General features: G+C 37.4%; 2 protein-coding genes across 6 annotated transcripts in view; one reads left to right on the top strand and one right to left on the bottom strand.

The window, feature by feature from the left end:
* LOC150085175 (ketosamine-3-kinase-like) overlaps positions 1-100,000 on the bottom strand; it is a 143,619-nt gene extending 43,619 nt beyond the window's left edge. The window contains exons 1-8 of one of the 5 annotated variants that reach the window (XM_090373064.1): positions 99,844-100,000; positions 87,941-88,081; positions 60,491-60,574; positions 44,827-44,927; positions 38,858-39,026; positions 27,587-27,782; positions 13,784-13,958; positions 6,265-6,575 (exon numbers count right to left, since the gene is read on the bottom strand). In XM_090373064.1, coding sequence (XP_090229190.1) covers positions 6,509-6,575; positions 13,784-13,958; positions 27,587-27,782; positions 38,858-39,026; positions 44,827-44,927; positions 60,491-60,574; positions 87,941-88,081 — 933 coding nt within the window. In that variant the 5' untranslated portion in view covers positions 99,844-100,000 and the 3' untranslated portion in view covers positions 6,265-6,508. Of the gene's footprint in view, positions 1-6,264; positions 6,576-13,783; positions 13,959-27,586; positions 27,783-38,857; positions 39,027-44,826; positions 44,928-60,490; positions 60,575-87,940; positions 88,082-99,491; positions 99,715-99,843 lie in introns of those variants that run through there. The other 4 variants (XM_090373066.1, XM_090373067.1, XM_090373065.1 and 1 more) reach the window with 4 other exon arrangements.
* An 18,141-nt stretch (positions 100,001-118,141) lies between these two features.
* On the top strand, positions 118,142-287,268 carry LOC150085174 (pre-rRNA 2'-O-ribose RNA methyltransferase FTSJ3). Its single transcript, XM_090373859.1, has 19 exons — positions 118,142-118,240; positions 123,854-123,940; positions 130,018-130,170; positions 130,261-130,340; positions 145,328-145,427; positions 146,524-146,654; positions 157,339-157,629; positions 170,221-170,321; positions 172,535-172,600; positions 176,619-176,862; positions 177,251-177,468; positions 194,357-194,580; positions 207,092-207,163; positions 220,310-220,396; positions 236,900-237,005; positions 250,125-250,209; positions 253,579-253,671; positions 281,398-281,492; positions 287,064-287,268. Exons 2-19 carry the CDS (start codon positions 123,874-123,876, stop codon positions 287,266-287,268), a joined length of 2,418 nt encoding a protein of 805 aa, XP_090229985.1. The 5' UTR covers positions 118,142-118,240; positions 123,854-123,873.
* Positions 287,269-288,358: the final 1,090 nt, after the last annotated feature.

The following is a 288,358-nucleotide window of genomic DNA, read 5'->3' as shown; positions in this document are numbered from 1 at the left end:
ATATTAAGGATAAGTACAGCGAACCCCAACCCAAGTTCGTGGCAGGCAATGAGTGGTTTAATAGGTTCAAGCATCGCACTGGTTTCCACAACGTTCAAGTACGCAGTGAAGTCGCCAGTGACGATTCTACAGCTGCAGGGAAATTTTGTGATGTGTTGGAAAAAATTACTGATGAAGGCGTCTATTCAACGCAGCAAATTTTTAATGTTGACGGGACTGCTCTGTATTGTAAAAAAATGTTGGATCGAACATACATTGCCAAAGAGGAAAACACGCCAGGTTTCAAGGCGTCAAAAGATAGGACCATGCTCTTGTTTGTGGCTAATGCAGCGGGAGATTACAGATTAAAACCTTACCCTTGTGTACCATTCTGGAAATCCTCATGCATTTAAGGGCATCAATAAAGCCACCCTACCTGTGCATTTCCGATCGAACCAGGGAGCATGGATAACAATATCTCTCTTTGAGGATTGGTTTAAATGCTGCTTCATTCCCGAGGTTGAAAAATATTGTAAAGACGACGTTCCTTTCACGATTTTGCTTCTATTAGATAATGTTCCTGGACATCCTACACATCTAGATGATTTCAATTCGAACGTGAGAATCATTTCTACCGCCAAACACGACTTTACTCATCCAATCTATGGATCAGGGTGCTATTTCAAATTTAAAAGCATACTATTACCCCGAGGGCTCACATCTGGTGGGTATGGGCTTGGCACACCCAGGGTCCTTAGCTGGAAATCATCATTCTTCTCTTTCTTGAATCCCTTTTACTTCTAATTCTTGTTTTTCTCTCTCTCTCTCTCTCTCTCTCTCTCTCACACACACACACACACACACACACACACACACACACACACACACACACACACACACACACACACACACACACACACACAGGGTAACTCAGAATTTTTTTTTTTCGCTGGTGCAGCAAAAGCCTCAGGCTTCCTTGCACCATACAGCTAATTATAATAATAATAATAATATTTATCCACATTTGCTCAAGCATTGTCTGCAGTAGATGATGAGAAAAATTTTAAGTTGAGAGACTTTTGAAAACCTTACAATATTTACCACGCCATCTTAAACATTAATAAGGCCTGGAAGGAAATTACTAAACGTTTGGCACGTGGAAGAAAATATGCCCACAGCACGTAAAAGGTTATGAAGGATTTGAAAAACACGAATCATATGAAGAGGTTACAGATAAGATTGTAAAGGTTGCAGAGCTACTTCAGTTGGAGGTTGATGCCAAAGACGTGGAGGAGTTAATAGAGGAAGAAGAGAAGGAATCATCTAACGAATAACATATTGACTTGCAGGCAGCAATAATGAAAAAATAAAATGCTGACGAAGCCCAAGATGAACCAAATGAGCAGCTGAGATGCTTCATCACCAGAGAGAGGCAAAGGCGAGGTTTGAGAAGATGGATCCTGACAGCGAGCGATTCTTAAAAGTTAACAGAGGAGTGAATGATATGCTTGCTACAAAGAAATCTACGATGAAAAGAAAAAAGCTACCATCCAGTTATCCAAAAATTAACCTTAGGGGCTCACATCTGGTTAGTATGGGCTTGGCAAACCTAGGGTCCTGAGCTGGATATCATCATTCTTCTCTTCTTGCTTTCTTGGTGATTCCCTTCTACTTCTGACTCTTTTTCTCTCTCTCTCCATAATGCCGGAATTTTTTTTTTTTTTTTTGGTTGGTGCAGCATAAGCCTCAGGCTTCCTTGCACCATATGGCTTATAATAATAATACATTCCTTCGTAAGGTTGAGCGGCCAACACCTAAATCTCCACAGCCCTCAATCTCCGCAGCAGCATAGTTATCAGCTGAAGACGTCGATTCTATCAACAATGCTCGAGAGATAAAACTTACTGATGTTATGCCTGTCTCTATTTTTTTGTAATTTTATAATTTTGAATGTTTTTTAAATTGCACGCTTTTGTAAATTTTCGTGCGCAAAAGATAAAAAATTGAATAAATATAATAAATAATTCTATTTACATGTTCGTCGAACATTTCTTTTCTAATTCAATCAATTCAGCGAGCACAGTTGCGAGTGCTGCACAAGCATGGGGGAAATTCCCCAACTTGTGTAGCAATCCGTGGAACGCAACTCTTACTAAGTTGGGGAGTTCCTGTATTTAAAAATTTACAGTACTTTCAAAATAAAACTGACAAGTTTGCTGCTGCTTATATTTGTAAGGGCCCTCCCTGTATGCCTTGGGGTGCTGGAAAAGTAGGCACAGCTGTTTAGTAAAATGGATATCATCTATAAAGAATCATCACTCCAAGTAACAACGACATCTGTTTGTGGCATTCTAACATGAACAGATGCATTTGAATGAGATTCAGAATCCACATCTGTAGAATAGAATTCTATTTCAGTATCAGATGACCTATTACAAAGAGCTAATGCGATGTCATCAGCTTTGACCGACTGCCCATTTCTGTTCCTTTTCAGTCCTGATGTCCAAGGATGTAGATCCATAATAATGGATCCACATCCCTTTAGGGTCAAATTTTATAGGAAAACTTTTTACACAATTTCAATGTGTATACCAGTGTCTGGGTACTTAACTGCAGCCACATGAATTCTTAAAACTTTGTGGAACAGGAATAATGGCACTAACCTCCACACGTTTATTGTATTTATTACTCTAACGCGTATATACCTAGAAGAAACTTTGTCAGGGGATACACATCATTGATGTGGGAGATACTTTAAAGATGTAACCACTATTGAGGGTAAAGAGAAGTGGTTGTGGCTGTGTAAAGGTGACTAGAATGGTCTTAGACGGTTCAATTTTTTTTTTTAGTGGGACCAATTGAAGAAACTTTGATGTGGGAGACATTTTAAAGATGTAACCACTATTGAGGGTAAAGAGAAGTGGTTGTGGCTTTGTAAAGGTGACTAGAATGGTCTTAGACGGTTTAATTTTTTTTTTTAGTGGGACCAACTAAATTCTAAATGAGTTACCAACTGTAAATTCTAAATGAGAAGCATTCAAGGAAGTAATCATAGAAGCTATTAGGCGTTTTATACCAACTAAGATAGTGTTCAAAGTATTTATTTATTTACAAACTTCTCACCCACAAGGCACACACCCTTGACAATAGTGAGAAAGCTGAGCATTACAGCGTACTGGCACCTTTATTAACAGTGACGTGCGACATTTGGATGCTGTACACTTCAAAATTTGTAATATTCTGTAAATTTTTTTCACGTTTACCTGCTATTCAAATAAGCTTAAAGTTTTTTACTAAATTTGCGTTTTGCACTGTCTATTGTTAAGATATTTTCTATATAAAACTTTATAACTATTTTTAGAATTCTAAATTACTCAGTCGGACCTCTGTTTAACGAACTCCTTTTATAGCAATTTTTTTTGAATTCCCCTTGGAAGTTACATTTAAAATATGGTAGTTTCCACTGAGCGAAGAAAATTTTCATATAATGAACAGATTAGGCCAGACTTAACTCGGAACGCACTGTTCACATTTCTGACCTTCAGGCAATTAGTGCGGCTGCATGAATTAAGAGAGCTAAAGGGATTACCATTCTACAACTTAGTGGTACTCGTAAAACCTATCCGACCACCTGCCCCACATATGGAGAAGCCACGCTGGTCAACAGTGAGCAGATCAAGGGATATTCCCGATGCTGACAATGGGCTTTGGTCAACCTTCTAGTGCAGTGGAGTCCAACCTTTTCCCGTACAGGGGCCATATTCAAAAAAATTCAAAGTTAGATTTCTTTTGTGGGCCACACTGAGTGATTCAAGAAAAATTAAGTATTCCTTTTTCCATATCTTGTTACATGTAAAATTGAAAATATTCAAAAATTTTATTAAGTACGATACACAAGTATGTTTACTGAACAAAATTTAATGAGAATTTTTTTGATAATTAATAAAATTTAAAATGCTTTTTTAGTTCACTTTCCACGTGGGCCGTAGGTTGACACCACTGTGAATCAACTGGAGTGATTTTCTTTTACCCCGACAAATAATCAACAAATATTGATATTTGTTGATTATTTGACATTTGTTGATAAATAATCAACAAATGTGGATAACTTGCCTTTATCCACATTTTTTCTGTATATTTTCTCTTTTTCTCTATTTCTGTTTACATGGGCACAGTACCTGAATATCCGAATGACACAGACATTTTCGACATTTAAAAAAAAAAAAAAAAGAGAGAAAACTTAAATTTAACAACTAGTTAGCATCAGCATTAGTAGAGGCATATATGTTGCAAGAAAGCAAGCTTATGCAGCATCAGCCAAATAAAAAAAAAAAAAAAAACATGCTCCCATTTGATCCCTCCGTTCGTTCCAAATACCTGTCCAGCTCAGCCTTAAATTTATTTAGACTATCAACTTCCACAACAAGGGATGGAAGTCTGTTCCACCAACCAAGTACCCGCTGGCTAAAGGCAAACTTCCGCACATCTATCCTACAACTGTCTTTCCTCAATTTGAATTTATGCCCTCTCAGGTGATTATTCTGAGCAAGAGGAAGAACCCCATCAGCATTAAGCATGCTCAAACCATTCAAGGCTTTATACACCCCAATCAGATCATCTCGCAGGTGCCTGGTCTCCAGACACTGTAATTTGCAAAACTTAAGCCCTTCTTCACTTATGAAGAAGGGCTTAAGTAAATTCCATTTACTAATCCCTTCTTCATAAGTGAAGAAGGGATTAGTAAATGGAACAAAGGGTTGCTCTTAAGCAACCCTTTGTTCCATTTACTAATCTTGTTGCCCTTCTCTGTACTCGTTCCAACAGCTCTACATCTTCTTAAAATGAGGCCTCCAGACCTGTATACAGTACTCAAGGTGTGGCCTGACCATTGCTTTATACAAGGGGATAATCACCTCTTCATCCCTGCTAGAAACATTCCTGTATTAGGAAAAATTCCTGTATCCACTAGTTCAAAGAACTAGTGACAATATTGATGACAAGAGAAGGAAAATGAAGATAACGAAGGTATTAAACATTCTAAACATGAAATGCTGGCATTTGGTGAAATGTAGTTAGAAAATTGTCAATCAGGTTACAGTTGCAGAAAGAGATGCAATTTGTTGATTTTGGAGATACCTAATTGATAAGAAGAATTTGATGAACAGAGTATGCTCTGAGTACGATACCAATTTCATCAAGTGAAAGTGAACGAGGATTTTCTCAAATGAATCTGACATCAACCCAACCAGAACTTCATTGATGACAAAAACAATTTCTTCACTAATATTTCTTAAAATTGTAGGCCCACCTGTGACATGCTTCGATTCAGCAAAATATGTTGATTCGTAGCTGCTTCAAAAACGTCATTCAGCAACAGACACAAACAGTAAGGAAGGTAGTCAGGATGAGAACTTAATAAAAAATTGAAATATTATACAAAAACTTTATTATGAAATTATTTTTACTTATCATTTTTTACTTATTACTTATTTTACTCACATTTTACTTATTTTTTTTATATACTTGAATAATAAATTTATGCTTAATAAACTTGTATTAAATACTTAATTTTCTGTTCTTATTCCAAAAACATCACTACTAAAGTAATAATATCAGGAAAAAAAAATTTTAGAGTACTTTTCATATCCTTTTAATTTTAAATTTTTACTGATAGCAAAGAATGAGTACCAGCAGCTATTTTTTTTTTTTTTTTACAAAAAGTGCACTGGTTTCCACTATAATAGTCAATATAAACAGAGGGGCAAACCTTACAATTTGAGTGAAAGCAACATAATTTACATTTTAATGAGTTTAGAAACAAGTTATTTTTGTTGAGGCAGAGTGAGAAGGAATCAGGATAGTACTGGAGTTTGTTGCTGTCAGTTGTAGGATAAATAACTTTGTAAAGATTAATATTATCTGCATAGAGTTGCCACTCAACATTAACCAACTGAAATAAACTTGACATATCATTAATGTAAATAATAAAGAAAATCAAACCAAAGGATGAAAACCAAAGAAAATCAAACCAAAGAGCCTTAGATCTAAATGGATGTCAGATGAAATGATGGGACTCTTGGCAGTAAAGAAAAATGCATAGAATAATTATAAATTATCTGGGTACAAATATATTCTTATTGAAACTAGACTTCAATTTCTGTATATTGAAATTATAAGAATTTATCAGTGAAACAGTAAATGAAGTTAATCTTAAACATTCTCAAACCAAATCAAAACAACATGATGCTATAGTGCAGTCTTTATTATAGTTTACATATTTTATTTATAAAATATTTAACAAACATGCAGTCTCTCTCTCTGAAAGTTTATGTACATGGTTATTGAACCTGTCACGTCATTCTCAGATTATTAGATTTTCAAGTGCTTTGTGATTACAAGTTTCTTTAATAAATTCGGCATTTCTAATTTTAATTTACATAAATCATTGCATTATTTATTTTCTCAATACTTTAGGATTAAAGAGAATTGCATTATTATTTACTCAAAATTTATTATTTACAAATTTCTTTTAGTCTTTTAAAAGTTGCTTCATTACAGAAAATGAAGAGCCTCGGTATCCTCCACCAAAATGGTTCCTAAAGCAAGCACAAAAATGGTTTAGTTAACATATATCATTGCATATACAAAGGCTATTTGAAAAGTAAGGCAACAGATGTTTTTGGGGAAAAGACATTTAAGTCTTTTCCCCAAAGTCTTACAGAGAATTGAAACAATAAATTATGGCACATTAGTGCATTACTTTTTGATAGTCATTCATTACATTCACAGTTGTACTATTGCAAAATGGAAGAAATTTACCAGGTTTCAACTTACCACTTACTTTTATTGTCATCGGTACTCTGCCTGATTTTTTTTTTTCAAAACCCAAACATATGAAAGTCAAGCAAGGTTGTGGTTGGGCAAGCTCTAGAACACTAATATCATGTGCAGATGGCCCTTGTTTTATTTCAACTTGTCTGAAAATCTTCCTTTAGTCAAAGAGTGATTGACTGTTGGAATCGACTGTGACTTTTGGTGGAAGTGAGAAGTTTATCTAAATTTAAAGATGCATTGTATAAACAGGTGAAAGAAACACATAAATGAAGTGAGGGAAGATGATATTGGTCAATATCAAAAACAAAAGTTATGAAAGTTGGGAACGGACAAGAAAAATCGATCGTAGACTAAATAACCAAAAATTGGAAAATCATACAAAAGACAGAATTAGCCGTTTATAACACAGTTTTAAAGCCCATTTTAACGTACAGAGATGAGAGTTAGGTAACAAATAAAGGAATTGATCAAAAATAAAACAAATGGCACTAATTGAATATATAATGTGAAAAAGGCATGATGCTTGTTACATAGGAGAAGAAATAGTCAGAGAGAAAACAAAATGCTGGGCTCCCCTCAGTAATTCCATTATCTTAGGACAGGGGAGCACACAGTTTCTATAACTGAGGCCTTCACCCAAAACTAAATTAAGCAACAAAATGTTAGGCAACCCCAACCCCCCCAAGATCTTTTGTAACATTCCCCAATAAAAGATTTGTTCTAATGAAGTTCTACAATGCATTGTTTTTTTTCTCTAGATAAATGGAACTAAACAGATGGAAGCAGTGGCAAGACCATATTATAAATGAGGAAATAAGAGAACCTTGGTAATTTTTTTTTTTTTTATTGTTGTACACGTTGGCACTAATGATATTAACAGTAGGAGACCGGCGGAATTTCTTAACAAGTACAGGTCACTATTGAAAAAAAAGCCATGAATTAGGGTTGAATTTGGAAGTGTCTGCAATTCTGCCCAGACACAATAGGAGGGAGTATATGATGACAGCCTTGTCGATCAATTCAGCCTTGGAAAGATTATGCAAGGCTCAAGGAGTAGAATTTTTTTCAGCCTGGTCTGTGCTTGTTAATAGGAGAGACTGCTTCTACAGGGATGGGATACACTTAAATAGAAAGGGTGCAAGAATGTTTGCTGATGCTATCGAGCAGTGTTAGGTGAGTCGGAAAACTGCTAGCTTGGGGGATACAAGGGCTAATAGATTAACAGTAGCCACTGGCAGAGGTGAAAGTTATTCTTGCACTGCTTCTATTGGAATGAGCAGCAGCCTGGAAAACAAGATGCAGGGTATTTCAGAGACTGCTGGGAGTCATTACGGTACAAGTAAACACATGGGTTGTGTTAGGGCAACTAAGAATAGAAACAGGTGCATGTATACTTGCATGTACACCAATGCTAGGAGTTTGGTAAATAAATTTGATGAATTTGAGGTATTGCTCAAAACACCAAAAGGAGATATTGTTGGAATATCAGAGATATGTGGTGTCACAAAGATATAAGGAAGTCAGAACTGGAATTTGGGGAGTACAATGTGTACAGAAAGGATAGACAGGATAGGAAGGGAGGAGGGGTTATGCTATTAGTTAAGAAACACAAAATCCAAGGAAGTGAAGCCAGTCGACATCGCCGGACAGTGCAGTGTCGAGTCAGTTTGGTGTGACATAAGCTTGGGAGATCAAAATTGAGAGTAGGAGTGTGCTATAGGCCTAATGGCTCTGATGAGTATAATAAGAAACTGTACAGGGAAATAGAGTGGGCCAGTAAATCGGAGAGTCTTATAATGGGTGATTTTAATTTCCCAGATATTGACTGGAATTTGTGGGTTGGTCACCCACACACTAGCAAGGTTTTTGTGGATTTTCTGGATGATTGTTTTCTACATCAGCATGTTCGGGAGGCAACCAGAGGGAGTAATACTCTTGATCTGATTATCAGTAGTGATTCTTCTTGCATTAGGAATCTGCAGATAAATGAACCACTAGGTGGCAGTGATCAGTGTGCTGAAGTGGGATTTACTCAAAGAGGTAACTACCATCAGGGGTAAAGGGAAGGGTTTTTGCTTTCGTAAAGGCAACTACGATGGTCTGAGACAGTATTTAAATTTTATACAGTGAAACCAACTGATGATGTTACCAACAGCAAATTCAAAATGGGAAGTATTCAAAGAATTTATCTTGGAAGCTACTAGGCTTTACATACCAATTAAGAAATATTGTTCAAGGTTTAGGCCTAAATGGATATCAAATGAACTAATGAGACATGTGTCAGAGAAGAAAAATGCATGGGATACATATAAATTAATGGGTGACATGGAAACCTATGATAGATATAAACTGGTCTGTAACCAAGTCACAAAGGAGATTAGACAGGCAAAGGCAGATTATGAGAAATCCTTGGCAAAGGATGCAAAGAAAAACAGAAAAGAGTTCTTTACCTATGTAAACTCCAGAAGGAAGGGGATGAATCAGATTGGTCCACTGGATATTCATTGTTCAACTGTTGATGCTCCTGCTCAAGTGGCTAACAAACTAAATGAGTATTTTGCATCTACATTCACCCATGAGGAGTTATTCAGGGAGGAGAATGCCAGAAATGAGTTAAACTCTGGCAGTGAGCTAGATGATTTTGTAATAACTGGGAGGAATGTGGAAGAGAAATTGTTGAGGATAAACATAAAAAAGGGACCCAGGGTGCAGGGGATCTATCCAGTTATATTAAAGGAGGCAGCAAAGGAAGTAAGCAAACGCTTAGCCATAATTATGAGAGCTTCTTTGGACTCAGGGGAGGTACCCATAGACTGGAGATGTGCAAATGTAACCCCAATTCACAAAGGAGGATCAAAGGCTGACAAAAGTAATTATAGACCTGTTAGTTTAACTTCGGTTCCAGGAAAATTAATGGAGGCACTGGTTAAAGAAGCATTGCAGGATCATCTAGACAAGACTTCAGTTATGGCTCGGACACAGCATCGTTTTGTTAAGGGAAAGTCTTGCCTGCCCAACTTGATTGGATACTATGATGCAGTCACAAAAGAACTGGATGTGGGGAATAACTTTGATATTATATATTTGGATCTTAGAAAGGCTTTTGATACTGTTGCACATGGAAGACTGCTGCACAAATTGGAGCAGTGTGGCATTGGAGGCATGTTGCTGCTATGGATAGAGGGATGGTTGAAGGGGAGAACACAGAGAGTGGTAATCAATGGACACTGCTCTTCGTGGACTAATGTTATTAGTGGAGTCCCTCAGGGTTCAGTGTTGGGTCCATTGTTGTTTTCTGTATTTATAAATAATATTGATGATGGTATATCAAGCTTAATGTCCAAGTTTGCAGACAATACAAAGGTTGGCAGGGTTGTTAAGGATGCTACTGACACTATGCTGCTGCAACAGGATCTGGAAAGGTTGAGCAGATGGGCTGAGAAGTGGCAAATGAAGTTTAACATTGACAAATGTAAGGTACTACATATGGGGAAACAGCAACCCCAGAGCAACGTATCAACTCTGTGGTACTACACTGACAGTGGTAGAGAATGAAAAGGACCTGGGGGTAATTGTGCAGGCAGATATGAAGTTCTCTGAGGAGTGCAGACGGGCTGCAAGAGTAGCTCATGGTGTCTTATCAATGATATACAGGAATTTTTCTAGCAGGGATAGGGAGGTGATTATTCCCTTGTATAAGGCAATTGTCAGGCCGCACCTTGAGTACTGTATACAGGTCTGGAGGCCTCATTTCAAGAAGGATGTAGAGCTGCTGGAACAAGTACAGAGAAGGGCAACAAGGTTAGTGAACGGAATGAAGGGTTGCTCTTACGAAGAAAAGCTTAAGTTTTGCAAATTACAGTGTCTGGAGACTAGGCACCAGCGAGGTGATCTGATAGTGGTGTACAAAGCCTTGAATGGTTTGAGCATGCTCAATGCTGATGGGATACTGCCTCTTGCTTAGAGTAATCACCTGAGAGGGCATAAATTCAAATTGAGGAAAGACAGATGTAGGATAGATGTGCGGAAATTTGCCAGCGGGTAGTTGGTTGGTGGAACAGACTTCCATCGCTTGTTGTGGAAGTTAATAGCCTAAATAAAATTAAGGCTCAGCTGGACAGGTATTTTGAACGAATGGAAGGATGAAGTGGAAGGGTTATAAGCTTGCTTTCTTGAATCATATGCCTCTACTAATGCTAATGCTAAAAATGCTAATGTTCCAGGTCCTGGTGGTATTTCTCCACTTGTTTACAAAACCTGTGCTCCTGAACTTTCTCCTGTTCTTTGCCACTTTTTTCACTTTTTTATTCCAAAGGTGTTTTTCCTTCTGCTTGGAAATGTGCTGATATCCAGCCAGTTCCTAAAAAGGGTGACAAATCCCTCCCATCCAATTATCGTACCACTGCAATTACTTCAACTCTTTCTAAAGTAATGTAGAAATCAATTAACTGCCAACTCTTAAACTACCTAAAACCTTCAGTCTGATCAATGATCGCCAGTATGGATTCTGTCAATGTCGATCCACTGGTGATATTCTGGCCTATGTTACCCATTTATGGACCAATTCAATGGAAAGGTTCGGTGAAACACAAGTAGTTGCTCTTGACATCTCAAAGGCTTTCGATCGTGTTTGGCATAAAGGTCTTCTAAACAAGCTTCCATCTTATGGTTTGCCAACTGTTTTTAGTAATTGGTTATCCAGTTTTCTCTCTGATTGCTCACTGAGGGTGATGGTAGATGGCTCTCTGTCTTCTAAACTTCTCCACTAATTCCCCAATGTTCAGTTCTTTTCCCTACTCTTTTCCTCTTGTATATTAATGACCTTCTTCCATTGACTGGAAATCTTGTCCATAGTTTTGGCAATGATAGCACATTACATTCCACTTTCCATTTTGAAAAACCTTGCCCTGCTCAATCAGCTGCAACTTCTCGAATATCCGCTAACAATTCCTTAAATGCCGATCTCCAGGTAATTCTCCAGTGGGGCAAAGACAACTTAGTTGATTTCAACCCTTCTAAAACTCAGGTCTTTTCTTATATCTCGCAAAAAAGGCTTCTTCTGCTCCTATGCTTATCTTTGGTGGCACTCTGATTTCTAGGCAAAATGATATATCTCTTTTGGGGATTACCCTGACTTCTAATCTCTCTTGGCACAAGCACATTACAAATACTGCTTCCTCTGCATCTAAAAAACTGGTTTTATCTTTTGCTCTCAGTGTTACTTTTCTTCCAGAAAGCTGTTTTCACTCTGTGCAAATCGCAAATCCGCCCTACCTAGGAATATTGTTTCTACATCTGGGGGGGGGGCACCCAAATTCCATTCAGAAGAGGGCAGCTCTCCACTTGCTGTCTCATAGACATACTGTTTCTGCTGCATGCCTTTTCTACAGATACTTCCATGGGCAATGTGCTTTTGAATTGGCTTCTGTAATTCCCGCTCTCTCTTTCAAAGCCGTGCCACCACCAGCCAACATCCATTTACTGTCCAACTTGAAACTCACAGAACAAACTTTTCATCTTCCTCGTTTATTCATTCAACTGCCGTTTTCTGGACGAACCTTCATAGATATTTCCAGAAAATTACAGTCTACAGACATTCAAGTCTAATGTCAATAAATATCTTCTTTTATCTTCTCAACCTCCAACCCAAGCATGGTACTTGGGGTTTTCATAAAAAAAAAAAAAAAAAAAAAAAAGAAAGAAACATTTGAATTGAACAGTTCTAGCATCGTAATCAAGCAGTCTCCATGAATAATCTTTTCCACAAATAGCAAATTATTTAGGGACACAAAAAAAAAAACAAAAAAAACACAGATTTAATTCCATGCAGCCAAAGTAAAATTTCACAACCATAATCAAATACATTTTATCAGCTGTACTCAAAAAGGTTTATCTAAAAAACTGAGATTTCTCTTTTGCTCTTGGAAGTACTTCCTCACTCTGTACAAATCCCAAATCTGCCATACGATGGAATATTGTTCCCACATCTAGGACGGTGCCCTCGTTACCTCTTTCCTATTTCATTCAAAAGAGGGCAGTTAGGTGAATCAATGAACCATCTCTTACAAAGTCTTCCCACTCTGTCTCACAGACATTCTGTTTTTGTTGCATGCCTCTCTATAGATACTTCCATGGGCACTGTTCGTTTGAATCGGCTTCTATAATTCCCACTTTCTCTTCCAAACCACTCCGAACACATGCTGCAATCAGTCGGCATCCTTTTACTGTCCAACTTCAAACTCACAGAACCAACTTTTATTCTTTAATATTTATTTCCTCAAACTTCAGTTTTCTGGAACAACCTCCCTTCATATGTATTTCCTCAAAATTGCAATCTACAGAAATTCAAATCTAATGTCAACTAGTCTTTCATCTTCTTAAACTTCAATACACACATGATAGTAAGTACTACTGGTTTTAATACCTTTTATGTTTGGAGGTTCCAGAAAAAAAATCAGACACAGAAAATTTTCTGTCTACCATTCTCTGCTGTTCTAAAGTGACATCAAGTGGTTTGCTGGCTCATATAATGTAATTAGCAAGAGTACTTTTCACTTTGTTATAAAGTTTATAGAAAGTAATAATACAAAAAAAAAAAAAAAAAAGCAATGTTACCTTTTTTCGCATGGATTACAAGTATTAAACAGCAAATAATATGCCAAACACAGATCCTCTCTCACTTTCTCTAGTTGGTATGAACAAACAACACTGCATATAAAAAAAAAAAAAAAATATGCTTTCTACTGAAATATTGAAAAATAGCCCCTAAAAGGGGTGTATGCATTTTAGAATATGTTCCCTCATAAGAGGAGTTTTCTGCATAAGCAAGGTTCTTTTATATCAGAGGCACTGAGACTTATATTACAAAATCTAATATTGATCCAAAAATAATAAAAAGCAATCTGCAAAATTTACATTTACTATTTTGAATAGTTTATATATATTCATACATGCACACATATATACATACCAGTGGTTCAGATAATGAAATAAGTTATAGACGAGCTGCCTTTTCTCAAATCCTGGACTTTTAGGAATAAGTGCATGATATGCATTATAAAATAAATGAGGAAATCCTCCAAATAATCCTGCTATTGACAAATCAAACTCAGAATGCCCATAAAATGTTGCTGGATCAAATATCACTGTAAAACAAAAACAGTAAAAAGAAATGTGGATATTTTACTCAAAGATAAACCGATTTGTAATTATATGACAACTTTGAAAATTATTTAATGTATTACTATCTAAGCACCCTGATTATAACTACAGGCAACCCCCCCCCCATAACATGGTACTTCTACAACACAGTTTCGCTCTAACATAATTGATAAATTGCAGCAATCCTCGCAGAACATGGTACATATATAACCTAGTTTCGCTCTAACATGTTTAGAGAATTGTGGCAAACCTCACATAACATGGTATTTTTGAGCTGAAACCATGCTATTATGTTAGATGTAATTTTTCGACATTTCCATTCTTTTTTATGAATCCACACTTTAACTTGCTAGTCGTTATACAAAAAAATATTTTGTTGGGAAATCCCCATGTTAGGTTCTGTGGAAGCTACTAGACGTTTCATACCTATTAAGAAATATTGTTCAAGGTTTAGGCCTGACAATTTATGTGCATGGGATACATATAAATTGTCAGGTGACACAGAAGCCTATGGTAGATACAAGCTAGTCTGTAATCAAGTCACAAAAGAGATTAGGCAAGCGAAAGAAGATTACGAGAAATCTTTGGCAAAGGATACTAAGAAAAACAGCAAGGATCTCTTTACTTATATAAACTTTAAAAGGAAGGGAATGAATCAGATTGGTCCACTTGATATCGATGGTTTGACTGTTGATGATCCTGCTCAGATAGCAAACAAACTGAATGAGTATTTTGCATCTACATTCACACGAGGAGTTATTAAGGAAGGAAAATGCCAGAAGGTTATCAAATTGTAGCAGGGTGCTTAATGATTTTGTAATAACTCAGAGTAAAGTGGAGGAGAAACTGTTTAAGTTAAACATAAGACAGGCACCTGAATGAGATCTATCCAGTTATATTAAAGGAATCAGCAAAGGAACTAAGCCAAACACTTAGCCATAATTATGAGAGCATTCTTGGACTTAGGGGAGGTCCCCATGGACTGGAGATGTGCAAATGGATCCCCAATTCACAAAGGGGATCAAAGGGTGACACGAGTAATTACAGACCAATTAGTTTAACTTCTGTTCCGGGTAAAATAATGGAATCACTGGTTAAAGATGCATTGCAGGATCAGCTAGACAAGACTGCAGCAATAATTCAGACACAGCATGGGTTTTTTTTAAGGGAAAGTCTTGTCTGACAAATTTTATTGGATACTATGATGTAGTTGCAAAGGAACTGGTTGCAAAAAATAATTTTTATATCATATACTTGGATTTCAGGAAAGCTTTTGACACTGTTGCGCATGGAAGACTACTGTACAAATTGGAGCAGTGTGGTATTAAGGGTAAGTTGCTACAATGGAATAAAGGGTGGTAATCAATAGATGCTGCTCCTTGTGGACTAATGTTAGAGTGTCAGAGTGGAGTTCCACAGAGTTCGGTATTGGGCCCACTGTTGTTTTGTATATTTATCAATGATATTGATGAAGGTATATCAAACTTAGTGTCGAAGTTTGCAGATGATACAAAGGTTGGCAGGGATGATACAAAGGTTGTCAGGATCATAGCTTTATTGCTCAAAGAAGTAAAACCATCAACAGTAAATGAGTGTTGGAAAAATGCATGGCCAGAGTCAGTTCATTCAGGAAATATGGTTGAACTGGCAGAAAACGGAATCGGTGTGATAGTAGAACTTGCTAAGTTGATATGACTACTGAAGACATTTAAGAATTACTGATAGAAAAAGAGGCTGGCAAACAGATTTGGTGGAAATGGCATCAGAGGTAAACCAAATGAATTCAGAGGATGATAGCGCAGATGAAAATTCTGGTTCAAAATTTTACACTAAAAAGCATACACTTAGCTGAGCAATTAGAATCTTATTTTTTCGATGTAAATCCTTGACTAAAAGAACATGAAATTCAAAAGGGAGCTTCAAAACTGCTTAGCTCCATACCATACAATTTAAAAAGATATATCAAACAAAAGCAAACGATCCCAGATTACTGATTTTTTTAAAGAGATCAGAAGATGCGCAAAATCTAGATACTGCAGAAGAAAGTTCAAAAGGTGAAGATATTCTGCAACAGAGAAAACCTTCATTTGATTGTGCTCAGCGAAGAGGAAGAAAATTAAATGAACATACATTATCTGACTTATATCTATCACAGTTTGTAAGACATTTGTTCAGTTATTACTCTTTTTAATAAAAATTAAGTTTCCAATAGTTATAAAAAAAAAAGGTGAATTTTTGTTAGCTTTTGGAACGTAACCCCCCTTTTTGTACTGGTTCTTAGTCCTGTATGGCAAGATTTCATAGGAACGTAACTACGATATTATACAAGGGTTACCTGTATTTGACAGGTATTAAGTATAAATCTCAATACCTTTCAAATCACAGGATTCAAAAAATAATTTTGATATCATATACTTGGATTTTAAGAAAGCTTTAGATACTATTGCACATTATTATTATTATTATTAACTGTATGGTGCAAGGAAGCCTATGGCTTATGCTGCACCAGCCAAAAAAAAAAAAAAAAAAAAAAATTCTGAATTATCCAGAGAGAGAGAGAGCGAGCGAGAGAGAGAGAGAGAGAGAGAGAGAGAGAGAGAGAGAGAGAGAGAGAGAGAGAGAGAGAGAGAAGAAGGGAATCACCAAGAAAGGGAAGAATGATGACATCCAGCTCAGGACCCTAGGTGTGCCAAGCCCATACTCACCAGATGTGAGCCCTGCACATGGAAGACAACTGTACAAGTTGGAGCAGTATGACATTAAGAGTGAGGCTTGAAGTGGTGAAACCCAGGTTTAGTCACCAGAGCAAAGTTTCCAGCATCCCCTCCCTCTCCATCAACCCATGCATGGTACTAAGCATTACAGGTTTTGATACCTTTCATGTTTGGAGTTTTCATAAAAAAAAAAAAAAAGTTGCTACAATGGATAAAAGGAGGATTGAGTGGGAGAAAACACTCAATGGATCACTGCTCTTCATGGACTACTGTTGTTAGTGGAGTTCCCCAGGGGTCCATGTTGGGCCTATTGTTGTTTTCTGTATTTATTAATGATATTGATGAAGGTATATCAGGCTTAATGTCCAAGTTTGCAGACGATACGAAGGTTGGTAGGGTTGTTAACGGCAGTAAGGACAGTACACTACTGCAACAGGATCTAGAAAAGTTGAGCCGATGGGCTGAGGAACTGAAGTTTAACATTGACAAATGTTAAACTTCAGTTGTCACCATCCTACAATGCTATAATGGATACTGCATATGGGTAGCAGTAACCCCAGAGTAACATACCAACTGTGCAGTACTACACTCAGGGTAGTGGAGAATGAAAAAGATCTAGGGATAATAGTGCAGTCAGATGTGAAGTTTTCTGAGCAGTCCAGACAGGCAGCTTCTTGAAAGTGAGATCAGCAAAAGGGCAACTGTACAAGGAAAAATATTCTAATTTGTGGGTTACAGAGCTTAGCAACCAGGCACCTCAGAGGTGACCTGATTGAGATTTATAAGGCCCTGGGAGAGATTATTAAAATGAATGAAGGTGAAATTTTCACTGTTATAAAGAATTCCAGAACTAGAGAACATAAATTCAAATTACAAGGGAAGAGGTTTAGACTAGACTGTAGGAAGTTTTCTTTTAGCCAGCGAATCGTAGTTGAGGCTGACAGTTTGAATAAATTCACCGGTCAACTGGATGAGGAGAAAAGCAGATAATTTATATTTTCTTATCTACTTTTTTTTCTTTTTTTTTTGGCCATTGCAGCAAAAGCCTGTGGCTTCTTTGCACTATATGTCAAATACTATTAGTATGTATTTTCCTGTATTTAAAGGCAAAAAAAAAATGTAACTACATTACATATATATATATTTTTTTAAATCCTATGTTTTACTCTCTGGGAAAGTACCTCACTTTCTCTGCTCTGGTTACAGCTATGATAGATGCCATGCATTGTCTGTTGAGAGGTCAGTGCTTCTTGAGATTGCTATGGTTTCAAAGTTTTAGACAAATAGCAGATTTTTTTTTTAGTGATGGTATTGGCTTAAGAGATATTAGTAATTCTTGTTGTGTAACTGATAACAGTGCCATCTGTAATATGCCAAAGCCATGATAGCCAAAAGAAGGCTTATGTCAAAAAGAGTCTGATATTTCCATGTACCATTTTTCACTTTAGCAACACTCAGATTTCTAAACAAGATCACATATCCTTATGAGCAGAATAACCCTGAATTCTAATCTTTCTTGGCACATGCATGTCACAAATGCTGATTCCTCTGCACTAAAAACAGTAAATTTCCTCTTTTGCTCACAGTTTCTTCTAAACAGCAATTGAAAATATATAAATCACAGATCTACCCTATGGTGGAATATTGTGGGGTCCTGAAAATTGCTCTTAAACTTTTAGGAACTTTCCAAAAGAGAGAAGTCAGATTAATTAATGATTCCTCATTTACAAACTTACCCCATTCCCTACATTCCCACACAGACTTTCAGTTTCTGCTGTGTGTCTTTTCTACAGATATTTAAATGTTTTTCTGAATCAGCATCTGCAATTCCTTCTCTTTCTTCTAAACCAGTCCAACCACATGCATTAACTAATTAATATCCATTCACAGATCAACTTCTAACTCATTGAACTAACTTTTCCTCTTCTTCATTATCCCTTCTATTTCTTGGAACAACCTTTCTTCATATGTATTTCCTGAAAATACAATCTACAGAAATCCTAAATGAGATAAATTCTTTACAAAGATAACATATCTCTGGTTTATTAAATTCCACATGGAATGTTGAAACAAGGAAAAGAAAGGGAAACTGAGAAGTAGGAAAGAGTGAAAAAAGCATGACCTCCATGAAGTGCATATCAAAGGAGGTGTACCCACAGTCATTTCAAAAAATGAGGGGATGTGGGAAAACTTAAAATAAAAGTGGTGAGAAAAACACATCTCTTTTCAAAGTCATCATTGTCAATCATTGAATAAGGATGCTTGAAGAAAGAACACAGACTTTTAAAGGCTTGGTTACTGCTATAGTTTCCAAGTTTAGACAAATAACAGATTTATTTATTTTTTTAATTGATGAATTTAATTTTGTCTAAGCACCAGATTCAAGAAAATCGACAGGGGAGGGAGGAGGGTGTCTTTCAGCATGTGCGGATACTCTGATATGTATTGGGCAATGGCCAGTGCTTCCATTGTCCATAATTTATAGTCATTATTTAGTTTAACAAAAATTTTGGCATCATCCAATTGGGGCTTATGTGCATGGAGTTGGGCATACAATGAAATCTCTGTGGGAGCAGTTCTGCTATGAATGGCATAAGTGTGGAATTAATTAAGTGCACATATTAGAAACATCATTGCAGCCATACCTAACTCAGGTTGAGCCAACATATTTTGCTGGGGAGGCTGGCTGGCAATTAATAAGATAAACTATATTGTTTAGGTTGCTGATATTGTAAGAGGGTTTACTGGGATTGTTGAACATGATGCCAAAGTGAAGAAGAATAAAAAACTACTTTTATGTCAATATGCCACCCCTTTTCTATAAATGACAACTATAAATAAATGTACACTCTCCTTTGATGTGTTCTTTACAGAGTTCACACTTTTCTACCACTCAGTTTTACTTTCTTTTCTTAGTTTCAACTTTCCATATAGATTTTAAGTAATCAGGTTGGCGAGGTGAGTTTTCTTTGTAAAGAAGTTTTTATCTGTGATTGTTATTCAGATAACTAAATCTTTCAAGCTATAATTCTCTGAGTAAAATCTACACAGCGTCAAGTTCAACTTAAAGTATCTTTTGTTTTCTCACCCTTTTTAACTCACATAACAGTACTATAGGGTTACAAACAATTTGTGTTTGGGGTCAGCATAAAAAAATATAATCATAAATAAACAAATAAATATATTTTCTCACTGTGTCAACAGAGTCTGATCAAATTTCATCATAAAATAAACTGAGATGCTGCAATAAGGAACTGTTCTATAGGTGTACCAGGCTTTCTGACTGACAGACTAGAGAAGTGATACACTGGGTACACCAAGTAACCAAGAGATCGTGACATCTGTGAGTATTTTTGAGGATGTTAGCATGAACAGGTAGGCTCCTACTGGGTGAAGTAGGTCATCCACTGCTGTGCTGGGAGATGAGCCAGATCTGAATCTCTGGACTGATATTGGATGGGCTGCATGTAAGGACTTCTGAAAAAGATTGAGTGGATTGGAGGATGCTTATTGTATTGAAGACACTGTCTGCTATTTGACTGCATCTTAGATCATTAGATCTCAGAGATTTGCATCCAGATCATATCTAGTCTGCATCTACATCTTAAATTATGCATCAAATGGCTGCTCATTTAGACTCAATACATTATTCACAGCTAATATACATTCATTAATAGAGGCCATGCATTATCTGATAAGAAACCAGTGTCTTGAAACAGCTGCCAATGATGTCCTAGTTTCAGACAAATAGCATATATCCCTACCAGTTTCTAACTAACCCACTAAGTGGAAGGCACTGAATCTGGGATTGGGTAGGGGTTGAGATTTGATTTCCCCATGCAACTGCAGGATAACGTTGACTGAATCTGGGATTGGGTAGGTGGTTGAGATTTGATTTTCCCCATGCAATTGCAGGATAATGTTGACTGTGTAAACTGAAGGCTACAGCTGCCTGATGGAAGCCTAATTCAGGGAGGGAGAAGGAGATGGTGACTAAGTTAATGGAAGTCTGGGCAATCCAAGCGTCATCTATTTATGTTGTGCACTACTAGAAGATGAGACACTGAGATGTTGCACATTTCCTGAAATACAGTGACATACCACACTTTTACTGGCTGGGTCCATTTCCTAGTGGTAAGAAAGTCAGGATGCTATGCCTGTGATTTGGCCAAATATTGCATAAAACCATCTTATCAAACTGACAGCCAGAAATGAGGAACAAAAGATAACAGTAACAGTAATGGGTCCCATCACTGTATTTTAGAAACCTATGTGGCAGCACTACAACTGCTTCCTTATCTGAAGGGTTTTCGAAGGATTTGAAATTAAAGGGTTTGTGAAGACTTAAGATATTCACTTGATCCTCTCCAATAATTTCAATGAGAAAAGTGTCACCATACCCAACTCCTATTATAAACAAGCAATTGGAAGATTTTCAGCCAGACAGCAAAGAAATCAGGCAGCAGTGGCCTACCTTCAACACAGAGGAGTCCCATCTCAGTCAGCTAAAGCTATGGTTAGAAACATACAACAGTCATAATTTAAGAAATAATGATTCAGAGATATGCATTCAACTCATCTTCAGCTAACATAAAAAACATTTAAACAGGTATAGAACTTGCATACCACCAGTGCTGTAAATGATAAAAAAGAGTTTCTAGTTAAAGTCCTCAAGAAAAAGGGAAATAATCCCTTTCTCCCTTTGTCTTGAGAACATTGACTAGAAAACTCTTCTCCATTTCTTTATTATTCACAGCATTAGCAGTGCATGAGAACTAGTGCTGTTTAAACTTAAGTTTTTTAATATTAGCCACTGATGAGGAAGCCATTTGGAATACAGTCTGTCCTCGTATAGCACGATAGTTGCGTTCCTAGAAACCCTCGTGCAATGTAAAATCGTGCAATATAAACAACAGGCCCTATGGGAAAAGTAGGGTTAGGTGCCGACCAACCAAGATTGAACACACATTTGGAACCAAAACATTACCAAACACAATAAATAATCGGGTAATTTTAATCGTTATAAAATACTTACGTATTTTATAACGATTAAAATACGTAATAAAAATAATATTATATTATAATAAAGTATTTTTTACGGATAAAATACGTATTTTATTCGTAAAAAATTTATTATATTAAATAAAATAGTCGTAATAAAATACTTACGTATTTTATAATACAGTAAACCCCCGCTATTCGCGGGGGTTACGTTCCTGAGAAATGTCGCGAATACTGAGTTATGGCTCCCATAGTAATAAAGGGGTTCCGTTCCAAAGTATGAAATATATAAGAAAAACTAGTCAAAAATTTTGTCTATGTATGTATTATATGTACCTTCATAATATGACTATGTACATAGACAGTACATAGTGAAATGCAAGCATATGGCATCGAAATGAAAATAAGAAACAATTTAATATTAAATGTAATATTTATTAGAAATTTCAAACCAGCGCCTTTGCTAGCAAAAAAAAACGTCCCGCCAGTGCTATCACCAGTTTCGCTAAAGAGTTTTGCCTTTTCGCGAATGATGAGTGAACTTAACGGAATTTTATTTCGAGTTCGGTCTTCTATCCACAGATTTAAAGCCTTTTCCATTTTTTCTAATTTAACATCACAAGTTACAGAGCAAATTTTTGAAGCAATTAGCGCGTTTTCACGGACACTACGGCGGATTTTTTCTTCCGATTTCTTGATTGATCGTACCGTTGACTCATTGATTTTATAATGTTTTTCCACTGAGGAGACACTTTCACCATTAGAAATTTTGTCTAATAACTCAATTTTATTCGCTAATGTTATCACCTTCTTTGATATTTTCACATTTCTCTTTTTATTCGTAGCCATATTTTTGTAGGGGTTAGAAAGAATTTGTCCACAATAAAGTCACTTTCTTCCGTTAACACACTCGAAAAACTCTGTTTTAACACTGCAAAACGGTAGATTTATCACTTTTGGAAGCATATCAATTTATAAATTGATAAATTTATTGTTTATAAGCATATAAATTAAAAGTAAACGACGAAACCTTCCATGACTAACACATACTGAACAAGGATTACCGAGAAACATCCACGCTCGCGATTTTTTCACCGCTCTCCCCCACCCACTGAGCCTGTTTTGACCGGGAAAGATAATTTTAGCCGCGCCCATGTTTTTTATGGCGGAAAATATTCACGGCGCTTTAAAATTCACATTTTTTTAGGTTTCATTTTATATTAAATCGGCGATCGCGAATACGCGAAACCGCGAATACAGATACCGCGAATAGCGGGGGTTTGCTGTACGTAAGTATAAATTATAATACGTAAGTCGTAATAAAATATTGCTAATGCTTTTGCTTCTATCGTAAGCAAACTTGCTTTTTGTTTGATTTTCTATCCAAAGAGATGACAGCCGTTCCATCTCTTCCAATTCCTTTGTGTATTAATCTAATGGATTTTAATTACACTTTGAGTTGTTCCCGCTATGAAAGTTGTTTTTATTTTCTCTGCATTCTTTGTAATTCTCCGCGTTGCCTCATTTAGGTCTGTAGCACGTGCAATATCACATGGTCTTTCATTTCGCTCAAAGCATTTCACAATTTCATATTTTTTCTCTATCGACAGAAGCGGACTGGCCATAAGCCTTACGGGAGAAACCACGGTGGGCCGGAGGCCGGTGTGATTTTGGCCATAAACCGTAGTATGAGGCCACTATAAATTTTCCCGGGTAAGAATTTTTGACCCAGTCCGCCTCTGTTTATCGTTATTGCTTTTTTTTTTCTCTCTCTGAATCTGCAGTGTCTTCGCCAGGACGCTTCCTTTTCACACCTTTTAAGTATTTTACTAAGTTTTATGGAATAAAGCGCAATTACAAACGAGGTGGCACGCTTGATACACAGAGACAAAGCTGCGCGCATGTAGCAACTGAATAAACAACACCGTAAAGGCCGAGATACACTATTAACACCTCACATTTTACTAAAGCACATTTCTGGGGGTTACTACCATAAAACAATAAAAACAATTTCCAGTTGCGTTTCTGCTAGTGGAATCTGTTATAAACTGGTAGTAAACTCCATCTAATTGCATTTGCGATTATATCGATAGCTGGAATTGTTGGTTTTTACGTTATTATGGCGAAATGTGTTTCCCCTTCACTGATATAAAACACATAAATACATTTTCAGAATCTTCTTCGTTCCTATCGTGTTGCGTTCAGTTGGGGTGATTCCGCATTCGACTGCCATTTCTTGTAAACACAAAGGCGAATCGTGTATAAGCGAATTCGGTTCGTGTTATATAAGATAACGTTCCCCTATTTATAAATCGTGTATGATCGAATTCGTGTAATGCAAACACGTGTTATACGAGGACCGACTGTATTACATATTTTTATTTATTAAACTATTCTAAATTTTAATGTTGCACTCAGTGCAGCATGGTCTCTTTTAACATTTTGTTATGTGATAATGAGTTATAATACTAATACAGAAAAGTAGCAATAAGGGTACAATGAAAGATGACACCATAACACTTGCTAATGAAATATAGCAAGTGTTATTGAGAGACAAAGACCAATAGATTGACAGTAGCCACTGGCAGAGGTGAAAGAGATTCTTGCACTGCTTCTATTAGAATGAGCAGAAGCCTGAAAAACAAAATGCATGGTATTTCAGAGACTGCTGGGAGCCATTGCGGTACAAGTAAACACATGGGTTGTGTTAGGGTAGCTAAGAATAGAAACAGGTGCAAGTATACTTGCGTGTACACCAATGCTAGGAGTTTAGTAAATAAATTTGATGAATTTGAGGTATTGCTCAAAACATCAAAGGCAGATATTGTTAGGATATCAGAGACGTGGTGTCACACAGATATAAGGGATGCAGAACTGCAATTTGGGGAGTACAACTTCTACAGAAAGGATAGACAGGATAGGAAGGGGGGAGGGGTTATGCTATTAGTTAAGAAACACATAAAAACCAAGGAAGTGAAGCCAGTCGACATCGCCGGACAGTGCAGTGTTGAGTCAGTTTGGTGTGACATAAGCATTGGGAGATCAAAATTGAGAGTAGGAGTGTGCTATAGGCCTAATGACTCTGATGAGTATAATAAGGAACTGTACAGGGAAATAGAGTGGGACAGTAAATCAGAGAGTCTTATAATGGGAGATTTTAATTTCCCAGATATTGACTGGAATTTGGGGGCTGGTTACTCACACACTAGCAGGGCTTTTGTGGATTTATTGGATGATTGTTTTCTACATCAGCATGTTCGGGAGGCAACTAGAGGGAGTAATACTCTTGATTTGATTATCAGCAGTGATTCTTCATGCATTAAGAATCTGCAGATAAATGAACCACTAGGTGGCAGTGATCACAGTGTGCTGAAGTGGGATTTACTCAAAGAGGTAACTACCATTAGGGGTAAAGGGAAGGGTTATTGCTTCCGTAAAGGCGACTACGATGGACTGAGACAGTATTTAAATTCTATACAGTGGGACCAACTGATGATGTTACCAACAGCAAATTCAAAATGGGAAGCATTCAAAGAACTTATCTTGGAAGCTACTAGGCTTTACATACCAACTAAGAAATATTGTTCAAGGTTTAGGCCAAAATGGATGTCAGATGAACTAATGAGGCATATGGCAGAGAAGAAAAATGCATGGGATACTTACAAATTAACACATGACACAGAAGCCTATGATAGATACAAGTTGATATGCAACCAAGTTACAAAGGAGGTTAGGTAGGCGAAGGCAGATTACGAGAAATCCTTGGCAAGGGATGCAAAGAAAAACAGGAAAGAGTTCTTTACTTATGTAAACTCTAGAAGGAAGGGGATGAATCAGATTGGTCCACTTGATATTGATGGGTCAACTGTTGATGATCCTGCTCAGGTAGCTAACAAACTAAATGAATATTTTGCATCGACATTCACACATGAGGAGTTATTCAGCAAGGGGAATGCCAGAGGTGTATTCAACTGCATCGACATTCACACATGAGGAGTTATTCAGCAAGGGGAATGCCAGAGGTGTATTCAACTCTAGCAGTAAGCTACAGAATCTTGAAATAACTGGGAGTAAAGTGGAGGAGAAACTGTTGAAGATAAACACAAGAAAGGCACCCGGGGTGGATGGGATCTATCCAGTTATATTAAAGGAGGCAGCAAAGGAAGTAAGCAAACCCTTAGCCATAATTATGAGAGCTTCCTTGGACTCAGGGGAGGTACCCATAGACTGGAAATGTGCAAATGTGACCCCAATTCACAAAGGAGGATCAAAGGCTGACACAAGTAATTATAGACTTGTGAGCTTAACTTCTGTTCCAGGAAAATTAATGGAGGCACTGGTTAAAGAAGCACTGCAGGATCATTTAGACAAGACTTCAGTTATAGCTCAGACACAGCATGGTTTTGTTAAGGGGAAGTCTTGCCTGACCAACTTGATTGGATACTATGATGCAGTCACAAAAGAACTGGATGCAGGGAATAACTTTGATATTATATACTTGGATCTTAGAAAGGCTTTTGATAATGTTGCACATGGAAGACTGCTACACAAATTGGAGCAGTGTGACATTGGAGGCAAATTGCTGCTATGGATAAAGGGGTGGTTGAGGGGGAGAAGACAGAGAGTGGTAATCAATGGACCCTGCTCATCGTGGACTAATGTTATTAGTGGAGTCCCTCAGGGCTCAGTGTTGGGTCCATTATTGTTTTCTGTATTTATAAATGATACTGATGATGGTATATCAAGCTTAATGTCCAAGTTTGCAGATGATACAAAGGTTGGCAGGGTTGTCAAGGACTCTACTGACACTATGCTGCTGCAACAGGATCTGGAAAGGTTGAGCAGATGGGCTGAGAGGTGGCAAATGAAGTTTAACATTGACAAATGTAAAGTACTACACATGGGAAACAGCAACCCCAGAGCAACGTATCAACTCTGTGGTACTACACTGACAGTGGTAGAGAATGAAAGGGACTTGGGGGTGGTTGTGCAGGCAGATATGAAGTTCTCTGAGCAGTGCAGACGGGCTGCAAGAGTAGCTCATGGAGTATTGTCAATGATATACAGGAATTTTTCCAGCAGGGATAAGGAGGTGATTATTCCATTGTATAAGGCAATGGTCAGGCCACACCTAGAGTACTGTATACAGGTCTGGAGGCCTCATTTCAAGAAGGATGTAGAGCTGCTGGAACGAGTACAGAGAAGGGCAACAAGATTAGTGAATGGAACAAATGGGTGCTCTTACGAAGAAAGGCTAAGTTTTGCAAATTACAGTGTCTGGAGACTAGGCACCAGCGAGGTGTATAAAGCCTTGAATGGTTTAAGCATGCTCAATGCTGATGGGATTCTTCCTCTAGCTCAGAAAAATCACCTGAGAGGGCATAAATTCAAATTGAGGAAAGACAGATGTAGGATAGACGTGCGGAAATTTGCCTTTAGTCAGCGGGTGGTTGGTTGGTGGAACAGACTTCCATCCCTTGTGGTGGAGGTTGATAGCCTAAATAAGTTTAAGGCTCAGCTGGACAGGTATTTTGAACGAACAGAGGGGTGAAGTGGAAGTGGATTTTTTTTTTTTTTTTTGGCTGATGCTGCATAAGCTTGCTTTCTTGCATCAAATGCCTCTACTAATGCTAATGCTAATATAAATAACATTACTGGCATCATCAAAATCAACACACTAAAAAAGTATCAAAGTAATGAGAAATTAGTGAGTTCTGTGGATAGCACAGCGACTAAGTTCACGTTGAAATCTGATGTCAATATGTCATTAATGACAAGGTGTTAAAAAAATGAAGCAATAGCGGGAACCTCAAAAATACACTTACTTTACATTAACAGCTGGAAATTAATTAATGTTATCAGTTAAAAAACACAATCAAAAATCACAATGGAACTACCTGGTTCATCTTTAAGTTCTGCTACATTTCCACTCCACAGGTCTCCATGCAATAATGATGGCTTTATTTCAACATTTCTGAAAAAACCTGATAGCTTCAGCTGTAGTTCAGACCATAGCTGAACAGCTTGTCTGTCACCATATTTCTCCTCTGCTAGCTGAATCTGATGTTGAAGACGTTGGCGCGAAAAAAATGTCTGTACAAGGAAAGGTTTATTAAAATACAATATTATTACTAAAAGCCAAAGATGAAACATTTATTTATTATTGATTTTAGAGTTGATATTCAAGTAAATTAAAAGGAATTTACTACTTCTGTATTAGAAAAGAGCAGCAGAAATTTAAATAAATAATGGCTTTTTTTTTAATAATTCTGAGATATAGATAACATTAGAAAAAATTTCGGTATAACAAAATGTTTCTTGTTCCCTAGAAGAGTTTGTTATAATTGAATATTACTGTATTTGCTTTTGTTCTGTTAATTCTCCTGGGTAACTCTTACATTATTCTCTTGACATGACTGGAAGCATTTCTGAAACTTTTATTGATATCAATTTTAGTACCCTCTAATTACACAGCTGTAATTTCTCTAAACATCCAAAATATCTCTTTTTCAGTGAGGTTTTGAAACTTGGGAATAGAAAGAAATCAGGAGGGCATTGAGAATATTCTATCTGAAGAATCAGTTTTTCTGTTACAACCTGCTTCAAATACAGTGTGAGTTCACATTCACATAATACAGCTCACCTTACTAACAATTTAGTATTAGTAGTGATAAATGAGTAAGACAGCTAGTTTATCAGCATCAGCCAAAAAAATAAAATAAAATAACAACACTTTTCATCCCCTCTGAGAGTCTGCCTTGAATTTATTCATTCAGAGTATCCATTTTCACTCCACCAGATGGAAGCCTGTTCCAACAATCAACTGAGAAAGTCTGAGCAAGAGGAAAAATTCCATCAGTATCCTTCCTCTTGTTCAGACTGCTGTCATAAGATGCCAGATTAAGAACTGGATCTTGACCTGGCATCTCTTTAAACTTGTCTTTTCAAGACACTACTCATGCCTTACAAAGGAAAACAAATCATTCACAATGAGATATAACATTGTTACAGTACTTTTGCATGGGGTAACTTGAATAGAACACATTTTGTTAGATTACAGAACAAACAATATTGACTAGAACTGGCTTAATAAGAACATCAGAAGCAAGGAAACATCACCAATAAACTTGAATCAAATTTTAGAATAATAAAATAATGCCAATTATATTACTTCCTGCAGAGTTCTTATTCAATGTCCAATCCAATTGGAATTGAATTATTCAATTCAATCCAAGGTATTTATCACCATATTATAGGTGATGAATTTAGAATTCGTGACCAGTGCTATGCAACATGTTATATGTGAAATTGAATGCTTTGAAAGCAAAACTCAATGAATTAGCATACAGGTAAATAGCTACAAGAATCCATCCCATATCATTGCTTTAATCTCCACAGTTTTAATGCAAATTTACCTAGAAAAAAAGAGTAATATCTTTTAAGTTTAGCAATGATAACTTTATAGCTTTAACTGAAACAAACCTGTCTGAAATTTCTTAGAGAAACATCTTTGTATACACAGTGAATATAAATTCTTCCCTCCATTCCAAATGAGTTACAGAAGAAAGGCAGATAAAGAATTGGCACTTCTTTAGGCTACCATCATAGATACAACTCCACATTTCTCCATATTAGTTGCCAAAAAAAGAAGAAACACTTCTTCATGGCCAGCACCATATATGCTGACCAGTATAAATCCCTATACACTTCTTATAACAATTTGTAACTTTTGGTGAAAGTTTTCTCAATTTAAAAAGGAATTTCAGGTTGATACACTGTTCAATAAACTTCTCGCTAAACACGCCTACATTTCTAAAACAAAAATCTAGAGATTATGGAAAGAAGAATAGCAAAATTCACATTAAGATGCCAGAATATTACGTAATACATTATTTAAATCACATAATTTACATCAGTTTATAATTTCTTACATAAATGTTAGAGAAAAACAACATATGCACTAGCAGTGTTGCTTTATAACTTAATTAGTGTTATGGCAACCTCAATGTCATTATAATAGCTTTGGAAATCATTTGGAAAGTTCTGATGGCTTTTTTTTTAGTTTAAGTTAAAAAGTGCGGATTTTACTAGAAGTTTTCCTCTCTGCAAACAGGCAATCCTGCCCTTAACACACACAGTTACTGATATATAAACACATACTGAAGGCATTGGAGGAAATGGAAAACCACTGCATTTAATCTCTATAAATTCTCAGGATTAAAAACTTGCCTTCGGGCATAATCTCACAATCATCAATGCTATGAGTGCTCCTGAAAAAAAAAAACATATATATCCACTATCGTTATCAATGCACAGACATAATATGGGACAGAAGTCATCTCATACCATATAAATAGGTGCATTATGATCAAAGTAGTTAATGCACAAAGGAATCTCCAACTGACCAACTATCCTAATGATTTCATCAAGTTGTTGTTTGATTTTTAGGAGCATTAGCAACTAAGGCCATATTGCTCCGGGGATATGCAGTGGTCATTCCCTGACCTTTCTGTATACTCCGTATTTGGTGGTCACGGGCTCGAACCCCGGTCTAATCAAGAAGCATGTGCTACGCACTGCTGCTCCTGCCCACCTGGCTACGGAGGCACCATTTCATCAAGTGAGAGAAGTGGGTGGAGATACAAACATATATGGATTAAAGTTGGTCCATTTATGGGATTTCTTCTTCCAGACATTTAAATCCAGTTTTGAGTGGATTTAAATGTGTGGATATTATAGTGTGTGTGTGTGTGTGTAGAGCAGTGTTTCCCAAACTTTTTTAGTCAAGGAACACTTTTCATCTCACAACATATTAGCATTTTAGCATTAGCATTAGTAGAGGCATTTGATGCAAGAAAGCAAGCTTATGCAGCATCAGCCAAAAAAAAAAAAAAAAAACCACTTCCACTTCACCCCTCTGTTCGTTCAAAATACCTGTCCAGCTGAGCCTTAAACTTATTTAGGCTATCAACTTCCACGACAAGGGATGGAAGTCTGTTCCACCAACCAACCACCCGCTGGCTAAAGGCAAATTTCCGTACGTCTATCCTACATCTGTCTTTCCTCAATTTGAATTTATGCCCTCTCAGGTGTTTATTCTGAGAGAGAGGAAGAATCCCATCAGCATTGAGCATGCTCAAACCATTCAAGGCTTTATACACCTCTATCAGATCACCTCGCTGGTGCCTAGTCTCCAGACACTGTAATTTGCAAAACTTAAGCCTTTCTTCGTAAGAGCACCCCTTTGTTCCATTCACTAATCTTGTTGCCCTTCTCTGTACTCGTTCCAGCAGCTCTACATCCTTCTTGAAATGAGGCCTCCAGACCTGTATACAGTACTCTAGGTGTGGCCTGACCATTGCCTTATACAAGGGAATAATCACCTTCTTATCCCTGCTAGAAAAATTCCTATATATCATTGACAATACACCATGAGCTACTCTTGCAGCCCGTCTGCACTGCTCAGAGAACTTCATATCTTCCTGCACAACCACCCCCAGGTCCCTTTCATTCTCTACCACTGTCAGTGTAGTACCACAGAGTTGATACGTTGCTCTGGGGTTGCTGTTTCCCATGTGTAGTACTTTACATTTGTCAATGTTAAACTTCATTTGCCACCTCTCAGCCCATCTGCTCAACCTTTCCAGATCCTGTTGCAGCAACATAGTGCCAGTAGTGTCAGTAGTATATTCACGGAACACTTACGAAACACAAGTTTAGCGGGAGCCAAAGAACTGTTTGCTAATATTTTATTACATATGACGCACTGTGCATCAGGAGCATCTTTATTTCCAACACATGTAAAGCCAAAATTCAAATAACTGTCATTATACAGGCTGGCCACGATTAACCCGATTAATTCATCCAGGAAACGCATTGCGCAAAACGGAAACGTGTTAATCGAATATAATTTTTAAAAATACCTTTTAAATAACTTTTTAACTCTATACAATGTAAATATAATGAAAATAATTATGGAATTAAATGTTTATTGCATAAAACAGCGGTTCCCAAACTGTGCACTGCGGAATATTTTAAATTTTCGATCGATGGAAGCACAGAAATACTCGACATCTGTTGGACTACTAGCTCAAGGTAGTTCACAGTTTCAACATTTCTTATTAAGTTGTTTGGACCTAACTACTAAATGGAACTGTTAGGTATTTCTTTTGGTCTAAGTGCGCCGTGAAAAAATTACTGAGCCACTAAGGGCGCCGTGAACCGAGAAAGTTTGGGAACCTCTGACATAAAATACACAATGAAGAAATGACTGTTGTGGAAATATTTGAACAGTGTTGACTTTCTCTTTTCATCAATCAATTTCCGATAGCCGACAATCTTCTCTGGGTCCTGGCGAAATAAATATCGCCGAGAACCTCACACCTTTTGTTTGAGGTTCTCTGCGATACGAAAGATTTCATCTAGTTCTTTTACTGTTATCTCCTTCGCAGTAACATTTTCATCTGGCTCATTTAAAAATTAGAATTTTAAATGAAAGTGTGCATTGACTTTATTAGCGGATGGAACACACCGAGGCGGGCAGCAGGCAAACGTGTGTTTATTGCCCATCCGACACGCGGTAAGCTTAATGCGCGATTCAAATCTTTTTCAACTATCACAAAAAAAAAAGATTGCGTTAACTGGATATTTGTGAAATGAATTGAGAAGTGTTTGGGAGGTTTAGATCTTTTCGCAGATAAGCTTACTGTATGAGTTTGACAATTCGTGATGTATTCATTAGTAAGGAAAAGGTGGGGGGGAGCATGCTGTATGAAGTAATGAAATTTTTGGATATGGCATACACGTGGTAAGAATATACCCAGATCCTTGACATAACATGGCCTCGACAATGCTCCCCGCATACACACTACTCGGACTCCCTCCAGTCACTATCTGGCAGAGTAGAGGTAGCAAGATTATACACTAGCTGATCCAGAAGCCTCCTAGAGAGTTACCAATAGGTTCAGTCCGGTGTACTAACTAGTGGCCGGCCTGCGAATACCGTTTTAGAGCTGTACCCTGGAAATGTAAGGAATATTGGATCTCACCACAACGTTCATCATAACCTCAAAAGTCATCAATCATACTGCATGATGGAAGAGATAGGGAAGGGTTGACCGGAACTTAGCTCTAGAGACTAAACATGGGTTCCGCCACTTCAAGCTTCTAATAAGCAAAGTGGTGGTGACCACACCCGGCATCATCAGATGTTCCATTGTAACGTTTTTGTATATTAATGTCAGCTGATGGAGGGACCCATTATCCCGATATAGTTTGTATATTTGTAAATAGTTTAGTATTTTGTAAATATTTTAGATATTTGTATAATCTGTAAATATTCTAAATATTTATATAGTTTGTAATTATTTTAGTCCTGCTCTTTCAGATGCAACAATATTCCTCATGCATTATGGAACCCGAAGCAAAAGGACCTATGTAAATGCAGGTAAATAATTACATAGTGATATTTATTCGACCTTGAGAATACCACGTGGTGGGGTAGCCAATGGAAGAAGAGGAATGCGGGTTACATGGTACAAGTGGACAGGGAAATTATGTCACTACAAATGCACAGGTAAATAATTGCATAGGTCATTTCCTGATTAGATATCAATCAGTGCATTTCGACAGGTTTGTCTTTTATGTAGAAGAGATTTGACTTACTCTGTCATAACTCTACATTTTATGCAGAAAAGCCAATGGGATTAAAGCGAGCAAAATGAGCAGGGGGCAAAGCCCCCTAGTTTTTTATTACTTTTATTTATTTATTTTTGCTGATGCAAAAAAGTATGCATCCTTGCATCATTTGGCCTTACTAATACTAACTTGTTAAAATAAAAAATATTTCAACCAATGAAACAGGGTGATTCCATGTCAAGTGGCCTAATTTTGAAGATGGTCCCTGCTTGACCATCTTCAATTTTGTTGAAACTTGGTGGAGATGTTTAAACAGGTTTCCAAAGAAGCAGTGCAAAAATTCAGTTCAAAATATAGTATGTTTGAGGCACCAGCACCTTTTATGAGGAGGTCACTTGTGTTACACAGAGCAAATTACAAAAAAATTTCAAAGTTTTAAGTGTTAGGTTGCTTTTGGCAAAGAATGCAAAAATTTTGGTGTCCAGGCTCAAAAACCTTCACATTTTTTACAATGTGGTCTAAAACTGGCACCAAAAATTTGTCGCAACAAATTTAAGCAAGTCTTTTGAAAGTCATACTTTGAAATAAAAACCTTTGGTACCTTCTTCTTTGAGCATTCCATTTAACATTTGCATGAATTCAGCCTAACTAAATATAAGCTCTTATACTTGTCTGCTGGCTGAGATATTTTCCTTCAAAGATAGACTCAAAATTGATAGTCAATTTTGACCTACCTTAGGGGCAAATATCTTAAATCTTCAATCATATAAAAAACAAATTTTCATAAACTTCTCATTATTCCTATTTACTTATTACAATGGTGAAGGGAAAGCGACCAATGTAAAGTGCAAGTGGTGGTAGTGCCAGAAAACGAAACAAAACTGATTTAGAAATGAAGATGAAAATGTATAAGAAGTATGAAGCAGGACAAAGTTTGTCATCTATTGCATGGAAATTAGATCTCGCTGCTTCAACAGTAAATACTATTTTAAAGGTATAAAAGAACATGTCAAAGGATCAATGCACTTAAGATCAACAGCGATCACAAAACAGCGTTCAGGTGCTATATCGAAGATGGAACAGCTGTCAATAATATGGATGGAAAATCAGATTCAGAAATTAGTGCCCCTGAGTCTAATGACCATTCAAGCAAAAGCAACAAGCATTTATATACATAAGTACGGTGAACTCCAACCCAAGTTCATGGCAAGCAACAGGTGGTTTAATAGGTTCAAGCATTGTGCTGGTTTCCACAATGTTAAAGTATGTGGTGAAGTTGTCAGTGCCGATTCTGCAGTTGCAGAGAAATTTTGTGATGTGTTGGAAAAAATTATTGATTAAGGTGGCTATTCAACGGAGCAAATTTTTAACATTGACGAGACTGCTTGTATTAGAAAAAAATGCCGAATCGAACATACTTTGCCAAAGAGAAAAAGACAATGCCAGGTTTCAAAGCTCCTAAAGATAGGGCCATATTCTTACTTGGGGCTAACGCAGCGGGAGATTATAGATTAAAACCACTGCTTGTGTGCCATTTTGGAAATCTCATGCATTTAAGGGCATCAATAAAGCCACCCTACCCGTGCATTTCTGATCGAACCAGAGAACATGGATAACACTATCTCTCTTTGAGGATTGGTTTAAATGCTGCTTCATTCCCAAGGTTGAAAATTAATGTAAAGACAATGATGTTCCTTTCAAAATTTTGCTTCTGGGTGATTCCATGTCAAGTGGCCTAATTTTGAAGATGGTCCCTACTCTACCATCTTCAATTTTGTTGAAACTTGGTGTAGATGTTTAAAAAGGTTTCCAAATAATCTGTGCACAAATTCAGTTCAAAATATAGTACACTTGAGGCACCAGCACCTTTTTTGTGGAGGTCACTTGTGTTACGTGGAGCAAATCACAAAAAATTTTCAAAGTTTTAAGTGTTACTGTTGCACAACATTGAGAGGTAGTGCTCTGAAACTTGGTATACCTAATTAACTTTTGGCAGAGAATGCAAAACGTTTGGTGTCCAGACTCAAAAACCTTCACATTTTTTATAATGCGATCTAAAAGTGACACCAAATATTTGTTGCAACAAATTTAAGTAAGACTTTTGAAAGTCTCAACTTTGAAATAAAAACCTTGATACCTTCTTCTTTGGGCATTCCACTTACCAACTACACAAAATCAGCCTAACTAAATATCAGCTCTTATACTTGTTTTCTGGCTGAGATATTTTCCTTCAAAGATTGACTCAAAATTCAAATTTGACCTATCTTAAGGGGCAAATATCTCAATTCTCTTGTTTTTGCCACCACTGGAAAGAGCAGAGTTTCAGCTACAAGGATCATGGTTCATCTGTTTTGTGACTTTGCACTTAAGGCCTTAAAATTAAGCCTAAACAACAAGTAGTTTTATGTGCCATATTGTTATTTTGTGAGATCTTTTTTGTTGCAGAACACTTCCTTAATCCTGCCTAATGTTTAGAATAATCTAGAAATAGGGTATATTCAAGAATTCTGGAATATTCTAGAAGAATACCCAAGAATTATAGAATATTCTAGAATTATGGAATCGTATACTTGGATTTCAGGAAAGATTTTGACACTGTTGCGCATGGAAGACTACTGTACAAATTGGAGCAGAATGGTATTAAGGGTAAGTTGCTACAATGGATAAAAGGATGGTTAAGTGGGAGAAGACAGAGGGTGGTAATCAATGGGTGCTGCTCTTCGTGGACTAATGTTATTAGTGGAGTCCCACAGGGTTCGGTGTTGGGTCCACTGTTGTTTTGTGTATTTATCAATGATATTGATGAAGGTATATCAGGCTTAATGTCGAAGTTTGCAGATGACACAAAGGTTGGCAGGGTTGTTAATGACAGTAATGGCAGTGTGCTACTGCAACAGGATCTAGATAATTTGGGCAGATGGGCTAAGAAGTGGCAAATGAAGTTCAACCTTGACAAATGCAAAGTACTGCATATGGGTAGAAGTAACCCCAGAGAAACTTATCAACTGTGTGGTACTACACTTAAGGTGGTAGAAAATGAAAAAGACCTGGGAGTAATTGTGCAGTCAGATATGAAGTTTTCTGAGTAGTGCAGACAGGCTGCTAGGGCGGGTCATGGGGTTTTGTCAATGATATATAGGAATTTTGCTAGCAGGGAAAAGGAGGTGATTGTCCCTCTGTATAAGGCAATGGTCAGGCCACGCCTTGAGTATTGCGTACAGGTCTGGAGGTCTCATTTTAGGAAGGATGTAGATTTGCTTGAGCGTGTACAGAGAAGAGCAACACGATTGGTGAGGGGAATGAAGGGATTCTCTTACCAAGAGAGGCTTAAGTTCTGCAAATTGCAGTGGCTGGAGACTAGGCACCTGCGCGGTGATCTGATTGAGGTCTATAAGGCCTTGAACGGGTTGAGCACGCTGAATTCTGATGGGATCCTTCCACTTGTTCAGATTACGAACCTACGGGGACATAAGTTCAAATTAAGATAGGACAGATGTAGAATAGATGTGCGGAAATTTGCCTTTAGCCAGCGGGTGGTTAATTGCTGGAACAAACTTCCATCTGTCGTTGTGGAAGTTGATAGGTTAAATAAATTTAAGGAGGAACTGGACAGGCATTTGGAGGGAATGGTGTGATTTTTTTTTTTTTTTTTTTTTTTTTGGCTGATGCTGCATAAGCTCCTACACTTGCTTTCTTGCATCATGTGCCACTACTACTACTACTACTACTACTATTCTAGAATTCTAGATCATTCTAGAACTCTGGAATATTCTAGAATCATACAAAAAAAGTATAAATAGCTGATATTTGAACCATGCTGTTATTAATGTATTTTATCTTCATGATGAACAGTTTGTTTATTTTGTTCCTCTATTTTTTATTGTTTTATTGTAATAAAGTTAATTAGGTTTTCATTTCTTGCAGAAATGTCCACTTATTAGTCAGCATGAAAGTCATGGAATCAGAAGATTTTGCTAGAGATAAGCAGGACTCGTGCACCATCAGCCATATGGATAATTCTAAATGTCATGTGATATTCTATACAGCAAAACTGGGTTAAAATTATTTAAAATTACAATTGTTGCGAGCTTTGGTGTAGGCAGAAAATGAAACTGAGAATTGGAAACAAGCCAATTATGATATGTAACGTTCTTCTCTTGAACAGCCTTAGCACATTTATTGGAAAACCAAGGTTTAGATAAAGGAAGAGATTTTAAAGTGGAATGTAAAGGATTCCATTACTACAAGAATAATTTCACTGACACGATCTGAGCAAACGTTGATATCAGAAGTTTTGAAACAGTAATCCGACCAAGGAAAAGAAGAAAAGAAATCTCGCAGGTCATCCCATTTTGCATTCTTGTAATGCCAAAAAATGAGGTTGGGAATAGCCATTAGATAAAGGCTCCATTGGAGAAGAGACAATCACTAAGTTGTGATCTTAAGGTGCCTAAAGAACCACTCACTTTGACTGTGTACTTAGAAGCATTGTTTGTGAGAAAAAGATCAAGAGTGTTGGCTGTATGGTTAGGATTGTCTGGTATTCTTGTAGGTAAATGAACAATCTGTGCGAGGTCATTAGTAATTGCAAAATTACTAATGGACTGGAGAAGGTCAAGTTGCAAAGAGAGGAAGTCGAAGAGCTCCATGTGATTAGTGGAGTTGGGAGAATGGTAGAGACAACAGATGAATTTGACAGAATGAGGTAGAGAGATTTTAAGCCAGAGAAGATCAAAAAGAGGAGATTCCAAATTACCAAGTCTCTGACAGGGAATATCAGAATGGACATATGCACAAGTGCCACCTTTGAGGCAAAAGGAATCATACAAGGAATAATTTGGGAAACTGAGATGAGCAGTAGTTGAATCAACTGATAACTGAGATTCTGTCAGAAAACGTATGTGGGGTTTGGCAGACTGCAAGTGGAAATAGACATTACTGAGATTAGAATTGAGACCATGTATATTTGTGAAATGAACTAGGAAGTGTTTACAGAATACTGAAGTTTACAGATTACAGAATTTGAAAAAGATGATGAAAGAAAAACAATTGTGGGCAATAGATATTTGATAATAGCAAAAACCTGAAATAACAGCTACTTTAGAGATGACAAATAGCAGGTTGACAGTGCAGAGACAGTCACAGTAAGAACTATATGAAATATTTTCAGAACTTAAGAAATAACAGATTAATGTACAGAACCACTCTGAGGCCTTCAGATATTAACATTCTGAAAACTGATTCTAATCCAAAATAATAAGCTGGTTAGTGTTCGCAATAAGAAGAATGAGTAATAATGCACTATTCAACTTGGGGAAATAATACAAAATTATTTAACTCAATATTTATCAAAATTCTCTTCCTCTCAATCTTTATACAACATATGAGTGAAGAAATAGCTGGTGATACTTTTGTTGATAAGAATTAAAAGAAAAATCAGATAAACATCAGTTATACTGAGAAAAAAAAAAGCAAACAGTCAAAATCATTAAAAATATTAATGGGAAAATATGTTATTTATTTTTATTTACTGGCCAGTCATCATGCCAAGTGTTATCTAAAGGAATGTAACCACAGCAGGTTGTTGTACTGAATCCAAACTGCTTAACAGCTTCCAGTTTATGTTCACTGCTTGCAGCTATTGTATGAATAGAACTTGAGTCCTCTCCTTTTAGAAGTATTTCATTGTGAAGATGCAATCTGGAAGAAAGGATCATTTATTAAAAGAAAGAAATGCAATCTAAAAAGAATTTTTATATAATTTAAAAATTTTAAACATTACAGAATCATCATTTTGAAAACTAAACACTGCATAATATATGAAAATACATCTGAACTTCAATTGTATATATTTTTTGATTATTTACTTATTCATTACTGATAATATAGAAAAACGATTTTCTTCTTTAGGTAACATGTAAGTGATTCAGTATGTTTTGTAACACAAGTAACAAAAATAAAATTACCATATGCAGTGAAATCTTTGGCCTATGTTCATTCTATATGCTCTTATTTTATATGCTGGAACCCTTAACAGCCATTTTATTGCTTCTTGATCTACTAGACTTGTCACTATACTTAATTACTTGTATGAAATATGTATTATTATTTCATTTTTAAACTACTCGAGTGTAATTTTCCAAATATCTTCAACCTTTTTGTCTACAGAATTTGGTCATTCTGAATGTGCCTTCTGGCTGTCTATTTGCATTATGTGCCTTCTTGTTAGTATAATTTCCGCTGTCTTCGTTTCACTTGTGTATCTTTACACATATTTTATCAAAAGTGACTATAGAGGTCACTAATTCTATCCTCTTTTTGCAGCTTTCTTTTAAGTCCACTTTTCACTATAAATTATTATGAGTTCCAGACATTCTCTCTAATGTGTTACTGCTTTAGCTTCAGTTATACGAATTGATCCAACTGGAGATTTTCCCGCTGTTTTTTCCTGCCTTAACTATTTACTATGCATTACTTGAAAATTCCAGGTATCTATTTTATACTCTCTATTAGCAACTATTTACTTTTTTGTAATTCTTTTGGTTTTTATTTTTGGCTTCTTGCATTGCAAGCATCTGGTATTAGTCCCTTTCTATTAACTCTCTCTCTTAGTCAGGGCCTTACTAAAATAATGAACTTTATGATCCCAGAGGGCCCCAGTAATATTTAATATCTTTTTCTTAGCTTTTTATCTTTATACTTTCTACTTCTTCTTTCTTGTTTGTAAAGCTATTAGTGAAATATGAGGGTGATATGAACATTCCTACTATCCTTAATCTCTCACTACTTCGCCTTTTTTTATCTACACATTCATTCTCTTTCCTCAATTCACCCCTTGCTTTATACCATTTGCTTGCACTAACTTCATATACATATTCTCCTTAAATTTATTCTAAATCATATCATTCACTTATAACCACCTACCTTGCATCTAGGCGCCTCCGTAGCCAGGTGGGAAGGAGCAGCAGTGCATAGCACACGCTTCTTGATTAGACCGGGGTTCGAGCCCGTCACCACCAAATACGGAGGATGCGGAAAGGTCAGGGAATGACCACTGCATATTCCCAGAGCAATATGGCCTTAGTTGCTAATGCTCCTAAAAACCAAACAACAACAACCTTGCATCTAGGATACACTGTAAGCACTTATTTTAATTTTATTTTTAATTCATTTTAATTTATTTTTTTCTACAACATACACTGTGTTGGGATTACCTCATTCATATTTTTGTAAAAGTTCTACTGCTTTATCCCCCTATTTGCTCTCACTTAGTTTTATTCACTTAGTGCATCCACATGACATAGATGGACAGTGCAATGTTGAGCCAGATTGGTGTGACATAAGCACTGGGAAAGCAAAAATAAGAGTAGGAGTGTGTTATAGGCCTAATGACTCTAATGAGCACAACCAACAGTTGTACAGAGAAACAGAGTGGGCTAATAAATCAGAATGTCTTATAATGGGGGATTTTAACTTTTCAGATATTGACTGGAACTTGTGGGTTGGTCACTCGTACACTCGAAAGACTTTTGTGGATTTACTGGATGATTGTTTTCTATAGCAGCATGTTCGAGAGGCAACCGGAGAGGGTAATACTCTTGATCTGGTTATCAGCAGTGATTATTCATGTATTAAGAATTTGCAGATAAAGGAACCACTAGGTGGCAGTGATCACAGTGTACTGATGTAGGATTTACTTAAAGATAATTACCAGGGAAGGGTTTTTACTTCTGTAAAGGTGACTACAGTGGTCTCAGATAGTTTTTAAATTCTGTACAGTGGGACCAACTAGTGATGTTACAACCAGCAAATTGTAAGTGGGAAGCATTCAAGGAATTAATTGTGGAAGCTACTAGACTTTTCATACCGATTAAGAAATATTGTTCAAGATTTGAGTCTAAATGGTTGTCAAATGAACTAATGAGACTCAGGGCAGAGAAGAAAATGCATGGGATGCATATAAATTATTAGACGACACAGAAGCCTATGGCAGATATAAGCTAGTCTGTAATGAAGTCACAAAGGAGATTAGGCAAGTCGAGACTTTGGCAAAGGCTGCTAAGAAAAACAGCAAGGACTTCTTTACTTATATAAACTCTAAAAGGACGGGGATGAATCAGATGGTTCCACTGTTGATGAATGAGTATTTTGCATCTACATTCACACATGAGGAGTTATTAAGGGAGGAAAATGCCAGAAGGTTATCAAACTTTAACAGGGTGCTTAATGATTTTGTAATAACTGAGAGCAAAGTGGAGGAGAAATTGTTGAAGTTAAACATAAGAAAGGCACCTGGGGTGGATGGGATCTATCCAGTTATATTAAAGGAGGCAGCAAAGGAACTAAGCAAACCCTTAGCCATAATTATGAGAGCTTCCTTGGACTCAGGGGAAGTCCCCACAGACTGCAGATGTGGAAATGAATCCCCAATTCACAAAGGGTGATCGAAGGGTGACACGAGTAATTACAGACCAGTTAGTTTAACTTCTGTTCCAGGTAAAATAATGGAGTCACTGGTTAAAGACGCATTGCAGGATCATCCAGACAAGACTGCAGCAATAATTCAGACACAGAATGGGTTTGTTAAGGGAAAGTTTTGTCTGACAAATTTGATTGGATACTATGATGTGGTTACAAAGGAACTGGATGCAAAATATAATTCTGATATCATATACAGTCGGATCTCTCTTAACGAACTTCCATATAGCAAAATTTTCTATGTAGCAAACCTTTTTGATTTCTCCTTGGTCATTACATTGAAAATGTTTCTGCATAACAACAAAAATTTTCATATAACGAACTGATTTTAAGAGATCTGGGTGCACATTGTTTGCACCTCTGGCTTTTAGGCAATAAAGTTGATGCTGTAGAAAGCACGATTTAAGAGGGATTAAGCATTAATCCCTTTTACAAGGATTAAGCATTAATCCCTTTAGCTTTTAATAGCTAAAAGCTTTAATTCCGTGAATTAAGAGCTAAAACATTTTACAATTTAATGGTGCCTGTAAAACCCTGCAGGAGGAAACTGGCCAACCATGGCGTGGGATATAAAAAGATGGAAGTTTCAGAGAGGCCTTTTCCCAGCAGTGGGTCAGCAATGGCTAAAAAGAAATAAAACCTATACAACTTATACTCTGCTATGTCGAGAAGTCCTGCTGGTCAGCTGTCCACAGCTACTGGCAAAGATTAAGGCATATTCTCAACACAGGCATTGGCTCTGATCAACCTAATTTATACCATAAGCATCCTATTAGACAATAAGAGAGAGTGATTTTCCTTTATCTCAGAAATTCATCTGTTGTTTTGAAGAAATGAGTCATCCACACTTTCACTCAATTTCACCTGTCTCTGTTTACATGGTAGCTACAAGTGGTTCCTAATTTCAGCTTTGTTTTAACTGCTGTGCAAGTAACCTTATAGTCTCTAAGAGGAAATCGTTGAATGTAGTGTGAAAAAGTGGAAGTGCTTAATAGTGCAGCATTAAAAAAAAAAAAAAAATCGCCTTAAAATTTGATGTCCTTGTCAGTGCTGTGTCAACCATTCTGAAAAACCCTGTTTCTTTTCTCAAACTGTGTGAGTAAATGGGACCCAATTGGAAGCGTGCAAAACTTTGCCTTTGGGAAGATGTAGATGAAGCAGTTTTTAAGTGAAAGAAGTGCATTCTGATTGAACCAGAGAGCATGGATAACAATATCTCTCTTTGAGGATTGGTTTAAATGCTGCTTCATTCAGGTGCCTCCGTAGCCAGGTGGGAAGGAGCAGCAGTGCGTAACACACGCTTCTTGATTAGACCGGGGTTCGAGCCCGTCACCACCAAATACGGAGGATGTGGAAAGGTCAGGGAATGACCACCACATATTCCCGGAGCAATATGGCCTTAGTTGCTAATGCTCGTAAAAACCAAATAACAAACAAAAGCTGCTTCATTCCCGAGGTTGAAAAATATTGTAAAGACAACAACATTCCTTTCAAGATTTTGCTTCTATCAGATAATGCTCCTGGACATCCTACACATCCAGATGATTTCAATTCAAACGTGAGAGTCATATTTCTATCGCCAAACACGACTTCACTCATCCAACCTATGGATCAGGGTGTTATTTTGAATTTAAAAGCATACTATTTATGCACAACATTTGCTCAGGCATTGTCTGCAGTAGACAATGAGAAAAACTTTATGTTAAGAGACTTTTGGAAACCTTACAATACTTACCATGCCATCTTAAACATTAATAAGGCCTGGGCAGAAATTACTAAAAGTTGTTTAAATGGTGCATGGAAGAAAATATGCCCACAGCATGTAAAAGGTTTCAAAGGGTTTGAAAAAGAAATCATATGAAGAGGTTACAGATAAGATTGTAAAGGTTGGAGAGCTACTTCAGTTGGAGGTTGTTGCCAAAGATGTGGAGGAGTTAATAGAGGAAGAAGAGAAGGAATTATCTAACAAAGAACTTATGGACTTGCAGGCAGTGATAGTGAAAGAAGAAAATGCTGACGAAGCTCAAAGTGAACCAAATGAGGAGCCGAGACGCTTCATCACTAGAGAGATGGCAATGGCATTTCGTGAAATTGAGGTTTGAGAAGATGGATCCTAACAGCGAACAATTCTTAAAAGTTAACAGAGGAGTGAATGATATGCTTGCATGCTACAAAGAAATCTACGACGAAAAGAAAAAAGCTACCGTTCAGTCATCCATTAATATGTTCTTTCATAAGGCTGAGTGGCCGATCCCTTCCAAATCTCCACAGCCCTCAACCTCCACAGCGGCGTTCTTATCAGCTGAAGACGTTGATTCTGGCAATGATGCTCGAGAGGCAAAACTTATTGATGTTATGCCCATCTCCTCTCTTTTTTTTGTAATTTTATAATTTTGAAATTATAAAATTACAAAAAAAGTAATTTCTCTTGCACATGAGATAAAAAATTGAATAAATACAAAAAATAATCCTATTTACATGTTCGTTGAACATTTCTTTCTGCGCATCTCAACCACGGACCTTACAGAAATTAAAGGATCAGCTGGTTATGTGTTGGTACCAGATACCAAAAGACATAAATAGAAATCTTGTAGCATCCATCCCTCACCAGGTACGAGCTGTTTTGGCTGCACGTGACGGACCAACATCATATTAGGTAGGTGGTCATAATGTTTTGGCTCATCAGTGTGTATATATATATATATATGTGTGTGTGTGTGTGTGGCTTCAGATCCCAAAAACATTTAAAAACTTAGATATTTCCTTGTAAATAAATGATTTCTGCATATTATTTTTACAAGGGAATATTACAAATTCAAATTATATAAGCGATGAAATTTTAATTCTAAAGGCATTTTTGTATTTTTTTTTTTTATAAAGATGCACATATTAACTACTTCATAACTAGGCAACTTGCTTTATTTTACTGCAATAACATTGCAACAGGTTTTTCTAGATTGTAATTCATTATGATATAATGAAATAAATGGCATTAATCCTACCAAAACTAAAGCACACTTACTTTGCCAAAAGTTCTCCTAATTTTGCTGAATGTCCTGACAGAGATTTCATATCTAAATATTCAAGAACAAGGACAGCCCCTCCTTTGGGATTATCCAAAACCTGTTGAAGAAATGTTTTTTAACATAATTACTTCTAATTAACCTTTTAATTGTGCTTAATTTTACTTCACAAGCATACTTCCCTATTTTTACATTTTATATTTTTCTGTCTCATTTCTACAGAGAGTGTGTGTGTGTGTGTGTGTGTGTGTGTGTGTGTGTGTGTGTGTGTGTGTGTGTGTGTGTGTGTGTGTGTGTGTGTGCGCGCGTGTGCGTGTGTGGTAAAACCTCATAGATCCAGCATTCAATTCTGGCACTTTTTGAAAATTTTTCTTAAGAAAAAATATACGTCTAGACTTCCTCTTGTTTCAACTACTGTTAATAATTGTAATAATTATAATTAATGATTAATACATGGTCATATATATTATATACAGCCAAAACAAACTGAAAATTTATTACACTGGTTTGCTTAACTGATTGATAGCTACTATTATTGAAACTATCACATAAACTAAGAAAATATGCAGTTTTCATTATTACTTTAAAATATGCTGCCAGAAATTGTTTCATTACACAATAATTTGTCAGTTGTGATCTTAGCAATTTAACATACCACTCAACTCATGAAACTTTCCTGTAGCTGCTAAAGCAATGGTTACTGGAAAGATCCTCAAGCATCACATTTTGTAACTACACATCCTATAGTTACAAAAAAAGCCTGCAAATTTTAAAAGTTTATATGATGTACAATGGCAGTAGTCATGATTCATAGAAAACAATAAGACTCAAATCACAAGAGTTTTCTCTAATCATGACTTCAAATGAGGAATTCTACTTTGTGAATTATTTCCATTTAGACTTATAGTAGTAGTAGCAGTCGAGGCATGTTATGTGAGAAAGCAAGCTTATGTAGCATCAGCTAAAAAAAAAAACATTTCACATCCATTCCCTCTAAAAGTTTGTCCAGTTCCTCCTTGAATTTAATTAAGTTATTAGCTTCCACAAACACACAATGTAAGTTTGTTCCAGCAATCAACTACCTGCTGGCTGTGCAGAAATCTGCCTTTATGATGGGATTCTTCCTCTTGCCCACATTAATTGCCTGAGGGAGATGTAAATTCAAATTGAGGAAATGACAGTTGTAGAATAGACGTCCTCCCCAGGCGATTAATGTAGGCAAGAGGAAGAATTCCATCAGCACTGAGCCTGCTCAAACCAATTCAAAGCCTTATACACCTTCCAGACTTAAGTTCTGCCTTTCTTACCAAGAAATGCAGAACTTAAGCCTTTCTTGGTAAGAGCAACCCTGTGTTCCACTCACCAATCTTGTAGCCCTTCTCTGTACTAAACTCTACATCCTTCCTAAAATGAGGCTTCCAGATCTGTACGCAGTACTCATGGCATGGCCTGACCATTGCATATATATACATTGCCTTATAATAGCAAATTATCTTATTACACCATTATGATAATTGCTTCTAGTAATTACCATGATTACCAGTAATTACCAGAGTCTGGGTGCGAGATTAGCCTGTGCGGTCATTGCTCCTTAAAGCTCTTCAAACAGAGAAGTTTTTCCTGATTTATTTTCTGCTTTATTAGTTTAAATTGTCATATTAACTTATTTTCTAGAGTAGCTTTATATTCCTAGTTACGATACTTAGTTTAAAGTTTAACTTAGACAGAGATTTCGTAGATATTACTTAGTATCGGTAACGGTATCAAATCCACGTGTCACAAACCAAATTTTTTTTTTAACCAAATTTAGTCGATTTATTAACCAACTGTTATATCAAATTATCATCTATAAGTAGATTATAGACCTAGTCAGGATCCTTAGTTTATTCTAAATTGAGATAGCGAGATTTGGAAGCTAATCAATACTTACGAGTCCGTAGAAATACCGTTCGTGAATTCCCGCCATTTTTACACGATAGCATAAGCTTAGTGTCGTATAGTGCATAATATAATATTGTCAATTAATCAGTAAATCTATTAATCTTGATAAACTTTATTGTCAATTAAATTGTACTTTTAACTCTATATATATATATATATATATATAACGACTTAATCGTAACAAATAATTAATACATAACTATAGTGGTACACGTGATACGGAAGTTGTATAAAGGGAACTCGTAGAAAACACTAGATACCGAAAAAAATATATATATAACATAACTGTTTTGGGATATAACTTAAGGATTTAATTTTTGTTTTGAATTTTATTGAATTAAATCGGAATCATGACTCTGACCAGAGCAGCAAAGCAAAAGGCTCAAGCTAATGGGAGTGCTGTGGTTCAGGGGAGAACTGAGGGGGGCAGTTGCCCTCTGAATCACAGTCTATTAAAATGCACTGTTTGCTTGATGTTTGCGGAGCAGTCGGGTACGGGACATGATACTGCCAAGGGGGATGTCTTTGTGTGTGCACGATGTAAGGAGTGCAAGGAAATCAGGCGGCAACTCAGCGTTGTTATGGGCCTTTATGAGAGCTTGAAGGACAGGGTGGATGCCCTCGAAGGAAATAAATTGAGGGGCCCATCAGGCTCTCAGCTGCCCACATCAACGCCAGAGCTTGCACTTGGTCATCAGGCAACACAGAAGCAGCCCCCTAGGCAGAATGCGCTGGTCCCACAGGAACTAGTAGTTGTTGGTGACTCTATTGTCAGGGAAACGGGGAACATACTTTGTAAAAAGGATAGGTGGAATAGGACCAGGGTATGTCTGCCAGGGGCAAAGGTTGATGACGTTGTAGAGCGGATATCATCTTTTAAGGGCACAAAAGGTGATATAGTTGTACACGTTGGCACTAATGATATTAAGAGTAGGAGACCGGCGGAATTACTTAGCAAGTACAGGTCACTGTTGAAAAAAAGCCGTGAATTAGGGTTGAACTTGAAAGTGTCTGCAATTCTGCCCAGACACGATAGGAGGGAGTATATGATGAGAGCCTTGTCGATCAATTCGGCCCTGGAGGGATTGTGCAAGGCTCAAGGGGTAGAATTTTTTTCAGCCTGGACTGTACTTGTTAACAGGAGAGATTGCTTCTACAGGGATGGGATACACTTAAATAGAAAGGGTGCAAGAATTTTTGCTGATGCTGTCGAGGCAGTGTTAGGTGGGTCGGAAAACTGCTAGTTGGGGGGGATACAAGGACTAATAGATTAACAGTAGCCACTGGCAGAGGTGGAAGTGATTCTTGCACTGCTTCTATTGAAATGAGCAGAAGTCTGAAAAACAAGATGCAGGATATTTCGGAGACTGCTGGTAGTCATTGCGGTACAAGTAAACACATGGGTTGTGTTAGGGTAGCTAAGAATAGAAACAGGTGCATGTATACCTGCGTGTACACCAATGCTAGGAGTTTGGTAAATAAATTTGATGAATTTGAGGTATTGCTCAAAACATCAAAGGCAGATATTGTTGGGATATCAGAGACGTGGTGTCACACAGATATAAGTAATGCGGAACTGGAATTTGGGGAATACAATGTGTATAGAAAGGATAGACAGGACAGGAGGGGAGGAGGAGTTATGCTATTAATTAAGAAACACATAAAGTCCAAGGAAGTGAAGCCAGTCGACATCGATGGACAGGGCAGTGTCGAGTCAGTTTGGTGCGACATAAGCATAGGGAAATCAAAATTGAGAGTAGGAGTGTGCTATAGGCCTAATGACTCTGATGAGTATAATAAGATATTGTACAGGGAAATAGAGTGGGCCAGTAAATCTGAGAGTCTTATAATGGGGGACTTTAATTTCCCAGATATTGACTGGAATTTGTGGGTTGGTCACTCGCACACTAGCAAGGCTTTTGTGGATTTATTGGATGATTGTTTTCTACATCAGCATGTTCGTGAGGCAACAAGAGGGAGCAATACTCTTGATCTGATTATCAGTAGTGATTCTTCATGCATTAAGAACCTGCAGATAAATGAACCACTAGGTGGCAGTGATCACAGTGTGTTGAAGTGGGATTTACTCAAGGAGGTAACTACCATCAGAGGTAAAGGGAAGGGTTTTTGTTTTCGTAAAGGCGACTACGATGGTCTGAGACAGTATTTAAATTCTATACAGTGGGACCAACTGATGATGTTACCAACAGCAAACTCAAAATGGGAAGCATTCAAGGAACTAATCTTGGAGGCTACCAGGCTTTACATACCAACTAAGAAATATTGTTCGAGGTTTAGGCCTAAATGGTTGTCAGATGAACTAATGAGACATGTGGCAGAGAAGAAAAATGCATGGGATACTTACAAATTAATGGGTGACATGGAAGCCTATGATAGATATAAGTTGGTCTGTAACCAAGTCACAAAGGAGATTAGGCAGGCAAAGGCAGACTATGAAAAATCCTTGGCAAAGGATGCAAAGAAAAACAGAAAAGAGTTTTTTACATACTTGAACTCGAAAAGGAAAGGGATGAATCAGATTGGTCCACTGGATATTGATGGTTCAACAGTTGAGGATCCTGCTCAGGTGGCTAACAATCTAAACGAGTATTTTGCATCTACATTCACGCATGAGGAGTTATTCAGGAAAGAGAATGATGTAGGTAAAGTAAACATTGGCAGTGAGCTGGATGATTTTGTAATAACTGAGAGGAAAGTGGAGGAGAGATTGTTGAGGATAAACATAAAAAAGGCACCTGGGGTGGATGGGATCTATCCAGTTATATTAAAGGAGGCAGCAAAGGAAGTATGCAAACCCCTAGCCATAATTATGAGAGCTTCTTTGGACTCAGGGGAGGTGCCCATAGACTGGAGATGTGCAAATGTAACCCCAATTCACAAAGGAGGATCAAAGGCTGACACAAGTAATTATAGACCTGTTAGTTTAACTTCTGTTCCAGGTAAATTAATGGAGGCACTGGTTAAAGAAGCACTGCAGGATCATCTAGACAAGAATTCAGTTATAGCTCAGACGCAGCATGGTTTTGTTAAGGGCAGGTCTTGCCTGACCAATTTGATTGGATACTATGATGTAGTCACAAAAGAACTGGATGCAGGGAATAACTTTGATATTATATATTTGGATCTTAGAAAGGCTTTTGATACTGTTGCACATGGAAGACTGCTGCACAAATTGGAGCAGTGTGGCATTGGAGGCAAATTGCTGCTATGGATAAGGGGATGGTTGAGTGGCAGAAGACAGAGAGTGGTAATCAATGGACACTGCTCAACGTGGACTAATGTTATTAGTGGAGTTCCTCAAGGTTCAGTGTTGGGTCCGTTGTTGTTTTCGGTGTTTATGAATGATATTGATGATGGGATATCAAGTTTAATGTCCAAGTTTGCAGATGATACAAAGGTTGGCAGGGTCGTTAAGGACAATACTGACGCTATGCTGCTGCAACAGGATCTGGAAAGGTTGAACAGATGGGCTGAGAGGTGGCAAATGAGGTTTAACATCGACAAATGTAAAGTGCTGCATATGGGAAACAGTAACCCCAGAGCAACGTATCAACTCTGCGGTACTACACTGACAGTGGTGGAGAATGAAAAGGACCTGGGGGTAATTGTGCAGGCAGATATGAAGTTCTCTGAGCAGTGCAGACGAGCTGCAAGAGTAGCGCATGGTGTCTTGTCAATGATATACAGGAATTTTTCTAGCAGGGATAAGGAGGTGATTATTCCCTTGTATAAGGCAATGGTAAGGCCACATCTTGAGTACTGTATACAGGTCTGGAGGCCTCATTTCAAGAAGGATGTAGAGCTGCTGGAACGGGTACAGAGAAGGGCAACAAGATTAGTAAATGGAACAAAGGGTTGCTCTTACGAAGAAAGGCTTAAGTTTTGCAAATTACAGAGTCTGGAGACTAGGCACCGGCGAGGTGATCTGATAGAGGTGTATAAGGCTTTGAATGGTTTGAGCATGCTCAATGCCAATGGGATTCTTCATCTTTCTCAGAATAATCACCTCAGAGGGCATAAATTCAAATTGAGGAAGGACGGATGTCGGATAGGTGTGCGGAAATTTGCCTTTGGCCAGCGGGTGGTTGGTTGGTGGAACCGACTTCCATCACTTGTTGTTGAAGTTGATAGCCTAAACAAATTTAAAGCTCAACTGGACAGGTATTTCGAACGAACGGAGGGGTGAAATGGGAGTGGTGTGTTTTTTTTTTTTTTTTTTGGCTGATGCTGAATAAGCTTGCTTTCTTGCATCATATGCCTCTGCTAATGCTAATGCTAATGCTAATGATGTAATAAGTGTATTAATTAATAGTAAACTACTGATTTATACACTTACTAACTCACGGTTTCAGAAATTTAAGGAAAAATTTCCTGTGGTCATGTTATTATTAATATGATTAATTGTATTAGTCATATAAATAATAATTAAAATTAGTAATGCATAAAGCCTGAACTCCTCACTGATCTGACCCTAAGAATGAATCATTATATATGGATTATTGGGTGCCAGATGCACTGGTTCATAACAAGGTACTTTTATTGAGAGACTCTTGAGACTGATTCTTGCACTACTTCTATTGGAATGAGCAGCAGCCTGGAAAACAAGATGCAGGGTATTTCAGAGACTGCTGGGAATCATTGCAGTACAAGTAAACACATGGGTTGTGTTAGGGTAGCTAAGAATAGGAATAGGTGCATGTATACTTGCGTATACACCAATGCTAGGAGTTTCGTAAATAAATTTCATGAATTTGAGGTATTGCTCAAAACATCAAAGGCAGATGTTGTTGGGATATCAGAGATGTGGTGTCACACAGATATAAGGAATGCAGAACTGGAATTTGGGGAGAACAATGTGTACAGGAAGGATAGACAGGATAGGAAGGGATGAGGGGTTATGCTATTATTTAAGAAACACATAAAATCCAAGGAAGTGAAGCCAGTCAACATTGCTGGACAGTGCAGTGTCAAGTCAGTTTGGTGTGACACAAGCATTGGGAGATCAAAATTAGGAGTAGGAGTGTGTTATAGGCCTAATGACTCTGATGAGTATAATAAGAAACCGTACAGGTAAATAGAGTGGGCTAGTAAATCAGAGAGTCTTATAATGGGGGATTTTAATTTCCCAGATATTGACTGAAATTTGTGGGTTGGTCACTCACACACTAGCAAGGATCTTGCGGATTTATTGGATGATTGTTTTCTACATCAGCATGTTCGGGAGGCAACTAGAGGGAGTAATAATCTTGATCTGATTATCAGTAGTGATTCTTCATGCATTAAGAATCTGCAGATAAAGGAGCCACTAAGTGGCAGTGATCACAGTGTGCTGAAAGATTTACTCAAAGAGGTAACTACCATCAGGGGTAAAGGGAAGACTTTTTGCTTTCATACAGGTGACTACGGTGGTCTGAGACAGTATTTAAATTCTATACGGTGGGACCAACTGATGATGTTACCAACAGCAAATTCAAAATGGGAAGCATTCAAAGAATTTATCTTGGAAGCTACTAGGCTTTAGATACCAACTAAGAAATATTGTTCAAAGCTTAGGCCTAAATGGATGTCAGATGAACTAATGAGACATATGGCAGAGAAGAAAAATGCATCTACATTCACACATGAGGAGTTATTCAGGCAGGGGAATACCAGAGATGAATTAAACTCTGGCAGTGAGCTAGATGATTTTGTAATAACTGAGAGGAAAGTGGAGGAGAAATTGGTGAAGATAAACATAAAAAAGGGCACCCGGGATGGATGGGATCTATCCAGTTATATTAAAGGAGGCAGCAAAGGAAGTAAGCAAATCATTAGCCATAATCATGAGAGCTTCCTTGGACTCAGGGGAAGTACCCATGGACTGGAGATGTGAAAATGTGACCCCAATTCACAAAGGAGGATCAAAGGGTGACACAAATAATTATAGACCTGTTAGTTTAACTTCTGCTCCACAAAAAGTAATGGAGGCACTGGTTAGAGAAGTACTGCAGCATCATCTAGACAAGACTTCAGTTATAGATAGGACACAGCATGGTTTTGTTAAGGGAAAGTCTTGCCTGAACAATCTGATTGGATACTATGATGTGGTTACAAAGGAACTGGATGCAGGGAATAACTTTGATATCATATATTTGGATCTTAGAAAGGCTTTTGATACTATTGCACATGGAAGACTTCTGAACAGATTGGAGCAGTGTGGCACTGGGGGCAAATTGCTGCTATGGATAAAGGGATGGTTGAGTGGGAGAGGACAGACAGTGGTAATCAATGGACACTGCTCATCGTGGACTAATGTTATTAGTGGAATCCCTCAGGGTTCACTGTTGGGTCCATTGTTGTTTTCTGTATTTATAAATGATATTGATGATGGTATATCAAGCTTAATGTCCAAGTTTGCAGATGATACGAAGGTTGGCAGGGTTGTTAAGGACACTACTGATGCTATGCTGCTGCAACAGGATCTGGAAAGGTTGAGCAGATGGGCTGAGAGGTGGCAAATAAAGTTTTACATTGACAAATGTAAAGTACTACATATGGGAAACAGCAACCCCAGAGCAACGTATCAACTCTGTGGTATTACTCTGACAGTGATAGAGAATGAAAAGGAACTGGGGGTAATTTTGCAGGCAGATATGAAGTTTTCTGAGCAGTGCAAACGGTCTGCAAGAGTAGCTCATGGTGTCTTGTCAATGATATACAGGAATTTTTCTAGCAGGGATAAGGAGGTGAATATCCCCTTGTATAAGGCAATGGTCTGGCCACACCTTGAGTACTGTAAACAGGTCTGGAGGCCTCATTTTAAGAAAGATGTAGAGCTGTTGGAACAAGTACAGAGAAGGGCAACAAGATTAGTGAATGGAACAAAGGGTTGCTGTTATGAAGAAAGGCTTAAATTTTGCAAATACAGTATCTGAAGACTAGGCATCTGCGATGTGATCTGATAGAGGTGTATAAAGCCTTGAATGGTTTGAGCATGCTCAATGCTGGTGGGATTCTTCCTCTTGCAGAATAATCACCGGAGAGGGCATAAATTCAAATTGAGGAAAGACAGATGTGGGATAGATGTTCGGAAGTTTGCCTTTAGCCAGCGGGTAGTTGATTGGTGGAACAGACTTCCATCCTTTGTTATGGAAGTTGATAGCCTAAATAAATTTAAGATTGAGCCGAACATGTATTTGGAATGAATGGAGGGGTGAAATGGGAGCGTTTTTTTTTTTTTTTTTTTTTTTTCGCTGATGCTGCATAAGCTTGCTTTCTTGCATCATATTAGCATTAGCATTAGTAGAGGCATATGATTCAAGAAAGCAAGCTTATGCAGCATCAGCCAAAAAAAAAAAAAAAAAAACCCCACTTTCACTTTCACATCTCTGTTCGTTCGAAACACCTGTCCAGCTGAGCCTTAAATTTATTTAGGCTATCAACTTCCACGACAAGGGATGGAAGTCTGTTCCACCAGCCAACTACACTTCTATCAGATCACCTCACTGGTGCCTAGTCTCCAGACACTGTAATTTGCAAAACGTAAGCCTTTCTTCGTATTGTTCCATTCACTAATCTTGTTGCCCTTCTCTGTACTCGTTCCAGCAGCTCTACATCCTTCTTGAAATGAGGCTTCCCGACCTGTATACAGTACTCAAGGTGTGGCCTGACCATTGCCTTATACAAGGGAATAATCACCTCTTTATCAATGCTAGAAAAATTCCTGTATATCACTGACAAGACACCATGAGCTACTCTTGCATCCCGTCTGCACTGCTCAGAGAACTTCATATCTGCCTGCACAATTACCTACAGGTCCTTTTCATTCTCTACCACTGTCAGTGTAGTACCACAGAGTTGATACGTTGCTCTGGGGTTGCTGTTTCCCATATGTAGTACTTTACATTTGTCAATGTTTAACTTCATTTTCCACCTCTCAGCCCATCTGCTCAACCTTTCCAGATCCTGTTGCAGCAGCATAGTGTCAGTAGTGTCCTTGACAACCCTGCCAACCTTTGTATCGTCTGAAAACTTGGACATTAAGCTTGATATACCATCATCAATATCATTTATAAATACAGAAAACAATAATGGACCCAACACTGAACCCTGAGGGACTCCACTAATAACATTAGTCCACGATGAGCAGTGTCCATTGATAACCACTCTCTGTCTTCTCCCCCTCAACCACCCCTTTATCCATAGCAGCAATTTGCCTCCATTGCCACACTGCTCCAATTTGTGCAGCAGTCTTCCATGTGCAACAGAATCAAAAGCCTTTCTAAGATCCAAGTATATAATATCAAAGTTATTCCCTGCATCCAGTTCTTTTGTGACTGCATCATAGTATCCAATCAAATTGGTCAGGCAAGACTTCCCCTTAACAAAACCATGCTTTCTCTGAGCCATAACTGAAGTCTTTTCTAGATACTCCTGCAGTGCTTCTTTAACCAGTGCCTCCATTAATTTTCCGGGAACAGAAGTTAAACTAACAGGTCTATAATTACTTGTGTCGCCCTTTGATCCTCCTTTGTGAATTGGGGTCACATTTGCACATCTCCAGTCCATGGATACTTCCTCTGAGTCCAAGGAAGCTCTCATAATTATGGCTAAGGGTTTGCTTACTTCCTTTGCTGCCTCCTTTAATATAACTGGATAGATCCCATCCACCCCAGGTGCCTTTCTTGTGTTTATCTTTAACAATTTCTCCTCCATTTTACTCTCAGGTATTATAAGATTCTCTAGCTTACTGCCAGAGTTGAATACACCTCTGGCATTCCCCTCGCTGAATAACTCCTCATATGTGAATGTCGATGCAAAATATTCATTTAGTTTGTTAGCTACCTAAGCAGGATCATCAACACTTGACCCATCGATATCAAGTGGACCAATCTGATTCATCCCCTTCCTTCTAGAGTTTACATAAGTAAAGATCTCTTTGCTGTTTTTCTTTGCATCCCTTGCCAAAGATTTCTCGTAATCTTCCTTTGCCTGCGTAACCTCCTTTGTAACTTGGTTACAGATCAACTTGTATCTATCATAGGCTTCTGTGTCATGTGTTAATTTATATGTATCCCATGCATTTTTCTTCTCTATCATATGTCTCATTAGTTCATCTGACATCCATTTAGGCCTAAACCTTGAACAATATTTCTTAGTTGGTAGGTAAAGCCTAGTAGCTTCCAAGATAAGTTCTTTGAATGCTTCCCATTTTGAATTTGCTGTTGGTAACATCTTCAGTTGGTCCCACTGTATAGAATTTAAATACTGTCTCAGACCATTGTAGTTGCCTTTACGAAAGCAATAACCCCTCCCTTTACCCCTGATGGTAGTTACCTCTTTGAGTAAATCTTTCAGCACACTGTGATCACTGCCACTTAGTGGTTCCTTTATCTGCAAATTCTTAATGCATGCAGAATCACTACTGATAATCAAATCAAGAGTATTACTTCCTCTAGTTGCCTCCCGAATATGCTGATGTAGAAAATAAATCCGCAAAATCCACAATAAAACCACAAAAGCCTTGCTAGTGTGTGAGTGACCAACCCAGAAATTCCAGTCAATATCTGGGAAATTAAAATCCACCATTATAAGACTCTCTGATGTACTGGCCCACTCTATTTCCCTGTACAGTTTCTTATTATACTCATCAGAACCATTAGGCCAATAGCACACTCCTACTCTCAATTTTGATCTCCCAATGCTTATGTCACACCAAACTGACTCGACACTGCACTGTCCAGCGATGTCGACTGGCTTCACTTCCTTGGATTTTATGTGTTTCTTAACTAATAGCATAACCCCTCCTCCTTTTCTATCCTGTCTATCCTTTCTGTAGACGTTGTACTCCCGAAATTCCAGTTCTGCATTCCTTATATCTGTGTGACACCACGTCTCTGATATCCCAACAATATCCGCCTTTGATGCTTTGAGCAATACCTCAACTAGATGGTTATTAACTAGATGGTTGCTCACTGTTACTATGTTCTCAGCAGCTAAACAGGTCAGTATCTCCGCTAGAACTAATGCTTGGTGGTCTTCGGATCTAAATTACAGTTTCAAGTGCAAACAGTGGAAACAGTCTGGTACAGCATATGACAGAACTCAGTACTCCAAAGCTAGAGCACTGTTTAACAGACTGAAATCGCAAGCTATTAAAGAATATACTGACAAGACCTTATCCAAAGGCAAAGTGCCATATACTTGTAACTCTGAACCAGATTCCAATTTCAATCCAGTTGAATGGATCAACTATATAGCCAGATTCCAAGACAACATCATACAACCATATGATTACCAACCAGACCTCATTTCTAGTCCAGATGATGAGCTGTTTTCCATTCAAATCGATCGACAGCAGCTTCGTCAAGCCATCAACTCATTGCGTCCGTCATGCATCGCTGGCATCGATAAAGTCCCGCATTTCATCGTAAAGTGCCTCAGTCCATATATCCTTGATCCTCTGCTCTACTTGTTCAACTCCATCCTCTCTCATAGAGTGTTTCCTGCATCCTGGAGCAAATACAATCTTGCCCCACTACCTAAAGTTCAACTACCAAGCCAGCCGAAGCACTATAGACTGATTTCCACTGCATCCACGCTCCTAAAGCTACTGGAAAAAGTCCTTCTTCCGCATATAACACGCCATCTTCTTCCCCAATCATCAAAACAACTCCATTATGTTCTCCCTAAGTGATCAACTGTCTCCAACCTTCTGGCAGTCCAAACGGAAATTTTAAATGCATTTGAGGCCAAATCAGAAATGGTGGTTGTTTATGCCGATATTGAAGCTGCTTTTGATAGCCTCAACATCTCAGCCCTTCTGAATCTCCTAACCGATTTCTTTCGGATCAAAGGTGACGTTTTCGCTTTTCTGCACTCGCTCCTCTGGAATAGAACAGTGTACCTCACTCATCGTAACCTCTGCTACACCCGATCCATCAATGCTGGTGTGCCGCAAGGTGGCGTTTTATCGGGGTTACTTTTTACCGCCCTCCTTATTCCGTTTGTGTGTAACAGAGATGATGTCATTACCTACGCCAACGATATAAAGTTCCTAACGGAAATACCACCATCAGCCGACAGGGGAGTGATCACATCGGAAATCTGTAATAAGATCACAGCTTTCTCTAGCCATCTCAACCATTTCGGTCTCAAACTGAACCCCCAAAAATCCGTTATTATGGTTTTTTCTCTGAAGAAGTGTCCCACATCCATACAACCCTCACTGCAGGGTGCAGTTATTCCAAGTGTTACTAAACACAAAGATCTCGGTGTAACCTTCGACCCAAACCTTAGGTTCAACTGTCACATTGAATGTGTTCTACGCAAGATCAACCGAATGCGCTGGATTGCCCGTCAACATCTTCTTCATAACACAGACGCAAGAACCACAATCAGATATCTGGAAACCATTGTGTATCTTACCTTTCTGTATGCCTCTGAAATATGGGCATCTGCAGTACCTTCTCTCATGATGCCCATCTTCGCCAGTGAATACTGGATATTGAAGTGGGCAACCCACAAACATCAACTCCCCCCTCAGCAGAGGACCACCAGCATGGCCGACCAACTCGAAATCCCGCGGCTGCCTCAAATAATCAGCACGAGGAGAACTGTGACCACAGTCAAAATGCTGGTTGGCAAAATCAACTCCCCTGACTTCTGGGATATATGCCAGTGGCATGTTCCACTTCCTTCCTTACAAGCCACCCCTCTTCTTCAGCTACAACGGAACAGGCTGAAGATCAGTGACAGATTCCTACCTGGACAAGTACTTCCTACAGTACAAGCCCTGCTAATGATCGGAGTTGACCTGCAGAAATTCGCTTCTGATCGCAATTACAGGCGCTCGTTGGCCGAACTTGTTCCCCTTTTGTTTGGCCCCTGATGTCGACTCATACTGATATCTCCATCTGCTATCTCCTATGAGGCGCATAACGGCACGTCGCAGGCAAATCGATGAACTGTCTCACAACAAAATGCAATACCGAACATCAATTTGGCACTGTGAAATATTCTGACTTGTGTGAATATGCTTAAATATGTGCTTTGTACATATGAACGTGCACATACCTTGGTGTACTGTCTGCCTCACAACTATGTACATACTCATATCTATTGAATGGCTAATGCTACGTTTTTAATTGTTATGTAATCTTTTATACTGCACAAATTTTTATACTGTACATATTTTTATATTACCCTATATCATTGTCAAGCCCCTGGCCTCCTGGCTGTGGCGGGCACATTATTGTATCTGTATCTTTACTGTACAATAAAGATTTTCTCTCTCTCTCTCTCAAATTCATCAAATTTATTTACCAAACTCCTAGCATTGGTGTACACGCAAGTATACATGCACCTGTTTGTATTCTTAGCTACCCTAACACAACCCATGTGTTTACTTGTTCTGCAATGGCTCCCAGCAGTTTCTGAAATACCCTGTATCTTGTTTTCCGGCTGCTGCTCATTCTAATAGAAGCAGTGCAAGAATCACTTTGACCTCTGCAAGTGGCTACTGTTACTCTATTAGTCCTTGTATCCCCCCAAGCTAGCAGTTTTCCGACTCACCTAACACTGCCTCTATAGCATCAGCAAATATTCTTGCACCCTTCTATTTAAGTGTATCCCATCACTGTAGAAGCAGTCTCTCCTGTTAATAAGTACAGTCCAGGCTGAAAAAAATTCTCCTTCTATATGCCTCTGCTAATGCTAATGCTCACCTGTAAGGGCAACTGGGAACGTTTTCTGTAAAAAAACACAGACAGAATAAAACCAGAGTGCCTGATTCTATTCTGCCTGATGCCAAAATTGAGGATGTAAGAAACCAGTTGTCATTTATCAAGGAACTAAAGGCAGTATGATTATACAAGCAGGTACTAATGATTTAAAGCATAAATGAACTGTGGATATAGCCCAACAGTAAGAGGTCATGCAGGCCAGATAAAAATGTTCTTGTAGCTGCATTTCAAATCCAGACATGACAGGTGGGATCTTTTTCAATTAGAGTTTGGTCAATTAATTCCAAACATAAGGGACTCTACGAGGCTTATGAGTGTTGAGAAATTTCTCAACTTGGCTTGCCCTCTTTTGAAAATGAATTTGTTTAATGAAGATGGTATTTATTTGAAAAGAAGAGGTTGTGCAGGAGAAGGGAAACTGCTAACTGCGATGAGGATAGAAGATCCATTGGAAACTTAGTGGCAAGAGAAAGTTAATGGTACCTGCACCCTCCTTGAGAATATTTGTGAGCAATCCCAATACAACACATGTTTGGTAAGGGACATATCAACCAATAAAAGCTACTTAAATAGTTATAATGGAAGAATAAGGGTAGTAAAAAGTAAAAATAAAATTAATTTTTTTATATAGGAGTGCCAGGAGTCTCATAAACAAAATTAATTTAGCTATTGGTCAAGGCTTCCACAAGGCTGATGTTTTAGGATAACTAAGACATGTGAAAGAGATGAATAACAAAGATGAAATGTTTGGTTAATATGTCCTATTAAGTGCATCTGTGTTATTAAGTTCTGAAATTTAATTGACCATTAATGTTCAAGATTACCATAGGAAAGGATGAAAATATATTTTATGAAAAAAATCATAAATAAAACTTATAGGAAATTTACAAAAATTATTTTTTGAATTTATATGATAAAATGATATAATACACTTTGCCAGTCATGATAAATAATAGTACCAGGTGTAAATAATACTTACTACGTATGGCTTAGGAACCCTAATAGTCTGTGTGGCCAGCAGTGCCCTTAAACTAGCCAATTCTCCATCAAACATAAGTCTAGCCTAAGAAAAAAAAAAAACAAATACTTCTTAAGGAGAGACTAAGATGTTAATAGTACCATCCAAGAAAAGTTCTACAACATGAGTTACAATATTCAGATAAGAGTATATTTACTCCTATCTCACAACACAGACACAAAACAAACAAGAAATAATATACTGAAAAATATAAAGATATATATATTTACAGTTTTAGAGGAAAATTCTAGTGCTAGAGGAAAGAGGATGATTTTCATCCTTGTACCCATAGAACTACAGACAAAATTTAGCACCCATTTAAAGAATAAAATTCATATTCAATTAACTTGACTGCACTCAATAATTATAACAAAAAATGCTTACATTGCATCAAACAGGTATTCAACTTTTGATTTCATTTCTGAAAAAATATTTTTCTTTTGTGTGAATTTTATTTGTATTGCACCAGTGCTCTACCTTTTACTAATGTAATATTTCATATTTTTTAATGTTTTAAAATTTGAAAAATTAAAAATGTTTTTAACACATTATTTTGCTGAAAAAAAAATGCCTTAAACATTAAACTATCAGTCTCTTTCATTAAAAGCTTATAAAATTGTTAAGTGTGTTAAATTTCAAAATTGTGCATGCACACACATTTCTATTTATTAAGTATATACATATACATATTTATTTAAAAATGGGGAGAAAAAAAAAATATATATATATATGTTACTATTAGTCAATTAAATTTTCAGGTTTATAAAACAATTACAAACTTTCATTAAAAGGTAGTAAATGTTGCAAAAAAATTAATTTTATTGAATGATAAAATTAATGTTCACATTGTTAACATTTTTCAATATAATTTCCATGTGCAACAATGCACACACTTATTCCATCATGCCTGCCACTGATCAGAAAAGTTTTGGGCATCCTTTTGTGAATGTTTTTAAGCCATCCACACTCTATACATTAGTAATAAATGTAATATGATTAGTTTTAAATTCAAATCAATAATATTACCATTAATATTATTGATTTATTATTATTATTGACCCTACGGGGACATAAGTTCAAATTAAGAAAGGACAGATGTAGAATAGATGTGCGGAAATTTGCCTTTAGCCAGCGGGTGGTTAATTGCTGGAACAAACTTCCATCTGTCGTTGTGGAAGTTGATAGGTTAAATAAATTTAAGGAGGAACTGGACAGGCATTTGGAGGGAATGGTGTGATTTTTTTTGGCTGATGCTGCATAAGCTCCTACACTTGCTTTCTTGCATCATGTGCCACTACTACTACTACTACTACTACTACTATTAATATCTTAATGTATGCAATATACAAAGTAAAAAATTAAATGCAGACAATTTTGTATATATGATAACTACTTAAGTTATACAGTAATTTTGGATTTCCCAAAAGGAAGACCTTTATAAAAATGAAAATTAAAAATAAAAAAATATATTCTTTTGATCTGTATTATTAAGAAGTTTGGCCATAAAAAAAATAAAAGAAAATACTTTTTAAGGGTTTTTAAGCCTCTACTTGCAATTACAGTCAAGCACTCTAAATCACGAATTTAAGATTAGCAACTTTTTTTTTTTTGTCTTCAATCATTGAGTGTGCTGGCTTCACGTTTGATGTGAGCATCTTTCAATGCTGACACTTAGCTTGCATCAGATGTTTATGTTTATCACCATTATACTGAAATGTGTGGGGTTTTTTTCTGATTCTTGTTTATTTCAACTTTCGATTGCGAACAGTAAAGATAATCCCCACATGTGAGCATTATGGATGCAAAAGGATGCAATGAAAAACAACAAAGACTTCTTTACTTATGTAAACTTTAGAAGGAAGGGGATGAATCAGATTAGTCTACTTGATGCTGATGGTTCGACTGTTGATGATTTGCTCAGATTGCTGACAAATGATGAGTATTATGTATCTACATTAACACATGAGGAATTCTGTAAGGAAGGGAAGCACAAATGTTTACTAAACTCTAACAGGGAGTTAAATGATTTTGTACTGACGAAGAGCAAAGTGGAGGAGAAATTGTTGAAGTTAAACATAAAAAACGGCACCTGGGGCAGATGGAATCTATCCAGTTATATTGAAGGAGGCAGAAAGGGAGTTAGCAAACCCTTAGCCACAATTATGAGAGCATCCTTAGATTCAGAGGAGGTCCCCATGGACTGGAGATGTGCAAATATATCCCCAATTTACAAAGGAGGTTCAAAGGGTGACACAAATAATTATAGATCTGTTAGTTTAACTTCTGTTCCAGAGAAAATAATGGAGTCACTGGTTAAAGAAGTGATGCAAGATCACCTAGGCTGCAGTAATAGTTCAGACAGAGCATGTGCTTGTTAAGGGGAAGTGTTGTCTGACCAATTTGACTGGATACTACAATGTGGTCACAAAGCAACTAGATGCAAAAAATAATATTGATATCATATACTTGGATTTCAGGAAAGCTTTTGATACTGTTGCACACGGAAGACTGCATTAAAAATTGGAACAGTATGGCATTAAAGGCAAGTTGCTGCAATGGATAATGGGATGGTTGAGTGGGAGTTGGCAGAGAGTGGTAATAAATGGACACTGCTCTACATGGACTAATTTATTATTGGAATCCCCCAGTGTTCGGTGTTGGGCCCATTGTTGTTTTCTGTATTTATTAATGATATTGATGTAGGTATATCAGGCTTAATGTCCAAGTTTGCAGATGATACAAAGGTTGGCAAAGTTGTTAATGACAGTAAAGCAGTATTCTCCCCAGGACCTCTCAAATGGGCACACCGCCTGGGGAATTGAACTGAATGCCCTGCTAAAATTTAACAGATTCTTGTGGTACCGTACAGTGCTGCTCACTGATCTCGATCAATATTAATTCGACGTACTATGCGAAGTATTACACTTCCCCGCCCGGCTACTTCATGATGCCACCTGGCTGGAAAAATTTTTGAGGAGAATACTGTAAAGATCCTGTTGCAGTATGTTCCTGCAACAGGATCTAGAAAAGTTAGGCAGATAGGCTGAAAAGTGACAACTGAAGTTTAACATTGACAAATGCAAAGCACTTCATATGGGTAGAAGTCCGGTGTCCTTCTCCCTCATTGATGCAACCACCACCATCTTTACCTGACCTTTCAAACTTTGTAGTCTTTAATTCTTCCTTCCATCTGTAGGAGAATTTAAAAAAAAATTAACATTGATAAAACTAAATATGAAAATAAATAAATTATCTTAACATTTTTAAAATCCCAGAGAAATGTACCAACTGTGTGGTACTACACTTAGGGTGGTAGAAAATGAAAAAGACTTGAATATATGAAGTTCTCTGAGCAGTGGAGACAGACTGCCAGAGAAAATTATGGAGTTTTGTCAATGATATATAGGAATTTTGGTAGCAGAGACAAGGAGGTTATTATCCCCTTGTATGCGAAGGCAGATTATGAGAAATCCTCAGAAAAGGATGCAAATAAAAATAGCAAAGAGTTCTTTACTTATGTAAAGAAAGAAGGAAGGGGATGAATCAGATTGGTCCATTTAACATAGGTTCTATTATTGATGATCCTGCTCAAGTGGCTGATAAACTGAATGAGTATTTTGCATCTACATTCACACACGAGGAGTTATTCGAGGAGGGGAATGCCAGACGTTTATCAAACTCTGACAGGGAGCTACATGATTTTGTAATAACTGAGAGCAAAGTGGAGGAGAAATTGTTGAAGTTAAACATAAAAAAGGCACATGGGGCAGATGGAATTTATCCAGTTATATTGAAGGAGGCAGCGAGGGAAGTAAGCAAGCCTTAGCCATAATTATGAGAGCATCCTTAGAGTCAGGGGAGGTCCCCATGGACTGGAGATGCGCAATTGTATCCCTAATGCACAAAGAGGGTTCAAAGGGTGATGCAAATAATTATAGACCTGTTAGTTTAACTTCTATTCCGGGGAAAATAATAGAATCACTGGTTGGAGAAACACTGCAGGATCATCTAGACAAGACTACAGTTATAGTTCAGACACAGCATGGGTTTGTTAAGGAGAAGTCTTGTCTGACCAATTTTATCAGATACTACAAGGTGGTAACAAAAGAACTGGATGCAAAAATAATTTTGATATCATATACTTGGATTTCAGGAAAGTTTTTTATACTGTTGCACATGGAAGACTGCTGTACAAATTGGAGCAGTATGGCATTAAAGGCAAGTTGCTGCAATGGATAAAGGGATGGTTGAGTGAGAGATGGCAGAGAGTGGTAATAAATGGACACTGCTCTACATGGACTGATGTTATTAGTGGAGTCCCCCAAGGTTCGGTGCTGGGCCATTGTTGTTTTGTATATTTATTGATATTGATGATGATATATCAGGCTTAATGTCCAAATTTGTAGTGATACAAAGGTTGGCTGGGTTGTTAAGGCAGTATGCTACTGCAATAGGATCTAGAAAAGTTAGGTAGATGGGCTGAGATGTGGCAACTGAAGTTTAACATTGACAAATGCAAAGTACTCCATATGGGTAGCAGCATCCGAAAGGAAATGTACCAACTGTGTAGTACTCCACTCAGGAGGTGGATAACGAAAAAGACCTGGGAGTAACTGTGCAGTCATATGTTGTTGTTGTTTGTTGGATTTATTGGTGCAAGGGCTACTAAGGCCATAATGCACCTATTTCAATCTTATTTGATACATGATTGTTATATTAAATAAAAGGATTCAGATCAGGTGATATTTGTTTATCAATTTGAGGAAGGTAAAAACATCATTAATATCTTGTCGGTCTCCGAGAATCTGTTGTAAGGTAAGTTTATTAGAAGAATATAGATGTGAAGAGAAAGCTGTTTTTCGTTCTCTCAGATATAATGGGCATTCAATGATCAAGTGGTTTACTGTGAGTTGAGTTTGACAGTTGCTGCATAGTGGAGGGTCATCCTGAGTGAGTAAATAACTATGTGTTAGGTGAGTATGTCCTATTCGAATTCTAGCAAGTACTACTTCTTCCTTTCTATTGCCTCTTAGGCTTGATAGCCACTTCTTGTGATCGTTTTTAATCTGAAAAAGCTTATTGCTTTTTTCTCCCTGCCAAATGGATAGCCATTTTTTTCTGACATTGGTATGTATCATTATTATTATTATTAGCCATATGGTGCAAGGAAGCCTGAGGCTTATACTGCACCAGCCAAAAAAAAAAAAATCTGAATTACCCAGAGAGAGAGAGAGAGAGAGAGAGAGAGAGAGAGAGAGAGAGAAGGGAATCACCAAGAAAGAGAAGAATGATGATATCCAGCTCAGGACCCTGGGTGTGCCAAGCCCATACTCACCAGATATGAGCCCCCCCCCTATGATTTCTATTGGGGTGGGGAACTGGCACTGAATTTGAATCAATCCTAAAACTTTTCAAAGGACTTAAAAGGGCATATTATTATTATTATTATTATTAGCCATATGGTGCAAGGAAGCCTGAGGCTTATACTGCACCAGCCAAAAAAAAAAAAAAATCTTTGATGCGTTTTAAATCTGTGTAAGGTATCTGCATGTCTGATTTTATGTGACTGGCGTTCTTGGCTGCAAGATCCGCTTGTTCGTTTCCTCTGATTCCAGAGTGCCCAGGTATCCAACAGAAAATTAATTTTTGCCTGTTTGCTAGAAGCTGCACTAACTTGGTTTGAATTTGTTGTATAAACGGATGACTGGAAGGAAATTTACACTGAAGAGCAGATACAGCACTTAAGGAATCGGTGTAGATAATAGTTTGAGGATATAATGACTGTTTTACATTGTCTAGAGCCATCAGGATAGCATACAGTTCTGCGGTGTAAATACTGTACTCCAAAGGGAGCTGCTGGGATATTGTATTGTTTGGTAGAACTGCAGCTGCTCCAACTTTACTATCTGTCTTGGAACCATCAGTGTAAATTTGGGAAAAACTAGAGAACTGAAAAGAGTGAGTTGCATGGATCTGCTGAATACTGAAATTTGGAAGTGCATTCTTTCCCCATTGTTGGAAATGTTGGTCAACATTGGCCAAGGGTATTTGCCATGGTGGCATAGCCGTGCTAATATTTAGAATTATGTCATTCATATTTAGTTCCCTGTACGTAGTTATGCTTTGTAATCTAATGCCACATGGTTTATTCTGCAAAGGTTTATTTTGGTACAAATTATGCCATTTTGGGGTGAATAAATACTGTTTTATAGGATGATGTGGGAAACTTCTGATTTTTGCTGCATAACTTAATAGCAGAGCTTGCCGACGAAGAAATAGGGGTGGTTCATGTGCTTCCGTATAGAGACTCTGAACTGGCGATGTACGAAAAGCTCCCAGTGCAATTCGGAGGGCATTGTGATGTACTGGGTCGAGCCATTTTAATACAAAACACTTTCTCTAGCTGAGGCATATGCAGGTGACCCATAGTCTAGTTTCGATCTTATGAGCGACCGGTATAAGTGCAGCAGCATGTACTGATCTGCACCCCATGACATAGCGGAAATTGTCCTGAGGAGATTCAGCTTCTTTAGACAGGTTGTATGAATGTGTTTAATATGCTCTAAGAAACTAAGTTTTCTATCCAGAATTAGTCCAAGAAAGCTAATACTCTGTTGAAAAGAAATTGGATGAGAATCAAGATGTGAATCGGGATCTGGATGTAAATTCCGTTTACGACAAAAATGAATTGCTGTTGTTTTTGTTTTGAAAGTCTGTATCCATTATTTTTGGCCCACTGAACAAGCTTGTTAATTGTACCTTGAAGCTGCCTTTCAATGAAACGCATGTTTTGTGAGTGGCTTGAGATTGCCAGATCGTCGGCATACAGATAAGTTTCAACTGTGTCGGGAATACATTTTGTAATGGTTTGTTATTGTTATTTTGGTTTTTAGGAGCATTAGCAACTAAGGCCATATTGCTCCGGGATATGCGGTGGTCATTCCCTGACCTTTCCGCATCCTCCGTATTTGGTGGTGACGGGCTCGAACCCCGGTCTAATCAAGAAGCGTGTTCTACGCACTGCCGCTCCTTCCCACCTGGCTACGGAGGCGCCATTTTGTAATGGAATTAAACCTGAGAGAGAAGAGCGTGGCACTAAGCACAGAACCCTGAGGGACCCCCTCTTCTTGCACAAATGTTTGGGAGAGAGCAGAGTGAAATCGTACCTGAAAGGTCCTATTGCTCAAAAAGTTCTGGATAAATTTTGGAAGATGACCACGAATACCGGATTCATAGAGATCGTGAAGAATTCCATACCGCCAGGTTGTATCAAAAGCTTTTTCGATGTCAAGACATATCATCACTAGGTGTTCGTTCCTGAGAAATGCATTTCGGATGTTTCCTTCAGCTTTGACCATAAGGTCAAGTCTTGATCTAGTTCTTCGAAATCCATATTGATTTTGACTTAGAATGCATTCAGTCTCTAGGAACCATATCAATCTGGCATTAATTATTTTTTCTAATGCTTTTCCTATACAACTAGTTAACGCTATCGGTTGGTAATTTGCTGGATCTGAATGGTCCTTTCCTGGTTTTGGGAAAGCTAATACAATAGAATGACGCCAACTGGCAGGGTAGTAGTCTTTGCCAAAGATTCTATTATACAGTTTTAGCAGAGCAGAAAGGGATTCTTCACTCAAGTGATATATCATGGCATAGTACACTCCATCAGAGCCAGCAGCACTATTTTTGGATCTTGCAAGTGCGCTACGTAACTCTGCCATGGTAAGGGGTACATTATATGGACGCTGTCGTGAAGTACTGAAATTGAGATTATATTTTTCTGCTTGTATTTTATGTGCCTGGAAACTTGGCTCAAATGCGGTTACAGCGGAGATTTTTTCAAAGGTTTCACCTAATGTATTAGAAATATCGACAGGATTGCAGATTTCTTTGCCTTTTAGATATATTATCGGAGTGGTTATAGGTGGATATTTTCCATTAATTCTTCGAACTTTAGTCCAAACAGTTCTGATATTTGTGGTCCTGTTTATAGAGGAGGTATATTTAGACCATGTCTCTTTTTTGCTTATTCGTTGTATGTGACGAGATTTAGCTCTAGCTTTCTTGAACTGTATGAGATTAGCTGTGGTTGGGGATTTACGAAATAAGTTCCAGTATCTATTCTGCTCTTTTTTCGCATTGCTACAGGCTTCATTCCACCATATTTTTGGGTGGGAGCGAGTTTTCATGGATGATCTGGGTATACTGGTTTCTGCAGCTGCTATCATTTGCTGAGTTATGTAAGTTACGGCAGAGTCACGGCAGAGTCAATGGTGAGAGTCTCAATAGTCTGAATATCTAGATGTGCCAGCTCTTGATATTTCTTCCAGTTAGCTTTGTCAAATTTCCAAACAGTTTTTATCTCAGTTTGAGGAGGAGAGTTAGCCGATAGTGTGTATATTACTGGAAAGTGGTCACTATTTGGCAGGTTATCAGTGACCGTCCAATCAATAAGAGGAAGGAGGTTTGGCGAACATATTGAAAGATCAATTGCAGAAGTTGACCTTGAGGAAAGATGCACGTACGTGTGAGTCCCATTGTTTAATAATGTTAAGTTGTGCCTTTCAAGAAATTTTTCAATTAACTGACCTCTCTTATCAAGGTGCGAGGAACTCCATAGGGGGTGATGCCCATTCCAGTCACCCAAGATACAGAAAGGTGGTGGCAGCTGAGTAACTAAATCATTCAAATCTGCTAGAGAGTATGAATAGTTTGGCGAAAGGTATATGGAAACAACTGTTACTGCTATCTTAACCATAACTCTAGCAGCAATTGCTTCTAAAGTTGTTTGCAGTGGGACTGGTCTGAAAGGAGTTCTGGAGTTTACTAGCAATGCTACACCTCCATGTGCTATATTAGAGTCGTTCCTATCCTTTCTAAGCATTATATGATGTTTTATGCTCATAGTTATTTTAGGGGTCAGGTTTGTTTCCTGTAGACAAAGAACAGCAGGCTTATATTCGGTAATTAAGTCATAAACATCGTCTGAGTTAGCTCGGAATCTGCGACAGTTCCATTGAATGATTCTATGCATTATCGGGTGTGTCTGCTTGCTTACGGGATGTGGTCTGTTTGCGCCTGTCTAGTCTTTTTTCCCTTTTTGGGAAATTTGGTCTAGTGACGTCCATGTCCTCCTCTTCTGCATGAAGTTCAAGAAGTGGGTCATCTCGGTGTGAATTTCTATCTATGTCCATGGTATGAGTACTGGTTTTTTGATTATTTCTTTCAGAGCTTGTTTGATTAACTGGCTGTTGTACAGAAATTTTATCTGGCGGTATTGTCAATGGTGTGTTTACCGAATGAGTTGATTGCTGTTGGGTAGGCTGTTCTTTTAGTGCAGAGAGGACTGACCTGGCCCAATCAGAAATTGAGATGCTTGGCGGAACTGAACAATCTGTTTGTACTGTTATGGATCGTTGCTTTTTTACAACTGAAGAATAGGATGGCAATTTATTTGAAATTAAACAATGTCTTTTTGCTTCTTGGTATGGCACCTTGTGTTCCACTTTGTACTTTTGTATATTCTTTTCAGTCTGCCACTGGATGCACTCCTTTGAAAATGCTGAATGATTGCCCTTACAGTTTGGGCAGCTTTGTATTTCAGTGGAGCAGTCTGTGCGAACATGCTCTTTTGAACCACAGGAGGCACAGGTGGTTACACCCCTGCAGACTGCTTGTGAGTGTCCAAATTTTTGGCATTTAAAACACTGGACTGGGTTTGGAATATAAGGTCGAATTTTGCACCTTAAATATCCAGCTTTAACAGTTGTTGGTAAAACTGGTGTTTTAAATGTAAGAATGACCGTTCGGGTAGGAGTAAGAACCCCATCTTTCTTAATGACTATCCTTTTGGCATTTATTACATTTTGATCGCCTAATTCCTGAACAATTTCCTCCTCAGATACGTTAAGGAGATCCCACTTGGCTATTACCCCTTTAGAGGAGTTTAAGGTGGCATGCGGGGTAACCTTTGTGGGAATTCCACCAAAAGTCGATATTTTTAATAGCTTTTCCGAGTGTTTATTCTCGTTCATCTCCACTAGAAGGTCTCCGGATTTTAATCTTCGAACCATTTTTGGTGGGCCCGCCACATTCTCAAGACATTTCTGTATTAAGAATGGGGAGAGCTTACTCAAAGGATTGTCAGTCAAAGAATGCAGTATCAAAAAAAGAGGAGCAGGGGTTTCTGTTCCTTCTTTTTTCTGCCATTTTGCATTTCCTGCATTTAACTCTTCTCTGTTTGAGAGATCTGGATCATGAGATCCATAAGTGGCATGTCTATTTATGTCCATCTTTGCTCCTTTTTGCCCCGGGAGAGTGTTTTTCTTCTCCCAGGTTTACAGCCCCGCCACGTGGAGGCAGGAGCGGTGCCACCAGTGACCAAGCGGTTTAGAGGTTTAGTTAGGTTAGTATGGATTATATATATATATACACAAGGAAAGAAAGGTGTATTTCCTTTCTGGATTCTACTTCAAAGCTTTTAAGTAAAGAATCACTTAAGAAAAACAAGAAGAATAGTGACACTGGAAAATAAATATAACTAATCCGCTGAGAAAGAACGCTATGTATCGCACAAAATATCGCTTGGGCACTATCGCTTGGCACTCGGGGCCGTGCAGTCATATATGAAGTTATCTGAGCAGTGCAGATGGGCTGCCAGAGCAGGTCATGGAGTTTTGTCAATGATATATATAGGAATTTTGCTAGCAGAGACAAGGAGGCGATTATCCCTTAGTATAAGGCAGTGGTTTTCAACCGGGGTGCTGCAACAACATTCTTGGGGTGCCGTGTAATTTGGGTTTAAGTTACTTAAAGTTATTATTATTATTATTATTTATTTTTTTTTTTAATTTATACAATTATTTCATTATAAAAAGGGTACAATATAAGGGTATGGTACAATATCCATTGTACTATATCTTTTTAATTTTGTGGTGATCTATAATTGATCTTTATTTAGTACCTCTATATAAAGAATAAAATTATTATATAGATATATATTAAAAGGTCGAAAACCACTGTGTTAGATTTTTCTTTTGGCCTAGGGGGTGCCATGAAAAAATTACTGGGATAGTAAGGGTGCCATGAACTGAGAAAGTTTGGGAACCTCTGGTATAAGGCAATGGTCAGGCCACACCTTGAGTACTGCATACTGGTCTGGAGCCCTCGTTTTAGGAAGGATGTAGAGTTGCTAGAATGAGTACAGAGAAGGAAAATAAGAAGGGAACAAAGGGGTGCACTTACGAAGAAAGGCTTAAGTTCTGCAAGTTGCAGCATCTGGATTAGGCACTTGCCAGTGGATGGTTGACTGTTGGAACAAACTTCCAAATGTTGTTGAAGTTGACAGCTTAAATAAATTCAAGGCTGAACTATACAAACATTTGGATTGACCAGATGTGTGAAATGGGAAGGTTTTTTTTGTTTTTTTTGGCTGATGCTATATAAGCTTGCTTTCTTGCATCATACGCCTCAACTTAAGCTAATACTAATTAATAAACAAATTACAAAAACATGTATAAAGTGCATATGTAAAGCACAACAAAGGGGGTTTTATTTAAAAAAAAAATTTAAATATACATTAAATATGAAAAGAAAGGAGTTTTTACAGCTACAGTTATGTTCATAATAGATTAGATATAGAGTGGCTTAAAAAAGTGAACAGTTCTGAATTATTTCATTCCTTTATGAGCATAATAATGGTGGAAAAAGTCGACCAATGTTTCTGCTGATATCATCCAGTAGAGGGTTAATAATGTCTTGTATTGTGTGTGAGAGAGAGAGGGGAGATTCCTCACTAGTGCTGCTGTCAATGCATTCAATGCCTTCTAATTTCTCTCTCTCTCTCTCTCTCTCTCTCTCTCTCTCTCTCTCTCTCTCTCTCTCTCTGTGTGTGTGTGTGTGTGTGTGTGTGTGTGTGTGTGTGACATATAACAGGATAAAGGCTGAATTCACACTCACATTCTTGGTTTCTATAATAGACATGTGAGAGTGAATTCAACCTACTGCAGTGGTCTCACAAGCTACCAATTTCAATCCAATTGAGCACCTGTGGAATGAGATTAGTATTAGTATTAGTAACGGCCGCATGGTGCAAGAAAGCCTATGGCTTATGCTGCACCAGCCAAAAAAAAAAATAAAAAATAAATAAAAATAAATAAATCCGAACAAAACAATGATAAAAACAAAAAAATAAAAATAAATAACTAAATAATAATAATTAATAAAATAAAAAATAAATAAAAAGGAAATTAAACCTATCATCCTATGTGCTTCCCTTACCCGAAAGTACTATCCAGATGACCTTTGAATTTCCCCAAACTCTCGGCCTCTACCACCCATGAAGGCAACTTATTCCAGTAATTTATAACTCGCTGGCTAAAATAGAACTTCCTGCAATCCAATCTAAACATTTCCCCCCGTAACTTGAATTTATGTCCCCTAGTTCTAGCATCATTTATAATCTTGAAAATTTTGTCCTCATTCATTTTACTGATGCCTCTCAGAGCCTTAAACACCTCAATCAAATCTCCTCTAAGGTGTCTAGTTTCCAAACTCTGCAACCCACATATTCGAAGTCTTTCTTCATAAGGACGCCCTTTTGCCGATCTCACCAGGCGAGTTACCCTTCTTTGCACCCTTTCAAGAAGCTCAATGTCTTTCTTCAGGTGCGGTCTCCATACTTGAACACAGTATTCCAAGTGTGGTCTAACATAAGCCTTATATAATGGGATTATCACGTCCCTATCTCTACTTGCAAAAGTTCGATAGATCATTGATAGGACACCATGGGCCTTCCTTGCAACCTGTTTACAGATCTTCAAGTAGAGATTGCAACCATACAATTTGCAAGAGTTTTGGGAAGCAATTCAGTCAACATGGACCAATATTTCTGTGGCATACTTTTGATGCCACCTTACTGAGTCTATGCCACAATGAATTCAGGCTCATTAGCATTAGTAGAGGCATATGATGCAAGAAAGCAAGCTTATTCAGCATCAGCCAAAAAAAAAAAAAAAAAAAAAAAAGCACAACCACTACTCCCATTTCACCCCTCCGTTCGTTCGAAATACCTGTCCAGCTGAGCCTTAAATTTGTTTAGGCTATCAACTTCAACAACAAGTGATGGAAGTCTATTCCACAAACCAACTGCCCGCTGGCTAAAGGCAAATTTCCGCACATCAATCCGACATCCGTCCTTCCTCAATTTGAATTTATGCCCTCTCAGGTGATTATTCTGAGCAAGAGGAAGAATCCCATCGGCACTGAGCATGCTCAAGCCATTCAAAGCCTTATACACCTCTATCAGATCACCTCGCCGATGCCTAGTCTCCAGACTCTGTAATTTGCAAAACTTAAGCCTTTCTTCGTAAGAGCAACCCTTTGTTCCATTCACTAATCTTGTTGCCCTTCTCTGTACTCGTTCCAGCAGCTCTACATCCTTCTTTAAATGAGGTCTCCAGACCTGTATACAGTACTCAAGGTGTGGCCTGACCAATGCCTTATACAAGGGAATAATCACATCCCTATCCCTGCTAGAAAAATTCCTGTATATCATTGACAAGACACTATGAGCTACTCTTGCAGCTTGTCTGCACTGCTCAGAGAACTTCATATCTGCCTACACAATTACCCCCAGGTCCTTTTCATTCTCTACCACTGTCAGCGTAGTACCACAGAGTTGATACGTTGATCTGGGGTTACTGTTTCCCATATGTAGTACTTTACATTTGTCAATGTTAAACTTCATTTGCCACCTCTCAGCCCATCTGCTCAACCTTTCCAGATGCTATTGCAGCAGAATACTGTCAGTAGTGTCCTTAACAACCCTGCCAACCTTTGTATCGTCTGCAAACTTGGACATTAAGCTTGATATACCATCATTTATATCATTTATAAATACAGAAAACAACAATGGACCCAACACCAAACCCTGAGAAACTCCACTAATAACATTAGTCCACGTTGAGCAGTGTCCATTGATTACCACTCTCTGTCTTCCGCCACTCAACCATCCCTTTATCCATAGCAGCATTTTGCCTCCAATGCCACACTGCTCCAATTTGTGAATTTGTGCAGCAGTCTTCCATGCACAACAGTATCAAAAGCCTATCTAAGATCCAAATATATAATATCAAATTATTCCCTGCATCCAGTTCTTTTCTGACTACATCATAGTATCCAATCAAATTGGTCAGACAAAACCTACCCTTAACAAAACCATGCTGTGTCTGAGCTATAACTGAATTCTTGTCCAGATGATCCTGCAGTGCTTCTTTAACCAGTGCCTCCATTAATTTTCCTGGAACCGAAGTTAAACTAACAGGTCTATAATTACTTTTGTCAGCCTTTGATCCTCCTTTGTGAATTGGGGTTACATTTGCACATCTCCAGTCTATGGGTACCTCCCCTGAGTCCAAAGAAGCTCTCATAATTATGGCTAGGGGTTTGCTTACTTCCTTTGCTGCCTCCTTTAATATAACTGGATAGATCCCATCCACCCTGGGTGCCTTTTTTATGTTTATCCTCAACAATTTCTCCTCCACTTTCTTCTCAGTTATTAGAAAATCATCTAGCTCACTGCCAATGTTTACTTCACCTACGACATTCCCCTTCCTGAATGGGGAATGTGAATGTAGATGCAAAATACTCGTTTAGATTGTTAGCCACCTGAAGAGGATCCTCAACTGTTGAACCATCAATATCCGGTATACCAATCTGATTCATTCCTTTCCTTCTAGAGTTTACATAGGTAAAGAACTCTTTTCTGTTTTTCTTTGCATCCTTTGCCAAGGATTTCTCATAATCTGCCTTTGCCTGTCTAATCTCCTTTGTCACTTGGTTACAGACCAACTTATATCTATCATAGGCTTCCATGTCACCCATTAATTTGTATGTATCCCATGCATTTTTCTTCTCTGCCATATGTCTCATTAGTTCATCTGACAACCATTTAGGCCTGAACCTTGAACAATATTTCTTGGTTGGTATGTAAAGTTGGTATGATTAGTTCCTAGAATGCTTCCCATTTTGAATTTGCTGTTGGTAACATCATCAGTTGGTCCCACTGTATAGAATTTAAATACTGTCTCAGCCCATCATAGTCGCCTTTACGAAAGCAAAAACCCTTCCCTTTACCTCTGATGGTAGTTACCTCCTTGAGTAAATCCCACTTCAGCACACTGTGATCACTGCCACCTAGTGGTTCCTTTATCTGCAGATTCTTAATGCATGAAGAATCACTGCTGATAATCAAATCAAGAGTATTACTCCCTCTAGTTGCCTCCCGAACATGCTGGTGTAGAAAACAATCATCCAATAAATCCACAAAAGCCTTGCTAGTGTGTGAGTGACCAACCCAGAAATTCCAGTCAATATCTGGGAAATTAAAATCCCCCATTATAAGACTCTCTGATTTACTGGCCCATTCTATTTCCCTGTACAGTATCTTATTATACTCATCAGAGTCATTAGGCCTATAGCACACTCCTACTCTCAATTTTGATTTACCCATGCTTATGTCACACCAAACTGACTCGACACTTCCCTGTCCATCAATGTCGACTGGCTTCACTTCCTTCGATTTTATGTGTTTTTTAACTAATAGCATAACCCCTCCTCCCTTCCTATCCTGTCTATCCTTTCTGTAGCCGTTGTACTCCCCAAATTCCAATTCTGCATTCCTTATATCTTAATTCCTTATTCCTTATATATAAGGAATGCAGAATTGGAATTTGGGGAGTTAAGTGTGACACCATGTCTCTGATATCCCAACAATATCTGCCTTTGATGTTTTGAGCAAAACCTCAAATTCATCAAATTTATTTACTAAACTCCTAGCATTGGTGTACACGCAAGTATACATGCACCTGTTTCTATTCTTAGCTACCCTAACACAACCCATGTGTTTACTTGTACCGCAATGACTTCCAGCAGTCTCTGATATATCCTGCATATTGTTTTTCAGGCTTCTGCTCATTTCAATAGAAGCAGTGCAAGAATCTCTTTCACCTCTGCCAGTGGCTACTGTTAATCTATTTGTCTTTGTCTCCCCCCAAGCTAGCAGTTTTCCGACCCACCTAACACTGCCTCGATAGCATCAGCATATATTCTTGCACCCTTTCTATTTAAGTGTATCCCATCCCTGTAGAAGCAATCTCTCCTGTTAACAAGTACAGACGGGCTGAAAAAAATTCTACCCCTTGAGCCTTGCACAATCTTTCCAGGGCCGAATTGATCGACAAGGCTCTCATCATGTACTCCCTCCTATCATGTCTGGGCAGAATTGCAGACACTTTCAAATTCAACCCTACTTCACGGTTTTTTTTCAACAGTGACCTGTACTTGTTAAGTAATTCCGCTGGTCTCCTACTCTTAATATCATTAGTGCCAACGTGTACAACTATATCACCTTTTGTGCCCTTAAAATATGATATCCGCTCTACAACGTCATCAACCTTTCCCCTGGCAGACATACCCTGGTCCTGTTCCACCTATCCTTTTTACAAAGCATGTTCCCCGTTTCCCTGACAATAGAGTCACCAACAACTACTAGTTCCTGTGGGACCAGCGCATTCTGCCTTGGGGGGCTGCCTCTGTGTTGCAAGATGACCAGATATTCTTAGAGCTCAAGGGGACACAAGCCCTATTCACTATTAGATAGGTGTAATAAAATGGCCGCTCAGAGTAAAAACCCACAATTAGGGAATGCAGGCACAACAAATTTGCCAAGGTAATTTCAGAAAATTCAATTTGGTAACAGTTTCAGCAACTTGGTCATGCTCGTCTCTTTCAATTCAGCTTTTCACAGTTGCATATTTCATCTACAGGAAAGAAAATTAATGAAAATTCACATAAGACAAGAAGGTACTTCAAAGGCCACCTTTTCAAACCTGCACATGTACAAGGACAAAAGTGCTGCTTTGGGGACCTGGTTTATCCGTTTGTATGTCACAGAAAGATACTTTGTTTAGAAGGCACACACATCAGCACTAATGAATAACTCCTCCTCCTCCTCTACCAGCCAAACTTTGCAAAATTTTTTTAACAAAATACTCAGAGCATTCACAGCAAATGCTCTGAGTATTACGCTGTTTGAAATGCTCAAGCAGATCCTCCTTTCTCAGATGGCAAATGTTTTATGTCCAACTGAAACACCTATGGAGCCAAAAGAGGAATCTGTCGTGTATATGATTTGTTTTTCAATGCAGACAGTGGCTTGAGGATGTAAGCACAATTTTTGATACCACTGCATGAAATTCATCATCATCAGCCATTTTCAATCCACTGCAGGATGAAGGCCTCTCCAGCAACTTTCCAGTTCCTTCTGTTTTGAGCACTGGCCATCCATTTACTACTCAAAAACTTATGAATTTCATCTATCCATCTCCGCCTTTGTCTTCCAGGTTTTCTTCTAGCCCCTCTTGGGTACCATTCTGTTATTTTCTTAGTCCATCTGTCATCATGTCTTCGAGCTATGTGTCCTGCCGAAGACCATTTTAGTTCTTTAGTTTTGATAAGAATGTCCTTTACTTGAGTTTGCTGCCTAATCCATGTGTTTCTCTTCTTATCTAACAGTCTGATTCCCAATATAATTCGTTCCATTCTTCGCTGTGTAGTTCTTAGCTTCTCTTCCATTCTTTTGGTGAGTGCCCAAGTTTCACTTCCATAAGTCATGGTGGGGAGTATACATTGATTCATTATTTTACGTTTCAGACAAACTGGGATATTGCTCTTCAGTATGTGGCTATATTTCCTGAATGCTATCCATCCAAAATTTATTCTTCTCTTGACTTCCAGCCATTTATCATTATTACAGCTAATAACTTGTCCCAGATAAGTATATGACTCCATCTTTTCAATCACTGCTCCTTCAATCATTATTTCCCTTTCCGTGGCATACTTGTTCATCATTACTTTTGTTTTAGCCATATTCATCTTTAGTCCAAAATCCTTACTAACTGTGCATAACTGATTAAGATTTTCCTCTAATTCTTTGGGATCGTGGCTTATGACCACAATCTCATCTGCAAATCGTAAATGGTTTAGGTACTCTCCGTTCACATTGACTCCTTTCTGCGACCAGTCTAATCTTCTGAAAGCTTCCTCAAGGGCAGCAGTAAACAGCTTCGGAGATATTGTGTCTCCTTGTCGAACTCCTTTCTCGATTTTAAATTTGCTACTGTCTTTGTCTAGTCTAATAAAGGAGGTAGCACTCTCATATATTTTCTTCAAAATCATAATATATGGGGTATCTATGCCTTGTCTTTCCAGTGCCCGAAACATTGCCTTATGCTGTATGGAGTCAAATGCCTTTTCATAATCCACAAATACCAGGCATAATGGTGTTTTATATTCATTTGCTTTCTCCATTAGCTGTGATATTACATGAAGGTGATCCATAGTTGAGAATCCTGTCCTAAAGCCAGCTTGCTCTTTCGGTTGATTCTCATCAAGTATTCTTTCTAATCTGTTAGTAATGACCCTTGTGAACAACTTGTAGATATGGGATAACAAGCTAATTGGTCTATAATTTCCAATTTCTGATTTATCTCCTTTCTTATGCAGCAAAACTATGATTACATTATTCCACTGCTTAGGCATCACACCTTTTCTAATGCACTTTGTGAAGAGCCTTGCCAGTTTTTGTGTTATGTCTCTTCCTCCCAATTTTAACAACTCTACAGTAACTTCATCTTCCCCCGGGGCTTTCTGATTCTTCATTTCCTTCAATGCATGTTCTACCTCATCAGGAAGAATATCGGGTATGTCGTATGTGCAATCCATGTTCCCCACTGCTGGTATCATTCCCTCGCACCTTGTATAATTCTCTATAGTAGTCTTCTGCTATTTGAATTATGCCTTCTCTGCTGTTTATAAGTACACCATCGCTATTCTTCAGTTTCAGTATCATTTGTCTTTCTGTATTACTGCTCATGGCTGCTGATTTAAATCCTTTGTTTTCCCTTAATGCTTGTTCTACTTTTCTTGTGTTAAATCTTCTTATGTCCTCTCTGAGTCTCTTTCTAATGGCTTTGCATAACTCAGTATACTCAATTTTCTCCCTGTCTGTTTTTATTGCTCTTCATTTGTCGTCTTTGGTTCATCATGACAAGTGTTTCTTGACTAATTTTTTCTTCTTTGGATTTCTGTTTCCCTATAGGTTTCTTGGGCTTTATCACTTTCAGAAAGTTGTAATATTCCTCGTCGATATCTTGGTCCTGAGCAGTCTGCAGAAGCTCAAACTTGTTCTTAAGTTCCAGTACATACTGCTTTTTCTCCTCCTCTGTTATTTCAAAGACCTTTGTATTATTTACTCGAGTCAGTTTTTTCCTTTCCTTTCCTACATCTATATCAAGTGTACATCTTACCATTCTGTGATCACTTCCAACATTTACCTTATTCAGGACGGTAACATCATTCACAAAATATCTTCTGTTAGTGAGGATGAAGTCGATTTCATTAGTTGTTAATCCATTTGGACTCTTCCATGTCCACTTTCTGTTCACCCTTTTCTTGAAAAAAGTGTTCATTACTGACAGTCCTTGAGATTCTGCAAATTCCACAAGTCTTTCACCTCTTTTATTTCTTTCACCAATTCCAAAATTTCCTATAGTTCCTCTTTCTGCGCTGTTTTGCCTTTTTCCAACCTTAGCATTGAAGTCCCCCATAATAATAGTGTAGTGGGTTTTCTGCTCATCTAGAAGACTCTCAATTTCAGTGTACATTTCTTCAACCTCTTCATCATCATGACTCGATGTTGGTGCATAAATCATTATAATCTTTAGCTTGTACCTCTTAGAAATCTTGAGTATTAGTCTTGACACCCTTGGTGATGTACTTTTGAATTCCAAAATGTTGTTTTTTAAATCTTTATGGACCAGAAACCCAACTCCACCTTCACTCCTTTCACTGTTTCCATTGGTGTACAGCAGATTTCCACTTGATAGACTTATAAGTGACTCATTTCTTCTTCTTGTTTCAGCCAAACCGATGATATTCCAATTCACATTTTCTAATTCCTTTTCCAGCTCTAATATCCTGTCTTCACCGATGAGTGATCGTACGTTATAACAGGCCAAGTTCAATTTCCGTGCATGGCAGCCTGGTCGTACCCAGAGATTCTTAGCACCCTCTGCTTCCACTCTGATCCTCTCGCTGCCGTAAGAGGGAGAGTGAAAGCTGCTAGGGACTGAGGGCCATTTGTATTGTTGTGCTCTCATTGCTGGAGGGTTTGGTCTTTTCCTCTTCACGCTGACCAGGCGTCTTGAAGAGAACCACTCTACACGTTCGTTGCCACCTAAGTGACGTAACAGGGCTTACCATCGAGAAGGTGTGCATGAGTGGATTTTAGGGAGGCAGGCCAACCGGACTTCTCCTAAATCTTCTGTAATAGAGAGATATTGGATCCATCAGTGTTTTAGGCTGAGTGTCTGATAACACACAGGATACCTGTTCCCCTCTAAGCCCCTCTAAGCCTCTAAGCATGAAATTATTTACATTCAAAAACTGAAACTGCACCCAACCTGCAACTGCAAAATTAATTCAAGATCAAACCCGTATTACAAGTAACTGACAATGTCGGTCAGGCCTTCAATTGTTTCTGCTGTTCAAAGCACTTCTTGATTGATATAAGATCAATTTACATTCCTCCAGCTCCCCCCTGATATAGACATACTTGATGATATTGCAGGCTGGCTGACCAAACAGCTTCCATTCCGATGTTCCCTGTCAGAGACTTGGTAATTTGGAATCTCCTCTTTTTGATCTTCTCTGGTTTAAAATCTCTCTACCTCATTGTGTCAAATTCATCTATTGTCTCTACCGTTCTCCCAACTCCACTAATCACTTGGAGCTCTTTGACTTCCTCTCTTTGCAACTTGACTTTCTCCAGTCCAACTTTCCGAACAGTGAGGTAATTTTCCTTGGCGATTTTAATGTTCACAACTCCAGCTGGCTTCCATTTTCTAGTCACACCGACCCAGCTGATCGAGATGCTGAGGCTTTTGCAATTACTAATGACCTTGCACAGAATGTTCATTTACTTACAAGAATACTGGACAATCATAACCATACAGCCAACACGTTTGATCTTTTTCTCACAAACAGCCCTTCTAAATACACGGTTGAAGTGAGTGGTCCTTTAGGCACCTCAGATCACAACTTGGTGATAGTCTCTTCTCTAATGGAGCCTTTATCTCATGGCTATTGCCAACCTCGTATTGCTTAGCATTACAAGAATGCAAAATGGGAGACATGCGAGGCTTCTTTTCTTCTTTTTCTTCATTGGTTTACTGTTTCAAAACTTCTGATATCAATGTTTGCTCAGATCGTGTCAGTGAAATTATTCTTGCAGGAATGGAATCCTTTATCCCACACTCCACTTTAAAATCTCGTCCTTTATCTAAACCTTGGTTTTCTAATATATGTGCTAAGGCTCTTCAAGAGAATAACGTTGCATATCGTAATTGGCTTGTTTCTAATTCTTCAGTTTCATTTTCTGCCTACATCAAAGCTCGCAACAATTGTAAAGCAGTTATTAATCAGCCCAAACTAGAGTTTGAACAGGCCAAGAGTAGAAAACTTGCTTCTTGCCTTAATGGTAGCCGAGCATTCTGGTCTCTTGCCAAAGCTACTGGGTGCAACTTTTGCCCATCTCTGCTCCCACCTCTGTCCAAACCAGATGGTTCTGTTGATGCTTCAGCTAACGATAAAGCTGACCTGCTAGCACCCCACTTTTCATCCAACTCATGTATTAATGATCTTGGTAAAACACCTCCCACCATTCCTAACAAGCTCCATTCAATGCCTCCTGTGGTCTTCCATCAAAAGGATGTCAGAAGGATTTTAATGAATCTTGATGCTAAGAAAGCTCCAGGTCCTGATGCTATTTCTCCACTTGTTCTCAAAACCTGTGCTCCTGAACTTACTCCTGTTCTTTGCCGCCTTTTTTCACTTTCTTATTCCAAAGGTGTTTTTCCTTCTGCTTGGAAATTGCTCACATCCAGCCAGTTTCTAAAAAAAGGTGACAAATCCCTTCCATCCAATTATCGTCGCATTGCAATTACTTCTACTCTTTCTAAATTAATGGAGAAATCAATTAACCGCCAACTCTTAAACTACCTAGAAACCTTCCGTCTGATCAACAATCGCCAGTATGGATTCCATCAGTGTCGATCCACTGGTGATATTATGATCACCACTTGAAATTATGATCTCCAACTTTTCGGATGTCCGGGGGCTCACATCTGGTGAGTATGTGCTTGGCAAACCCAGGGTCCTGAGCTGGATATCATCATTCTTCTCTTTCTTGGTGATTCCTTTCTACTTCTCTCTCTCTCTCTCTCTCTCTCTCTCTCTCTCTCTCTCTCTCTCTCTCTCTCTCTCTCTCAGGGTAACTCTGGGAATTTTTTTTTTTTTTTTTTGGCTGGTGCAGCATAAGCCTCAGGCTTCCTTGTACCATATGGCTAATAATAATAATAATAATAATAATATTCTGGCTTATGTTACCCATTTATGGACTAATTCAATGTAAAGGTTCGGTGAAACACAAGTAGTTGCTCTTGACATCTCAAAGGCTTTTGATCGTGTTTGGCATAAAGGTCTTCTAAACAAGCTTCCATCTTATGGTTTGCTGACTGTTTTTTGTAATTGGTTATCCCGCTTTCTCTCTGATCGCTCACTGAGGATGATGGTAGATAGCTCTCTGTCTTCTAACTTCTCCACTAATTCCGGTTTCCCCCAAGGTTCAGTTCTTTCCCCAACTCTTTTCCTCTTGCATATTAATGACCTTCTTCCATTGACTGGAAATCCTGTCCATAGTTTTGCTGATGATAGTACATTGCATTCTACTTTCCATTTTGAGAAACCTTGCCCTACTCAATCAGCTTAACTTCTCGAATATCTGCTACCAATTCCTTAAATGCCGATCTCCAGGTAATTCTCCAGTGGGGCAAAGACAACTTAGTTGATTTCAATCCTTCTAAAACTCAGTCTTCTCATATATCTCGCAAAAAAGGATTCTTCTGCTCCTATGATTATCTTTGGTGACACTCCGATTTCCAGGCAAAATGATATATCTCTTTTGGGGATTACCCTGACTTTTAATCTCTCTTGGCACAAGCACATTACAAATATTGCTTCCTCTGTATCTAAAAAACTTGGTGTTCTCTTTCTCTCTCGGCGTTACTTTTCTTCTAAACAGCTGTTCACTCTGTACAAATCGCAAATTCGCCCTACCATGGAATATTGTTCCCACATCTGGGACGGTGCCCCCAAAACCTCTCTCAGGTTTCTTGATTCCATTCAGAAGAGGGCAGTTAGATTAATTAATGATTCATCTCTAAAAGAGTCTCTCCACTCGCTGTCTCATAGATGTACTGTTTCTGCTGCATGCCTTTTTTCTACAGATACTGCCATGGGTATTGTTCTTTTGAATTGGCTTCTATAATTCCCATTCTCTCTCTTTCAAAACAGTCTGAACACGTACCGTCACCAGCCAACATCCATTTACTGTCCAACTTCAAACTCACAGAACCAACTTTTCATCTTCCTCGTTTATTCATTCAACTGCCGTTTTCTGGAACAACCTTCCTTCATACGTATTTCCTGAAAATTACAGTCTACAGAAGTTCAAGTCTAATGTCAACAAATATCTTCTTTCATATTCTCAACCCCCAACCCAAGCACAGTACTAAGTACTATAGGTTCTAATACTTCTCGTGTTTGGGGTTTTCATAAAAAAAAAAAAAAAAAAAAAACGCGATAAATGAAGGCCCTACCTAATGAGACAAAACTGACTTTGCTTGATTTTGGCCTCTGTGTATTGGATGTCACCCCTGAATAAGCATTTTTTTCCAATCATCATTTTTTCACCTCTTCTAAAAGACAAGAAATGTGATCTCGACTTTTTTTTTTTTTTTTGTTAGTTGTTGGCGCATCAGCTTCTGTGGCCATAATGCACCTCCCAAAGTTTTTCATTTTACTCTGATCCAAGTCAGAGGTGGGATTTGAACCCACCACCTTTGGGTTGACCGGTTGGCTGTGATCTCATTGAAGTTTCTTTCCATCAATAAATTCCATGAGAAGCTATTTAATTCTGTGACTAGGAATGTGAGGTGGACCCAATCATCATGTTTCTGAACTCTGTATCACCTCAAATGGTGGGCAAACAAATAGCAATCTTCCAGAGATCTAGGGCAGGGATTCTTAACCTGGTCTGCTCTTTAAAAAATTAATTTTGCTCTTGACCAATCCTAAAATGGGTGCTCGCAAGCCAGTCACTGGCTTTTCCCAGCCAGCTCGCGAGAGCTGGGAAAAGCCAGCCTTTTCCCAGTCAGTGCTCTCCAAAATTTGGGAGGTGTTTGAAGAAGTAAAAGCTTTTCTAATAGAAAGCAATAAAGAAAACCTTTTTAATGAAATTTTTACTGAAAATATTAAAATTACACTTTCATTCATGGTTGACATCTTCAGCCATTTTAATGAGTTAAATTTGAGGCTACATGGAAAAGATAAATTTGTGGTAGTTTAATACAAGGAGATTATTGTATTTGAGAAAAAACTTCAAGTGTTTCAGAATCAAGTTTTAAAAGGAAATTTTCTTCATTTTACTACTCTTAAAATGTCTGGAGGAAACTGCTGGGGAGTGCCCACTGTTTGTAATGAATGTAATCAATGACCTTGGTGACCAATTCCAAGAAAGATTTGAATATTTGAGAGAGCACCTCCCAAAATGTGAATTAACGATAAATTACAGAAATTTTTAAATTTCATTTTTATTGAAAACTTGGAACAAGTTTTCAATAAAAATGAAGTAGCAGCTGCCAAGTTAGAACTTGTTGATATGCAGTCGTCTTTAGCTCTGAAATGTCTTTTCCAACACAAAACTATTTTAAAATTCTGGGGTTCTTCTGACTGCAAAAAATTTCCTTTATCACAGAGAAAAGCATTCAAAGTACTTTCTATGTTTGGATCAACATGCACATGAAAGTGTTTTTTCATTAATGAACAATATCAAAAACAAAAAAAGGACAAGATTGTTGGCATCACATTTGGAAGAAAATTTGCAATTACCCTTCTTTTCATAATGGAGAAATTAATTTCAAAGGTGTGACGTCATCCCTTCAAAGTCAAGGTTCACACTAATAAGGTAATAAATATTAACACCCAAAAATTTTAATTGAGAAATATAATTCATGTATGTGTAATATGGCTACAAAATTAATTAAAAAAATGAATTTTTAATCTTTAAACAAGAAAATTTATATTTTAATATATGGTGCTTGCATGTATTGTAAGCAGCAAAATCTTACTTAAAGCAAAAGGCTAAGACCCCTGATCTAGGGTATGGTGGACCCCTAAGCTGAATGGCAGCTTCAATAACTCCACAAAAAATGAAAGCAACTTAGTGCAACATAGAAGCCTAGTATTCAAAGGTCCTGAGCAATTTTAAGTAGGCTCAAGTCAAATTCAATAAAATGGCACCATAACACTACCATTGTGAAGGTAAACAACTATACCACATTCAGACAGAAGACCTTCAGAGACACCTAGATCGGATCCTGATGAGTTAAAACAACCAAACAGCTCTTCACAGTACTGCTGATTCCCTCTGTGGGTCTAGAGGTGATATATTTGTATGCATGGATGATCTTAAACTACTGACCCCACCATGCTCTCTTCTGTGCCTATGTGTATGGATCAGTAGCCACATGTGTTCAAGGCTAGTTCAACTGTTTGCAAAAAAGGACAAAATAACACAAGAAATGTAGTGGCTTCAAGCTGCCTTCCGTGCTTGTGTGTATGGATCTGTATCCATGTGTGTTCAAGGTTGGTTTGGCTGTGTGTAGGAAGGAAGGAAGGAATCCTGGAATAACTCAAGGGGGAAAGTTTGAGGTTTAAATCCTGTCCTACGAGACAATACTCAAACTTAAACCTTTCTAAATAGATACTAAGTGACTAAGCCACTACAGTGACATGGAGATCTGATACCTTGATGTATAGCCAATTATTTCATAGCAATGAATTTTATACTCTTCTGGCCTCTTAATCCCTCTCAGTCATCTAAAGAATAAATGGAAATTTCTTTATTTATTCATTCTAATTTGAAAATACAGTGATCTACATTATACTGATCAGAGCTTCTAGTGACCAAAGCTAGATGCTTGGTTATAACATAGCTGTAATATAACAAAGTGTCTCACTTCTGTAAAAGTATAAAATTGGGATACCTGTAAAACAGCAGAAAGATCCTTTTTTTGGTTTTACTGTTTGCCATTTTCATCTTAACTGTATTGTTTTAGTAGTATAAGTTTTATTCACCACAGAAAAACTATGTTCAATAGTCACAGTTCCTGGTAAATATAATACATCCTTCTCTCTCACTTTTAAATTTTCATGATTTAATTTTTTTAAAACTGCAAAAATATGCCCACTCATCTCATATCAAATGAGTTGATTTTGTTTGTTTCATTCTGAAATCTATAATATTTAGAGACAACACTAAAAATATCTAATACAGAATACCTGTATTAGATGTAAACATCACTGAACAACACAGTGTAAACTGTGCAATGATGAAAAAGTGACAAGCAAAAAAGTGATATATAAAAAAATATATAAAAAAAAGAAAATCCATTTATTCTTTAGATGGCCAAAGGCCAGAAGAGTTTACAAATCTGCCATGACACACCCACACGTGCATTGAGTTACAACAGGCAGAATTTCAGTGCCATGGTCACAATGAGCCACGTACTATTTTGTGGCAGCATATAGACCTGTAGCCACACATGCACTAACCATTGGACCATAGCCAAGCCTAAATTATTCATAGGACAGAAAACAGTTTTACCACATAAGAAACAATATAAACAAAGGGTAATGAGTTGAGCTTCTGTAAAAAGTGCCAAATTTCAAATTAAATCTACTTTAATGTCTTCATAATAGGCAGGGTTATTAAGTGCAAAAGTGGGCCAGAATTTAAAAAGGACTTTTCAAATAGTGATTGACCAGTGGATGGGTGGTCGCAGAGACAGTCCCACCAAAAGCAGGGTGAATGACCACTTTATCAAAATGAACTTTCTTTTCTGCAAGGATGGGTTAGATTGGAAGGTGGGTTAAGATTGATCATCCTTACATGAAATGGAAGGAGGGTCTGTCCTAACCGAACAAGCAGCATGTTTAATTTGAAAAGAAGGTGAAGAAGATGAACTTCCTTTTCTTGTTATAATTTGAGTTCTGCAAGATCACAATGCCACCTAGTGAAGTTAATAACATGACCAGATGATTTAACTCTCTGATGCAATTCATACAAGGGAACACTTAAAGTGGGTGGTGGTGCTTGCTTAGAAAAATTTACCTGAAACACATTCTCTGACATATATATATCCCAAATACGTACTTCTCTATAAATACCTTTGATTTGGAATTTCTTTTAACAAAAACTTCTCCAAAATCAGTCCGGTATCCTTCTCCCTCATTGATGCAACCACCACCACCTTTACCTGACCTTTCAAACTTTGTTGTCTTTAATGCTTCCTTTATTATTCCTTCCATCTGTAGGAGAATTTCAAAAAAAAAATTAACATTGATAAAATATGAAAGTAAATATGAAAATAAACAGATTATCTTAACATTGTTAAAAATAACTAATGATAATCAAAAAAGTAAAAATATCCAACTTCATCAATATCATTAATAAGAGAATACAGAGAAGGATAACAAGATTGATGAGGGGGAAAAAAAAGTTTCTCTTACCAAAAAAAGGCTTAATTTCTGAAAATTACAGTGTCTAGAGACTAGGCACCTGCAAGGTGATCTGATTGGGGTGTATAAGGCCTTGAATGGTTTGAGCAAAATAATGCTGATGAGATTCTTCCTCTTGTTCAGATTATGCACCTGAGAGGACATAAATTCAAGTTGAGGAAACACAGTTGTAGAATAGATGTGCAGAAATTTGCCTTTAGTCAGCAGGTGGTTGATTGCTAGAACAACTTCTATCTGTCATTGTGGAAACTGATAGCTTAAATAAATTCACGGAAGAACTGAACAAACTTTTGGAGCAAATGGATGGGTAAAACGGGAACTTTTTTTTTGCTGATGTTGTATAAGCTTGCTTTCTTGCATATGCCTCTACTAATGCTAATATTAATAAATATAACAAACAACGATGAACCCCGAGGAGCTTCATTAATTAACAGCATTACTCCATAAAGAGCACTTCCATTGACAAGCACTATCTTTTCCCAGTCGGCCATCCCTTTATCCATAGCAGTAATTTTCCCATAATTCCCCACTACTCTAAATTGTATAAAAGTTTTTATATGCATTGGTATCAAAAGTTTTCCCAAAAACAAAGTATATAATATCAAAATTACTTTTGATATTATTACTTGCACTACAGTATTATTCCTTGGTGTAGTGTAATAATGTTGGCTCTTGATGGCTCTGAACCCAATGCAGAACTGAACATATTACTTAGCTGCCCCAGGTAGCCCCTAGAGGCTTTATGGGTAGACTAAACTGAGGAGATACAGATTTCAAATCAGTGAAGCAAAAACATAATCCAGTAAAAATTTGCAATTTTCAACAAGCAGGAGCTGTTGCTTCAGGTAAAAGGTATTAGTATTAGTAGTGAAAAATGATAAAGAAAGCAAATTTATAGAGAAAGAAAGCATAAATAAATTATGCTTTATAAAGAAAGCAAATTAAACATCAGCCAAAAAAATTACCTTCCAACGTCACCTGTCCCTTCCCTCCAATAATTTTAGTTTTTCCTTAAATTTATTCAAAATATCCACTTTCACAACAACAGAGGAAGTTTGTTCCAACAATCCACTACCTGCTGGCTGAAGAGAAACTTCTGCACATATATCCTGCAACCATTCTTCCTCAATTTGAATTTATGTCCCCTAATATTTGTAGTCTGAGCAAGAGGCAGAATGCTATCAGCACCGAGCTTGCCGGAATCCATTAAAAGCCTTAAACACCACAATCAAATCACATTTCAAGTGCCTAGTCTCTAGATGCTGCAATTTGTAAAACTGGCATCTTTCTTAGTAAGACCACCCTTTTGTTTCTCTCACCAGACTTGTTACCCTTCTCTGCACAACTGTATCTGCACCCATTCAACCAGATCCACATTGTTCCTAAACAGAGGCAGCCAGAGCTACAGGCAGTATTCAAGATGTAGCCTAACCATTGCCTTATACAATGGAACAATCACCTCCTTATCTCTGCTAGCAAAAAGTCCTGCATATCATTAACAAAACCGCATGAGTTGTCCTGGCAGCCTATCTGCAATATTCAGAGAACTTCATATTTGATTGCACAATTATCCCCAGATCATTTTCATTTTCCACTGCCCTGAGTGTATTAGCATTAGTAGGACATATGATGCAAGAAAGCAAGCTTATATAGCATCAGCCAAAAAAAAAAAAAAAAACACCTTCCCATTTCACCCATCCATTCACACCAAATGTTTGTCTAGTTCTGCCTTGACCTTATTTAAGTTGCTGATCTCCACTACAACTGATGGAAGTTTGTTCCAACTATCAACCACCTGCTGACTAATGGCAAATTTCTATTCTACAACTGTCTTTCCTCAAAATGCATCCACCACTTGCAATATTTTCTTAAAGGTATGTATGTGCTCATGGCTTCTGTGATTTGATTTGCTTTAAAAGTATTCCATAATTCAAATGTATTTGCCATCCACAGCAATCTACCCAGTTCACAAATACTATATAGTGCCTTAAACTGTCAAAGTCTCCTCTTCTGAAGTTAAAACCCATGCCTTTACCTTTAACTACTGCAACATCTTTCTTCATCTTCCAGCTGACGATGGCATGATCGCTTCCTGATGATGGCATGATCGCTTCCTGACAATGGATCCTGCACTTTAAGCCCTGTGATATCATCTGAATCATTAGTAATGATAAGGTCAATAATATTCTCACCCCTAGTACACTGGTGTGCAAAACTTAAGGACCAGTCAGGTTTTCACCTGTAGCTTCTCATAGGAGTGGCCTAGATATGGGAAAAGCATAGCAAAGGAACCTCGTGAGGTATAGAAATGATGAAGGAACAACACCGACACAACAATGGAAACAAAACGGTATAGAGGGACTTTATTCAAAAATGGCAACATAGCACTGGCTGCCACGATACAGACACATCACTGCCAAATATGGAACAAAGAGAAGAGGTGGTCCTCAGTAGGAGATATGGCCACCCCTAATGTCGATGCAGGCTTTGCACCACCTGTCCATACTTAGAACAATACAATATTAAGTCCTTGCGATAACATCGTCCATTCCTCTGTCAGCGCCATCTTCAGCTGGTGAACATTTTCTGGTGGATGTGGACGAGCTCCTAGGCGTCTCCCCAGAGTGTCCCATATGTGTTCGATGGAATTTAGATTGCTGGAACGGGCAGGCCAATCCATACAAACAATATCCTCACTTTCCAAAAGCATATCAACAGCTGCAGTGTGATGGGGTGTGGCATTATCATCCATAAACACGAACTCGGGGCCAATGGTATCTCAAAACAGATGCACATGGGGAAGGATTACCTCAGTACAGTAGTGAGCTCCAGTTGCAGTACCGCCTTCCAGTATCTGGAGTTGTGTACGTCAATCCAAGGTAACGCCTCCCCAGATGAGAACCTTGACCACCATATCGATCCCTTTCAGTGATGTTTGCAGGGTGATACTATGTGCCAACCTCTCGCTAGATTATCTGACATCCAGAATCGCTGCTGAGACTGAATCTACTCTCATCAGTAAAGAGTACCCTACCCCATTGCATTGCTGTCCAGTCCTTGTGTTTGATGCACCCCTGTAAACGGTCTTCGATGGGCAGGTGTTAAAGGGACATGGCGTACTGGCCATCAGGCAAACAATCCACCTTTGTGGAGTCGCCTGGCCACAGTAAAATGCAATATCCTGCTTCCTGTGCAGCTGGTTTGCAATGGTTCCTGCTGTCTGGTATCGGTCCCTCTTGGCCTGTAGGAGTATAGCAGTCATCATTGGGCATTGTGTTTCATGGACGACCACCACTGGTCCTTCAAACAACTGTACCTGTCATTCTGAAGGCCAACCATGCACGTGAGACGATGCTATGGGTGATGCCACACTCCTCGCATTTCGACCTTCCTTGAGTTTCCCAATTATTCGACCCCGGGTAAAATCATCCAGATGTTGTCTGTTATGAAACCAATCGTGCTCACCATTCAGTAATTTGCACATAACTACTGAACTTCTGCTTTTATAGTTTATGTGAGTCCTCTCATCATGATTCAAATTTCTGCATGTGCACCAGCTTTTTATTGAACAACCAGTTATGCAAATCGCCACAGACTGTTTCGTTTGATTTTGAGGTTGTAACCTTTAGAAATAGTGTTGGTCCTTAAGTTTTGCACACCAGTGTACTTTTTCTAACATGCTGGTACAAATAATAATCATCTATTTTATTTAAAAATGTTTTTTCCCCATCACGAGTTTCCATAGAGAAAACAAGAATGAGCCCAGCATTAACCCTGAGGAGCTCCATTAACAGCATTAATCTTTAAAGAGCACTGTCCAATGACAAGCGCTATCGTTTCCCACTCAGCCATTCCTTTATCCATAACAGTAACTTCGCCATAATGCCACACTGCTCCAATTTGTACAGAAGTTTTTATATGCCTCAGTATCAAAAGCTTTCCTGAAAACAAAGTACAGGTAGCCCTCAGTTTACAATGGGGTTCTGTTCCTGAAGGAACTGTTGCAAAAAAACAATTGGCATAAAATGAGCCTAATTAGCAAGTCAATGAGAAGTCAATAAGTTGTGTTCCAGGCCCCTCTCAAAATTGAAATAAGTAATATAATATTATTATATTTAAAGCTCTGAAATGAATGTTATGAATGTACACACAGTATTTTTATGAATATAAATCAATTAAATGCAATACAGTATTGTAAAAATAGCCGAACTAAATTTAAAAGAATAATAAAAATTAAATTTTACACATTTAGTTTGATATGTTCCAAGCCCAGACCAAAAGTTTTTGTAAGCACCACTGTAAGGCCCCTGCATTGATCTTTTTTAACAGTAGCGTAATGCAGAGAATTTACTTCTCTGATGAAGTAACCGATTGAGGATCATCCCTTATTTTTGAAGAAAGAATGCAGTGTTGACTGTCGAGATTTCCTCTTTCTTTCTTTGAGCATCTCAGAATAAGGGCTAATGGATACAATTATTGTCCTTTTCCCTCTTACACATTGTTCCCAGTCATGGTCAATCTCAGAGCTCATCAGTGAGGGTCTCCACGACTGAAAGGTTGTGCTGTAGATCACTTGTATTCGTAGATTTTAGAGGAGGCTCTTCATCTTTTTTCTTTCTCTACCTCTTTCTGTTGGCTTAGTTCTTTGGACAAGCCTTCACTAGAAAGCTGCTGTCCATGGCTATCCAACAGCTCTGTTACATCTTAACCTCGTCCAATCCTGCCTCTTGTGCCAGCCTGCTAACATCTTCAGCAATATTCTCCACTGGCTTTAATCCAGTGAAGTCGCACATAAATTGTGAAAGAAGTTTGTGCCTACTCCATTCAAACAGTTCACTGACACTTCCTCCCAAGCAGCGTTGATGTTATTAATGTCCTTAAAATATGTCAAATGAGTGCCAATAATTCTTGATAGTTTTTCTGACCTGTCCAAAACTCTCACCATTTCCATGAAGGTTTGGCAGAGGTAATAGGCTTTAAAGAAATGTTCTGACTTCAGCAAGGTTTTCAGGGGCACTGTCCAAGAGAAGAAGAGCCTTGGCTAGTAACTCATTCTCTTGACAAAAACAGAGCACAGTACAGCAAAAATAGTTTATATACCAATCCAAGGTTTCTAGTATTACCCAAGCCCACAATGACAATAATTTCTCCATTTTTTCTAAGTTTACTTCTGCCATAACTCACTTGCATCACACTTACTGTCATAGCATGTAGCATTGACTGTTTCATTTCATCAGTATTTTTCATTATGGTACCCACAGTCGATTTCATAACTTCTACACACACACACACATTAGAAAGTGTCTGATCACCTTCCATTCTACAAATTACCTCATCTTTTTTTCCAACATGATAGATTTATGTGACTTTTTAGCATCATTTTCCCATTCTTGGTTTAACTTTTTGAATTACCCTGAGAGAAAGAGAGAGAAAACAAGGGTCAGAAATAGAAGGGAATCACCAAGAAAGAAAAGAATGATGACACCCAGCTCAGGACCCTGGGTGTGCCAAGCCCATACTCACCAGATGTAATCCACTGCACTTCTCTTATTAAACATGGCGGCTCTTATTTTATAAATTTAATCAACAATTTTTAATTAAAACTCACAAACTGACACTGTATAATAGTGGCCCATCAATAATACACCAACAAATGAACTGACTATTCCTCTCCTCTTATCTCCAGCCACCTCATCCCTGATTGGTTTAGATGGTAGCTGGGGAATAGCTCTCATCTCTGATTGAATGTGCTGTTTCTTTACATCATATCCAGGATTTATAGTTGTGCATTTTTGAATTTTTTTTATAGTTTTTTGATATTTTTGGCCTTCTCATTTCAAAACCATCGTTATTTTGAATTGTCACAAAACAAACCATCGTAAACCGAGGGCTACCTGTATATATTATCAAAATTATTTTTTGCATCTAATTCCTTTGTTATTGCATCATAGTAGCCAATCAAACTGGTCAGACAGGATCATCCTTGTACAAATCCATACTGTGACTACAGTATAACTGCACTCCTGTCCAGATGGTTAGGATAGGAGTGCAGTTATACCAGCATCTTGGGATTCCTCTGAATTCAAAGATGCTGTCATAATTATGGCTACGCATTTGCTTACCTCTTTTGCTGCCTCCTTTAAATAACTGAATAAATCCCAATCATCCCAGGTGCCTTTTTTATGTTTACCTTTAACAATTTCACTTCCACTTTCCTCTCAGTTATCACAAATTTATTCAACTCCCTGTTAGGATTTGTAAACTTCTGGCATTCCCTCAAGAATTCCACATGTGGAATTCTTTTGATGTGGTTTGTCAGCAACTTGAGCAGGATCATTAACAGTTAAGCCATTGATATCAAGTGGACCAATACGATTCATACTTCCTTCCCGTGTTTACATAAATAAAGAAGTCTTTACTATTTTTCATTACATCCTTTTTCAAAGATTTCTTAATCATCTGACACCCATTTAGGTCTAAGCATTGAACAGCATTTTTTTGGTTGGTACAAAATGCCTAATATGATTACTTCTTGATTACTTCCTGAATGTTTGTCACTTAGAATTAGAATTAATTCTATAAACAGAATTAATTTCTTTTAAACGGAATTTAAAAACTGTCTGTCACCACTGTGATCACCCTTACAAAAGTAAAAGCCCTTCCCTTTACCCTTGATGGTACTTACATCTTTAAGTAAACCCCACATCAATACACTGTAAACCTTGTCATCTAGCAGTTCTTTCATCTGCAAATTCTTAATGAATGAATAATCACTGCTGATAATCAGAAGAGTACTGCTTTCTCTTCTCACGTCTCTAATATGCTGCTATAGAAAACGGACATCCAATAAATTCAAAAAAGCCTTGTTGGTGTGTGAGTGGCCAATCCACAAGCTTCAGTCAATATCTGGAAAGTTGAAATCCCCCTTATACTTTTTTTTTTTTGATTTGGTAGTTGTTGGCGCATCGGCTTCTGTGGCCATATTGCACCTCCCAAGGTTTTTGCAGTACTTTGATCCAAGCCCGAGGCGAGAATCGAACCCGCGACCTTTGGATTGCCGGGCAGGTACTTTACCCACTCGGCTAGCCCGGTCGGCCCCCTTATACTTATAAGACATTCTGATTTTCTGGCCCACTATTCCTCTGTAGAGCTGTTTGTTATACTCATCACAGTAGCCTATAATACATTTCTACTCTCATTTTTGTTTTCCCACTACTTATATCATACCAAACTGGCTCAACATTGCAATGGCCACCCAAGACAACTGGATGCACTGCCTTAAATTTTATATGCTTCTTAACTAAGAGCATAACCCCTCCCCTCCTGTGCTATCTCTCCTTTCTTGCATTGTTTGTTACTACTAATGTAACTTTCTTTTTTTAGCACTTGTCTCTGGATTGTAGTAAATGTCTACCAAGAATTCATCCACTTTCACAAGGAAGCATACAGATTCCTTTTTGGCACAAAAATAAGATGGCAAGCACAGCCTTACCACAAAGTGCAAATTGGGCATATTGACCACAGAACACACACAATTTATGGTCATATTACACATGAGATAGCTCTCGTGTGGCTCTAATATGACAGTTTTCTTTTTTTCTTCTTTCTTTCAAATGCTCTGGATTTAGTCAGCAAAAGAACTGAGGTTTTCCAATCCTGTTCTTCTTTTTCCTATTCTTCCTCCTCCTCCTCTCTTTCTTATTCTTCATATTTTCCTTCTGTTTTTCTTCTTTACATCCCACTTCCTAGACAGGGAATGAGTTAGATTGATGCAAAGATCAGTATATTGAGCTAGAATAATATGAGAAATACTATGCTAGACCCATAGATCCTTAGCCTCACTTCATGCCAGGAATGGTAAATGGTGGTAGTCTCTGCTGCTGCCAGCTAGGCAAAGTGGCCAGCCACTCAACACCACACTACAATACATCTACACCACTACAATGAATGGCCTTTATCAATATGGTATCAACACACAAGACACTTGTGGAGTTGCCATATAGTTTGTTTGGGCCACTTCCACAATAAATAAATAAAAAAAATCCTTTCTGTGCACATTGTACTGCCCATATTCAGATTCTGCTACCCTTATGTCTGAGTGACATGGCATCACCAATATCTCTATAATGTCCACATTTGATGACAAGTACTTCAAATTCTTCAATTTTATGTATGATGCTCCTAGCATTAGTGTAGGTGCAAGTATACATGCATCTGTTCATACTCTTAGTTACCCTAACACAACCCAGGTATTTGGTTGTTCCTTGAGAACCTTCAGTAGTCCTTGAAATCGCTGACACCTTTCTTTCCACACTGCTGTGCGTTCACATAGAAGCAGTGCAAGAATCATTCATACCACTACCTGCGGTGGCTGTTAATCTATTAGTCTGCATCTCCCCAGGCTAGCATTTTTCTCACCTATCTAATACTAGCTCAAATGCATCAGCAAAATATTCTTGCACTACTTTTATTTGAGTGTATCCTATCCCTGTAAAAACAGTCTTTCCTGCTAATAAGTACATACCACACAAAAAAATTTTACCCTATGAGCTGGCCTTACACAGTCTCTCAACAGTCTAATTGATTGACAAGGCTCTCATCGTGTACTCCCCCATATTGTGTCTGGGCAGAATTGCAGACACTTTCCAATTTAATTTAATGTCATTAAATAATTATAAGAAAGCTGTAAAAAATAATTCAAGTAAGAAATTTGTTACTAGTGCTGCATGGTGGCATATATTTTGTACTGTTCAATATTTATTTCATATATATTTACATATTTTATTACAGAGCTGCTGCATAATACAATATCAAATTCCTAATAAAATGTTCTTATAACAGTTAAATGAATAAGAAAATTTAATTTTACAAACACAAATTGTTTCACTTGCTCAAAAACTGGGTACATTTAACACCAAAGTTTCACCAGTCACCCTACTGCCATCTCTTAGCACTGTTCAGTTTTGGTTTGGTTTTTATGGTGCACAGGCAACTAAGGCCATGATGTGCAAAGTTTTTCAGCAAATACACTACTCTTCTACTGCAAAAATTACACCATTGCATTACATCATCAAATGTAGAACATACGTAGTGGAAATATTAAAAGACATACAGCTAACTGGAATTAACACTAGCAATAAGGACGACCCCTATGTAATACTCAGCAGCTGATATTTAATATTCTTAATCATAAATTTAGCATTACCTTTTCTGAAATAATGAATCACTAATAAGCAGATTTTTCATGGTTGTTGTATTTGAACATATACAGTATTAAATTTTCTGTTTATACTCCAGCACGACAATCAGTACTACTACCAAGTCAGCAGAGTTTACAATAAATCGTCAATACAAATATTTATCATATTTAGTAGTTACAGGATTGAACCCCAGTCCACTCAAGGAGCGCGTGCTATGCACTCTCGCTCCTGACCACTGGGCTACACTGTAGTCATTAATATTTCATGATCTTGTGATTACATTAAGCTATATAGAACATAAAAGTTTGTGTATATATATAGATAAATGTTTATGTTCAGTGTATTGGGTAGGGGTGCTGACCTATCAATTGTAATAACTGTGGAAAAAATTGTGCTGGCATTCTCATTTTTTCCATGATTGTTACAATTTTGACAGGTCAGCACCCCTACCCAATACACTAAAAATAAACATTTGTCTATATTTCTTTATGGTTGCCAGGTATTTCTACTATAACTAGTAGTGCCCCGGTTCCATAACCCCGTTTAACAATTTAATACTTTTTCTTGCTTGCTTAGTTGTTCAGTAATGTGATTAAATCCTATTATTTTTATCAATATTATATATGTATATGTTATATACACACACAAACTCCTTTAAAATACAGGTAACGCTCATATAACATGGTAGTTAAGTTCCTATAAAATCTTGTGTAGTGTGAAACTGTGTTATATGGGATGAAGAACCAGTACAAAAAGGGAGATTACATTCCAAAAGCTAACAATAATACACCATTTTTTTTATAACTATTAGAATTTTTTTTTTTTTTTTACAAAATAGTAATAACTGAACAAACTTCATATAAACTGTGATACCTATATGTCAGATAATATAAGTTCATTTAATTTTTTTCCTCTTCATCGCTGCTAAGCACAATCAAATGAGAACATTTTCTCTGTTGCAGAATATCTTCATCTTCTGCATCATCTAGACTTTGTGTATCTTCTGTTCTCGACAAAATTGGTAATTTGGGCTTGTTTGTATTTGCTTGATAGATATTTGTGAATTTAATGGTATGGAGCTGAGCATTTTTGAAGCTCCCTTTTGAACTTTGTGTTCCTTCCAGTCGAAGGATCTGCATTCAAAAAAAAATATTCTAATTGCTTGGCTAAGTTTGTGCCTTCCCGTATGCATTTTAGTGTAAAATTTGTAACTTCAGAATTTTCATCTGTGTTATCATCCTCTGAATTGATTTGGCTTACCTCTGATGCCATTTACACCAAATCAACTTTGCCAGCCTCTTTTTCTACCAGTAATTCTTGAAAGTCGTCAGTAGTCATATCATCAAAACCTTACCCTCCTGCCGACTTAGCAAGTTCTACTATCATACTGATTCTGTTTTCTGTCAGTTCGACCATATTTCCTGAATGAACTGACTCTGGCCATGCATTTTTCCAACACACAGTTAATGTTGACGGTTGGTTTTACTTCTTTGAGTGATAAAGCTTTGATTCCGATACAGTCGACAAATGAAAAATGTTTCCATGCCTCCATCACTTCAATAGATTCGGAATCAATTTTTTTCCAAAATCCATTGTAAAGATTTTCTGATGTAATGAGTTTTAAAGGTAAAGAAGTTGTATTAAGTGGTAGGAACAACTTCAAGGTTTGGATGACTTAAATCTTTTGGATGGCCTTGCGCGCTATGCAACAGTAATAAAACTTTGAAATCTGGGTTTTTTTCCGCACGTTCAATAGCACAGAGCCTATTTTTTTTTTTTTTTTTTTTTGTGCATAACGAGACCAGGTAGTCAAAAGCGGGGATTAACAAAAAATTACATCCAACGTAATAACAGTTTTCCTTGCACAAAAGCTCAAAAATTGCGTATTATTCGAGGTCTGCCGCAATTCTCTAACTGTGTTATGTGAGGATTGCTGTACATCCGAGTTACAAAAAGGTGTCTTTTTATTATAAACGTTTCAATTGTTTCGCTGTTGTTACCTTATCAAAGTTGATGACGCCTTACGACATAACCGAAGCAATGACGTTACATTACGTAAGGTAATTATAAAAAGAACGTATAGGAAAACGCAAATATACCTCGAACAGAGGAATAAACTGTAGAAAATGTCTAATTTTCTTTTTTCTTTAGCTGATGCTGCATAAGCTCATAACACTTGCTTTCTTGCATCACATGCCACTGCTACTATTACTACTACTAATAATAATAACAAAACAACCAGGTTGGTTTAAAAATCATGCATTTTCATCCCACTTCTCAAACAAATTATAAAATATAAATATCATAGTTGCCAAACTGAAATTTCAGGAAATGTAGTAATAAAATATGTACTATATTTGGAAATAACCTCCGTATCTGCACAACATTTAAAAGTGCCCAATTGTAGACACCAAATCAAATTGTACTACTCGGGGCACCAAACAATTGTCAAAAGTCAGCGTACAACTCCACATTGACAAGTTAAGGCTGTTAAGCAAACTTAGAGGCGCAGCTACGCGCCCAAAGTAGATGCTGATGATATTCATTCCTCTCCTCTGCAAAGAAATTCGATCAAAACTTAAAACAAGCAGGGTGTAATTTTCCATAAGCTATAAAGCAGCAGCCTTGATCATGCCTTCAGCCATCCCTCGACTATCACGAAAGAAAATCCTTGGATTTTGCCTGGGAACGCTACTGATGAGCACAATGCAATGAAATTATCGACTTCATCAATTGTTTCTAAAACAATCAAAGGGATGCAGTCAGTTTTTCAGTGAAGAAAGGCAATGTAAACAATGCAATTAGAGTAAATTCGTGGAAAGAGACTAACAGTGCGATAGTTATAGAACATTATTGTGTACTTATTGGCAACAGCCTCTCTTTTATACGTAAACTACAGCCATCATCAACCCACTGCAAGATGGAAGCCTCCTCAACGATCCATGTTGATTCGTGTTGAGGGAAATGGACCCTAATCTGCTACGCTGGTCCGTGCCGGTTGGCACATCGACCATATTTAGCAGTCAGGGGCTTGAACCCCGGTCGATTCAAATAGCGTGTGTTACTGCACTCGCGCGCTGACAAATCGACTACGAAGGCCGTCCTTTTGTACGTAGCCATAAGTAAACTACAGTATTTGCGACATACGGTATTATTATCATATTACGGAGCAACTTTACTAAGAGTCGCCTCGGTATTACAGTACACACTTTAAATAAAAACACAGCTCAAAGCAAAGGAGTGGATTACTTTTTATTTCAAACGTATATAATTTTTAACCTTTCTTGCCAGTAACCAAGATACAGACCATTTTCTTGCATATTAAGATGGAGCACTCTAGTCAAAAAAGTGAAAAACGGGATATACCTAGGGAACTAGCAATTCAACACGTGAGACTATGTAAAAACTGTCATGTTAGAGCCATCTGAGATCAACGTCATCTATCCATGTGTTGTTGTAGTAGTAGTAGTAGCAGCAGTTGTAGTAAGGTTTTAGGAGCATCAGCGAGTAATGTCATATGGTCCCGTGTACACCGAGGAGCCAAAGCGTTATGACCAGCCAGTCGTTATGCAAATCGAAGCAACTGCAGGTGAACTACGGCGTGTGCCCGGTTCGGGACATGGTATAAAAAATACCTGATACTGAGCTCCGTTAATCAGTGTTACTCTTGTTCTTCAGATGGGAAAGGCAGCAGACTTAAGCGAGTTTTACAAAGACCAAATTGTAAAGGTCAGACGAGTGGGTCAGTGCATATCCGAAACGGCACAGCTGGTGAGATGCTCACGGTCATCCGTAGTTAGTACCTACAGAAAGTGGTCCGAGGAGGGGAAACCCACGAACCGCCGGGGAGGTGTTGGACGACCACGGCTCATCGGTGAGCAAAGGCTCTCCCGGATGGTACATGGCAACAGAAGGGCGACTATGACGCAACTCGCCGGTAATTGAAATGCTAGTTATGGGAGTAATGTGTCACAACACACAGTACATCGAACCCTGCTCAAAATGAGGCTGCGTGACTGAAGGCCGCTCCGAGTGCCCATGCTAACCATGGTTCACCGGCGACAGCGCCTATAATGGGCATGCGAGCATCGAAACTGGACCTTAAGTGATTGGAAGAAGGTCGTCTGGTCCGATGAATCAAATTTCCTGTTGCACCATGTGGACGGCCACCTACCGAACATCATTGCTGACCAGGTACACCCTTTCGTGGCAACGGTTTTTCCCCTCTGGCAGTGCCGTCTTTCAGCAGGATAATGCGCCATGCCACACCGCTCGAATTGTTCGAGACTGGCTCCCGGAACATGAGGAAGTCTTCTAGGTATTGCCCTGGTTTTCAAATTCCCCCGACATCAATCCCATCGAGCATCTGTGGTTTGTGTTGGAACAGTAACTCCGATCTGGGGCGTCTCAACCACAGACTTTACAGGAGTTAAAGGATCTGCTGGTTCCATATTGGTACCAGATATCACATGACACGTTTAGAAATCTTGTAGCGTCCATGCCTCGCCGGGTACGAGCTGTTTTGGCTGCACGTGGAGGATTAATGTCATATTAGGTAGGTGGTCGCAGAGCCGGAACTAGGGTGTGGCGAGCGGAGCGTCAACCCCAGGTATAGCATTTTAAGGGCGCATTCGACCAGTTATATATTTTAATATTACTTCATTTTTGAGTTAATTACAGTCGGATCTGTCTTTAACAAACTACTTTATGGCGAATTTTTTGAATTCCTTTTGGTAATTTCATTTAAAAGTTTCTGTAGAATCAGTAGCGTAGCTACCCTTTTTCGGGCCCAGAGGCAAAGAACATGTTCGGGCCCCTACTTAATTAATGAAAATTGGAAAAAGAGGAGACAGCCAAAGACGCCGGGCCCCTAAAGGGCCCGGGCCAGGAGGAAATTTCCTTGCCTGCCCACATGGTAGCCACGCCACTGTGTAGAATGAAGAAATTTTCCATATAACGGATTACGAGAGCATTAACTTTGTATGCTTTGTTTCCACCTCTGGTTTTAGGCAATTTAAGCAATTAGAAAGCGCTAATTAAGGGTTGAATGGATTACCTTTCCACAATGTAAGTGGAACGTAAAACATATGCAGCCACCTGTCCCACATACCTAGGAGTCATGCTACTCAGCTTCCTTCTGTAGCCAGTCAAACGTTTAAGGCATATTCCCAACACGGATAATAGCTTCTGGTCAACTCGTGTTCTTTGTTTAAAATAAAAATTTTATTAAAAGAAATACTGCATTATCTTTGTACGTGCTACTTATGATTCCAGAAAATTTTGTGATTTTGTGAGAGTGAAAAAAAATGGATTTATAATCACTTGCGGGAAAAAATATCAGGGAGGAACAGTACTTTACAAATTTCAAAAATGACAGAGAAGTTCCAATTACAAACTTCTGTAAAGTATGGCCCGTTTTGTTACGTCACACCTCTCAGGTTTTTGGTTTGTCTTCCAGTGCTAACCACTGACTGGAGGACAAACAAAATTTTTCAAATATCAATAGATATTTGAAAAATTCAACAAGAGAATATCAACACTTTTACCCCAGGCATAGGATTGCCTACTTCCAGCTCTGGGTGGTCATAATGTTTTGGCTCATCGGTTTTTATTGTCTGTAAATTGCGTGTAAATTGGTCGATTTTCTGTTTGCTGAACAAAAAACCCGAGTTTATCTGAGAAAAACCATGCTGGCTCGCCTGAGACCGACTAACTCAGCCACATTGTGACAAAGGCCCACAAAAATTCCTCCCTTCATCTAATTCAGGTCTTTTCCACTCGGTAAGGAGAGAACGGCGATTCTCTCAACTGTTCTAAACACGAGGGCTCTACTCATGTGTACTATATCTATTAGTAAAATAATAAGAGGAGTTTACCTCAATATAGTGCGTAGAACCGTATGGTTCCCTCGTGCCATCATTGCACGTATTAAAGCAAAGCTGCATTCAATTCAACGCAATATCCTACTCACCGTGACTAGAGCTTGCCGCACAGTCAGTAATCCTGCCCTGCAGGTCTTAGCGGGTACTCTTCCTCTGGACCTGGAGGTTATTCGTCACGGCCTTGCATACCGCATAAAGAGATGAATTTCCACCACCATTCTGGATATAACACTCGATCTAGCTAATGATCCAAAAAACGAAATGAAACAGATTTACCCTAAGCTCTTCCAGCATTGGCAAAGATCTTGGGAGCAAACAGCCAAAGGTGAAACAACTAAAAGATTTCTTCCACAAGTTATGATAACTGCACCAAAACCTCCTCCGTGGTACTCACCAGGCCATCACGTCTCGTTCTTCCTCGCTGGTCATGGATCGTTTCGGGTCAAACTGCATGCCCTGGGTCTCACCGATTCTCCTCTCTGCACATGTGGTGACAATGAAGACTGGATTCACCTCATGTATAATTGCCCTCTTTATGATTTACCTAGAAGTCTCCTAATTACTAGAACTGGAAATATACCCAGTGGGCAGAAACATCTCTACATAATTGACGAAACCAACTACAAAGCCTTCACTACTTTTGCCCAGACTGTATTTGAAATGCGTCAAATTCACCTACAGAAATCTGTTCAGCGCACCCCCATCTTATAATGAACCCAAAACTCAATTCACAGAACATATCCTGAATGGAATCAAAGAAAACACCAACAGGATATTGATCTTTATCCTGACCTAACAGGAATCTCTCGACGTTCACAAAGGAAGCTATCTAACAAACCCACCAACCTAAAAAAGGACTTTTCTATAATAGACACAAGAACTCCAAGCAATCCTTGAGCTTCATGAATCCATGTGCCTCCTCTCATCCCCTAAGAGAAGATTATACAAGTCCTCTGCCCAGTGTGGGACACTGCTCATTGCCTACAAGTCACCCTTGGCTGAAGAAGATTAAATTGCTGATGCTGGACTCTTGCCCAATGCGGGACCCACTCACTTGCTGGCACCTCTTCTCTTTGAGGTGTAGGACAATACTGATTTTCCTACCTGTGAAGGAACTCACATAAATACTCCTCTGGGAGTGGAACTGGCATTTGACTTTTCAAATGCAGGGTCGTGCTATTAGGCAACCTGACTTTGTGGGTCACTTGACTTCACAATCTTTTCTCTTCCTCCTGAGGTAGGGTGGGCTCCCCTTTTGTGGGGAGCCCACTCTACCTTGCCCTCTTTCTTCTGCTTACCTTCTTCTCCTCAATCTCTCACCCCTTCTCCTATTTAAAAAAAAAATTATTTATTTATTATTTTTTTATTATTGTTTTTTATATATATATTTATTATTATTATTATTTTATTATTGTTTTTTATATATATATTTATTATTATTATTATTTTATTATTGTTTTTTTATATATATATTTATTATTATTATTATTTTATTATTGTTTTTTTATATATATATTTTTTATTTATTTATTTTTAATTTATTTTTTTATTTTTTCTTTTTTATTTATTTATTTTTAATTTATTTTTTTATTTTTTCTTTTTTATTTATTTATTTTTAATTTATTTTTTTTATTTTTTATTTTTTATTTTTTAAAATTTTTATTTTATTTAATTTTTTTATATTTTTTATTTATTTATTTATTTTTATTTTTTATTTATTTATTATTATTTTTTTATTTATTTATTTATTTATTATTTTTTTTTTTGGCCCTCCCTGGGAAGCTCAGGCTAACCCGGGGTCAGCCAGCCAGAGTTCTCTTCCCACTTACCTGGTCCGGCTCCCAGTGCCAGTGACGGTAACTAGCGGTCTGTGGTGTTCCAAAGACCCTAGGCTAAGCGGCCAGATGAACAACATAACCCGCACTAAGCAAACATGAACATACACTAACATATGCTATCTGGCCTTGACAGTACTGTCTTACTTCACAACAGATTCAAATGCGGAGTTGTACGAAAGCACCGGTGCCGCCTGTCAATAAACACTATGTCACTAGGTCACTATGTGCATTGTACCCATAAAGTGCGTGTGTTCTTTGGTAAATTTGCACGATTTGATTCACGAAAAACTCGAGTTTCCTGTGAGGTCTACCTTGCTGTACCTGCCTGATGCTGACTAACTCAGCAGCTATGGATTTAAAAAGTCCCATAAAAGTTCCTCTGTACTAGCCTGAAAGCACTGGTCTGGTCCATGCGATTGCATAATGCACATATAAATTGCGAAAACGTCACTGTCATGCTGGGCATGTTGGTGGGTTTTAGGTGCATCTGTGACTTAGACCATATTGTACCGCATATAAACTCAATTTGCCTTTGCAACACCTACCTAATAACACCCGGGAGTCACATTTTGCAAGCAATACAGGCGGTACACACGTTGGATTCCAACAACATGTGTACGACTTGTATTACAGGTAATTTTGACATTTTCCAGTACTCGTCAACCATTTGGGTTGGGATTGGGTGAGTTGATTTCCTGCGGTTTGCTGGACGAAAACCAAAGTTTCCGATGAAAAAGCATGCTAAGCTCGCTGAGACTGAATAACTCAGCCACTTTGTGAAAAAGGCCCATACAAATTCCTCATGTCATGGATGGGATTCGAACTTAAGTCTTTTCTACCTGGTTTCAGGAGGCAGTGATTCCATCGAATGTGATATAAACTAGGGTTACTGTCTTGCAAGTGATTTCAATAACGTACACTGCCTATCTCAGATTACTTTGTGTTTTGACTTACCTTGCTGTTGTGCGTTAGGAACTCCCATCTACACCGATGAGTGATATGATTTTGGTCCTCCACGTGCAAATTCAAATTATTATATTAGGGCCACCCGTAAATCTCTTACATATACCCATTTATGTAATATGACTGTAAATTGCGTGTGTTCTCTGGTCGATTTGCCCGTTTTGCTGGACAAAAAAACCCTAGTTTCTGGGCAGAAAAAACCTTGCTATCTACGCCTGACACCAATTAACTCTGCCACGGATTGAAAAAAGCCCACTAAAGTTCCTCGCTTCATCGACGGGATTCGAACATGGGGCTTTTCCACACAGTGTGGGGAGAACGGTGACGATACCACTGTGCTACACGCGCAGATTTCGTAAGGGTTGCTCTTACGAAGAAAGGCTTAAGTTTTGCAGATTACAGTGTCTGGAGACTAGGCACCTGGGAGGTCATCTGATTGAGGTGTATAAAGCCTTGAATGGTTTGAGCATGCTCAATGCTGATGGGATTCTTCCTCTTGCTCAGAATAATAACCTGAGAGGACATAAATTCAAATTGGGGAAAGACAGTTGTAGGATAGATGTGCAGAAGTTTGTCAGTGGGTAGTTGATTGGTGGAACAGACTTCCATCTTTTGTTGTGGAAATTGATAGCCTAAATAAATTTAAGGCTGAGCTGGACAGGTATTTGGAACGAACGGAGCGGTGAAATGGGAGCGTTTTTTTTTTTTTTTTTTTTTTTTCGGCTGATACTGCATAAGCTTGCTTTCTTGCATTGTATGCCTCTACTAATGCTAATGCTAATTACCAGCGAGTTGCGCCACAGTCGCCCTTCTGTTACCACATACCATCCGGGAGAGCTCGGGCCATTACAATTTCGCCTTTGTCAAACTCGCTTAAGTCCGCTGCCTTTCCCATCTGAAGAACAAGAGTAACACTAATTAACGGAGCTCAGTATCAAGTGTTTTTATACCGTGTCCCGAACCGGGCACACGCCGATCACCTGCAATTGCTTCGATTTGCATAACGACTGGCTGGTCATAATATAATGGCTCATCGGTGTATTAAGAACAGATGTAGAATCAGTAAACACTATGTTATTATGATTGTTTTCTTAAATAGTTTTAACGTGAACAGTTGATCAACCCTTTCTAAAACTAAGTTGGTCCCCGCATACACACTACTTGGACTCTCTCCAGTCACTATCTGGCAGAGTACAGGTAGCAAGATTATACACTAGCTGATCCGGAAGCCTCCTAAAGAGTTAACAATAGGTTCGGTCCGGTGTACTAACTAGCGGCCGGCCTGCGAACACCATTTTAGAGCTGTACCCTCGAAATGTAAGGAATATTGGATCTCGCCACGACGTTCATCATAACCTGAAAAGTCATCAATCATACTGCATGATGGAAGAGGTGGGGAAGGGTTGACCGGAACTTAACTCTAGAGACTAAACATGGGTTCCACCACTTCAAGCCTCCAATAAGCAAAGTGGTGGTGTTTCACCGGTTGATGAGAGTCATCTACCACCCACTCCTTACTCGTGCCTGGGGACAGGCACCAGGCAGCAGCTGCCCAGGTATTGGCTGCTCCTTTGCAGTGGTCCCATATACAATACAGATCCACTGTATGGGCTAAGCCTTTGATACCAGGACAACACATGTGTTTTGTACTGTGTTTCCTCAACTGTATTCTGAACAAAAATATATATGCTAGGATAATATATATGAGAATGAAAATGTACATAAAATTGTATATAAATTATTGTATATGTTTCTTGAGATTGTACATAATATGTGAGTGTGTAAATAAATGAAAAAAAAATGAAATGCGGGCACATCATCTCTGCCCATGGAGATTTCTGTCATATCTCTTTACTGTCGACCGGGCGAGGACATTCTCCCGTCAACACAGTACCTGAATCAAGTTCTGGCAGAGCTCCTAGGCTCTAGAGTTTTAATCTCTGCTGATATAAACTGTCGCTCCCCCCCGGCACTGTGCCACCCCAGAGCAGAGACGATCCAGGAACGGACAAAAAATGGAGGAATTCTTGGCAAACAGTGCCATTGTCGTCCTAAACTGTCCAAACAACCTTCCAACCTGTGCTCTACACTCTGGGAGGCAACTCTGGATGTTATCTTATCAACAAGATCACTCGCCCGCTATATAACGGACTGGAAGATCCAGGACGGTTGGATCACATTCGACCACCGTGCCATCACTTTCAACATGCACAAAACAATACATCAAGAACCCATCACCAGCTATAAGCTCCAGAGATGGGCTGTGGAAAAGGCAGAGTGGAATGTGTTTGAGAAAGCGATCATTATAAAACGCACAGAGACTGTCGACTGAACAATCCCAGACCCAAACCCCTGGCCAGCGTGCAGCCACCAACGCAATTGTAGACGCAGCAAATCAGACCATTAAGAGAAAATCCCCACAACCAGGGCCATTCCCTGGTGGTCTAGGGAACTGGATGCCCTGTGCAGAGAACTCAACCAAACGAGACGAGCATTCCAAAGAGCCAGGCGATCCTGGGCCCTGCCCCTCCAGAGGTGGAGGTCCTCAGGCAACAATACCGGGAAACCAGGAATGCCTACACTGCAATGATCAGGCAGCGGAAAAAGCTGTCCTGGGAGCACCTGGTCTCCACTGTGGGAAACTCAGACCCCTGGGGCATAGTCTATAAAATCACAATGAACAAACTGCCCAGAGGTGAGGTGAGACACCCTCTACCAGAAGCATGACGAAAAATTGGAATGAATCGGTCAACAACATCCTAAACTCCCCTGAGCAAGAGCAAATCTTCTGGGAGAATGAAACATATCGCACCATCCTCACAGAGGCACCCTTCACGCAGTCGGACCTAATTCCGCAGTCGGCAAACTAAGAAACAAGAAATCTCCAGGAATGGATGTGATAGAATCTGAAATAGTCAAAAAGGTGGCAGAGCTTGCCCCAAATCTTATCCTGGACCTATACAGCCACTGTCTCCAAAGCGGCCGCATTCCCACAGACTGGAAAACTGCCGACATTAAACCGATTCTGATAAGCCCGACCAAGCCACAACACACGCCTGATTCACACCGCCCAATCGCTCTTCTCTCTCTCTCTCTGTACTAAGCAAAGTCTTTGAGCAGCTCCTACGACAAAGGGTAGAAATCTACTACAACTCAGCACAGCTTCCTCCACAAAACCATTTTGGATTTAGGAGAGACTGATCCACCACTGATGCACTCGAAAGAATCATCACCACAGCTGAAAACTGCCAAAGAAAATACCTCCTCGTCATCTCAGTCAATTTTGCTGGGGTGTTCAACACCCTCTGGTGGCCGAGCGTCTTTGCGCGACTGAGGTACTCAACCCTTCCCATGAACCTGTACAACTGCCTGCAGAGTTATCTCACCGAGAGAAGAGTGGTGATCCAGGCACCTTACTCTAGAGTAGAGAGACAGATCTACAGAGGATGCCCACAGGGCTCTGTGCTTGGACCGCTCCTTTGAAACTATGTATTGGATGAATCCCTCCCCATGGACCTTAGGGGCATCCGGGCGCTGGCTTTTGCGGACGACCTAACCCTGATCTTGGAAGCTGACTCAAGGGCTCAGATAGAAACAACAGCAAATGGAGCCCTATCCATCCTTCAGGAATGGACCAGAAAGCACCACTTGCAAATATATCCAACCAAGACTCAATCCACTCTTTTCAATGGATACCTAACACCCACAAGGCCTGCAAAAATTAAAATTAAAAACAAATTGGACTTGTGGGCTTGTTTAGCTTCGGCTTATGTCCAGTGGTTTATTAATTTATTTAGTTATCGCGAGTGAAACGAGATGGACCACTATCTGCCTCAGCCATCACACGGACCTTGGGGGTAAATAAAATGGGGTAACTTTCGCGATGGTTTTTTTTTAATAGTATTATTATATTGGGGTCTCCCAGGGTAATAGAGCCGCGTTCGCTTCCCCCAATGCGGGATTCGAACCCAGGTCCATCAGGTTGGTAGTCCAGTGTCTTAACCACTGGCCACCGCGCTCCTTTCATTATATTATTTCTCCCTGATTGGGGGTTCTGCCTCGTGACGGGTATTGCTACCAAGTACATAGGGTGGTTGTTGTTATGTCTGGTGTTACCGTTGGTCGAGGAACTCTGACTATCCTACAGGTGTTCAGGATTGCGACTTTCTGGAGTTCCTTGTAGGTGTTCCCTGGGAGACCTATTGCTGCTAGGCTGTTATGTAGAGTTTTTGGCACCATACCTGTGGTTGACACAAGGATCGGGACGGTCGTTAGTTGTTGCATATGCCATATCTCTTTGATCTCGTGTCATAGGTTCGTGTACTTCCTGATTTTTTCCCCATGGGTTTTCTACAGGTTGCCAGTGTTGGGTACCACTATATCAATCAGATAGGTAGTCTTTTCCTTCTTGTCCACAAAGGTTATGTCCGATCTGTTGTGCGGGATGATTGTATCCGTTATTATGGCGCGATCCCAGTACAGCTTGTGGGTTCGGGTCTCTAGTACTGCCTGGGGTTCGTACTTGTAGTATGGTACATTTTCTTTGGTCAACTGGTATTTCCTCGCTGTCTTCTCATGTATTATCCTGGCTACCTGGTCGTGTCTATATGAGTGTACTCAGTCTGGGTGATCACCTTGCACCCCGCGGTGATATGTGTTGGATCGTTTCTGAGGCCAGGTGGCATCACGACACGTGTCATCTAACATTTCGGGTCCCTTTGTGTTGTATTTTCTATAGTTTCTGGTGTTGATTACCTGGTCTTGGATGGCCAGCATGAATCCTTCAGTCTCGGGGAAGAGCGTCCCGCTTGTGAGCCATGCATGTGAAGTAATGGTGTCGATGTGATCTTGATGGAAGTCATTGTAGTGTCTGCCATGGAGTGTCTTCTTTGCCCATCTTTCTAACTTCGTTTCTTGTACTGTCTGGGCGGGAGGGTTTCCTCGCCCAGGGTATACCACTTATCTATGTTCCTTATGGCCTGGTGGAGTGGTGCTGTGTTGTTCTCGAAGTAATCCTTCAAGTTAACTATTGCTGTTTTCTGTTGTTCTATCAGGTCTATCAGGTTCTTTCTTCCCTTTTTCAGAGGTATTGTTATCCTTTCCACTACTGACTTCGGGTGGTGTTGGCGACTCTTGGTCATCATTGTCCTTGTCTTTCGCATGATATTTTCTAGTTCGGTGTTAGTACAATCTATGACCCCGAATGGGTATGTTAGTACTGGAGCTGCATATGTGTTTATGGCTTTAACTGTGTTCCTTCCGTTCAATTTTGCTTTCAACAGGCTTCTGAGTCTCTGATGATATTTTTTGGTTAGGCACTTCTTGATTTCCTTATACTCTAACGGCTCAGCCTGCATTATCCCTAGGTATTTGTAGGTTATTATTATTATTATTATTATTATTATTATTGCTGTTATATTATTTCTCACTGATTGGGGGATTCCACTCCGTAACGGGTACTTCTACCAAGTACACAGGGTGGTTGTAATGTCTGGTGTTACTGTCAGTCGAGGAAATCTGTGACTCTCCTACAGGTGTTCTGGATTGCGACTTTCTGGAGTTCCGTGTAAGTGTTCTCTGGGAAACCCAATGCTGCTAGGCTGCTATGTAGAGTATTCGGTACCATACCGGTTGATACTTCTTGCATAGGTCACACCTTGATCTCATGTCTCAGGTTCGTGTACTTCCTAATTTTTTCCTCATGGGTTTTCTGGACATTGCCAGTGTTCAGTACCGCTATATCAATCACGTAGGTAGTCTTTTCCATCTTGTCCACAAGGATTATGTCTGATCTGTTGTGCAGGATGGTGTTATCCGTTATTATGGCGCGGTGCCAGTACAGCTTGTGGGTTCGGGTCTCTAGTACTGCCTGGGGTTCGTACTTGTAGTATGGTACACTTTCTTTGGTCAACTGGTATTTCCTCGCTAGCTTCTGATGTATTATCCTGGCTACCTGGTCGTGTCTATGAGTGTACTCAGTCTGGGTGATCACCTTGCACCCTGCGGTGATGGGTTGGATGGTTTCTGAGGCCAGGTGGCATCATCGACATGTGTCATCTGACATTCTGGGGTCCTTTGTGATGTACATATTTTCTATAGTAACTGGTGTTGATTACCTGGTCTTGGATGGCCAGCATGAATCCTTCAGTCTCTGGGAAGAGCGGTCCGCTTGTAAGCCATGCATTGGAAGCAATGTTATCAATGTGATCTTGATGGAGGTCTTTGTAGTATCTCTCATGGAGTTTCTACTTTGCCCATCTTTCTAACTTCGTTTCTTGTACCGTCTGGACGGGAAAGGTTTCCTCGCTTAGGTTGAGTGGGGAATACCACTTATCTATCTTCCTTATGGCTGGTGGAGTGGTGCTGTGTTGTTCTCGAAGTAATCCTTCAGGTTAACTATCGCTGTTTCTTGTTGTTCAATCAGGTCTATCAAGCCCCTTCCTCCCTCTTTCCGAGGTATTGTTATTCTCTCCACTGCTGAATTCGGGTGGTATTGGCGATTCTTGGTCATCATTGTCCTTGTCTTTGGCATGATATCTTCTAGCTCGGTGTTAGTACAATCTATGACCCCGAATGTGTATGTTAGTTCTGGAGCTGCATAGGTATCTATGGCTTTAAATGTGTTCCTTCCGTTCAGCTTTGCTTTCAGCAGGCTTCTGAGTCTCTGATGATATTTTTCGGTCAGGCACTTGTTGATTTCCTTGTGTTCTAACTGCTCGGCCTGCATCATTCCTAGGTATTTGTAGGTCTCTCTCCCTCTGTCATAGCTTCGATCTCTTTTCCAGTTAGCAGCTGGTAGTTTCGGCCAACTAATTTTCCCTGGTGCAATGTGTGGGTCTTGCATTTTTCTAGACCAAATTCCATCCTGATGTCCTTACTGATTTCTTCGTTAATCCGGAGTAGTTGCTGGAGTTGCCGCGTAGAGCTTGATGTCATCCATGTACATCAGGTGGGTGAGGGTGTACAGGTTCTTTCTTCCTTCTTTGAGGTTATATCCATACTTGCTGCCATTGAGCATGGCGGATAGCGGATTGAATGCTAGAGAGAACCTTAGTGGGCTCAGAGCATCTCCGTGAAAGATTCCTCTTCTAATGGGGATTGGCCTGGTTGTGTTGTTCTCAATTTTAATGCTGGTACTCCATTTCGCCATTGTTGCTGCTAGGAAGTTTGTCACTATTGGATTGACCTTGTAGATCTTCAGAGTCTCTATTAGCCAGCTATGAGTTACGGAGTCGAAGGCCTTGCTGTAATCGATGTTGGCCATGTATAGGTTTTGGTGCTTCTTGAAGGCTTGCTCCATAACTGCGGCATCTATGGTTAATTGCTCCTTGCATCCTTTGCTCCTCCGCTTGCATCCTTTCTGCTGTTCTGCCATTATGTTCTGACTCTCTAAGTGGTCTGATTTCTTCTTAGTTATGCAGCTGGTCACGATCTTGTATATCGTTGGGAGGCATGTGATTGGCCTGTATTTCGCTGGGTTTCTTGTGACTCCTTTAGTGAGGACCATCGGGATTGTCTCCGGGTGCCTTATCATTTGAGTGAACTGCTCTGCTACGTGTTTGTGTGTGCATGTGAGCTTCTTGTACCAGTAGTTGTGGATGTTATCAATTCCCGGGGTTCGCCAGTTGTGGATGTTCTGATCGACTGTTTAACTTCTTCTTCTCGAATCTCCCACTCTCTCATCTCTTGTATGTCCTTCGTTTTCTTCTTCTTCTAACCAGGGTGCTCTGCTGTTATATCTTACTTCACTGCTCCAGATATTTCCCCAGAACTCTTCGATCGTCTTCTTCTCGGGTGGTCCGTTTCCTGCTTTCTCATGTTCACCCAGTTTCCCACAGAAGGCTCTTTGGTCCTCATCGAAGAGTCGGTTGTTTATTTCCCTCTGGGAATTCTCTTTGTATCGGTGTAGTCTCTTGCTGAGTGCGAGGAGGTTCTGCTTCAGTGTGCCCAAATATTTTCCTATTCACTGATTTCTGGTCTCATGTTTGCTGTGGACGCTATATCTTGAGGATGCTCTTCACCTTTACATTCAATTTCTTACTTCTATTACCCTGTTGGTACTGGGTCAACTGAACTATCTTGACTCTTAATTCTTCTATCTTCTGCTTAAGTCTTCTTTCCCAAGCTGGCGGTTCCTCCTGTTTTCGGTTCTTCTGCTGCTGGTTTCTCGTTTCTTTTCCATTAATCCTTGTGGCTGCTATGGCAGCACAGTATACGGCTGTGTGGTTTTTTTTTTTTTTTTGTGATTTGGTAGTTGTTGGCGCATCGGCTTCTGTGGCCATATTGCACCTCCCAAGGTTTTTGCAGTACTTTGATCCAAGCCCGAGGCGGGAATCGAACCCGCGACCTTTGGGTTGCCGGGCACGGCTGTGTGGACAGCCTCCAGCGTTTCACCATTGTTATCAAGGTAATGTGGCATTATTTGCCGATTGAGGTGGTCTCCACAGGATTTTATTTGGCCTCTGCTTAGGTATCACCTGGGTTCTTGTGGAGTTCATTCCGTTGAATTCTGTTAGGGCCTTCTTCCTCTCGTCTTCTATTCTGGATAGCATGGATTTGTCTCTTTCGACTTCAGCTATTCTGGGTTGTATTTCTTCTTGCTACTCCTCCTCTGGTTCCATATTGACCATATTCTTTGTGCTTTGTAGCAGATCGATGACATCCTGCTTGATTTTTTCCAAGATGGCAGGAGCTATTAGGTTCTTCGTGACGATGGTTCTTCTTTGGTCTGCTAATCGCTGTACAGTAACCTGAATATCCGGGTATCGTTCCCGGTATTATTATTATTAGCTACATCGTGCAAAAAAATTTTTTTTTTGCTATATCAGCAAAAAAAAATTCCCGAGTTACCCTGAGAGAGACAGAGTCAAAAGTAGAAGGGAATCATGAAGAAGAGAAAAATGATGATTTCAGGACCCTCCGTGTGCCAGGCCCATACTCATCAGATGTGAGCCCCTGGGGATAATATCTATGTATCCAGTGGTGTAGCTACCATGTAGCAGGCAAGGCAATTTCCTCCTGGTCCGGGGCCCGGCGTCTTTGGCTGACTCCTCTTTTTGTAATTTTCACTAATTAAGTAGGGCCCTCAAATTCCCCCGGGCCCGAAAAAGGGTAGCTACGCTACCGTATATATCACTGTTGTGTATATGTGCGTATATATGTATGTTCTTATATGTGTATGTGTACATAAGTTTTTTTTTTTTTAGGTCCTAGCCGCCGAAATCTCAGGAAATTACGCGGCAGGACCTGCCAGAGTAACTTAAGTCTACTGGGTTACTCGTGTGCCTTCACGGGGCGAATTGGGGCAACGCTGGGCTCCAGCATCTAAATGACCAGATGAACAACGGTACATGACATTACACAGCTACAATACCCACACACTTTTAAACCTCTACCATTCTCAGCAAACTGATACACCCACAAAGAAAGCAATGCGTAGATGGAGGAAAACCCTTGTGCCGCATGACAACAATATACCTTACACCTTACACCTTAAGGGTACTCCTTCCTTGTGGACTTTTGGCAGTCCGCAAAACTGCGGAATCTGGCAGCCTGAGGCATGTAGACCCCAGCGTACGGATTCTGCGGCTTTCCCTGACCGAAATCAACCGTTGACGAGGCTGGATAAATTTTTCCCTCAAGATGATCAGTTAACAGACCTTCCCACTCAATCCATAACATGAATTCTCAAATCTTCAATTCTCCTTCACTGTAGATACGGACCTGTTTGCTCAACAAGAGCTTCAAACAGCTTTAAATAAAATCAATTTATAAAAATGTCCTGTACCTGATTTGCTGGAGAATACTGTCATTAAGAAGTTCAGAGAAACTTATCCTAACATCTTGTTAAATCTCTTCAACAAATGGCTTCTCTGTGACACTTTTCCCCATCTTTGTAAAAATGCACTAGTCAAACTACAAAGAAAATTCAACTGTCCCCCAGAGCCTTCCGCCTCATTACTCTCCTACCGAATTTGGGGAAACTCTACGACGACTACTCGCCGCAAGAATCTATAATCTCTTGCAAGCTCAAGACATCTTTTCCCCTCACCAGTATGGATTCGTTAAGGGCAAGTTTTCACTATTGGACATGTCTATGTGTGTATGTGTTTTGCTCAAGCTTAGTTTTTCAACCCAATTAACGGTTGTTGTTGTTGTAGTGGGGTTTTAGTAGCATCAGCGCCTAAAGCCATATCGCTCCGTGTATTCTGTCTGTAAATTGCGTGTGTTCTAATTTCGATTTTCTGTTTTCTGCACGGAAAAACCCGAGCTTTTCTGGAGAAAAACCAAGCTATCCTCGTTTGAGACCGACTAACTCAGCCAAGTTGTGAAAAATGCCCATTAAAATTCCTCATATAATCGACGAGACTCGAACTGAGGTCTTTTCCACCCGGTATAGGCAGGTGGGTATTCTACTAACTGTGCTACCCACGAAGGCCAATAATGGACCCAACACTGAACCCCCAGGATTCAGTGTTGGGTCCATTATTGTTTTCTGTATTTATAAATGATATTGATGATGGTATATCAAGCTTCATGTCCAAGTTTGCAGACGATACAAAGGTTGGCAGGGTTGTCAAGGATTTTCAATGCACTCAGTGATGCATTGAAAATCTGCAGCACTAAGACCACTTATAGATAGACGACAAGGAAGGTGCCCAGGTTCCATCCTTATATTCTAAAATTAGCTTGTGAACTTATGATGTGCGTAAGTTATTTATTTTTTTTTTTTTTTTGTTTTTTGCACTAGAAATGCGAATGCCATTTATAAATATAACTAAACACCAGAAACCCAAAATACCAGAACTTACCTTGGGAAAACTTATAAATGATATTGATGATGGTATATCAAGCTTAATGTCCAAGTTTTCAGATGATACAAAGGTTGGCAGGGTTGTCAAGGACACTACTGACGCTATGTTGCTGCAACAGGATCTGGAAAGGTTGAGCAGATGGGCTGAGAGGTGGCAAATGAAGTTTAACGTTGACAAATGTAAAGTACTACATATGGGAAACAGCCACCTCAGAGCAACGTATCAATTCTGTGGTATTACACTGATAGTGGTAGAGAATGAAAAGGACCTGGGGGTAATTGTGCAGGCAGATATGAAGTTCTCTGAGCAGTGCAGATGGGCTGCAAGAGTAGCTCATGGTGTCTTGTCAATGATATACAGGAATATTTCTAGCAGGGATAGGGAGGTGATTATTCCCTTGTATAAGGCAATGGTCAGACCACACCTAGAGTACTGTATACAGGTCTTGGAGGCCTCATTTCAAGAAGGATGTAGAGCTGCATCAAAGTTTTGCAAATTACAGTGTCTGGAGACTAGGCACCAGCGAGGGGATCTGTTAGAGGGGTATAAAGCCTTGAATGGTTTGAGCATACGCAATGCTGATTGGATTTTTCCTCTTTCTCAGAATAATCATCTGAGAGGGCATAAATTCAAATTGAGGAAAGACATGTAGGATAGACGTGCGGAAATTTGCCTTTAGCTAGCGGGTAGTTGGTTGGTGGAACAGACTTTCATCCCTTGTCGTGGAAGTTGATAGCCTAAATCAATTTAAGGCTCAGCTGGACAGGTATTTCGAACGAACGGAGGGGTAAAGTGGAAGTGGTTTTTTTTTTTTTTTGGCTGATGCTGCATAAGCTTACTTTCTTGCATCATATGCCTCTACTAATGCTAATGCTAATGCTAAATAGTGACATCATAAATTACTCGCTACGTATAATCAATAATTCATTCTAAGAGATTTTATAAGCGGCAGTCATTTAGTGATATCATGGTGAAAGTGATTGCTGCTAATTTAATTTGCTTTCGGTTTCATCGATTTTTCATAGTATTTTCACGCGTGACTTTTTTTAATTTTGTAATTTTGGCGTTAGTTTCACATATGACGGTAGGTGGAAGGTTATTTAATTACATTTATTTGGGAGGTACTGTGCTGTTTAAAATTTCTGTTAATTATTATTATGCGATTCCTGAATTTTAAGTTAAAATAGAAATAATATAAATAAATTGTAAACATTGTGGAGCCAGTAATAGTGGAGTTCATCTAATTTTTCAAGTAAGTCTGCTGAATTTAAAGTGATAACACGTGTTGTGTATCGTACACGTTGGGTAGAGTTGTTTTATAAATTATTACGAATCACTTTCTACCACCGCCGCAAGTTACCTCCACATCGTACTACAAATAAATGAGATTTTGTTTCTCAATAGGATGGTTCTGCAATACTGAAGTAATGGAGATACAGAGTCAAATTGCAGTGAAGATAGTGAGCGCCGGAATCTCCTTCACCTGGTCGAGGCCGACCGGGCTAGCCAGGTGGGTAAAGTGCCTGCCTTGCAACCCAAAGGTCGCGGGTTCGAATCCCGCATCAGGCTTGGATCAAAGTACTGCAAAAACCTTGGGAGGTGCATTATGGCCACAGAAGCCGATGCGCCAACAACTACAGAAAAAAATAAAAAAAAAACTGGTCGAGATCAGAGAACCTACAATATCTTACAATCTCTGGTCTCTTAGTAACTGAATCCCTTAAAACATTTATACTCCTATTCAGGAATTCATTCTGAAACCAAGTCTAAAAACTGTTTTAGAATCCCTCTAAAAAAAAACACCCGAACTAAGTGTACCCCATATCCCTTGCAGAATAGAATAAAATCTCTGGATAGATTTTCCCCACTAATTGTAAATTTTGTAAATAATTTTGATGTACCACCTGACTTGTTTATTCAGAATTAATACCCAAATTATTTTTGATATTTCTTTCGGTGAAATACATTTCACCCAAAGATCGGGTTGAAAAGTCTGCAGTATACTTTAGCATTAGCATTAGTAGAGGCATTTGATGCAAGAAAGCAAGCTTATGCAGCATCAGCCAAGCAAAAAAAAATAAAGTAAAATAAATAAATAAAAAATAACCACTTCCACTTCACCCCTCTGTTCGCTCGAAATACCTGTCCAGCTGAGCCTTAAACTTATTTAGGCTATCAACTTCCACGACAAGGGATGGAAGTCTGTTCCACCTACCAACCACCCGCTGGCTAAAGGCAAATTTCCGCACATCTATCCTCATCTGTCTTTCCTCAATTTGAACTTATGCCCTCTCAGGTGATTATTCTGAGCAAGAGGAAGAATCCCATCAGCATTGAACATGCTCAAACCATTCAAGGCTTTGTATACCTCTATCAGATCACCTTGCTGGTGCCTAGTCTCCAGACACTGTAATTCGCAAAACTTAAGCCTTTCTTCGTAAGAGTACCCCTTTGTTCCATTCACTAATCTTGTTGCCCTTCTCTGTACTCGTTCCAGTAGCTCTACATCCTTCTTGAAATGAGGCCTCCAGACCTGTATACAGTACTCTAGGTGTGGCCTGACCATTGCCTTATACAAGGGAATAATCACCTCCTTATCCCTGCTAGAAAAATTCCTATATATCATTGACAATACACCATGAGCTACTCTTGCAGCCCTTCTGCACTGCTCAGAGAACTTCATATCTGCCTGCACAACCACCCCCAGGTCCCTTTCATTCTCTGCCACTGTCAGTGTAGTACCACAGAGTTTATACGTTGCTCTGGGGTTGCTGTTTCCCATATGTAGTACTTTACATTTGTCAATGTTAAACTTCATTTGCCACCTCTCAGCCCATCTGCTCAACCTTTCCAGATCCTGTTGCAGCAGCATAGTGTCAGTAGTGTCCTTGACAGCCCTGCCAACCTTCGTATCGTCTGCAAACTTGGACATTAAGCTTGATATACCATCATCAATATCATTTATAAATACAGAAAGCAATAAAGGACCCAATACTGAACCCTGATGAGGGACTCCACTAATAACATTAGTCCACGATGAGCAGTGTCCATTAATTACCACTCTCTGTCTTCTCCCCCCTCAACCACCCCTTTATCCATAGCAGCAATTTGCCTCCAATGCCACACTGCTCCAATTTGTGCAGCAGTATTCCATGTGCAACAGTGTCAAAAGCCTTTCTAAGATCCAAGTATATAATATCAAAGTTATTCCCTGCATCCAGTTCTTTTGTGACTGCATCATAGTATCCAATCAAATTGGTCAGGCAAGACTTCCCCTTAACAAAACCATGCTGTGTCCGAGCTATAACTGAAGTCTTGTCTAGATGATCCTGCAGTGCTTCTTTAACCAGTGCCTCCATTAATTTTCCGTGAACAGAAGTTAAACTCACAGGTCTATAATTACTTGTGTCTGCCTTTGATCCTCCCTTGTGAATTATGGTCACATTTGCACATCTCCAGTCCATGGGTACCTCCCATGAGTTCAAGGAAGCTCTCATAATTATGGCTAAGGGTTTGCTTACTTCCTTTGCTGCCTCCTTTAATATAACTGGATAGATCCCACCCACCGCAGGTGCCTTTCTTGTGTTTATCTTCAACAATTTCTCCTCCACTTTACTCTCAGTTATTACAAGATTCTCTAGCTTACTGCTAGAGTTGAATACACCTCTGGCATTCCCCTTGCTGAATTACTCCTCTTTTAACTTTTATATTGGCCATTATGCTTTATTGTATGTGTGTGCTTCTGATACTTGGGTTAGTAATGTTTTGTATATAAGCAATTGTGTCCATCTTTATTTTGTTTTATTTCCATTTGCATTATAAATTTTTTATCTTAATGTAAACCCCTCTGGCTGTATGTCGTGCGCATCATCATCATCATCAGCCATTTTCAATCCTCTGCAGGATGAAGGTCTCTCCAGCAACTTTCCAGTTCCTTCTGTTTTGAGCACTGGCCATCCATTTACTACTCAAAAACTCATGAATTTCATCTATCCATCTCCGCCTTTGTCTTCCAGGTTTTCTTCTAGCTCCTCTTGGGTACCATTCTGTTATTTTCTTAGTCCATCTGTCATCATGTCTTTGAGCTATGTGTCCTGCCCAAGACCATTTTAGTTCTTTAGTTTTGATAAGAATGTCCTTTACTCGAGTTTGCTGCCTAATCCATGTGTTTCTCTTCTTATCTAACAGTCTGATTCCCAATATAATTCATTCCATTCTTCGCTGTGTAGTTCTTAACTTCTCTTCCATTCTTTTGGTGAGTGCCCAAGTTTCACTTCCATAAGTCATGGTGGGGAGTATACATTGATTCATTATTTTATGTTTCAGACAAACTGGGATATTGCTCTTCAGTATGTGACTATATTTCCTGAATGCTACCACATACAAGTGATTCTTCCCCCCACACCCGTACATTACTAGGTGATTTCACATGCATTAACAATGACAATTACTCGTGCACGTCAACAGAAATGCTTCTTTTTTTTTTTTTTTTTTGTTCCGGGCACTGCTGCCCCCGTGTGTAGGACAACCCGACCAGGATAAAACCCCCTTAATTAAATTGCAAAGTAGGACAAAACTCCCTCGGAAAAATAATAATATGAAATATTTCAACCGTAATATTTATTCTTATTACAGTATTTATAGTTCTTTAAGAATCAATACTTAAGAACACTTCTCTGAGAACATTTCATGTTATTATTTGAGAGGATTTCGTCTTACTTTGCACTTTAATTGAGGGGGTTTTGTCCTATAGAAGTTTTGTCTGGACCCAGCTGCTCCCACACCCCTGCTAATATAAAGAGAACCTGATACTAGCAACTCATACAATTACTGTGAAAAACACCAAATCATCAAGATACAACTTGGAAAAAAAAAAAAAACTCATCTCATCAGTTCCATGCCAGCAGGTACACTTCAAACATCCACATAGAAAACACTTGTATTCTGAAGCTATAAAATTCACACTCGTACAGCATTCAATTACAGTCTTATATTCTTTTGCAAACAGAAAAGCAGCACGATAATTTTGCATTTCCCGCTAAAATCAGAAGCGAATTTGCATCCAATCAAACAATCAGAAATGCAAAATGTGGTAAATTACGCATTCCCAATAATCAGCCAATCGCAGAACTTGACCGGACAATCACTCCGTTCTTCGGCCACACCTGCAACGGTGATGCCCATTTTCTGTAGTTCAGCCAGAATAATATATATAATACTATTTTTAGCAAGGCAGTGTATAGCATTCAGGGGATCTTCAAAAGATTTAGATGAAAATGATAATGGTAACTTTTTAGAACTTAGTGAAACAATTGCTAAATTTGATTAATTTATGGCAGAAAATACTTGCTGTATTCAGAAATCTGAATCGAAAAATATCGTGCATTATTTGGGTAATCAAATACAAAATGAAATTATTTCATAATTTCACAAAATATTACAGATAAAATACTAGAAATGACTATAGAAAATTAAGATACAGATATTAAGGATAATATATGGATAATAAGGATACAAGGAATCATGCTAAATCAATAGCCTTAAAAATAACATCTTATAAGTTTCTTTGTTCAATTATAATTTAGCATGATATTTTAAATAAAATTAATTCTGTAAGTAAAATGCTCCGAAAAAAAAAAGGATTCTGATATACATGAAGCTCTTGAATGTCTACAAAATATCACAGAATTTTTAAAGAAAATAGAAGAGAGGAAGCAGCCCAAAAAATATGGCTACTATCTTTGGCATCGAAGCATCATTTCCAGACGTAAGCACTACGAGGAAAAGATTGAAAAAGCTTCATTTTGATTATGAAAATATAGATCAAGCTATTCACGATCCACAACAAAATTAATTTTTTCTTTCAAATGACAACAATTTTCTCCTTAACTGAAAGGTTTACAAAAATGAATGATTTATTAAATTATTGCAAAGATTTACATATTAAAATAAGTGACGTTGATCGTAATGAGTCTGATATTGATGGGTTAGCATTATCCAAAGAACTTAAGAGTACTTCAAATTTATATTAAAGACAATATAATTTAAATTTAAAAATATATTGTAACTTCATTTGAAGTGTTGCCATATATTTTTAAAAATTATTTTACAGATACATTTTTCAAATGTAGCAGGTGCATTAAGAATTTCTATAACTTTACCAGTTTTAGTTGCCTCAGGTGAATGGAGTTTTTCAAAATTAAAATTAATCAAATTATTTACTGTCTACAGTGTCGCAACAGCAACTCTAATTTGGCAATAATTTCAATAGAAAATGATCTTTTGGAAAAAATAAATGTAAATGAAATGATTAATAAAGTTTCATATTTTAATAGGAAACAAATTTTTTTTTTAACATTATATAATTTTCCTTTTATTTTATTATTGTAGGTACAATTGCTGTGATTTAGAATTTAAAATTTATTTCCAGAATTTCCAAATGATTTTGTTATTTTTGTTTGTTGTTTTATTGTATTATATGTGAGATATGTTGTAATTCTTTTATTTTTTAAATAAATTAATAATAATTATCTACGCCTTATTTTATTTTTTAATCCAAATATTTTGGGGTGGAAAATTTGATTTTACTTACTGGCGGCACATAGGGTCGCAGCCGCCCTGTCAGTGACAAAGTTTAAAGTAATTCAAAGATGAAATTATTATTGATATAAATTTTTGTAGTAATATTTTGGGTCAAATTTCTCAGTCACGTTTGTTGTTAATTTTCCAAATTTGTGTTTTTTTTGTTTTTTTTTTGTTTAGTTTTGATATACTGTATCGTTTGAAATTCCCTAATGTTGATTATAATTCTTATTACACTTGATACATTGTGAGAGATTTTTATACACAATGCTTTATTCTTTAGAACTGCATTTTGGCATAAAGATGGGGAAGAAAACAAAAATTGGAAAGCAAAGAAAAGACAAGTACTATCATTTGGCAAAAGAAACAGGTAATTTTTTTACCAATGATGATTTTATTTTGTAGTCTGTGTCAAAGAGTCAAAAGTGTTTTTGAAACATTAGAAATAGAATTAGAAATGATGCATTGTGTGTGTGTGTGTGTGCGCGCGCGCGCACACACACACACGCATGCTCACATCTTGTATGCACATGTGAGGGACACACTTGCACAGATTTACAGTCATGATTTCTTAGATTAGGGATTACAAGAGAGCTAAAATGCTAATATCATGGGCCACAATACTGAAATCATAAATAAAATATATATAATAGTATTGCCAAAGTGTTGCAAGTATATCTAGCATCAACAACAAAAAAACATTAAATGCAATCCACATTTGCTTCATTTACCTATTTCTTCTAAATATATTCCAATTGCATTTGAAATTTAGATGAACTTCTTGTTTCTGCAAGAGTAGGTATAAGTTTATTCCAATGGATATATTTTGGCTAAAAACAGATTTTTGCATATTTGCATTAAGATTCTCAGTTTGTTTGTGGTCTTATATACATATCTTACCTAGGAGAGGGTAAATCCCCTAAATGTTTAGTTTACTGAAACATCACCTCTGTCATTGCTGCTTGCTGGTAAAAAAATTGGCCAGAAGCAGTTAAACAAAACAATGATACACATTGCACAAACAAAGCACCACTGCATACACATTCCTTGCCTTTTACAGAGTTCTATATCAGCACAGAATGCCATTGCATTGTCATTGTTCACGAGTTGCCCAACATAAACTACAATACATGTCCACATATGGACAGTGTATTGTAGATAAACAAGTGGCTTTGACCAATATGTAAGGATGGTATATCAGCCACACAAGTTATTTTTTCTTTTGTCATAGCATGTAGAGCCCAGAGAGAGAGCGAGAGCGAGCATTCTTTTGAGAGTCATGCAATCTCTGACAGCCTACTCCATTCAAAATAGACTGTTGGTGATTCTAGAATGAAATGAAAGCATGACAGTACCTCCACCATCTGATGATGATGCACAAGAACACCACAGAAGCTCACTCCACATGACCAGGGAATATTCAGAAGGGTAGTACAATAATGTGATCACTTTGAGGATGTATGAACAAATTGTATGGGGCTACACAGCGTCAATTTTAATGGACGAGTGGTATTGCATGAGCTATAAGGAATCTCACTACATCCTATTCAAATCAGATGGTTAGGTGTGGAGGAAACCTAGAGAACATCTGCTGCTGGAGTGTATTATGCCAACAGTGAAATTCAGAATAGATGGGTTTATGTTGTGGGAGTGTTTCTCATGGTTGTGGGGAAAGCTAGGAATATTGAGCTCTATCTTAGCATTTTTGACAGTTCTCTTCTCCAAAAGATGTGTAATTTCCTTGGCTAAGACCCATGTTTGTTCTATAGGATAATGCACCATTCCTTACTGCTGGCACGGTTCAAGAATGGTTCATGAATATGAATGAATAAAAGTTGGTATATCTAGTGCAGAGTACCAATTTGCCTCTGCAGACAATTCTGTTCTCCCAAAGATGTGACATTTCTTTGGTTAGGACCCATGTTTGTTTCTATAGGATAATGCACCATTCCCTACTGCTGGCACTGTTCAATAATGGTTCATGTATAAAAGTTGGAATAGCTAGTACAGAGTCCCAAATCTGAAACCTTGGTAACACCTATGGGGTGAAATGGAATATTTGGTAAGGGCCAGACTAACACATTCCGTATCAGTAGCTCAACTTGTTAGTGTTCTGCAGAAGGATGGAGGACTCTATCTGTTGCAGTGTATTGTTCATTTGTGGAAAGCCTACCCAGTAGATTGGAGTTTGTCATAGCAGCCAAAGTGGGGCCAGCATGCTATTGAAGTGAGTGGTGGTGATACCAATGTTGAAACTGATGTAGTAGAGGCATGTGACGTGAGAAAGAAACCTTATGTAGCTTCAGCTGAAAAAAAAAAAACATTTCACACTTCCATTCCCTCTAAATGTTTGTCAAGTTCCTCATTGAATTTATTTAAGCCATCAACTTCCACAATGACAGATGAAAGTTTGTTCCAGCAATCAACTAACCATTGGCTACAGGCAAATTTCCGCACATCTATTCTACAACTGTTTTTCCTCAATTTGAATTTATGCCCATTCAGGTTCGTAATCTGAGCAAGAGGAAGAATCCCATCAGAATTGAGCCTGCTCAACTCATTCAAGGCCTTATACACCTCAATCAGATCACCGCGCAGGTGTCTAGTCTCCAGATGCTGCAATTTGCAGAACTTAGCATTTCTTGGTAAGATGATCCCCTTCATTCCCCTCACCAACCTTGTTGCCCTTCTCTATACTTGCTTAAGCAACTCTACATTCTTCCTAAAATGAGGTCTCCAGACCTGTATGCAGTACTCAAGGCCATTTTGTATAAGGCAATGGTCAAGGCCTGACCATTGCCTTATACAAAGGAATAATCACCCTCTTTTCCCTACTAGCAAAATTCCTGTATATCATTGACAATACCTCATGACCTGCTCTGGCATCCTGTCTGTACTGCTCAGAGAACTTCATATCTGAGTTCGCAATTACTCCCAAGTCTTTTTCATTTTCTACCGTCCTAAGTGTAGTATCACACAGATGGTACATTTCTCTGGGATTGCTTATACCCATATGTAGTACTTTGCATTTGTCAATGCTAAACTTCTGGTGCCACTTCTCAGCCCATCTCCCAAAATTTTCTAGATTCTGTTACAGTAGCACACTGCCATTACTGTCATTAACAACCCTGCCAACCTTTGTATCATCTGCAAACTTGGGACATTTAGCCTGATGTATCTTCATCAATATCATTGATAAACATACGAATGTTTATCAATAGTAGTAGCAGTAATAGTAGTGGCATATGATGCAAGAAAGCAAGTGTATGAGCTTTTCAGCATCAGCCAAAAAAAAAAAAAAAAAAACACACCATTCCCTCCAAATGCTTGTCCAGTTCCTCCTTAAATTTATTCAACCTATCAACTTCCACAATGACAAATGGAAGTTTGTTCCAGCAATTAACCACCCGCTGGCTAAAGGCAAATTTCCGCACATCTATTCTACATCTGTCCTTTCTTAATTTGAATTTATGCCCCCTTAGGTTCGTAATCTGAACAAGTGGAAGCATCCCATCAGAATTCAGCGTGCTCAACCCATTCAAGGCCTTAACGCCTGAATCAGATCACTGCGCAGGTGCCTAGTCTCCAGCCACTGCAATTTGCAGAATTTAAGCCTCTCTTGGTAAGAGGATCCCTTCATTCCCCTCACCAATCTTGTTGCCCTTCTCTGTACACGCTCAAGCAAATCTACATCCTTCCTAAAATAAGGCCTTCAGACCTGTACGCAGTACTCAAGGCGTGGCCTGACCGTTGTCTTATACAGAGGGACAATCACTTCCTTTTCCCTGCTAGCAAAATTCCTATATATCATTGACAAAACCCCATGACCTGCCCTGGCAGCCTGTCTGTGTTGCTCAGAAAACTTCATATCTGACTGCACAATTACTCCAGGTCTTTTTCATTTTCTACCACCTTAAATGTAGTTCCACACAGTCGGTATGTTTCTCTGGGGGTTACTTCTACCCATATGCAGTACTTTGCATTTGTCAAGGTTAAACTTCAGTTGCCACTTCTTAGCCCATCTGCCCAAATTATCTAGATTTTGTTGCAGTAGCACACTGCCATTAGCAACCCTGCCAACCTTTGTATCATCTGCAAACTTCAACATTAAGCCTGATATACCTTCATCAATATCATTGATAAATATACAAAACAACAGAGGACCCAACACTGAACCCTGTGGGACTCCACTAATAACATTAGTCCACGAAGAGCAGCGCCCATTGATTACAACCCTCTGTCTTATTATTATTATTATTACTACTAGCCATATGGTGCAAGGAAGCCTGAGGCTTATGCTGCACCAGCCAAAAAAAAAAAAAAAAATTCTGACTTACCCTGAGAGAGAGAAAACAAGAGTCAGCATTAGAAAGGAATCACCAAGAGAGGGAAGAATGATGATATCCAGCTCAGGACCCTGGGTGTGCCAAGCCCATACTCACCAGATGTGAGCCCCCGTCTTCTCCCACTCAACCATCCTTTTATCCATTGTAGCAACTTACCCTTAATACCATTCTGCTCCAATTTGTACAATAGTCTTCCATGCGCAACAGTGTGAAAATCTCTCCTGAAATCCAAGTATATGGTATCAAAATTATTTTTTGCATCCCGTTCCTTTGTAACCACATCATAATATCCTATCAAATTTGTCAGACAAGACTTTCCCTTAACAAACCCATGCTGTGTCTGAATTATTGCTGCAGTCTTGTCTAGATGATCCTGCAATGCATCTTTAACCAGTGACTCCATTATTTTACCCGGAACAGAAGTTAAACTAACTGGTCTGTAATTACTCGTGTCACCCTTTGAGACTTGGGGATGCATTTGCACATCTCCAGTCCATAGGAACCTCCACTGAGTCCAAGGATGCTCTCATAATTATGGCTAAGGGTTTGCTTAGTTCCTTTGCCACCTCCTTTAATATAACTGGATAGATCCCCATCCACCCCCAGGTGCTTTTCTTATGTTTAACTTCAACAATTTCTCCTCCACTTTGCTCTCAGTTATTACAAAATCATTAAGTATCCTGCTACAATTTGATAACCTTCTGCCATTTTCAAACCTTAATAATTCCTCATGTGTGAATGTAGATGCAAATTATTCATTCAGTTTGTTTGCTATCTGAGCAGGATCATCAACAGTCGAACCATCGATGTCAAGTGGACCAATCAGATTCATCCCCTTCCTTTTAGAATTTATATAAGTAAAGAAATCCTTGCTGTTTTTCTTAGCATCTTTTGCCAAGGATTTCTCGTAATCTGCCTTCGCCTGCCTAACCTCCTTTGTGACCTGATTACAGACTAGCTTATATCTGCCATAGCCTTTGTCGCTTGATAATTTATATGCACCACATGCATTTTTCTTCTCTCTGTTACGAGTCTCATTAGTTCATTAGATAACCATTTAGGCCTAAACCGTCAACAATATTTCTTAATAGGTATGAAACTTTTAGTAGCTTCCACGATTAATTCCTTGAATGCTTCCCACTTAGAATTCACTGTTGGTAACATCGTCAGTTGATCCCACTGTACAGAATTTAAAAATTTTCTGAGACCACTGTACTCACCTTTACGGAATTCCTTCAGTGATAAACATTGGCTAATACTAAATAGGTGTACCAAGCACCATCAAGGAAACTTGTCTATTCTTGTTTAGAAATTTATTTTTTAATAAGATTTAAAGGAATAGCACTTTACATAAGTACTGAACAAAATTATCAGTTTATTTATTCTGTGTAAACAGATAGGATGATTAAAATTATTTATGAAGATATCCCATTAACTTAATATAGCACAATGTTTGAAATTTCAAAGCCAGTTTGAGGTTCATTTTCAAGTTAGATATCTTGTGTTGGTCTGTGAACACTGAGAACTATAAGAGATCTACGAACTAAATTGAAGCCTGAGTCTTGTTTTTTAAGACTTTGACATGCAAATTAGCCCATAAAACATTCAGAAATGATGTACTGGTGCAGTATGGGCTTTAATGCTGATGCATCATAAAACCACTAAAACAATTATCCTTGTAAGATATTTTGAATATATGTGATGTAGAGCAAAGTTTAAGAGTAAAATTATAAATGCATATTTAAGAATGGATTTAATAATGTATAATAAATTTCATCTCTAAATATTTGACAGTAGTTTCTTCTTGCTTAGTTTTATGATAGTGAAATTACATAGTTCCTTTTATGGTAGCTAGTAGTATAATCTTTTATTAGAGGTGATGAAAAGTGACTTTTTTAATTGATCATTATAATAAATAAATTCAGAACCAGATACTAAAGGTAAAATGAATTATTAATAGAGTTTTGGATTTGTCTGTGTGATCATTTAAAGATTAGTTGCTCATTAAATGTAATTTAAAAGTGTTTTATTGTGTTTCTTAAGTTTGTCATTTTGCCTTTCCTGCTTTCTTTTGATTAAATGTTAATAATCACTCTTATAGGTTATCGATCTCGTGCTGCATTCAAACTAATTCAGTTGAACAGAAGATTTGAATTCCTTCAAAAGTCAAGGGTGCTAATTGACCTGTGTGCTGCTCCTGGTGGCTGGCTGCAAGTTGCACAGAAACACATGCCAGTGTCAAGCATAATTATTGGTAAATTTATTTTTTCTATCTTCAAATACATGCATGTAATATATCGTGGATCAAAATATTGATGCCATTTCTTTTCTACTTGGGTTTTAGGTGTTGATATGGTGTCAATCAAGCCAATTCCAAATGTGATCTCAATTCAAGGTGATATAACAACAGAGAAGTGCAGACAGGTAATACTGATTTCCAGAATAGCCTTTGTTAGTGAGAAAGTTAAAAGAATTGATTTGATATTGAGCTTGTCTGTTTAAATTTATTTTAAATATATTTATTTTTTCACTGATACATGGTACAGGTATAGGACCTTTTATCTGGTAGGCTTAAAATATAATGGTCACCACTTTTTTTTTTTTTTTTTTACTTTTTGGTTTTTGAGTCCCTGCATTCTGGTTTACATTGGGATTAAACAAAATGTGTAAATTAAAAAAAAGAAAGAAAGAAAGATAGATACATTTTCCGGTGTTCAGTAAGTAATTGCAAATAAATTTATGCAGGCATGAATGAATTAATTTTTTTAAGCTTGTAAAGTGAACAGAAATGGATAGCATAGTTAAGATGCCTGCTGTTAACATTTTTAAAAGTCACACCATGCTTTCATTGGCAGAAAAAGTAGCATGTTGTACTCACTAATTTTTACCATTGGCCCAAGTGGATACTGTATTGCAGGCTGTTCATCTAAATTTGTCATGTCATACTCGCATTTCTGGATTTGCCATGTAGTAAAAGAAATATGTGAGCAAAAGTGCAGTAAATGCACAACTCAGTTCTGTTGTGTTAGTAGATTGCTGTAATAAAACAGTTACAGTGAAGTTGTCACTTCCCATGGTGACTGTGTTGAGCATAAACAGAAATTTATATTTATTTTATTAGAAAAGTTTGTGACGGGGAAATAAATTCATAACAAAGTGCAGACTTCTAATAACAGTTCTTCTAAACAGTTTCATTCAGTTGAACAGAAAATTTGAATTCCTTTAAAAGTCAAGGGTGCTAATTGATAGTGAAAGTCAAGGGTGCAGATAGTGAAATTTAATTACACTTTAATTAGTGAAATTTAATTATAACCAGTGTAGAATATTAATTTAAAAAAAAAAGAAAGACAGACACAATTTTTCTGTGAATGTTGTGTTCAGGAGTACTTCTATTAATCTATGTAATGCTCATGATGTATAATTCTACTTATCTTTTGTTGGTCTAATAATTGTGATTAACAAGAAAGGTAGCCTTTACTAATTGTTGACAGGAGTGAGCAGTATTTTATGTAATAATGCCATCCCATTTATTTTCTGTGAAAATAAATCGTTATTTCTTTCTGAATTGAGGAAGGATATCATTCTCAGGTTCTGTTTGCATTGTATTGGAAATGAAAAACTTACAGAATAAAGTTTGGTTAATTAATTGAAAAATCAGAATAAACTTTAACCAGGCATTTATAGCAACTATATTTACCATTAGCATTAGTAGAGGCATTTGATGCAAGAAAGCAACTTATGCAGCATCAGCCAAAAAAAAAAATAAAGTAAAAAAAAAAAATAAAAAATAACCACTTCCACTTCACCCTTCTGTTCGTTCGAAATACCTGTCCAGCTGAGCCTTAAACTTATTTAGGCTGTCAACTTCCACGACAAGGGATGGAAGTCTGTTCCACCTACCAACCACCCGCTGGCTAAAGGCAAATTTCCGCACATCTATCCTAGATCTGTCTTTCCTCAATTTGAACTTATGCCCTCTCAGGTGATTATTCTGAGCAAGAGGAAGAATCCTATCAGCATTGAGCATGCTCAAAACCATTTAAGGCTTTGTACACCTCTATCAGATCACCTCGCTGGTGCCTAGTCTCCAGACACTGTAATACGCAAAACTTAAGCCTTTCTTCGTAAGAGCACCCCTTCCATTCACTAATCTTGTTGCCCTTCTCTGTACTCGTTCCAGCAGCTCTACATCCTTCTTGAAATGAGGCCTCCAGGCCTGTATACAGTACTCTAGGTGTGGCCTGACCATTGCCTTATACAAGGGAATAATCACCTCCTTATCCCTGCTAGAAAAATTCCTATATATCATTGACAATACACCATGAGCTACTCTTGCAGCCCATCTGCACTGCTCAGAGAACTTCATATCTGCCTGCACAACCACCCCCCAGGTCCCTTTTATTCTTTACCACTGTCAGTGTAGTACCACAGAGTTGATACGTTGCTCTGGGGTTGCTGTTTCCCATATGTAGTACTTTACATTTGTCAATGTTAAACTTCATTTGCCACCTCTCAGCCCATCTGCTCAACCTTTCCAGATCCTGTTGCAGCAGCATAGTGTCAGTAGTGTCCTTGACAACCCTGCCAACCTTCGTATCATCTGCAAACTTGGACATTAAGCTTGATATACCATCATCAATATCATTTATATTGATGATGGTATCAATATCATTTTTGCCTTTTTAATTATGTACTGTATAGTTGTGATTTTAGACATCAGTTTTGTTAATTGTGACTTAGTTTGGCAGTCAGTAAACTTTCTGTCATGAATTCTGTCATGTATATGACCATAGCATTTACTTATGGTTGTTGAAAATCTGCTGGCCGCTAAACCTAGAATGCTTAAAGAAGCAAGCTGCAAACTAGATTTCTGAATCATTAAATTAAATATCATTTAACTTTAAATTAAATATAATCATGTTGAATATAATTTGAATCATGTTGAATATGAATTGAATATAAGGCGCATTTAGGGCTAGAGCCTCAAGCTGCGAACAAATTTAGACTATGTATATAAAGTGCTTAGCGTCATAATACACAGCCATTTCTGAATAAACAGAAAATTTTTAAGGTGGCATCGTTTTAGGTTATATCTCATATTGTGAATGCCTTCACAACGAGTTGCCATGATATTGCACTACTTCGAATAAGTAACGCTTCACCTAAGGAGAAGACTAGTGTTACTTATTCTCAGATAGGTACCACCACCCAGACAGCACTGTTTCAGGGCTATTTGGCCCTTCGTCAGTGAGTGGGTAGGTACCCAAGTGATGCAATGATGGCAAAAACAGTTATGATATTTTGCCATCATTGCATCACTTGGGTACCTACCCACTCACTGACGAAGGGCCAAATAGCCCTGAAACAGTGCTGTCTGGGTGGTGGTACCTATCTGAGAATAAGTAACACTAGTCTTCTCCTTAGGTGAAGCGTTACTTATTCGAAGTAGTGCAATATCATGGCAACTCGTTGTGAAGGCATTCACAATATGAGATATAACCTAAAACGATGCCACCTTAAAAATTTTCTGTTTATTCAGAAATGGCTGTGTATTATGACGCTAAGCACTTTATATACATAGTCTAAATTTGTTCGCAGCTTGAGGCTCTAGCCCTAAATGCGCCTTAGTCTAAATACATCATACACCATCAGGCATCTCTCATATTGTGGAGTTATACTTCATAACTGTTTTTGCCATCATTGCATCACTTGTGGCAACTCGTTGTGAAGGCATTCACAATATGAGATATAACCTAAAACGATGCCACCTTAAAAATTTTCTGTTTATTCAGAAATGGCTGTGTATTATGACGCTAAGCACTTTATATACATAGAATTGAATATAATTAAATATAATCATATAATCATGGTGAAGCAGGTCATCATCCAGTAACACTAATTAATTAACAAATATTCCACTGGTTTTTTCCCTTCTGCATGGAAAAAGGATGCAATAGGACAATTGGAAGAGGATGACAATCCTCTTCCCAATTGTCCTATTGCACTTACTCTACTGTTTCCAAAGTCAACCCTTCCCCATCTCTTCCATCATGCAGTATGATTGATATCTTTTTAGGTTATGATGAACACCATGGCGAGATCCAAACTTCCTTACATTTCGAGGTTACAGCTCTAAAACGGTGTTCACATGCCAGCTATTAGTTAGTACACCAGTCCGAACTCATTGGTAACTCTCTAGGAGGCTTCCGGATCAGCTAGTGTATAATCTTGCTACCTCTACTCTGCCAGATAATGACTGGAGGAAGTCCGAGTAGTGTGTATGTGGGGGACATTGTCAAGGCCACATTATGTCAAGGATCTGGGTATATTCTTACCATGTGTACACCATATCCAAAAATTTCATTACTTCATACAGCATATCCCCCCCCCCACACTTTTTCTTACTATTGAATACACCTTAAATTGTCAAACTAATAGAGTAAACTTATCTGCGAAAAAATCTAAACCTCCCAAACACTTCCTAGTTCATTTCATAAATATACATGGTCTCAGTTCTAATCTCAATGATATCCATTTCCATTTACAGTCTGTCGAGCCCCATGTACTTTTTCTGACAGAATCTCAGTTATTGGTTGATTCAACCACTGCTCATCTCAGTTGCCCAAATTATTTGCTGTACGATTCCTTTCTCCTCACAGGTGGTACTTGTGCATATGTCCATTGCGATATTCCCTGTCAGAGACTTGGTAATTTGGAATCTCCTCTTTTTGATCTTCTCTGGCTTAAAATCTCTTTACCTCATTCTCTCAAATTCATCTGTTGTCTTTACCATTCTCCCAACTCCACTAATCTCTTGGATCTCTTTGACTTCCTCTCTTTGCAACTCGACTTTCTCAAGTCCAAATTTCCTAACAGTGAGGTAATATTCCTTGGTGATTTTAATGTTCATAACTCCAGCTGGCTTCCGTTTTCTAGTCACAAGACCCAGCTGGTCGAGATGCTGAGGCTTTTGCAATTACTAATGACCTCACACAGATTGTTCATTTACCTACAAGAATACCAGACAATGCAAACCACACAGCAAACACGTTTGATCTTTTTCTCACAAACAACGCTTCTAAAGACACAGTTGAAGTGAGTGGTTCTTTAGGCATCTCAGATCACAATTTGGTGATTATCTCTTCTCCAATGGAGCCTTTGTGTTGTTTGGCATTACAAGAATACAAAATGGGATGACCTGTGAGATTTCTTTTCTTCTTTTCCTTGGTTGGATTACTGCTTCCAAATTTCTGATGTCAGTGTTTGCTCAGATCGTGTCAGTGAAATTATTCTTATAGGAATGGAATCCTTTATTCCACACTCCACTTTAAAATCTCGTCCTTTATCTAAACCTTGGTTTTTCAATAAATTTTCAGTTTCAATTTCAGCTACACCAAAGCTCGCAACAATTGTAAAGCAGTAATTAATCAGTCCAAACTAGATTTTGAACAGGCTACGAGTAGAAAACTTGCTTCTTGCCCTAATGGTAGCCGAGCATTCTGGTCTCTTGCCAAAGCTATTGGCTGCAACTTTTGCCCATCTCTGTTCCCATCACTGTCAAACCCACCACTGTCAAAACCAGATGATTATTTTGTCATTTCAGCCAAGGATAAAGCTGACCTGCTGGCATCCCATTTCTCTTCCAACTCATGTATTAATGATCTTGTTAAAACACCTCCCACCATTCCCATCACACTCCATTCAATGCCTCCTGTGGTCATCCGTCAAAAGGATGTCAGGAGGACTTTGACGAAACTTGATGCTCAGAAAGCTCCAGGTCCTGATGGTATTTCTCCAATTGTTCTCAAAACCTGTACCTGAACTTACTCCTGTTCTGTGCCACCTTTTTTCACTTTTTTATTCCATAGGTGTTTTTCCTTCTACTTGGAAATTTGCTCATAGCCAGCCAGTTCCTAAAAAGGTTGACAAATCCCTCCCATCCAATTATCGCCCCATTGCAATTACTTCTACACTTTCTAAAGTAATGGAGAAATCAATTAACTGCCAACTCTTAAACTATCTAGAAACCTTCCATCTGATCAACGATCTCCAGTATGGATTCCTCCAGAATATCCACTGGTGATATTCTGGCTTGTTTTACCCATTTATGGACAAATTCACTGAAAAGTTCAGTGAAACACAAGCGGTTGCTCTTCACATCTCCAAGGCTTTTGATCATGTTTGGCAAAAAGGTTGTCTAAACACGCTTCCATCTTATGGTTTGCCAACTGTTTTTTGTAATTGGTTATCCAGTTTTCTCTCTCTGACCGCTCACTGAGAGTGATGGTAGATGGCTCTCTGTCTTCTAACTTCTCCATTAATTCTGATGTCCCCCAAGGTTCAGTTCTTTCCCCCACTCTTTACCTTTTCCATTGACTGGAAATCCTATCCATAGTTTTGCTGATAATAGCACATTGCATTCCATTTTCCAGTTTGAGAAACTTCGCCCCCCCTCAATCAGCTTCAGTTTTAGGTGGTAGATGGCTCTCATCAACCGGTGCATTACCACCACTTTGCTTATTGGAGGCTTGAAGTGGGGAAACCCATGTTTAGTCTCTAGAGCAAAGTTTCCGGCACCCCCCTCCCCATACTTCTCCTTCAACCCATGCACGTACTAAGTACTATAGGTTTTGATACCTTTCATGTTTGGAGTTTTCATAAAAAAAAAAAAAAAAAAAACTTCTCGAATATCCGCTAAAAAAAAAAGAAAAAGTAAAGTGCAGCCATTATCAACCCACTGCAGGATGGAAGCCTCCTCAACAATTCATGTTGAGGGAAATGATGGACCATAATCTACTACGCTGGTCCAGTGCAGGTTGGTAGATCGACCGTATTCAGCAGTCAGGGGCTTGAACCCCGGTCTACTCAAAGAGCGTGTGTTACTGCACTCCCGCTCCTGCCCACTCGGCTACGGAGGCCGTTCCGCTACCAATTCCTTAAATGCCAATCCCCAAGTAATTCTCCAGTGGGGCAAAGACAACTTAGCTGATTTCAATCCTAAAAATCAGTCCTGTCTTATATCTTGCAAAAAGGATTTTTCTGCTCCTATGCTTATCTTTGGTGACACTCTGATTTCTAGTCAAGATGATATATCTCTTTTGGGGATTACTCTGACGTCTAATCTCCCTTAGCACAAGCACATTACAAATATTGCTTCCTCTGCATCTAAAAAAGTTGATTTTCTCTTTCCCTCTTGGCGTTACTTTTCTTCCAAACAGCTGTTCACTCTGTACAAATCGCAAATCCGCCTAGCACGGAATATTGTTCTCATATCTGGGGTGGTGCCCCCAAAACCTCTCTCAGTCTTCTAGATTCCATTCAGAAGAGGGCAGTTAGGTTAATTAATGACTCATCTGTAACAGAGTGTCTTCACTCTGTCTCATAGATGTTCTGTTTCTGCTGCACGCCTTTTCTTCAGATACTTCCATTGGCACTGTTCTTCTGAATTGGCTTCTGTTATTCCCACTTTTTATTTCAAAACAGACTGAAAGCATGCCGCCTCCAGCCAACATTCGTTTACTGTCCAACATTAAACTCACAGAATCAACTTTTCATCTTCCTTGTTTATTCATTCAACTGCAGTTTTCTGGAACAACTTTCCTTCATACGTATTTCCTGAAAATTACAGTCTACAGAAGTTCAAGTCTAATGTCAACAAATATCTTCTTTCGTCTTCTCAACCTCCATCCTATGCACGGTACTATAGATTCTAATACCTCTTGTGTTTGGGGTTTTCATAAAAAAAAAAAAAAAAAAGTAATGGAGAAATCTAACTACCAACTCTTTGAATTTAAGGACTTTTGAAGCTGTGATCAGTGATTGCCAATATGGATTCCATCAATGTTGATCCACTGATGATATCTTGGTGGACAAGTGTGATGGTAAAGTTTGATAAAATTACAGCTGTTGCCCTTGATATTTCCAAAGCTTTTGATCATGTTTGGCATAAAGGTCTTCTTAACAACCATATTAACATCTTATGGTTTGCCTTCTGATTTTGTAATTGGTTAGCCAATTTTCTCTCTAACCACCTCACTGCTCATTGTGGGTGAAGTTTGTGAGAAAGAGAGAGAAATTGCCCTATTTTTCTAGTTTTTCAGTTATTGCTGGTGTTGCTCAAAGTTCAGTTATTTCTCTCTCACTCTTTTCTTCTTGTTTGTTAAATAACTTTCCAGTGACTACTAGAGAAATCCTATCCATAATTTCACAGATGATAGCATACTAATTTCATCTTCCAGGTTGAGAAACCTTGCTTTATACAAATTGCTTCATCTTCTCAAATATCCACCACCAGTTCATTAATATTTAACTTACCTCTAGGTAATTCTTTATTGGAGCGAACTAAGTTCATTTAACTTTACTCCTTCTAAAACTCAGTTCTGTGTTATTTCTAGTAATGGGCATAATCAAGAGTTCATAATTAAAATAGTGGAATAGAAATTTACAGTGAAAAATCTGGTAGATTTTGACAAATTGTGTGCAGTATGTGCATATGCACACAGAGCAAGGTGGAGAGAGAGAGAGAGAGAGAGAGAGAGAGAGAGAGAGAGAGAGAGAGAGAGAGAGAGAGAGAGAGAGCATGCTTAAGCATTAGTTTTGATAACATTAGTTTGAATTCCTCCATTGTCATTTCATTTACCTTTTAACTTTTGTTGTTTTTGATTTCAAGATGAAATGATTTTCATAATCTATTTTATTGAAATAATTGATTATTAATAATTTGATTATGCCCCTTACTAATTATTTCTCACAAAAAAGTAGTCTGCTATTTCTGTGCACCTCTTTGACAATGCTTAAATTTCTAGACAAGATCATATATCTTTATTGGGAATTACTGTAACATCTGATCTCTCTCTCCTGGCATAAGCACAATACAATTATTGCTTCCTCTGCATTAAAATAAACAACAAAAACTTGGTTTTCTTTACTTTTCCTTTAAACATATTCGGACTCTTATAAATCTTAAATCTGCTCTACCATGGAATATCGTTCCCCCAAACACCTCTCTCAGGATCATAAGTTAATGATTTGTCTCTTTAAAGAGACAAGTCAAGTTCAGGTTCTTCTCACTTTCCATCACACAGGTGTTCATTTCTGCTGCATGCTTTTTCCATACATATTTTTATGGGCAGTGTTCTTCAGTGACATCTGTATTTTTGCCTCACTCTTATAGATCTTGTTGCTACTGCAACAGGATCTATAAGAGTGAGGCAAAAGTTGGGCAGATGGGCTGAGAATTGGGAACTGAAGTTTAACATTTGACAAATGCAAAATAGTTGATATGGGTAGAAGTAACCTCAGAGTAATGTACTAACTGTGTGGTACAACACTCAGTGTTTTGTTTGTTTTTTTTTTAGGAGCATTAGCAACTAAGGCCATATTGCTCCGGGATATGCGGTGGTCATTCCCTGACCTTTCCGCATCCTCCGTATTTGGTGGTGATGGGCTCGAACCCCGGTCTAATCAAGAAGCGTGTGCTATGCACTGCTGCTCCTTCCCACCTGGCCACGGAGGCGCTAACACTCAGTGTAGTGGAGAATGAAAAAGACCTGGGGATAATTGTGCAGTCAGATATAAAGTTTTCTGAGCAGTGCAGACAGGCTGCAAGGGTAGCTCGTGGGGTCTTGTCAATGATATATAGGAATTTTGCTAGCAGGGATAAGGAGATGATTATCCCCTTGTATAAGGCAATGGTCAGGCCACACCTAGAATACTGTGTACAGGTCTGGAGGTCTCATTTTAGGAAGGATGTAGAGTTGCTAGAACAAGTACAAAGAAGGGCAACAAGATTGGTGAGGGGAACAAAGGGATGCTCTTACCAAGAAAGGTTTAAATTCTGCAAATTGCAGTGCTTGGAGAGTAGACACTTGCAAGGTGATCTGATTGAAGTGTATAAGGCCTTGAATGGGTTGCGCAAGCTGAATACTGTTGGGATTCTTCCTCTTGCTTAGATGACACACCTGAGGGAGCATAAATTTAAGAGGAAAGACAGTTGTAGAATAGATATGAGGAAATCTGTCTTTAGCCAGCGGGTGGTTGATTGGTGGAACAAACTTCCATATTTTGTTGTGGAAGTTGATAGCCTAAATAAATTGAAGGCTGAGCTGGACAGGCATTTGGAACAAATGGAGGGGTGAAATGGCTTTTTTTTTCTTTTTTTTTTTTTTTTTTTTTGGCTAATGCTGCATAAACTTGCTTTCTTACATCATATGCCTCTACTAATGCTAATACTAATAAATCCACAAAAGTCTTGCTAGTGTTTGAGTGAAAAACCCACAAGTTATAATCTATATCTGGGAAGTTAAAATCTGTCATTATAAGACAATCTGATTTACTGGCCCCTCTGTTTCTCTGTACAGGTGTTCTTTGTACTCATCAGAGTCATTAAGCCTATAACACACTCCTACTCTTAATTTTTGGAAGGTATATATGCAGTAAAAGCTTCTGTGATTAAAAATAAAAGGTTAAATGTGAAGTTAAAAATGATGTCATGCTATTACAGTTTTAACTGATTGATTGAAAAATTAAAATATTACCACAAAGAAAGCAATGTTCAATTAGTTCTTCAAACCTCAAGCGGGTCCTTATAGTGTAGACACTCCTCATAACCTTGCATCTCCATCTTTTACCTAATGGTCTTACAGCATCCATCTGCATTCGTATTTAAATATTTTTAAGTAATGTTGCCTAAATGTTGTTAAAAATATTATGTACTTAATACTTTTTTAATAATGATAAAATTTTTAATCATTATTTTTAGTGTAATTTATTGTTAAGGTCCCAATTAGATCTTATTTTCATCCTGTATTTTATGTGAGCTTTTGGCTTGATTTTAAGTGGATTCATTGTAAGTGGCCTTTTCTTGGTCCTAATTATTTTTGGATAATGTGGATCCTCTGTAATTATTTAATTATTTGGCATATCTCTACAAAAGAATGTCTTGGTTATATAATCAAAGCCTCCCATTCGCACATACCATTAATCATCATCAGCCATTTTCAATCCACTGCAGGATGAAGGCCTCTCCAGCAACTTTCCAGTTCCTTCTGTTTTGAGCACTGGCCATCCATTTACTACTCAAAAACTCATGAATTTCATCTATCCATCTCCGCCTTTGTCTTCCAGGTTTTCTTCTAGCTCTGGGTACCATTCTGTTATTTTCTTAGTCCATCTGTCATCATGTCTTCGAGCTATGTGTCCTGCCGAAGACCATTTTAGTTCTTTAGTTTTGATAAGAATGTCCTTTACTTGAGTTTGCTGCCTAATCCATGTGTTTCTCTTCTTATCTAACAGTCTGATTCCCAATATAATTCGTTCCATTCTTCGCTGTGTAGTTCTTAGCTTCTCTTCCATTCTTTTGGTGAGTGCCCAAGTTTCACTTCCATAAGTCATGGTGGGGAGTATACATTGATTCATTATTTTACGTTTCAGACAAACTGGGATATTGCTCTTCAGTATGTGACTATATTTCCTGAATGCTATCCATCCAAAATTTATTCTTTTCTTGACTTCCATCCATTTATCATTATTACAGCTAATGACTTGTCCCAGATAAGTATATGACTCCACCTTTTCAGCCAGGTGGGAAGGAGCAGCAGCGCGTAGCACACGCTTCTTGATTAGACCGGGGTTCGAGCCTGTCACCACCAAATACGGAGGATGCGGAAAGGTCAGGGAATGACCGGCACATTTCCCGGAGCAATATGGCCTTAGTTGCTACTGCTCCTAAAAACCAAATAACAAACAAACAAATCATCTTTTCAATTACTGCTCCTTCAATCATTATATCCCTTTCTGTGGCATACTTGTTCATCATTACTTTTGTTTTAGCCATATTCATCTTTAGTCCAAAATCCTTACTAACTCTGCATAACTGATTAAGATTTCCCTCTAATTCTTTGGGATTGTGGCTTATAACCACAATGTCATCTGCAAATCGTAAATGGTTTAGGTATTCTCCATTCACATTGACTCCTTTCTGCGACCAGTCATCTTCTGAAAGCTTCTTCAAGGGCAGCAGTAAACAACTTTGGAGATATTGTGTCTCCTTGTCGAACTCCTTTCTCAATTTTAAATTTATTACTGTCTTTGTCTAGTCTAATAAAGGAGGTAGCAGTCTCATATATTTTCTTCAAAATCATGTGTGGGGTATCTATGCCTTGTCTTTCCAGTGCCTGAAACATTGCCTTATGCTGTATGGAGTCAAATGTCTTTTCATAATCCACAAATGCCAGGCATAATGGTGTTTTATATTCATTTGCCTTCTCCATTAACTGTGACATTACGTGAAGATGATCCATAGTTGAGAATCCTGTCCTAAAGTCAGCTTGCTCTTTCGGTTGATTCTCATCAAATATTCTTTCTAATCTGTTAGTAACGACTCTTGTGAACAACTTGTAGATGTGGGATAACAAGCTAATTGGTCTATAATTTCCAATTTCTGATTTATCTCCTTTCTTATGCAGCAAAACTATGATTGCATTATTCCATTCCTTAGGCGCCACAACTTTTCTAATGTATTTTGTGGAGTCTTGCCAGTTTTTGTGTCATGTCTCTTCCTCCCAATTTTAACAACTCTACAGTAACTTCATCTTCCCTTGGAGCTTTCTGATTCTTCATTTTCTTCAGTGCATATTCTACCTCATCAGGAAGGATATCAGATATGTTGTATGTGTTAGTAATTTGCAATCCATCTTCCCCACTGCTGGCATCATTCCCTCGCTCCTTGTATAACTCTTTATAGTAGTCTTTTGCTATTTGAATTATGCCTTCTCTGCTATTCATAAGTACACCATTGCTATTCTTCAGTTTCAGTATCATTTGTCTTTCTGTATTACTGCTCATGGCTGCTGATTTAAATCCTTTGTTTTCCCTTAATGCTTGTTCTACTTTTCTTGTGTTAAATCTTCTTATGTCCTCTCTGGGTCTCTTTCTAATGGTTTTGCATAACTCAGTGTACTCAATTTTCTCCCTGTCAGTGTTTTTCTTGCTCTTCATTTATCGTCTTTGGTTCATCATGACAAGTGTTTCTTGACTGATTTTTTTCTTCTTTGGATTTCTTTTTACCTATAGGTTTCTTGGGCTTTATCACTTTCAGAGTGTTGTAATATTCGTCGTCGATATCTTGGTCCTGAACATTCTGCAGAAGCTCAAACTTTGTACTGCTTTTTCTCCTCTTCTGTTATCTCAAAGACCTTTGTATTATTTACTCGAGTCAGTTTTTTCCTTTCTTTTCTTATATCTATATCTTCTTATATCTTACCATTCTGTGATCACTTCCAATATTTACCTTGTTCAGGACATGTACATCATTTCACGATATATCTTCTGTTAGTGAAGATGAAGTCGATTTCATTAGTTGTTAATCCATTTGGGCTCTTCCATGTCCACTTTCTGTTCACCCCTTTCTTGAAAAAAAGTGTTCACTACTGACATTCCTCTAGATTCTGCAAATTCCACAATTTTTTCACCTCTTTCATTTCTTTCACTAATTCCAAAATTTCCTATAGTTCCCCTTTCTACGCTATTTTGTCTCTTTTCAGCCTTAGCATTAAAGTCTCCCATAATGATGATGCCAATGTACAACCTTCAGTTTGTCTAAAAAATTCAACTTTGTAGTGATGATGCAAATGCACTTAACTAATGTCACAGTAATCCAAAATTATATATGTCTTATTTGGATTACTATAAAAATATTTAAGTGTTTAACATAATAAGCATTTACATTACTAAATTGAAAGCTTCTTCAAGGGCAGACAAATTGGGATATTGCTGTTTAGAAATTGCAATTTTGTATTTTCCAACTGACCTGGTTCATAGTCTTCCTTTTCCCATTATTTGGAATAAATGCTAATCACAGGAATACATTTAATTTAAAAAATATATATACTGACACCTTCCCACAAAGCATTTCCTGGAAGGGGGGTTCCTTGCAACTACCAATCCACCTCTGATAACAATTGTTTGTTTTCTAATTATAAACAATCACATTGTTTCAATGGAAAAATCCATCCCAAACAAACAACTTAGGAACTTTTGGGATACCTTAACCCCAACTGCTCGTAAGTTGGGAACTTTCTATATTAACTGGGATGAGAACAAGAATGAAATTTTTCTAATAATAGGAAGCACATCCCACCTTCATAGTGAGTTGACTTAGTCAAATTTGAAAGATTTGTTATTGTATTTATATATCAATTTATATATCAATAGCATTGCCTTCTAATAGTGGTGAACTCCTACATTTCCAGCTGAATCATAACATATAATAATCCTATACAATAAATAGTATAGCACAATAACTAATGAATTCTTATTGTGTGAATGTTTTAAAATTTTTTTTTTATTGCCCTGTAATAAACTGTATGACAATAGTTCTGGGTCCTTTCAAAATGACCAGTATTTGTTTGGGACCACTGTAGTTGTAGTCATTTCAAGTTAATGGACAATTGAAAGTATAAACAGAAATTTGGAGCTCAGGGCCATTCACTATGTTTTCCCACTCCATTCTCATGCTGCTGCTAACAGGAGAGGGGGGGGGGGCCCTAATGATCGACCTTGAGCAATCAGTTAACCCCTGTACAGAAAGTTATCATTTTTCTATAAGCCATACTAATGCTAAGTGTTCAGAGATGCATGCAGTTGAAATCTAAACACTTTACTGTATTTTGTACCATCTGGCCACCAATACCAATGTTCTAATTTCTATATGGTTTTATTATCCCAAAATAAAAAATAAAAAAATTCATATGGTAGCCTTTTGTTCTTGCAAAATAGGCCTTATAATAATAATTGGTCATAGATCTTCTGCAAAGCAGTCCAGGTCAGATTTTATGAAATTGTGTTTTAGTATCGAAAAGATTTGGGGGGGGGAGGAACAGTAAATATATTGTACTTTTGTATCATACTTGTACTGTAATTTTGAAAAGTACTTAAGAGGGCTAAAAAAATTCTGTACCATACTGTTGTAACCCAAAATATGGGTTACAGCAGTATGGTACAGAATTTTTTGGCTATAATTTGGGTGGACACCCAAAATATGGCCAATTCTGAGATCTGCCAAGAACTGGTATCAAGATTTCTGGATACTTTTGGAATTTAGTGCAGCTGTAAATTAAAATTTAGGTTAGCATTTTGAAATTAATTATATGTGGAAATATTTAAACTTCCCTTAAATATGTTTATTTCAAAGTTCTAACCTAAAATGTCAGTTTACATGTGCAGTAAATTCCCAAGTTATTCACATATAAAGTTTTTTGTAAGCTCATCCATCAGTTATCCTTTCTTTTTCAGTAAGTATTTATTTCAGCTTAGTTACATAGCAAATTGTCCTTTCAGTGTACTGTTATAGTAATTATTGAGGCTTGATGTATTATATTTTATCCTAATGTCCAATCCCCTCTCCTTTAAAGGCCCTGAAGAAAGAATTAAAAACATGGAAGGCTGATACAATTCTTCATGATGGTGCACCAAATGTGGGAAAGAATTGGTTACATGATGCATTTTCTCAGGGTAAGTGTTTTCATTAATTGCATAATTTGATTTAGCATTAGCAAAGGCACATGTTTCAAGAAAGCAAGCAAGCTTACATAGCATCAGCTAAAAAAAACCACACACCCTTCTCATTTCACCTATCCATTCGCTCCAAATGTTTGTCTAGTTCTGCCTTGAATCTATTCAAGCTATCAACCTCCATGACAGATGGAAGTTTGTTCCAGCAATCAACCACCTGCTGGCTAAAGGCAAACTTCTGCACATCTATCCTACAACTGTCTTTCTTTCCTCAATTTGAATTTAATGCCCCCTTAGATTCGTAATCTGAGCAAGTGGAAGAATCCCATCAGAATTCAGCATGCTCAACCCATTCAAGGCCTTATACACCTCAATCAGATCACCTTTGTTCATCTGCAAACTTTGACATTAAGCTTGATATACCTTCATCAATATCATTGGTAAATATACAAAACAACAATGGGCTCAATACTGATCCCCGGGGGACTCCACTAATAACATTAGTCCATGAAGAGCAGCATCCATTGATTACCACTTTCTGTCTTCTCCCACTCAACCACCCTTTTATCCATTGTAGTAACTTACCCTTAATACCATACTGCTCCAATTTGTACAGTAGTCTTCCATTTGCAACAGTGACAAAAGCTTTCCTGAATGAATTGATTACATTCGCTAATATTTTGGTAGAGCAGCATGTTTATGTATGTGGGGTTGTTGCATGAAAGAACAGTCCAACTTCAGGAGGTTGTTAATTAGGCAATTATCAGAATCTCTTAATTAAAAATCACCTAAACTTTTAGTGTTGTTTCATGGAACACTTTCTGTACAGCCTATTTAGGAAGGGATTTACATATGTAACAAGAGCATGAATTTTATGCTTTTTTTTTTTTTTTCTTAAATATATTTTTTACTTTCTCTTTTATTTAAATTCTTATTATAGTGCATTTGATTATTAGGTTTCTGAAAACCATTTAATGAGATGTGATATAATATAATCATTTTCTGATTATTATGCTTATTATGTATTATAATTTAGTAATGATAAAAAATTGTGAAATATATATATATATTTTTTTTTTTTGCAATTTTTCTACAGCTCAACTCACTTTAAGTGCACTAAAAATAGCAAGTACATTTCTTGTAAGAGGAGGTTGGTTTGTTACAAAAGTTTTTCGATCTAAGGATTATCATGCTTTACTCTGGATATTTAAGAAATTTTTCAAAAGAGTAAGTTTTCCTTGAATTTTTAAAATATAAATGGCTTTCTTTGTTCTAATAACGCTAATAAAACTTAGTTTGTTGTGTGTGTTTTTAGATTAAATCATTTTATTAATATATTAAATTACTAATTAAACTGAAATTGGTTTCTAAATCCGTTTTTTAAAAAAAAAAACTGTTTCCCCTCCCAAAAGAAGAAAAGAGTAATAATAAAATCAATAAAAAATTAATAATATTGATAACAAATAACACCTCTCTCCTCCCCTCTTTTCAGACCACTCTAGATGCAGTTCGGTTGGACAAAATACATATACTATCTAAACTCTGGCTGCTTGCATCCTTTCCTGAAGATAGCACAGGCCCAATGGTATAGATTATCTTGACCCAGCAATCTGGGTGGCATACAGCTAGCAGTATTACACTGCTTATACTTATACAGCAGTAACTGTTAAAAAGGCCATGTGATGCCATCAAGCAGCGTGGTGTCTACTCCATCACTTACCCCGTGATATTTCTTCAATAGGAGATGTCTTCTCTATCATCTCCTGACACTATATTTCCCAGCATTAAATGCAATTTCTACCCCATTAGATATCTTTCCTATCTGAGCCCTTCCTATATTGCAACTTATGTAGTTTTATATTTTTTATTTTATTTTATTATTTTTAAAATTAATTTCTATTTTATATTATTATTTGTCATCTTTATTTATTTATTTTTTGTATACTTGTCTATCCTCCCCTCTTACTATCTCCTAAACTTATTTCCTTTAATGGGCACTCTGCACTGCAATTCCACGGTTGTGGCTAGAGGCTCAGAAACTGTGATTTAATCTTGTACAGAAGATGGGCCACCTCCTCATGGCATTGATGGAAGCCAGCCCAAACCCTTAAGGTATTTATTCTCAGTGATATTAGCAGACCCTTATACCAACACCTTTGTTCAAATGTATTTCATCTGATAAAAATAGATTTCTTCTACCTACTAGGATGGGAAAAGCTAACAAAAATTTCACCACAAAACCCTTGTAGTGTCCATCAAGTTTTGAGCTAATCCATAAAAGGGTTAAGTAAATGTACTTCCTATCATACTTGGGCAGAATTGTACATATACATTCTGACCTAAGTTGCAACAGTTTTTTTTTTTTTTTTGGAAAGGTCCTGTTTTATCGAACAAATCATTAGTTCATATGCTTTTAATATCACTAGACCCTGCCTCTGTATGAATAATAATTCTGCCCACCCCAATCTGTTGGTAACATCATCAGTTGTTGCTGTTTTCAGACACATTCTGGTTCTAGTGGTACTGCCTTTCCATATTACAAAAAAATTACCTGTTTTCTGATAGTGAGTTAGGGTTGCCTGACAGTGGAATTTCCCAATAATACTAAATCCTCTTGAACTATATCAGCTGCAGTTGACTTTTCTAGTCTGGTGCACAAATCTGGTGTATATCACTGTGGATTACTAGATATTTGAGTCTGTGACAAGTTGCCACATTTATTTGTCTCTAGGTCATCCATCTCTTTCTTCAGTGGCTTAGTTTCATCTAGTAATAAACCAAGTTTTAATGGGAGATTAGTACACTCCTTGCATTGGGAACAAAGAAACATCAGTGAGCTAGGAAAATACTTATAGGGGAACGTATACTGATTTTTGAAGTAAGAAAACTACCATTATTTATATTAGAATTTACAAAGTGATGCAAGGAAGCAAGCTTATGCTACATCAACCAACAAAAAAATGAATAACCCACTTCATTTGCCTACTCCTAATAATTTGTCCAATCCTCCCTTAAATTTATTCATACTATCAACATATCCACAACACTAGTTAGAAGTTTATTTCAGCAATCGGTTGCCCCTTGGCTGAATGCTAATCATAACTGTTCTACAACCATCTTTTTTCATTTTAAATTTATGTCCTCCCTATATGTGTCATCTGAGAAGAAGTAAAAGATGCCATCAGAATTTAGTTTACTTGACCCTTTTAAAGCTTTTTACCCTTCAGTTAGGTCACCATGCACATGCCTACTTTCTAGAGACCGCAATTTCAGAACCACAGTTTTCTTTGTAAAAATATCCTTTGGTGCCTCCAACCAGTCTTGTTGCTCATTTTTGCACTTTTTCCAGCAGATCTGTGTCCTTCCTAAAATGAGATTTTCAAACCTGTGTGTAGTATTTCGGATGTGGCTTAACCATTGATTTACATGTAGGATAATCACCTCTTTGTCTCTGCTGTCAAAGTTCCTGTATGTTACTGATGGAAACCCATGAGCTGTTCTAACAGCTTGTATGCATCACTCAGGGCGCCTCCGTAGCCAGGTGGGCAGGAGCAGCAGTGCGTAGCACATGCTTCTTGATTAGACCAGGGTTCGAGCCCGTGAGCCACCAAATACGGAGGATGCGGAAAAGTCAGGGAATGACCACTGCATATCCCCGGAGCAATATGGCCTTAGTTGCTAATGCTCCTAAAAACCAAACAACAACAACGACAGCATCACTCAGGGAACTTCATCTTGGGCTGTACAATTATATCTAGGTCATTTTCCTTAGCTGTGTGGAAGCCTTAGGCTTTTGTTACACCAGCCAAAAAAAAAAGAAAAAAAGATAAATTTTAATTTAAAAATTAATAAATAATATTACAGGATTACTATCATCCAGTGCAGTACTTTGCATTTATCAGTGTTAAACCTGATTTGCATTTTTGAACTCATGTCCAAATTCACCAGGGTTGGTAGAAGTAGCATATCCTAATTACTATCAGTAACTACCATTTCCACTTTTGTATCATCTTTGTATATTGCCAATTTATATATCAAGCTTGAAATTCTTCCATCAGTATCATTACTAAATATTAAAATCTAACATTGACCCTTGTGGTACCAGCTGTTCACATTACTCCATAAAGAGCAGTGACCATTTATTAGCTACCCTTTGTCTTCTGTTATTTAAACATACCTTTATCCATAGTAGTAATGGATTTTTACAATGATTGTGCATGTATATAATGATTGTACATCAAAAGATTTATTGAAAGCTAAGTATATGATGACAAAATTATTCTTTGCATCTGATTCCTCTGTAACAACCTGTAGTATCTAATTTGATTGGTCAAACATGATCTCCCTTTAACAGATCAGTGTTTTGATTGCCTTATAGCTCCGCATGTATCATGATGATCCAAGATGATCTTGCATTACTTCTTTAACTATTGACTCCATTATTTTCTTTGGCACAGAGGTCAAACTTACAAACAGGCCTGTACTAATCCAGTTCACCCTTAGAACCATACTTGTGAATACAAGATAAAAATTCTCAGGGACTTTCCCTAATTCCAAGGATACTCTCAGTATAATATCTAAAGTTAGACATTCTCTTTTGCTGCTCCTTTCATCTAATTGGATAGAAACCATTGGCCCAGGTGCTCTGTTCACTTTTAGCTGCAGCATTTTCTGTTTCTGCTTCCCTTCAGTTATCATGAAAAATCATTTAACTCCCAATCAGTATTAGATAGATATCTGCTAATTTCTCTCTCTAAAAGCTTCATGTATGAATGTAGATTAAAACTATTTATTCAGTTTATCAGTGACCTATACAGGATCATCAATAGTTTGCCATTTAAATCATGTGGATTACATTATGTTATTCTAGTATTAATATCAGCAAAGAATTCCTTGTTTTTCTTGCACTATTGGCCAAAGACTTCTCATAATTTGCTAATCAGCTAATACCCTGAATAACTTGATTACAGAGTAATCTCCAGTCTCTACTCAAGGGTTCTGTGTTCCCTGACAATAATCACCCATGAATTTTTCTTCTTTGCCATCACTAAACTAATCAGTTCACTTAAAATCCATTTTTGTCTAAATATTGTATATCTGTTAGTTGACATAACAAAATAAATGGTTACCTCCTGAAAATTTCCCATTTGGCATTTTAACATCAGTTATACCCACTGAAAAGTTTTAAAAATGTCTGAGAGCCCATTATAATCATCTTTTTGAAAACAAAATTTCCACCCTTGATAATAGCTATTTCTTTAAATAAATTCCACACCAATATACTATAATCACTGCCACTCAAAGGTTTGTTTACTTGAAGATTTATAATACATGATGTATCATTTCTGATAATCATCCCAAAAATATTGCTCTTTCTCTTGTTGCCTCTCTCTAAAACATGATAGTAGGATGCTGTCTTATAACAAATCCAGAAATGTTCTGCTATTGAGTGAGCTGCCAGCTCATGAGTTCCAGCTTATATCTGAAAGTTAAAATCACTCATGATGAGACATTCTAATTTAACCCAGAACCAGACACTTGCAGAATTGTTACCTCTCTATACACACAAGTCTGAAGTGATCCTGCACACACAATTTTAAAAATCAACAAGAAAAAAAATTCAAAATTATTCACTTTCCTTTTTTGATTCCACCTTTATTTTCAATCTTTTCTGAACACAACTATAAAAAATCCTTGTTATATATTAAGAACAAATATTTTTAATTATTTTTTGAAAATAAAAACACTTTTGCAGTGATTTTGACATGTTTTTTTATCTTCTCTTATTTGAATATTATCTCCATTATTATCTTTGAATGACAGTGAGTGAAAATGAATTAAAAAACCTGGACACCAAATATATGTACACTCAGGTGTTCACTCATTCTGTGATGCAAAGCCAGAGAGAGTGATCAGTGGTTATAATGCATTAAGCACACACACACACACTTGAATGTTGAACATTAGGGATAAGTACCAGTTTGAAATTCATGTTTTTCAGCATGTGCACATAATTATAAAGTCTAAGCTTAAGTTGATCTTGAAATTTTTACTTTTTTTTCATGAGAATTAATAGAAATTTCTAGAATTTTTAGTGGAGAAATCAAAACAAACACTTTTTTTGGCAGCTTTTGAGAGTTTCAGCTATGTGGATTAAATAGATAAAGAGCAAAATCACTGAAATCTGTGTGGGATTTCAAGATCTCAGTGCTGCTCAGTTATGGTTTAATGGTACACTCTATTTGTAGAATTGTTTATTATATTCATCACAGCTTTTTGGCTTATAACATATTCTTCTCATTTTTTTCCCCCAGTGTTTGTCACAACAGACTGACTGAATATTTCACATGTAACCCATGTCTACTGATTGTACTGTTTTAGAATCGAAGTTTCATAATCCAGAGCTCCCCTCTCATATCTGTCTTTTCTGTACACATTGTAATTGTTCTATTCAAATTCTGTATTCCCAGTATCAGAGTGACATGTTTCTCTTATTCCTATAATGTTAGCATTTGATGATTTAAGGAACACATCAAATTTATATACCACACTCCTATCATTTGTGTATAAGCAAGGAAGTTCCATATAATTGCTAGTCCCATGTAGAAACCATCTCCTCCCCCCCACCTCGGGTAGGATTTCAGTCTCCTCCTTCCCAAGTTACTGCTTGTTCCAGTGGAACAATACAAGAATCAGTTCCACTTCTGTTTATGGCTATCATTATATTGTTAGCTAGATGTCTGCCAATAATCATGCCAACTGAAACTAGCAGTTTTCCGACCCACCTGATATTGCCTTGATAGCATCAGCAAATATTTTTGCACTCCTGCTCAAGTGTGTACTATATCTATTATAATAGTCCTCTCACCCACTGGTATTGCACTACTTCCTGTGGGTGCAGTATTCATGCTATATGCATATACAGTGATAGTAAACCAGGGCCCAGCTCACACTTTTGTTCTAAATAATTCTCAGGCCGGCTATGTAGTTTCTACAACAACACAGGTAGTAGTAGTAGTAGTGGCACATGATGCAAGAAAGCAAGTGTAGGAGCTTATGCAGCATCAGCCAAAAAAAAAAAAAAAAAATCACACCATTCCCTCCAAATGCCTGTCCAGTTCCTCCTTAAATTTATTTAACCTATCAACTTCTACAACGACAGATGGAAGTTTGTTCCAGCAATTAACCACCCGCTGGCTAAAGGCAAATTTCCGCACATCTATTCTACATCTGTCCTTTCTTAATTTGAACTTATGTCCCCGTAGGTTGGTAATCTGAACAAGTGGAAGGATCCCATCAGAATTCAGCGTGCTCAACCCATTCAAGGCCTTATAGACCTCAATCAGATCACCGCGCAGGTGCCTAGTCTCCAGCCACTGCAATTTGCAGAACTTAAGCTTCTCTTGGTAAGAGAATCCCTTCATTCCCCTCACCAATCGTGTTGCTCTTCTCTGTACACGCTCAAGCAAATCTACATCCTTCCTAAAATGAGGCCTCCAGACCTGTACGCAGTACTCAAGGCGTGGCCTGACCATTGCCTTATACAGAGGGACAATCACCTCCTTTTCCCTGCTAGCAAAATTCCTATATATCATTGACAAAACCCCATGACCCGCCCTAGCAGCCTGTCTGCACTGCTCAGAAAACTTCATATCTGACTGCACAATTACTCCCAGGTCTTTTTCATTTTCTACCACCTTAAGTGTAGTACCACACAGTTGGTACGTTTCTCTGGGGTTACTTCTACCCATATGCAGTACTTTGCATTTGTCAAGGTTGAACTTCAGTTGCCACTTCTTAGCCCATCTGCCCAAATTATCTAGATCCTGTTGCAGTAGCACACTGCCATTACTGTCATTAACAACCCTGCCAACCTTTGTGTCATCTGCAAACTTCGACATTAAGCCTGATATACCTTCATCAATATCATTGATAAATACACAAAACAACAGTGGACCCAACACCGAACCCTGTGGGACTCCACTAATAACATTAGTCCACGAAGAGCAGCACCCATTGATTACCACCCTCTGTCTTCTCCCACTTAACCATCCTTTTATCCATTGTAGCAACTTACCCTTAATACCATTCTGCTCCAATTTGTACAGTAGTCTTCCATGCGCAACAGTGTCAAAAGCTTTCCTGAAATCCAAGTATATGATATCAAAGGTTACCAAGGTGAAGATGGACTTATGCCTGGGAGCCACCCTGATACAAGAAAACACACACACACATGAACTAAGATTTGTACAGAGAGCATATTAATATATGTATATAAATCTTATATAAATTGATGTTATAATCTTGAGATTGTATAAATGGATGTTATAACCTTGAGATTGTATAAATTGATGTTATAACCTTGAGATTGTATAAATTGTGTGTAATAAATGAATGAATGGAAAAAATGTTAATAGGAACTGGCCTGGCTATGCTGAAAGAAATTCTTTTGCAGGTGCAAGGAGATTGTGCAAGGAATTCATTCCTTGCACAATCTCCAGAGCCGACTCAATTGACAAGAGTCTCATGAACTCTCTCTCTTTCTCTCCTAATGTGCTTTGGCAAACACTTTCCAGCCACAAATTCAGTTCTGGCTCATGGCTTTTTCTTAACATAACTTCACATTTCTTAAATAAAGCCTCAGACTGCCTGTGCTTAACATCATATTACAACAGTGTTATCTCTTACACTCTTAAATGATGATAATTATTCTACAATATCACTAAATTTTGCTCTTGTCAGACATATCTTGGTCCTTTTCTGTCTCCATAGGACTTCACCACAATCAGTGTTCTTAGTTTTGTAGCTAAAAAATTGATAACCATTTGGCCTGCTTCTTTTGAAATTGGATAGATTTAGCACTTCATATTTTGTTCATGTTTAGCTGCAACAATTTCTCTTTTCCAGGTTCCTTTCACTTATCATAAAATCATTTAAATTCCTATCTTTAAATTCTTCCTGTGAACATAGATGCAAAATCTTTATTCATTTTGTCAGCAATCTGTGCAGGATCATCAATAGTTATGCCACCTATATCAAGTGGACCAATGTGGTTCTACCTTATTTTTCTAGGGTTGACATAAGCAAAGAATTCTAGAGATAAAGAAATAATTCAGAAATTTGGTTATGGGAATAGCAACAAAGCTACGATTGGCAGAAGACTAATCATAGAGAATTATTGACTGTTACAATTTCAGCACCCTTTACCCATGATAGTGACACATAACATATAGTTGTAGATCATTAAGTTTATCCTTAACTACTTTGTACAATTCCTTTCAATTTTGCCCTGCCACCCCATGCCTTTATTTTAGTTTCAAAATTTGTAGATGAAATACAGGGTCAGAAAATTCAATTTTGAAAAGACTGTTTAAAGCCATTCCTGCTCATTTCAACATCTTGAAAAGGAACAAATAATTAAAAAAAGAAAAAAAAAAAGAAAGGTGACTCTGTTGTAAATGGTCAGCCAGCAGAATTTGATCTTGCTGATTGGAATACTTTTACATTTACCCTCACACAACTTGTGTTTCATTGCTGTGATACTCTGAATAAGGATTAGATCTCTGTAGCATAGCTGATCACCTTAATAATTTGAGTAATGTAAGTATCAATCTAACTTTAATATAAACGTATTCATCATAAGTTTAACTTAAATGCATTTATCACAAGCATAATTCACTAATCTGTGCAGTGAGATATAAAAGCTTCAGTTATGTGGACTGTGTTGTTAGAGAGATAGATTTTCTTGATATTTCTGCCGATGTAGCTGAGAGGTTAGTGTTACGAAATGCAGTTGCATGTGTGTTTGGGTGTGATTCAGGTCCGCACGACTTCTTTTTTTCAGAATGATTAGTTGTAAACTCCTTTGACTTATGTGGTCATGCTGGAGTTGTTTTTTTTTTTTTTTAACTTAGTAAGACAGAAAGAGAAGTTATGTCATTAATCATTCACAGAAAACAGAACACAGCATAGGCTTTCAAAAGATAAACATATTACCTTAAGAATGAAATTAGAAAATAGATGAGGTAAAAAGGACATTCTACATTCACAAAAATGAAGAGAACTGCAGAAATCAATAGAAAAGGTAGTAGCTATAAACAACATGATTAAATGTTTTTAGCAGTGAAATTCAGTAAGACTGAATTACAGCAAAGAAGGCTAATTTTAGAAATATCACAAACAGTATGACATTATAGCATATCATCAGAATTACTTTTGAGAATCTGGTATTGTGTTAGTAAAAGGACCAATCAGAAAACACTTCTCTAATATTCTTTTGAAGAGAAACAAACAGAAGTTTGGCTACTTTTTAAAAGTAAGTGCAAAACTTCTGTAGAATGGTGCTATTTGCTTTTCTTATTGCAGCCACTCCCTGATTAACATAAGGGTTGCGTTCTGCGGAACGCTATGTAAGTCGGAATTTCCCTAAATAAGCATTTAGGAAAATTCCACACTCACAAATATGCGCGCTGAATTTGATAGAAGGAAAAAAGAAATGTTTGACGAACATGTAAATAGAATTATTCAATTTTTTTTCTCATGTGCAGGAAAAATTATAAAAGTGTACAAAATTTCAAAATTATAAAATTACAAAAAGAGAGAGGAGACAAGCATAACATCAGCAAGTTTTACTTTTCGAGCATCATTGCTAGAATTAAATCTCATCTGACCAGCATGCCGTAAAATTTCACACCACAAAATTTCTCTGCAGCTGCAGAACCGGCACTAGCAACTTCACCGCATACTTTAATGTTTTGGAAACCAGCATGATGCTTGAACCTATTAAACCGCCCGTTGCTTGCCATGAACTTGGCTTGGGGTTTACCGTACTTATCGTTATCTTCATAAATACTTCTTGCTTGAATAGCCATTAGATTCAGGGGCACTTGCTTCTGAATCTGATTTTCCATCCATACTATTAATAGCTTTTCCATCTTTGATATAGCACCTGAATGCTGTTTTTTGATCACTGTTGGGGTGGACTGGTCCCGGTGTGAAATATGTTGATCCTTTAACTTGTTCCTTTATACGCGCACTGTCCCTTAAAATAGTATTCACTGTTGAAGCATGAGACCTAATTCCGTGACATAGATGACAAACTTTGTCCTGCTTCGTACTTCTTAATTAATCATCTTCATTTCTAAATCAATTTTGTTTTGTTTCCTAGCACTGCCAGCACTTGCACTTTCCATTGTAATAAGTAAATAGGAATGAAGAGAAGATTCTGAAAATTTGTTTTTATGTTTTTTATATGATTGAAGATTTCAGTGAAGGGGAACTCATTTCACCATAATACCATAATGTAAAAACTCACAGAATTCCAGTTATCGCACATATTACACAAAGGCAGTGAGGTCGAGTTCACTACCCATTTATAATAGATTCCGCTAACATAAAAGCCCAGTAAACCGGAAAGTGAAAATCGTTTTTATTGTTTTATGCTAGTGACCTCCAGAAATGTGTTTTAGAAAAATATCACAAAGGTGTTCAAAATTGATTCTTATAAAGGAACTTATGATAACAATGAAAGTGTAGTGCAATTTCCATTATAAAAATTACCTTTTAGAGAGATAAATAGCTTAGTTATATATTGTAGCGAAAATTTCAACTTCTGAGATCTTGGAACGAATTGCCAAAAAAAAAAAAAAAAAACAGTGTGTTATTGGGTTCACATTACGGTATTTTCATGATACCTCCATTTATTCCCACGGGATGCAAAATACGTTTCCACGATTTTTTAGTAAAGTCGAAATTCCGTAAGTCGGAAGTGGCTGTATTTTGATTAATAATTTTTAATAATAATTTTGGTTAATAATAATTAACCAATAATTGTAATTATGAAGTACCTTACATTAAAAGTGAAAGTGTTTATAATTTAATTTTCATTATTTTAAATTGTATATGCCAATAGGTACATGCAACAAAACCCCAAGCTTCTCGTAATGAATCTGCAGAAATTTTTGTAGTGTGTCAAGGCTACATTGCACCTGATAAAATCGATCCCAAATTTTTAGATCCTACGCACGTATTTGAAGATGTAGACCAGGAACCAAAATCTATAATGAATATTCTCCATCCAGAAAAAAAAAAAAAGAAAGCAGAAGGCTATCCTGAAGGTGATCTTACCCTTTATCATCGTCTGAGTGCTCTGGACTTCATTACAGCTAAACACTATGTTGAATTACTGGGGAAATGTAATGAGGTAAGCTAACTAACTGTGATCTTATTTTCTAATGACATTAATTCATATTAATTATTTACAAGAAAGCTTGATGTAGTCAGTTGGAATAATAGATTTTAAAAATTCAGTTTTATAATTATTTTACTGATTATTATGAAGCAAATTGCATGTGTGCTGAGCATGCATGCACAGTAGATGGTTTTATGTGACACATCTTTGTTGACAAAGGCTCCTCCGTAGCCAGGTAGGCAAGAGCAGTAGTGCGTAGCACATGCTTCTTGATTAGACCGGGGTTCGAGCCCATGACCACCAAATACAGAGGATGCGGAAAGGTCAGGGAATGACCACCGCATATCCCCGGAGCAATATGGCATTAGTTGCTAATGCTCCTAAAAACCAAAATAACAAACATTAAACAAACTTTGTGGACAAATATTTGTATTGTTGAAGTCATATAACAAATACTTGTATTGTTGCACTCATGCTATTCAACAAATAGCTACAATCAAATGGGTAATTAGGTGTTGGAAGTGCCTCTTGTTCAAGTGGCAAATGACGTCACTTCCGTGATGCATTTTTTGTGATTGATCAGATTTACTCGGTTGATGCCCCCAAGGACGTTTCACATCAAAAACTGGAACGTATTCATTATTGAGAAATTTGGTTGATATATAAAAATTATATTATAGCTAAATTACTGAAGAGCAAGCCTGTCTTTCTACTAAAAATTATAATCAAAACCTCTTGTTAAGTTTAGCTTAACTATAAGTGAAAAGCTGGTAGTTCATATTTGGTTAAAGTAGTCTATAGACCACAGGACAATCTCGGTAATCTGGGTTACTACTCAACATTGAACTCTTCTGATTAAGAAATTAGCTTTGAAATCTGTGTTATCTATTCTCACCTATTTAGATGATTTTCAGGCATATAAACTTAGTAATTATGTAGGAATGTACTACATTTAGCATTAGTATTAATAGTGACAAATGATGAAGAAAACAAGCTTATACAGCATCAGCAAAATCAAAAATTCCAACCTCATTTATCCATCTCTAATAATTTGCCTAATTCTTGCTTAAAGTAATTCAGATTACTCACTTCCACAACATCAGATGGAAGTTCCTTCCAGCAATAAGTTACTCTCTAGCCGAAAGCAAATTTTTGCACATCTATCTTGCAAGCATCCCTTTTTGAATTTAAATGTATGTTCCCATATACAGGGTGTTTCAAAAATGATGGTCAATAATTTAAAGGCAAAAAGTACAAACTAAAATAAGCAAAAAAATTCCAGTGAACATCGGGCCACAAATGAACCATTTTCGCAATAATGCACATTTTCTGTTAAGATCTGCCACTGACTATGGGAGCACTAGTTTAGCAAAAAACTGTGAATCCTTTGCTAAGGGTGGTTTTATTAAACATGAGATAATATATTTTTAATTTTTGGTTTCAACACCACAGGATTTTACAGATGTTACAGAATGTTAAAAAATGCATTCAAAATGCTGTCCTTGTAGCTGTACGCAACTTTGTATCTTCTCTGCATTTAGTTGTGAATCCTCTCAGGCATTCCTGGATCATTTCTGATTTGCTGAAAGGCTCCTTCAACCCGACGCTGCAATTCCTCAACTGTGTTAATGTCAGAAGTGTACACTAAGCTTTTTACATGATTGATCCCAGATACAAAAATCCATAGGATTTAAGTCTGGTAATGTGGGAGGCCACATTACAGGCTCACCTTTACCTATCCACCATTGACTATACCTTCTAGTTAGATACCGAGTCCCAACTTGAGCAAAATGTGCCGGTGCACTATCATGCAAGAACCACATGTTCTGGGGTTGCTGAAGTGGAACAGTATCATCATCAAGGAGATCTGGAAGAACATTCTGCAGTAACTGAAGGCACAGCTCTCTTGTTAGCGTGTTGGGCGGAAAGTGTGGTCCAATTAGACGGTCTTCTAGTAGTCCTGCCTAGACATGCAACGAGAAACGTTGCTGATGTCGTGACTCGTGAATTGCATTAGGATCTTCGTCAGACCAAACGTGACAGTTATGAAAATTAAAAATACCGCGACAAGTAAACCCAGCTTCGTCAGTGAACAAAATGTTGTTTAAAAATTGGGGGTTCAGGACACACTGTTGTTGCATCCACTGGCAGATCCTCCTTGTTGAAATTCCCAGATTTTGCTCTATTCTTTCTAACACCTTTTCCTCAACATCAGGTGTTATGCTTCTGGGCCAACCTGCTCGTATTCCATGTGTGAAGCGCCCATGCTCTCTAAGGTGATCTACCCAGATGAATGTGCACCTGTTGGGCTGCCTTTGCCTGGGAAATGCTTCTTGTTACAAACGTGCAGTCTCGAGTGCATGTCCGCATCCTCTTTGTTGCTGTAACCTCTTTCCACGTTGACTATCCTTTGACAAGTACTAGTATGCCTGCTACATCTCAGAGCATTGAGAGAGAGGGGAAATGGAGAGAATGAGCATAACCTAACTTAAACAAACAAGTCAGTGGTGGATCCTAACTAGAATGTGCAATATCTTGAAAACAATTCACTTCAGGTTTTAGTTTACTAAAACTCTGTACAGTTCACCTTTAAATTATTGACCATCACTTTTGAAACACCCTGTATGTGTCATCTGAGAAAGAGTAAGGATGTCAACAGCATTTAGTTTATCCATCCATTTAAAGCCTTGAACACTTCAGTCAGGCCTAGTTTCCAAACATTGCAATTTACAAAACTGATGTCTGTTTTTTGTAAGGAAACCCTTTTGTGCCCTTGTTGCCATTCTGTGCACCTAAATCCACATACTTTCTAAAATGAGACTTCATACCCTCTGTGCAGTACTTAAGTGCAGTCTTACCATTGCATTAATGATGGGATAATAACTTCCTTGTCTCATCAATGATATACAAAATTTTTGTATATCATTGATGGTACACACATGAGCTGTACTAGCAGCCTGTCTACACTGCTCAGAGAATCTCATTGATTCACTGTCAGTGTTCTACCAAGGGCAGGGCCATGCATACACTCAACAACTACTTCTCCATGCCTCTTTGTCCTCAGCCATTCTCTTCATATCCCTCATATCCACCATCTCCTCTCAATTCATATATCTTAGTTTTCCTGAACCTACTTTATAAACTGGAATTGGTTTAAGAAATACTTATAATTAAAGAGCCTCTTTCCCTCAACTTTTCCCCTCCTTCACACTTTTCATCAATCCCTTGTCTAATAACACATGTCCAATCCAATTTCTTTTCTACCCTCTGATTATTTCAGTCAAACATCTCTTTTCACCCATCCTTTTTGAAACCTCCTCATTTCACTAACACATCTTATCTTTTCCATCGTCCTCCTTAGTACTCATACTCCAAACTTTCCAGTCTTCTGACGTTTTCTGTTTTCTCAATGTCTATAAAATATTGCACTACATATCAGACATTGTACCAATCTTTTGCTTAAACCAATTCTTCACCTGTTAGACAATATTCTTCTTCACTTCTTGAAAGCTTTTATACCCATTGCTAATCTTATTTCTTTTGCTTTTTTTCTTCTTCTCTTCACAAATACAAACTAATTCCTCCATCAGTTCTATTCTTTCTCTTTAGCATTTAACTCAAACCTTTCTCTTCCCACTCTCATAACCCTTTTTTCTCAATATTTATTCTCATTACAAACCTATCAACTTTCCTTTAGCCTGGTAACAAATATCTGCAATCCTTCCTCAGAAGTTGCCACCAATACAGTCAGTTCTGCTATAACGTGCATTTTGGCAACATGAATTTGCTCCAACGCGACTGATATATTAGGAAACAGTACGAGTATAACGCGATTTTGTCAGCCTTACCCTTCAGGGATTAAACTATATATACGTTATGCAGACAACATACTCTTAATAGGAAATAGAACTACAATTGATAATCTTTTTATTAAATTCAACTCAATACATGATAGACTAAAATATACAGAAGTTAACAATCAAATCAATTTCCTTAACCTCACAATATACAAAACAGGCACCAAACTGGGAACCAAGATTTTTAGGAAAAATACACACACAGGTAAATATCTACACTTCGAATCACACCACCCACTTAGTACAAAAAAAGCCGTACTTTATAACCAAATTCATAACGCTATAAAATACAGTTCTTCACAAGATGACTTATCTGTTGAATTACAATATCTTACAAAAAAGTTCATGTCCAGGAAATATCCGTTCCAATTAATCCAACACATAATTTCCTTTGCCAACAATTTATCCAAATAACACCAACAATTTATCCAAACACAACAAAAATAGAGCACGCACATCATTCTCCCTTATAACAGTAGTCTTGCTAGACAATTCTGTCAAGTGTTCGCAGGCACTGACATTACACTTATATTTTCCTCACTCAACAAACTAGGGTCACTATTTAATACATACAAAGAAACATATAAATACCCAATAAATGACATGAATAATATTGTATATTTAATTAAATGTCAGCAAAATTGCAATGCCTGCTACATCGAAAGCACTACTGCCAAATACGGTTTCACAAAAACTTTTAACACACAGGCTTATTACCATTATAACAGCTTTAGAACAGGGCAATCCAGTACCGAGCTTACACTACACGTACATTCCCACAACCACACCCCTTTAGTTGATTCTGCCATTACCATCACAAAATTAAAATCTAGTTACAAAATTTTTCAATACGAAGCCCTTATTATAGAATGGTGCCCATCACACCAAACTAAATGTCATAAATGCGAAACTACCCTCCAACCTTTCCCCAGTCTGGAATCTCATGCACTTAAGATTCCCGCATGTCACAAAGAGCATCATGGGAACATAGAAGTCTTTAAAACACGTGTTCTCTTCTCACTTTAGTATTGCCAACTGATGACGTTAAAAAACGAAAGTCAGTTGTTTGACCTGTGGCTTCACCGGTTTCATATTTTAAAGTTTTTAATTAATTCTTCAACCAGGGACGAAGTTGTGCACTTCTACTTCCTTGAGCATAATTTAATTCCATTTTTAATTTTTAATTCCATATTCTTACTAATTAACTTATTTTTTAAACTCTAAATTATTCAAAACCTCTTAAACCTCAAAATTATTCATCCATCCTACTTCATGTAACAACAGCAGATTATTTAAGGTGAGTACCGTTTATTAATTGGACTCAATTTCTATTCGAAATTGAGTCCAATCATATCAGTACTTTAAGAAATTCTATAACTTATCTAATTGTAGTATGTTAATTAAGGAAGAATACGGTAAAAATTAAAAATACTTATCCCTTTACAGCAGCCAAAAATCCACCAACTGTTCTCTTCCGTGACTAGAGTGCCCTCGAGCACCCTATATCTTTAAATAAATTCCACATCAGTACATTATGATTAGTGTCACCTAATAAGTCCCTTACCAGGAGATTCATAATGCATGAAGTGTCACTGGTGATAATCAGATGAAAGGTATTGCATTCTCTTGTTGCCTGTTTAACATTCTGACGTAGAAAGCAGTCATCCAGTAAATCCAGAAAATATTGATGGTAATAAACCACCCAAACCTATATTACTTTAATTATGTTTATTTCTGATTTGAAAATATGTACATAATGGAGTCAGATGTTTTGTGGCATTTTCTTACCACTTCTTTAGTGACTGCAAAGATAGTTACTAAGTGTTATTATTATGTAATTAAGATTTTAGTAGAATTAAATTTTTAAAAAATTTTGTAAATCAAGCTCAGATCTAATTCAAAGAATTGAATTTTGTTTTAAGGTTAATTTTATATAAGTAAATAACAATAATGAGTAAGCACTTACCAGCTACCTTTGCAATATAACCATCATAAAAGAACACTTGAAATTATTAACTTATTTATGAGTAAAACACACACACACACACATACACACACACACACATACACACACACACACTGTGTTTTTCTTAATCTCATTGCCAGGGGATTTGGTGACAAGAATCTAAGGGATTATCTTTATAAACCCAGGGTTTACTTGTGCCCTGTGGGTAACATTACTGCAGGTATTGGTTTAGTGGATAATGGGGGAGGTTAGTAGACATTTTTGAATATGTTATATTTAAAAAAAAAATAATTAAAATAAATAAAATAATTATATATTCAGTAAACTTTTTTTTCCCAAATATATAATTAGTTGATATATTCATTATAACGGAACTTTACGGAAAACTTTCCAATTCAAGATCTGCTGTTTCTAGGATGGTTGGTAGGGATTGACTCAAGTTGTAGTGCACTCCTTAGTTTGCTGGGAGGGGGGTTGTTTGGTTGGAGGGTTGTGGTTAAGTTTAAATTTATGTTTAATTTGGGTTAGGACTGTATTCTTAAAGATGTGTATATAACTGTTTTTGAGCTGAATTCCTTTGTTACTCTTAATGTTATCCGTGACTCCTATTAAAAAGGCTTCATCGTAGAGCTACAGTTATTGTATTTGTTTCTGGAAATAGCCATTTGTTGTCTACTGCCCATGTATGGAAAGCTGCATCTGGATTTGTTGCTCCACCCTTTTCGATGTCCTTCTTGTGTTCTTTTACTCTGACTATGAGTTTTCTCTTTCTTTTCCCTATATATACTTTAGGGCAATCTCTACATAGTAGCTAGTGTATAGGGTTTTTTTTTTGGTTGTGGAGGGTTTGGAGAGGGGGGGGGTTGAGATGGGAGTTTTTGTCTTTTGTTGTTGTTGTAACTATTTGAGCTATTTCTTCTTTGATACATCGTGATAGGGGATGGTGATGAATTGTGTATCTTCAGGAATATTGGAGAATTTTTCTATTGTGCATTTTATCTTTTTTTGTTATGAGTTTATGTGGATATCCACAGTTTCTGAAGATGGGTTATCTGAAGGATTCTGTCTCTTAGTGTTTGACTCTTGCAAAGGCAACAGGCCCTTGGGATAAAGCAAAGACAGCTGGTAAGTGTTTACCTATTATTGTTATTTACTTATATAAAATTAGCCTTAAAACAAAATTCTTCAAATTGGATCTGAGTTTGATTTACAAAATATTTTCAAAATTTATTTAAGAATTACATAATAATAACCCTTAGTTACAGTCTTTGCAGTCACTGAAGAAGTGTGGTAAGAAAATACCACAAAATGTTTGATTCTATTAGTACATATTTCCAAATTGGAAATAAATAATAATTAAACCATCATACTATACTCAGGTGGTTTAATTGTAAATGCTCTATTATCTTCAAGTAACACAGTTTACCTAAGCACTATGCTGGTCAAGGAATATCTAAAATCCAGTCAAGTTCTGCTAGGTCCCGAGTGCCAAGCGTTAGTGTCCAAGCGATTTTTGCTGAGCGTTAAATAGTGATTTTTCCAGCGATCTCGTTCTGTTTAATTTCTAGTGCTTTTCAAATTTTCAGTTTATTATAAGTGGTTCTGTACTTTTCAGATATTGAGTAAGAACCCAGAAAGGGAAATCATCCTTCTTTTTCTTAGTATATATATTAATTTTCACTAACAAACTAATTTTTCCAGCTGCTTGGTCACTAGGTGGCACTGCTCCTGCCTCCACATGGCGGGGCCAGTAACCTGGGGGAAAGGGTATCCTCCAGGGCAAAAAGGGGCAACCAGGGATATAAATGACTATCCACCTTTAGAGCCTTCAAGCTCAAGGCCAGAGACGTCACTTGATAATGAACTGAACCAATCCAAAAGGCTTCGTAGGGAAGTACAATGCCATGACTTGTCAAATTTTTTGGTAATTCACTCCCTATCCACCCAGCTACCCTGTGGGAAAGTTATTGCCATTTCTAATCCAAAGATATTTGAAATTCATCGCCAGATTACACAAAATGGTGAAATGACTGCAATCGGGAGACCTCCTGATTGAAACAGCTTCCTCTAAACATTCTGAATGGCTGCTAAAAACAAAAACTTTTGGCAGGCTGCCAGTATCTGTCACTCCCCACAACACTTTAAATTCATCTAAAGGTGTTATCACAGAGTGGGACCTACTTACAGTCTCTGAGGAAGAAATAGTTCAAGAACTTAGCAGTCAAAAAGTGATCAGTGCCAAACGAATAATGACAAAAAAAAGATGGAAATTTCGTTCCTACTAGATCCATCATAACATTTAGCACTCCAGAATTGCCATCCACAGTAAAAGCTGGCTATTTAAATTGCCGAATTCGTCCTTACATCCCAAACCTGATTCGATGTTTTAAATGCCAGAAATGTGGACACTCTCAGCAGGCATGCAGAGGGGGATGCCATATGTCCAATTTGTGGATCAAAGGACCATACACAAACAGATTGTGCAGCCGCAACTCCCATTTGCCCCAACCGCAAAGGAAGCCACCCTGCTTTTTCCAAATCATGTGAAATGTGGAAAACTGGAAAAAAAATTCAAAAATACAAAATTGAACATAAAGTCACATATCCTAAGGTGAGGCATGCAGACAGATTATGTTGACCATGCCTAGTTGAACATATGCGTCTCACACCCAGAGCTATTCGTCAACTGCAGTTCAAACAGATGTGTCAATTCCACCCAGCACTTCTCTTGTGAACTGGGTTAAAGCTACCCTATCAACATCTGGAAAAAACACTCCTAAAACTAAAACCAGTGACGCCACTAACACTTCAATCAGTATTCCAGCTGATACTCCAACAGTCTCGAAAGACAAAGAAAAATTGAAAACTCCTAAAGACTCTAAGAAATGAAGCACCCACTAACAGTATGGAAGTGGATGAACACCAAGGTTATGAGGAACCCACCCTGGAACTTCGTGCCAACGACACAATGGATACGGGATGCCCCATGTTCCCAAAAAAAGACCGGATGAAATGCTCCATACAAAAAAAAAAAATCAGATGAATCTTCCTCAACTCAACCCAAATAATGCAAAACATCATACAATGGAACTGCAGAGGACAAAGAAGCCATTCAGATGACTTGAAGGATTTACTCACGCAATTTAATCTCGAAATACAGAAAACATTCCTGTCACCACAAAGCTCACCAAAATTTTCAAATTATGTCATGTACAGACAAGATAGAATATCAGAATCTCCTGCACGTGAAGGAGTAGCTATTCTTATTAATTCCAATATTCCACGAGGCTCATCCAGTTACAAACCTCCCTAGAAATTGTGGCAGCTCATATTGAAGTTGGTAATTCAGTTACCCTTGTTTCTATTTACATTCCACCATCTCTGCCTCATTCAGAAATGGATAATCTCCTCACACAACTCCCAACACCAGTTTGCCTTTTCGGTGATTTTAATGGCCACCATTCATTGTGGGGATCCACTACAATGAATGCAAGAGGCAAATTGATTGAGAAGTTTTTGAATAACAATGATCTAAATTTACTAAACTCTGGATCTCCCACATACATCCACCTACCTACAGGGTCCACTTCTGTAATTGACTTGTCAATTTGCTCACTGTCAATTTTTTCAATCATGATATGGTCTGTGTTAACCGATCCCTTTAATAGCGATCATTTTCTGATTATTTGCACATTACAAACAGGGGTAACTGTAAATCCAGACCAACTTGTCAATACCAAGGTGAACTGGGATGGCTATTCTGCCCAAATATATCTAGACAGGCTTTATGTTCAAAAATAACCCATTAATGATGTAACTGCATACATAACCAATCAGATTCTGACAGCATGCAATGGATCTATTCCAAAATCCAAGGCATATCACATTCACCATAATCACTGGTGGAATACAGATTGCCTTCATGCCAAAAAAGAGAAAACCGTGTGTGGAATAATTTCCGAAAGTATCCTGCCACAACTAACTTAATCAGTTATAATTCCAATCCCACTTGCTACTAACATCAGATTTCTTGATCTGATATTAGACAGCAAGCCTAATTTCCAAGCTCACATCAATCAATTAAGTAATGTCTGTCTAAAACATATGCACATACTTCGGTCAGTCTCGTCCATGTCTTTGGGGAGCTGATCGATATACTTTACTTCACCTTTACAGAACTTTAATCCGTTCACACTTAGATTATGGTTGTCTAGTATATGACTCTGCTAGAAGCACTATTTTACAACATCTAAATATCATTCAGCACAGTGCTCTGAGGACTGCGTTGGGCACCGTCAGAACTGCTCCAATCCAAAGTCTTTATATCGAAGTGCATGATCCTCCATTACATCTTCGTAGGAAAACATTGTTGCTCCAATACGCTGCTAAAATCCAGAGTATACCTTCTCACCCCAGTTGGGAGTATCTTTATAATACTCGGTGGGATTTGTTCTACGAGAGCAAATCAAATGAGAATAGACCTGCTTCACTCAGAATTAAAGAGCTTGTTCAGAATTGGAATATTGATTTAAGTGATATCTTTCAGGACACAACTGCTCCTGTTCCACCTTATACATACGTTTCTGCATCTTACGATGTACATTTTCTTCAGTGGGGGAAAAATGTCATACCACCTTGCAATATCAGGCAGTTGCACTCATCTCACGCTACTCTGAACTCCCATGCCTGTAAAATCTATACTGATGGATCAAAAACTGCGAGTACGGTAGGTGCTGCAGCAGTTTTTCCTTCATTTACTGCTACAGCCTCACTACTATTAGCCTGCAGCATCTTCACTCCTGAATTATATGCTATCAAATTAGCACTTGGTAAAATTATTGAACTATCCATCTCACCTGCCATAATTTACACAGACTCCCTCAGTGCTGTGTCTGCCATAAGAAAGAATTTCTCATCTTCCCATCCAGTCTTGAAATACATTCATTCCCAGTTAATCTCCTGCAATGTGTCCAATCAGTCAATCAGTTTTTGCTGGATACCTGGTCATTCCAGGAAATTAAAGTGCTGACTTTGTTGCTAAACATCCTCAACCCTCTCTCTCACAACACCCTCAGGTTCTTTACAGCGACTATAAGTCTGTTATTTGCAAAGCATGCTATGACAACTGGTTACAGATCTGGAAAAGTAACATCAACAGCAAACTTTACCAGATAAAACAAGATCCAAAGCTGTGGCTCTCTAGCTTCCGACCAAACAGAAGAGAGGAAGTGGTATTGGCAAGACTCAGAATTGGACACATCTCTTCCTGCTATTGGGAGAAAATGCACCTCAATGTTCATCCTGTCAGATGCAATTTACAGTCTGTCATTTTCTGGTTGATTGTCCCTTACATTCAACCACCCACTCTAACACTTCCAAATCTCTCTCCACATTGAACATCTCTCATGATTTATCGCACTTTATAGGAAATGAAGCAAACGTAGAAGGACTTTTGATGTTTCTAAAATATATTGACCTGTACAGGAGCATATAATTTAACATCTATAACTATATGTTGCTTGTAAATAAACAGGAACGGACACAATTTGGCCTCAGTAGTTCTTGTGTCGTTAATCTCTATACCAATAACAACAACAAAGTTCTGCTACGATGTGAATGACCACCCCACAAGTTTCAGTCAATATCTGTAAAGTTAAAATCCCCATAAGACATTCTGCTCTGTTTGTCTCTGTAGTTGTTTTGTCTCTGTAGTTGTTCATTATACTCATCAGTCATCTGGCCTAAGATATACATCTGCTCTCCTTTTTTGTTTTCCCAGTGCTTACGTTACACCAAACTAACTCAACAATGCACTAACTATTCACATAAACTGGGTACACTACCTTAGATTCTGTGTGCTTCTTCACCAAGACCATAACTCTTCCTCATCTGCTGTACTATCCTGTTTGTCTTTTCTATACACATTGTGCTAATTTTCTGATATTCCTATAATGCTAATGACGTAACCAGTACTTTGAATTGATCAAATTTATTTCCTGTGCTCCTGGCATTAGCATACAAACAAGTATATATGTATCTATTTTTGCTCTGAGTATTATTCCTAACACAGCCCATATATTTGCTTGTCACTTAAGAATCTCCAACAGGCCACATAATCCTCCATCATTACTTTCTAGGCTGCATGATCCAATAGAAGTAGTGCAAGAATCAATTTTGTCTGTGCTTATGGCTGTTAAACTATTAGTTTGTGTATCCCAAGCTAGCAGTTTTCTGACCCACCTTACACTGCCTCAGTACCATGAGCAAATATTTGTGCACCTTTCTCTTTAAGTGTATCCATCCCTATAAAAGCAATCTCTCCACTTAACAAGTACAAATTATGCTGAGAAAAAAAAAACTTCTATACCCCTGAGCTTTGCTCTTTCTCTTTAGGATTGAATTGATAAACAAGGCTTTGATGACGTATGCCCGTTTGTCATGTCTGGACAGATTTCCAGACTCTTTCAATTGAAATTTAATCCTAACTCACAGCTTTTTATCAACATTGCTCTTTGCCTGTTAATTAAATTCTCAAATTGTCTATTATTAATATGTACAATATCACCTTTTGTGCCCTTAAAAGTTGACAACTGTTCTACAACATTATTAATTTTTGTCCCTGGAAGACAAAATACTCTGGGCTTCTCTTCCACCAATTCCTTTTTTTTTTTTAATGTGTTTAGTAGTTGGGGTTGCCGGCAAAAATCTTTTCATGTGCAAGCAGTATTTTGAGAAATTCTAAATTCTGCTGTTGATAAAAATGCTTTTTTTAAACTTTAGATCACTCTTGAAGATGATGAAATCAAGAACCATCGGTTTACAACTGAGGAAGTTAAAGAATATTGTAAAGACATTAAAGTATTAGGGAAAAATGAACTAAGGTAAATCATTCTCTCTAGTTAAGAAATTTCCATTTGAAAAAAAAAAAAAAAATATTTTAAAACTGATATTCCTTATAAATAGTAATTACCTTGGACAGCTTTAAGAGTTATCAGAATGGGACACAAGAACCTTTTTTTTTTTTAATTTTTCATATATAATTTAGGTTATATTACTTGATTTTTATAAGTATACTAACAAGCTTTGATGAATGAAAACTGGAAAGTGATGTAATGAATGGAGGATAATTAAACCTAGTGACACAGATGTTAAACCAAGGTCTTTGAGATTTGATTTAATGGCTAGGCAATTTAATTATAATCAACTTTTTTTTTTTTTTTTTTTTAGTAGTAATAATATATAGTGCAAGGAAACCACAGGATTTTGCTGTACTGGCAAAAAAAAAAAAAAAACCCCAGCAAGTAGATAAGGAAATACAAATTATATGCTTTCCTCCTCACATACATAACCATCCTGTTGACCTTTGAATTTATTCAAAGTTTCAACCTGAACTACCTGTGAGCACAACTTGTTCCAGTAATCAGTGACTTGCTGATTGAAGGAAAACTTCCTATAGTCTAATCTAAATCTCTTTCCCCTGTAATTTTGATTTATGTTACTAGTAATGGAGTTTTTTATAATAGTGGTAATTCCGCCTTCATTCATCTTACCAACCTCTTTCAGAGCCTTGTAAACCTCAATCAGGTCATTATTGGGGTGCCCGTTTACCAAGTTCTGTAGCCCAAATAATCGTTGTCCTTCTGTCAATCTCACCATTCAAGTTATCTGTCTTTGGACCCTTTCAAGAAGCTCAATATCTTTTTTCAGATGAGGTCTCCATACATGAACACAGTAATTCAAATGTGGTCTTACAATTGCCTTATACAGCAAGATTATGACCTCCCTATCTCTACAGGATAGCATTTGAAAAATCATCGATAGAACATTTACAATCTTTTACAGTTTTAAAATCTGACAATCTATTAGTAACATCCTCAATTGTTTCCCTGGCAAACACACTCTGGTTCTAGTCGACGTATCTTTATTACAAAAAATGTTACCCATTTCCCTAACGCTAGTGTCTCCCAATAAAACTAGATTACCTTTCACCTGACTGTTAGTAGATTACCTGCACTTGACTGTTCTTTTCTGGGACCTGAATTGGGGAATGCACAGTTTTGGCAGGTCATGACATACTTGAGCCGCTCATGAGCTCTCAGTTACATTTGTTTCTAGGGCAAGCACTAATTTCTTCCTCGACTCAAATTCTTCTCATAATTCACCAAGTTCTAATTTGAGATTGGTACACTCCTTACATTGTGTGCAAAGAAAATAATTGTCAGTTGAGCTAGGTCTGTCTAGTAGACCATCCTTAGAATACATGCCACAGGTTATACAAATGACAAAGTCACAACTCACACTGGAAATGCCTGTAGGCATTTCTGTCTGATTCTTGATGTCCTTGGATTTTTTATTGTAAGTGAATCTTGTAGCAACCATGTGTGTAAAATTTGAACTTTAGAAATAGTACGAAATTTAAATTTACAATATATTACAGAATTTAAGTTAACAAAATATTACAGAAATTAAACTGTTGACAAACTTTAACCACTAGAGAAGTTAAATTTAGGCTTCCAAACAAAAGTTACAAAGTTCCTGCCAAAATATTGATAACAAATACAATCTGAATATTAAGCTGTAGTTTTCCAAATACTTTACAAATTTTATCTTATAATATACTACAGAACTTAAATTAACAAAGTATTACAGAAATTGAATTGCTGACTAAACTTTAACCTCTAATGAAATTAAATTTAAGCTACCCTATGAAAGTTATGATGTTCCTGTAAAAATATTGATACAAAGGCAATCTGAATATTAAACTGTAGCTTTCAAAATATATATTAACTACAGTTTAGTAAATTAAATAAAAAAAAGAAAACACCAAAATTATTTGAAAAACTAACCTGCTATGAAGAGCTTCTGAAATACACAGCCACATACTGTAGCCTCGATCCCAGCAAATGGATCATTAAATCTAGTGACAGATGCAAAGCCAAGGTCTCTGAGATTTGATTTAATAGCTAGGCAATTTAATTATAATTAACCTTTGATAACTTAATTAGAATTTCTTGAAATATATAATTTTTAATTATTTACATTTCTTCAATATGAATATATGAATACTTCAGTTATTTCATTTTTTATTTTACAGAGCATTACTGAAATGGAGAAAAGAATTGAGAAAAATTGTTGACAGGGCAGAAGAAGTAGAGGCAAAGTAAGCTGTTTCATTGCTTAGCATGTTAAAAAAATTAAGCTACAGCATATTCTTGTTAATTCAATATAGAGTATTTAAAATCCACTCCCCAACTATGATATAGGATTTTGTATGCATTTTCATTTGGATAATATATGCCACACCTAATGAAATTCAAAGCCTGGATTGGGTCTTGCAACTTGTGTATAACTTTCCTAATCAAAAAGACTGCCGAAACCAACTATAGACAAACACATTAACAAAATTGAAAATTTGCTACTGTACAGTATACAGTTTAATGTGACATACTGTTTACTGTTATAAATTTTAATTTTAAATTTTACACTTCTACTTTCTCCAGAATTGCTTATGAAATCACAGATATTTCATATTTCCAAGTGACTTGAGAGAGAGAATGAAGAATGTGCTTCAGGTAAAAAAAAAAGCAACTATTCTTAAGGAATTCACAATGAGATATGTGCAACTTTTCTCAGTTTCTTGTATGTAATAACTAAGATCGCCAAGTTTTGTTTTTGCCATCATAATAGTCGTGTAGCATGCTGGACTGTATTATGTTCTGTATGTTAAGAAATCACTGTGTTGTTTATTACGTGTAATTGTACATACTTGCTGAAGAGAGAGAGAGAGAGAGAGAGAGTGTCTATATTTTAGGATGTTTTTGTTGTTTAACAGAGACAGATTACACCATTCAAAATAGGGTGATATTTCTCTCTTTTAGCCCTATTGCTTATTTAATAAACTTGACTTGTGCTAACTGCTGTTGTAAATTATAGCTATGTGAGCTGGCTGTAGACTCCTTGTGTGAACTTTTGACTAAATTTGACTTTACTTTAGAATACCTCTGAGTAAAGAGAGTTACAAAATGCCTGTTATGTGTACATCTGTAAAAATGTACCTTTGATTATAGCTGTGAAATAACCCTAGTTGTTTGGAATATTTTTTACATAAGTAAGTACATTCGTACATAAAAGTAAGCTGCTATTTATGGAATAAATTAACCATGGAAGCTGATTAAGGGGCTTACCCCTCTTGATTTCAATACTAATTTGTCAAGCCAGGTTAAAAGATGAAAGATATAAAATTATCACAAATTCTTGTTCAAATTGGACAATTCTAACCCCCTGAAAATTGGTGTTTATATATATTTCTTATTATTTTTTAGTTATGTATATCTTGCATGTAATCTTTTCCTTTCCAGCAGTTTCCACAGTTAATCTCTTCCATTTGTGGTGGTTTATATTTGTAAACACAAAATAAAGGTTCAGTTCCACATAACTAAAATTAATTTTGCAACTTTAATGAAAAACATTTTTCCAACCGTACTGTTATCTGTCAGTTACTCTCAGCTGTTCAAAAGTGACATCAAATTGATCAAAGGTTCATGAACGCACTCTCTGATCAGATTACCTATTATATGCAATTATAATTGAAAGAGTGTGTGCTAGGTTACAAAGTTTATTGAATAAGTAAGAGGGCTAAAATAGAGGAATATTTCATTTTGTTTGTGGATACTCTTTAGTAATAAATAAATATATATATATATATTATTATTTTTTTTTTTTTAGTTATGTATTTCATACATAACTAAAAAATACAAAGCACATACAGTTATACTTAATAAGCAATACAGAATTGTTTTAATGTATGGCTCATACACATTGAGCTAGATGACTGTTATGACAGCAAAAATGGAATATAGAAACCTTTGTTATTATGTGCAAGAAATTGAATTTCTCCACAGTACTAATTTTATATTGACTTAATTAATGCATTAATTTTCTATACACAAATGTCTGGTCCTTGGGGTTGTCACAAACATTCTCTCAGATATGCCAGACAAGCTGTAATGTCTTGCTACCACCTGGGAGTCTAAAACGCTGATGGAACTGATATTTAATGTAACTGATTGTAGCTTTCGGGGTTGCCCCCCGAAAGCTACAATCATTGTTTTATCGCTTTTAATTTTCGTATTTTATTGTATTTTAACATTTTCGTAATAAATTTTATTTTATTTTATAGTAAATCAGTTTTGTAAATATTATTTTACGGTATCCACTGTATCGCTTGGTACATTTTATTATATTTTATATTTTTACAGTATTAAACTATTTTAATCAAAATGGTTGGTGTATTTATTTAAATTTGTGATATGAACTATTCTCCCAACCTCAGAGGCCTTTTTGAGGAAACAGTGCAGCAATTGTGAAAATATGTAAGAAAACTAGCACAAGCAAATTACTGCTTTTAAGTTATTGAAAATGGTGAACTTCACTGTTGGTATTATGCATGCTGTAATGTATGACTGCCTATTCCTTCTGCTTGCCCGTACCACCTTAGATTTACTTCACTTCCCTTTAATTGGATATTTGTTAGCCTAGTATTTTTTCTTATTTCCTTAGGATCTTGCCATTGCTTCTCTCTCTCTCTCTCTTTTAGAAGATTCTAATTTTTTATGAATTTCTTTATTTCTTGAACAGCTCTCAGCTGGCGCCTCCGTAGCCAGGTGGTCAGGAGCAGCAGTGCGTAGCACACGCTTCTTGATTAGACTGGGGTTCGAGCCCATGGCCACCAAATACGGAGGATGCGGAAAGGTCAGAGAAGGACCACTGCATATCCCCGGAGCAATATGGCCTTAGTTGCTAATGCTCCTAAAAAAAACCAAATAACAACCAGCTCTCAGCTCAATAGTTTAAAATAGGTTTAGAAACTTTATTAAAGAAGATTATTAGGTGGGAGGTTAGGAACTGGTTTAAGGAAAAGATTGGTACAATGTCTAATGCACTGTGGTATTTTATGGAGCAGAGATGTGGACATTGAGAATGGAAGATTTAAAAGTTTTGTGATGTGGATATGGAGGAGGATAATGGAAAAGACAAGGTGTGTTGATGAAATGAGGACATCTCGAAAAGAATGGGTGAAATCAGGTGTTTGACTGAAATAATCAGAAAGCAGAAGAGAAATTGGATTGGACATGTGTTGTGAGGTGAGGGATTGATGAAGGTAAAATTTGACAGGAAGAGGCTCAGAGGAAGATTGAGAGGAAAACTGTGATCTATGAATTGAGAGTAGATGGGGAGATGAAAAGCAGGGTTGAGAATAGGGAGATGTGGAGAAGTGGTTGTTGAGTGTATGCTCAGCCTGCTCTTGGCAGAACACTAATGATGGATTTGATTTTATAAATTGTAGCATATTATTTTTAAAAAGTATATCATTGGATTGTAATTAGTATTATATTATTTATATTGTTATAATTTTAGATATTTAAGGATTAGTATTGGGGTAGACAAAAGGATTCATTTTGGTTTCAAAAACCCATCAATTAAATGCATATCTGGGCCCACATTCTAAATTTCATTACTTGTTTAGGATATTTTACAGAACATGAAGTCATTTTGTAAATAGTAATTTGTATAAGTATTATTGAATTAATTTCTGAAATTTCAAAAATATTATATTTAATTTCTGTAATATTTGGTTAATATATTCTTGAATAACTTATAACTGTGGTTAATACAAGAACATCCAAAAATACCATGGTACATGATGCAGGCTGTGCTCTTTGTTTGCAGGCAGTCTTTCAGATGATCATAGTACAACTGATGACTCATTGTTGCATACTAGTAGGGAGTGTGACAATCCTAAATTTAAGTTGCACTCCTAAATTCAGGCCTCAAATATGAGTAGTTAAAAGCAGGCCATTATGTTTCAACAGCAACTAATTTTATTAGGGGAATCAATTGTGAGGAAACTGGGGATATAAATTGTAATAAAGATAGGTGGAATAGAACCAGAATATTTCTGCCTGATGCAACGATCAGTGATGTAACTCGCCAGTTACCAGTTCTTGAGGGAACTAATGAAGTTTTATTATACGTATAGGTGTTACATATAGTTAAGAATAAGTTGTAATTGCATAATATCACAGCTAGTGGATTTCTTTTTGTAATAGTTTCCATTATTCTCTCTTTTCTTTATTATTCATTGTATTTATTATTTATATCACTTGTATTTTTTGCAGGCAGGCTGCAACAGAACCAACTGAAACTGTTCAAGAAGATGATGCAGATACAAGAGTTATAAAACAAATTGAATACTTGGAGAATGAAAAAGAAAAGGAATCAAAAAGAAAAAAGAAAAAGTTTTTGAAAGAGAAAAGAAAAGTGAAAGAAAAAATGGATCTTAAAATGATAATAAAGAATGATGTTTCCATAATTCAAGAAGATTATGATCTCTTTCGGCTTTCGGATATTAAAAGTAAAAAAGTAAGTTATGTCACTTTCTCAAGTTAAAATATTAGATCCAAATTCTTTGAGTTTATGAAAAATATTTTCAAATGATACTCTCTGTTGCAGTACTTGTGGAGTTGAAATATCACAAAACAAAATCAGCAATGCCTACTATTTTTTTATTGTTCATGAATCATCATGGACATTTAGTAAGTTGCAAAGATATATTTATAACAAATTGACAAATCGGATATCATTATATACTTGATAATTATATACTTGATAATCTTATGTATACTTGATAATCTTATGTATGTCATAATATAAAAGCACAATTATAGAAATTTAAAATTTTTTTATTGTATTTTTTTTTTTTTTTTTTGTATTCTGATTGCATATTTCTCCTGATTTAATTTATTTGTAGGATCTGTCCCAAATTAAAGATAATGAAAATATTGCCATCATTGAAGATGACCCAGAAGCAATAGTAAATAGTGATGATGAAGCAAACATGTATAAAAGAAACTGGGTGTCATATAACAAAGAGGAACGGCCAGAAATGTGGGCTGATGGTATTGAAGGGTCATCTGATTCTGATATGTCATTTGTCAGTGATGAAGAGGACAAGGAACAGTTTTCTTTGTAAGTTCTAACATATTCTGCTTATACATTTATGCTCAAAAATTAATATTTAAAAAAATTATAAAATTACATTTTTGTAGATAACATTTTGTTTCTCTGATAGAAACAGAAATAATAATTTAATTCCACTTTAAATAGAGTAAAAGCCCGTTATACAGCTGAAGCTCTATATAATGACCCCGTAGGGGAGTGAGAAAAATGGTCGTTATATCGGAAGGACGTTATATATATCGATTGTTCATAAAATCAGCAAACAAAACAAGTAATAGCTTGAAAATTTAATGTAATGCTACTAATACAATATAGTATAATCTTATTTATAATATATACTACAGTATTAAACAAGAAAATTATGATTGTAAATTTTGCATTGATTGTAGAATGCAGTAAGGTTACAATAAAATTGGTAATTTTGCCATAGGCTACATACCTAACAAGATAATTGTTTCATACTTTAAAATAATCTGTCAAAACATCGCTGTTTCAATGGTAGAGCATATTTTAAAAGAGAATTATGAATGATAGCCCTAGAGGCGCTTCCATAGCCATGTGGGAAGAAGCAGCAGTGCGTAGCCCACGCTTCTTGATTTGACCGGGGTTCGAGCTCGTCACCACCAAATATGGAGGATGCAGAAAGGTCAGGGAATGACCACCGCATATTCCCAGAGCAATATCGTCTTAGTTGCTAATGCTCCTAAAAACCAAATAACAAACGATAGCCCTAGAAAGGTGAAACTTCACAGAACTTTAATCCTTTTCTGTGTACTTTCCATGTGTAGTAACACATTTTGCCCATCTATATCAGTTGTTTAATGCCTTGATCAAAGAAGCCCACACTTTTTGCTTGAAACCACGATTTCACTTCATTGATGACTTCCTGCGACGAATCAAAGCAGCGTCCATGCGATGGTTTCTTCACTGTACACCCAGCATTCATCATTTGTCACCAACCGATCAAAAAAGTTCTCAACATCCGCATTACACAAATCAAACAGTTGACGAGAACATTGCATTCGACATTGCTTGTATGAAGGCATCAGCAATCTTGGAACCCATTATGCGGAGACCTTAGACATGTGCAGATGGTCATGTAAAATGCTGTGGGCAGACCCATAACTAATTTCCACTGCATTTATGATGAAATGAAATGTCACACTTCTGTCATTCAGCACCAGCTGCTCAACCTTTGCAACCTCTCACTGTCTGTGGATGTTGGTGTTCCTTCTCTTGGGTCTTCAAAGACACTTGTATGACTGCACTGGAACTCCTGTTTCCACTTTTTTACAGTGTCATGAGATGGACATTTCTGCCCATACACAGCTTTCATTTCTCTTCCATTTCTTGAGCTTTCTTGCCTTGCAAATGTAGGAACTTGATCACTGCTCGATACTTTACTTTGTCGACCATAGCATCCTTCCTCTTATTCCAGGCTCCAACTCTGATGTTTGATCACCAACGGGAATGAAATTTTACACGTTATTGAATATGTAGACAACTTATATTAAAAATGGCATCTTCCTACTGATGTTTTATCTAGGTCAGGGTACGAACGTTTTGATATCCCCCTCATGAATGCATTGCCTGCAGGATGTCGATTTTGCAATGATTTTTGCTTTCAAGACGTACCGCAATTCTGTTTAATAGCATTCTTCGGTAGTTTTTCTTGAACGATTTTCCTTGCATTCGTTTGTAGTGTCAATGTCCATGGCTGTATTTTTGACACACTTTTTTGAAAGACAAGTCTTAAATTTCTGGATTCGTCCATCTGATCTTTGAAATTCTTCAGTATCCATTCAATGCACAAATGATTCAGCCTTAGCTTTTAAAAGATTACCATCTATGGGAACGTTTTCTGCACACACCATCATTAGCCATTCCAAAAGTACCTTTTCAAGAACCGGATACTTCGCCTTTTGTTCTCAAATCCTATCCAATGCAGCAGATTTATTTAAATGTTCAGTCTTTTTCCACTCTTTCAAAATAATGAACAGAGTACTTTTAGGAATGCTGAACTGTTTGGCAATGTCACTCTTAGAATGCATATGATATCTACAGCTTGCAAAATCCTAATTTTATATGTGATTGGCAAAGTTATCCACTTTGCCAATCACAGATAAGAAAAACCAATAAATATACACTCTAACTAATGAAATGAACTTCTAGCCATTGTTCATTTCATTACTGCACTGTGCGAAAAGAGTGTGGGAAATGTTAACAAATGATTTCTCATGGTCAGGCTGCAATTACTTCAAAATATTTGAAGAGTTCTGTCATTTTTAAATGTGAATATTGTAATAAAAAAGAAAAAATTCAGAGGTAGAAATTTATGGTCATTATAGAGAAATCCTTTTATTATCAAGGTCATTATACTGAATGTAAAATAGCATTAGGTTAATGAGAAATTGGCTGGGACCACCAACATAGGACATTATAATATGTTGGGACATTAAAAAGAGGGTCGCTGTAAAGAGCTTCAACTGTAGCAAATACTTTTTTAGGGAATAATTTTGTTATAGTGAAATTTTCACTATAACAAAATTATTCCCAAAAATCACTAAAATTAGTGTGGGGTTTTGAAACCCCTGCATACTTGATAAAAGATATGGCAAAAGAATAAACTATTCCTGCTATCCATATCTTCTATGTTCCTGAATGGTTCTGATTTTTTTTTTTTTTTTATACCCATACTATGCAATGGTAGAACTTTATCAACATCGTTATATACATATATAAAATGTTGAATGGTGTATAATGATGCAGTCTGTGAGATAATAAATTTTCTGTATTGGTGTCTCCCACCCCCAAGGGAAAAAATACTACTAAAATTGAAGTAAACTTGAACATTGCTATAGCAAAATGATTTTAATGAAAAATACAGAAAATTATGAAATAGTTCTGATTTAAAATGCATTACAACAAACCTTGACATGAAACCAAAACTGAATGGAAAACTGTAATCTGAAAAAAAAGTCAAAATTTACCTGTATATAAAACGTATTTGGTTTATAAAGATGGAGAAACTATGTGAGAATCATGAATGATTTGTTCAAGAATGAATAAACCAAAGTTTGGTTTCATTAGTCAAATATTGCTAACAAAGGACTAAAGAATAAAAAAAATGTCTGCAGAATTTGTCAGAAGAAAAAAAAAAAATTTTTTTAAAGATATAGCAAAAGAATTCGCTATCTCCTTACCCATATTTTCTGCATTCCTCAATGATCATACTCTATTCCAGAGGTTTACTTCTTTACTATGGTATGCAGTAGTTTACATTTTTTTTATAAAAAGTGATGATGTCTTTGTTAATGTATAAAAAATAAAATCATCAGATGGTGTGTGATGATGCAGTCTGTGAGATAACAGATTATCTGGACTTCTTTCCACCCCCCCAAAAAAAGAAACTAAAAGAAACTGTGGGAGGAAAAAACTCAAATTGAAGATATCCTAAGGACATTGCCATGATTTTTCTAACACGTTTCCTCAGCAATAAAAGCTATGAAATTAGTAATATTAATCAACTTTAGAATATTCTGAAATCACACACTTGAGTTATTTTTAATTAATATATGAACATTAAAAAAATATATATGCATTAATACATGAAAATTAATAAGTCATTTCCACTATACAGTATTTCTGAAAGTATGATATATTAAAAATTTTATATGGTGTGTATTTCTTATAAATAAAATATATAGGGTGATCCACATGTCAGTTTGTAATTCTAAGGATCATCTTAAAGAAACTGAGGAGAGTAGTGAAGTATGTGAAGCAACTAAAGTTATGGTGATAATCTCGATTCCAGTAAAGTGAAAGTTAATGGGCAAGATATCTTGATGAATTTGATTACTTAGGGTCAAGAATAAATAAAAATAGTGACTGCTCAAACGATGTAAAGAGATAGGCAATTGCTAAAACGTTGGTCACTGATCTGATAAAATTATGGAGAGATCATGATCTGCCTCTAAAGATGAAATTGAGAATCATTGATTTGTTAATTTTTCCAGTTGCCACTTATGGATGTGAAGGATGGAATCTGAAAAGAGTTGACAGGAAGAAAATTGAGGCATTTGAAATGTGGTGTTACAGGAGAATACTGCATATTTCTTACTGGGATTGAAGAACAAATGAGTGAGTTTTGAATAAAATTGGCAGGCCTAAAATTCTTTTTCATATCATCAACAAAAGAAAACTCAAGTTTTTTGGTCATATAGTAAGAAGGGAAAACTTTCTTTTGAAGAATATAATGGAAGGAAAAACCAAGGGGAAGAGGTGCAGAGGAAACAACTAGGTGGAAGGATGGGATCAGTGAACTTCTGGGCATGACACTTTGTGATGCTGCTCGTATAGCACATGATCGATGCAGTTGGAGGAATTTTTTGGTGGCCACAACAGCTCTTCAGGGAGCTATGTGACTGGAACAAGAACAACATATCAGTTTACTCAGAACAGTTGGAATTTACTGAGAAATAAATTACTGAAATTGAATTTTAAGATATGTGACTTCAGTAATTATGAAAGTTGTTTCTTGGTAAACTGACATATGACCCATCTTGCACTTTAAAAACAATAGTTATTTATTTAATAAAATTAAGTTGATATAAGGAACATAAAAAAGGAAACTACTTACTGGCTACTTTTGTATATTAGAAAAATGTAACAGAACTTATTAAACAAATAATGGTTCTTTTAAAGTGATTTTGTGTGATATTCATTAGAATGAAATTTTGGTACAACAAAATGGTTTGTATCCTGCTACCTTCTCAAGATTCATTGTAACAGGATTTTATATAATTGTTTCTGAATACAGAGAACACACACACACTCTAAGGTTAATTAATTCTGTCTAATAATATGTAATTTTAGTGTAAGGCAGTGGTTCCCAACCAGTGGTTCGTGAACCCTCAGGGGTTCGCGAAAGTGTTCCAGGGGTTCACACTAAAAATTCAGTAATGGCATCTGCTTAGATTTACATAGGTATATTATTGTAAACTACAAAATATAACTAATAATACACAATAAAGTGAATTAAAATTAAATAAAAAGTAAACAATTGCCAAAGAAAGAAACCACATATCCCACAATTCCTTAATTAGTTTATTATCTTATAGTATATCAGAACCAACTTTTCTTCTTACTCATTTATTCATTCGTTTTCTTTTTTTAAAGAACATATAGTACCATTAGCATTAGTAGAGGCATTTGATGCAAGAAAGCAAGCTTATGCAGCATCAGCCAAAAAAAAAAATAAATAAAAAATAACCACTTTCACTTCACTCCTCCGTTCGTTCGAAAACCTGTCCAGCTGAGCCTTAAACTTATTCAGGCTATCAACCTCCACGACAAGGGATGGAAGTCTGTTCCACCAACCAACCACCCGCTGGCTAAAGGCAAATTTCCTCATGTCTATCCAACATCTGTCTTTCCTCAATTTGAATTTATGCCCTCTCAGGTGATTATTCTGAGCAAGAGGAAGAATCCCATCAGCATTGAGCATGCTCAAACCATTCAAGGCTTTATACACCTCTATCAGATCACCTCGCTGGTGCCTAGTCGCCAGACACTTTAATTTTCAAAACTTAAGCCTTTCTTCGTAAGAGCACCCCTTTGTTCCATTCACTAATCTTGTTGCCCTTCTCTGTACTCGTTCCAGCAGCTCTACATCCTTCTTGAAATGAGGCCTCCAGGCCTGTATACAGTACTCTAGGTGTGGCCTGACCATTGTCTTATACAAGGGAATAATCACCTTCTTATCCCTGCTAGAAAAATTCCTATATATCATTGATAATATGAGCTACTCTTGCAGCCCGTCTGCACTGCTCAGAGAACTTCATATCTGCCTGCACATCCACCCCCAGGTCCCTTTCATTCTCTACCACTGTCAGTGTAGTACCACAGAGTTGATACGTTGCTCTGGGGTTGCTGTTTCCCATATGTAGTACTTTACATTTGTCAATGTTAAACTTCATTTGCCACCTCTAAGCCCATCTTCTCAACCTTTCCAGATCCTGTTGCAGCAGCATAGTGTCAGTAGTGTCCTTGACAACCCTGCCAACCTTCGTATCGTCTGCAAACTTGGACATTAAGCTTGATATACCATCATCAATATCATTTATAAATACAGAAAACAATAATGGACCCAATACTTTTTTTTTTTTTTTTATTTGGTAGTTATTGGCGCATCGGCTTCTGTGGCCATATTGCACCTCCCAAGGTTTTTGCAGTACTTTGATCCAAGCCCGAGGCGGGAATCGAACCCGCGACCTTTGGGTTGCCGGGCAGGTACTTTACCCACGACCCAATACTGAACCCTGAGGGACTCCACTAATAACATCAGTCCATGATGAGCAATGTCCTTTGATTACCACTCTCTGTCTTCTCCCCCTCAACCACCCCTTTATCCAGAGCAGCAATTTGCCTCCAATGCTGCACTGCTCCAATTTGTGCAGCAGTCTTCCATGTGCAACAGTCTTCCATGCATGGGTTCACGGTGGAAAAGATGAAAGAAGAAACTTGTTGACATTAGAATTGAATTTTTGTAGATTGTAATTTTCAGGAAATACATATGAAGGAAGGTGAGTCTAGAAAACATAAAACGAATGAATAAATGAGTAAGAAGAAAAGTTTATTTTGTGAGTTTGAACTTGGACAGTAAAAGGATGTTGACTGGTTGCAGCACATGTTCGGACTTCTTTGAAAGAAAGAGAGTTGGAATTATAGAAGCCAATTCAGAAGAACAGTGCCCATGCAAATTTCTGTTTCTGCTGCATGCCTTTTCTGTAGAAAAGGCATGCAGCAGAAACAGAAATTTGTGTCTATGAGACAGCGAGTGGAGAGACTCTGTTACAGATGAGACATTAATTAACCTAACTGCCCTCTTTTGAATGGAATATAGAAGCCTGAGAGAGGTTTTGGGGGTACCTCCCCAGATGTGGGAACAATATTCCATGGTAGGCTGGATTTGCGATTTCTACAGAGTCAACAATTGTTTGGAAGAAAAGTAATGCCGAGAATGGAAGAGAAAACCCAGTTTTTTTAGATGCAGAGAACACAATATTTGTAATGTGCTTTATGCCAAGAGAGATTATAAGTCAGGGTAATCCCCAAAATCTTGCCTAGAAATTGGAGCATCATCGGAGGTAAGCATAGGAGCAGAAGAATCCTTTTTTGCGAGATATAAAACAGGACTGAGTTTTAGAAGGATTGAAATTAAGTTATCTTTGGAGATTAGCATTTAAGGATTTGGCAGTAGATTATTATTATTATTATTATTAATAGCCATATGGTGCAAGGAAGCCTGAGGCTTATGCTGCACCGGCCAAAAAAAAATTCCCTATTACCCTGAGAGAGAGAGAGAGAGAGAGAGAGAGAGAGAGAGAGAGAGAGAGAGAGAGAGAGAGAGAGAGAGAGAGAGAAGTAGAAAGGAATCACCAAGAAAGAGAAGAATGATGATATCCAGCTCAGGACCCTGGGTGTGCCAAGCCCATACTCACCAGATGTGAGCCCCTGATACTCGAGAAGTTGAAGCTGTTTCAAATTTTCTCAAACTGGAAGGTGAAATGCAATGTGCTATAGTCGGCAAAACTATGGACAGGATTTCCAGTCAATGGAAGAAGGTCATTAATATATACAAGAGGAAAAGAGTGGGAGAAAGAACTGAATGTTGGGAAACACCAGCATTAATGGAGAAGCTAGAAGACAGAGCCCATCTTCCATCACCCGCAGTGAGTAATCAGAGAGAAAACTGGATAGCCAATTACAAAGAACAGTGGCAAACCAAAGGATGGAAGCTTATTTAGAAGGCCTTTATGCCAAACACGATCAAAAACATTTGAAAAGTCAAGAGCAATGGTTTGAGTTTCACCAAACTTTTCCATTAAATTTGTCCATAGATGGGTAACATACACTGCCCTACCATTAATATCCAGACACCAGCCTTTAGACAAAAAGAGTTTTTATGACTGCCTTCAACCTTCGTGGCATACTCTCAACCAGCTTTTTATAAATATCATGTGATATGTTCCTCAACTCAACCTTTAACGCAGCCACCAGTATGAACTTGTTCTTTGAGTGATCTCGATGTGCACATACCCGACGATCTAATACATCCCAAAGATGCTCGATAGGGTTCAGATCAAGACTCTGGGTTGGCCAATCCAACTTTTCCACACCCATTCCTCAAACCACTCTGTTACGACCTGAGCCGTATGGCATGGCACGTTGTCTTGCTAATATAGGTATGGTCCTTCCCCGAAGTATTGCCATAATGTTGGAAGTGCACAATTGTCCACAGCATTCATGGTTTTGCCGATAACGACTAATGGACCAAAGCCAAACTACGACAGGAGCCCCATACCATGACACTGCCTCCACCAAACTTCATTGTAGAGAGGATACAATCAGGAAGGAACTGTTCCCCTGGCATTCGCCACATTTAGGAATGGCTATCAGACTGGTAGAGTGCAAACCTCAACTTGTCTATCTATAGGACTGTTTTCCACTGCTCTACAGTCCAGGATTTGTGCTCCTTACACCATGTTCATCGGCATCTGGCATTTGATGAGATGATCAATTCTTTTGAACTATTGAGGTAATTCTGTTGAATGTGTCATCTTGCATGCCCACTTTTGCAATTGTTCGAAGCCCAGTGTACATATTTATAGCAAGTTCTGTGATGTGTTGTATGCATAGGACCTGTTCCCCATCCATGGAGGGGTGTCCGGATATTAATGGTAGGGCAGTGTAAGCCAGAATATCACCAGTGGAACGACACTGACGGAATCTATGCTGGCGATTGTTGATCAGATGAAAGATTTCCAGATAGTTTAAGAGTTGGTGTTTATTGATTTCTCCATTACTTTAGAAAGAATAGAAGTAATTGCAATGGAATGATAATTGGATGGAAGGAATTTGTCACAGTTTTTAGGAACTGGCTGGATATGTGCAAATTTCCAAGAAGAAAAAACACCTTTGGAATAAGAAAGTGAAAAAAAGATGACACAAAACAGGAGTAGGTTCAAGGGCACAGGTTTCGAGAACAAGTGGAGAAATACCATCATGACCTGGAGCTTTCTTATCATCAGATTCATCCAAAATCGTTGTGATATCCTTTTGATGGAAGACTGCAGGAGGCATTGAATGGAGTATACTGGGAATTTATAAATAATATTGATGATGGTATATCAAGCTTAATGTCCAAGTTTTGCAGATGATACAAAGGTTGGCAGGGTTGTTAAGGACACTACTGATGCTATGCTGCTGCAACAGGATCTGGAAAGGTTGAGCAGATGGGCTGAGAAGTGGCAAATGAAGTTTTACATTGACAAATGTAAAGTACTACATATGGGAAACAGCAACCCCAGAGCAACGTATCAACTCTGTGGTACTACACTGACAGTGGTAGAGAATGAAAAGGAACTGGGGGTAATTGTGCAGGCAGATATGAAGTTCTCTGAGCAGTGCAGATGGGCTGCAAGAGTAGCTCATGGTGTCTTATCAATGATATACAGGAATTTTTCTAGCAGGGATAAGGAGGTGATTATTCCCTTGTATACAGCAATGGTCAGGCCACACCTTGAGTACTGTATATAGGTCTGGAGGTCTCAATTCAAGAAGGATGTAGAGATGCTGGAACGAGTACAGAGAAGGGCAACAAGATTAGTGAATGGAACAAAGGGGTGCTCTTACGAAGAAAGGCTTAAGTTTTCCAAATTACAGTGTCTGGAGACTAGGCACCAGCGAGGTGATCTGATAGAGGTGTATAAAGCCTTGAATGGTTTGAGCATGCTCAATGCTGATGGGATTCTGCCTCTTGCTCAGAATAATCACCTGAGAGGGCATATTTCAAATTGAGGAAAGACAGATGTAGGATAGATGTGCGGAAATTTGCCTTTAGCCAGCGGGTAGTTTGTTGGTGGAACAGACTTCCATCCCTTGTTGTGGAAGTTGATAGCCTAAATAAATTTAAGGCTCAGCTGGACAGGTATTTAGAACGAACAGAGGGGTGAAATGGGAGTGGGGTTTTTTTTTTTTTTTTTTTTGGCTGATGCTTCATAAGCTTGCTTTCTTGCATCATATGCCTCTACTAATGCTAATGAGTTGGAAGAAAAAAAGGATGCTAGCAGGTCAGCTTTATCTTTGGCTTATGTGGCAACAGAACCATCTGATTTTGACAGAGATGGGCAAAAATTGCGGCCAATTGGTTTGGCAAGAGACCAGAATGCTCGGCTACCATTTGGACAAGAAGCAAGTTTTCTACTCTTAGCCTGTTCGAAATCTAGTTTGGACTGAATAATCACTGCTTTACAAAGTATAAATAGTACTTAATAATAATTTTTATTATTACGCAATGTCACTTATAAAAACTTAGTACTGGAAATACTTTATAATAAAAATTTAGAAAAATTATACGATTTCAGAGAATTTAGGCTTAGTGTTTTGCATTAAAAATATTATGTTGAAAGGGGTTTGCAATAAAAATTATTACATTGAAAGGGGTTCACGAGTAAAAACAGGTTGGGAACCGCTGATGTTAAGGTATATTTTAAAATTGATAGGGTAATTGGATAAGTGCAGTTAATTTCAGCAAATTGTAATATTGGAATTACAACACAGTGAACTGCCTTCAATTTTTTATTTATTTTATATTTTTTTTAAACCCTTGTTTAGATGTACTTGGATTAGTCCCTCCTGCAGTAGCAGTGAGAATGGACACTTACTTCCAGGGTAGAGGGGAAACAGACCAGTTAGTTTAACTTCTGTTCCGGGTAAAATAATGGAGTCGCTGGTTAAAGATGCATTGCAGGATCATCTAGACAAGACTGCAGCAATAATTCAGACACAGCATGGGTTTGTTAAGGGAAAGTCTTGTCTGACAAATTTGATAGGATATTATGGTGTGGTTACAAAGGAACTGCATGCAAAATATAATTTTGATATCATATATTTGGATTTCAGGAAAGCTTTTGACACTGTTGCGCATGGAAGACTATTGTACAAATTGGAGCAGAATGGTATTAAGGGTAAGTTGCTACAATGGATAAAAGGATGGTTAAGTGCGAGAAGACAGAGGGTGGTAATCAATGGGTGCTGCTCTTCTTGGACTAATGTTATTAGTGGAGTCCCACAGGGTTCGGTGTTGGGTTCATTGTTGTTTTGTATATTTATCAATGATATTGATAAAGGTATATCAGGCTTAGTGTCGAAGTTTGCAGATGATACAAAGGTTGGCAGGGTTGTTAATGACAGTAATGGCAGTGTGCTACTGCAACAGGATCTGGATAATTTGGGCAGATGGGCTAAGAAGTGGCAACTGAAGTTTAATCTTGACAAATGCAAAGTACTGCATATGGGTAGAAGTAACCCCAGAGAAACGTACCAACTGTGTGGTACTACACTTAAGGTGGTAGAAAATAAAAAAGACCTGGGAGTAATTGTGCAGTCAGATATGAAGTTTTCTGAGCAATGCAGACAGGCGGCCAGGGCAGGTCATGATGTTTTGTCAATGATATATAGGAATTTTGCTAGCACGGAAAAGGAGGTTATTATTCCTCTGTATAAGGCAACGGTCAGGCCATGCCTTGAGTACTGCGTACAAGTCTGGAGGCCTCATTTTAGGAAGGATGTAGATTTACTTGAGCGTGTACAGAGAAGGGCAACAAGATTGGTGATGGGAATGAAGGGATCCTCTTATCAAGAGAGGCTTAAGTTCTGCAAATTGCAGTGGCTGGAGACTAGGCACCTGCGTGGTGATCTGATTGAGGTGTATAAGGCCTTGAATGGGTTCAGCATGCTGAATTCTGATGGGATCCTTCCACTTGTTCAGATTACGAACCTAAGGGGCATAAATTCAAATTAAGAAAGGACAGATGTAGAATAGATGTGCGGAAATTTGCCTTTAGCTAGCGGGTGGTTAATTGCTGGAACAAACTTCCATCTGTCGTTGTGGAAGTTGATAGGTTGAATAAATTTAAGGAGGAACTGGACAGGCATTTGGAGGGAATGGTGTGATTTTTTTTTTTTTTTTTTTTGGCTGATGCTGCATAAGCTCATACATTTGCTTTCTTGCATCACATGCTACTACTACTACTATTATTTCCTTGAGCAAAATGTTCATTTCTGTTTAATTTTTGTTGCAAAGGCCTTTCTTTTAGACTAAACGAGAATCCTTTGTAAACAGATAACATGACATTAGCATTAGTAGAGGCATATAATGCAAGAAAGCAAGTTATGCAGCATCAGCCAAAAAAAAAAAAAAAATCACCCCACTCCAATTTCACCCCTCCATTCGTTCAAAATACCTGTCCAGCTGAGCCTTAAATTTATTTAGGCTATCAACTTCCACAACAAGGGATGGAAGTCTGTTCCACCAACCAACTACCCGCTGGCTAAAGGCAAATTTCCGCACATCTATGACGTAGCCCAGTGGTCAGGAGCGAGAGTGCATAGAACGTGTTCCTTGAGTGGACCGGGGTTCAAGCCCGTGACTGCTAAATACGATAAATATTTGTATTGACGATTTATTGTAAACTCTACTGACTTGGTTGTCATGCCAGAGTATAAACAGAAAAAAAAATTATTTATATACATCTGTCTTATTATTATTATGATTAGCCATATGGTGCAAGGAAGCCTGAGGCTTATGCTGCACCAGCCAAAACCCAAGTTACCCTGAGAGAGACAGAGAGAGAGAGAGTCAGAAGTAGAAAGGAATCGCCAAGAAAGAGAAGAATGATGATATCCAGCTGAGGACCCTGGGTGTTTCCTCAGTTTGAATTTATGCCCTCTAAAGTGATTATTCTGAGCAAGAGGAAGAATCCCATCAGCATTGAGCATGCTCAAGCCATTCAAGGCTTTATACACCTCTATCAGATCATCTCGCTGGTTCCTAGTCTCCAGACACTGTAATTTGCAAAACTTAAGCCTTTCTTCATAAGAGCAACCCTTTGTTCCATTTACTAATCTTGTTGCCCTTCTCTGTACTTGTTCCAGCAGCACTACATCCTTCTTGAAATGAGGCCTCCAGACCTGTATACAGTACTCAAGGTGTGGCCTGACCATTGCCTTATACAAAGGAATAATCACCTTATCAATGCTAGAATCATTGACAAGACACCATGAGCTACTCTTACAGCCCGTCTGCACTGCTCAGAAAACTTCGTGTCTGCCTGCACAATTACCCCCAGGTCCTTTTCATTCTCTACCACTGTCAGTGTAGTAACAGAATTGATATGTTGCTCTGGGGTTACTGTTTCCCCTATGTAGTACTTTACATTTGTCAATGTTAAACTTCATTTGCCACCTCTCAGCCCATCTGCTCAACCTTTCCAGATGCTGTTGCAGCAGAATACTGTCAGTAGTGTCCTTAACAACCCTGCCAACCTTTGTATTGTCTGCAAACTTGGACATTAAGCTTGATATACCATCATCAATATCATTTATAGATACAGAAAACAACAATGGACCCAACACTGAAACCTGAGAGACTCCACTAATAACATTAGTCCATGATGAGCAGTGTCCATTGATTACCACTCTCTGTCTTCTTCCACTCAACTATCCCTTTATCCATAGCAGCAATTTGCCTCCAATGCCACACTGCTCCAATTTCTGCAGCAGTCTTCCATGTGCAACATTATTAAAAGCCTTTCTAAGATCCAAAATATAATATCAAAGTTATTCTGTGCATCCAGTTCTTTTGTGACTGCACCATAGTATCCAATCAAATCGGTCAGGCAAGACTTTTCCCTTAACAAAACCATGCTGTGTCCAAGCTATAATTGAAGTCTTGTCTAGAAGATCCTGCACTGCTTCTTTAATCAGTGCCTCTGTTAATTTCTCTGGAACAGAAGTTAAACTAACAAGTCTGTAATTACTTGTGTCTCCCTTTGATCCTCCTATGTGGATTGGGGTCACATTTGCACATCTAAAGTCCATGGGTACCTCCCCTGAGTTCAGGGAACCTCTCATAATTATGGCTAAGGGTTTGCTTACTTCCATTGCTGCCTCATTTAATATAACTGGATAGATTCCATCCACCCCAGGTGCCTTTCTTGTGTTTATCTTCAACAATTTCTCCTCCACTTTACTCTCAGTTATTACAAAATAATCTAGCTCACTGCCAGAGTTCACGTCACCTCTGGCATTCCCCTTCCTGAATAACTCCTCAAGCGTGAATGTAGATGCAAAATACTCATTTAGTTTGTTAGCCACCTGAGCAAGATCATCAACAGTTGAACCATCAATATCCAGTGGACCAATCTGATTCATCCCTTTCCTTCTAGAGTTTACATAGGTAAAGAACTGTTTTTCTTTGCATCCTTTGCCAAGGATTTCTCATAGTCTGCCTTTGCCTGCCTAATCTCTTTTGTGACTTGGTTACAGACCAGCTTATATCTATCATAGGCTAGGCTTCATGTCACCCATTAATTTATATGTATCCCATGCATTTTTCTTCTCTGCCATAAGTCTCGTTAGGTCATCCGACATCCAGTTAGGCCTAAACCTTGAACAATATTTCTTAGTTGGTATGTAAAGCCTAGTAGCTTCTACACTGTACTCGTATTGAATGCTTCCCAATTTGTACTGACCGGGCTAGCCAGGTGGGTAAAGTACCTGCCTAGCAACCCAAAGGTCGCGGGTTCGAATCAAAGTACTGCAAAAACCTTGGGTGATGCATTATGACCACAGAAGCCAATGAGCCAACAACTACCAAAAAAAAAAAAAAAAAAAAACGTCACATTTTGAATTTGCTGTTGGTAACATCATCAGTTGGTCCCACTGTATAGAATTTCAATACTGTCTCAGACCATCATAGTTGCCTCTACGAAAGCAAAAACCCTTCCCTTTACCCCTGATGTTAGTTACCTCTTTGAGTAAATCCCACTTGGCACACTTTGATCACTGCCACCTAGTGGCTCCTTTATCTGCAGATTCTCAATGCATGAAGAATCACTACTGATAATCAGATCAAGAGTATTCCTCCCTCTAGTTGTCTCCCGAACATGCTGATGTAGAAAACATTCATCCAATAAATCCACAAAAGCCTTCTAGTGTGAGTGACCAACCCACAAATTCCAGTCAATATCTGGGAAATTAAACTCCCCCATTATAAGACTCTCTGATTTAGTGGCCCACTCTATTTCCCTGTACAGTTTCTTATTATACTCATCAGAGTCATAGGCCTATAACACACTCCTACTCTCAATTTTGATCTCCCAATGCTTATGTCACACCAAACTGACTCAACACTGCATTGCCCAGCGATGTCGATTGGCTTTACTTCCTTGGATTTTGTGTAACAATAACATAACCCCTCCTCCTCCTCCCTTCCTATCCTGTCTATCCTTTCTGTACACAATGTACTCCCCAAATTCCAGTTCTGCATTCCTTATATCTGTGTAACACCACGTCTCTGATATCCCAACAATATCTGCCTTTGATGTTTTGAGCAATACCTCAAATTTATCAAATTTATTTACCAAACTCCTAGCATTGGTGTACACCCAAGTATACGTGCACCTGTTCCTATTCTTAGCTACCCTAACACAACCCATGTGTTTACTTGTACCGCAATGACTCCCAGCAGTCTCTGAAATACCCTGCATCTTGTTTTCCAGGCTACTGCTCATTCCAATAGAAGCAGTGCAAGAATCACTTTTACTTCTGCCTGCGGCTACTGTTAATCTCTTAGCCTTTGAATTCCCCCCAAGCTAGCAGTTTTCCGACCCACCTAACACTGCCTCGATAGCATCAGCAAATATTCTTGCACCCTTTCTATTTAAGTGTATCCCCTCCCTGTAGAAGCAATCTCTCCTGTTAACAAGTACAGTCCAGGCTGAAAAAAATTCTACCCCTTGAGCCTTGCACAATCTTTTCAGGGCCGAATTGATCCGACAAGGCTCTCATCATATACTCCCTCCTATCGTGTCTGGGCAGAATTGTAGACACTTTCAAATTCAACCCTAATTCACATCTTATAACTAGATAGTATATGAAATAAGCATCTTTGCCTTTGCAAATGGAATGACATTAAAGTAAACAAGGATGAGATAGCATGATAAATATTCTGATAGACACTGCCTTACCAAATAACATTTATTTAATTTAATAATGTGTGCTGAAACCTTTAACCTTTATGACAGCTGTTGGTCTCTGGAACACTCACCACCACTTTTCTGTAAATGTCCTCTACTGTTCTCCAGAATTTGCCCTTCAAAGTGAAGCGATTCAGCGCTGTTTCTTGCGCAGTCCCTTCTCACATGAACTTGACATCGAATTCATTCCAGATTCTCTATAGGATTGAGGTTAGGCTCTGGGCTACCCTGTTCAACTTTTGACAGTCATGTCTCAAATCAGCCTATCACAACATGAGCTGTATGGATTGAGCCCTCAGTATTCATGGTTTTGTCCAAACAACCAATGGTACCAGGCCAAACCATGAAAAACAGCCGCAGACCATCATGCTGCCTCTGCCAAACTTCATTTTTGGGATAATACAGTCCAGCAGGTAGCTTTTTCTGGCATCCACCTCACCCAGGCATGACTTTCAGACTGGTAGCCCTTGTACTGTGCCTCCTCATTCTAAAGCCCAGCTTTGCATTGTTCAGTGGTCCAAGAAATGACAAGCCTTACACCAAGCCAGACAGCTTCTGGTGTTAGTGATCAGGGTGATTATTGACTTGTGGATGGCTGAATGACTGTGGCAACCCATATAATGCAACAGCATATGGCACACTGTACTCGTATTGGTGTGCCCCAAATGTCACACTGAGAGCCTGTGTAGGTGCTGTGATAATATTTTTAATTTATTCTCTGCAGTATAACTTTAGTTATATATTGTTGGTTTGTTTATTGTGTTTTAAGTTTTGAACAGAATCTTTTATTAAAGGTCAGATGATGATATTGCTAAAGATGATAATGGTGATGAAATCCAGGAACGAAATCCATTGTTAGTTGACATAGAAGACAGACAAAAGAATGTGGAAAAAGAAGCAGAAAAATGGTTTCAGAAGAATATATTTTCAGATTTAATTGACGAAGAGGATGAAGATTTAGAACTAGAGTTACTAATGGAAGAAGAAGAAGAGAAAAGGAAGAAAAAAGAAGCCAAAGGCAAGTATATTTTATATTTTCATGTTACTCTTTTCCAGTTTATTTTTGAAGTTGTAGCAGATTGAAAGTTTTAAGGTGTTATGGAGGAAGATGGGATATGATGATGAAATGAGCTTTTGAGGAGGGTTGGTGAAAGTTAGATGTTTAACTGAAATAATCAGAGAGTGGAAGCGAAATTGGATTGGCGCTGTGTTATACTTTAAACCCTTCTATAGTTTAAATTTATGCCGACCGGGCTAGCTGGGTGGGTAAAGTGCCTGCCTGACAACCCAAAGGTCGTGGGTTTGATTCCCACCTCTGGCTTGGATCAAAGTATTGCAAAAACCTTGGGAGGTGCATTATGGCCACAGAAGCCTATGCGCCAACAAAAAAAAAAAAAAAAGTTTAAATCTATAGTTTTAAAGTTTTTCCTCTAGGAATATATATCAGTTAACTTGAAGCACTTCTTTGCAGTTCCAGTTCCAGGCAATTTCATTTTTTTCTTACTTTTTTTTTTTTTTGTCCTTTCTTTTTTTCTGTGACTCTGAGTTAGCTGTTCTCAAATAACTCAGAGACACAGAGAAAAAAAAATTGCTTATCCTTGGAATTTGGTTGTTGGTGACTCTATTGTCGGGGAAACGGGGAACATGCTTTGTAAAAAGGATAGGTGGAACAGGACCAGGGTATGTCTGCCAGGGGCAAAGGTTGAATGATGCTGTAGAGCGAATATCATCTTTTAAGGGCACAAAAGGTGATATAGTTGTACACGTTGGCACTAATGATATTAAGAGTAGGAGACCGGCAGAATTACTTAACAAGTACAGGTCACTGTTGAACAAAAGCGGAGAATTAGGGTTGAATTTGAAAGTGTCTGCAATTCTGCCCAGACACGATAGGAGGGAGTATATGATGAGAGCCTTGTCGATCAATTCGGCCCTGGAAAGATTGTGCAAGGCTCAAGGGATAGAATTTTTTTCAGCCTGGACTGTACTTGTTAACAGGAGAGATTGCTTCTACAGGGATGGGATACACTTAAATAGAAAGGGTGCAAGAATATTTGCTGATGCTATTGAGGCAGTGTTAGGTGGGTCGGAAAACTGCTAGCTTGGGGGGAGACAAAGACCAATAGATTGACAGTAGCCACTGGCAGAGGGGAAAGAGATTCTTGCACTGCTTCTATTAGAATGAGCAGAAGCCTGAAAAACAAGATACATGATATTTCAGAGACTGCTGGGAGCCATTGCGGTACAAGTAAACACATGGGTTGTGTTAGGGTGGCTAAGAATAGAAACAGGTGCAGGTATACTTGCGCGTACACCAATGCTAGGAGTTTAGTAAATAAATTTGATGAATTTGAGGTATTGCTCAAAACATCAAAGGCAGATATTGTTGGGATATCAGAGACGTGGTGTCACACAGATATAAGGGATGCAGAACTGGAATTTGGGGAGTACAACGGCTACAGAAAGGATAGACAGGATAGGAAGGGGGGAGGGGTTATGCTATTAGTTAAGAAACACATAAAATCCAAGGAAGTGAAGCCAGTCGACATCGCTGGACAGTGCAGTGTTGAGTCAGTTTGGTGTGACATAAGCATTGGGAGATCAAAATTGAGAGTAGGAGTGTGCTATAGGCCTAATGACTCTGATGAGTATAATAAGAAACTGTACAGGGAAATAGAGTGGGCAGTAAATCAGAGAGTCTTATAATGGGAGATTTTAATTTCCCAGATATTGACTGGAATTTGGGGCTGGTCACTCACACACTAGCAGGGCTTTTGTGGATTTATTGGGTGATTGTTTTCTACATCAGCATGTTCGGGAGGCAACTAGAGGGAGTAATACTCTTCATTTGATTATCAGCAGTGATTCTTCATGCATTAAGAATCTGCAGATAAATGAACCACTAGGTGGCAGTGATCACAGTGTGCTGAAGTGGGATTTACTCAAAGAGGTAACTACCATTAGGAGTAAAGGAAAGGGTTATTGCTTCCGTAAAGGCGACTACGATGGACTGAGACAGTATTTAAATTCTATACAGTGCGACCAACTGATGATGTTACCAACAGCAAATTCAAAATGGGAAGCATTCAAAGAACTTATCTTGGAAGCTACTAGGCTTTACATACCAACTAAGAAATATTATTCAAGGTTTAGGCCAAAATGGATGTCAGATGAACTAATGAGGCATATGGCAGAGAAGAAAAATGCATGGGATACTTACAAATTAACACATGACACAGAAGCCTATGATAGATACAAGTTGATATGCAACCAAGTTACAAAGGAGGTTAGGCAGGCGAAGGCAGATTACGAGAAATCCTTGGCAAGGGATGCAAAGAAAAATAGCAAAGAGTTCTTTACTTATGTAAACTCTAGAAGGAAGGGGATGAATCAGATTGGTACACTCGATATTGATGGGTCAACTGTTGATGATCCTGCTCAGGTAGCTAACAAACTAAATGAATATTTTGCATCGACATTCACACATGAGGAGTTATTCAGCGAGGGGAATGCCAGAGGTGTATTCAACTCTAGCAGTAAGCTACAGAATCTGAATCTTGAAATAACTGGGAGTAAAATGGAGGAGAAACTGTTGAAGATAAACACAAGAAAGGCACCCGGGGTGGATGGGATCTATCCAGTTATATTAAAGGAGGCAGCAAAGGAAGTAAGCAAACCCTTAGCCATAATTATGAGAGCTTCCTTGGACTCAGGGGAGGTACCCATAGACTGGAAATGTGCAAATGTGACCCCAGTTCACAAAGGAGGATCAAAGGTTGACACAAGTAATTATAGACCTGTGAACTTAACTTCTGTTCCAGGAAAATTAATGAAGGCACTGGTTAAAGAAGCACTGCAGGATCATTTAGACAAGACTTCAGTTATAGCTCGGACACAGCATGGTTTTGTTAAGGGGAATTCTTGCCTGACCAATTTGATTGGATACTATGATGCAGTCACAAAAGAACTGGATGCAGGGAATAGCTTTGATATTATATACTTGGATCTTAGAAAGGCTTTTGATACTGTTGCACATGGAAGACTGCTACACAAATTGGAGCAGTGTGACATTGGAGGCAAATTGCTGCTATGGATAAGGGGGTGGTTGAGGGGGAGAAGACAGAGAGTGGTAATCAATGGACACTGCTCATCGTGGACTAATGTTATTAGTGGAGTCCCTCAGGGCTCAGTGTTGGGTCCATTATTGTTTTCTGTATTTATAAATGATATTGATGATGGTATATCAAGCTTAATGTCCAAGTTTGCAGACGATACAAAGGTTGGCAGGGTTGTCAAGGACACTACTGCACTATGCTGCTGCAACAGGATCTGGAAAGGTTGAGCAGATGGGCTGAGAGGTGGCAAATGAAGTTTAACATTGACAAATGTAAAGTACTACACATGGGAAACAGCAACCCCAGAGCAACGTATCAACTCTGTGGTACTACACTGACAGTGGTAGAGAATGAAAGGGACTTGGGGGTGGTTGTGCAGGCAGATATGAAGTTCTCTGAGCAGTGCAGACGGGCTACAAGAGTAGCTCATGGAGTATTGTCAATGATATACAGAAATTTTTCCAGCAGGGATAAGGAGGTGATTATTCCCTTGTATAAGGCAATGGTCAGGCCACACCTAGAGTACTGTATACAGGTCTGGAGGCCTCATTTCAAGAAGGATGTAGAGCTGCTGGACATTGACAAATGTAAAGTACTACACATGGGAAACAGCAACCCCAGAGCAACGTATCAACTCTGTGGTACTACACTGACAGTGGTAGAGAATGAAAGGGACTTGGGGGTGGTTGTGCAGGCAGATATGAAGTTCTCTGAGCAGTGCAGATGGGCTGCAAGAGTAGCTCATGGAGTATTGTCAATGATATACAGGAATTTTTCCAGCAGGGATAAGGAGGTGATTATTCCCTTGTATAAGGCAATGGTCAAGCCACACCTAGAGTACTGTATACAGGTCTGGAGGCCTCATTTCAAGAAGGATGTAGAGCTGCTGGAATGAGTACAGAGAAGGGCAGCAAGATTAGTGAATGGAACAAAGGGGTGCTCTTACGAAGAAAGGCTTAAGTTTTGCAAATTACAGTGTCTGGAGACTAGGCACCAGCGAGGTGATCTGATAGAGGTGTATAAAGCCTTGAATGGTTTGAGCATGCTCAATGCTGATGGGATTCTTCCTCTAGCTGAGAATAATCACCTGAGAGGGCATAAATTCAAATTGAGGAAAGACAGATGTAGGATAGACGTGCGGAAATTTGCCTTTAGCCAGCAGGTGGTTGGTTGGTGGAACAGACTTCCATCTCTAGTAGTGGAGGTTGATAGCCTAAATAAGTTTAAGGCTCAGCTGGACAGGTATTTTGAACGAACAGAGGGGTGAAGTGGAAGTGGGTTTTTTTTTTGGCTGATGCTGCATAAGCTTGCTTTCTTGCATCAAATGCCTCTACTAATGCTAAAATGCTAATTTAGATGTTTTCATTCTGAAAAGAAAAAAAAAAAAAAAAACCAGTAAAACTTCACTTAAGTATTGGAATTGCAAGTAAGCAAGCTTATAGAGCATCAGCCAAAGGGGGAGGGGAGGAACCCTTCCCATTTCACTCATCCGGTCACTCCAAATGTTTGTCCAGTTCAGCCTTAAATTTATTTAAGGCTGAACTGGAGACAAACAACTTCCACAACAACAGATGGAAGTCTGTTCCAGCAAACACTGGCTTAAGGCAAACTTCCACACTTCTATTCTACAACTGTCTTTTCTCAGTTTAAATCTGTGCCCCCCTCAGGTTCTTAATCTCAACAAGTGAAGTATCCCATCAACATTGAGCCTGCTCAAACCATTCAAGCCCTTGTACACCTCAACCAGATATCCTCCAGATGCTGCAACTTGCAGAATCTAAACCTCTCCTAGTAAGAGAACCCCTTTGTTCCTCTCACCAATCTTGTTGCCCTTCTCTGTACCCATTCTAGCAACTCTACATCCTTACTAAAATGAAGTCTCCAGACCTGTATGCAGTACTCAAGGTGTGGTCTGTCCATTGCCTTATACAAAGGTATAATCACTTGCTTGTCTCTGCTAGCAAAATTCCTATATATCATTGACAAAATACCATGACCTACTCTGGCAGCCTGTCTTCACTGCCCAGAGAACTCATATCCGACTGCACAATTACCCCGGCCTTTTTCATTCTGCACCTCCTTGAGTGTAGTACCACACAGTTGATATGTTTCTCTTGGGTTACTGCTACCGATATGTAGTACTTTGCATTTCTCAATATTAAACTTCAGTTGCCACTTCTCAGCCCATCTACCTAACTTTTCTAGATCCTGTTGTAGTAGCAGCCACTGTTGTTAGTGTCATTAACAAGCCTGATATACCTTCATCGATATCATTAATAAATACACAAATAACAATGGGCCCAGCACCGAATCCTGGGGAAACTCCACTAATAACATTAGTCCACTTAGAGCAGTGTTCCTTTATTACCACTCTCTGCCATCTCCCACTCAACCATCCCTTTATTCATTGCAGCAACTTGCCCTTAATGCCATACCACTCCAATTTGCTTACTTCCCTTGCTGCCTCCTTCAGTATAACTGGATAGATTCTGTCTGCCCCAGGTGCCTTTTTTATGTTTAACTTCAACAATTTCTCCTCCACTTTGCTCGCTGTTATTACAAAATCATTTAGCTCCCTGTTAGAGTTCTGTAAATTTCTGTTCTTGCCTTCCTTACAGAATTCCTCTTGTGAATGTAGGTGCAAAATACTCATTCAGTTTGTCAATCTGAATAGGATCATCAACAGTTGAACCACCAACATCAATTGGACCAATCTGATTCATCCCCTTCCTTCTAGAGTTTACATAATTAAAGAAGTCTTTGTTGTTTTTCTTTGCATCCTTTGCCAATCATTTCTTGTAATCTGCCTAACCTCTTTTGTGACTTGATTACAGACTAACTTATATATGCCGTAGGCTTCTGTGTCACGTGATAAATTATATGCATGCCACGCATTTTCTTTTCTGCCAAGAGCCTCATTAGTTCATCTGTCCTCCATTTAGGTCTAAATCTTGAACAGTATTTCTTAGTTGGTATGAAAAGCCTAGTAGCTTCCAAGATTATTTCCTTGAAAGCTTCCCATTTAGAATTCACTGTTGTTAACATCAGTTGATCCCACTGTATAGAATTTAAAACTGCCTGAGACCACTGTAGTCACCTTTAGGAAAACAAGAACCCTTCCCTTTACCCTTTATGGTAGTTACATCTTTAAGTAAATCCCACATCAGTACACTGTGATCACTGCCACCTTAGTGGTTCCTTTATCTGTAAATTCAATTCTTAATACATGAATCATCACTGCTGATTATCAGATCAAGAGTGTTACACCCTCTGGTTGTCCCTCGAACATGTTGCTGTAGAAAACAATCCTTCAATAAATCCACAAAAGTTTTGCTAGTGTGCGAGTGACCACCACAAGTGCCAGTCAGTATCTGGAAATTTAAAATTCCCCAATTACAAGATGTTCCGATTTACTGGCCCACTCTATTTCTCTGCACAATTATTATTTGTACCCCATTAGAGTCATTAGGCCTATGACACACTCCTACTCTCATTTTCATTTTTCCAGTATTTATGTCACACCAAACAGACTCAACGTTGCACTGTCCACCCATGTCAACTGGATGCACTTCCTTAGATTTTATGTGTTTCTTAACTAACAGCATAACCCTCCTCCTCCCTGTCTATCCTTTCTGTACACATTTTATTCCCCCAATTCCAATTCTGCACTACTTATATCTGTGTGACACTATGTCTCTGATATCCCAACAATATCTGCCTTTGATGCCTTCATCAGCACTTCAAATTCATCAAGTTTATTTACTATACCTCTAGCATTGGTGTTCATGCAAGTATGCATGCAGCTGTTCTTACTCTTAGTTACCCTAACACAGCCCATGTATTTACTTGTTCCATGATGACTCCCAGCAGCTCTTGAAATCCCCAGAAACTTGCTCTCTAGACTGCTGCTCATTACAATAGAAGCAGTGCAAGAATCACTTTTGCCTCTGCCTGTGGCTACTGTTAATCTTTTATCTGTGAATTCCCCCATGCTAGCAGTTTTCCAACCAACCTAACACTGCCTCGATAGCATTAGCAAATATTCTTGCACCCTTTCTATTTAAGTGTTCTATTTATTTAATATATTCTTTCTGTTTCTATTCCATCCTGTAGAAGCAGTCTCTCCTGTTAATGAAATTGAAGGATAAGGTCTGTCTGCTAAACCCAGCTATCCAATAAGCTCAAAAGAAATTCAGTCACTAAAGTTGTTAGAATAGTATGATCAACTGCTATACTACAAAATAAAGAACATTAAATGTTTTTGGCGCCTCCCTAGCCTGGTGGGAAGGAGCAGCAGTGCATAGCACACGCTTCTTGATTAGACCGGGGTTCGAGCCCGTCACCACCAAATAAGAAGGATGCGGAAAGGTCAGGGAATGACCACCGCATATCCCAGAGCAATATGGCCGTAGTTGCTAATGCTCCTAAAAACCAAATAATAATAATAAAATGTTTTAATACTGTATTTTTATGCATATCCACTTATTGTCTGAAGTACCAGAGCTCGAAATTTTGCCAGGTCACTTAGTGACAGTGGGAATGCAAACTAAACCTTATTCAAAAGTCTGAAGACTTTTCCATTTTATTTTCTAGAGCTTCAGATGACTTCAAATATTCTTGTACCCTTTCAAATAGAAAGTGTGCAAGAATATTCGCTGATGCTATCGAGGCAGTGTTAGGTGGGTCAGAAAACTGCTAGCTTGGGGGGAATTCAAAGGCTAAGAGATTAACAGTAGCCGCAGGCAGAGACAAAATGATTCTTGCACTGCTTCTATTGTAATGAGTAGCAGCTTAGAGAGCAGGTTGCTGGGGATTTCAAGAGCTGCTGGGAGTCATCATGGAACAAGTAAATACATGGGCTGTCTTAGGGTAACTAAGAGTAAGAACAGGTACATGTATACAAGCATGTACACCGATGCTAGAAGTATAGTAAATAAATTTGATGAATTTGAAGTGCTGATGAAGGCATCAAAGGCAGATATAAGGAATGTAGAACTGGAATTTGGGGAGTACAGTGTGTACAGGAAGGATAGACAGGATAGGAAAGGAGGAGGGGTTATGCTGTTAGTTAAGAAACACAAAATCTAAGTAAGTGCATCCAGTTGACATAGGTGGACAGTGCAATGTTGAGTCTGGTGTGACAAACAATGGGAAAGAGAAAATGAGAGTAGGAGTGTGTTATAGGCCTAATGACTCTGATGAGTGCAACGAACAGTTGTGCAGAGAAATAGAGTGGGCTAGTAAATTAGAATGTCTTGTAATGGGGGATTTTAACTTTCCAGATATTGACTGAAACTTGTGGATTGATCACTCGCACACTAGCAAGACTTTTGTAGATTTATTGGAGGATTGTTTTCTACAGCAACATGTTCAAGTGGTAACCAGAGAGAGCAATACTCTTGATCTGATTATTAGCAATGATTATTCATGCATTAAGAATTTGCAGATAGCGGAACCACTAGGTGACAGCGATTACAGTGTACTGATTTGGGATTTACTTAAAGATGTAACTACCATAAAGGGTAAAGGGAAGGGTTTTTATTTTCATAAATGTGACTACAGTGGTCTCAGGCAGTGGGATCAACTGATGATGTTAAAAACAGTGAATTCTAAATGGAAAGCCTTCAAGGAATTAATCTTGGAAGCTACTAGGCTTTTCATACCAACTAAGAAAACTGTTCAAGGTTTAGACCTAAATGGATGTCAGATGAATTAATGAGGCTCGTGGCAAAGAAGAAAAATGTGTGTGATGCGTATAAACTATCAGGTGACAGAAGCCTATGGCAGATATAAGTTAGTCTGTAATCAAATCAAAAAGGAGGTTAGGCAGGCAAAGGCAGATTATGAGAAATCTTTGGCAAAGGATGCAAAAAAAACCAGCAAAGAGTTCTTTACTTATATAAACTCTAGAAGAAAGGGGAGAAATTAGATTGGTCCACTAAACAGATGGTTCCACTGTTGATGATCCTGCTTAGGTAGTTAACAAACTAAATTAATATTTTGCATCGATATTCACACATGAGGAGTTATTCAAGGAGGCAAATGCCTGAAGTTTATTAAACTCTAACAGGGAGCTAAGTGATTTTGTTATAACTGAGAGCAAAGTGGAGGAGAAATTGTTGAAGTTAAACATAAAAAAGGCACCTAGGGTGGATGGAATCTATCCAGTTATAGTAAAGGAGGCAGGGAGGGAATTTAGCAAACCCCTTAGCCATAATTACGAGAGCATCCTTAGATTTAGGGGTGGTCCCCACGAACTGGAGATGTTCAAATATATCCCCAATTCACAAAAGGGTTTCGAAGGGTGACACAAATAATTATAGGTCTGTTAATTTAACTTCTGTTCCGGGGAAAATAATGGAGTCACTGGAGTGGCGATACAGGATCACCTAGACAAGACTGCAGTAATAGTTCAGACACAGCATGGGTTTGTTAAGGAGATGTCTGAGATTGTCTGACCAATTTGATTGGATACTATGATGTGGTCACAAAGGAACTTGATGCAAAAAATAATTTTTTATTATCATATACTTGGGGTTTAGGAAATCTTTAAATACTGTTGCACATGGAAGACTGCTGTATAAATTGGAGCCATATTGAATTAAGGGCAAGTTTCTGCAATGGATAAAGGGATGGATGAGTGGGAGATGGCAGAGAGTGGTAATAAATGGACACTGTTCTACATGGACTAATGTTATTAGTGGAGTCCCCCAGGGTTCTGTGATGAGCCCATTGTTATTTTGTGTATTTATCAATGAAGGTATATCAGGCTTAATGTCCAAGTTTGCAGATGACACAAAGGTTAGCAGGGTTGTTAGTGACACTAAAGACAGTGTGTACTACTGCAACCGGATCTAGAAAAGTTAGGTAGATGGGCTGAGAAGTGGCAACTGAAGTTTAACATTGATAAATGCAAAGTACTGCATATGGGTAGCAGTAACCCAAGAGAAATATACCAACTGTGTGGTACTACACTCAGGGAAGTGGCAAGTGAAAAAGACCTGGGGATAATTGTGCAGTCAAATATGAAGTTCTCTGAGGTGCAGATGGGCTGCCAGAGCAGGTCATAGAGTTTTGTCAATGATATATAGGAATTTTGCTAGCAGAGACAAGCAGGTGATTATCCCTTTGTATAAGGCAGTGGTCAGGCCACACCTTGAGTATTGCGTATGGGTCTGGAGGTCTCATTTTAGTAAGGATGTAGAGTTGCTAGAATGAGTATAGAGAAGGGCAACAAGATTGGTGAGAGGAACAAAGGGGCACACTTACGAAGAAAGGCTTAAGTTCTTTAAGTTGCAGCATCTGGAGACTAGGCACCTGCGAGGTGATTGGATTGAAGTGTATAAGGCCTTGAATGGTTTGAGCCAGCTCAATGCTGATAGGATACTTCCGCTTGCATAGGCTAAGAGCATGAGGGGGCAAAGATTCAAATTGAGGAATGACTGTTGTAGAATAGATGTGTGGAAGTTTGTGTTTAGCCAGCAGGTAGTTGATTGGTGGCGCAATATGGCCTAAGTAGCTCTTGCGCCAGAAAACACCACAACAACAACAACAACAAGTTGATTGGTGGAATACACTTCCATCTTTTGTGGTGGAAGTTGATAGCTTAAATAAATTTAAGACTGAACTTAAACAAACATTTGGAGTGGTCAAATGGGCGAAATGGAAAGGTTTTTTTTTTTTTTTTTTCTTGGCTGATGCTGTGTAAGTTTGCTTTCTTGCATCATATGCCTCAGCTAATGCTAAAATGATTCCTTACTTGTGTCAATCGATGTTCAGCAGTTACATTAAGAATTTCTGTAGTTTTAATCATTGCCATTAATTTAATCATTGCTACCTAGTAATGATGAAAAATGTATTCATTTGTAATTTACTGAAAGATATATGTCCAGGGTAAAGAGGTGGGATTTTGCTTTCATAAAAGTGACTGCAAGACCTTAGACAGGTTTTAAACAATACTGAGTGGTCCCACTGTTTAGTGGACCAACTGATGCTCTTTACAACTTCAAATTCTAAAACACTGGGCAGGTGGATGGAAAGTGATGGTTAAAATTCTTGCTCCTTGACTCTCCACTTCATTATTGTGAAAATGTTTTAATTGATTGTAAATACTATGAAGGTGAGACAGTTATGCTGTCAGATCCTGTATAGAAGAAAAGCCTGCTCAGTGGATCATCCATCCATCTCTCCCACCCAAAATCTGCTAAAGCAAGGGGGTTTACTGAAATCCAACCTTGGAATATGCACAATGTAGACATTGTACACTAATGCATTATGATATGAATTGCCTTGCCACTAAAGTTTGTTTATCATTTGAATAAAAGTAATGAATGTGGATCCTTCTAGCTTTCATCGCTGAGATATATCCAGTTTCAGTTTTTTGTGTTGCTGTAAGGCAAAATCAGTAAATGGTGTTTTTTTTTTATTGATAGATTTTGTCAGTTTTTTTTTTATTTTAATGGGAAGGATGAACTTTTTAGACCTACAGTATTTTGTAAATAAAGCTCATTAATTACTCCCCGTACACCAAATATGGTGTTGGTTCTTTTTCTGATTATGTTCTTCTATACTTCTTTTAGCAGTGGTTCCAATCCAAATTTGGCAGGAATTGTATTATCAGAATTTCTTGCCAGTTAGGATATACTGTATTAGTAGGTTTTGTAAAATGAATTAGTTGTTTTGCCATTTAAAGCAAGATTAGATTGTTTCAAACAACTGGCAAAAAGTAACTGCATAGTTTAGCTTGTATTTTCACCTTGTTTAAAATTCTCAGATTACTTCCTTTTCACCTAGTGATACTGTGACAGGATATGGTCTTTGGAGTGCCCAGTCCTACTCACCATATGACCAATTTGAGATTTTTTTTTGTTCTGTGCAGAACCAAAACCATGACACTGCTGTGCTTTCACAGCTTGATGTCATGGTCAGATCTGGGATGTTCACCTCATTGGTGAAATCCATATTCATCAATCGAATGCCAACAACGTATCATGATTCATCACTTTTTGCAGTTCTTTTCTGTTGTTTCCAGTAGATGTAGACATTCATTCATTCTCAAAATAAGTGGCTTCCAGGCAGTTATTGTGTCATATTATTATTTTTATTGTTCAAATTAAGGTCAACATATTTGTAGAAGAATTCTCATTTATACAAAGTACATATTATTCCCCTCTGAAAGGATATGCTTTGTTATGTAAACATTTGTTTGCCTTAATTTGAATGCTTAACTTGTGGACTTTTTTTTAAATACTGAATATCTTAATGACTCATCACGTGTGGCAAAGTTATGTTAGTCTTGTGGTCCAAGAGTTACGAAATATAGTGTATATGGGATGTGCATGGATGCAAGCGTATTTTTTATTTTATTTGACATTAGTTATTTCTTTTATTTATTTATTTATTTTTTTTTTGCAGCTGTGAATTCAGAAGCATTTAACCAAGAAGAAAACAAATTACAAACTGTTGAAATAGCCAAGGAAGAGACAGGTATGTAAACCAAATAAATATGGTGAATATTTGCATCTTCAATCTTATGCATCTTCACCATAAATATGGTGAAGATGCATAAGAAATTATTAGTTTAATATGTTAGAGAATAAAAGTGTCTTTGTTGTTAGAAGTGATCCATTTTAATTTCTGTAAGTTGTAATTTTCAGAAATTATAAAGGGAGGGCTGTATTACATAGTGCAGAAGTAAGGATAAAAAGAAAAAGAGAAGCTAATTCAGTAAGTTTCAAGCTAAATTGTAAGTGGGTCTGACTGGTTTATGCATACATTTGCACTGATTTGGAAGATAACAGAAGCCAGTTCTGAAAATGAAAAAGAATTATCCATAGAAAATGAATACAGCAGAAATTGAGAGTTAGTAAGATTAGTAGGATAAGGTTCTCAGTTAGTAAGAAACTGAGAGTTAGCGGAATGGATATGGAGGGATAATTGAAAATATTTGGTGTATTGGAAGTGTGTAGAAGGTTTCAGGAGGGCAATTCTCTGGAAGCTGGAGCAATATTTTGTAATATATGTAATTTGTGCAGAGTTAAAAGTTGCTTATTGGAAATATAATACTGAGAGTGAAAAGGGGAGTTTTTTTTGGATCCAAGGAAGCAGTATTTTTGATATGCTCATGCCAAAGATGGTTAATCTAAGTAAAGAGATTTGTTCTTGTTTGGAAATCAGTGTTTTAGAAGATGAGTATAGAGCAGCAGATTCTTTTTTTTTTGCTGTAATGTCTCTTCCCACTGAAAAATGGCTTAGAGTTCAGCATTTTAAGGAAGTGGTAGTGGATATTGAAGTACACTAGAATCTGATCAATACAAACTCAGTTTGTAGAAGAGTTCTCATTTGTACAAAGTACATATTATTCCCCTCTGAAAGGATATGCTTTGTTATGTAAACAATCATTTATTACAACATTCAGTTATTATGTATTACAAAGTCTATTTTTACGTTGGGAGAAATAAAGAATGTCATTTTGTATTAATACAAAGCTCTGCACAGTTGTTCTATTATTGCTCTATGACCAGCATGCATGTGACCACCCATTTCTGCATTTCTGAAAAGATAGTACAAACTTGTTAATTTACTTTTGTAAACAAAGCTAGTTTATAGTAGCTGCAATATAAATACACTCTGTAAAACATCAATTGCAGGTCAGTTGCAATTGTAATTGTTGCACAGTTTTCAAAGAGCCTTTTGTTATAATCTATTTTTTTGTGCCATTTTTTAATGGATCTGAGCTGATATTTTTTTAGAATGTGTCATTAAATTAATTCAAAGTCTGTTTATATTAAACCTCATCTAGCAGTTATGGCGATGAACATAGATGGAGAAAAATTAAGCTTGGAAATTGAACTGAAAATTATACAAGAGGTTGAATGGATGGAAGGAAGCAAAATAGGTATTGCAAAAGAATACATCCCTTTACCTACTTTGTGTATGATACTGAAAAATTGAAAGAAAAAAAAAAACATGAAGTGTGTGTGACACCTGAATAAATTCAGGATGCAAAACATGAGGAGTTTGAATCAAAACTTTTTGAGTAGTACCGACAAGGAAGTGCATCTAATTTACCAGTATTAGGTCCAGTTTTGCAGAAAAAGTTGATTATCCAGTCCAACAACATGGTATTAACATCTTCAAATGCAGCAGTGGCTGGCTCCAAGAATTTAAGGACAGAAATAACTTAGTTATTAGAAAAAAATGTGCACCCACGCACACACATGCATTGTTTCAAAATTTCATGGAACAAATGTTGGAGTATATTCCACAAGTGGAAAAAATGTTCCTATAAACATATGTTTCAAAAGTCATTATTTCTGAGATAGTTAACATTAATCATAAATTATAGAACATAAAAAGAAACTGAAATAAACCTCTAAAAGGAAAACATCTAAATCATCTGGTCAAAGTGACCTTCATTTTGTTCAGTGATTCAGACATTCCAGAGAATCCAAGATTAGTTGGAATGTCTTATCATTTCAGGACTATTCTTAATGGTTTCTGATGCTTGTAAATAAAATTTGATTTCTCAGTTCATTTTGCATTATAATATGCATAGAATAAATTATGGACTTCAGGAACACATAAGTTGTGAACCGTCATTTTGTAATAATATAATGATATTTGTAATGATATAGCCACCACAATCACCTGATCCCACAGATAGCTATGAGATCAGTTGATTGTGGTTGCCATTTTATAGGGCTACTCCAGCTAATTCTCCAATCAGTTAGCATTAGTAGAGGCATATGATGCAAGAAAGCAAGCTTATGCAGCATCAGCCAAAAAAAAAAAAAAACCCACTCCCATTTCACCCCTCTGTTCGTTCTAAATACCTGTCCAGCTGAGCCTTAAATTTATTTAGGCTATCAACTTCCACAACAAGGGATGGAAGTCTGTTCCACCAACGAACTACCCACTGGCTAAAGGCAAATTTCCGCACATCTATCCTAGATCTGTCTTTCCTCAATTTGAAATATGCCCTCTCAGGTGATTATTCTGAGCAAGAGGAAGAATCCCATCGGCATTGAGCATACTCAAACCATTCAAGGCTTTATACACCTCTATCAGATCACCTCACTGGTGCCTAGTCTCCAGACACTGTAATTTACAAAACTTAAGCCTTTCTTTATAAGAGCAACCCTGTTCCATTCACTAATCTTGTTGCCCTTCTCTGTACTCGTTCCAGCAGCTCTACATCCTTCTTGAAATGAGGCCTCCAGATCTGTATACAGTACTCTAGGTGTGGCCTGACCATTGCTTTATACAATGGAATAATCACCTCCTTATCCCTGCTATAAAAATTCCTGTATATCATTGACAAGACACCATGAGCTACTCTTGCAACCCATCTGCACTGCTCAGAAAACTTCATATCTGCCTGCACAATTATCCTCAGGTCCTTTTCATTCTCTACCACTGTCAGTGTAGTACCACAGAGTTGATACGTTGCTCTGGGGTTACTGTTTCCCATATGTAGTACTTTACATTTGCCAATGTTAAACTTCATTTGCCACCTCTCAGCCCATCTGCTCAACCTTTCCAGATTCTATTGCAGCAGCATAGCATCAGTAGTGTCCTTAACAACCTTGCCAACCTTTGTATCATCTGAAAACTTGGACATTAAGCTTGATATACAATCCTCAATATCATTTATAAATACAGAAAACAACAATGGACCCAACACTGAACCCTGAGGGACTCCACTAATTTTGTGGACCAATTTTAGTCCACGATGAGCAGTGTCCATTGATTACCACTCTCTTTCAAAATTTCTGTCTTCTCCCCCTCAACCATCCCTTTATCCATATCAGCAATTTGCCTCCAATGCCACACTACTCCAATTTGTGCAGCAGTCTTCCATGTGCAACAGTATCAAAAGCCTTTCTAAGATCCAAATATATAATATAAAAGTTATTCCCTGCATCATAGTATCCAATCAAATTGGTCAGGCAAGACTTTCCCTTAACAAAACCATGCTGTGTCCGAGCTATAACTGAAGTCTTGTCTAGATGATCCTGCAGTACTTCTTTAACCAGTGCCTCCATTAATTTTCCTATAACAGAAGTTAAACTCACAGGTCTATAATTACTTGTGTCAGCCTTTGATCCTCCTTTGTGAGTTGGGGTCACATTTGCACATCTCCAGTCCATGGGTACCTCCCCTGAGTCCAAAGAAGCTCTCATAATTATGGCTAAGGGTTTGCTTACTGGATAGATCCCATCCACCCCGGGTGCCTTTTTTATGTTTATCCTCAACAATTTCTCCTCCACTTTCCTCTCAGTTATTACAAAATCATCTAGCTCACTGCCAGAGTTTACTTCACCTCTGGCATTTCCTTCCTGAATAACTCCTCGTGTGAATGTAGATGCAAAATACTTGTTTAGTTTGTTAGCCACCTGAGCAGGATCCTCAACTGTTGAACCATCAATATCTGGTATACCAATCTGATTCATTCCTTTCCTTCTAGAGTTTACATAGGTAAAGAACTCTTTTCTGTTTTTCTTTGCATCGTTTGCCAAGGAGTTCTCATAATCTGCCTTTGCCTGCCTAATCTCCTTTGTGACTTGGTTACAGACCTGCTTATATCTATCATAGGCTTCCCTGTCACAAATTAATTTATATGTATCCCATGAATTTTCTTCTCTACCATATCTCTCATTAGTTCATCTAACATCTATTTAGGCCTAAACCTTGAACAATATTTCTTAGTTGGTATGTAAAGCCTATTAGCTTCCAAGATAAGTTCTTTGTATGCTTCCCATTTTGAATTTGCTGTTGGTAACATCATCAGTTGGTCCCACTGTATAGAATTTAAATACTGTCTCAGACCATCGTAGTTGCCTTTACGAAAGCAAAAACCCTTCCTTTTACCCCTGATGGTAGTTACCTCTTTGAGTAAATCCCACTTCAGCACACTGTGATCACTGCCACCTAGTGGTTACCTTATCTTCAGATTCTTAATGCATGAAGAATCACTACTGATAATCAGATCAAGAGTATTACTCCCTCTAGTTGCCTCCCGAATATGCTTATGTAGAAAACAATCATCCAATAAATCCACAAAAGCCTTGCTAGTGTGTGAGTGACCAACCCACAAATTCCAGTCAATATCTGGGAAATTGAAATCCCCCATTATACGATTTACTGGCCCACTCTTTTTCCCTGTTCAGTTTCTTATTATACTCATCAGAGTCATTAGGCCTATAGCACACTCCTACTCTCAATTTTGCTCTCCCAATGCTTATGTCACACCAAACTGACTTGACACTGCACTGTCCAGTGATGTCAGTTATTGTACTCTATGTTTAAAATGTCGTAAACATCGTGGTTGAAAAATGGGTTGGTGAGCCATCACGTATAAGCCACATCCTTTACCTATTTTCAAAGGGTATATCTTCCAGCAGTTCCCACAAATTGTTCCACAGAAAATAGGAATACCATTCCTTGAAGAAAAATAATAAAGACCAATAATGGAACGATAATGGAACAGGACCAGGGTATGTCTGCCAGGGACATAAGTTGATGACATCGTAGAGCAGATATCATCTTTTAAGGGCACAAAGGGTGATATTGTTGTATACATTGGCACTAATGACATTGAGTAGGAGGTTTGCAGATTTACTTAACAAGTACAGGTCAATGCCAAAAAAAAGTTGTGAGTTAGGATTAAATTTGAAAGTGTCTGCAATTCTGCCCAGACATGATAGGAGGGTGTATATGATGAGAGCCTTGTCAATCAATTCAGCCCTGGAGGGATTGTGCAAGACTCATGGGGCAGAATTTTTCTCAGTTTGGTCTGTGCTTGTTAACAGGAGAGACTGCTTCTATGGAGATGGTATACGCTTAAATAGAAGGGGTGCAAGAGTGTTTGCTGATGCTATTGAGGCAGCGTTAGGTGGGTTGGAAAACTGCCAGCTTGGGGGTGTTCACAGATTAAAAGGTTAAAAGTAGGTGCAGGCAGAGGTGAAGGCGATTCTTGCACTACTTCTGTTAGAATGAGCAGTGGCCTGGTGGGTGGGGTGCTGGGGTTTTCAAAGGCTATGGCAGTTATCATGAAACAAAAAAAATACATGGACTGTGTTTAGGGTAACTAAGAATTAGAATAGGTGCATGTATAATTGCATGTACACCAATGCTAGAAGTATAGTAAATAAATTTTAGGAATTTGAAGTGCTGGTCAAGACATCAAAGGCAGATATTGTTGCAATATCAGAGACATGGTGTCACACAGATATTAGAAATGCAGAATTGGAATTTGGGGAAAAACAAAATCTAAGGAAGTGCTTCCAGTTGACATAGATGGACAGTCCAATGTTGAGTCAGTTTAGTGTGACATAAGCACTGGGAAAGCTAAAATAAGAGTAGGAGTGTATTATAGGCCTAATGACTCTAATGAGTACAGCGAACAGTTGTACAAAGAAATAGAGTAGGCCAGTAAATCAGAATGTCTTATAATGGGTTATTTTAACTTCCCAAATATTGACTGGAACTTGTAGTCAGTCAGACTCTAGCAAGACTTTTGTGGATTAATTGGATTATTGTTTTCTGCAGCAGCATGTTCGAGAGACAACCAGAGAGGATAATACTCTTGATCTGGTTATCAGCAATGATTATTCGTGTATTAAGAATTTGCAGATAAAATAACCACTAGGTGGCAGTGATCACATGATCTGGTATTTACTTAAAGATATAATTACCATCAGAGGTAAATGGAAGGGTTTTTGCTTCTGTAAAAGTGACTATAGTGGTTGCAGACAGTTTTTAAATTCTGTAAAGTAGAGCCAACTAATGAAGTTACCAACAGCAAATTCTAAGTGGGAAGCATTCAAGGAATTAAATGTGGAAGCTACTAGGCTTTTCATACCGATTAAGAAATATTCAAGGTTTAGGCCAAAATGGATGTCAGATGAACTAATGAGACTCATGACAGAGATGAAAAATGCATAGGATGCATATAAATTATCAGGTGACACAGAAGCGTATGGCAGATATAAGCTAGTCTGTAATCAAATCACAATGGAGATTAGGCAAGCGAAGGAAGATTATGAGAAATCTTTGGCAAAGGATGCTAAGAAAAACAGCAAGGAATTCTTTACTTATATAAAATCCAAAAGGAAGGGGATGAATCAGATTGGTCCACTTGATATCAATGGTTCAACATCAAGGAACTAGATGTAAAAAATAATTTTGATATCATATACTTGGATTTCAGGAAATCTTTTGACACTGTTGTGCATGGAAGATTAATGTACAAATTGGAGCAGTATGGTATTAAGGGTAATGTGTTAGAATGAATAAAAGGGTGGTTGAGTGGGAGAATATAGACAGTGATAATCAATGGATGCTGGTCTTCGTGGACTAATGTTATTAGTGGAGTCCCACAGGGTTCGGTGTTGAACCCACTGTTGTGTTATATATTTATCAATGATATTGATGAAGGTATATCAAGCTTAATGTTGAAGTTTGCAGGGTTGTTAAAGACAGTAATGGCAGTGTTGCTAATGACAGTGTTGCTACTGCAACAGGATCTAGAAAATTTGGGCAGATGGGCTGAGAAGTAGCAACCGAAGTTTAACATTGACAAATGCAAAGTAGTTGATATGGATAGAAGTAACCCTAGAAAAATGTACCAAATGTGTGGTACTACACTTTTAGCATGGTAGAAAATGAAAAAGACCTGGGAGTGACTGTTGCAGTCAGAGATGAAGTTTTCTGAGCAATGCAATCAGTCTGCCAGAGCAGATCATGTGGTATTGTCAATGATATACAGGAATTTTGCTAGCAGGGAAAAGGAGGTGATTATTCCTTTGTATAAGGCAATGGTCAGGCCACGCTTCAAGTACTGGTCTGGAGGCTTCATTTTAGGAAGGATAGAGTTGCTTGAACGTGTACAGAGAAGGGCAACAAGATTGATGAGGGGAACGAAGAGGTTCTCTTACCAAGAAAGGCTTAAGTTCTGCAAATTGCAGCAGCTGGAGATTAGGCACCTGCAAGGTGATCTGATTGAGGTGTATAAGGCCTTGAATGAGTTGAGCACACTGAATTCTGATGGGATTCTTCTGCTTGCTCAGATTACGAACCTGAGGGGCATAAATTCAAATTGAGGAAAGACAGTTGTAGAATAGATGTGCAGAAATTTTCCTTCAGGTTAATTGCAGGTGGTTACTTGCTGGAACAAACTTCCATCTGTTGTTGTGGAAGTTGATAGCTTTAATAAATTCAGGGAGGAACTGGACAAACTTTTAGAAGGAATGGTTGTGTGAATTTGTTTTGTTTTATTTATTTTATTTTATTTTATTTTATTTTTTTTTTTGTTTGATGCTACATAAGCTCATAAGCTTGCTTTTCTATCACATGTTTCTATTACTATTACTGTTAATAAGATTATTTATTCCAAGAACACCACATCAGATATTAAAGGAAAATATATGTTGATAACATGTACTGACAATTGCAAGTGGGTTTTTTTTTGGCCCAGATCTGAGTGTTTCAAGAGTTGAGAATTCCATTTCTTGTAAAACATGGCTGAGAACTTGGATCATGTTTACATTGCAAAATGAGCCATTGGCAAAAGTTTCTGCATTGATTCATATCCTGTGGCAACAGTTCATGATCAGATGTACAGTAAAATGGATATAACCATTGTTTGTGTAATGTCCTACATGCAGAAGAAATATTTATGCAATCTGACCACCTTCTGGCACTTATGATAGAAGGTACTTGCACAGCACAACATATTAAATCTTCAATTACAGCTCATTGATATCGCTCTACCATGTTTCCTTGTAATGGTTTTTCACCTTTTAATCTAAGTCCTTTTTCCACAGCTGCAAGTGTTTTACAATTTGGTACTCATCAAGCTGGAATTTTTTGTCACAACTGCAAATAGCATCTTTGAAATTCTTATGAACCCCACAATAAATTAAAATCATATCTGTTTACTTGGCCGAAGTAAACAGACTTATAATTAAAACGAGACAGCCATGGAACATGAAACTCAAAGAACAGACACATTGATCCTGTTAGTATGTACTCTGCTGCAATTATTACTCACAACTGAGTAATTATGATTCCATTAGTAGAACAACACTATTTATTTTAGTGTTGTTATGCATTTTTTGCAATATTTATTTGAACATAATTTTTCACTGTTTTACATGGTTTTGTAATTTATGATTAATGTTTAATATCTCAGAAATAGACTTTTGAGACATATGTTATAGGAACTTTTTAATCTTATTTTCAGTTCTAGAATATGCTCTTATATTTGTTCTGTTTCCAGAAAGTAAAGACCCCAAACCCTCTGCATACTACACAAATATTGGGAAAAAAATTTTATTCAAAAATTATTTATTAATAATTGTTTTCTTTCAAAAATAATTATTAATAAATTATTTATAAAAAAACTTACTTATTATTTACTTATTTTAATATTTTTTATATGATTTCCAAGGACATTTAAGCACTTGTCATATGAGGAAACAATTTTTTCTCCCCCAGTCATAAAAGTTTGTTGCTTGATCTTTTAATTTAACCAGTTTTTGACCTCAATTTTCATTATCATCAAACTTTGGCCAGTTGCTTCTTCAAAGGCAAAAAGAGGTGGTAATCACCAGACACAAGTCTGGACTATATGGTGGGTGGTCAAAGATTTTTTATTGAAATTGTATTAATAGTTCTTGCATGAGATTGGCAGGGTGAGGTGTTGCATTGCCATGTAGTAAACAAAGCCCTCTGGGAGTAAAACATGCCTTATGTTCCAAATTGCTTTCCATAGTTTTTGTAAAGTCTTGTTTGTGTCTGTATTTATGGCTATTGTGCCATAAATTCAATCAACAAAACACTTTTATGTCCCAGAAAACTGTAGTCATGATTTTTCTTGTCAAAATTGTTTATGGTCAAAATTGAGGCTAGCCCTTTCTTCCACTCTTTTTTTAATTTTTTTTTTTATTATTTTTTATTTTTTATTGTTCACACCAGTCTTCCTTTTATTGATTGCATGGCATTGCTTCCCTGCATCATGTCAAATCATGATGCAGAGAAGTATTACCTAGTATTTGAAAATCTGATAACAGAAAGAGTCTCACATTTGGTAGAATTTTTGATAGGTGTTCCCATTTTTTAACTTGAAATGAATAACACAATGCATTCACAGTAAAACCGATATACTGTGCGTGTGTGTGTGTTAGCTGATGATATGTGTAGTAAATTTAAGTCATCTTGGCAATCTGTTACTTGTTTGAAAGGTTACTGTATGCATTGGGTCTTTATATTCTGGCACACCCCATATATGAGGTGCTACCCAAAAGTTCCCAAAATGGTATTTATAAAATAGACTCATCCTGGGTCTTATTCGCCACTGTCACCTTCAATGTCCCCTTGAGAGAGCTTTTCCCATGATTTGAATGCATCCTGAAAGTCCTTCGCCATAGTGTTCAGACCACTTGCAATTTGGTTTGGATATCCTCTATGCTGTCAAATCCTTCAACCCTTCAGCTTGATTTTCATTCTTGGGAAGAGGAAGAAGTCGCAGGTGACTAAGGCTGGTGGGAAGTGGGGACAATTGTCGTGTTGTTGGATGCCAAAAACTGCGCCACAGCAAGAGATGTGTTGGCCGGATGTTGTAATGATGAATTACCTAGTTCTTTGTGCACCACTTCTCTGAACATTTCCTCCTGATGGCTTCCCTTAACCGCCTCAGGACATTGCAGTAGAACTATGCATTGACGGTCTGGCCAGGAGGGACGAATTCCTTATGGATAATCCTGTCAATGTCCATAAAACAGATCAGCATGGACTTCACATTGCGCCTCATTTGTCGGGCTTTCTTTGGTTGGGGTGAAGATGGACTCTTCCACTAGGATGATTGTTGCTTGGTTTCTGGATCATACCCATATACCCAGCTCTCATCACCAGTGAAAACCATAGAAAGGAAGTTTTGATCACTCCTGGCCTGTTCTTGAAGATCTCTGCTAACTTTCATGCAATGCTGCTTTTAGTCTTCACTCAGTAACTGTGGCATGAACTTGGCCGCAATCCTTCCCATGTTCAATTCGTTTGACAAAATCCGCTGACAACGTGCCGCACGGTAGTCCTACAAAGCCACAAATGTCGTGGATGGTCTGCCTGCAGTCTTCATGGATCACTGCCCGAACTTTTGCAGCATTTTCCGGGGTGGTGTCTGATGATGGACTCCCAGAGTGATCATCGTTCGACCGTTTTTAAAATGGTTAAACCAGTAGTAAGCCTGCGTCTGGCCTAAAGCATTGTCATCAAAAGCTTGTTTCAACTTCTTATGGGTTTCTGCTGCTGTATCGTTAGGAAGGAGACAAAACTTGATGCAAGCACGTTGCTCTCTCACATCAGCCATCACAAAGTACATAAAAATACACTGCCAAAGAACTGTGCATAAATATTCAGTGACTATCTAGCCCGATGCCACATGGCACACTGATCCATAAAAGACATTCAGTGTTACCTAGTGCAACAAGTCTGTACTAGATGTAGTTCCTGTGCGACATTCAAATTTTGGGAACATTTGGATAGCACTTTGCATATTTCAAATGACTTGCAATGATGAATTTGCATACTGATTTTTTTTTTTTTTTTTTTTTTTTATCAGAAACAAAATAGTGATCAAATTGGAGAAAACATAAGCAAAGAAGATTGGGAATTATAATTAAAAAGGTCTTGTGTTTTAATGGCTTTTACATTTAGATTAAAAATTTAAAAAGACTGCACTAAAATTTAGATTTCATATTAATGAGCAAAGTATAAAATTAAAAATTAATGTATTAACACAAGGAAATTAATGAAAAGTTACATCAAAGGAGCAACTAAAAATTGTCATCCGCCCATGGCCATACTTAAGCATATTGTATTGTCTCTCTCTTGGTGACTGACATTTTAGCATGATAGTTTTGCCTCTGAGTTACATATGCTACAGTAATACTGACTTGTCATTTATTAAAATTTTACACGGTACTGTATTCTTATGAGTCGTTTTATTTGTTTTCATCTAAATTGATAATTTCTCTATAATGACATTTATTTTTGTTATATGTATGTTCTTGTATTATTTATTTTAAAGTCAATACTTAATTAAAAGTAGGTGGAAATTACTTCCATTTGTTATAAGAATTCAGCAGAACTTATTTTGAATATATAATTCTTTTAAAATAAGTTAGTTATTATAAAATTTTATTATATATATTAAATAATACAAGAACATACATATTACATTAAATTATTCTTGCCTTTTGCCCTCATTTCAATTTCCAGATTATTTATATTTCATGGTTTCTATTCCTCTGTCCTATCTTACTACCTTGGTTGTAGTTATTGGTACTACAGTAGACTTTCGAAATAACGGCACCTTCAGGGGGGAATTCAAGGTGCCGTTATTTTGATTTTTCCATTATCTAGAAAGTTTCATTTTTAATGTATTTAATTCAGAAATAATGAGTCCAAATAAGAAATAGAGTGATTAAGAATGCAATTTTATTAACTGCACATAAAAAAACATAAACATGTTGCCAATTCAATATTATATTCTGCCATTAATACCCTTCTCCTTTTGCCCCCTTCTATTTTCTTTATTATATCAAGTTTAGTCTGTGCATGTAGCACAGTGGTATCATCACTGTCCTCCCCACATCGGGAGGACAGTGATGATACCACTGTCCGGGGTTTGAATCCTGGAAAAAGGCCGGGGTTTGAATCCTGTCGATGATGCAAGGAACTTTTATAAGCTTTTTCACTCTGTGGCTAAATTGCTGGGTCTCAGGTGTAGATTGCAAGTTTTTTCTCCAGAAACGGGGGGGGGGGGGTTTCATCCAGCAAAACAGGGAAATCGAGCAGAGAAAACATGCAATTTACAGACACAATACAAATGGGTATATGAATTAACATTCCTAGTTAACATTAATAGTTTGGATTATATCAAGTTTGTCACTAAGCTTTAATGTTCTTATTTTTTTCTCTCTGTATAAGGTTTATTAACTTTAGGAGCCATAGTGAGGGGTTTTTGATTTAAAATAAATGTAAAACAGTGGTATAGGTCCTAATACCTCTCTTGTTTGGGTTTTCATAAAAAAAAAAAAAAAAGAAAGAATTCACTTTGAAAATGGCGAACATAAACAACTACAGTAATCATGTGACTTGCCATTTTCTTTTTTTTTTTTTGGCACTATTATTTCGACAGTCTACTGTAATATTATGTTTTTAGTTAATATATATATATATATATTGGGTCAATATTGCAATTAGGCCTTCTGCATTTCTGTGTAAATGCAGTATTTATCCTAGTACACTAAATCACCAGGGCCTGCTGTGGTCCAGTAGTTAATGTGTGTGACCACAAGTAAGGAGGTTGTTGGCTTGAGCTCAAACACTACCATTGAAAAGTGCACAGTCCATTGTGAAATGTGATGCCAAAAATCTGGCTGCCCATAATAATTAATTCAATATGTGTGAAATTATAATGAACTTCATAGATTTTTCTTTTTTTTTTTTTTTCATATATGCTTGCGAAATAAATGCTATACAAAATCTTTCCAGTAATAAATTATTATTCCTTCTGTATTCATTTTCATTAGAGTAACTGAGAATGTTTCTTTTTTAAAAATGCAGCTAATAATTCTAATAACACTGAAGCTGGAAATGAACAGGAAGATAGTAGTGAAGAAGAAGAAGAGGAAACTCGGGAATCAAGGAAAGGTAATTTAATGCGGTTATTATAATCGCTGTGTAGAATGTCAGTTTCTCTCTTAATCTTTAGTGTAAACTTTATGAACATAAATTCTGTAAAACATCAACCTCCAAAGAATTAGAACTATTGAAATTTTTCATTATCTCTGTCTTGTTTTAACATTAATCTCTTAAAATATATTATGTATACTAATATTGCAACTATATTTGGCAGTAGAATTTAATGTATTTCTCTATAAGAATTCCTTTTAATTTTTCAGTGTAATAGTCACACCTGTTGTCAATTATATTACCCTTTTTTTTTTTTTTTTTTTTTTGTTATCTCATGTGTAGACTTTTTCTTGTTATAGTCATTGCTTGTTAGCAGGTGAGACCGTTTTATAGGAATGGGACACTTAAATAGAAGGGAGAGTGCAAGAATATTTTCTGACTTACATAACCACCTAACACTACCTATTGAGACAGTGTTAGGTGGATCAAAAAACTGCTATTTTGTGGAGGGGGAAGAGAGAAACTAACAGCATAACAGCAGCCACAAACAGAGGTAAAATTGATTCTTGTGCTGCTGCTATTGGAAAATATAATAGCCTGAAAAACAAGTGTGGGAGATTACAAAGCCTGCTGGGAATCCTCATGGAACAATTAAATATATGAACTGCATCATGGTTAAATAAGAACAAAAACAGGTGCACATATACATGCTTGTACAAATGCTAGGATTATAGTAAATAAATTTGAAGACATCGGTTAAGTCATCTAATGTGGACATTTTAGGGATATTTGGAAACATGGTGCCACTCAGAGGAAGTGGAATTTGAATATATTTAGAACAATGTGTACAGAAATGACTTTTTTTATTATTATTATTTCTTATGTGTAGATGGTCTCAGCCAGACCAGCAACCCCATCGTGCATTTGTGAAGGTACTATATGCAGCAAAGCCAGTCAGTGTAGTAATGCATGTGTACCACAGTGTACTGTTGGGTTATAATGTTTTTTTTTTTTTTTTTTATGAGAACCCCAAACACGAGAGGTATTAAACCTATAGTACTTAGTACCGTGCTTGGGTTGGAGGTTGAGAAGACGAAAGAAGATATTTGTTGATATTGGACTTGAACTTCTGTAGATTGTAATTTTCAGGAAATACGTATGAAGGAAGGTTGTTCCAGAAAACGGCAGTTGAATGAATAAATGAGGAAGATGAAAAGTTGGTTCTGTGGGTTTGAAGGACAGTAAATGGATGTTGGCTGGTGGCGGCACGTGTTCAGACTGTTTTGAAAGAGAGAGCGGGAATTATAGAAGCCAATTCAGAAGAACAGTGCCCATGGAAGTATCTGTAGAAGAGGCATGCAGCAGAAACAGTGCGTCTATGAGACAGCGAGTGGAGAGACTCTGTTAGAGATGAATCATTAATTAACCGAACTGCCCTCTTCTGAATGGAATCAAGAAGCCTGAGAGAGGTTTTGGGGGCACCACCCCAGATGTGGGAACAATATTCCATGGCAGGGCGGATTTGCGATTTATACAGAGTGAGCAGCTGTTTGGGAGAAAAGTAACGCCGAGAGCGAAAGAGAAAACCAAGTTTTTTAGATGCAGAGGAAGCAATATTTGTAATGTGCTTGTGCCAAGAGAGATTAGAAGTCAGGGTAATCCCCAAAAGAGATATATCATTTTGCCTAGAAATCGGAGTGTCACTAAAGATAAGCATAGGAGCAGAAGAATCCTTTTTGCGAGATATAAGACAAGATTGAGTTTTAGAAGGGTTGAAATCAACTAAGTTGTCTTTGCCCCACTGGAGAATTACCTGAAGATCGGCATTTAAGGAATTGGCAGCAGATTTTCGAGAACTTAAAGCTGATTGAGCTGGACAAGGTTTCTCAAAATGGAAAGTTGAATGCAATTGTGCTATCATCGGCAAAACTATGGATAGGATTTCCAGTCAATGGAAGAAGGTCATTGATATACAAGAGGAAAAGAGTGGGGGAAAGAACTGAACCTTGGGGGACACCGGCATTAGTGGAGACGTTAGAAGACAGAGAGCCATCTACCATCACCCTCAGTGAGCGATCAGAGAGAAAACTGGATAACCAATTACTAAAAACAGTTGGCAAACCATAAGATGGAAGCTTGTTTAGAAGACCTTTATGCCAAACACGATCAAAAGCCTTTGAGATGTCAAGAGCAACTACTTGTGTTTCACCGAACCTTTCCATTGAATTAGTCCATAAATGGGTAACATAAGCCAGAATATCACCAGTGGATCGACACCGACGGAATCCATACTGGCGATCGTTGATCAGACGGAAAGTTTCTAGGTAGTTTAAGAGTTGGCGGTTAATTGATTTCTCCATTACTTTAGAAAGAGTAGAAGTAATTGCAATGGGACGATAATTGGATGGGAGGGATTTGTCACCCTTTTTAGGAACTGGCTGGATATGAGCAAATTTCCAAGCAGAAGGAAAAACACCTTTGGAATAAGAAAGTGAAAAAAGGCGGCAAAGAATAGGAGTAAGTTCAGGAGCACAGGTTTTGAGAACAAGTGGAGAAATACCATCAGGACCTGGAGCTTTCTTAGCATCAAGATTCATCAAAATCCTTCTGATATCCTTTTGACGGAAGACCACAGGAGGCATTGAATGGAGCGTGTTAGGAATGGTGGGAGGTGTTTTACCAAGATCATTAATACATGAGCTCAAAGAAAAATGGGATGCTAGCAGGTCAGCTTTATCCTTGGCTGAAGTGACAACAGAACCATCTGGTTTGGACAGAGGTGGGAGCAGAGATGGGCAAAAGTTGCGGCCAATAGCTTTGGCAAGAGACCAGAATGCTCGGCTACCATTAGGGCAAGAAGCAAGTTTTCTACTCTTAGCCTGTTCAAACTCTAGTTTGGACTGATTAATAACTGCTTTACAATTGTTGCGAGCTTTGGTGTAGGCAGAAAATGAAACTGAAGAATTAGAAACAAGCCAATTACGATATGCAACGTTCTTCTCTTGGACAGCCTTAGCACATTTATTGGAAAACCAAGGTTTAGATAAAGGACGAGATTTTAAAGTGGAGTGTGGGATAAAGGATTCCATTCCTGCAAGAATAATTTCACTGACACGATCTGAGCAAACGTTGACATCAGAAGTTTTGAAACAGTAATCAGACCAAGGAAAAGAAGAAAAGAAGTCTCGCAGGTCATCCCATTTTGCATTCTTGTAATGCCAAACAATACGAGGTTGGGAATAGCCATGAGATAAAGGTTCCATTGGAGAAGAGGCAATCACCAAGTTGTGATCTGAAGTGCCTAAAGGACCTCTCACTTCAACCTTGTACTTAGAAGGGTTGTTTGTGAGAAAAAGATCAAGCGTATTGGCTGTATGATTAGGATTGTCCGGTATTCTTGTAGGTAAATGAACAATCTGTGCTAGGTCATTAGTAATTGCAAAAGCCTCAGCATCTCGACCTGCTGGGTCAGTGTGACTAGAAAACGGAAGCCAGCTGGAGTTGTGAACGTTAAAATCACCAAGGAAAATTACCTCACTGTTAGGAAAGTTGGACTGGAGAAAGTCAAGTTGCAAAGAGAGGAAGTCAAAGAGCTCCAAGTGATTAGTGGAGTTGGGAGAACGGTAGAGACAACAGATGAATTTTACACAATGAGGTAGAGAGATTTTAAGCCAGAGAAGATCAAAGAGAGGAGATTCCAAATTGCCAAGTCTCTGACAGGGAATATCAGAATTTTGGCTGTCATAGACCGTCCGGACTTCGCCGAAATTGGGTCCACTTTGACTTGAGTGTCACCCGAATATCAGTTCCATCAGCGTTTTAGACTCACAGGTAGCAAGAACAGCTTATCTGGCATATCTGAGAGAATGTCTGTGACAGCCTCAAGGACCAAAGTTTCTGTCCTCCTAGTTTCTGTCCTTGTCCCATGCAGGTGGACATATGCACAAGTACCACCTTTGAGGCGAAAGGAATCATACAGCAAATAATTTGGACATCTGAGATGAGCAGTAGTTGAATCAACTGATAACTGAGATTCAGTCAGAAAAAGTACATGGGGTTTGGAAGACTGCAAGTGGAAATGGACATCGTTGAGATTAGAATTGAGACCACGTATATTTGTGAAATGAATTAGGAAGTCCTTGGGAGGTTTAGATCTTTTCGCAGATAAGCTTGCTCTATTATTTTGACAATTCATGGTGTATTCAATAGTAAGAAAAAGTGGGTGGGACATGCTGTATGAAGTAATGAAATTTTTGGATATGGCGTACATGTGGTAAGAATATACCCAGATCCTTGACATAACGTGGCCTCGACAATGCTCCCCGCATACACACTACTCGGACTCCCTCCAGTCACTATCTGGCAGAGTAGAGGTAGCAAGATTATACACTAGCTGATCCGGAAGCTTCCTAGAGAGTTACCAATAGGTTCAGTCCGGTGTACTAACTAGCGGCCGGCCTGCGAACACCGTTTTAGAGCTGTACCCTCGAAATGTAAGGAATATTGGATCTCGCCACGACATTCATCATAACCTCAAAAATCATCAATCATACTGCATGATGGAAGAGATAGGGAAGGGTTGGCCGGAACTTAGCTCTAGAGACTAAACATGGGTTCCACCACTTCAAGCCTCCAATAAGCAAAGTGGTGGTATTTCACCGGTTGATGAGAGTCATCTACCACCTAGTACTGCCTGGTAACATAGAGGGGCGGCGTTCCTCCATGTGGTGTGGGCGCCACACCTCGACCCCTGCTTACGTTGGTTCACACCTGGGTGGTCACCCACCATGTACTTGTGCATGAAGGTTATACCCAGGATTACTAACAGTCCCACCATCGTGAAGGTGCAAGCAGAGGATTTGGCTGTCATAGACCGTCCGGACTTCGCCGAAATTGGGTCCACTTTGACTTGAGTGTCACCCGAATATCAGTTCCATCAGCGTTTTAGACTCACAGGTAGCAAGAACAGCTTATCTGGCATATCTGAGAGAATGTCTGTGACAGCCTCAAGGACCAAAGTTTCTGTCCTCCTAGTTTCTGTCCTTGTCCCATGCAGGTGGACGGTCCATACCATCATTCCAGAAGTATCACATAAGATAGCTCCCATCCAGAGGCGGATTTAACGGCGGGCATGTGCCCTGGGCCCTGACTTCTGAAGGGCCCATGCAAAACCCCAACAAATTAGTTGAACATATTAGTTCAAAACTTTGTGATTATTATTATGCTATTATTAATTATATTATACATATATTATATTCAAATTTTATTGGAAATAAAACATTAATAGTACATAATATTTTTTATTTATTTAAAAAAATGGTTAACATGTATTTTTATTTTCCCTGTCTCTCTCTTTTTTTTAAGGGGCTCAGTATTTTCTTCTGTGCCCGGGGCCTCAACCGACCTTAATCCGCTCCTACTCCCATCCTGTTATTAACATAAAAAAAAAAACCCAAGAAGGTCAGATCTGATGGATTCTCCCCAGTGTGATGAAAGACCACATCAGATTGGTGCCTCCGTAGCCAGGTGGGCAGGAGCAGTAGTGCATAGCACACACTTCTTGATTAGACCAGGATTTGAGCCCGTGACCACCAAATATGGAGGATGCGGAAAGGTCAGGGAATGACCACCGCATATCCCCAGAGCAATATGGCCTTAGTTGCTAATGCTACTAAAAACCAAACAACAATAACCACATCAGGTGTGAAAGCAGGCAAAGTTCAAATCATATATAATGAAGTTCAAATTATAATCTCAGCCTCAGATGACAAATAGAGTTGATTTACTAAAGGACAGATATGACCTGAGATGGGGTTATGCTCTTGGTTAAGAAGACAGAATCTAAGACATTGCATCCAGTTGATGTGGGTGGTCGGTTTAATAAGCACTGGGAAAGCAAACATGAGAGTATATTGTAGGCCAGTGGTCTCAAACTGGCGGCCCGCGGGCTGAATCCTGTCCCCCGAAGCAATTTTATACGGCCCGCGAATACATTTCAATTATGCATTTGTTGTAAATACGGTGCTTATAGTTTTAGAGACATAGAGATATGGACTGAGCTTATGTGCGCGACTGCTATTGAAGGAAAAAGAGTTAGAATGAATAGGTTGGGGCTTTGTCTTTGTCACTGTATGCTTGTGTGCCAGGCCACGTGGCTGGGGTAAGGTGGGAGAACTTCCCACATCGGTACAATCAGTAAATTTAGTTCGCCAGCCAACAGTTGGTGGCGCTTCAGTATTCTGGTGTTTCCAATTTTTTCTATTGAGTTGGTACTTCTGATATATATTTTCCTTGAGTCAGTCACTAGTTGGTTAGCTGGATGCACAGCTCATATTGCTATATAGATGGAGACAAACTAACATACGGCTTATAAAACCTGTTTATTTGTGCTTGTTGTTAGATCTACAATGTAGATCTAACAATAAACGATAGGTATTGATATAATGTAGATTCTACATTATATCAATACCTATCGTTTAGAATTGTGCATAACTTTTGAGTGTTGCTTTCATACGAAAATTCATCTTGTGAAATTAAAGTTGTAAATAAAATTATAATAGTGATTTCAATTAAGAGATTAAACTGCAAGCCATGTCTTTAACAAAGGGTAAAAGAAAAGTGGACGAAGAAGGACGTGTTTTTTTCAAGATAAATGGGAAATTATGTACTTTTGTGGTGTTGTGCGCAATAAAATTGTATGTTTTATTTGTAATAAGGGAATATCAGAATTCCAAATTCAGAATAAAAGAATTCCAAAAGAATACAATTTATGTCACCATTACGAAACAAATCATAAAGAAAAATTTGAAATGTTGAAAGAAAAATTACAGTTTCTGAAATCTGGCTTACAACGACAACAAAATTTTTTTTACTGAAGCAAATAAATCCAGTGAAGCAACAGTTCATGCAAGTTTTGCTCTCGCACACATCATTGCAAAACGGTCAAAACCATTTACTGATGGCGAATTCCTTAAAGATTGTGTGATTAAGTCTGCTGAACTTCTTTGTCCTGACAAACAACAATTATTTAAAAATATTAGTTTGTCAGCCAACACGGTAGCGGAACGTATTAACGAAATCGCTAGTGATTTACGATGTCAGTTAAAAAAAAAAGTATAGATTTTGCAGCATTCTCAATAGCATTTGATGAGAGTACTGTCATCACAGATATAGCACAACTTGCTGTTTTCGTACAAGGTGTTACTAATGAATTGAAGTAATTGAGGTATTATTGGAAATAATTCCTATGAAAGGAAAAACTGGTGCACAGGATATTTTTTCTGAAATAAAAACTGTAATAGATAAATATAAATTAAGTTAGGATAAAATGGTTGGATTTGCAAGTGATGGTGCAGCTGCTATGGTCGGTAAAAAAAAAATGGAGTAGCGGTAAAATTAAGAAATATAGTGAAAGAAGAAAAATTTCAGAATAATTTTTGCACTATACATTGCATTATTCATCAAGAAGCACTTTGTGCCAAAAGTTTATAGATAGATAATGTTATGGAAACAGTAACTAAAACAGTAAACTTTATCCGTGGATGAGCTCTGAATCATCGAGAATTTGTTGCATTGCTTGAAGAAATTGAAAGTGAGTACGGAGAAATGATTTATTATAACGAGGTGAGGTGGTTAAGTCGAGGAGCTGTATTAAAACGGTTTTTTGATTTAATAAACGAAATCAAAATTTTCATGACACAAAAAAATAAAACCATTGATGAGCTACATAATGATACATGGATAACAGGTTTAGCATTTCTTGTTGACTTCACCGGCCATTTAAATATTCTCAATAAAGAGCTGCAAGGAAAGAATAAACTTATCACTGACATGTATGCTTGTATTAAAGCTTTTAAAGTTAAATTGCAATTATGGGAAACACAACTGGAATCAAAAAATTTCGTATATTTCCTACATCTTAAATCCTGCTCTATTATTTCAAATTAAAAATCTCAAGAATATGCAAGAAAAATAGCATTATTACGACAAGAATTTGAAGAAAGATTTTAATGATTTGGAGTCCGATTTTACATTATTTTCATTACCATTAAAAACTAACATGAATAACGCACCAGAAAATCTACAAATGGAGCTAATTAATTTACAGTGTGATATAAATCTTATTCAAAGATTTGAAGATACAGATTTGATTAACTTTTATTCGTACTTGTCAAAAGATAAATACCCTCAGTTACGAATTTTTGCAATAAGAATAATCGCTTTGTTTGGGAGTACATTTATATGTGAACAGTTTTTTTTGCAGTTGAAAATTAATAAGTCCAAGAAAAGAACCCGATTGACCGATGAGTATCTACAATCCGTGATGAAGATAGTTTCTAGTAATTTTTCTCCAAGGCTACAAACTTTATCAGAATCGAAACGCCATAAAGTGTCAAGTTGTAGTAAGAAATAAAGAAGTTTATAATTATTTACATACAAACAAACAAACATATGTATTTTTTCTTATGTGTTGAAATAAATTTTCAATTAAACCATGTTCGAGGCAAATTAAATTTTAAAAGTAAAATTTCCAAACTTATTATAAACTTACATGCAACACATCACACACATGCGTCACGCGTAACACCAGGTTATAAAGGGGTGGTATCCATACATTAGGAGTAAGTACAGTGCAATATATACATATTCACTCTCATTTTGTTAAAAAAAAAAAATTCCGCCCCGTCAGCTGCTTTCAGATCGTGATTCGGCCCGCATGCAATTTGAGTTTGAGACCACTGTTGTAGGCCAAATGACTGTGATGAATATAATAAATAACTTCACAGACAAATAGATTGGGCCAGTAACTCAGAATGTGTTATAATGGGGAATTTTAACTTTACAGATATTGACTGGAACTTATACATTGGTCACTCCCATAGCAGAACTTTTCTGTATTTATGGATGATGTTTTCTATACTAGCATGTTAAACAAGTACTCTTGATCTGATATTCAGCAGTTACTTTTCATGCATTAATAATCTCTGGATTTTTCATCTTTGCCACCTAATGGTAATGATGAAAAATCTATTAATATGTGATTTACTTAAAGATATAACTACTATCAAGGGTAAAGTGACAGGAATTTGCTTTTGTAAAGGTGACTGCAAGGGTCTTAGACAGTTTTTAAATAACACTGATCCCACTTTTCAATGGACCAATTGATGAAGTTAACAACTTCTTCTTCAGGTTCCACATTTAATTTGAATGTTGAGACCAACATTTTCCAGCCAACTCTGTCTCTTGCTTTGTGAAATAGTGCTTGTATCATAAGCCCCCCCCCCTGCCCATTCTTTGATGTTATCAAAGAATGGGTAGGTATTGTAAGACCCCCCCCCCATCCATTCTTTGATGCTTTCAAGCAACTTTTTTCTTTGTCTTCCTTTTGCCTTTAATCTTCCCTTGCAGGATTAGTCTCGGCAGATCATATTGCAGGCCTCATAATATCCCCAAGGTGGGCAGATGTTCTCTTTGCAATTGTAGTTAGTAGTGTTCTTGTGGTCCACAAAATTTCTGTGGACAGATCAGGTCATCTCATTGGTGATCCGATCTGTCCACGGAATTTTGAGTGTTCTTTTTAGCATCCACATCTCGAAGGCTTCCAGTTTCCTGATTTCTGCCTTCCGCATGACCCAGGTCTCACATCCATATAGGAGAGTGCTCCATATGGAAATCCAGTTTTGCGTCACAGAGGAAGCTCTTAAGATTCTTAAATACCTCTTTGGCCATACCAAGTCTGCTTCTAATTTCTGTGCCTTAGTCATTATTATTTGTAAAGATCATCCGTAGATGTTTAAAGCTACTCACTTGTTCGATGGGGAAGTTGCCACAGCATATTTTGATTCCAGGCAAGGTGTTTTTGCTTATGACCATAGTTTTGGTCTTTTCTGGCACTAATTGTTAAGCCTATTTGCTCACTGGTTGTTACCACTCTGTTGAGGAGTGTTTATAACTTTTCCTCTGATGTTGCAATGAGGGCAGTATCATCTGTGTATCGCAAGTTACTGATAACTAAGCTGTTAACAGTAATTCCTTCTTTAGAATCTTGTATTAGATTTATAATAGTTTCTGCATAGAGACTGTACAGCATAGGAGACCACACATCTTTGCCTCACTACTTTTTTGGTTTGTACCCAGTCTGTGTTTTCTCCCTCTACAGCGAAAGTATAGTAACTGTAGTATTTATACTTACTTGAGATTGATGTTTAGATTGTTCAAGAGCTGGAAGAGGATATCATGTTTCAAGCAATCGAATGCTTGCTTAAAATCATTAACAACTACAAATTCTAAATGGGAAGTGTTCTAGAAAGTAATTTTAGAAGCTTCTCATAGCAACTAAGAAATATTGTTCAAGGTTTAGACCTAAATGAATGTGAGATGAACTGATGAAACCAGTGACAGAGAAGAACAAGTTAATATATGTAATGTGTTATATTTCAGGTGCATTATTTTTTATTTTATTATTATTTTTTAATTGATTGAATTTTTTCTTTACCTCTGATTAAATAGAAATGTAAAGTAAATATAGTTATAGATAAAGAAACTTTATTGGTTGATAGTCTCTTCCGAGAATTAATATAATTTTCCCATTTAATTTAAACTGATGAAAACCATCCAAAAAAGATTATCAATTAGCATTAGCAAGGGCACATGATGCAAGAAAGCAAGCTTATAGAAAGCAAGCATCAGCCAAAAAAACACCAAACACACATGCACGCATGCACACGCTTCTCATTTCAACCATTCACTCGGTCCAAATGTTTGTCTAGTTCTGCTTTGAATCTGTTTAGGCTATCAACTTCTACAATGACAGATGGAAGTTTGTTCCAGCAATCAATCACCTGCTGGCTAAAGGCAAACTTCCGCACATCTATCCTACAACTGTCTTTCCTCAATTTGAATTTATGCCCTCTCAGGCGACAAGAGGAGGAGTCCCATCAGCATTGAACATGCTCAAACCATTCAAGGCTTTATACACCTCAATCAGATCACCTCGCAGGTGCCTAGTCGCCAGACACTGTAATTTGCAAAACTTAAGCCTTTCTTCGTAAGAGCAACCCTTTGTTCTGTTCCATTCACTAACAGCTCTAAATCCTTAAAATTAGGTCTCCAGACCAGTATACAGTACTCAAGGTGTGGCTTGACCATTGTCTTATACAAGGGGATAATCACCTCCTTATCCCTGCTAGAAAAATTCCTGTATATCATTAACAAGACACCACGAGCTACTCTTGCATACTGTCTGCACTGCTCAGAAAACTTCATATCTGCCTGCACAATTATTCTCAGGTCCTTTTCACTCTCTACCACTGTCACTGTAGTACCACACAGTTGATACGTTACTCTGGGGTTACTGCTTCCCATATGCAGTACATTACATTTGTCAATGTTAAACTTCATTTGCCACCTCTCAGCCCATCTGCTCAGCTTTTCTAGATCCTGTTGCAGCAGCGTACAGGATCTAGAAATGTCATTAGTGTCATTAACAACCCTGCCGACCTTCGTATTGTCTGCAAACTTGGACATAAGCCTGATATACCATCATCAATATCATTAATGAATACAGAAAACAACAATGGACCCAACCCTGATGGACTCCACTAATAACATTAGTCCACGAAGAGCAGTGTTCATTAATTACCACTCTCTGTCTTCTCCCACGCAACCATCCCTTTATCCATAGCAGCAATTTGCCTCCAATGCCACACTGCTCCAATTTGTGCAGCAATCTTCCATGTGCAACAGTATCAAAAGCCTTTCTAAGATCCAAATATATGATATCAAAATTATTCTTCGCATCCAGTTCCTTTGTGACTACATCATAGTATCCAGTCAAATTGGATTGGTCAGACAAGACTTCCCCTTAACAAACCCATGCTGTGTCCGAGCTATAACTGAAGTCTAGTCTAGATGATTCTGCAATGCTTCTTTAACCAGTGCCTCTATTAATTTCCCTGGAACAGACGTTAAACTAATAGGTCAAATTACCTCTCTCCCTTTGATCCTCCTTTGTGGATTGGGGTCACATTTGCACATCTCCAGTCCATGGGTACCTCCCCTGAGTCCAGGAAAGCTCTCATAATTATGACTAAGGGTTTGCTTACTTCCTTTGCCGCCTCCTTTAATATAACTGCATAGATTCCATCCACCCCAGGTGCCTTTCTTGTGTTTATCTTCAACAATTTCTCCTCCACTTTACTCTTATTTATTACAAAATTATTTAGCTTACTGTCAGAGTTGAATATACCTCTGGCATTCCCCTCCCTGAATAACTCCTCGTGTGTGAATGTCGATGCATAATATTCATTCATGTTTTAGCTACCTGAGCAGGATCATCAAGAGTTGAACCATTGATATCAAGTAGACCAATCTGATTCATCCCCTTTTTCTAGAGTTTACATAAGTAAAGAACTCTTTGCTGTTTTTCGTTGCATCCTTTGCTAAAGATTTCTCGTAATCTACCTTTGCCTGCCTGCCTAACCTCCTTTGTGACTTGGTTACAGACCAGCATATATCTATCATAGGCTTCTGTGTCACCTGTTAATTTATATGAATCCCATTCCTTTTTTCTTTTCTGCCACACGTCTAATTAGTTCATCTGACATTCATTTAGGCCTAAATCTTGAACAATATTTCTTAGTTGGTATGAAAAGCCTAGTAGCTTTCAAGATTAATTCTTTGAATGCTTCCCATTTTGAATTTTTTGTTGGTAACATCAACAGTTGGTCCCACCCTGTAGAATTTAAATACTGTCTCAGACCACCATAGTCACCTTTATGAAAGCAAAAATCCTTCCCTTTACCCTTGATGGTAGTTACCTCTTTGAGTAAATACATCTTTGGCCATACCATGTCTGCTTCTAATTTCTTTGCCTTAGTCATTATTATTTGTAAATATCTTCCCTAGATGTTTAAAGCTACTCATTTGTTCGATGGGGGAGTTGCCACAGCTTATTTTGATTCCAGGAAAGGTGTTTTTGTATCTGCAGATTCTTAATGCATGAAGAATCACTACTGATAATCAGATCAAGAGTATTACTCCCTGTAGTTGCCTCCCAAACATGCTACTGTAGAAAACATTCATCCAATAAATCCAGAAAAGCCTTGCTAGTGTGTGAATGACCAACCCACAAATTGTAGTCAATCTCTGGGAAATTAAAATTCACCATCATAAGACACTCTGATTTACTGGCCCACTCTATTACTCTGCACAATTGTTCATTATACTCATTAGATTCATTAGGCCTATAACACACACCTACTCTCATTTTTCCTTTCCTAGTGCTTATGTCACACCAAACAGACTCAACATTGCATTTCCCCCAACATCAATCGGATGCACTTCCTTAGATTTTTTGTGTTTCGTAACTAACAGCATAACCCCTCCTTCCTTCCTGTCCTGTCTATCCTTTCTGTACACATTGTACTCCCCAAATTCCAATTCTGCACTGCTTATATCTGTGTGACACCACATCTGATATCCCAACAATATTTGCCCTTGATGTCTTGACCAGCACTTCAAGCTCATCAATGCTGTAGGAGATATGAATGCAAGTTCTGTTTTTATTTATTTAAAAGGACATTCATGGTTATTTTGATCCAAAGAAATAGACAATATTGGTTTCACACATGGTTCACGAATTAAACTTTTTTAAAAGGCAAAGAATGGAAACAAACATAATTGAAAATTCCAGAAGTTGTTTGAGAAAATAATGCTCCTCTGCATTAGATTTTCTTGTCTTTGCTATCCCCAGAAAATAAAGGCAAAAATCTTGTCCCTCCTCCACTGTAAACCCAATCTCTGATTCTTAACAGTGACAGAGATTGAGTTTACAGTCTTTAGAAAACAGCTGTTTAAACATGAGTTGATCTAAAGTTACTAATATAATTTTTAATCAAATAACATCACCAGAGGTGAATCCATTATTCATTAAAAATTTGAAAGCAATGTTGTGACCAGTTTGACATTTGTCTAATGATTTTAAAAATAAGCAATGAAATAGTTTGGGAAAAAATGTTATTTTCCCAAACTATTTCATTGCTTATTTTTAAAATAAGTTTTTTTTTCTGTGCACAATGCTTGGCTAATTATGTAGATTTGATACACAATGATTTGATACCGCTGAACACAATGTTACTAATTGATGGTGATGGAGCTAAAATAAGCATTACCTTTGAGATTTTAATTGAATAGCAGACTCATCTTCTTGGTGATGTTATTTGATTAAGAACAATACTAGAAACTGTAGGATATACTTTTTGATTTGTGGATGAACATAGTTGTTCTAAAGACCATAACCCCACGTAGAGATAGGAATGTTCCCATTTAGTAAACACTGAAGAACATAATGCAGAATAGCATTATTTTCTCAAATTATTTCAATAATCTGCTTCTTTCCTAAATTACCAAAAGCTTTTCTTTTTTTTTTTTAAATAAAGATATTTTTATTTTGTCAATTTAAGTTGCAGGCAGATTATTGGAAGTCAGCTGATTGAATTAAGTTTCTTTTAATTTATTCCCCAATGCATTAAACAATAGAAAAAGAAAAATCTTGTGAAGGAGCAATTTTCTTGCAGAATATTGGATTCTGCATGAAAATTGTGCATCACACACATGAAAACATCCGATCTCAATGTGCCATTAGCTCGAATGTTCCGTTATTTGGGGTACTATTATTTCAGCAGTATACTGTAGTTTGTGGCACATGGTGAACTAGTGCAGATGATCAAATTGTTCACCATTTAATTGTTAATTTCATCCTGTAATTGTTGAAGTGTGACTGTTCTATCATACTCTACATCCTTCAAGCAGTCCTAAGTAAAAGTTGAGTGGGGTTAAATGAGATGGTTTTCAGTCTATCTGCTGGTCTCTTAAATGATTAGATAAGCCTTGCCATGTTGGTAAACCACTTCACCTCCATGCTGGGCACAGCACAGCACAGCACAGTGGATACATTAAGCATGCTAATGTATCATTTGTAACTGTGCCATCAAAAAAATACAGTCCAATAATTCCCCTAGATTAGATGCCACACCAAACTGTAACTCCTGTTAAATTTGCTGCCCTCTCTACATGAATGTTTGTATTATCACTGTATTAATACACACAATTATATGTGTATTGGCCCCCAGTTTACTCTATCATTGAACTTGAGCATTATCTTGTCTGAACAGTCATATCCAAAAAATCTCGAATCCTCATTACAATTGCTTTAAACCATTCACAAAACTCAGTGATCAGGATTATCTTCATTTATATTGTGTTGCAATTTTGGCATGTAAGTTTTCCACTTAGTTCCTTTGAGAAGGTGGTTTACATTTGCTGTGCTGATTCTAATCTTATGTCTTACAGATTTTTGTAGTCTTACAGATATTGCTGCAACACAGTTGGAATTTTCCTTGATTTTGATTGGAGGGGGTGGCGGCTTCCAGGTTTTTGCTTTTCCAAATCCTGCACAGTATAATACATCTGAAATTCAACACAAATCCTTGAAATCATCTTCATGATAGTGGTTTTATCAGTAGAACTTCATATTAAAAGGACAAAAAAAATTTTAAATTCAACTTTAAATACGTGATTAAATATTCACGATGAAAGTGTATGTATACATATTTTTGAGACACTCCAAAGTTCAATTTATTGCATTTTATGTGACCCGTTAAATTGTAATTATACTATTTTTATGAATATGTAATTATATTTTCTTTCATGATGATCAAAAAAACAAAAATTTATGTTCTGTGATGGAACCTCACATAATTCAACACATACATCCACTCGATGCTCGTCCCATGTTTATGGAGGTGGTTGCAGTCCCCAAATTTCGTAGTTGCTGTTTTGATCCTTCAATTCCTGCACTGCAAGGAATTGAAGGATCAGAGAGCAATGGAACACATGTATAATGATATTTAATGAAACCTCCTCACAAAGGAAAAAGTTGATGGAGATCATTGGTGGCTAGGCAATTGGATTCTCATGTTCAAAATCCAATTCATGTCCAGTCTGAGAATGTACCAATCGTAAATACAGTAGACTGGCTGGTTAGCAGTTCCTTTTAAATGTTGTGTAGGAATTTTTCTGTACAGTAGACTGACTGGCTGGCTGGTTACTTTTAAAAATTGTGTAGGAATTTTTCTGTATAGTTATGGCTCATTTTGCATAATGATACCAAAGTACACACTTTACCTTCTCTTCCCATTTTTATATTCTTGTAACATTTCTGCATTGCACCTTTCAAATTAAATGAATAGTCATTGCCCTAATGTGTTTTTTTTTTTTTTTAATTTATCTAAAACATAATGAAATTCTGTATGTTTACATAATATGTAGCTGATGCATAATAAGAGCAAGACTTTATTGTTATATTTTTTATGGGTTTGAAGGTATATATATATGAAAATGGAATATATATCTTCCATTTGGAGGTATTTCAGGTTTTTCATCCCATTGAAATCAGGTTGACAGACTTTTTATTCTTGTTTTTATATAAGCATTAAATTACTTAAATTTCTTTGTTTTTAGATAGGAAAAGGAAAAAGAAATTATCTGCAGTTGCATTAGCACTTGGTTCTGTGATGATTCAGTCAAAGAAAAAGAAGAGAGATATTATTGATGATGGTTTTAATAGGTAATGCTGGTTGTTTTTTGTTTCCCTGTGTTATTTTTCTTTCACCTGTCTTTCTACTCAAAATATCACTCATCATTTTGAGTAGAAGGATAGATAAAACACTGTGATGGCCTTTTGATTCAGCACATATTAACAGTTACAGTAAAACTTGGTTAATTTGAAGTTCGTACCAAACAGGCGTAGGCGAAGTTTTTACGGCTCCAGCAAATAGAGAAGTTTTTGCTTTTTTATTGATTCAAATTGGAATATTGATTTATTTTTTAGAGTTGCTTTATATTCCTAGTAATAATACTTTAGTTTAAATTGAATTTGGATAGAGATTTTGTAGTTTATTGCTTAGTATCAGTAAGGGTATCAAATCCGTGTGTGGACAGGTTTTGCAGCTCCATGAACGAAAAGTTTTTAATTATACTTAGCCGCTTTATTGACTTAGTTGTTAGATTAAATTATTTTCTTTAAGTAGCTTATAGACCTGGTCAAGCTTCGTGGTTTATTTTGAATTTAGATAGCGCGATTTGGAAAGTAAATAATACCTTGTGTCCGCAGATTAACCGTTCGTAACTTGCCGCCATTGTTATAAGATACAATGTGTGCTAGCATAAGGTTTAACGGAAAACTAGATAGTGAGTATAGTAGTATCAATTAATCAGTAAAATTTATTAATCTTATTAAATTTCATTGTCAATTGATTTGTACTTTTTTAACTAAATAAATATAGTGACCTAGTTATTACAAACGTAACATCATAAATTGGGATAAGTTGTCATAACATAACTCGGAGATAATATTCGATACTGAAATACATATATATAGTGTTATAACTGCATTGGGATATAGATTTAGGGTTATCTTTTGTATTGGAATTTTATTGAACTTGAGTAGACATCATGACTCAGACCTGAGCAGCAAAGCAAAAGGCTCAAACTAGTGGAAGTGCTGTGGCTCAGGAGAGAACTGAGGGAGAGCGGTCATCATCTGAATCACAGTCTGTTGAAATGCACTGCTTGTTTGATGTTTGTGGAGCAATCAGGAACGGGACATGATATTGCCAAGGGGAATATCTTTGTGTGTGTGTGATCGATGTAAGGAGTGCAAGGAAATCAGGCGCCAACTCGGCATTGTTATGGGCTTATATGAGAGCTTGAAGGACAGGGTGGATGCCCTTGAAGGATTTAAATGAGGGACCCATCAAGCTCTCAGCTGCCCACATCAATGCCAGAGCTTGCACTTGAACGTCACGCAACACAGTGGCAACCCCCAAGGCAGAATGCGCTGGCCCCAAAGGAACTAGTTGTTCTAGGTGACTCTATTGTCAGGGAAATGGGGAACATATTGTGCAAAAAGGATAGCTGGAACAGGACCAGGGTATGTCCGCCAGGGGCAGAGGTTGATGACGTTGTAGGGCAGATATCGTCCTTTAAGGGCATAAAGGGCAATTTTGTTGTACACATTGGCACTAATGATATTAAGAGTAGGAGACCGGCAGAATTACTTAACAAGTACAAGACAATGCTGAAAAAAAAGCTGTGAATTAGGATTGAATTTGAAAGTGTCTGCAATTCTGCCCAGACATGATAGGAGGGAGTATGTGATGAGAGCCTTGTCGATCAATTCGGCCCTTGAGAGATTGTGCAAGGCTCAAGGGGTAGAAGTTTTTTCAGGCAGGTCTGTGGATACACTTAAATAGAAAGAGTGCAAGAATATTTGCTGATGCTATCAAGGCAGAGTTAGGTGGGTCGGAAAACTGCTAGCTATTCAAGACATCAAAGGCAGATATTGTTGGGATATCAGAGACATGGTGTCACACAGACATAAGAATTGCAGAACTGGAATTTGGGGAGTACAATGTGTACAGAAAGGATAGACAGGACAGGAAGGAAGGAGGGGTTATGCTGTTAGTTAAGAAACACAAAAAATCTAAGGAAGTGCATCCAATTGATGTTGGTGGACAATGCAATGTTGAGTCTGTTTGGTGTGACATAATCACTGGGAAAAGAAAAATGAGAGTAGGTGTGTGTTATAGGCATAATGAATCTGGTGAGTATAATGAGCAATTGTGCAGAAAAATAGTGGGCCAGTAAATTAGAGTGTCTTATAATGAGGAATTTTAATTTCCCGGATATTGGCTGGAATTTGTGGTTTGGCCACTCACACACTAGCAAGGCTTTTGTGGATTTATTGGATGATTGTTTTCTACAGCAGCATGTTTGGGAGGCAACTAGAGGGAGTAATACTCTTCATCTGATTATCAGTAGTGATTCTTCGTGGATCAAAAATCTGCAGATAAAGAGACCACTAGGTGGCAGTGATCACAGCGTGCTGAAGTGGGATTTACTCAAAGTGGTAACTACCATCAAGGGTAAAGGGAAGGGTTTTGCTTTCTTAAAGGTGACTATGGTAGTCTGAGACAGTATTTAAATTCTATACGGTGGAACAAACTGATGTTGTTACCAACAGCAGATTCAAAATGGGAAGCATTCAATCTTGGAAGCCACTAGGCTTTTCTACCAACAAAGAAATATTGTTCAAGATTTAGGCCTAAATGGATGTCAGATAAACTAATTAGACATGTGACAGAGAAGAAAATTGCATGAGATATATATAAATTAACATGTGATACAGAAGCCTATGATAGATATAAGGTGGTCTGTAATCAAGTTACAAAGGAGGTTAGGCAGGCGAAGGCAGATTACAAGAAATCTTTGGCAAAGATGCAAAGAAAAACAGCAAAGAGTTCTTTACTTATGTAAACTCTAGAAGGAAGGGGATGAATCAGATTGGTCCACTTGTTATGAATGGTTCAACTCTTGAAGATCCTGCTCAGGTAGCTAAGAAACTGAATGAATATTTTGCATCGATATTCACACATGAGTTATTCAAGAAGGGATATGCCAGAGGTATATTCAACTCTGGCAGTAAGCAAGATACTCTTGTAATAACTGAGAGTAAAGTGAAGGAGAAATTGTTGAAGATAAACACAAGAAAGGCACCTGGGGTGGAATCTATCCAGTTATATTAAAGGAGGTGGCAAAGGAAGTAAGCAAACCCTTAGCCATAATTATGAGAGCTTCCCTGGACTCAAGGGAGGTACCTGTGGACTGGAGATGTGCAAATGTGACCCCGATCCACAAAGAAGGATCAAAGGGAGACAGGTAATTACAGACCTGTTAGTTTAACTTCTGTTCCAGGCACTGGTTAAAGAAGAATTGCAGGATCATCTAGATAAGACTTCAGTTATAGCTCGAACACAGCATGGGTTTGTTAAGGGGAAGTCTTGTCTGACTAATTTGATTGGATACCATGATGTAGTCAAAGGAACTGGATGCAAAAAATAACTTTGATATCATATATTTGGATCTTAGATAAGCCTTTGATACTGTTGCACATGGAAGACTGCTGCACAAATTGGAGCAGTGTGGCATTGGAGGCAAATTGCTGCTATGGAAAAGGGATGGTTGAGTGGGAGAAGACAGAGAGAAATGATATTGATGATGGTATATCAAGCTTAATATCCAAGTTTGCAGACAATATGAAGGTTGGCAGGGTTGTTAATGACACTAATGACAGTACACTGCTGCAACAGGATCTAGAAAAGTTGAGCAGATGGGCTGAGAGGTGGCAAATGAAGTTTAACATTGACAAATGTAAAGTACTACATATGGGAAGCAGTAATCCCAGAGTGACGTATCAACTCTGTGGTACCACACTGACAGTGGTAGAGAATGAAAAGGACCTGGGGTAATTGTGCAGGCAGATATGAAGTTTTCTGAGCAGTGCAGACAGTCTGCTAGAGTAGCTCATGGTGTCTTGTCAATGATATACAGGAATTTTTCTAGCAGGGATAAGGAGGTGATTATCCCCTTGTATAAGGCAATGATCAGGCCACACCTTGAGTAATGTATACAGGTCTTAAGGCCTCATTTTAAGGATGTAGAGCTGTTGGAACGAGTACAAAGAAGGGCACAAGATTAGTGAATGGGTTGCTCTTACTAAGAAAGGCTTAAGTTTTGCAAATTACAGTGTCTGGAGACTAGTCACCTGCGAGGTGATCTGATTGAGGTGTATAAAGCCTTGAAAGGGTTGAGCATGCTCAATGCTGATGGGAATTTTCCTCTGCTCAGAATAATCACCCGAGAGGACATAAATTGAAATTGAGGAAAGTCGGTTGTAGAATATATGTACAGAAGTTTGCCTTTAGCCAGCAGGTGGTTGATTGCTGGAACAAACTTCCATCTGTTGTTGTAGAAGTTGATAGCTTAAATAGATTCAAGGCAGAACTTGACAAACATTTAGAGTGAGTGGATGGGTGAAATAAGGGCGGTTTTTTTTTTTGGCTGAAGCTAATGTTAATATAACTTATGATTTAAATAGTTTGAAGTAACTGTAAAAATTCAGAATCTCTCTCTCTCCCCCCCCCCTGCACTAAATTTCCGGTTCACTTGGAAGGATCTATGACCAACTTACATAGCTGTAATTAATAATGTTAGCTTTGTGCCATGTTACAAAGTTTACTGAATAAGCTAGAAGAGAGAAATGTATCACCCCCCACTTTTGCATGGATTACAATTATCAACAGCAAATAATATTCAAAAATATGCATACTCTCTCTTTAGAAGGTATGTACAAATATACATAATAAACAATGCAACAGCTCGTATATTAGCTACATGGCTATTATGGGAAAAACAAAACTCTGTGGTCTTTGTTAGTGAGTGTGAGAAATGGAAATGGTTTCACATACCTCATCGTGAACTCCTTAAGGAGAATATTTAAAATCATCCACTGTGAAATTTTTTTTTTTTTAACTAAAGAAATTTAATTTATCATTATTTATCATCTCTCTCTCTCTCTAATTGAACAGGTGCATAACATTTGAAGATGAATAGCACCTGCTTTAGGAAATCACACATTTTGTATCATTTCAGTGTCATTTCAAATTTTTTTGTATCATTTCAAATTATAGTTAAGTAAGTTCTCTGTTATTCTACACACAGGTAGTAGTAGTAATAGTAGTAGCAGCAAATAATGCAATAAAGAGCAAGCTTATGTAGCATCAGCCAAAAAAAAAAAAAAAAAAAACTCTCCAAGAATTTGTATTGTTATTCCTTGAATTTATTCAAACCATCCACTTCCACAACAACAACAGATGGAAGGCTGTTCTAACAACTGGCTTAAGGCAAACTTCTGCACATCTATCCTGCAACTATCCTTCCCCAACTTTAATTTATGCCTCCTTGTGTGTAATTTCGGCAGGAGAAAGAATGGCATTAACATTTAGCTTACTCAAGTAAACACCTCAGTCAGATCTCCCTGCAGGTTTCTAGTCTTCAGATGCCGCGATTTGCAGAACTGAGTACTTTCTAGGTAAGAGCCTTTTGTTCCTTTCACCAGTCTGGCTGTCCTTCTGTGTACTCGTTCCACCAGATCTATATCCTTCCTAAAGTGAAGCCTCCAGACCTGTATACAGTACTCAAGATGCAGCTTTAATCATGGCCTTGTACAATGGAATAATTCCCCTTGTTCTTGGGGAAGTGAATAGAAATGTAAAATTTAGAGGTTCCATATACCTGTCTAATGATACTCAAGGAAGTCACAGGCTTTTGCTGTGCAAGGAAGCCACAGGCTTTTGCTGTGCAAGGAAGCCACAGGCTTTTGCTGCACGAGCCAAGAAAAAAAAAAAGAAAGAAAGAAAAGAAAAAGTACATATGAAAATACAAATGATGGGCTTCCCTCCTCATTTAGGTAACTATCCAGTTCACCTTTGAATTTCATCAAACTGTTAGCTTCAACTACCTGCAAAGGCCACTTGTTCCAGTTATCAACAACTCATGGCAAAACAAAAACTTCTTACAATCTAGTCTATCTAAACCTTTTCACCTCTAATTTGAATTTGTGTTATGGAATTCTTTATAACAGTGAAAATTTGCCTTTGCAGACAGGCTGAAGATTTGAAGCACATACTTTTATACAGCACATATTTTTCTCTCCTTTATATGATATTTCCAGCTTGACTTCTTTTCAATACAGGTACTATATCTCCAGATCAAGAAACCCTTTTTAACTGCACTATTCAAATTTCCAATCTTTTGAAAAATTTTGCTAGGTCAGTGTTTGAAAAAAGAAAATCTTTATATACTGTATTACCTTCTATTCTTAATTTTTTTTTAATATATTTTGCTTTTAATATAATTTTTTGCAATTAATAGCTTCTTAAAATAAATTACCTTCTATTCTCTTACTACTTTAATCTACTGAACTTGTCTGCCGAATCTGCTAAATGTCATTTTATCTTGGTAAATTATTAATATCTCTGTTCTGCGTATGGCATTATGTTTAATTGTAGTTATTGAAACTATTATATTATGTAAAATACTCTGCCATTGGAGTATCATCTTTGTTTCTTAATTCCATTGAATTTGTATATATTCTTCTGTTTAAATATTTACTGTTAAATTGCTAAAATACTTCTATTAATCTTGTATCTTTAATGCATTGTTTTTGTACAATCTTCCTGATGAGTATCTCAGGAATTTAACTTGTCTCTCTCTCTCTCCACACATATTTTTTTTTTTTTTGCTGGTACCCTTCTGGACCACACTAGGAGTATGGGATCAATTTTGATGCTCCCCACTGGTATAACACTTCCTCCAATGGGTGCGGGATCATTGCCTTCCCTTCGCAGACAGTGTAGTTGAGGCCCGGCTGCTCGTGTCAGCAAGGCAGTGGGTAGCAGTTCTCCTGGTGATCAATCGCTGCTCCCCAGTGGAAAAGAGGCCAAACAACACAACACATAATAGAGCACAATTCCCACAAACAACACTCAATTCATACATTAGCCCATTCTACAGAGTCTGTATCTTCACAGTGTACATGTTGGAGTTGAATTGATGTTCCTGGTGTCACTTTCATAAGTCACATACATTCTGCATTCATAACAGTGAAAATTTTGCCTTCATTCATTTTACTAAACAGCCCATCATTTATTATATATTTTTTAAAATTAATGGAGTTTCTGATGTAAATTTAGAAAATACTCTGTACATTGCTACGACAAATGTCAGTCGAGATATTGATTCACTGATAAAAATAAACAGTATCAAATCTCTCATTAAACGTTATAAAAATAAAATATTGCAATTGTTGTTACTGAAATTGTATTTGTATTTTATTACTATAATTGTATTTTTGTAATTTTATCTTGAATTTGTATTTCGTTTTTCTTATTAATTTTATTAATGCTAAAAATCGTGGAAAACTAAATTTTATTAATGCTAAAATTCTTGGAAAACTAAATTTTATTAATGCTAAAAATCGTGGAAAACTAAAAAAAATTTAACCCATGTGTACCTCAGACATTTTATTTGGCCCGCCATTTATAAAGGTTTCCCACCCCTGGTATATATGCATTTATAGCTTCCATGATTATTGATTTAAAGGTATTCCATGATTCTAATGCATTTGTCCTCCCTCTGCAATCCACCCAATTAATAGATGCCATGTAGTTCTTTAAACTACTATAGTCCCCTTTTCTGAAATTAAAACTTTACCTTTAACTATTGCAACATCTTTCTTCATCTTCCAACTAATGCCTTGTGATCACTACCTGCCAGTGTTTCCTTTATTTTAAGCACTGTGATATAATCATATTTGTGAGTAATGATGAGGTTAAGAATATTCTTATTCCTAGTATTTTCCCTAATATGCTTGTACAAATAATAATCATCTGGTTTATTTAAAACTTTCTTCCCCATGGCATTTCCCTCCCACTTCTGAGTAATTAGGTGCAGACTAAAGTCACCCATAATAAGACATTCACACATGATTGTCCATTCCTTCTATGTGTATAGACTGTTGTCATACTCTTCACAATCTTGTGTTCTGTGGATTTCTCCCACTCTTGTTATACCTTTGCTTCCGACTAACTCACCACACAGGTTCTATGTTGAAGAAGTAACTTCTGACTCAACAAAAGCTCTTTTTGCATTCAAGCTGCTTTTGATAAGAAGTATGCCCCACCACCCCTTATATCTTCCCTATCTTTCCGAAATGCACACCATAATGGAACTCACCATTCCCCAATTTCCAGTAGTTCAAATTCAGACATTTTATTTAATGTAGACCCGGCTGCTTAACCATTTAAGACTAGGTATTCTTATAGTATACTACCCTGACACACCCCTTGAAGTTATTTAGGATTGTTACCCTAGGTTTATCTACCCACTCATTTGAAAAGCTGTTATCCTCAGAATATCTTGCCAACATCAGCTGTTGCGGCAACAAACGGGAATTCTTGAGGTGAATCAAGAATTCCCGCTGGACAGTGCAGTGTCGAGTCAGTTTGGTGTGACATAAGCATTGGGAGATCAAAATTGAGAGTAGGAGTGTGCTATAGGCCTAATGACTCTGATGAGTATAATAAGAAACTGTTCGGAGAAATAGAGTGGGCCAGTAAATCAGAGAGTCTTATAATGGGGGATTTTAATTTCCCAGATATTGACTGGAATTTGGGGGCTGGTCACTCACACAGTAGCAAGGCTTTTGTGGATTTATTGGATGATTGTTTTCTACATCAGCATGTTCGGGAGGCAACTAGAGGGAGTAATACTCTTGATTTGATTATCAGTAGTGATTCTTCATGCATTAAGAATCTGCAGATAAATGAACCACTTGGTGGCAGTGATCACAGTGTGCTGAAGTGGGAGTTACTCAAAGAGGTAACTACCATTAGGGGTAAAGGGAAGGGGTATTGCTTTCGTAAAGGCGACTACAATGGACTGAGACAGTATTTAAATTCTATACAGTGGCATCAACTGATGATATTGCCAACAGCAAATTCAAAATGGGAAGCATTCAAAGAACTTATCGTGGAAGCTACTAGGCTTTACATACCAACTAAGAAATATTGTTCAAGGTTTAGGCCTAAATGGTTGTCAGATGAACTAATGAGGCATATGGCAGAGAAGAAAAATGCATGGGATACATACAAATTAACACGTGACACGGACGCCTATGATAGATACAAGTTGATCTGTAACCAAGTTACAAAGGAGGTTAGGCAGGCGAAGGCAGATTACGAGAGATCCTTGGCAAGGGATGCGAAGAAAAACAGCAAAGAGTTCTTTACTTATGTAAACTCTAGAAGGAAGGGGATGAATCAGATTGGTCCACTTGAGATCGATGGGTCAACTGTTGATGACCCTGCTCGGGTAGCTAACAAACTAAATGAATATTTTGCATCGACATTCACACATGAGGAGTTATTCAGCGAGGGGAATGCCAGAGGTGTATTCAACTCTAGCAGTAAGCTAGAGAATCTTGTAATAACTGAGAGCAAAGTGGAGGAGAAATTGTTGAAGATAAACACAAGAAAGGCACCTGGGGTGGATGGGATCTATCCAGTTATATTAAAGGAGGCAGCAAAGGAGGTAAGCAAACCCTTAGCCATAATTATGAGAGCTTCCTTGGACTCAGGGGAGGTACCCATTGACTGGAGATGTGCAAATGTGACCCCAATTCACAAAGGGGGATCAAAGGCTGACACAAATAATTATAGACCTGTGAGTTTAACTTCTGTTCCCGGAAAATTAATGGAGGCACTGGTGAAAGAAGCACTGCAGGATCATCTAGACAAGACTTCAGTTATAGCTAGGACACAGCATGGTTTTGTTAAGGGGAAGTCTTGCCTGACCAATTTGATTGGATACTATGATGCAGTCACAAAAGAACTGGATGCAGGGAATAACTTTGATATTATATACTTGGATCTTAGAAAGGCTTTTGATACTGTTGCACATGGAAGACTGCTGCACAAATTGGAGCAGTGTGGCATTGGAGGCAAGTTGCTGCTATGGATAAAGGGGTGGTTGAGGGGGAGAAGACAGAGAGTGGTAATCAATGGACACTGCTCATCGTGGACTAATGTTATTAGTGGAGTCCCTCAGGGTTCAGTATTGGGGCCTTTATTGTTTTCTGTATTTATAAATGATATTGATGATGGTATATCAGGCTTAATGTCCAAGTTTGCAGACGATACGAAGGTTGGCAGGGTTGTCAAGGACACTACTGACACTATGCTGCTGCAACAGGATTTGGAAAGGTTGAGCAGATGGGCTTCGAGGTGGCAAATGAAGTTTAACATTGACAAATGTAAAGTACTACATATGGGAAACAGCAACCCCAGAGCAACGTATCAACTCTGTGGTACTACACTGACAGTGGTAGAGAATGAAAGGGACCTGGGGGTGGTGGTGCAGGCAGATATGAAGTTCTCTGAGCAGTGCAGACGAGCTGCAAGAGTAGCTCATGGTGTATTGTCAATGATATATAGGAATTTTTCTAGCAGGGATAAGGAGGTGATTATTCCCTTGTATAAGGCAATGGTCAGGCCACACCTAGAGTACTGTATACAGGCCTGGAGGCCTCATTTCAGGAAGGATGTAGAGCTGCTGGAACGAGTACAGAGAAGGGCAACTAGATTGGTGAATGGGACAAAGGGGTTCTCTTACGAAGAAAGGCTTAAGTTTTGCAAATTACAGTGTCTGGAAACTAGGCACCAGCGGGGTGATCTGATAGAGGTGTACAAAGCCTTGAATGGTTTGAGCATGCTCAATGCTGATGGGATTCTTCCTCTAGCTCAGAAAAATCACCTGAGAGGGCATAAATTCAAATTGAGGAAAGACAGATGTAGGATAGATGTGCGGAAATTTGCCTTTAGCCAGCGGGTGGTTGGTGGGTGGAACAGACTTCCATCCCTTGTCGTGGAAGTTGATAGCCTAAATAAGTTTAAGGCTCAGCTGGACAGGTATTTCGAACGAACAGAGGGGTGAAGTGGAAGTGGTTATTTTTATTTATTTATGTTACTTTTTTTTTTTTTTTTTTTTTTTTTTTTTTGGCTGATGCTGCATAAGCTTGCTTTCTTGCATCAAATGCCTCTACTAATGCTAAATGCTAAATGCTAAATGAATGCAAACATTACTTTGAGCCACATCATCAGATAAATGTGGATGTATATTAGCCTTTCCCCCCTAACTAGCAGTTTTCCTGAACCCTTAAGGTATCCTCAGTGATACTGGTAAAAACCCTTGCACCACCTTTGTTCAAATGAATACTGTCTCTCTACAAAATAAATTCCTTCTACCTACAGGTGTGGACTGCACTGATAAAAATTCCAGCAAGGATCTGATTGAGTTAGAGAAATAAAAGGTTAGATTGCAAGAGGAAGAGAAAATGCAGGCCACCACTGCAAATAAAGCTACTGTAAAAAGGATGTCAGAAACTCAGTTTGTTCACAACAGGAATAGTTATTTTCATTGAAGATGGCCCAAATATGGAATGGAGTAGCAAGTTCAGTTGAATATGGAATGATCTTTTGTGCTGCTATAATGAACTGATTCAAGAGAAAAAGATGCAAAATTCTGTTCAGACTTAATGTTAATGCTTGGCTTCTTGAAATGGGATAATTTAGTATGACTATTAGAGTATGTAAATAAAAAATGTTTATATATACAGTACAACACATATGTGTGTTTGTTTAATTTTTAGTTTTTATTTTTAATAAATAATTAAGTAAAGCTTAAATTTGGTAAATCCAAAAATTTTACCATGGAAATGCATTCCTCCCTTTATAAAAATAAATGTAAAAATTTAAAAAAATTTATCCAATTTACCATTTTAACACGCATCACTATTCATAGGAACACAGCTTTGATGTAGATTGGAGACTACCTATACTTTCTTCTTTCCTCCATTTACAATTACCATTTTCATGTACTTTATTCAGTACTTGGGCTGAATAATCATGCTGCTTTATGTGAATTGCATAAAGTAATTAAGAAATTACATAAAATAATTCACATCAGTAGTATCTGGACTGGAACAAGTTTAAGCAAAGAAACCTTTTTCAAAATTGTTGGTGGACAAGAAATATTAGTACCACAAAGCAGCAGACTGCAGTATATTTTATTTAAAAGTAATATGTTTTAACCATGTCAGTCATCATGGTTCTGGAGTAATGTGGGTGCTCGCTAATGTGAATGAGGTGTGATTCAATATGTATTACAAAAAATGCATGGCCTATTGTTAACTGTAGTTTACAATAGGGTGGTTTATTGATTGCCATAAACAGTTGTAATGAAGAAATAAGTGTTTTTGAGTCCCAGAGTGATATTGAAGTGTAAAAATAAATTTTTAAAATCTTAAGTCATGCACTGGGTTTTGATTCTCTAAAAGCTGTTTAACATGTTTGCTGCCGAAATTTGTATCAAAACGAGCTGCAATTTTTGTACCTTAATGCACATATGTGTCCATTCAAATGTGATCAGTAAATGACTGCTGTAAAAAAAGGTACATGAAATGAATAACTGAGTGATATCAGCACACTCGTTGAATCATGGGATGTTGCCTTACAACTGGGATTTTCCTTAACGTCAATCTTACTGTCCAGAAAGCACTATAAAAGCTGTATAGTTGGTCCCCAGTATTATATGTTCCTTGCTTATGTTGAAGTTATTTTATCTAATTTAATATTTTCCACAAGAGGAAAAGGTAAAATTTTTTGAAGATTATGCTTGCTGAATTTTAATTCTGTAGTTTGTGAAAAACAAAAATCATCCTTAGTGTGCATTTTCTTATAAAATTTTACCCTAACAAGTTGTTATAATGGATCCATAGCCTAGGATATCAGGACTGAAATGGAACAGGAATGGATAGTATGTGAAGCTGATGGCATTGAATCAGCTCCTTATGATATGTTGTCTGATGCTGAAATAGAATTCTATTCAAATGATGCAGATTCTGAATCTTGTTTAAATGCATCTGTTTTTTTTTTTTTTTTTTTTTTACACTAAAAAAAAAAAAAAAAACACAACAGATGCCGATGATACTTGGAGTGATGATTCTTTACATATGAAATCCCTTCCATTTACTAAAAACCAGTGCCTGCTTATTCCAGTCCATGCACCCCACAGAAGTGTGCCAAGGCACACATAAAGGATGCTCTTAAATATAAAAGTGTGAACATGTTAAAATAATCCTTGACATTATGTAATAAATTTATATGTCAGTATAGGATAACTATTCTTTGTTCAGATAAATTTTTTTAAATCTTATTTCTTTATATAGGTACTCAAATAATGATGAAAATCTACCTGCATGGTTTGCACAAGATGAAGAGAAACACTATAGAAAGATGTCATCAGTTGACCCAGTAAGGTTTTTTTTCCTCATCTGTGGAGTTAAATTATACTGTACAGCTTAATGTGGAATAATGGAAATAATGTATTATCTTTTTGTTAACAGCATAGGAAAAATTTTGGAATTTCTATTTAAGAGTGGAAAGCCCCATATGTACATAATATCAAATAGAGGCAATTTTTTATACAGAAAAATAGAAATCACATGAATTAAAAATTTCAGTTTAAAAAGTTTGAAAATAATGAAAATCATAAGTATGAATAATATGGGAGCAATAACATTTTAGCACATTTTCACATGAGGTGCAGCACTATCCATGTATGTTTATGTTGTTGGATACAGTTCATATTTATGAACTGCTACGTGGGAAATTTTAGTGACAAATTTAACACTGCTGCTTTGCATGTAAATTTTTTATAGGTAAAAATGATTTGAGTTTATTGAAACAAGATGGAAAGAAATCTTTACAAAACCTTCCAGTAAGCCAACCATTTGTAGGCTAATTTTGACAACATTTTGAGATTGTTGTGGATATTATTGTCAAGTCTAAATTAGGGAAGCAACCATCAGCATCATCCACGTATATGAGAAGATTGGCAAAGGTCAGAATTAGTCTCCAAATGGTTGGGTTATTGGAATGTTTTTTAAAGTTTTTATTCGTCTTGTTCCAATAAATTCAATCATTTTTTCCTATAAAAATTTTATGGGGGCAAAGTGTTTTTAATTTGTCATTAGCATTTTTAATTTATTTTAAAATTAATTTTGATTAAAATTTGAAAAACCTTGGTTACGTTTCTTCAAACCTCATGCAACTGATTCACTCAAAATGATGCCTGACAGCATCATGACATGTCTTTACCCATCTGCTGTAACAGCAGATGGGTAAAGACATGTCATGACCCATCTGCTGTAACAGTTTTGAACCAATCAAAAATTGTAACATAAACCACATCATGTAGTAGCTTTCTCAGCATGACAGAGGCTTAAGTGCAGGAATTGGGTGTGAGGGAAGATTTTCTTTTGATCAAATTACACAATATTGATAGTGCCATGAAGGTAGTAATGGAAGTAAGCCTAGTCTGTTAGCAACCTTAGCTCGACAGTCAGTTTTATCTAATTCTGATAGGCAAAATCCATTCATTGCTCTAGTTGCATAATCATTCAGAGATTGATTGATAAAATTTGATCTTGAAAGGAGGTAGAATTAAAACTAACCCCACGAGTTTCAGAATATTATAGTACTGTAGGTTCTAATATCTCTCCTGGTTAGGGTTTTCATTAAAAAAAAAAAAAAAAAACCACCAGAACCAGATGATATTCCTGCAATTCTAAGTGCCTAAACTTGATTTTTAAGCAATTTCTTGAATTGTTTTGGATATTTTCTCAGTTGTCTCATTAGAGGTTCTTAGTCTTCCACTTCTAGGGGCCACTATACACATTCTTCAAAACTTTCAAATTTTTTCACAATGACCATAAAGTGCTTTAGTGGAGCATGGACCATAAGGATAGTGTGTTCTTCAATTGTCAGTTCTTTCAGAATGATTAAATAGTTCATTGCTCATCCAGTCTCACCCAGATTTCTTTATTTATAAAGTTCCTATGCAAAATTCGTGTTTCATTGCTTGTTGCATGATGATTAGATGATATTGATGTAAAAGATAGAAATTCATCCTGTATCTATTTATTTTTTGATATTTTGGCAAAATTTTCAAATTGTTTGACAGAAAAATAAAGAATAAAAACAAGTAAGGCATCTTAACTTGATGGCATATACCCACTAATTTTGAAGGAAAGCAAGACATTGAACCATTAATTAATTATGAGGGCATCATTGAGCTTGGGAAAGATTCCTGTGGACTGAAGTGTCAGTGTATTGCTGATACATTAAGGCAGATCTAAGAGCAAAGTGGGTCACAACCAACCATTCAGTCTGGCTTTCTAGAGAAAATCATAGGCAATGATAAAAGAGTGCATTACAGGGATTTTACTCAATTCTTCATAAAAGCTTGTTGTATAAGATTTAACATGTTGGGGTGAGTAAGATTCTAAGTTGGATTTAAAAGTGACTGCAAGGAAGGAAGCTGAGGATCATGATGTCAAAATTTGCAGATGGTGATATAAAGATGGTGAGAGTGGTTAATGATCAGCACCAATCAGTGCTCCTTCAGGATGACTTGGATAGGCTTAAAGGATGGTCAGAAAAGTGGGCTATATTTTAGTGTAGCAAAATGTATAGTCTTAGACTTGGAAATAGCAATCCCAGAATAACTTAAACACTTTGTAGAGTTGAATTAGAAATAATAGAGGAAGAAAGGGATTTGAGAGTTATGATACTGGCAGATATGAGGTTCTCTATGCAGTGCAGACAGGTGGTGAAGAAGGCCAATGGTGTCCTATCAATGATTTATCAAACATTTGCTTGTAGAGACAGGGAGGTCGATTCCACTGTATGAGGCAATTGTAAGGCCACATTTTGAACCCTCTGTTCAAATTTGGAGACCACACATAAAAAAAGACATCCAGCTTCTTGAAAGAGTTCAAAGTTTGCAGATCTCATCAAGCAACCTGCTTGATGAGATCTGCAAAAGGGGACCAGTATGTGGTGCTCTTTCACATATTTGAAAGACTTTGAATATGTGGGGCTACAGAGCTTGATAACTGGAGGGAACCTGATTGTGAAGTCCATGAGACTCTGAGAGGGGATAGTAAAATGGATGAAGGTGAAATTTTTACTGTTATAAGTGATTCCAGAACTAGGTACCATAAATTCAAAATACAAGGAAAGAGGTTTAGACCTCTATTGCAGGAAGCTTACTTTTAGTCAGGAATCTTTTGATTACTGGAATAAGTTACTTCCATGGGTGGTTGAGGTTTGACACCTTTGGGAAATTCAGTATTTCCCTCCTGATAAAAGTGCTGGATGAGCACTTTTATGAGGAGGGAAATACATAGGTGATTTATTTATTTTTTTTTTCTTTCTTTTTATATATATAATTAATTTTTATTACTCATTTTTTATTGGTTATTTTTATTTTATTTATTTATTTATTTTTTTGTACTTTACATTTTTACAGCTTCCTAGCACTATATAGCTAATAATATTCATACATGGTATCAAATCAAAATTAATTTATTGTGGACATAGAAATTGTTTCCTCCCCTTTTAAAGTGTGGTGTGATAATCTGATGTAAGATATGCTCTGCATGCCCTAGATCATATCACATGTCATTTCACTTGTCCTCCCCCCAAATGATACAGTTGAAATCTAGTGTTGTACTTTTGAACAGTTTTGTGGGTTTCAGCTAGCTAGTTTATTTTTTATGTATATTGTCTATATTTATTATCTTCTTCATTTTATTAAAAACGTTTTTTGTTATTTAGACGTTGGTAGCTGAATACCAAGCAAGATTAAAAGCAGTAGATGCTAGGCCAATAAAGAAAGTAATAGAAGCCAAAGCAAGAAAGAAGAAACGGGTAAGATTCCTTTTTTTTAATGATATTTTGATTACTCTTTTAAAGTGTATAGAGATGTCACACAAAAAAAAGGAAAGGAAAAAAAAAGATTTTTTGTTTTAAGGCAATCAATTCTAAGTGTGAATGAAAGTGCACTACTTTGACTACTGAGAAGCTAAATGATTGCTGACCATTTTCGTGTTCTTGATAGCTTCAGCTGTTACTCACTCATTAAAATATTCATAAATTGGAAAACAAACACTAACAGAATTTAATACTTATTTTGCCATTTTGTAATTTTTTTAGCCATACAATTAAATTTAAAACAATGTACATTATCACCACTAATAATTCTAGCATAAGTGTTTGATCGGAGTTTGTTCCATCCTGGAGTTGAATTACAGCCAGGCCTCACATAACGCGAGTTTGATTAACGCGATTTTCAGTTAACGCTATTTGAAAAATTATACCACTTTTCACTTTACCCGATGCAAATTTCCAGTTAACGCGATCTTTTTTTTTTTTTTTTTTTTATATGATAGTTGAAAAAGATTTGAATCGTGCGTTAAGCTTACCACGAGTCGTACGGTCAATAAACAAACGTTTGCCTGCTGCCCAGCTCAGTGTGTTCTATCAACCATTGGAAGAAGACATGTTACTTGTTTGTCTCCTGCTAATAATGTCAAAGCACACTTGCATAAAAATTCAAATTTTTAAATGAGCCAGATGAAAATGTTACCGCGAAGGAGATAACGGTAAAAGAATTAGATGAAATCTTTCGTATCGCATAGAACCTCAAACAAAAGGTTTGAGGTTCTCTGCAATATTTATTTCGCCAGGGCCCAGAGAAGATTGTTGTCAGCTATCGGAAATTGATTGATGAAAAGAGAAAGTCAACTGTTCAAATATTTCCACAACAGTCATTTCTTCATTGTGTATTTTATGTCAGAGGTTCCCAAACTTTCTTGGTTCATGGCGCCCTTAGTGTCTCAGTAATTTTTTCAAGACGTACCCAGACCAAAAGAAATACTTAACAGTTCCATTTAGTAGTTAGGTCCAAACAACTTAATAAGAAATGTTGAAACTGTGAACTACCTCGAGCTAGTAGTTCGTGTGGTGTCCGACAGATGTCGAGTATCGCTGTGCTTCCCTCGAAAATTTAAAATATTCCACGGCGCACAGTTTGGGAACCGCTGTTTTATGCAATAAACATTTAATTCCATAATTATTTTCATTATCTTTTACATTGTATACAGTTAAAAAGTTATTTAAAAGGTATTTTTAAAATTCTTCATGGACATTCCAGAAGGTCAAGGACCAATTATAATTTTTCCTATTCATTATTATATTCTTTTAATGCATTTCTGTTTTGCGTGATGCACTCGCGGGACGAATTAATCACATTAATCGAGGCCAGCCTGTATCTCTCTAATCATACTAACATTTTTTTTCTTTTTAGGAAAGTTCCATTTCTTTGTAGGAATCTCATGGGGACAGTTTTTAATGTGAAAAATCAGATTAAGTGAAGGGATTTCCATTCTAATTCATTAAATAAAAACTCATATATAATAACATTATAGAATGTTCTTGTATATAATTTCACTTAATTAGTATAGTATTTCTCAGAAGTTATTTGCTGTATCCCTAGATGCCATTTCTGGGTAGTTTTGTTAAATGTGATGCCTTTGACAGATGTTTCAAATTGTGGATCAAGGGAAGAATTGAAACTTATTCATTTTTCATTTTGCCTCTTAAATATACCATAAACTGACTCAACTTGCGTGCATGCATGTATATTCTTCCTTTCCCCCATAATAATTAAGAGAAATGATTTCTTGTGTAGGAATTCTAATTTACTGTTAAATATATACTTAGTTGCTCATTCTTACCTAGTTTCCAATAAGCTGTTGCAGTCATGATGTTTCACTTCCTATCCTTTTGAAATTTTGGATCAGATGCCATAAGAGAAATAAATTTATTTTAATATCTGCACAAAGTGTGATCAAGAATGGATTATGCCCTTTCGATTTGTATCAACAAAGCACCAGAGCCGCAGAAGGTGACTGATATTGACTGATAATGAAGTGTGATACCAATATATATATATCACTATCCATAAATGTATTCTTTTTCTCACAGACCAGCAACTATGTATCTATTTTGGATCCTACTCCCAAATGGGTATGTGTTTGAGAACTTACCTTTCATTAAAGAAAATATCCTAACCTAAGTGACACCCTGGGGAGGTGCCATAACTTACCAAGGGCATCACAGACAATGTGATAGTTTATGTAAGATTTCCATGGCAAATATTAAAAAAGTATTAAGAATGATTGTTTTTACTATTAGATATCTACTACTATTTGATCTGTACTCTTAATGCAAATCATCATTATGAACTTGGTCTGGCTTAGGTCTTTTAAGACCTGTTCCGTTGTAACTCTTGTAGGTGGTCTTGATCTAGCCATCGTTGTCTTGGTCAACCCACATCTCTCTTGCCTGCAGGCTTGTAGTTAAAGGCTAATTTTGGGATCCAGTCTGGGTTCATTCTTTCTATGTGGCTGATCCATTTTTTCTCATACCGTTTTATGTCATTTACTGCGCTATCTACTTTTAATTTCTCACGAATATCTAAATTTCTTTGGTGGTCTAGTCTTGTAAAGCCTAATAATGGTCTTAAAAATCTTGTTTGTGCTGCTTCTAGTTTGTGTGCATCTTTCTTATTTATGACCCAAGTCTCATAGCTGTAGAAGAGGGCTGATTTTGAAGTGATGTTGTGCAGTCTTAATTTTAGTTTCAGTTGTCATTTGTTTTCTGAAGTGGCATTTAATCGTTCTGTTCATTTTATTAAATTTTTGTAGTTTAGTGTAGGTGTCTTTCCCTTCGTTTGATATTAAATTTCCCAAATAGGTGAAATCAGATACTTGTTCTATTATTTTGTTATCAATAACAATTTTGACTCTTTGTATGTTTTTTCCACATAATCCCATTCATTTTGTTTTTGAGGTGGAGATTTTCATCTCATACATTTTACCTATTTTATTCGGTTCATTTGCTGCTATCTGTAGTTCATCTTCGGATTTTGCAGTTAACTTGATCATCAGCATATAATATAGTTTGGATTTTATTCCTGTTGCTCAACTGTATTCCATTGTTAATTGTTTGTTTCCATTCTTTACTAATTTTATTGATGTAGATATTAAATAAATTTGGTGATAGTCCACATCCGTGTTTGACTTCTTTATTGGTGTTAATTGGGTCTGATAGTTGGCCATTAGAATATTTTATGCAGACTTTTGAGTTTTTATATAGGCTTTGCATCACTTTCCAGAATTGGGTTGGGATATTTTCTTCATGTAGAATCTGTCAAAGTTTTTCCCTGTTTACATTGTCATATGCTTTTTCATAATCAATAAACAGCAGAAATGTTGGTAGGTTGAATTCTCTTCTTTTCTCCAAAATTTGTTGTAATGAGAAAATGGCATCTATTGTGCTTCTCCCTTTCCTGAACCCACATTGTTCTTCTTCTAAGAATTATTCACTGTATTTATTAAGTTTATTCTTTAGTGTATTAGAGTATAGCTTTGAAGCAGTTGATAGCAGTGTTATCCCTCTGTAGTTCTTAGGGTTATTTCTGGGGTCTTTTTTGTGTAAATTGATTACTATTCCTGTTTCCCAATCTTTGGGTATCTGTTGCTTATGCCATATGATGTTAAATAATTTTAGTAGTGTGTTTTTAATAAGGTGCCACCATATTTAAATAGTTCTACATTTAAATTGTCTGTGCCTGGGCTTTTTCAGTTTTTTGATTTTTGTAATATTAACTCTAGTTATTACAGTGTTATATTTTCTTCATCTTTGGTTACCACAGATTCATCTTCCAATTCCCTAGCCAGGGTTATACCATAGTTTGGAATAGTGTTGCTTCCATTCTGCTTGAAAGATGGAGTTGATTTTTATTTGATCATTTGTGTCTAGTTGTAATTTCTTAAAAATTTTAAAATCTCTTCTTTGTGGGGCCATGATATCACGTTCTAAGGATTTAACAAATTTATCCCAATCATTAGGTTATTTTTGATGAAGAGAACGCATTGAGTTCCCTGACTGTATTTTTGGGATCCAGTTACTACGAGCAGTTGATTCTGATATTTTTGCACATTATTTGGCCTTGCATGCATCTGAACAACGCAATGCTGGAATTCTGCTCATGGTTACTGCATATTCAGAGTACAATCAGCCGTTTGGTCTAAGTGTACATGTATTTCGAATCACATATGAACATCAACATAACATTTTACTTACAATGAGTTACTGGTAGTGCAGTTTATATTAGACTAGTGTTGTGCATATGTTAAAAGTAACTATATTTTAAAAAACAAACAATAGTGTTATGTCGCGTCGTTGTTTTGTGTTTTTCTATTTTTTTTTTTTTAAAGTTGACTATGGCAGAAAAAATTTTTAATATGAATAAAAAGTGTGATTTAAACAAAACAGAGTCAAAAGGCGAATGAAAACAGAAATATAGAAAATATGATGACAGTTATTTAAACTTTGGATTTAAATGCACAATAATGGACAATGTAGAACATCCTCAATGTGTTATCTGCTTCAAGGTGTTGGCTGCAGAAAGCATGCTTCCCAACAAATTGAAACGATGCTTAGAAAGTGTTCACAGCAATTGGGTAGTAAACCTTGCAAATTTTTTGCCCACAAATTGCAAGGAATGATTGCACAAAAATATATATTATTGAAGCAAATTAGCATCCTCCAAAAAAGCTCTTCTAACATCATATAAGGTTGCATTTAGCAAAGTGCAAGAAACCTCATACAATTGCAGAAGAGCTTATTTTACCGGCAGCAGTTGATATGGTTTCTATAATGATTGGAGCATCTGAAGCTAAACAACTCTTAAATGTACCATTGTCGGATGACACTATCAATCACTGAATACAAGATATTGCTGATGATATAAATGAACAATTAATTGAAAAATTAAAAGGCAATGCATTCAGCTGGATGAAGCAATGATAGCCAAAATGAAACCCATCTAATATGTTATGTATGGTTAAATCTGTTGATGACCTATTATTCTGAAAAAATATTAATCACGGTACATAAGCTGAGGCTTTGTTTGAAATCATAGATACTTTCATGGCTGAAAACAAAATTGACTGGACCAAATGTGTTGCCGTTTGTACAGATGGTAGTCGTTCAATGTCAGGTCATCAGAGTGGACTACAAATGCTTATACGTAAGAAAGCACCTAATGCAGTGTGGACACACTGCATTATTCACAGAGAAGCACTTGCATCTCAATCCCCACTCTAAATGAAATTCTAGGTCCCGAGTGCCAAGTGATTTTTCTTAAGCAAAATATAGTGATCCTTCCAAGTGATTTTGTTCTGTTTCATTTCTAGCTGCTTTCTTATTCTCAGTTCAGAGTAAGTGGTTCTGTATTTAGCAGATTTTAAGTTGGAACCCAGGAAGGAGAATCACTTTTCTTTTATTAGGATATTTATTCATTTTTTCACTAACAAACTAATTCTCCAGCCACTTGGTCACTAGGTGGCACCACTCCTGCCTCTCCGTGGTGGGGCTGGAAACCTGAAAGGAAAAAATAATCCTTTCAGGGCTAAAAGGAGCAATAATGGACTCGACAAACCAGGTTTCACCTGGATCTGTGGATCAAACTGATCATAATCAGCAGCAAGATGATCCTAATTCATCTACTGCCAAGAGACAAAAGAAAGATGTGACCAAACCATCTCTCCACTCTCTAATTTTCCACTCCCTAACAGACTAGTCTGTTAGTAAACTTTCTCCCTTTGTAATACAAAGGTGCTTAGAACATATAGCCGGTCTACCGAAAATGGTTCACCACTTAAAATCTGGTGACCTATTGATAAAAGACAAGTCACTGCCATTCAGAGCTTTTTCTTCAAGCCACAGCTTTTGGCAGGATTCCCATCAGAGTCACTCCACATGCCACTTTAAATACATCAGAAGGGGTTATTGCAGAATGGGACTTCCTAAACAGCTCTGAAGAAGAAATTATACAAGAGTTACAAAACCAGAACATCATAAATGCCAAAAGAATCCTTATTAAAAAGGATGGAAACCTGATACCAACCCGCACTATCATACTTACTTTCAATACTCCTCCTCTATCAACATCAGTCAAAGCAGAATACCTGAATTGCCAGGTAAAGCCATATATCCCCAATCCCATAAGATGCTTCAAGTGTCAAACGTATGGCTATTCCCAAACAGCATGCAGAGGACAAGCTATTTGTGCCACTTGTGGCTCAAAAGACCATAATAATAAAGAATGCCATACACAGTCTCCTTGATGCCCAAACTGCAAAGGACCCTGCCTATTCCAGGGACTGCGGTATATGGAAGAGAGAGAAGCAAGTTCAGAAATCCAGGGAAGGACCACTCAAATCCATATAATTATTGCCCTCACTGTCTTGGAAAAACTCTTTAGAAAAAATGGTGCATGATCGGTAACATGGTTTCTTGACATGCACAATCTCCTTAGTCCGGGTCAGTTCGGTTTTTGGAAAAACAGATGAACAACGGATATAACGATATAACAACAAAAGCCGAAGCAAACATATGCAATGCCTTTCTCCTAAATGAACACCTTATGTTATGCCTCGATATTGAAAGGGCATTTGATACTACCTGGAGATATCCTACAAGAATTGCATAAATTAGGACTGCGAGGCCATCTACCAAAGTTCCTTCAGAACTTCATGTCTAAAAGAACTTTCCAAGTCCGCTATGATCATATTCTGTCTCAAACATACAATGAAGAACAAGGGGTACCCCAAGGCTCAGTCCTCATTGCAACCCTTTTTGCTGTCAAAATCAATCCTATCACAGAAGTTATTCCAGAAACAGTAGAAACCTACCTATATACCGACAACCTCACAATTTCACGTTACTCACAAAATATGCAGACAATCGAGACAGCTTCAGTGTGCTATAAACAAAATAGAGTCCTGGTCCATCTATAATGGATATCAAATCTCAGTACAAAAGACAGCGGCAATACACTTCTGTAAAAAACGAAAAATGCATCCAGACCCAGAACTAAGAATAAGCAGCAATCAACAAATTCCAATCAAACATAGTATCAGACTTCTAGGACTCATCATGGGTCACAAATTAAATTTCCTAGAACACACAAAATATCTACACTTAAACATTCTCTGAGCAATATTTGCCATGACATGGGGAGCAGATCATTATTCACTTTTGCATATCTATCGTGCAATGATAAGATCCAGATTTGGTTCTCTCATCAACTCCTCAGCTAGGAAAAGTGTGTTGAATTGGTTAGATCCAATTCATCACAGTGCATTATGTGTTGTTTCGGGAGCATTTTGTACCCCACCTGGGCGCCTCCGTAGCCAGGTGGGAAGGAGCAGCAGTGCGTAGCACACGCTTCTTGATTAGACCGGGGTTCAAGCCCGTCACCACCAAAGACGGAGGATGCGGAACGGTCAGGGAATGACCACCGCATATCCCGGAGCAATATGGCCTTAGTTGCTAATGCTCCTAAAAACCAAATAACAAACAAACAACAAACAAACGTACCCCACCTGTGTACAGTTTATACACAGAGATCCATGAACTCCCTCAGTCTTTGTAGACAAGTTCTTCTTCTTCTGAACTATGCTGTGAAAATTCAAAACCTTCCCGGACATCCAACATGGTAGTATCTCTATAATCCGAAATGGGAAACTTTATATTCGAACAAACCTAGCTTATGCAAACCTGTGGCTATCCGACTAAAAGAATTACTTTCACAATGGAACTTAAGCATGGATAAAATCTATCAAAATACATCCCATCCACCGTGGGAAATCAGTTCAGTCGATTGTGACATGGATCTCACAAAATGGAAACAGAACAATATCCCAAATTAACAAAAAAACAGCTATATTCCTCTTATTTAATGCAATTCTCAGATTATTCTCATCTGTATATATACTGACGACTCCAAGACAGATACACATGTTGGTGCTGCAGTCACCTTGCCAAACAGCATAATCTCTCAGTCTCTTCCAGTAGAGTGCAGTATTTATAGTGCCAGATTGTTTGCAATAAGTCTCGCACTAGATCACATCGCCAAAACTTTCCTCATAAAAGGTATTTTTACAGATTCATTAAGTGCAATATATGCTTTACAGACAGAAGATCATCCATCTCATCCTTATGTAAGAAAAATTCTTTCCTGTTTATCACATCTTAGGACAAAAAAAAAACAGAGAGCCAGATTCACTTGGATTCCTGGACTTTCTGGAATATTGGGTAATGAACATGTGGCTCAAGCTGCAAAACACCCATCAAATGAAAATTCTCACCTGCATAAAATTGCACAAAATTACTTTAAATACATCATTTGAAAGGCCTCTGAAAATATATGGACACAGACCTGGAAATCTCAAACTAACAAAAAATTATACCAAATCAAACAGCAGCCAAAATCTATGTAAATAAAGGAGATCCAAAATATAAAAGAAACCTGAAAATGCCACTTTAGAGAGTACACTTTTTTTTTCTTTGTTTTCTTCAGAACCAAGTTTAAGTGAACCAGTGTCTGGCCCAATATTGTGTAAAAAAGCATTGGATTTTAATTGAAAATTAAGAGATAATGAAGATTTTAAGGCGAAAAACTTTAAACTGAGTCACGGTATACGTGAACTAGATATTCAAGGCTTGAAACTTTCTGCAGACGAATCGGCAGCGGTGTCCTTTGAAAAGTAAGTTTGCTTCAGTTATAGCAAATTACGAAAAAGAAAATGTTGATGAGACAGGCTTATTATTTGAAAGCATTACTGAGAAAAACCCTAGTCACTAAAAGAGAAATGCCTGCACCAAGTTTCAAGATGAGAAAATAGTGAGTTACAATGTGTGCAAATATCACTGTGACACACATTGTCCGTGCTCATTATCGGTAAGTCGAAAAAACTGAGAGCATTTAAAAATCTTTCTAATTTTCCTGTTTTGTATAAAAATCATAAAAATGCCTGGATGGATGTTTCTGTTTTCTGAGATTAGTTTATAATTTTTTTTATTTAATTAACCTTAATTATTTAATTTAATTGTAAGGTAAGATTAAATTTATTTAATCTTACCTTACAATTATGAAAATTCAGTCATATTTATATATATAGTTATTATAGTAAAAGCACAGTAAGTACTATACGGTGCCTCTGTAGCTAGGTGGGCAGGAGCAGCAGTGCATAGCCCATACTTCTTGATCAGACCAGGGTTCGAGCCTGTGACCACCAAATACGGAGGATGCAGAAAGGTAAGGGAATGACCACCGCATATCCCCGGAGCAATATGGCCTTAGTTGCTAATGCTCCTAAAAACCAAATAACAAACAAACAAACAAGTACTATACATTACATCAGTCTATAATCTAGTTATTATAGTAAAAACACAATAAATACTATACAGATGCTGAACATGTATATGAACACATAACTAGAAATAGGTGAACATGTATATGAACACAATAGTATACAGCTTGCAGTAGGCCATAAGGCCAATATAACATAAAAACTAAAATAGCCCATGCAGGCCTACATGGCCAAACCCTGGAAATAAACATATAATTAGTAATAAAATATAAATATATAATACAATGATGATTATGTAGTTAACTATATATCTATATATATATATGTATATATGATCTGGCTAATAACTTTTATATTCATCCCTATTGTTTATATACATAGGGGAATGCCTGTGTCATGACTTGTCTACCAGGATTCTACCTAAAACCTCTTATCTCATCTAATTTTATTCTTAAAGTATATGATTATCACCAGACTTTTATTAAGAAGCTTATACATATATTTATCGTTTGTTGAACTACATGGTTGATACTGCTTGGTGGATTATATTATGATAATTAATTAACTAGTATAATGAGCTATTACGCCACATATAATAATAAGATACTAAGTCGGTCATGTAGGATAAATTGGACCGCGGGTTCCACTGGGCTCAGGGTGGTCCGATAAGTAGCCCAACACGCCATTTAGCATTCAATGCTCTAGGTCCTCAGGAAGACTATAATATTGATAATAGAACATATACAGATATAACGATTGATCCAGATTCAGAAATTAGAGTAACGTCTAATGCTATTGAGCATGCAATGTATGGTAAGCATAATAATTCCTTAAAATTTAATACTTGCAATAATCAACTTTTCTAACTTGCCCAACTATGAGCTCTAAACATTACACAGATAAAGTAGATTCTCCAGTATTCTACCATGTTGGTGGGGTAGTATGCCTTATTAATTGTAATGAATGTGAAGCAAAATATATTGGTCAAACTAGTGGGGAATTACATATTAGAATAAATGTACATAGATCCCATATAAAAAATTTTGATTGAACTTCAGCATTTTCAGGTTCACAGCTTCAATAATATCTCTATTACTATATATTAAGCAATAGAATGTAATAATTTCATTAGATTGGAAATAGAAAATATGAACATATTAAGATATAAATCACTTTATCCTTATGGACTCAATAACAAATTCAATGGACATTGTTATACTAATAATATACAGGATCTATGCATCTATAACCTTTTTCAAATGGTTAAAAGACCATCACCAAAAACTAAAAAAAGTAAAAAATACTAATAAAAAAACCCACACAAATAATATATTAGGCAGCTTTGCTGATATGTTAAAATCATGGGATGAACCTATATATATATTTTTTTTTTGTCCTCTCCCTTTTCCCATTATTATATGGGGTCAGCGTTTTTATTGTTTTGGCATGCAATTTTTACGGACATCCGGCCGTAAAAATTGCATTCCTGACGCCAACCCTCACCCTTCTTTATCCAGGCTGGGAATGGGATGAACCTATTATACAGGTTAAATATATTCATGATATTATTTTTGGATTAAAGCATAGTAAGCTAAGAGCATTAGCTAAAATTAACAAAGCGTATAGCCATAACATACACTTAAATCATCTGCTAAATGATATTTTTAAATTCAGTAGTTTAGTATTGGATAATATATTAATGGACAAAATTATCAACAAATTCAAATATGCCCAAATGCCCATTACAAACTCATATTTTTACTCGCTTCAGTTACAGCAAACCTATAGGTCCTATGGTATGCAATTACAAACAAGTGGCTTGTAACCTAGAGAAGAATGATATTGAGGCTGAATGTTTTTTCCATCTGCCTCAATATCAATCATACGTGGATAAATACCATAACCGGTAATAAACACATTATTACCGGGTATTACTCATTATTTCTTACTCAGAATTATGCAATATGTTATCTTATGGATTTAAATTTAGGCCTAATACTATCAGTAGTTCAAATATGATAAATAAACAAATACACTTAGATTTAGTGCATTTTTGCTTAAAACTAGCATATAAGTATAACATACCATTGGAAGCCTTCCACATGTGGTTATCTCTTACATAACAAGCCATAGAAAAACAGATATGCTTTATACATAAAAAAACACAACCCACCAAAATTTTTGATATGGTTAAAATTAAACAACAATTAAAGAAGATACAAACTAAGTTCATAATAACAACAATAGACAAAGCAGCCAACAACTACAGGTTTATATGCAAAAAATTCTATACTTCAACATTATTAAAAGACCTAAATAGTAACACTACTTACAGAATAGTAACCAATAACTGTAACACCATTATAAAGAAACTACTGGCCATGCACAAAAAGTTAAAATTAATAAACCCAAACACTAAATTTCCTTACATACATTGTATTGTATACATAAATTCCATAAATCTCCTATAGTATTTAGATTCATTACCTCTTGTAGGAATAGTTATGCCAAGCTTCCACATCAAAAACTAGAAGCCCTACTAAACATTATATTCAGCAAAATAGGTAAGTCTAGAATAATTCTCAATAACAATCCAATATTAGAATATTTAAATACTAACAACAATACAATAGAACATATAAATACTTTCAACTTTAAAAATCTATTTACTATTATTTCACACAACAGTTTGAAAACAGTGTTTAATAATTATTATAAAGAATATAAAAATATATCACCTTGCCAACAGAATTATTGGGATGACCTAATTAACTTATGTATTTTCAACAGTTACATTTTTAATGGAAGTAGTATATACAAACAACATATAGGTATAGCTATGGGAGCTTGTAGTTCTTGTCTTGTGGCCAACCTCTATCTGCATCATTTTGAACAAAACTTTAATATAAACTTAATACTTTACAGATATATCTATGATTAGTAGTGATAAATAAACCTAACTTTCTTACCGAAGCAGTTAACTACTACCCTCCAGATTTAGAGATAGTGTACAAATAAATATAGTACAAAAAAACTACATATCTAGACATAGATATCTACATAGATGATAAAACTTTATACTAAACTATACAATAAATGTAAAGAATTTGGATTTAAATCAATAAACCTTACACACTGGTATTCTAAAATTTCTAAACGAATACAAAAAATATCATAGTTTCTCAATGCATTAGACTGATTAAAATATGTAACAATGACAATAATAGTACAGAAACACTTGTAGAATTTAGGTTTAAGCTGATTGATAATGGATTTCCAGATTATTTTATAGCTATAAACCTTCATAAAGCCATTTTGATTACTATTAACAAATGGCATAATACTATAAACCCATATTACATTATAGCAAAAGTATTTTCTACATAAATAACATAAGCATTTCTATTACTATTAAGAATATTTATTAGTCTTTTCTAGGGCTTGTACAAATGTATATAGTAGGCACTACCTTTTGAACATGTAATATATAGCTTATGCTCATTGAAAAAGTTGTACCTATGTTTGTTCCTAAGGTAGGAATTAATTTCATATTTAAAGGGTATTTAACTCCATCTTTTAAAAGATTTCTTCATTTACTATAAGGTAAAATATATATTAAGTTTTTTCAATTGAGAGCCATCTATTCTTTTTCATTTTCACTGGATCTTCTCTAAATAATTCAACTGTAATTTCAGATTATTAGTTAGTTCAATAATCTTTTCCAAAAAATACAGAGGGCGCTGCTGCTGTTGGTTTAATATTATTTATTTAATTTAATTAGTTGGTCCTTTAGACTTCAGAACTGCGAGGGCTCTGGTGTCACTAATTGTTTGGTATATAGTAACGTGCTCAACTTTTTCATACTTTCATGTAGTACAGTTCATTGTGGTAAGCAGCTTTTAACTACTGACTTATTTATTGGTTATTCTAAATTATCTATTCTTCATTTTATTTTATTTTATTATCTGTTCAGTACAGAATATATACCATTTTGTGTAATGAGATAATTTATGATAAATCAGCTAGTAATTGGGTCTTAGGAATTAGCCATTCTTCTAATTTTCTATATTTCATCATCTTTATCAATTTAACACCATAAGGTGTACTCTTATAGACATACCAGGATCTATTACTAAAGGGTCGGGCAATTACGCTCCCGGTAAAATCCTATATACAATTATATAAATGCTTTTGCTTTACTTTTCACTTTGTACTATCTAACCCTAATTTTCATACCTCAAGATCTATTAGAGTAATTCGAGGGAAATTAAGTTACTGTTGCTATACGTATTCCTACTTCCTTTCTCCTTATGTTCTATAGCTTGCTTTTGTATAAATATAAGAATAATACCACAACAGAAATTGAAAATTATAGTTGGCCTTCTTTTTCCTTTTTCTATATATTCGTTTCGAAGGTATCTGTCGGGCTAAATGTTATCTTGCCTGTTTGCTACTAAATTATAACATAATTAATTTTAAGATTTGGACACTGTTAAACAGGCAGATGGCAATCAGAAACAGATAGCTCTGTTAATTATTGGTAGGATATATTGAGAGGGTTAGCCCTTGAAAAAGTCCCTTTCAATGTATCTTTACACCTATAGTTAACTACATAATCATCATTGTATTATATATTTATATTTTATTACTAATTATATGTTTATTTCCAGGGTTTGCCCATGTAGGCCTGCATGGGCTATTTTAGTTTTTATAAGTTATATTGGCCTTATGGCCTACTGCAAGTTGTATACTGTTGTGTTCATATACATGTTCAGCATCCGTATAGTACTTATTGTGCTTTTACTATAATAACTAGATTACAGACTGATGTAATGTACAATTTGTTTTTGATGGCATTAATCTGATCTGGCTAATAACTTTTATGTTTATATATATATATATATATATATATATAAAAGATATAATAAGAGTGAGTTAAAACAGGAAAGGTGCAAAAATAAAAATAAATAATTGAGATATGACAAATACACCAAAGCATGCAAAGCAGCAGCAAAGGATGTAGGTGTACACATAAATAAATATAATGATGGATGTGCCAATTACACAGAATGCCAAAAGGAAAATGTTAGAAAAGTGACCTATAATAAAAAATAAAGATAACAGTGTAAAAGAATTTAAGTTGCAAGTGACCAATACCGAATGCCGGCATAGAGAAAAGTCGAAAATAAACGCTTAGAAAGTCACATACAGTGAAGATCTAAAGACGAAAATAAATTAATACCTGAAAAATGGAGCAGAAAGGTCTGGAAATGACAGCATGAACATATGTGATCAAGAAGAAAGAGACTTTCTATGCATTCATGATACTATCGTGAAAAAAGAACAAATAGAGACCTCTATAGTCATATTTAGAAAAATGTCAGAATGTGTAATGAACAGAACTATCTGAAAATGTGAAAAAAACATGGATGTTTTTTAAGAATAACATCGTGCAAAGCAGCAGATAGCTAAATCTTAAATTAATATAAGATATATTACAATAATAATAGTGAGTTAAAACCAGGAAAGGTGAAGAGATAAAAAAAAATAATAAATAAATAAAAATAATATATATACAGTGGAACTTCTCTATTACGAACTTCTATTTAACGAATTTCTCTATATTACGAATTTTTTTGCAAAACATTGCACCTTGAAACGAAATTACATGTAAAATTAACCCCATATAACGAAGTTAGTCTCTCTATAACTAATTTTTAAAAAAATTAGTAAAAGCATTTTTGAAGATTTTCAAGCATTTACTGCTAAACAGTAAATGCTAGACGAAATTTCGCATTAGCATCTGGAATTAAATAATCATCCTCTTAGTGAACACTTGTGGCCATTGACGCCCGTAGGAGGGTCTTTGTTTCATTTTTGTTACAGTTATTAAACCAAATGGGTTTTCTTAAAAGTGGTCATAAACTTTACAATAAATAGGGTAGATTTGTAAATTGATGTTGGCTCAGGGAAAACGAAGTTCGCTGTGGTAAACCTTTAGCATGCTGCGGCGGCAATACATAGAATGCTACCATAGTCGGTTTTTAGTAATGCCTATTGAGTGACATTCGCTTCTCACCTCAACTGTACCACATGACCTTCATGTCAATCATTATATGATATGTCCGTTCTTGTCTAACTGGACTCCCAGTAGATGGTTTCATGAATTTTTTTTTTTTTAATTTCGTTCGTCATCAATCACATAGGCTATATGCTCTTGTATTTTTTTTTTTCTGAAAAGTAACATACAGCATACGGTAATCATAAATTTTCTTTTGTGTATATATGAATGAAAGCAGAATAAAAGAAATTCACAAAGTCGTATATTTCTTCAAAGTGAGTGATACTGTTGAATTGGCAAGCGAACGTCATTGAGTAGGCGGTACAGTACTAACAATTCACTATATGGCCAGCGCAGTGAGGTTTGCGGTGTATATATCGGCAAGAGCTGCAGTCCAGTAATTCTTTACAATTGCAAAAACAATGTCGAAGAGAAAGTGTTTATTTATTAATGATAAAGCAAAGATTGTTATGATATTGACCAGGATTTTAAGAAAAAAGATGTTGCGGAGAAATATGGCATATCTGCAAACAGTTTATCTACGATTCTAAAAAAATCGAGAATCAATTTTAAATGCAATTGAAGGAGGAGCAGACAAGAAGCGAATTAAGTTGTGTATATACGAAGATATTGATAAAGCTGTTCTAAAATGGGTTCAAATGATATGCGAAAAGAATATCCCAATATCGGGCCTGATAATTAAGCAACAAGCCCTGAAATTTGCACAGTCCCTTGGACATACAGAATTTAATGCGAGCACTGGGTGACTAGATAAATTTAAGAAGCGCCACAGAATTGTTGAAAAGATTATTTGTGCAGAAAGTGTTAATATAAGCGAAGAAGATTGCAACAGTTGGAGGAACAATACCTTAAAGAAGATTTTTGAAGAATATGAGCGGAAGGATGTTTTTAATGCTGATGAAATGGGTTTATTCTTTAAATGTTTACCGCTAATTGGAGCAAATATGACAGGAAGTGAAAAATTGAGACTTTTATTCATCGGAATATCAAAAAACCCAAGATGTTTTAGAGGCACAAAATCTTTGGAAGTTGACTACACCTTTTAATAAAAAAAAGCATGGATGACAAGTGATATTTTTGAAGAATGGATATTAAAACTAGACAAGCGTATAACAAAATAAAAAAGGAAAATCGTGTTGGTAACTGACAACTGTCCTGGAAATCCTGCCAGTATTTCTGCCAAACTTAAAAAAGTGCGAAGTTGTTTTTACCACCAAACATAACATCAAAACTCCAGCCAATGGACCAAGGCATTATTAAAAATTTTAAATTTCATTATCGAAAGAGAATAATAATGAAGATTGTCAATGCATTATCAGAAAATAGAAACTTGGATTGCATCTCTGAACAGGCAAAAGTTGGGACAAACGATATCACTGAATACACTGTTCAAAATTGCTTTTCGAAAGTGGGATTTGCATCGAATACAGAAGTCGAACGACTGGACGAACAAGATGAACTTTTGGACTTTATTAGAATCGTCTGAAAACATCGAAAATGAAATAACACTGGATAGTTATGTTTATGTAGATCACAGCAGAACATAAAGATGAAATACTGCTGAACAGTGTTAGACGCAATCATGATCACGAAGAAATTAACGATGACGCTGAAGACGCATCAGAACAACCCGTAGAAAAGCCAACTCGCGAAGAAACGATTAACGCTTTTAAAACGGTTCGTATGGGTCTACATTTTTTTGAAAATGTTCCTGATAATGTTTTTAATGCTCTGAACAAATGTGATGTTTTCTTTGAGAATCAGACAATTTTTTTAATTGTACTGTGCAAACGAAAATTACAGATTTTTTTAATTTGTGATGCTTAATGGAAAAAATTGTGTAAACATAATTTAAATGTTTTTGAAATAAAATACATTAAAAATAAATGTAGATTCGTTTTCATTTTCTAATTAGATAACAATTTCTAATAAAAAAGATATTCTCTGTATAATGAAATTTCTCTATAATGAATTTTTTCGCCGGATTTATTGAATTCGTTATAGGGAAGTTCAACTGTATAACATATAAATACACCGATGAGCCAAAACAGCTCGTACCCAGCGAGGCATGGTCACTACAAGATTTCTAAATGTCTTGTGGTATCTGATACCAACAGGTAACCAGCAGATCCTTTAACTCCTATAAGGTCCGTAGTTGAGACGCCGCAGATCGGAGTTACTGTTCCAACACAAACCACAGATGCTCGATGGGATCGATGTCTGGAGAATTTGGAAGCCAGGGCAATACCTGGAGGTCTTCCTCATATTCCACAAACCAGTCTTGAACAATCTTTTGTGGTGTGGCATGGTGCATTATCCTGCTGAAAGACAGCACCGCCAGAGGGGAAGACCGTTGCCACTAAAGGGTGTACCTGGTCAGCAATGATGTTTAGGTAAGTGGTAGATGTCAGAGTGCCCGGCACATGGATGACTGAACCCAGGGTATCCCAGCAGAACATTGCCGCCACCGTCTTGTTTTCGTCCCACAGTGCATCCGGGTGCCATCACTTCCCCAGGTAAATGATGCACACGTTCCTAGCCATCCACATGGTGCAACAGGAAACATGATTCATTGGACCAGATGACCTTCTTCCAATCACTCAAGGTCGAGTGTCGATGCTCACGTGCCCATTATAGGCACTGTCGCTGGTCAACCGTGGTTAACATGGGCACTCGGAGCAGCCTACAGCTACGCAGTCCCATTTTCTGCAGGGTTCGATGTACTGTGTGTTGTGACACATTGCTCCCATCACCAGCATTCCAATTACCGGCGAGTTGTGCCATAGTCACCCTTCTGTTGCCACACCATCCAGGAGAGCCTTCGCTCACCTCAAGCATCGATGAGCCGTGGTCATCCAACACCTGACCAGCGGTTTTCAGGTGTTTTTTATACCATGTCCCGACCTGTGCACGTGCCGTAGTTCACCTGCAGTTGCTTCGATTTGCATAACGACTCACTGATCATAATGCTTTGGCTCATCAGTGATATATATATATATATATATATATATATTCTGCCCAGACACGATAGGAGGGAGTATATGATGAGAGCCTTGTCGATCAATTCGGCCCTGGAAAGATTGTGCAAGGCTCAAGGGGTAGAATTTTTTTCAGCTTGGACTGTACTTGTTAACAGGAGAGATTGCTTCTACAGGGATGGGATACACTTAAATAGAAAGGGTGCAAGAATATTTGCTGATGCTATCGAGGCAGTGTTAGGTGGGTCGGAAAACTGCTAGCTTGGGGGGAGACAAAGACCAATAGATTGACAGTAGCCACTGGCAGAGGTGAAAGAGATTCTTGCACTGCTTCTATTAGAATGAGCAGAAGCCTGAAAAACAAGATGCATGGTATTTCAGAGACTGCTGGGAGCCATTGCGGTACAAGTAAACACATGGGTTGTGTTAGGGTAGCTAAGAATAGAAACAGGTGCAGGTATACTTGTGTGTACACCAATGCTAGGAGTTTAGTAAATAAATTTGATGAATTTGAGGTATTGCTCAAAACATCAAAGGCAGATATTGTTGGGATATCAGAGACGTGGTGTCACACAGATATAAGGGATGCAGAACTGCAATTTAGGGAGTACAACGTCTACAGAAAGGATAGACAGGATAGGAAGGGGGGAGGGGTTATGCTATAAGTTAAGAAACACGTAAAAACCAAGGAAGTGAAGCCAGTCGGCATCGCTGGACAGTGCAGTGTTGAGTCAGTTTGGTGTGACATAAGCATTGGGAGATCGAAAGTGAGAGTAGGAGTGTGCTATAGGCCTAATGACTCTGATGAGTATAATAAGGAACTGTACAGGGAAATAGAGTGGGCCAGTAAATCAGAGAGTCTTATAATGGGAGATTTTAATTTCCCAGATATTGACTGGAATTTGGGGGCTGGTTACTCACGCACTAGCAGGGCTTTTGTGGATTTATTGGATGATTGTTTTCTACATCAGCATGTTCGGGAGGCAACTAGAGGGAGTAATACTCTTGATTTGATTATCAGCAGTGATTCTTCATGCATTAAGAATCTGCAGATAAATGAACCACTAGGTGGCAGTGATCACAGTGTGCTGAAGTGGGATTTACTCAAAGAGGTAACTACCATTAGGGGTAAAGGGAAGGGTTATTGCTTCCGTAAAGGCGACTACGATGGACTGAGACAGTATTTAAATTCTATACAGTGGGACCAACTGATGATGTTACCAACAGCAAATTCAAAATGGGAAGCATTCAAAGAACTTATCTTGGAAGCTACTAGGCTTTACATACCAACTAAGAAATATTGTTCAAGGTTTAGGCCAAAATGGATGTCAGATGAACTAATGAGGCATATGGCAGAGAAGAAAAATGCATGGGATACTTACAAATTAACACATGACACAAAGCCTATGATAGATACAAGTTGATATGCAACCAAGTTAAAAGGAGGTTAGGCAGGCGAAGGCAGATTACGAGAAATCCTTGGCAAGGGATGCAAAGAAAAACAGCAAAGAGTTCTTTACTTATGTAAACTCTAGAAGGAAGGGGATGAATCAGATTGGTCCACTTGATATTGATGGGTCAACTGTTGATGATCCTGCTCAGGTAGCTAACAAACTAAATGAATATTTTGCATCAACATTCACACATGAGGAGTTATTCAGCAAGGGGAATGCCAGAGGTGTATTCAACTATAGCAGTAAGCTACAGAATCTTGAAATAACTGGGAGCAAAGTGGAGGAGAAACTGTTGAAGATAAACACAAGAAAGGCACCCGGGGTGGATGGGATCTATCCAGTTATATTAAAGGAGGTAGCAAAGGAAGTAAGTAAACCCTTAGCCATAATTATGAGAGCTTCCTTGGACTCAGGGGAGGTACCCGTAGACTGGAAATGTGCAAATGTGACCCCAATTCACAAAGGAGGATCAAAGGCTGACGCATATAGTTATAGACCTGTGAGCTTAACTTCTGTTCCAGGAAAATTAATGGAGGCACTGGTTAAAGAAGCACTGCAGGATCATTTAGACAAGACTTCAGTAATAGCTCAGACACAGCATGGTTTTGTTAAGGGGAAGTCTTGCCTGACAAACTTGATTGGATACTATGATGCAGTCACAAAAGAACTGGATGCAGGGAATAACTTTGATATTATATACTTGGATCTTAGAAAGGCTTTTGATACTGTTGCACATGGAAGACTGCTACACAAATTGGAGCAGTGTGACATTGGAGGCAAATTGCTGCTATGGATAAAGGGGTGGTTGAGGGGGAGAAGACAGAGAGTGGTAATCAATGGACACTGCTCATTGTGGACTAATGTTATTAGTGGAGTCCCTCAGGGCTCAGTGTTGGGTCCATTATTGTTTTCTATATTTATAAATGATATTGATGATGGTATATCAAGCTTAATGTCCAAGTTTGCAGACGATACAAAGGTTGGCAGGGTTGTCAAGGACACTACTGACACTATGCTGCTGCAACAGGATCTGGAAAGCTTGAGCAGATGGGCTGAGAGGTGGCAAATGAAGTTTAACATTGACAAATGCAAAGTATTACACATGGGAAACAGCAACCCCAGAGCAACGTATCAACTCTGTGGTACTACACTGACAGTGGTAGAGAATGAAAGGGACTTGGGGGTGGTTGTGCAGGCAGATATGAAGTTCTCTGAGCAGTGCAGACGGGCTGCAAGAGTAGCTCATGGAGTATTGTCAATGATATACAGGAATTTTTCCAGCAGGGATAAGGAGGTGATTATTCCATTGTATAAGGCAATGGTCAGGCCACACCTAGAGTACTGTATACAGGTCTGGAGGCCTCATTTCAAGAAGGATGTAGAGCTGCTGGAACGAGTACAGAGAAGGGCAACAAGATTAGTGAATGGAACAAAGGGGTGCTCTTACGAAGAAAGGCTTAAGTTTTGCAAATTACAGTGTCTGGAGACTAGGCACCAGCGAGGTGATCTGATAGAGGTGTAGAAAGCCTTGAATGGTTTAAGCATGCTCAATGCTGATGGGATTCTTCCTCTAGCTCAGAAAAATCACCTGAGAGGGCATAAATTCAAATTGAGGAAAGACAGATGTAGGATAGTCGTGCGGAAATTTGCCTTTAGCCAGCGGGTGGTTGGTTGGTGGAACAGACTTCCATCCCTTGTGGTGGAGGTTGATAGCCTAAATAAGTTTAAGGCTCAGCTGGACAGGTATTTTGAACGAACAGAGGGGTGAAGTGGAAGTGGGTTTTTTTTTTGGCTGATGCTGCATAAGCTTGCTTTCTTGCATCAAATGCCTCTACTAATGCTATATGCACTGGTGTTCAAAGAAAGTGCATCACCCCTTAAAATTGCAATTGTCGTCCAAATAACGTAAGTATGTGGCAATATTTCTTACAGATTGCATCAGATAAGATTGACATGCGAGGTGATGACGTAATATTGTATCAGCTGTTACTTTCAGCTTTATAAGCAAGCTCTGCAAGAGTTGCAGTCATTTCTTGCTTGTGTCAGGATGGCGAATTATGTCCAGTTGATGCCACGAAGAAAGAGTGCTATTGTTGCTTTATGTGAGGAAGGAAGTTCTTCCCGTCATATTGCTTATAGAGTGTCTTGTAATCACTCGACAGTGAGTAGATTTTTTTCCAAACTCAAGAATACTGGTTCTGCTGATAAGAAAAATGGAACCGGATGCAAACGAGTCTCTACGAAAAAACAGGACCACATTTTGAAGCGCTTATGTCTTAAAAACCATAAAGCTTCTTCGTCTGAGCCGAAAAGAAAATGGGAAAAACATATAAGAGTAGTAGCAAGTGCAGTAACAGTCAGAAGACACCTCTTCAAAAATGGACTTGTAGCCCGTTGTCCTAAAAAGAAGCCCCTCCTCACACAAAAAATGAAAAAGGCCCAATTAATTTGGTGTAAGGGGCATGTCAAATGGACCCCTGAGCAGTGGAAGTCGGTTATTTTCTTGGATGAGAAGAAATTCAACCTGCATGGCTGGATGGAAGACAAACGATTCGCCGTAGACATGGTGAAGAATACCATCCATACTGTCCGGTGTCTACAGTGAAATTTCCTACCAGCCAACTGATATGGGGGTGCATTTCGTAACGTGGAGTAGGTCACCTGCAGTTTATAAAAGGTTCTGTAAAATGCCAAAGGGTACCTGGCTATATTGGAAGGCAAATTGCTGCCGAACATTAGAGACCATTTCAACTTGCCAAGTAACTGCATCTTTCAGGACGACTCTCTGCTCCTTGTCATCAGGCAAAAAGTGTAAATAGGCACCTCTGTAGTTACTTTACCTTCATTTCTGCATTAGAGGTTCGACAGTAATGTGTTTACATTTGTTACAGGTGAAAAAATGGTTGGAAGACCGGTCCGTTACAACTGTTAGCTGGCCAGGAAACAGCCCATACCTGAATCCTATAGAGAACTGTTGGCATCGTGTGGAATCTGCAGTTGCCAGAAAGAAACCAAAGACCCTTCGTAAACTTCAGGAAGCCATAATTCGTGTTGGAACCACAAATTATCAGTTGATTATCTTCAGAAATTGATCTTGTCAGTGCCTCGACGGTGTGCTGCTGTCATCAGGGCCAGAGGCATTTCAACTAAATATTAGTTTGTGCCTGGTGATCTTTTCATTTTGTTTTCCATTTAAAATAGTAAACTGAAGCAAATTGGGGTTTTCTGATAATATTTCAGCCATAATTGTTGTGTTTACCAAAACTGTTGTATAAACGTTGCAAATGCTCATTTTGGAATATTTTGAGCCTGTCCAATATTACTTAGCTTTGCCTTAACTATTAATATCTTTTGTTTATATTTCTGTTTGTGATGCTAGTCATTAATGTAACATACCATTAGAAATGTGAAATTTCTAGGCTAGGTGATGCACTTTCTTTGAACACCAATGTATATATATATATATATATATATGTATGTATGTGTGTGTGTTTTTTTTTAAATTTATTTATCATGTCTTAACCTTAAATCTCTTCTATTTGCAGCTCAGCTTTGTCTTCTTGTCTGAAGTTTTTTTTTTTTTCCTTGTATTTATAGCAGTTCTGAATTGTCATTGCATGATCATTCATTCAATAATTTGGTCACAAATCTGAATGTAAATTATTCTGGTATTACTGTTGACAGTTGGTCAACAGTAATATACAGTAATACAATAATTAATAGGGTTTAATCATTTATGTAATAGTGATATTTATTACAAGGAATTGATTCCTTATTACCATAAGGAATCAACTTGTTTTGAGATGAAACAGATTATCAATTGGCAGAATCATCATCATCATCATCATCAGCCATTTTCAATCCACTGCAGGATGAAGGCCTCTCCAGCAACTTTCCAGTTCCTTCTGTTTTGAGCACTGGCCATCCATTTACTACTCAAAAACTCATGAATTTCATCTATCCATCTCCGCCTTTGTCTTCCAGGTTTTCTTCTAGCTCCTCTTGGGTACCATTCTGTTATTTTCTTAGTCCATCTGTCATCATGTCTTTGAGCTATGTGTCCTGCCGAAGACCATTTTAGTTCTTTAGTTTTGATAAGAATGTCCTTTACTTGAGTTTGCTGCCTAATCCATGTGTTTCTCTTCTTATCTAACAGTCTGAATAAGGAATCAACTTGTTTTGAGATGAAACAGATTATCAATTGGCAGAATCATCATCATCATCAGCCATTTTCAATCCACTGCAGGATGAAGGCCTCTCCAGCAACTTTCCAGTTCCTTCTGTTTTGGGCACTGGCCATCCATTTACTACTCAAAAACTCATGAATTTCATCTATCCATCTCCGCCTTTGTCTTCCAGGTTTTCTTCTAGCTCCTCTTGGGTACCATTCTGTTATTTTCTTAGTCCATCTGTCATCATGTCTTCGAGCTATGTGTCCTGCCGAAGACCATTTTAGTTCTTTAGTTTTGATAAGAATGTCCTTTACTTGAGTTTGCTGCCTAATCCATGTGTTTCTCTTCTAATCTAACAGTCTGATTCCCAATATAATTCGTTCCATTCTTCGCTGTGTAGTTCTTAGCTTCTCTTCCATTCTTTTGGTGAGTGCCCAAGTTTCACTTCCATAAGTCATGGTGGGGAGTATACATTGATTCATTATTTTACGTTTCAGACAAACTGGGATATTGCTCTTCAGTATGTGACTATATTTCCTGAATGCTATCCATCCAAAATTTATTCTTCTCTTGACTTCCAGCCATTTATCATTATTACAGCTAATAACTTGTCCCAGATAAGTATATGACTCCACCTTTTCAATTACTGCTCCTTCAATCATTATTTCCCTTTCCGTGGCATACTTGTTCATCATTACTTTTGTTTTAGCCATATTCATCTTTAGTCCAAAATCCTTACTAACTGTGCATAACTGATTAAGATTTTCCTCTAATTCTTTGGGATCGTGGCTTATGACCACAATGTCATCTGCAAATCGTAAATGGTTTAGGTACTCTCCGTTCACATTGACTCCTTTCTGCGTCCAGTCTAATCTTCTGAAAGCTTCCTCAAGGGCAGCAGTAAACAGCTTCGGAGATATTGTGTCTCCTTGTCGAACTCCTTTCTCGGTTTTATATTTTCTACTGTCTTTGTCTAGTCTAATAAAGGATGTAGCACTCTCATATATTTTCTTCAAAATCATAATATATGGAGTATCTATGCCTTGTCTTTCCAGTGCCCGAAACATTGCCTTATGCTGTATGGAGTCAAATGCCTTTTCATAATCCACAAATGCCAGGCATAATGGTGTTTTATATTCATTTGCTTTCTCCATTAGCTGTGATATTACATGAAGGTGATCCATAGTTGAGAATCCTGTCCTAAAGCCAGCTTGCTCTTTCGGTTGATTCTCATCAAGTATTCTTTCTAATCTGTTAGTAATGACCCTTGTGAACAACTTGTAGATATGGGATAACAAGCTAATTGGTCTATAATTTCCAATTTCTGATTTATCTCCTTTCTTATGCAGCAAAACTATGATTGCATTATTCCACTGCTTGGGCATCACACCTTTTCTAATGCACTTTGTGAAGAGCCTTGCCAGTTTTTGTGTTATGTCACTTCCTCCCAATTTTAACAACTCTACAGTAACTTCATCTTCCCCCGGGGCTTTCCGATTCTTCATTTTCTTCAATGCATGTTCTACCTCATCAGGAAGAATATCGGGTATGTCGTATGTGTTGCTACTTTGCAATCCATCTTCCCCACTGCTGGTATCATTCCCTCGCTCCTTGTATAATTCTCTATAGTAGTCTTCTGCTATTTGAATTATGCCTTCTCTGCTATTTATAAGTACACCATCACTATTCTTCAGTTTCAGTATCATTTGTCTTTCTGTATTACTGCTCATGGCTGCTGATTTAAATCCTTTGTTTTCCCTTAATGCTTGTTCTACTTTTCTTGTGTTAAATTTTCTTATGTCCTCTCTGAGTCTCTTTCTAATGGCTTTGCATAACTCAGTATACTCAATTTTCTCCCTGTCAGTGTTTTTCTTGCTCTTCATGTGTCGTATTATGTATTATGTTTGTTTGTTATTTAGGAGCATTAGCAACTAAGGCCATATTGCTCCGTGAATATGCGGTGGTCATTCCCTGACCTTTCTGCATCCTCCGTATTTGGTGGTGACGGGCTCGAACCCCGGTCTAATCAAGAAGCATATGCTACGCACTGCTGCTCCTTCCCACCTGGCTACGGAGGCGCCATCATGTGTCGTCTTTGGTTCATCATGACAAGTGTTTCTTGACTAATTTTTTTTTCTTTGGATTTCTGTTTCCCTATAGGTTTCTTGGGCTTTATCACTTTCAGAAAGTTGTAATATTCCTCGTCGATATCTTGGTCCTGAGCAGTCTGCAGAAGCTCAAACTTGTTCTTAAGTTCCAGTACATACTGCTTTTTCTCCTCCTCTGTTATTTCAAAGACCTTTGTATTATTTACTCGAGTCAGTTTTTTCCTTTCCTTTCCTACATCTATATCAAGTGTACATCTTACCATTCTGTGATCACTTCCAACATTTACCTTATTCAGGACGGTAACATCATTCACAATATATCTTCTGTTAGTGAGGATGAAGTCGATTTCATTAGTTGTTAATCCATTTGGACTCTTCCATGTCCACTTTCTGTTCACCCTTTTCTTGAAAAAAGTGTTCATTACTGACATTCCTTGAGATTCTGCAAATTCCACAAGTCTTTCACCTCTTTTATTTCTTTCACCAATTCCAAAATTTCCAATGCGCTGTTTTGCCCTTTTCACCTTAGCATTGAAGTCCCCCATAATAATAGTGTAGTGGGTTTTCTGCTCATCTAGAAGACTCAATTTCAGTGTACATTTCTTCAACCTCTTCATCATCATGGCTCGATGTTGGTGCATAAATCATTATAATCTTTAGCTTGTACCTCTTAGAAATCTTGAGTATTAGTCTTGACACCCTTGGTGATGTACTTTTGAATTCCAAAATGTTGTTTTAAAAATCTTTATGGACCAGAAACCCAACTCCACTTTCACTCCTTTCACTGTTTCCATTAGTGTACAGCAGATTTCCACTTGATAAACTTATAAGTGATTCATTTCTTCTTCTTGTTTCAGCCAAACCGATGATATTCCAATTCACATTTTCTAATTCCTTTTCCAGCTCTAATATCCTGTCTTCACCAATGAGTGATCGTACGTTATAACAGGCCAAGTTCAATTTCCGTGCATGGCAACCTGGTCGTACCCAGAGATTCTTAGCACCCTCTGCTTCCACTCTGATCCTCTCGCTGCCGTAAGAGGGAGAGTGAAAGCTGCTGGGGACTGAGGGCCATTTGTATTGTTGTGCTCTCATATTGCTGGAGGGTTTGGTCTTTTCCTCTTCACGCTGACCAGGCGTCTTGAAGAGAACCACTCTACACATTCGTTGCCACCTAAGTGACGTAACAGGGCACACCATCAAGAAGGTGTGCGTGAGTGGATTTTAGGGAGGCAGGCCAACCGGACCTGTCCTAAATCTTCTGTAATAGAGAGATATTGGATCCATCAGTGTTTTAGGCTGAGTGTCTGATAACACACAGGATACCTGTTCCCCTCTAAGCCCCATTGGCAGAAAGCTTATTAATAATTAAAAAATATAGAATTATATCTATTGAATTTTAAAAAGAATGGCTAGAGAAGCTGTAGTAGTTTGAAGTTACCTAAGCACTGTTATGAACTGATTTCCTTCATTTGGCTTTGTTTGGATAAAATTTTAAACTCATTTATGAAAAAAGAAGCAGAATACATGTCCATTAGAGACCATTTAATTTTTGTGTCATTTTAATTATTAGGCATTGAAGCGACAGGAAAAGGCTCGCAAGAAAGCAGAAGCCATCACCGAAAATGCTGATATGAGTGAAAAAGAAAAAATGGAACATATAAGAACGTAAGTTTTATTATTTTTTTTATTTAATTTTTTTTTTTGTTAATGCCAGTTTAATAGGATTGATCTAATTATCATGTCCAGTAGAGTTGATTTTAGGGACTAAGTCATAGTAAGTCCTTTCCACTTACTCATTGATGGACTGATTGTAGTTAGGCACATTATGGCCACGTTGCTCTTGCGCCGTAAAGCCCACACTCAAAACAAACTTGGATTGATTGTTGTGGGCTCATTTACAGTTTTTGTGGTTAGCTGATCTTTTATGCATTAACTTCTGTGTGAATTGGAATCAGTATTGTTGTGCAACATTCAGAGCATACTGGGAATTTTGTGCCGTAGTGAAGGAAGTCATTCTGCAGGTAAATATTTTTCATTACCTCCTCTATAGAGAGGATCCATCAAAATATCCAACTCTACCAACTGGCTGTTGATAGAGTTGGATATTGTGATAAAACAGTTAATTAAAGTTGCAAATTTCACAAAGCAAGGTTATTCAATGAATTTGTGGCATTACTTGTCAAAATAAATTTTAACTTGCAAATAGTTTATACCGGGTGGTTATAAAATAAGTTTCCCTATTCAGGAGACCCTGGTGTCAAAAGCTTATGGATATGTGTATAGGGCGGCACCTAGAAAGTCTGTTCATTTCCATCTCATGTCTCTGTGAAAAGCAGAATCAACTTTAAATGGACCAGAAATGTGCCGGTGTAAGTTTGAGTGCATTCTGTTGTTATGTTTTGGCTACCCAGAAGAATCAATCACCTGGACATATGATTCTGGGTACTTGCCCACACCACGGAGGGTGGGCCATTTCCAGTTGAGCATGTAATGTCTCAGAAGAGACTCTGACCCACCTAATGCTGCCAAAAGGCGGGGATCACTAGGTGGGTCAGGATCCTCTGGGGCCCATTCCAGAGGAAAAGAAAGGAGAGAGAGAGAGAGAGAGAGAGAGAAGGAGAAGAAAAAAAAAAAAAACACCCAACCCCTGTTGCTGGTTGAAATAAAATAAAATATTAAAAAAAATTATGCCACTGTCTCTCTCCTTTGGCTGAAACAATGCGAGACAGATGATGATGGCCCCCTTTCATTCACCCACAGCGCTGTCCACGATGAGATGTTATTTATGGAAACGGAGTATTCCCAATACACTCTTGATACTGTCGATCAGGGGTAGTGCAATTTCTGGTACCACCTTCGTGATAGTGACCCATGCGTCGGGCACTCACTATCATCCCTCTTTCAAAGTCAGTTAACTCATGATTTTTATCCATACTTACATCTAACATTGAGTATATCTAACAAATTAATTAATAGGTACATCCCTGTCCAAAAAGGAGATTTACTAGAAATGGGGGCATCCCAATACCTATATACAGTGGGGCCCCAACATCTGATGGTAATTCGTTCCACAAAACCCATTGTAAGTTGAAACCAATAATATATTGATTTCCTGTAATTTGTTCCCCAATGTCCATGTATTGTCCATGTTTCCCACGTTTTTCTTACATATTATACCTCATTTTTGCATTAAAATTTGTTTTATAAAGATTATTTAATAAAAAGTCAAAATATCTTAAAATAAAAAACAAACAATAAATTAGCATTTAACTTAGACTTGAAATGCAGAGCTGATATGAAATCATGGTGTAGTGGTGGTGGGACTATATTAAGCGTCACGTGTCTTTTGTTGCTACTAGCAAAGAAACTGTCCAGAGCGGACTGTTTTTTGTAGCTTCCTGAAGTAATAAATGACTTCGTTTTCCATTTTTCCCATCATGAGATCAGTGTCGGGGTGTTTTTTTACTACTTCGCTTAAATGCTCCAAACATAGAAATGACAGTCTTCAGCTGACGCTTTTTAGGTGTTTTTTTCTTCCTCTCCAGTGTCACTCTCCGTAATTTTCTCCAACACTTGTAGCTCCTCTGTTGTTAGCTCACGCCCATGGGTGTCAACAAGACACATCCTCTTCGCTAACTTCCAGACCCATGGATTTACCAAGAGTGACAATATCATTTGTCAAAGCACCATCACCTTCAACTCCGTCAATGTTATGGATAATTAAAGGTCAGATGTTTTTCAAGACTGAATTTAAGCACCTGGCAGAAACATCATTCCAAGAACTTGCAATCAGCCTCGCACAATCCAGCATGTTCAACTTCGACCTCCAAAAATCTTTGAGGGTGACAGCATTTTCACCAGAGGTTGCTGAAAAGCAACTTGCAAACATTATTGTGGTGTATATTTTCTTGAAGTTTGCAATCACTTGCTGGGCCATTGGTTGAAGAAGAGGAGTGGTGTTGGGTGGCAAAAATTTGACTTGAACAAAGTCAAATTGTGTTTCAAGAGAGTGAACAAGGTTGGGATCATGGCCTTGCACATTATCCAGCAGGAGCAGTGCCTTCACAGGAAGCTTATTTTTCTCAAGATAACTCTTCCATTCATTGAAGATATCCTGTAACACAGGCCTTGTTACTGTGCCAAAACACTCCCAGCATGCCTTTGTCAACCTCTTGTTGTTTAAATATTCTGGGGGGTGTTAGAGTGATATACAAGCAAATGCTTCGGCTTAAAATCTCAAGAGGCATTAGCACCCAACAGGAGAGTGAGCCTATCTTTCATAGGCTTATGCCCAGATAAACTAGCCTCATCCTTAGTGATGCATGTTCTCCTGGGCATTTGCTTCCAGAAAGCCGGTTTTGTAAATGTTAAAAACTTTCTGGGGAAGATAACCCTCGTGATCAACAAACTCTTGGAATTCAATTTTAAAGGTCTCAGCTGCTTTTTTTTATAAGCACTGGACACCTTCCCAATCCTTTCAACACTTTTGAAGCACTCAAACCAGCCTCTGTTGGCTTTAAAGTGCACAGTACTGTCACTGGTTGATGGAGCTTTAAGTTTCAGATCGTCATAGATCTGAAATGATCATACGAGAGATGTTTCGCGCACATGTGTTGAACAATAAAAAAGACGCTAATTGGTTGAGAATAATCGTGCAAGTGATGTTCCGTGCAGCATGCGTCTGAAAATTTCCACCCATGTATCGTTCCAGCTATATCGGAAAGCCATCAGTACCTGCAAATATCAATGGTCCTTAAAATAAACGATCGTGTGGAAGGTATATAGGTTCTTGAGAATATCAGATGTCAGTGTCATCATAAGTTGAGGCCCACTATACTTGATAGATATGGTGAATACTGAAATCTACATGATTGTAACTATACTTCTCAACAGCAAGTAGTCCCTTTGTAAATGTATCAATACATAGAGGACAATCTATATTCAGGATGAAGGGCAGGCACATGAGTGCTAAGACTAAGCATGCATGTGACATATCTATGACTGAACATAGAAAGTAACAAAACTGTTTACGATTTGCAGATGACATTGTGATCATAAGCCATGATCCTGTCTGCATAACTTAATCAGCTATGCAGGGTTGTTGTTGTTGTTATTTGGTTTTTGGGAGCATTAGCAACTAAGGCCATATTGCTCCAGGGATATGCAGTGGTCATTCCCTGACCTTTCCGCATCCTCCATATTTGGTGGTCACGGGCTCGAACCCCGGTCTAATCAAGAAGTGTGTACTACGCACTGCTGCTCCTGCCCACCTGGCTACAGAGGTGCCCTATGCAGGGTTAATAAGGATTTTGGACTAAAGATGAATATGGCTAAAACAAAAGTAATCATGAACAAGTATGCCACAGAAAGGGATATAATTGTTGAAGGAGAAGAAACTGAAAAGGTGGATTCATATACTTATCTTGGACAAGTCATTAGCTGTAACAATGATAAATGGCTGGGAGTCAAGAGAAGAATAACCCAATCTGTCTGAAATGTAAAAAATAATAAACCGATGTGTACTCCCCACCATGACTATGGAAGTGAAACTTGGACACTCACCAAAAGAATGGAAGAGAAGCGGAAAAACTACACAGTGAAGAATGAAAAATTATATTAGGAATCAGACTCTTGAATAAGAAGAGAAACACATATATATTAGGCAGCAAACACAAGTAAAGGACATTCTTATTAAAACTGAAGATCTGAAATGGACTTGGGCAGGACACATAAAACAGACACAATGGACTAAGAAAATAACAGAATGATACCCAAGGAGCTAAAAGAAAACTTGGAAGACAATGGAGATGGACAGATGAAATTAGAGTTCATGGGTAGTAAATAGATGGCCATTACACAAAACAGAAGAAACGGGAAAGTCCTACATGCTGCAGTGGATTGAAAATGGCCGATGATGATGACCTGTGACAACTGCTAATTGTAATGACTTATTGAAGTCATTCAAATTATAGAAAGTTATAGTGGGTTTCATGTATTTTACCATTGTAGTATTGATCATTTATAGTACCTTACATTACCATAATCCTAATTTTGGTCTTAATTCTCTGGTCAGTCCAAATAAAATCTCCAATTAATTCACTTGCATGGCTTGCAGTTGTATTTATTGACTCTCCAGTGCTTTCCAGCTGTAGTTTTTGAATATACGTTAACAATTACCTGTTTTCTTTGAAAGTGATAACTTAAATGCCTTTACCAAATATTCCGAACCTCCATTCACTGTAATTACTATATGTGCAAAAGCTTATATGTCTGAACATACATGATAATTTTATTCCCGTTGAATGTTGAACTTTTAATATTCTTTTCTTTATATAAATTATGTTATAAAAATGTTACCTAAATTTTTGTTTCTTCTAATTTGTCTCTGTGGATGCAAAATTTACAAGAACTGTATTATCTGTTAACTTTTAGATGTTATCATGAAGTGTAGTAAAGCTTACATCTTAAAATAAGTAATTAACAACTTGTACATTGAACTTAAAGATGTTTTAGCACTTCTAAATCATGGCTTTCTTATAGCACCTGCATTTATACCATGTAATGTGGCAAGATTTACTTACTGCAAAGTGCAATCATACTGCTTTGTTCAACAGATATATATATTTCAGTAATGGATGACTGTGAATAAGTTCTTTACTTGTTTATAAATATGAAAATAATATATAAATGTGAAACCAATAGAGTAAAATCCCATTATAATGAATTTTCCAGGGAGTACAGGAATTATTTCATTGTAACAAAATTTTATTATAATATCACTGAAAATTGTTCAAAAGAACCATTATTTTAAATAATTTTCCATTTGGAAAATTATTCCAAAACTACACTTTCAGATATATATGGTACATAAATATAACCTACTTGTTACTTTGCATATGTCTGTATGTCACTTTGGTGGGGAGGGGGAGACGACAACGGCATGCAGTACCAATTGGATTTGAGCATAATCATTCAAAAGTGTGGAAAATATAATGGGTGTGAAACTGAATTATTTTGTCATCTTTTAAAACATTTCTCTTTCTTTAATTGAATCTTTCCATAAGTGGAATTGAAAATAATTCATTGTACTGCATTTTTCATCAGAACTGTTTCAAATTAAAATTCATTGTAATGGGATTTTACTATATATATATATATATATATAGGAGCACTGTGACAGGATTTCATTGTATTTGGCTTTGAATGTTCTCAATTTCAAATATTAACTATTTACAGAATTTACAAGAAAGCCATGCAACCTAAAGATAAGAAAGTTACATATATTGTTGCTAAAAAGGGCCTGAGTAAAAAAATAAGGCGTCCAGCTGGAGTCAAAGGAAGATTCAAAGTGGTGGATCCCAGAATGAAAAAAGACAACAGGGCAAATAAAACAGAAGGCAAGTTTAAAAGAAGGAAGTGGCAAAAAAAGAAAACTCGATAAAATTTCTTGTATTAAAAATAAAAATGTACAGTTAACTTACAAGTGTAGCTTTGAATTTATCTCACACACACTAAAGTTTACAGAAATTACAACTACAGCAGCAAAATATCAAAGCAATATATTTTGACCTGCCCTTATTTTTTATGTGAACATTATTTTAAAAAACATAAATGCTAATTTTTAGGATAGTTCAGGTTCCAGGCTAGCATTTATTTCTGTATACTGTATGTTTGAATCTGAATCAATAAGTGTAAGATTACCTTCCAGTATAACAGCTATGACTATTTGGAAGTCCAAAATGCCACTGGAACTGATATTCAAGTGGACCGAATTTCAGCAAAGTTCAGTCATTCTGCAACAACTATAACCTCAGCTTGTACCTTCACAATGGGACTATTAGTGACTATGCAGGTAAACAAGGGTTGAGGTTTGGTGTCCTCATACAGAGGAATGATGTCCTGTGTGTTACCAGGCAATACTAGATAGTAAATGAATCATTGCTGGGTGCAAAACCACCAGTTTGTGTACTGGAGGCTTGAAGTAGTGAAAATCATGTTTAGTCTCTAGACAATAAAAATAAAATAAAACACCGAAGCTTTCAGAGGTGTCCACCTTCTTTTTCAACAGTTGAAAAAGGAGGCAGATGCCTCTGAAAACTTTGGTCTTTTATCGGTGTTTTATTGCTTTTATCTTCTTAGGCTCTGGAGCAGAGCTCTGGCACCGCTAACTCTTCAGTATGAGTTGTGCCTGTTGAGGTTATGATGGGCAACATCACAAGACTCAATATTTTTATGGTTTAGTGCATGTTCCTTGCTGTGCAACCAGTGCAAAAATGTTGCATTCTAGAATGATGTTTTGGACAATTCTCTGTGCCTTGCATTGTGGCAGTTTTATGGGGATTACTTTCCATAACATAACATTACATTTCAACACGACAGTGCTCATCACGAATGTGGTATAAAGAGAATAACATCAGAATATTGCTGTGACCAGCAAAAGGTATTGCTCTCAATTCAGTTGAACATCTTTGGAATAAAATAGAACAGAGAGCAAAACCACCATATCTGTTAGATGTTTCGAAGGAGTGGAG

Source organism: Mastigoproctus giganteus, chromosome 5, assembly GCF_048544385.1.
Source record: "Mastigoproctus giganteus isolate SK-2022 chromosome 5, ASM4854438v1, whole genome shotgun sequence".
In the NCBI taxonomy this organism is placed as follows: domain Eukaryota; kingdom Metazoa; phylum Arthropoda; class Arachnida; order Uropygi; family Thelyphonidae; genus Mastigoproctus; species Mastigoproctus giganteus.
This window is presented reverse-complemented; position numbering and strand designations above follow the sequence as displayed.

Bases quoted from the DNA above. Each gene is read 5' to 3' on its own strand.
- LOC150085174 (XM_090373859.1), top strand. From the start codon at position 123,874: ATGGGGAAGAAAACAAAAATTGGAAAGCAAAGAAAAGACAAGTACTAT. The intron at 176,863-177,250 runs GTAAGTTATGTC...ATTTATTTGTAG, and splicing joins CGGATATTAAAAGTAAAAAA to GATCTGTCCCAAATTAAAGA. The intron at 207,164-220,309 runs GTATGTAAACCA...TTAAAAATGCAG, and splicing joins AATAGCCAAGGAAGAGACAG to CTAATAATTCTAATAACACT.